General features: G+C 39.7%; 1 protein-coding gene across 5 annotated transcripts; it reads left to right on the top strand.

Annotated features, from left to right (window-relative positions):
* Positions 1-77,230: 77,230 nt before the first annotated feature.
* On the top strand, positions 77,231-270,408 carry ift172 (intraflagellar transport 172). Of its 5 annotated transcripts, none has more exons than XM_063001980.1 (48): positions 77,231-77,437; positions 77,736-77,879; positions 139,685-139,797; positions 139,892-139,931; positions 140,035-140,100; positions 140,323-140,402; positions 140,493-140,580; positions 140,875-141,089; positions 145,442-145,565; positions 146,210-146,305; positions 146,607-146,768; positions 161,174-161,227; positions 168,706-168,809; positions 174,727-174,812; positions 176,602-176,714; positions 176,871-177,038; positions 187,429-187,565; positions 188,375-188,482; positions 189,940-190,024; positions 190,277-190,369; positions 190,480-190,557; positions 191,177-191,425; positions 194,131-194,209; positions 198,871-198,991; positions 202,597-202,741; positions 204,568-204,657; positions 204,957-205,054; positions 206,936-207,071; positions 207,744-207,860; positions 210,051-210,193; positions 210,946-211,039; positions 218,209-218,273; positions 220,881-221,061; positions 227,480-227,589; positions 235,491-235,620; positions 236,088-236,186; positions 236,334-236,443; positions 238,176-238,239; positions 241,762-241,848; positions 244,156-244,272; positions 244,502-244,612; positions 250,255-250,374; positions 260,618-260,713; positions 260,865-260,924; positions 262,758-262,856; positions 263,003-263,156; positions 263,300-263,391; positions 270,108-270,408. In XM_063001980.1, the coding sequence occupies exons 1-48, from the start codon at positions 77,399-77,401 to the stop codon at positions 270,195-270,197; spliced, it is 5,250 nt and encodes a 1,749-aa protein (XP_062858050.1). In that variant the 5' UTR covers positions 77,231-77,398; the 3' UTR covers positions 270,198-270,408. The 5 variants fall into 5 exon arrangements, 3 of the variants coding, with proteins under 3 accessions (XP_062858050.1, XP_062858049.1, XP_062858051.1); XM_063001979.1 differs by having other exon boundaries at positions 174,703-174,812; XM_063001981.1 differs by lacking the exons at positions 250,255-250,374; positions 260,618-260,713; positions 260,865-260,924; ... (2 more) ...; positions 263,300-263,391; positions 270,108-270,408 and adding an exon at positions 249,695-250,175 and having other exon boundaries at positions 174,703-174,812.
* The last annotated feature ends 17,950 nt before the right edge of the window (positions 270,409-288,358 follow it).

Here is a 288,358-nt window from a genome sequence, read left to right as displayed (position 1 = left end):
CTCTCACAAACCATCACAAACCAAACCATCACTGACTGTGGAAACTTTACACTGGACCTCAAGCAACGTGGATTCTGTGCCTCTCCTCTCTTCCTCCAGACTCTGGGACCTTGATTTCCAAAGGTAATGCAAAATTAACTTTCATCAGAGAACATAACTTTGGACCACTCAGCAGCCTTTTTGTCTTTAGCCCAGGCGAGACGCTTCTGACGCTGTCTCTTGTTCAAGAGTGGCTTGGCACAAAGAATGCGACAGCTGAAACCCATGTCTTGCATACGTCTGTGCGTGGTGGTTCTTGAAGCACTGACTCCAGCTGCAGTCCACTCTTTGTGAATCTACCCCACATTTTTGAATGGGTTTTGTTTCACAATCCTCTCCAGGGTGCGGTTATCCCTATTGCTTGTACACTTTTTTCTACCACATCTTTTCCTTCCCTTCGCCTCTCTATTAATGTGCTTGGACACAGAGCTCTGTGAACAGCCAGCCTCTTTAGCAATGACCTTTTGTGTCTTGCCCTCCTTGTGCAAGGTGTCAATGGTCATCTTTTGGACAACTGTCAAGTCAGCAGTCTTCCCCATAATTGTGTAGCCTACAGAACTAGACTGAGAGACCATTTAAAGGCCTTTGCAGGTGTTTTGAGTTAATTAGCTGATTAGAGTGTTGCACCAGGTGTCTTCAATATTGTACCTTGTCACAATATTCTAATTTTCTGAGATACTGAATTTGGGGTTTTCATTAGTTGTCAGTTATAATCATCAACATTAAAAGAAATAAACATTTGAAATATATCAGTCTATTTGTAATGAATGAATATAATATACAAGTTTCACTTTTTGAATGGAATTACTGAAATAAATCAACTTTTTCATGATATTCTAATTTTATGACCAGCACCTGTAGTTCTGATATGTATCAGTAATATTGTTTATTCAAAATACTTAGTGGCCTAGTGGCTATCGCTGTAGGCCAGCTGTAGCCTAGCTGTAGCCTAGTGGTTAAGGTACTAGACAAGTGATCAGAGGGTCGCTTGTTCAAGCCTCACCACTGCCAGGTTGCTGCTGTTGGGTCCTTAAACAAGGCCCTTAATCCTCAATTGCTCAGACTGTATACTGTAACTATAATGTAAGTCGATTTGGATAAAGGTGTCTGCTAAAAGCTGAAAATGTAAATGTAAATGTTCAGAGAAGCGCCTAAAATACAAATTTCTAAAGTGTCAGAAAATCTCAAACATGAACTGTTAAACACAATTCATGGTTGAAAGTGATATTGCAGAATGCATTAATAGCGTCAGACAAGATCAATGAATCACGTATAAAACAGTTCGGAAGTGTTTTATAGCTTCTGCTCATTCTTTTTAGTTTGTTGAGAAACAATGCGTTAAATGTCAGGAAGGCTCAAACACGAGATTTAAACAGTTTTAAAGTGTATTAGTAATTTTGTTCATTCATATTACTTTGTTGACAGTGATTTTGCAGAATACATTTTCAGCGTGAGACAAGCTGAAAGAAGTTTTAAAAACGTTTTCATTCAAAAACCTTTGTTGACAGTGATAATGCAGAAAGCATTTTAAGAGTCAGAGAAGCTCAAAACAGCGCCTAAAGCACATTTCTTAAGTGTCAGAAAAGCTCAAACAAGCACAGTTCGGAAGTGAATTAGTTAGTTTGTTCATTCCTATTATTTCATTGATAATGATATTGCAGAATGTATTAACAGCGTCAGTTAAGCTCAATGAAGCACTTAAATCACAGTTTTCATTCATAAACCTTTGTTGACAGTGATAATGCAGAAAGCATTTAAAGAGTCAGAGAAGCTCAAAACAGCGCCGAAAATACATTTCTTAAGTGTCAGAAAAACAAGCATTTAAACACAGTTCGGAAGTGAATTAGTTAATTTGTTTAATCCTATTATTTCGTTGATAATGATATTGCAGAATGCATTTACAGCGTCAGTTAAGCTCAATGAAGCACTTAAATCTTAGTTCTTAAGTGTCAGAAAGATCATACACGCGCTTGAACACAGTTCTGATGTGTATTATTAATGATATGATATTGCAGAATGCAATTTAAGTGTCAAAGAAGCTATTTATGCATAGTTCTGAAGTTTAAAGTGTGTTTGTTTTTACTTTGAAAGAGAAATTGCAGAATGCATTTCAAAGCGCTTAAACACAGTTCTGAAATGTCTGAAAAGCTCAAACATACAATTTAAAACAGTTCTGAAATGTATTAGACATTTTGTTCATTCATAGATTTTTGTTGTCAGTAATATTGCAGAATGAATTTAAAGTAAAAGATAAGCTCAAAAATCGAAAGTTTTGGAACGAATTAGTGTTTTTGTACATTACTGTCAGTGTGTTGATACATACTACACAAATCACAATCACAAATCATTTCAAGCGTGAGACAAGCTAATAGAAGTTCTTTAATCACAATTCAAGTGTTTTTTTGCAGAGATTATTCATTTCTAGTTCTTCGTTGGCACTGATATTGCAGCATTCATTTTACAGCGACAAACAAGCTCAAAGATGCTTTTAAAGCACAGTTCTGAAATTTTATGTGTGTTTGTTCATTTCTATTACGTCGTTGACAGTAATATTGCATAATGCATTTAAAATGAGAAAAAAGCTCAAGAAAAATCTTAAAACACCTTTCTGAAGTATGAGTACAGAGCAAACATACGTTTTAACATAGTTCTGATATTTATCAGTTATTTTGTTCATTCAAAATACTTTGTTAACAGCGTCAAAGAAGAGCTTAAAGCACAATTTCTAAAGTGTCAGAAAATCTCAAACACAAACTTTTAAACACAATTCCTGGTTGAAAGTGATATTGCAAAATGCATTTACAGTGTCAGACAAGATCAATGAATCGCGTAAAACACAGTTCGGAAGTGTTTTAATGCTTTTCCTTATTTTTTTTAGTTTGTTGAGGAACAATGCGTTTGAAATTTTAGGCAGGCTCAAACACGAGATTTAAACAGTTTTAAAGTGTATTAGTAATTTTGTTCATTCATATTTCTTTGTTGACAGTGATAATGCAGAAAGCATTTAAAGAGTCAGAGAAGCTCAAAACAGCGCCTAAAGCACGTTTCTTAAGTGTCAGAAAAGCTCAAACAAGCACAGTTCGGAAGTGAATTAGTTAGTTTGTTTTTTCCTATTATTTCGTTGATAATGATATTGCAGAATGTATTTATAGCGTCAGTTAAGCTCAATGAAGAACTTAAATCACAGTTTTCATTCATAAACCTTTGTTGACAGTGATAATGCAGAAAGCCTTTAAAAAGTCAGAGAATCTCACAACAGCACCGAAAGTACATTTCTTAAGTGTCAGAAAAACTCAAACAAGCATTTAAACACAGTTCGGAAGTGAATTACTTAGTTTGTTTATTTCTACTATTTCGTTGATAATGATGTTGAAGAATGTATTTACAGCATCAGTTAAGCTCAATGAAGCACTTAAATCACAGTTCTGCAGTGTCAGAAAGATCAAACACGCGCCTGAAAACAGTTCTGATGTGTATTAATAATTTAGTTCATACATGTTATTTCTTTGAAAATGATATTGCAGAATGCAATTAGTGTAAGACAAGCTCAAAGAAGCTATTTGTGCATAGTTCTGAAGTTTAAAGTGTATTTGTTTTTACTTCAAAAGAGAAATTGCAGAATGCATTTAAAGTAACAGACAAGCTCAAAGACACAGCTCAAAGCGCTTAAAACACAGTTCTGAAATGTCTGAAAAGCTCAAACATACAACCTAACACAGTTCTGAAATGTATTAGACATTTTGTTCATTCATAATTCTTTGTTGTCAGTAATATTGCAGAATAAATTTAAAGTGAAAGATAAGCTCAAAACACGAACATTTTGAAACGATTTAGTGTTTTTGTACATTACTGTTAGTGTATTGATAATCGACACGACACAAATCATTTTAAGCGTGAGACAACCTAATAGAAGTTCTTTAATCACAATTCAAGTGTTTTTTTTCAGAGATTATTCATTTCTAGTTCTTCGTTGACACTGATATTGCATAATATCAGTGTCAACGAAGATTAACTGACGCTGTAAATACATTCTGCAATATCATTATCAACCAAATAATAGGAATAAACAAACTAACTAATTCACTTCCGAACTGTGTTTAAATGCTTGTTTGAGTTTTTCTGACACTTAAGACATGTACTTTCGGTGCTGTTTTGAGCTTCTCTGACTCTTTAAATGCTTTCTGCATTACTGTCAACAAAGGCTTATGAATGAAAATGTTTTTAAAGCTTCTTTCATTTTGTCTCACGCTGAAAATAAATTCTGCAAGATCACTGTCAACAAAGTAATATGAATGAACAAAATTACTAATACACTTCAAAATTGTTTAAATCGCGTAATTGAGCCTTTCTGACATTTAAAACGCATTGTTCCTCAACAAACTAAAAAGAATGAGCAAAAACATTAAAACACTTCCGAACTGTGTTTTACGCGATTCATTGATCTTGTCTGACACTTTAAATGCATTCTGCAATATCACTTTCAACCAAGAATTGTGTTTAAAAGTTCGTGTTTGAGATTTTCTTACACTTTAGAAATTGTGCTTTAGGCGCTTCTCTGACGCTGTTAACAAAGTATTTTGAATGAACAAAATTACTGATACATATCAGAACTATGTTAAAACGTATTTTTGCTCTTTACTCATAATTCAGAAAGGTGTTTTAGGAGCTTTTTTGAGCTTGTTTCTCATTTTAAATGCATTATGCAATATTACTGTCAACGACGTAATAAAAATAAACAAACAAACAAAAAACTTCAGAACTGTGCTTTAAAAGCATCTTTGAGCTTGTCTGTCGCTGTAAAATGCATTCTGCAATATCAGTGTCAACGAAGAACTAGAAATGAATAATCTCTGAAAAAAACACTTAAATTGTGATTAAAGAACTTCTATTAGCTTGTCTCACGCTTGAAATGATTTGTGTAGTGTCAACTATCAACACAATAACAGTAATATACAAAAACACTAAATCGTTTCTAAACTTTCGATTTTTGTGCTTATCTTTCACCTAAATTCATTCTGCAATATTACTGACAACAAAGAATAATGAATGAACAAAATGTCTAATACATTTCAGTACTGTTTTAAATTGTATGTTTGAGCTTTTCAGTCATTTAAGAACTGTGTTTTAGGCACTTTGAGCTGTGTCTTTGAGCTTGTCTGTTACTTTAAATGCATTCTGCAATTTCTCTTTCAAAGTAAAAACACACTTTAAACTTCAGAACTATGCATAAATAGCTTCTTTGAGCTTGTCTGACATTTAAATTGCATTCTGCAATATCATTTTCAAAGAAATAACATGTATGAACTAAATTACTAATACACGTCAGAACTGTGTTCAAGATCGTGTATGATCTTTCTGACACTTCAGAACTGTGATTTAAGTGCTTCATTGAGCTTAACTGACGCTGTAAATACATTCTGCAATATCATTATCAACGAAATAATAAGAATAAACAAACTAACTCACTTCCGAACTGTTTTTAAATGCTTAATTGAGTTTTTCTGACACTTAAGAAATGTACTTTCGGTGCTGTTTTGAGCTTCTCTGACTCTTTAAATGTTTTCTGCATTATCACTGTCAACAAAGGTTTATGAATGAAAACTTTGATTTAAGTGCTTCATTGAGCTTAACTGACTCTGTAAATACATTCTGCAATATCATTATCAACGACATAATAGGAATAAACAAACTAACTAATTCACTTCCGAACTGTGCTTGTTTGAGTTTTTCTGACACCTAAGAAATGTGCTTTAGGCGCTGTTTTGAGCTTCTCTGACTCTTAAAATGTTTTCTGCATTATCACTGTCAACAAAGGTTTATGAATGAAAATGTTTTTAAAGCTTCTTTCAGCTTGTTTCATGCTGAAAATGCATTCTGCAAAATCACTGTCAACAAAGTAATATGAATGAACAAAATCACTAATACACTTTAAAACTGTGTTTAGATCGCGTGTTTGGGCCTTCCTGACATTTAAAACGCATTGTTGCTCAACAAACTAAAAAGAATGAGCAAAAACATTAAAACATCTCCGAACTGTGTTTTACGCAATTCATTGAACTTGTCTGACCCTTTAAATGTATTTTGCAATTTCACTTTCAACTAAGAATTGTGTTTAAAAGTTCGTGTTTGAGATTTTCTGACACTTTAGAAATTGTGCTTTAGGCGCTTCTCTGACGCTTTTAACAAAGTATTTTGAATGAACAAATTTAATGATACATATCAGAACTATGTTAAAACGGATGTTTGCTCTGTACTCACACTTCAGAAAGGTGTTTTAGGAGCTTTCTTGAGCTTGTTTCTCATTTTAAATGCATTATGCAATATTACTGTTAACGACGTAATAGGCATAAACAAACAAACATAAAACTTCAGAACTGTGCTTTAAAAGCATCTTTGAGCTCGTCTGTCGCTGTAAAATTCATATTGCAATATCAGTGTCAACGAAGAACTAGAAATGAATAATCTCTGAAAAAAAACTTCTATTAGCTTGTCTCACGCTTGAAATGATTTGTGGTGAAAAGTATCAACACACTGACAGTAATGTATAAAAACACTAAATCGTTTCTAAACTTTCGCTTTTTGAGCTTATGTTTCATTTTAAATTCATTCTGCAATATTACTGACAACAAAGAATTATAAATGAACAAAATATCTAATGCCTTTCAGAACTGTTTTAAATTGTATGCTTGAGCTTTTCAGACATTTCAGAACTGTTTTTTAAGCGCTTTGAGCTGTGTCTTTGAGCTTGTCTGTAACTTTAAATGCATTCGGCAATTTCTCTTTCAAAGTTAAAGCAAAAACACTTTAAACTTCAGAACTATGCATAAATAGCTTCTTTGAGCTTGTCTGAAACTTAAATTGCATTCTGCAATATCATTTTCAAAGAAATAACATGTATGAACTAAATTATTAATATACATCAGAACTGTGTTCAAGCGCGTGTATGATCTTTCTGACACTTCAGAACTGTGATTTAGGTCTTTCATTGAGCCTAACTGACGCTGTAAATACATTCTGCAATATCATTATCAACGAAATAATAGGAATAAACAAACTAACTAATTCACTTCCGAACTGTGTTTAAATGCTTGTTTGAGTTCTTCTGACACTCAAGAAATGTGCTTTCGGTGCTGTTTTGAGCTTCTCTGACTCCTTAAATGCTTTCTGCATTATCACTGTCAACAAAGGTTTATGAATGAAAATGTTTTTAAAGCTTCTTTCAGCTTGTTTCACGCTGAAAATGCATTCTGCAAAATCACTGTCAACAAAGTAATATGAATGAACAAAATTACTAATACACTTTAAAACTGTGTTGAAATTGCGTTTGGGCCTTCCTGACATTTAAAACGCATTGTTGCTCAACAAACTAAAAAGAATGAGCAAAAACATTAAAACATCTCCGAACTGTGTTTTACGCGATTCATTGAACTTGTCTGACCCTTTAAATGTATTCTGCAATCTCACTTTCAACTAAGAATTGTGTTTAAAAGTTCGTGTTTGAGATTTTCTGACACTTTAGATATTGTGCTTTAGGCGCTTCTCTGACGCTGTTAACAAAGTATTTTGAATGAAGAAAATTAATGATACATATCAGAACTATGTTAAAACGGATGTTTGCTCTGTACTCACACTTCAGAAAGGTGTTTTAGGAGCTTTCTTGAGTTTGTTTCTCATTTTAAATGCATTATGCAATATTACTGTTAACGACGTAATAGAAATAAACAAACAAACATAAAACTTCAGAACTGTGCTTTAAAAGCATCTTTGAGCTCGTCTGTCGCTGTAAAATGCATATTGCAATATGTGTCAACGAAGAACTAGAAATGAATAATCTCTGAAAAAAAAACTTGAATTGTGATTAAAGAACTTCTGTTAGCTTGTCTCACGCTTGAAATGATTTGTGTAAAGTCAACTATCAACACACTGACAGTAATGTACAAAAACACTAAATCGTTTCTAAACTTTCGCTTTTTGAGCTTATCTTTCACTTTAAATTCATTCTGCAATATTACTGACAACAAAGAATTATGAATGAACAAAATGTCTAATACATTTTAGAACTTAGTTAAATTGTATGTTTGAGCTTTTCAGACATTTCAGAACTGTATTTTAATAGCTTTGAGCTGTGTCTTTGAGCTGGTCTTTTACTTTAAATGCATTCTGCAATTTCTCCTTTGAAGTAAAAGCAAAAACACTTTAAACTTCAGAACTATGCATAAATAGCTACTTTGAGCTTGTCTGACACTTAAATTGCATTCTGCAATACCATTTTCAACGAAATAACATGTATGAACTAAATTATTAATACACATCAGAATTGTGTTCAAGCGCGTGTATGATCTTTCTGACACTGCAGAACTGTGATTTAAGTGCTTCATTGAGCTTAACTGACGCTGTAAATACATTCTGCAATATCATTATCAACGAAATAATAGGAATGAACAAACTAACTAATTCACTTCCGAACTGTGCTTGTTTGAGCTTTGCTGACACTTAAGAAATGTGCTTAAGGCGCTGTTTTGAGCTTCTCTGACTCTTAAAATGTTTTCTGCATTATCACTGTCAACAAAGGTTTATGAATGAAAATGTTTTTAAAGCTTCTTTCAGCTTGTTTCATGCTGAAAATGCATTCTGCAAAATCACTGTCAACAAAGTAATATGAATGAACAAAATCACTAATACACTTTAAAACTGTGTTTAGATCGCGTGTTTGGGCCTTCCTGACATTTAAAACGCATTGTTGCTCAACAAACTAAAAAGAATGAGCAAAAACATTAAAACATCTCCGAACTGTGTTTTACGCAATTCATTGAACTTGTCTGACCCTTTAAATGTATTTTGCAATTTCACTTTCAACTAAGAATTGTGTTTAAAAGTTCGTGTTTGAGATTTTCTGACACTTTAGAAATTGTGCTTTAGGCGCTTCTCTGACGCTTTTAACAAAGTATTTTGAATGAACAAATTTAATGATACATATCAGAACTATGTTAAAACGGATGTTTGCTCTGTACTCACACTTCAGAAAGGTGTTTTAGGAGCTTTCTTGAGCTTGTTTCTCATTTTAAATGCATTATGCAATATTACTGTTAACGACGTAATACACTGAAAAAAAAAATCCATTGAATTTACTTAATTTTAATGTGTACATCGGTCCCACATGATCAAATTGTGGCCAACTGATATTATTTTTTCTTGTCAAGGTAAAATATTTCATTCACATTCAAACTAGTAAATTGAATCATGTTGATACAAAACAGAAATTCTCATTACTGTTAAATAAATGTATTGTGTTATGTTAAATCAATTTAATCATGTAATGTTAATCAATTTAATCATGTAATGTTAATCAATTTAATCAGGTAATGTTAATCAATTTAATCAGGTAATGTTTAATCAATTTAATCAGGTAATGTTAAATCAATTTCATCAGGTAATGTTAAATCAATTTAATAATGTAATGTTAATCAATTTCATCAAATAACATTATATCAATTTTATCATGTTAAGGGTACATGATTTTAACTGTAACAGCAGCTATATTTTTATTGTGGAATTTGAGTTAATTTTAATTAAGCAAGTTAACTGTTCAGATCTTACAGTGGTACTAAGGACCTATTGAAATTGCTTCATTTAAATAAATCACAAACATCCATATGTTAGTTGTACGCTAATACAAAACCATGAATGGAAACATATGACAAAGAAAAGGCAGAGTCAGAATTCTGTACTAAAATTGCTTTAGTGAGTTTTTTTTTTTTTTAAAGCTTCACAGAGAACAAAATTTTGCCAACAGACTCATTTTAGATCCTATAAACTGATTTAACTTTTAAATATATACTATACTATAAAAATACTATTTAATACTGTAAACCCTGTTTAAGCAACAGATTATTCAAACACATGCAAACCACCATAGTGGTTTAAAAAAAGAAAAGTGCAATGTATTCACAATACACATAAGACTTGCACTGACCATTTTCACACTAAATAAATGCAATACATGGTACTCATACATAATCCAAGTGCATTTGTTATGCATTTTTTATTAGAGCTAGAGTGTACATCCAACCTCAAAGTGCTGAAAACAACATTTTAACAGTATAAACTACATATGTACTTCTATACACTGATCAGACATACCATTAAACCCACCCACCTTGTTTCTACACTCACTGTCCATTTTATCAGCTCCACTTAACATATAGAAGCACTTTGTAGTTCTACAATTACTGACTGTAGTCCATCTGTTTCACTACATGCCTTTTTAGCCTCCTTTCACCCTGTTCTTCAATGGTCAGGACCACCACAGAGCAGGTATTATTTGGGTGGTGGATCATTCTCAGCACTGCAGTGACACTGACATGGTGGTGGTGTGTTATTGTGTGTTGTGTTGTTATGAGTGTATCAGATACAGCAGTGCTGCTGGAGTTTTTAAACACAGTGTCCACTTACTGTCCACTCTTATTAGACACTCCTACCTAGTCGGTCCACCTTGTAGATGTAAAGTCAGAGACAAGCGCTCATCTATTGCTGCTGTTTGAGTCGGTCATCTTCTAGACCTTCATCAGTGGTCACAGGATGCTGCCCACAGGGCGCTGTTGTCTGGATGTTTTTGGTTGGTGGACAATTATCAGTCCAGCAGTGACAGTGAAGTGTTTAAAAACCCCATTAGTGCTGCTGTGTCTGATTCACTCATACAAGCACAACACACAATAACACACCACCACCATGTCAGTCACTGAAGTGCTGAGAATGATCCACCACCCAAATAATACCTGCTCTGTGGGGGTCTTGACTATTGAAGAACAGGGTGAAAGGAGGCTAAAAAGGCATGTAGTGAAACAGATGGACTACAGTCAGTAATTGTAGAACTACAAAGTGCTTCTATATGTTAAGTGGAGCTGATAAAATGGACAATGAGTCTAGAAACAAGAAGGTGCATGCAAGTCTGCATATACAACCCCAAATCAGATAAAGTTGTGGAGAATGCTAATAAAAAAAATAACAGTTTTCTCAGCTTTGTATGGTAGTTAGATAGTTTATGACAATTTAGGCGCATGAAAAACAGCAGGTCAAGTAGATAGTGCACTTGAACAGTCACTTGATGACATTATCTCTGTATCAGAACCAGCTGACAGGGAAGAAGAGTCACTTACAGAGGAAACCACTAACTACAGAACTTTCATAATCTTACTGCATAGTCCTCTGCTTCTGAAATTGAGATAAGGTAAAAAAAAAAAAACTCATTTCCAAACATGGAATCCAGGTACTAAAGTCTAAACCTTTCAGCAAGTCCACACCATAAGATCAATAGATGCAGGGAGTCCTTGGGAGAGAGTTAACCTCTGAGCGCTGGCATCAGGCAAGATAACCTTAGGGATTAAAGAAGTCACCATCTTCAAAGCTGTTAACTCTGCACAAAAACAAAAAAAATAAATTCAGGACAACAAAAATAATATTTAAATCCCTTAAAAAGCATTAATACAAAATGTTAACTACATTTCAGGCTGATATTTGGCCAAATCACCTTTTCCCAAATTAAACCACAAGTGAAGAGGTCAGTACTGCATATCTGGTGAATAGCAGAGATCAGTGTCAATTTTTTAAAATTAAATTAATAAATTATAATAACTTATAAATTAGACACAACGACAAGTCCTAATACATACCTATAATGTTAATGACCTGCAGACTCCATGAAAAAGAATAATAAAAAAGAGTAGGTTAGCATAAGTATTTTAATGTATAACTAATTATCTGAGATAAACAGCACATTTACTTTCTTAGCTCACCTTTTATATCAATGTGCCTTTTCAAAGTCAACATGCAAGCTGATCCAATCTTGTAGTGGATAAGTATCAAGGAGTTCACCAGCCCTCTAAGAGACCTACTTGAAACAGTTTCTGTGCACCCCTTGCAACGCCACATTCCCACCACTAAACCCTGTAACAAACACCAAAATAATCAGTAGGCACATAATTAAACCTCCAATGTGCCCCAAACACACACAATATATAAAAATATACACAAAATGACTGCACCTCATAATATATTATGGAAATCTGCTATAACCTCCACATCAACTGTCACTAAAAAGTAACACTAACTAGACTAACTCAAAACAACTAAATGAGTTATTATTACTATTATTGATTTCAGGTGTTTGTTAAAGTCTTGTTTGGAATGGCAGTGTGCAAATATATATATGTATGTATATGTATATGTATATATATATATATATATATATATATGTATGTATATGTATATATATATATATATATATATATATATATATATATATATATATATATATATATATACAGTGTATCACAAAAGTGAGTACACCCCTCACATTTCTGCAAATATTTCATTATATCTTTTCATGGGACAACACTATAGACATGAAACTTGGATATAAGTTAGAGTAGTCAGTGTACAACTTGTATAGCAGTGTAGATTTACTGTCTTCTGAAAATAACTCAACACACAGCCATTAATGTCTAAATAGCTGGCAACATAAGTGAGTACACCCCACAGTGAACATGTCCAAATTGTGCCCAAAGTGTCAATATTTTGTGTGACCACCATTATTATCCAGCACTGCCTTAACCCTCCTGGGCATGGAATTCACCAGAGCTGCACAGGTTGCTACTGGAATCCTCTTCCACTCCTCCATGATGACATCACGGAGCTGGTGGATGTTAGACACCTTGAACTCCTCCACCTTCCACTTGAGGATGTGCCACAGGTGCTCAATTGGGTTTAGTCCATCACCTTCACCTTCAGCTTCCTCAGCAAGGCAGTTGTCATCTTGGAGGTTGTGTTTGGGGTCGTTATCCTGTTGGAAAACTGCCATGAGGCCCAGTTTTCGAAGGGAGGGGATCATGCTCTGTTTCAGAATGTCACAGTACATGTTGAAATTCATGTTTCCCTCAATGAACTGCAGCTCCCCAGTGCCAGCAACACTCATGCAGCCCAAGACCATGATGCTACCACCACCATGCTTGACTGTAGGCAAGATACAGTTGTCTTGGTACTTCTCACCAGGGCGCCGCCACACATGCTGGACACCATCTGAGCCAAACAAGTTTATCTTGGTCTCGTCAGACAACAGGGCATTCCAGTAATCCATGTTCTTGGACTGCTTGTCTTCAGCAAACTGTTTGCTGGCTTTCTTGTGCGTCAGCTTCCTTCTGGGATGACGACCATGCAGACCGAGTTGATGCAGTGTGCGGCGTATGGTCTGAGCACTGACAGGCTGACCTCCCACGTCTTCAACCTCTGCAGCAATGCTGGCAGCACTCATGTGTCTATTTTTTAAAGCCAACCTCTGGATATGACGCCGAACACGTGGACTCAACTTCTTTGGTCGACCCTGGCGAAGCCTGTTCCGAGTGGAACCTGTCCTGGAAAACCGCTGTATGACCTTGGCCACCATGCTGTAGCTCAGTTTCAGGGTGTTAGCAATCTTCTTATAGCCCAGGCCATCTTTGTGGAGAGCAACAATTCTATTTCTCACATCCTCAGAGAGTTCTTTGCCATGAGGTGCCATGTTGAATATCCAGTGGCCAGTATGAGAGAATTGTACCCAAAACACCAAATTTAACAGCCCTGCTCCCCATTTACACCTGGGACCTTGACACATGACACCAGGGAGGGACAATGACACATATGGGCACAATTTGGACATGTTCACTGTGGGGTGTACTCACTTATGTTGCAGCTATTTAGACATTAATGGCTGTGTGTTGAGTTATTTTCAGAAGACAGTAAATCTACACTGCTATACAAGCTGTACACTGACTACTCTAAGTTATATCCAAGTTTCATGTCTATAGTGATGTCCCATGAAAAGATATAATGAAATATTTGCAGAAATGTGAGGGGTGTACTCACTTTTGTGATACACTGTATATATATATATATATATATATATATATATACAGTATATGTACAGTGTATCACAAAAGTGAGTACACCCCTCACATTTCTGCAAATATTTCATTATATCTTTTCATGGGACAACACTATAGACATGAAACTTGGATATAATTTAGAGTAGTCAGTGTACAACTTGTATAGCAGTGTAGATTTACTGTCTTCTGAAAATAACTCAACACACAGCCATTAATGTCTAAATAGCTGGCAACATAAGTGAGTACACCCCACAGTGAACATGTCCAAATTGTGCCCAAATGTGTCGTTGTCCCTCCCTGGTGTCATGTGTCAAGGTCCCAGGTGTAAATGGGGAGCAGGGCTGTTAAATTTGGTGTTTTGGGTACAATTCTCTCATACTGGCCACTGGATATTCAACATGGCACCTCATGGCAAAGAACTCTCTGAGGATGTGAGAAATAGAATTGTTGCTCTCCACAAAGATGGCCTGGGCTATAAGAAGATTGCTAACACCCTGAAACTGAGCTACAGCATGGTGGCCAAGGTCATACAGCGGTTTTCCAGGACAGGTTCCACTCGGAACAGGCTTCGCCAGGGTCGACCAAGGAAGTTGAGTCCACGTGTTCGGCGTCATATCCAGAGGTTGGCTTTAAAAAATAGACACATGAGTGCTGCCAGCATTGCTGCAGAGGTTGAAGACGTGGGAGGTCAGCCTGTCAGTGCTCAGACCATACGCCGCACACTGCATCAACTCAGTCTGCATGGTCGTCATCCCAGAAGGAAGCTGACGCACAAGAAAGCCAGCAAACAGTTTGCTGAAGACAAGCAGTCCAAGAACATGGATTACTGGAATGCCCTGTGGTCTGACGAGACCAAGATAAACTTGTTTGGCTCAGATGGTGTCCAGCATGTGTGGTGGCGCCCTGGTGAGAAGTACCAAGACAACTGTATCTTGCCTACAGTCAAGTATGGTGGTGGTAGCATCATGGTCTTGGGCTGCATGAGTGTTGCTGGCACTGGGGAGCTGCAGTTCATTGAGGGAAACATGAATTCCAACATGTACTGTGACATTCTGAAACAGAGCATGATCCCCTCCCTTCGAAAACTGGGCCTCATGGCAGTTTTCCAACAGGATAACGACCCCAAAACACAACCTCCAAGATGACAACTGCCTTGCTGAGGAAGCTGAAGGTAAAGGTGATGGACTAAACCCAATTGAGCACCTGTGGCGCATCCTCAAGTGGAAGGTGGAGGAGTTCAAGGTGTCTAACATCCACCAGCTCCGTGATGTCATCATGGAGGAGTGGAAGAGGATTCCAGTAGCAACCAGTGCAGCTCTGGTGAATTCCATGCCCAGGAGGGTTAAGGCAGTGCTGGATAATAATGGTGGTCACACAAAATATTGACACTTTGGGCACAATTTGGACATGTTCACTGTGGGGTGTACTCACTTATGTTGCAGCTATTTAGACATTAATGGCTGTGTGTTGAGTTATTTTCAGAAGACAGTAAATCTACACTGCTATACAAGCTGTACACTGACTACTCTAAGTTATATCCAAGTTTCATGTCTATAGTGTTGTCCCATAAAAAGATATAATGAAATATTTGCAGAAATGTGAGAAGTGTACTCACTTTTGTGATACACTGTACTTACCAGAACAATGCCTTTTAGTGCGTGTGCGTTGCGAAAAGAATGAGGAACCTAAGAAAAGATATTTTAATCAATAATCAACTCAGTACATGCCCTCAGTTAATTAAAAGACCACAAACAAAGATGCAACAGACTTATTTTCTGTAATAGCTTACAATGTTGGACATAACGGCAATATTTAAACAAAACTTAGACTTATATTATAGGCTAATTGTGTAATATTTTTGTAAGCAAAATCCTCAAAACGATGCATAAAGTACAGAGCCACAATATTACCATACAGCCGTTTATAAAATATGGGATTTTTTCCCGTTATAATGCTGATTGACGGTTTAGCTGCGAGTAGGCCTACACTGAAGCACTGTTCTCATCTAAGAAACGTTCATATTTAACCAGCGAATGTTAATGTTGGTTATACTAGTGGGAATGTTGCCTACTCGAACACGAACATAAATTAATTTGACTTACTTTTTCGATTAGTGTTGATGACAACGTGTCGCCACCTAATCATTCACAGTTCTGCCGGTAAACGACTTATTTGACGAAAGTTAAAATCCAGTTAATCTGTGCAGTACCGCCACTTTCTGCTCCGGAGTGCAGAATGACACTGACCGGCGTCTTCAAACATATTTAGTTCCGGTTGTGTCCAAACGCAATTACATTGATTTCACTTTTCAATGTAATTATTTAAACCATCGTGAAATAAATGTCTACATTAAGTATTCACCATAATATGTAGTCTACGTGATTAAATCATGTTCACCAAACGGAATATTATCTAATTGTTGCATGTACGTGTTTTATTATTTTAAATTTAAACACCTTCTCTTTTTCAGTTATAACTGGACCTACGGTTTAAATTTAAATTACACAATGTTACAACAGGACTTAAGACGCGACTGAAATGGTTTAAAATGAAGTTTTATATCGAAAACTAAGTCCAAACTAAAAACGTAATGCTGTTATTCATTTAAAATTACCAGAATCACTTACCAAAAAGACCGACATCACATGAAACTAAATTTTGAAAATATAATATATTTTGAAAATACACATGAAATATTTTGAATAAAACAGCTATTACAGCTCAAAATGTAACAAAATGATAAAACTAAATACTCACCGGATTGATTTCTGAAGAGGAAAAATGGCGCTGCTGAAGTGGAAAAAGTTCAGACAGCCTCGAATGTCCCGGATGAAGAAAGTAGACGCACGTTGAGATAACTCAGAAATATTGCATTGACCGAAAATGAATTTATTAAGTAAATCGGTGATTCAGCTGTATTTCATTAACTCAACTTAATTAAATCAAGTTTTACACACTTACACGAATATGTTAAGTAACTGTAATGAAAGAAACATGAGTAAAATCAACAACAGCCTTAAATCATTTTTTTCAGTGTAGGCATAAACAAACAAACATAAAACTTCAGAACTGTGCTTTAAAAGCATCTTTGAGCTCGTCTGTCGCTGTAAAATTCATATTGCAATATCAGTGTCAACGAAGAACTAGAAATGAATAATCTCTGAAAAAAAACTTCTATTAGCTTGTCTCACGCTTGAAATGATTTGTGGTGTAAAGTATCAACACACTGACAGTAATGTATAAAAACACTAAATCGTTTCTAAACTTTCGCTTTTTGAGCTTATGTTTCATTTTAAATTCATTCTGCAATATTACTGACAACAAAGAATTATAAATGAACAAAATATCTAATGCCTTTCAGAACTGTTTTAAATTGTATGCTTGAGCTTTTCAGACATTTCAGAACTGTTTTTTAAGCGCTTTGAGCTGTGTCTTTGAGCTTGTCTGTAACTTTAAATGCATTCGGCAATTTCTCTTTCAAAGTTAAAGCAAAAACACTTTAAACTTCAGAACTATGCATAAATAGCTTCTTTGAGCTTGTCTGAAACTTAAATTGCATTCTGCAATATCATTTTCAAAGAAATAACATGTATGAACTAAATTATTAATATACATCAGAACTGTGTTCAAGCGCGTGTATGATCTTTCTGACACTTCAGAACTGTGATTTAGGTCTTTCATTGAGCCTAACTGACGCTGTAAATACATTCTGCAATATCATTATCAACGAAATAATAGGAATAAACAAACTAACTAATTCACTTCCGAACTGTGTTTAAATGCTTGTTTGAGTTCTTCTGACACTCAAGAAATGTGCTTTCGGTGCTGTTTTGAGCTTCTCTGACTCCTTAAATGCTTTCTGCATTATCACTGTCAACAAAGGTTTATGAATGAAAATGTTTTTAAAGCTTCTTTCAGCTTGTTTCACGCTGAAAATGCATTCTGCAAAATCACTGTCAACAAAGTAATATGAATGAACAAAATTACTAATACACTTTAAAACTGTGTTGAAATCGCGTTTGGGCCTTCCTGACATTTAAAACGCATTGTTGCTCAACAAACTAAAAAGAATGAGCAAAAACATTAAAACATCTCCGAACTGTGTTTTACGCGATTCATTGAACTTGTCTGACCCTTTAAATGTATTCTGCAATCTCACTTTCAACTAAGAATTGTGTTTAAAAGTTCGTGTTTGAGATTTTCTGACACTTTAGATATTGTGCTTTAGGCGCTTCTCTGACGCTGTTAACAAAGTATTTTGAATGAAGAAAATTAATGATACATATCAGAACTATGTTAAAACGGATGTTTGCTCTGTACTCACACTTCAGAAAGGTGTTTTAGGAGCTTTCTTGAGTTTGTTTCTCATTTTAAATGCATTATGCAATATTACTGTTAACGACGTAATAGAAATAAACAAACAAACATAAAACTTCAGAACTGTGCTTTAAAAGCATCTTTGAGCTCGTCTGTCGCTGTAAAATGCATATTGCAATATGTGTCAACGAAGAACTAGAAATGAATAATCTCTGAAAAAAAAACTTGAATTGTGATTAAAGAACTTCTGTTAGCTTGTCTCACGCTTGAAATGATTTGTGTAAAGTCAACTATCAACACACTGACAGTAATGTACAAAAACACTAAATCGTTTCTAAACTTTCGCTTTTTGAGCTTATCTTTCACTTTAAATTCATTCTGCAATATTACTGACAACAAAGAATTATGAATGAACAAAATGTCTAATACATTTTAGAACTTAGTTAAATTGTATGTTTGAGCTTTTCAGACATTTCAGAACTGTATTTTAATAGCTTTGAGCTGTGTCTTTGAGCTGGTCTTTTACTTTAAATGCATTCTGCAATTTCTCCTTTGAAGTAAAAGCAAAAACACTTTAAACTTCAGAACTATGCATAAATAGCTACTTTGAGCTTGTCTGACACTTAAATTGCATTCTGCAATACCATTTTCAACGAAATAACATGTATGAACTAAATTATTAATACACATCAGAATTGTGTTCAAGCGCGTGTATGATCTTTCTGACACTGCAGAACTGTGATTTAAGTGCTTCATTGAGCTTAACTGACGCTGTAAATACATTCTGCAATATCATTATCAACGAAATAATAGGAATGAACAAACTAACTAATTCACTTCCGAACTGTGCTTGTTTGAGCTTTGCTGACACTTAAGAAATGTGCTTTAGGCGCTGTTTTGAGCTTCTCTGACTCTTAAAATGATTTCTGCATTATCACTGTCAACAAAAGTTTATGAATGAAAATGTTTTTAAAGCTTATTTCAGCTTGTCTCACGCTGAAAATGCATTCTGCAAAATCACTGTCAACAAAGTAATATAAAAGGACAAAATTACTAATACACTTTAAAACACTTTAAATCGCGTGTTTGAGCAATCCTGACATTTCAAATGCATTGTTCATCAACAAACTTAAAAGAATAAGCAAAAGCATTAAAACACTTCCGAACTGTGTTTTACGCGATTCATTGATCTTGTCTGACGCTTTAAATGCATTCTGCAATATCACTTTCAACCAAGAATTGTGTTTAAAAGTTCGTGTTTGAGATTTTCTGACACTTTGGAAATTGTGCTTTAGGCGCTTCTCTGACGCTTCTAACAAAGTATTTTGAATGAACAGAATTACTGATACATATAAGAACTATGTTAAAACGTATGTTTGCTCTTTTCTCACACTTCAGAACGGTGTTTTAAAAGCTGTCTTGGGCTTGTTTCTCATTTTAAATGCATTATGCAATATTACTGTCAACGACATAATAGAAATGAACAAACACACACATAAAACTGCAGAACTGTGCTTTAAAAGCATCTTTGAGCTTGTCTGTCGCTGTAAAATGCATTCTGCAATATCAGTGTCAACGAAGAACTAGAAATGAATAATTTCTGAAAAAAACACTTGAATTGTGATTAAAGAACTTCTATTAGCTTGTCTCACGCTTGAAATGATTCGTGATTTGTGATTTGTGTGGTGTGTATCAACACACTGACAGGAATGTACACAAACACTAAATTGTTTCTAAACGTTCGCTTTTTGAGCTTATCTTTCCCTTTCAATACATTCTGCAACATTACTGACAACAAAGTATTATAAATGAACAAAATGTCTAACACATTTCAGAACTGTGTTAGGTTGTACGTTTGAGCTTTTCCGACATTTCAGAAAGGTGTTTTAAGCGCTTTGAGCTGTGTCTTTGAGCTTGTCTGTTACATTAAATGCATTCTGCAATTTCTCGTTTGAAGTAAAGACAAACACACCTTAAACTTCAGAACTATGCATATATAGCTTCTTTGAGCTTAACTGACACTTAAATTGAATTCTGAAGTATCATTTTCAATGAAATAACATGTATGAACTAAATTACTAATACACATCAGAACTGTGTTCAAGCGCGTGTATGATCTTTCTGACACTTCAGAACTGTGATTTAAGTGCTTCATTGAGCTTAACTGACGCTGTAAATACATTCTGCAATATCATTATCAACGAAATAATAGGAATAAACAAACTAACTAATTCACTTCCGAACTGTTTTTAAATGCTTGTTTGAGCTTTTCTGACACTTAAGAAATGTGCTTAAGGCGCTGTTTTGAGCTTCTCTGACTCTTAAAATGCTTTCTGCATTATCACTGTCAACAAAGGTTTATGAATGAAAATGTTTTAAAAGCTTCTTTGAGCTTGTCTCACGCTGAAAATGCATTCTGCAAATCACTGTCAACAAAGTAATATGAATGAACAAAATTACTAATACACTTTAAAACTGTGTTTAAATCGCGTTTGAGCCTGCCTGACATTTAAAATGCATTGTTCCTCAACGAATTTAAAAGAATTAACCAAAACAGTAAAACACTTCCGAACTGTGTTTTACGCGATTCATTGATCTTGTCTGACGCTTTCAATGCATTCTGCAATATCACTTTCAACCAAGAATTGTGTTTAAATGCGTGTTTGAGATTTTCTGACACTTTGCGTTTCTCTGACGCTGTTAACAAAGTATTTTGAATGAACAAAATATTTTTGATGATTACAGAACTTCTATTAGTTTGTCTCACGCTTGAAATGATTTGTGTAGTGTCAACTATCAACACACTGACAGTAATGTACAATAACACTAAATCGTTTCTAAACTCGTTTTTTGAGCTTATCTTTTACTTTAAATACATTCTGCAATATTACTGACAACAAAGTATTATGAATGAACAAAATGTCTAATACATTTCAGAACTGTGTTAAATTGTACAGTATATTTGAGCTTTTCAGACATTTCAGAACTGTGTTTTAAGCGCTTTGAGCTGTCTTTGAGCTTGTCTGTTACTTTAAATGCATTCTGCAATTTCTCTTTCAAAGTAAAAACAAACACACTTCAAACTTCAGAACTATGCATAAATAGCTTCTTTGAGCTTGTCTGACACTTAAATTGCTTTCTGCAATAACATTTTCAAAGAAATAACATGTATGAACTAAATTATTAATACTGATCAGAACTGTGTTCAAGCGCGTGTTTGAGATTTCTGACACTGTGTTTAAAAAAACTTCATTGAGTTTTTCTGATCCTGAAAATACATTCAGCAAAATCATTTTAAACAAAGTAACAGGATTCAACAAAAAATCCAATGTCTGTAACTTTAAAGACATTCTGCAATATCACTGTTTACAAAGTAAAATGACGAAACAAAATTACTAATACACTGTAGAACTTTGTTTTATACAATAGTTAGTTCCGACCTTACAATCTGATTGGTTGAGAAGCGTTCTAACCGTGCTGATATTCGTGATTCACATCACAATTAAAAGTATTACTTCGCTGACGCGTTGCCAGTAACAACAAGCTTCATGTACACACGCAGGCGACACAGACTTTTTTCCCAATCGCGTTTTAAATCCGTTATCTGATATACAATCAGCACACTGTGTAGGGAACATAAATCAGTTGTCTAATTCACTATCTAGTGCACTATGTAGGGAACATAAATCCGTTATCTGATACACAATCTAGTGCACTATGTAGGGAACATTAATGTGTTTGTAACGCGAACAGTTAGCTTAATAGCCCAGTTAACAGCTTTTAAAAATTCTATTATCACCCATATCCTTTGGTGTGTGCAAAACGTTTTTTATTTTTTTTTCCCTTTGGAGGTTCTTGCCTTTTTCTTCTTGTTGTTCTTACCTCCCTGAAATAAGTTTTTGCAACTTGGGATGTCTGCTTTCTAGTGTTAAACTTTATATTCGTTGTGGAACTACTTTTTGGCGTAAGGTATTGTTAATATTAAAGCATATTTATTATGAAATTAAAAGCTTCTTTGATTTATTTTCTTTCTTTATTTTGTCAAAACTGTTGTATAAAAGCAATAGAACACTTGAGGTCGTGTGTTATCGCGAATAACATCACAGCTGTGATGACCTGCGACCGAATCACAGCCGTGATGTTATTCGCGATAACACACTCCCTCTCGTGTTCTATTGCTTAAAAAACGTTTGAGCTTTTCTGACACGTCAGAACTCTCTTAAATGCTGTCATGAGCTTGTCTGTCACTTCAAACTTCAGAACTATGCATAAAGCTTCTTTGAGCTTGTCTGTCACTTAAAATGCATTCTGCAATATCATTTTCAAAGAAATAACATGTATGAACTAAATTACTAATACACATCAGAACTGTGTTCAAGCGCGTGTTTGAGATTTCTGCCACTGTGTTTTAGGAACTTCATTGAGCTTTTCTGACGCTGAAAATGCATTCTGCAATATCATTTTAAACAAAGTAATAGGAATGAACAAAAAATCCAGTGTCTGTAACTCTAAAGACATTCTGCAATATCACTGTTAAAGTAATATGACGAAACAAAATTACTAATACACTGTAGAACTATGTTAAAACGTATGTTTGAGCTTTTCTGACACGTCAGAACTCTTTTAAGCGCTGTCATGAGCTTGTCTGTCACTTTCAATGTATTCTGCATTATCACTGTCAATGAAGTAATAGAAATGAATACACACATTAAAAACTTCTTTGAGTTTTTTCTACACTTTACGTGCATTCTGCAATATCACTGTCAACAAAGTAAGATGAATTAACAAAATTACTAAAACACTTCAGTTCTGTGTTAAATCGTTTGTTTTAGTTTGTCTGACAGTGAAAATGTATTAATTATTTTCAACTTCAAAAAAATAAAAAGGAATAAACAAAAACAATAAAACACTTCCGAACAGCTTGTTTGACGCTGCAAATGCATCCTGCATTAGCATTTTAAACGAAGTAATAGGAATGAACAAAAAAACTAATACACTTCATAACTGTGTTGAATCGCGTGTTTGAGCTTTTCTGATACTTCAAAACGGTGCATTTTGCGCTTCTTTGAATTTATTTGACACTTATCACTTATCTGTTGCATTCTGCAATATCACTTTCAACGAAATTTTGTAAATGAACAAAATTACTAATACACTGCAGAACTGTTTTAAAAAGCAGGTTTTAGTTTTAATGGCTCTTCAGAAATGTAGTTTAGGCGTTTCATTGAGCTTGTCAGACTGTTCAAATGCATTCTGCAATATCGCAAAGTAATACGAATGAACGAAAACAATAACTGATGCTGTAAATTCATTCTGGAATATTATTGTCATCCAAGTTGTATGAATGAACAAGATAACTGATACACTTCCGAAATGTTTGAGTTTTCTGACACTTAATAAATGTGCTTTAGGCGCGTCTTTGAGCCTCTCTGATGCATTCTGCAATATCATTGTCATTAAAGTATTATGAATGAATAAAATTACTAATACACTTTAGAACTATGTTAATACGTATGTTGAGCTTTTCTGACACTTCACTTCCGAATTGTGTTTTAAGGCTTTATTAAGATTTTCTGACGCTGCAAACGCAGTGTCCAATATTATTTTCAACGAAATAATTTGAATGAACAAAAAAAATAGTACACCTCCGAAATGTGTTTAAATGCTTATTTGAGCTTTTCTGACATAAAAAAAATGTGATTTAGACGCTTTACACCTCCCACATATGTTTGTGCGTGTTTGAGCTTTTCTGACATTTGAGAAATGTGCTTTAGGCGTTTTTGTTGAGCCTTTCTGACGCTTAAAATGCATTCTGCATATCACTGTTCACCAAGTATTATGAATGACCAATATTACTTGTATAAGTAATTTTGTTCAGAACTGTGTTAAAACGCATGTTTGAGCTTTTCTGACACTTCAGACCTGTGATTTAGTCGTTTCTTTTAGCTTGTCTGACGCTTAAAATGCATTTTGCTAAATCACTGTCAACAAAATAATATACAGTACAACAAAATTACTAATGCACTTCAGATCTGTGTTAAAACGTATGTTTGAGCATTGTTGACACGTCAGAAGTCTTTAAAACGCTTTCATGAGCATGTCTGTTCTGCATTATGCAATATCACTGTGAACAAAGTTAATTTGAATGAACAAAACTACTAATGTATTTAAAAACTGGACTACATCGCGTTTTTGCATGTCTGACGGTGAAAATGCATTGTTCATTGTAAACGTAAACAAATTCAAAAGAATAAACAAAAACAATAAAACACTTCCGAACTGTGTTTAAAGCGCTTCATTGGGCTTGTTTTAAGCTCTAAAGGCATTCTGCAATATCAACAAAGTAATATGAAAGAACAAAATTACTAAAACACTTCAGAACTGGGTTAAATCGCGTAATTGAGCTTGTGTGCTAATGAGGAGGCATCGTTAATTTTCAACGTCAACAAATCCTCCCCGAACTGTGCTTTAAGCATTTATTTGAGCTTATCTGACGCTGTAAATGCTTTCTGCAAAATCATTTTTAAAAATGAAATGGGAATGAAATAAATAACTAAAAAACTGTATTTAAATGCGTGTTTTGACGCTTACAATCTGCAATATCACTGATATTGAAGTTTTATGGAAAAAAATTACCAATGCACTTCAAAACTGTGTTAAAACGTATGTTTGAGCTTTGCTGACATTTCAGAACTGCTTCATTGTACAGTATTATGCAATATAAATTTTATTGAAGTAATTTGAATGAAGAAACGAACTAACTAATACACTTCATAACTGTTTAAATGCTTGTTTGAGCTTTTCTTACATTTCAGAACTGCTTCATTGAGCATGTCTGACGATGTAAATGTATTCTGCAATGTAATTTCATTGAATGAAAAAACTAACTAACTAATACACTTCATAACTGTGTTTAAATGCGTGTTTGAGCTTTTCTTACATTTCAGAACTGTGAAAAAACGCGTGTTAAAATTTTTCTGACACTTCAGAATTGTGCTTTAAGCGCTTCTTTGAGCTTGTCTTACACTTTGAATGTATTCTGCAATATCATTGTCAACAAATAAAATATGAATGATCAACATTTGAGTTCAGAACTGATTCAGAACTGTGTGGGCTCAGTGGTTAAGGTACTAGACTAGTAAACAGAAGGTTGCCGGTTCAAGCCCTGCCACCACCAAGTTGCCACTGTTGGGTCCCTGAGTTAGGCCCCTAACCCTCAATTGCTCATCGTGTTCCGCTCGTCGTGTAAGTCGCTTTGGATAAAAGCGTCTGATAAATGCTGAAAATGTAAATGTGATTTAAAAGCTTTTTTGAGCTTGTCCATATCACTGTCAACAAAGTTAGATGAATGAACAAAATTACTTAAAAACTTCAGAAGTGTTTTAAATCGTTTGTTTGAGCCTGGTCTTACAGAGAAAAAGCATTGTTCATTGTCAACGTCAAGAAAATAAAAAGGAATGAACAAAAACAATAAAACACTTCCGAACTGTGCGCGTCTGATGCTGAAAATGCATCTTGAAAAATAATTTTAAACGAAGTAATCGGAATGGGAATGGGAACTGTGTTAAATAGCTTGTTTGAGATTTTCTGACACTTCAGAACTGAGCTTTAGTCGCTTTTATTATATAACGGTCAACAGTAATAAGAATAAACATAATTACTAATACACTACAGAACAGTGTTTAAACGTATGTTGTAGCTTTTCTGACACAAGAAAAAACCTCCAAACTGTGCTTTAAGCACTTCTTTATCAAAAAATTATTATGAATGAACAAAATAACTGATTTACTTCTGAACTGTGTTAAAACGTATGTTTAAACCTATGTTTAAAACGCTTATTTCACCTTTTCTGTCACTTTAAATGCATTCTGTAATATCACTGTCAACAAAGTATTATAAATTAAAAAAAATTCACTTCAGAGCAGTTTCACTTTAGCTTTCCTGACACATCAGGGGTGCGTTTCCCGATAACGATTGATCTTAGCAATTTACGAACAACTTTAAGAATGACGTAACTTTAAGAACGCCAATTTTGCGAGTGTTTCCCAAAAGCCCTCGGAAGTCTCCGAAACTAAGAACGAGGTGTAAGTAGTTCTTTGTTTGCTCCGCCTCTGAAAAGGCACCACCAGTCGAAAACTGAATCACCAATTATCATATAATTTCTCATTATTACGTCACAAAAAGCAAATAATTCCTCAAGAAAACCTTTTTTATAAACTACTAACTAATAGATCTTTAAATTACTTGTATAAAAACATTACATTTGCAATCGATATCTGTTGCATATTAAGGCTAAATAGGCGCACAATTAACCTTTCATGCATCAATCCAGAAAAGCATGCCAAGTCTACAGCGCAAACTGGGGCATAATTTAGTTAAGAGAGGGCCAAGACAGGTGTAGGTCAGTTATCTGCAACAGACCCTACTTTGGAAGAGGAAGCATTACTGGGGGAGTAAATATATGTTTAAAGTTCCCATCTACCCATCTACCCCATCTCCTGTGCAGCCTTCACTTTGCAGCAATCCTGGGTCATCTCCTGGGCCTTCCTCTGCACAGTCCAGTCAAATAGCTTTACCTGATCAACAGGACTTCATGGCCAAGCAGTTTTCAATGGCAGAATTATAGCTAACTAGTGCCATCTATTGATTTAGTTATAAAAAACAATGATTTAAACATTGAAATACAACAGTGCTTATTTTATAGTCAAAATTGAATGAAGGACCTGCATATACAGTGTATCACAAAAGTGAGTACACCCCTCACATTTCTGCAGATATTTAAGTATATCTTTTCTTGGGACAACACTGACAAAATGACACTTTGACACAATGAAAAGTAGTCTGTGTGCAGCTTATATAACAGTGTAAATTTATTCTTCCCTCAAAATTACTCAATATACAGCCATTAATGTCTAAACCACCGGCAACAAAAGTGAGTACACCCCTTATTGAAAGTTCCTGAAGTGTCAATATTTTGTGTGGCCACCATTATTTCCCAGAACTGCCTTAACTCTCCTGGGCATGGAGTTTACCAGAGCTTCACAGGTTGCCACTGGAATGCTTTTCCACTCCTCCATGACGACATCACGGAGCTGGCGGATATTCGAGACTTTGCGCTCCTCCACCTTCCGCTTGAGGATGCCCCAAAGATGTTCTATTGGGTTTAGGTCTGGAGACATGCTTGGCCAGTCCATCACCTTTACCCTCAGCCTCTTCAATAAAGCAGTGGTCGTCTTAGAGGTGTGTTTGGGGTCATTATCATGCTGGAACACTGCCCTGCGACCCAGTTTCCGGAGGGAGGGGATCATGCTCTGCTTCAGTATTTCACAGTACATATTGGAGTTCATGTGTCCCTCAATGAAATGTAACTCCCCAACACCTGCTGCACTCATGCAGCCCCAGACCATGGCATTCCCACCACCATGCTTGACTGTAGGCATGACACACTTATCTTTGTACTCCTCACCTGATTGCTGCCACACATGCTTGAGACCATCTGAACCAAACAAATTAATCTTGGTCTCATCAGACCATAGGACATGGTTCCAGTAATCCATGTCCTTTGTTGACATGTCTTCAGCAAACTGTTTGCGGGCTTTCTTGTGTAGAGACTTCAGAAGAGGCTTCCTTCTGGGGTGACAGCCATGCAGACCAATTTGATGTAGTGTGCGGCGTATGGTCTGAGCACTGACAGGCTGACCCCCCACCTTTTCAATCTCTGCAGCAATGCTGACAGCACTCCTGCGCCTATCTTTCAAAGACAGCAGTTGGATGTGACGCTGAGCACGTGCACTCAGCTTCTTTGGACAACCAACGCGAGGTCTGTTCTGAGTGGATCCTGCTCTTTTAAAACGCTGGATGATCTTGGCCACTGTGCTGCAGCTCAGTTTCAGGGTGTTGGCAATCTTCTTGTAGCCTTGGCCATCTTCATGTAGCGCAACAATTCGTCTTTTAAGATCCTCAGAGAGTTATTTGCAATGAGGTGCCATGTTGGAACTTTCAGTGACCAGTATGAGAGAGTGTGAGAGCTGTACTACTAAATTGAACACACCTGCTCCCTATGCACACCTGAGACCTAGTAACACTAACAAATCACATGACATTTTGGAGGGAAAATGACAAGCAGTGCTCAATTTGGACATTTAGGGGTGTAGTCTCTAAGGGGTGTACTCACTTTTGTTGCCGGTGGTTTAGACATTAATGGCTGTATATTGAGTAATTTTGAGGGAAGAATAAATTTACACTGTTATATAAGCTGCACACAGACTACTTTTCATTGTGTCAAAGTGTCATTTTGTCAGTGTTGTCCCATGAAAAGATATACTTAAATATCTGCAGAAATGTGAGGGGTGTACTCACTTTTGTGATACACTGTATATATATATATATATACCTGTATATATTATGGCAAGCCAAACATGAAATATATAGCAAATGCTGATAAATATGGAATGAAACTTGATATATATATATATATATATAATGAAACTCGATATATACAGTATATAAAGAAACTCAATATACAGTATATATAATGAAACTTGATATATATATATATATATATATATATATATATATATATATATATATATATATATATATATAATGAAACTCGATATATAAATAATGAAACTTGATATATATATATATATATATATATATATATATATATATATATATATATATATATATATATATATATATATATATATATATATATATATATATAATGAAACTCATATATATATATATATATATATATATATATATATATATATATATAATGAAACCTGATATATATATATATATATATATATATATATATAATGAAACTTGATATATATATATATATATATATATATATATATATATATATATAATGAAACTCGATATATATATAAAGAAACTCGATATATATATATATATAATGAAACCTGATATATATATAATGTGTAACACCTCCTGAGGATTCTAAAGATACCACTGACTATCAGAATGCACAGGACTGCATTTCCCAGGAGTCAGTGGGTGAACAGGTGACGCAATCGGCCAATAGGCTCTATGCACGCAAGCTCTGTGACGCGTTTCCGTTTAGCGTTAGTCGGGCAGTCTAGCTTCCGGTTTGTTATAAACACCGGCAAATTTCTAATCACAACGTGTCGTATAGCGGCGAATATACGAGTTTGAGTTCTAAAATTAGTAAGAAGGTTTTGTGTTTTCAAAAACAAGATCGGGGTGGATCGGTACATTCTCAGGGTTCATGTTGAACGCTGCATCCGACGGGTTAAAAAGAATAAGTTGTTTGACACAGTGATCGCTATCAGAGCATAAATCAGCTGTTTACTGTATCGTGAGATTGGACCACTTGTCAAGGGATGGAGCTAAACATTCGTTTTTGACTGTAATTTTTTAAAGAACGTGCACATTTAAATATTGTAAATATATATATTATAGTTTATACTCTGTTTTTAAACAAAAGCATAAAAAGCCAACAAAAGCCTCTTCATTATGTAAACATACCTCTTATGTCTACACTCTTTGATTATTTTATTAGTTCTACAATTACAAACTGTAGTTAATTTGTTTCTTTCTATACTGTTAGCCTCCTTTCTGTTCTTGATGACCAGGACCCCCACAGAGCAGGTATTATTTAGGTGGTGGATGATTCTCAGCACTGCAGTGACAATGACATGCTGGTGGTGTGTTAGTGTGTGTTGTGCTGGTATGAGTGGATCAGACACAGCAGTGCTGCTGGAGTTTTTAAACACCGTGTCCACTCACTGTCCACTCTATTAAACACTCCTACCTTGTTGGTCCACCTTGTAGGCATAAAGTCAGAGACGATCACTCATCTATTGCTGCTGTTTCAATTGGTCATCTTCTAGACCATCAGTGGTCACAGGACGCTGCCCATGAGGCACTGTTGGCTGGATGTTATTGGTTGGTGGACGATTCTCAGTCCAGCAGTGACAGTGAGGTGTTTAAAAACTGCAGCAGCGCTGCTGTGTCTGATCCACTCATACCAGCACAACACACACTAACACACCAGCACCATGTCCGTGTCACTGCAGTGCTGAGAATCATCCACCACCTAAATAATACCTGCTCTGTGGGGGTCCTGGGAGAGTCATTGAAGAACAGCATGAAAGGGGGCTAACAAAGCATGTAGAGAAACAGATGGACTACAGTCAGTAATTGTAGAACTACAAAGTGCTTCTATATTGAGTGTGTAAAACAGTTTTTGCTGTTTCTTACGTTTTGTGAATCTGGCAGTTGTTTAACATTCATTTCACAATGAATAGACCACTTGAATGGCGTTAAAAAGACTTGAAATAAAATCTTTTTACATTTAACTTCAAATGGACGTTTTTTTTTTTCTCTTTTGTAACATGATACAAGGTTTTGAACTGAACAGCATATACAGTGCCTTGCAAAAGTATTCAGCCCCCTTGAACTTTTCAACCTTTTGCCACATTTCAGGCTTCAAACATAACGATATGAAATTGTAATTTTTTGTGAAGAATCAACAACAAGTGGGACACAATCGTGAAGTGGAACGAAATTTATTGGATATTTTAAACTTTTTTTAGAAATAAAAAACTGAAAAGTGGGGCGTGCAATATTATTCAGCCCCCTTGCGTTAATACTTTGTAGCGCCACCTTTTGCTGCGATTACAGCTGCAAGTCGCTTGGGGTATGTCTCTATCAGTTTTGCACATCGAGAGACAGAAATTTTTGCCCATTCTTCCTTGCAAAACAGCTCGAGCTCAGTGAGGTTGGATGGAGAGCGTTTGTGAACAGCAGTTTTCAGCTCTTTCCACAGATTCTCGATGGGATTCAGGTCTGGACTTTGACTTGGCCATTCTAACACCTGGATACGTTTATTTGTGAACCATTCCATTGTAGATTTTGCTTTATGTTTTGGTTCATTGTCTTGTTGGAAGATAAATCTCCGTCCCAGTCTCAGGTCTTTTGCAGACTGCAACAGGTTTTCTTCCAGAATGGTCCTGTATTTGGCTCCATCCATCTTCCCATCAATTTTAACCATCTTCCCTGTCCCTGCTGAAGAAAAGCAGGCCCAAACCATGATGCTGCCACCACCATGTTTGACAGTGGGGATGGTGTGTTCAGGGTGATGAGCTGTGTTGCTTTTACGCCAAACATAACGTTTTGCATTGTGGCCAAAAAGTTCGATTTTGGTTTCATCTGACCAGATCACCTTCTTCCACATGTTTGGTGTGTCTCCCAGGTGACTTTTTATAGATATCTTTGAGAAATGGCTTTCTTCTTGCCACTCTTCCATAAAGGCCAGATTTGTGCAGTGTACGACTGATTGTGTCCTATGGACAGAGTCTCCCACCTCAGCTGTAGATCTCTGCAGTTCATTCAGAGTGATCATGGGCCTCTTGGCTGCATCTCTGATCAGTCTTCTCCTTGTTTGAGCTGAAAGTTTAGAGGGACGGCCGGGTCTTGGTAGATTTGCAGTGGTCTGATACTCCTTCCATTTCAATATGATCGCTTGCACAGTGCTCCTTGAGATGTTTAAAGCTTGGGAAATCTTTTTGTATCCAAATCCGGCTTTAAACTTCTCCACAACAGTATCTCGGACCTGCCTGGTGTGTTCCTTGGTCTTCATGATGCTCTCTGCGCTTTAAACAGAACTCTGAGACTATCACAGAGCAGGTGCATTTATACGGAGACTTGATTACACACAGGTGGATTCTATTTATCACCATCAGTCATTTAGGTCAACATTGGATCATTCAGAGATCCTCACTGAACTTCTGGAGTGAGTTTGCTGCACTGAAAGTAAAGGGGCTGAATAATATTGCACGCCCCACTTTTTAGTTTTTTATTTCTAAAAAAAGTTTAAAATATCCAATAAATTTCGTTCTACTTCACGATTGTGTCCCACTTGTTGTTGATTCTTCACAAAAAATTACAATTTCATATCGTTATGTTTGAAGCCTGAAATGTGGCAAAAGGTTGAAAAGTTCAAGGGGGCTGAATACCAGGTGTTTCAGTTTCATTGTCCAACCCCTGTATGTATGTATATATATATATACAGGGGTTGGACAAAATAACTGAAACACCTGGTTTTAGACCACAATAATTTATTAGTATGGTGTAGGGCCTCCTTTTGCGGCCAATACAGTGTCAATTCGTCTTGGAAATGACATATACAAGTCCTGCACAGTGGTCAGAGGGATTTTAAGCCATTCTTCTTGCAGGATAGTTGCCAGGTCACTACGTGATGCTGGTGGAGGAAAACGTTTCCTGACTCGCTTCTCCAAAACACCCCAAAGTGGCTCAATAATATTTAGATCTGGTGACTGTGCAGGCCATGGGAGATGTTCAACTTCACTTTCATGTTCATCAAACCAATCTTTCACCAGTCTTGCTGTGTGTATTGGTGCATTGTCATCCTGATACACGGCACCGCCATTGGATGCACATGGTCCTCCAGAATGGTTCGGTAGTCCTTGGCAGTGACGCGCCCATCTAGCACAAGTATTGGGCCAAGGGAATGCCATGATATGGCAGCCCAAACCATCACTGATCCACCCCCATGCTTCACTCTGGGCATGCAACAGTCTGGGTGGTACGCTTCTTTGGGGCTTCTCCACACCGTAACTCTCCCGGATGTGGGGAAAACAGTAAAGGTGGACTCATCAGAGAACAATACATGTTTCACATTGTCCACAGCCCAAGATTTGCGCTCCTTGCACCATTGAAACCGACGTTTGGCATTGGCACGAGTGACCAAAGGTTTGGCTATAGCAGCCCGGCCGTGTATATTGACCCTGTGGAGCTCCCGGCGGACAGTTCTGGTGGAAACAGGAGAGTTGAGGTGCACATTTAATTCTGCCGTGATTTGGGCAGCCGTGGTTTTATGTTTTTTGGATACAATCCGGGTTAGCACCCGAACATCCCTTTCAGACAGCTTCCTCTTGCGTCCACAGTTAATCCTGTTGGATGTGGTTTGTCCTTCTTGGTGGTATGCTGACATTACCCTGGATACCGTGGCTCTTGATACATCACAAAGACTTGCTGTCTTGGTCACAGATGCGCCAGCAAGACGTGCACCAACAATTTGTCCTCTTTTGAACTCTGGTATGTCACCCATAATGTTGTGTGCATTGCAATATTTTGAGCAAAACTGTGCTCTTACCCTGCTAATTGAACCTTCACACTCTGCTCTTACTGGTGCAATGTGCAATTAATGAAGATTGGCCACCAGACTGGTCCAATTTAGCCATGAAACCTCCCACACTAAAATGACAGGTGTTTCAGTTATTTTGTCCAACCCCTGTATATATACATACAGTATATATATATATATATATACAGTGCCTTGCAAAAGTATTCACCCCCCCTGGGCATTTTTCGTGTTTTGTTGGCTCACAACGTGAAATTAAAATGGATTGTTTGGGGGTTTGCATCATTTCATTTACAGAACAGGCCTACACCGTTGAAGATGTGAATTTTTTTTTTATTGTGAAGCAAACAACAAATAAGACCAAACAACAGAAAACTTCAATGTGCATAACTATTTACCCCCCTAATGTCAGTACTTTGTACATAGAGCCACCTTTTGTAGCAATTATAGCTGCAAGTCGCTTTGGATAAGTCTGTATGAGTTTGCCACATCTAGCCACTGGGATTTTTGCCCATTCCTCAAGGCAAAACTGCTCTAGCTCTTTCAAGCTGGATGGTTTCCGCTGGTGAACAGCAATCTTCAAGTCTGACCACAGATTCTCAATTGGATTGAGGTCTGGGCTTTGACTAGGCCATTCCAACACATTTAAATGTTTCGCCTTAAACCACTCGAGTGTTGCTTTTGCAGTATGCTTAGGGTCATTGTCCTGCTGAAAGGTAAACCTCCGTCCCAGTCTCAAATCACTGGCAGACTGAAACAGATTTTGCTCAAGAATATCCCTGTATTTAGCACCATCCATCTTTCCCTCGATTCTGACCAGTTTCCCAGTCCCTGCTGCTGAGAAACATCCCCACAGCATGATGCTGCCACCACCATGTTTCACTGTGGGAATGGTGTTCTTGGGGTGATGAGATGTGTTGGGTTTGCGCCAGACATAGCGTTTTCCTTGGTGGCCAAAAAGTTAAATTTTAGTCTCATCTGACCAGAGCACCTTTCTCCATACATTTGGGGAGTCTTTCACATGCTTTTTGGCAAACTCAGAACGTTCTTTCCTATTTTTATCTTTAAGTACAGTAATGGCTTTTTTCTGGCCACCCTTCCATAAAGCCCAGCTCTGTGGCTTATTGTGGTCCTATGGACAGATACTCCAGTCTCTGCTGTGGAATTCTGCAGCTCCTTCAGTGTTACCTGTGGTCACTGTATTGCCTCTCTGATTATTGCCCTCCTTGCCCGGTCTGTGAGATGTGGTGGACGGCCCCCTCTTGGCAGATTTGTTGTGGTACCATGTTCTTTCCATTTGATGATGATGGATTTGATTGTGCTTCGGGGGATCATCAAAGATTTGGAAATTTTTTTATAACCCAACCCTGACTTGTACTTCTCAACAACTTTATCCCTGACTTGTTTGGAGAGCTCCTTGGTCTTCATGGTTTTGTTTGGTTAGTGGTGCCTCTTGCTTAGTGGTATTGCAGCCTCTGGGTCCTTTTAGAAAAGGTGTATAGATACTGACAGATCATGTGACACTTAGATTGCACACAGGAGAACTTTATTTCACTAATTATGTGACTTCTGAAGGTAATTGGTTGCACCAGAACTTTTTAGGGGCTTCATAGCAAAGGGGGTGAATACATGTGCACACGCCATTTTCCAGTTTATTATTTAAAATTTTTATATACATATTTTTTTTTTTTTTCTCATTTCACCTCACCAACTTAAATTACTTTGTGCAGATCTATTACATAAAATTCAGATTAAATAAACATTTTAATTACAGGCTGTAATTTAACAAAAGAGGTAAAAAGTCAAGGGGGGTGAATACTTTTGCAAGGCACTGTATATATATATATATATATATATATATATATATATATATATATATATATATATACAGTGTATCACAAAAGTGAGTACACCCCTCACATTTCTGCAAATATTTCATTATATCTTTTCATGGGACAACACTATAGACATGAAACTTGGATATAACTTAGAGTAGTCAGTGTACAACTTGTATAGCAGTGTAGATTTACTGTCTTCTGAAAATAACTCAACACACAGCCATTAATGTCTAAATAGCTGGCAACATAAGTGAGTACACCCCACAGTGAACATGTCCAAATTGTGCCCAAATGTGTCGTTGTCCCTCCCTGGTGTCATGTGTCAAGGTCCCAGGTGTGAATGGGGAGCAGGGCTGTTAAATTTGGTGTTTTGGGTACAATTCTCTCATACTGGCCACTGGATATTCAACATGGCACCTCATGGCAAAGAACTCTCTGAGGATGTGAGAAATAGAATTGTTGCTCTCCACAAAGATGGCCTGGGCTATAAGAAGATTGCTAACACCCTGAAACTGAGCTACAGCATGGTGGCCAAGGTCATACAGCGGTTTTCCAGGACAGGTTCCACTCGGAACAGGCTTCGCCAGGGTCGACCAAAGAAGTTGAGTCCATGTGTTCGGCGTTATATCCAGAGGTTGGCTTTAAAAAATAGACACATGAGTGCTGCCAGCATTGCTGCAGAGGTTGAAGACGTGGGAGGTCAGCCTGTCAGTGCTCAGACCATACGCCGCTCACTGCATCACTGCATGTGTGGCGGCGCCCTGGTGAGAAGTACCAAGACAACTGTATCTTGCCTACAGTCAAGCATGGTGGTGGTAGCATCATGGTCTTGGGCTGCATGAGTGTTGCTGGCACTGGGGAGCTGCGGTTCATTGAGGGAAACATGAATTCCAACATGTACTGTGACATTCTGAAACAGAGCATGATCCCCTCCCTTCGAAAACTGGGCCTCATGGCAGTTTTCCAACAGGATAACGACCCCAAACACAACCTCCAAGATGACAACTGCCTTGCTGAGGAAGCTGAAGGTAAAGGTGATGGACTAAACCCAATTGAGCACCTGTGGCGCATCCTCAAGTGGAAGGTGGAGGAGTTCAAGGTGTCTAACATCCACCAGCTCCGTGATGTCATCATGGAGGAGTGGAAGAGGATTCCAGTAGCAACCTGTGCAGCTCTGGTGAATTCCATGCCCAGGAGGGTTAAGGCAGTGCTGGATAATAATGGTGGTCACACAAAATATTGACACTTTGGGCACAATTTGGACATGTTCACTGTGGGGTGTACTCACTTATGTTGCCAGCTATTTAGACATTAATGGCTGTGTGTTGAGTTATTTTCAGAAGACAGTAAATCTACACTGCTATACAAGTTGTACACTGACTACTCTAAGTTATATCCAAGTTTCATGTCTATAGTGTTGTCCCATGACAGAAATGTGAGGGGTGTACTCACTTTTGTGATACACTGTATATTAGGTTAGCACAAATCAAGTATAAAGTATAATGTAATATATATATGTATATATAATATATATATGTATATAGAACCAGTGCGTCTGGGAGCTTTTTAAAGGCAAATTGGCTTAATTTATCGTTTTTGTGCACGCAAAGTTCAAGTTAAGAGGTATGTTACACATCTAGGACACAAGATGTTGTAGCAGATATATCCTGTGAAAACAGGAGAAATAAAGACACAGGAGAACAGTAGTTGTGCTTCGTTTAGTGTCTCTTCTGGAATGAGCCAGAGAGAGCAACTTCCTGGTTAGCTAGAACATGTTCTCCTGTACAAGAGTGCCCTCTAACGGCCATAGCTGGAATGAACTTACAAGAGTTTTTCTTTTTTTTAGATTTGAAGAATGAGTGACCCTAATAATTACAAGCATAAAAAAAAAAGAATTATTGTGACCATGTATGAATTTCTTTATATAGGGGTCACACACTCCCTGACAAAAGAAGATGGCTCTTAATGCAAAAAAAAATCAAATTAGCCCATATACTACTATCCATCATACTACTAACAGGCAGGCGTTTTAATTCACTTATACACATGTGTAGCAACGGTGCATAGGCATTAGTGTAGTTTGAGGTATACTAGTGTGCCTAACTGGAATGCAACAAGCTGTATTGTCCCAAACAGGTATAAATGGCATCCCATATACCCCTACACTATTGAGTGCGGTGTAAGGTTGGTATGTGGGGTGACCTAATGACTGATAGGTGAATATGTTAGGCGGTTTTCTTTCCCGTACTGATTTTCTGATCGGATATGACCTCTCTTCAGTTTGATGCAGGTCACTTCCTGTTTGCTCCTCACTGTTGGCCACCAGATCCTCAGCAGGTAGGTACTCTTTCTCTGATTCAACTGGTTCTGCATGTGGAGGCTCCCAATGAGTTGTTTCTCTCTCAGGATGGCTCACCTGGGGTGTGGGATGTCTTTGGACTGCTGACTGTTCGGTAGGCACTGTCTGGCTCTGTGATACCTCTGTTGCTCGGTTCCGTGGTACTCTGAACCAGTAGATAGGAATTTCACTTTCACTGGAGCTTGTGTCACTGTGTTCCGATCTGTTTTCTGATTGTTTAACTTGTTTCTTGTTTCTTTTAGGTCGTTGTGCAGGTAGATTCATCGATGGACCCGAAGGACTCTCCACTGGTAAGTCATTCACCAACAAAAGTAATTTGCGATGTAGGGTGCGTTCCTTGGTTTTGTCATTCTCAGGGGAAACCTTGTACACGGGACTGTCACTCAGTTGTTCTCTCACTAGGTAAACTTGTTTTTCCCAGTATGATCTGAGCTTTCCAGGCCCACCCCTCTCCTTCAGATTACGGACTAAAACTCTGTCTCCAGGGTGAAGAATAATTCCTCTCAACTGACGGTCATAGTATTTCTTCCCCTTTTCACTTGACTGTTTGCTGTTCTCAGCAGCAATCTTGTAGGCTTCCTTCATTCTCTTAGCCCACTTCTTAGCATAAGACGCTGGTGAGTCAGCAGAATCTTGAGCCTTCAAGTCAAACACTAGGTCGACTGGCAGCCGGGGGGAGCGGCCAAACATCAAATAGAAAGGTGAGAAGCCAGTGGCCTCATGTCTCGTGCAATTATATGCATGAACAACATGTTGCAGGTGATCTTTCCATTTCTCCTTTTCCTTGTCTCCAAGTGTCCTCAACATTTGAAGTAGAGTTCTGTTGAACCTCTCTGCTGGGTTTCCTTGTGGGTGGTATGGTGATGTACGGGAGTGTCCTACCCCAGAGAGCTGCCTTAAGGTCTTGAAAAGCTCGTTCTCGAACTCACGGCCCTGGTCGTGATGCAATTTTAAAGGGAATCCAAAGCGGGGAATAAAATTATTGAATAGCTTTTCTGCTGCTGTCTTCGTTGACTTGTTTTTGGTGAGCAAACCTTGTGAAATGATCTACCACGACAAGTATATATTCAAACCCGCCCTTACTTCGCTCCAAGTGGAGGTAGTCGATTGAGACAAGCTCAAGGGGCAGGCTGGTGGAAATTCTACCCATTGGGGCTCTAACATGAGTCACTGGTTTCTTCTGTTTGATGCATGGACATCTCTTTGTCACGTGAGTCTCAATAAAATTTGGGTAAGCGAGGACAGGGGGGTTAGTCAGAATGTCAATTAACTTCTCTAGGGCATTTTGGTGCTCCTCTGCCCACTTGACCGGGTCTTTAGAGGGTAACTGAGTTCCTTTCCCTCTGGTCTTACTCATTTTCTTTACCCCTGCAGCTGGTGGCTTTGCTTGCAAAAGCTCATAGATGGGTTTGGCAACTCTGGAGAAGTCTTGTATGTAGCTTCTATAATAGCTCAAGAACCCCAGTAATTTCCGTACCTCTCCAACAGTTGCTGGGGCCTTATCCCTAAGTGAAAGTACAGCCTCCAGATCCTTTGGATCGATTCTTACACCATCTGCTGAAACTAGGCGCCCCACGTAGCGGACCTCGCTCTTGAAGAACTCACATTTGGTAGGCCTGAGTTTGACTCCCTGTTCCCGGAGGGCTTTTAGGACTTTCCTTACACCTTCCACATGATCCTCAAATGATTTGGAATAACACAGCACATCATCAAGGTATGGGATACAATGTTCATCACGCAGTGAATTCAACATTTCCTCCATGCTTCTTTGAAAGGCTGCAGGAGCATTTGATAAACCGAATGGGATACGCACCCATTCATACAATCCCCAAGGGGTAATGAAAGCTGTGAGATGTTGTGATCCATCAGCTATGAAGCCTTGATAATAGGCCTTCCCTTGGTCCAGGATTGAGAACCAACTATAGCCTCCAAGAGTGTCAATGAGATCCTGGATCCTGGGTAGAGGATGCCTATCTGGAATGGTCTTCTGGTTTAGCAACCGGTAGTCAATACACAGCCTTAGTGTACCATTTTTCTTGCGTACACATACTACTGGAGCAGAATAAGGAGATTTAGATCTCACAATTCATCCCTTAACCAGTAAGTCTTGAATGTACTCTTTGACTTCTTTGTAGAGTGGCTTTGGGATAGCAGAATAGGACTTCTGAACTGGGATATCATCCTTAAGTGAGATTGACATCTGGAGACTAGGAATACAACCAATGTCATTCTCATCACGAGCGAACACTGTGGATTCTTCATAAAGCATCCTTCTAACAACTTCCTGCTGACTTTCTTCTAAGTGGCTTAAGTTGACAGGAGGGTGCCATAATTCTGCCCGATGGGTTTCCTCAACTCTCACCTCAGGTGTAACGCCAATCTGATTTACAGTGTGGTGGGCAGCCTGGTCAGTTTCAATTACTTTGGAAATGGCATGGATGGTACCAATTACTGTCTTCCGTGGAAGCATGATATTGTGCTTGGTATAATTAGTAATGGGCACTTCGACATATGGACTACTAGTACGACTGACTTCCACGAGCCCTTCAGCCACATTCAGTTGCTCTAATGGTGTGCTATTGTCGTCTGGCTCAAACAGCACTACTGGTTCATGTGGACTAAAGTCAACAGGGATATTGCACTTTATGCGTGTAACTTTGCCTGGAAGGACAACAATGTCCTGGGGCCCCACCTTTGCCGGAGCTTGTTCTAAGTCAGTAGTCCTTGACTGGATGAAATTTACAATGACACTAGCCTCCCCTCTCTAATCTCCATTGCCCCGCTCAAAAGGTTGGCCAGCGTAAGCAGTATACGTGGTCCACTTTCTTGCCCTTTAATAAGTTCTTCAATAACATTGAACCCTAGTACTGGTCTTTCAAGGCTCATGTGGCTCACTAAGAAAGGCACTTGAATGGACAAATCTGGATCATCATTCCCTGGCAGGTTCACCCTTGCTTCTACCCAACCATCAAAGGGGAGAATTTCTCCGTTTACTGCATGGACATTAAGAGCTTTGGTCCCCATCAGCTCACTTAGAGATCGGATAGGTAAATCAGGTAAGTACTTGGCTCTCCATGAGTGATCAAGAATGCTCACTTGAGCTCCAGTGTCGAGGAGGACTGTTACAGAATATCCATTTATGTAACACTTGAGCAGACATTTACTACCAATTAGCTGAGCCATTTTTTCATTATTTGGTGGTCCCTCACAAGTGGCTGGCATCAGTGTCGGCGTAGTATTACGTGTTTCGACATCAGAGTGGGACTGCTTCCTTAAGCCGGTCACAGGTTGTCCCTCTGCCGTGACCGAACCTTGTTTCCCGAAGGCTTTGGTTTCCTCATGCATCCTATGACTTTATGCCCTTCTTCACCACACAGGAAGCAATGAGTGCAGTTTGTTAGGCCCTTTCGCACACACTCTGGGCATCCGTAAGGTCGACTCCTTTTCAGCGTGTGGGGCTGATTAACACTACATGAATATGCATGTTCATTCACTTTAGATTGTCTCAGCGAATCAACAACAGTGGTAAGTGCTTCAATTTGTGCTGTTAATTGCTGTAGTGTTTTGACTTGGCTCTTGGGTTCTAATGTCTTTTCTTGGTTTTCACAGTCAGGAGATAGCTGTGCACTATGGGCAGTAGGTGGCCTTTGACGAGGTTGGTGTCCCAACCTGCGTTGTCGTTCACTTTCATCACTTGTGAGTTTAATTACCTGTCTCAAGAGCACTTCATCAGTGACTGTATCTTCGGAAAGAAGGGACCTTAATTCTCTCCTTATGTCACTGCATTTAGTGTTGAAACCTTGGAAGACTGTGTGAAGAAATACGTTCTGGACAGTATGGGCATCATACCTAATATCCGAGCCAGCCTGCCTGGATGCGAACATCACCTTTTGTTTCAGTCCTATCATTCTGTAGAGAAACTGTTGGGGGGTTTCACCATCTAATTGCTTTGCACATATTAATTCTTGGAATAGTTCAGTGCTGTTCCTCTTGCCAAGATGGGACTGCAAGAAGCTTTTCAACTCTTCAAGAGACATGTCTTCCTTGTTGATCAGCATATCTTTGAAATGACCAGGTTTGATAATTCGCAATACACCTCGGATAATTTCACTGCTGCCGAAGTTTTCTTTCACACCCTCTTATATTTGTTTCCACAAGTTGTTGTAGCTAATGTCAGCAGAATGGTCTCCAATCTGACCACCATGAATCTTGAATTCTCTCCGTTGTAATAAGGGGAGATCTTTTAGTGGTATCATACTGTCAGCCCTAATCAGAGGTGAGTGTGCCCTTTCAGTGTTACCAGAGGATGTACTGTGATGCCTATTTGAGGGGAGTCTATCCACTGTGTGTGTCATGTGTCCTAATCCCTCTTCACTGAATGTTGGTTGATTATTATTAGCTTTGTTTGTGCTGGGACCAGTGCCTGCAATTTTAAGTGGGATGGCTGGAGGTGTGGCAGCTACCTCAATGTCTGTGTCCCCACCTACAACGGGTGTACTTGGGTTACGCTTCTGAATAAACTCCTCAATCACATCCTGCAAAAACAGTAACTGTGCCATACCCCTATCCTCAAGTGCTAGCAAGGTAGTACAATTTAGATATTCAAACACATATTCAAAGCACGTTTCCTCATCATCTTGGCTCAAAATAGACTGATCTAGTTCAGGTACCGGAGTGATGCTTTTGGCAATCTGGAAGACTTCATCGGTGGTTAACTTGTGCAGGCTTTTCTTGATGGCCCAGACCAGTCCCTTCCTCTCTGTGTCAGACATGATGCACGCTTTTGGATGCTTGGCTCACTGTGGCACACGCTCCTGGCTAGGATTCCCCTTTCGCTTGGTCACCTTCGCCTCTCTAGCTGCCCACTTGGAGCTCTAGCTCCTTGCACGGACCTCGCGCCTCACTGTCACTCAGGAACCACTGGATCTGCTCAACCAGACTGGACAAGCAATCCCGGACGAGCCCCCATGAATCTGTTACACATCTAGGACACATTATTGTTGTAGCAGATATATCCTGTGAAAACAGGAGAAATAAAGACACAGGAGAACAGTAGTTGTGCTTCGTTTAGTGTCTCTTCTGGAATGAGCCAGAGAGAGCAACTTCCTGGTTAGCTAGAACATGTTCTCCTGTACAAGAGTGCCCTCTAACGGCCATAGCTGGAATGAATTTACAAGGGTTTTTCTTTTTTTTAGATTTGAAGAATGAGTGACCCTAATAATTACAAGCATAAAAAAAAAAGAATTATTGTGACCATGTATGAATTTCTTTATATAGGGGTCACAGGTACACAGGAACGATTTTTAGTACTACGTTAGTTATGAAGGGTTTCAGGAAACACTCTTAAATTTAAGAATGAATAATTTCGTAAGTACGAGGTTACGAAGTACTTAGCGTTACGAACGTTTTGGGAAACGCACAGAACGGTGTTTTAAGCATCTTCTTTTTCTTGTCTCTTATTTTAAATGCATTATGCAATATAAACGTCAACAAATTAAAAGGAGTGAAAAAAAACAATAAAAATCTTCCGAACTGTGTTTTAAGAGCTTGTAAGAGCGTAACTGTAATAACATTTGGCAATATTTTTTCAACCAAGTTATATGAATAAACAAGATCACTAATACACCTCCGAACTGTGTTTAAATGCTTGTTTGAGCTTTTCTGACACTTAAGAAATGTTTTTAGGCGCTGTTTTGAGCTTCTCTGACTCTTAAAATGCATTGTGCAATATCACTGTCAACAAAGTATTATGAATGAAAACAAATACTAATACACTTCAGAACTGTGTTAAAACTTAAGTAGGAGCTTTTCTGACACTTCAGAACTATGTTCTAAGCGCCAATTTGAGCTTGTCTGTCACTTTTAATGCATTGTGCAATATCACTCTCAACGAAGTAATAAAAATGAACAAAATTACTCATACAGTCATTTAACTATGTTTGAATAGCTTTTTTGAGCTTATCTCACGCTGAAAATGCATTCTGCAATGTCAATGTCAACGACGTACTAGAAATGAACAAAAACATTTAATCGCTTCTTTACTGTGCTTGAAGCGCTTTTAATGAACTTGTCTGTCACTTTAAATGTTTTCTGCAATATCTCTGACAACAAAGTATTATGAATAAACAAAATTACGAATACACTTGAACACTTGAACGTGCTTGAATGCGTGTTTTGGCTTTTCTAACACTTCCGAACTGTGTTTTAAACGCATGTTTGACCTTTTCTGAGACGTCAGAACTGCTTTAAGCGCTTCTATGAGCTTGTCTGACATTTTAAATGCATGCTGCAATATCACAGTCAACAAATTATAATGAATGAACAAAATTATTTTTTCACTTCAGAAAAGTGTTATATCGAGTGTTTGAGCTTTGTCTGACAGTAAAAATGCATTGTACAATGTCAGCGTCAATAATTTAAAAATAATAAACAAAACAATAAAACACTTTCAAACTTTTAAGCGCTTAAAACACAGTTCAGAAGATTTTTATTGTTTTTGTTCATTCCTTTTAATTTGTTGACGTTTATATTGCATAATGCATTTAAAATAAGAGACAAGAAAAAGAAGACGCTTAAAACACCTTCTGATGTGTCAGGAAAGCTAAAGTGAAACTGTTTTTTAATTTATAATACTTTGTTGACAGTGATATTACAGAATGCATTGTAAGTGACAGAAAAGGTCAAATAAGCGTTTTAAACATAGGTTTAAAATACAGTTTGGAGGTTTTTTCTTGTGTCAGAAAAGATACAACATACGTTTAAACACTGTTCTGTAGTGTTTTAGTAATTATGTTTATTCTTATTACTGTTGACCATTATATCTAATAGAAGCGACTAAAGCTCAGTTCTGAAGTGTCAGAAAATCTCAAACAAGCTATTTAACACAGTTCCCATTCCCATTCCGATTACTTCGTTTAAAATTATTTTGCAAGATGCATTTTCAGCATCAGATGCGCACAGTTCGGAAGTGTTTTATTGTTATTGTGTTTATTATTTTGTTTTTGTTCATTCCTTTATATTTTCTTGACGTTGACAATGAACAATGCTTTTTCTCTGTAAGACAGCCTCAAACAAACGATTTAAAACAGTTCTGAAGTTTTTTAGTAATTTTGTTCATTCATCTAACTTTGTTGACAGTGATATGGACAAGCTCAAAAAAGCTTTTAAATCATAGTTCTGAAAGGTCAGAAAAACTCAAACACTCAAATTTCATTCCCATTTCATTTTTAAAAATGATTTTGTAGAAAGCATTTACAGCGTCAGATAAGCTCAAATAAATGCTTAAAGCACAGTTCGGGGAGGATTTGTTGACGTTGAAAATTAACGATGCCTCCTCATTAGCACACAAGCTCAATTACGCGATTTAACCCAGTTCTGAAGTGTTTTAGTAATTTTGTTCATTCTTATTACTTTGTTGATATTGCAGAATGCCTTTAGAGCGTAAAACAAGCTCAATGAAGCGCTTTAAACACAGTTCGGAAGTGTTTTATTGTTTTTGTTTATTCTTTTGAATTTGTTTACGTTTACAATGAACAATGCATTTTCATCGTCAGACATGCAAAAACGCGATTTAACCCAGTTTTTAAATGCATTAGTAGTTTTGTTCTTTCAAATTAACTTTGTTCACAGTGACATTGCATAATGCAGAACAGACATGCTCATGAAAGCGTTTTAAAGACTTCTGACGTGTCAACAATGCTCAAACATACGTTTTAACACAGATCTGAAGTGCATTAGTAATTTTGTTGTACTTTGTTGACATTGATTTAGCAAAATGCATTTTAAGCGTCAGACAAGCTAAAAGAAACGACTACATCACAGTTCTGAAGTGTTTAGAAAAGCTCAAACATGCGTTTTAACACAGTTCTGAACAAAATTACTTATACAAGTAATATTGTTCATTCATAATACTTGGTGAATAATGATATGCAGAATGCATTTTAAGCGTCAGAGAGGCTCAACAAAAACGCCTAAAGCACATTTCTCAAATATCAGGAAAGCTCAAACACGCATAAACACATGTGGGAGGTGTATTAGTTATTTTGTTCAATAATATTACTTCGTTGGAAATTTTATTGCATAGTGCATTTACAGCGAAAAGCGCAATAAAGCGTCTAAATTACAGTTTTTTAAGTCAGAAAAGCTCAAATAAGCATTTAAACACATTTCGGAGGTGTACTAGTTATTTTGTTGATTCATATTATTTCGTTTAAAATGATATTGGACAATCGTTTGCAGCGTCAGAAAATCTTAATAAAGCGCTTAAAACACAATTCGGAAGTGAAGTGTCAGAACATAGTTCTAAAGTGTATTAGTAATTTTATTCATTCATAATACTTTAATGACAATGATATTGCAGAATGCATTAGAGAGGCTCAAAGACGCGCCTAAAGCACATTTATTAAGTGTCAGAAAAGCTCAAACACGCATTTAAACACATTTTGGAAGTCGGGAAGTGTATCAGTTATCTTGTTCATTCATACAACTTGGTTGAAAATAATATTCCAGAATGAATTTACAGCGTCAGTTAAGCTCAGTGAAGCGCTTAAAACACAGTTCGGAAGTGTTTTATTGTTTTCGTTCATTCGTATTACTTTGCGATATTGCAGAATGCATTTTAACAGTCTGACAAGCTCAATGAAACGCCTAAACTACATTTCTGAAGAACCATTAAAGCTCAAACCTGCTTTTTAAAACAGTTCTGCAGTGTATTAGTAATTTTGTTCATTTAGAATATTTCGTTGAAAGTGATATTGCAGAATGCATTTTAAGTGTCAGGCAAATTCAAAGAAGCGCAAAATGCACCGTTTTGAAGTGTCAGAAAAGCTCAAACACGCGATTCAACACAGTTATGAAGTGTATTAGTTTTTTTGTTCATTCCTATTACTTCGTTTAAAATGATAATGCAGGATGCATTTGCAACAGTCCAGCCTATTTTTGTGCATTTTTCGCCTGAAAGACATACCTAGTTTCTAAGGCTTCTCATTCAGAAAGTTTATAAGATAACACAAAAATTATACTTCAGTGTCATAGAAAACCCTTTAAAGTATCAGAAAAACACAGCCAAATACCATAATTATATTTTACCATGCTCAAATGATTATAAAATAACCCAAAAATGTAGGCGCTTTTTACTTTTTTTTTGAAAATCCAAAGTTTGAGTGAGTATAAGTAGGACTGCAGGTCTGCAGACCACCTAAACAACACTATAGAGTTGTGACCAAAAGGGTTTTCTATCACCAGCCCAAATTTTAGACCTGTAACTCATTCTGATCTGGAGTTATTGAAGCTGGAACAATATGAGACCCCGCTGCTCTCCAAATCTCTCCAAAGCTTTCCAACTCAAAATAAACAGATTTTACTGCAGATTAAATGTGTAAAATGCATTATTTATACTTTATAAAGTGATTATTTATAACATGTGTGTGTGTGTTTTGGGGTGTAAAAAGTTCTCACATTCTGTCCCTGCAGCTGTAATGCACCACTCCCCCTATCCCTTCTCTTCAGACTGAAAGGATACTTTGTAACATGACCCTGCAGGCACGCAGAATGAGTCGTTTCAAACCAAAGATTCGTTTGAATCGAATCAGAGGGCTTTGACAAGCATTTCTGCTAAAGAATCACTCACTGATTTCACTTAGTGGTGTGATAGGTGTGTGCGCAAAAACCAGAGCGAGTGTATCCATGGTGACGGTGGGTGAAGTACAGCTGTTTAGACAAATCCGGCAGGCTAAATTCAAAATTATGGGTGGGATATAAGCTGGTCCTCCAATCACAAGCAAAATATGCTAATATTTTTGCATTTCTCCAATGAAAATCATTTATTCTGTGTGGTAATGAATAACTGTCTCTACATTGGCTGTAAAGGTATAACGTGACATAACGGATAACCAATGAGCAGAATCAGTAGGAGGGACGTTTTCTGAATGTATTTAGCTCGGTTGTGTACAGATAAACACAGAATCGCGTTTGTTATTGACTTCATAAAATTATAAACTTTTTTGCCCATTTCCAAGATGGCAGCGAAGTTTGTAAACATTTACAAAAAAGTGGATTTTATCTCGAATAAAACGACTAATGGATATAAATTTGGTCTCAGATTGAAGAGAACAGAACCAGGTATGCGCTGATTTAGCTCTTGTGCTATTGTTTGATATAACTTTGTCGCAGTGTTGTTGTTTACCGAGTGCTTTGATTATGCATGATGACATGATCATGATGATGCTTTATCAGATATAAAACTTTTCCGGGATATTTTTGATGCTGATTTATTTGAAGTAAAACAGACAGCAGAAATGTGATGGTAAGATTTAGCTGGTTTGTTTGGTATAAATGTTGTCGGTATTTATGTAAGTTCTGCCTTATAATAATAAAAAATATAAACACTGTACTTCTGGCAGAATTTATCAGACCTACAATTCTTTTGTGTTTTTAAAAGAACCTTGTTTACCAACAATGATATTTTGACAGTGTAACAGTATACAGAGAAACGCAATAATATAAATTTCTAGCCCGTCGACGGGCTAGGGACTACCAAGGGGTTTTAATGAACACCGTTTGGAAGTGTTTTATTGTTTTTGTTTATTGCTTTTTATTGTATTTGAAGTTGAAAATAATTAATACATTTTCACTGTCAGACAAACTAAACCAAACGATTTAACACAGAACTGAAGTGTTTTAGTAATTTTGTTCATTCATCTTATTGCAGAATGCACGTAAAGTGTAGAATGTGTGTATTCATTTCTATTACTTCATTGACAATGATAATGCAGAATACATTTAAAGTGACAGAAAGCTCATGACAGCGTTTAAGAGAGTTCTGACGTGTCAGAAAAGCTCAAACATACGTTTTAACATAGTTCTACAGTGTATTAGTAATTTTGTTTCGTCATATTACTTTGTTAACAGTGATATTGCAGAATGTCTATAAAGTTACAGACATTGGATTTTTTGTTCATTCCTATTACTTTGTTTAAAATGATATTGCAGAATGCATTTTCAGCGTCAGAAAAGCTCAATGAAGTTTTTTTCAAACACAGTGTCAGAAATCTCAAACACGCGCTTGAACACAGTTCTGATGTGTATTAGTAATTTAGTTCATACATGTTATTTCTTTGAAAATGATATTGCAGAATGCAATTTAAGTGTCAGACAAGCTCAAATAAGCTATTTATGCATAGTTCTGAAGTTTAAAGTGTGTTTGTTTTTACTTTGAAAGAAAAATTGCAGAATGCATTTAAAGTAACAGACAAGCTCAAAGACACAGCTCAAAGCGCTTAAAACACAGTTCTGAAATGTCTGAAAAGCTCAAACATACAATTTAACACAGTTCTGAAATGTATTAGACATTTTGTTCATTCATAATACTTTGTTGTCAGCAATATGGCAGAATGTATTTAAAGTGAAAGATAAGCTCAAAAAGCGAAAGTTTAGAGACGATTTAGTGTTTTTGTACATTACTGTCAGTGTGTTGATAGTTGACACTACACAAATCATTTCAAGCGTGAGACAAGCTAATAGAAGTTCTTTAATCACAATTCAAGTGTTTTTTTCAGAGATTATACATTTCTAGTTCTTCGTTGAAATTGATATTGCAGAATGCATTTACAGCGACAGACAAGCTCAAAGAAGCTTTTAAAGCACAGTTCTAAAGTTTTAAGTGTGTTTTTTCAATTCTACTACGTCGTTGACAGTAATATTGCATAATGCGTTTAAAATGAGAAACAAGCTCAAGAAAGCTCTTTAAACACCGTTCTAAAGTGTGATAAAAGAGCAAACATACATTTTAACATAGTTCTGATATGTATCAGTAATTTTGTTCATTCAAAATACTTTGTTAACAGCGTCAAAACGCATGTTTGAGCTTTTCTGACACTTCAGAACTGTGCTTTAAGCTACTTTGAGCTTCTCTGACGATTAAAATGCATTTTGCAATATTTTTGTCAAAAAGTTTTATGAATGAACAAATGAACTAATACACTGCAGAACTGTGTCAAAACGCAAATTTGAGCTTGTCTGACAGTGAAAATGCATTGTTCATTTCAACATAAACAAATTCACAGGAATGAACAAAAACAATAAAACACTTCCGAACTGTGTCTTAAGCGCTTCATTGAGCTGAACTCATGCTGTAAATACATTTTGGAATATTATTTTCAACCAAGTTATATAAATGATCAAAATAACTGATACACTTCCGAAATGTGTTTAAATGCGTGTTGGAGCGTTTCTGACACTTAAGAAATGTGCATAGGCGCGTCTTTGAGCCTTTTCAGAAATGTAGTTTCGGCGTTTCATCGAGCTTGTCAGACTGTTAAAATGCATTCTGCAATATCACTTTCAACAAAGTAATATGAATCAACACAAACAATAAAACACTTCCGAACTGTGTTTACAGCGCTTCATTGAGCTGAACTCATGCTGTAAATACATTCTGGAATATTATTTTCAACCAAGTTGTATGAAAGAACAAGATAACTGATACACTTCCGAAATGTGTTTAAATGCGTGTTTGAGCTTTTCTGACACTTAAGAAATGTGCTTTAGCCGCGTCTTTGAGCCTTTCTAATGCATTCTGCAATATCATTGTCATGAAAGTATTGTGAATGAATAAAATTACTAATACACTTTAGAACTATGTTAAAACGTATGTTTGAGCTCTTCTGACACTTCCGAATTGTGTTTTAAGCGCTGTTTTTAAGATTTTCTGACGCTGCAACCGCAGTGTCCAATATCATTTTAAACGAAATAATATGAATCAACAAAATAACTAGTACACCTCCGAAATGTGTTTAAATGTTTATTTGAGCTTTTCTGACATTAAAAAATTTTATTTAGACACTTTATTGCGCTTTTCTGACGCTGTATGCACTATGCAATAAAATTTCCAACGAAGTAATATTAATGAACAAAATAACTAATACACCTCCCACATGTGTTTATGCGTGTTTGAGCTTTTCTGACATTTGAGAAATGTGCTTTAGGCATTTTTGTGAGCCTCTCTGACGCATTCTGCATATCACTGTTCATTAAGTATTATGAATAAACAATATAACTTGTATAAGTAATTTTGTTCAGAACTGTGTTAAAACGCATTTTTGAGATTTTCTGACACGTCAGAAGTCTATTAAACGCTTTCATGAGCATGTCTGTTCTGTATTATGCAATATCGCTGTCAACAAAGTTAATTTGAATGAACAAAACTACTAATGCATTTAAAAACCGGGTTAAATCGTGTTTTTGCATGTCTGACGGTGAAAATGCATTGTTCATTGTAAACGTAAACAAATTCAAAAAAATGAACAAAAACAATAAAACACTTCCGAACTGTGTTTAAAGCGCTTCATTGAGCTTGTTTTACGCTCTAAAGGCATTCTGCAATATCAACAAAGTAATATAAATGAACAAAATTACTAAAACACTTCAGAACTGGGTTAAATCGCGTAATTGAGCTTGTCTGCTAATGAGGAGGCATTGTTCATTTTCAACGTCAACAAATCCTCCCGAACTGTGCTTTAAGCACTTTTTGAGCTTGTCTAACGCTGTAAATGCTTTCTGCAAAAACATTTTAAAAAATTAAATGGGAATGAAATATATAACTTAAAAACTGTATTTAAATGCGTGTCTTGACGCTTACAATCTGCAATATCACTGACAACAAAGTGTTATGAAAAAAAAAAAAATGCACTTCAAAACTGTGTTAAAACGTATGTTTGAGCTTTGCTGACATTTCAGAACTGCTTCATTGTACAGTATTATGCAATATAAATTTTATTGAAGTAATTTGAATGAAGAAACGAACTAACTAATACACTTCATAACTCTTTTTAAATGCAGGCTTGAGGCCTCCGTGAAGCTGGCCCCCCATGTGGTCAGAAATGGAATATAAATATTATTATTCGTTTGTGCTGCGTTTGTGCTGGTTTGTGCCGTAGGAATCATCGTTTGTGCTGGCACCGTTTTAGAGAAATTAAGTATTATATTTTATTACACGTGACGTCACTCAGCCCCCCATCAGAGCCCAAATTGCACCAAAACCATCTCATTCGTTTGTGCTACGTTTGTGCTGGTTTGTGCTGCTAAAAGAAACATTTGTGCTCTTTTAATTCTCAAGTTATTACGCTATAAATATTACACCTGTGACGTCACCAGCCCCCCATTAACGTCCAAATTGCATCAAAACCCTTTAATTTGTTTGTGCTACGTTTGTGCTGGTTTGTGCTGCTAAAAGAAACATTTGTGCTGTTTTAATTCTCAAGTTATTACGCTATAAATATTACACCCATGACGTTTCCAGCCCCCCATTAACGTCCAAATTGCATCAAAACCATCTCATTCGTTTGTGCTACGTTTGTGCTGGTTTATGCTGCTAAAAGAAACATTTGTGCTCTTTTAATTCTCAAGTTATTACGCTATAAATGTTACACCTGTGACGTCACCAGCCCCCATTAACGTCCAAATTGCATCAAAAGCATCTCATTCGTACGGTGGCCGAGAAGTGCAAAACAAATTTACATTTCAGAAAACAAAATTACAAAAAAACAAAAACAACATTTACAATGAAAGCAAAAACAAATGTACAAGTGCTTGGGTACCCAGTGTTTGTAAATTTGTTTTGGCATATGTAAAAGTGTTTCAGCACTTGTAAATTTGTTTTTGGCATATGTAATTTTGTTTTCTAAAATGTAAATTTGTTTTGCACTTCTCGGCCGCACATTTGTGACGGAAAAGGTAGGGACAATAAACCGGAAGTGCGTGTTGCTTACCAGCTGTCAATCAAACTGTTTGTCAGCGGTAAAGTGAACGGAGTTTGTGATGGTGACGATAAACAAGGTTTTGTCTCGTTTGTGGAAATCATTTTATCCAGTTGATCCGCTATTGTTTTTCTTGTGGAAAGTTATTAGATTGTTTGTGCAGACGGTTAGACGTGGCGTGTGCATCTCTATTTACCGTCCGCTCTTCTAAACATCTAAGGAATTCCCACAAGAACAACAAAAGCGAAATAATGAAAATAATTAACACAAAATGGACAAAACATTGTTTATTAGGGACGGAACATCTGATACCGAGGCTTTAAAGCTTGTTTCACTTTTGTAACACTGGACTCAGTGTATCGGAGCTTATATTAAAGCAGCATGTGCGGGACTGATGAAGCTTTGGCGCTGTGTTTTATCTCACTCACGTTTGACTAAGGTCTGAGCATACTTTTCTTTTGTCCTCTCCTCAGGCAACTGTTGGAAGAGACATTTCAGGAAAGAGTTTTCATAGCGCATAAACACATAATTCTCATTTTAAAGTAATTTATTGCTTCTAATTAAACCCTGTAATAGTCCTCTGAGAATTTTAATCATATTAATGACATTTAAAACAAGATTGGACAGTTCTGTGAAAAATATAAAACAAACATAGTGTAGCGTCGGCACGGGCTTTACCCAGAAAGCCTTGTGGCAGTGGTGTCTAAGCTCACCGTAGCCGTGTATCCTGTTGTTGGGAGTGGGGTGGCTGCGGTGAGGGTTGGGTAAGTAGCTTATATGTTTGTCTGTTGTATGAATGTATGTGTGTATGAATGAGTGTCTGTCCTAAACCACTGAGTGAACTGCCAAAGGCAGCTCACTCGCGGCCCTGACGCTATCCTTCCTGCTCGCCGGCGCCACATTGGTGTCAGAAGTGGGATTGTGGTGTTTGGGTGGCTCTGGTGGTTCGGTGGGCCAATATGCCCGGTCTGTCCGAGTGCGCTAGCCCAGGTGGCTGTAGGGGCAGGGTGCCCGGTCCAGCAGTGGGTGGAAGAGCGGCTCGGCAGTGTAATGGGGTGCGGTCCGGACATGGAGCCACCCAATGGACGCTGGCGAGTAGGTCACCGGGACGGTTGACCATTAGGGAGGAGGCAGTGTAGCGTCGGCACGGGCTTTACCCAGAAAGCCTTGCGGCAGTGGTGTCTAAGCTCACCGTAGCCGTGTATCCTGTTGTTGGGAGTGGGGTGGCTGCGGTGAGGGTTGGGTAAGTAGCTTATATGTTTGTCTGTTGTATGAATGTATGTGTGTATGAATGGGTGTCTGTCCCTAAACCACTGAATGAACTGCCAAAGGCAGCTCACTTGCGGCCCTGACGCTATCCATCCTGCTCGCCGGCGCCACAATATGCTGTACATACACATTAAAAGGCAAGTGAAAGACAAATCAACTGAAATTGAAAATGATTGCATCAAAAATATAGATGAAGGTAAAGGTAGATGAAGACAGTGACAGCTCTAATTCTGGCACATGGTCTCATGTCCTAAATGAAGAGATCTGGAACATGACCAGGGGTGCGTTTCCCAAACAACCACGGAGGTTAGCATTGAACTACAATAGTACGATGCATCGTTAAACTAACAAACATCCGAATTACGACTGTGTCCCGAAACTGTCGTAACATGTTGGTACAACAGTAGTTCGAACCACGTTGGTTTAAACCACCGTTGTCTGAACTACAATGTTTCCCGACGTGTTCGCTCTGATTTCCACATGGAGAAACTCACAAAGTTTGTAATTTTAGACCAAAATATGAGCGCTGTGACCGAAATAACGTCACTATTATTTAATCTAATAATATATATTCATATCACAGCCACCACCACAAAGAAAAACATTCATAGAAATGACAATAATATTGAAATAAGCGTAAAAATAATCAATACAAATGTGGCGGTCGCACCTCTATATCACGATACAAACCCGACAACGCCACCCCTTGGTTTAGACCTAGAGCAAAGGGGAGCTCTGACTTAATGAATGCACAGACACAGATTGAAAGTACATACAAGATTTCCTTTATTACAGTTTAAGATTTTACACGTCACTGTCAGTTTATTCCTTTAAAAGAGATAGCTAAAACTTAATTATCTACGGGTTGGTCAGGCATTAACAAAGTTGGGGGACTAACCCCAAAGCGCTCAGCTTAACACACGTGTATAAGAGCAAATCAAAGGACTAAAATCGGTTTGGCACTTCCAAATCATTCCAAGCGTTACACAACAATATTAATCACTCTGTGACCACAGCACACAAGTTAATTATTTAGTTCCCCCACAAATGTAGTCCTGACCAAGACCCACTATAGTTAGATATTTTAATGTTAAAAACTATTTTGTTGGAGCAGCAAAGAAAAAAAGGAAAAAGAAAAAAACCAGAGAGAGAACAGCAACTAGCACTCAATATACTGCCACCTTCCAGTCCTCCGTGTTCCTGGTCGGCAACCGGCGGATGCAACCGTCCCCCTGGACTCGTCCGTAAACACACACCCCAACGCCGTGCCGCGTGGCTCACAAAATGTGCCGTCTTCTCGAGCACGCTGCTCCTAGCTCCCTTAGCTTAGCAGCCAGCCGGTAGAAACACTCCATGGACCCCAAAGGCGCCCGCCTAAATGCCTTCCCCAAATCATTAGGGCGGCTACCTCATTGCCTGTTCCGGGCCGCAATAATTAGAGATGCATTACACCTGCTACAATACACCCCCCCCAAATGAATCGACGGCCCGACGATTACGGCTCACGCTCTGACACTGTCAGACCCAGACACCTCTGGGACAACTGCTCGTAGGAGTCTATAGGGGTTAGAGTGCTGACCTGCGGTTGTCCTAGTGGAACGTCGCAGGGGATTAGGTATGGCTTCTGCACTTTCAGCAGCGGGTCTATGAGGCTGATCTACCTGCATGGGCTCTTCCACAAAGAGGACAATAGAGTCCCTTGATAGATCTTCCTCTGCAACTGGTGAACTAGGCATACTGGCCTCATCAGCCCCATAGGCAACTTCTCCTGCATCTTGTTGCTGCGTTTCTGGAACAGCCCTCAATTCAACCCGATGCACCTGGCGAACAGGCCCCTCTTCGTAGGCTGGCGCCACTGAATAAACTACTCCAGTTCCAGTAGGAGCTCGTACTACTTGATACACTCGAGAATTCCAGTGGTCCTGAATCTTATTTCGCCCTAATGCATGATTTCTCAAATAAACCAGCTGCCCTTCTACCAACCCTGGGTCATTTACTTGGTCCTGGTTTTGTTGGTTCCGCTGGTGCATTAGTCTCTCTGTTCTCTGCCTTACGTGTTCATGAACCAGTCGTAGGCTCTGTTGATGCCTTCGGATCCATTCCTCCTGGTTCTCCACTCCCTGCGTTGCTTCCCCAGTGCCCAACAGGAAATCCACTGGCAGCCGTGGATGGGTGCCAAACATCAGGTAGTATGGGGTCTGCCCTGTAGTCTGATGAGAGGTTGTATTATAGGCATACGTCAGCTGGGACAGGTGGCGGGGCCAATGTTTCTTTTCAGTCGCAGGCAAAGTTCTCAATAGGTCATGCAAAGTACGATTAAAACGTTCACACTGTCCATTCCCCTGGGGATGGTATGGGGTAGTTCTGCTTTTCTGTATACCATACATCTTACACAATTGCTGGATCAGTGCACTTTCAAAAGCACGACCCTGATCGGAATGGATACGAGCTGGAGGGCCAAACCTGTAAAACCACTGCTGCACCAACACCTGTGCCACAGTACTTGCCCGCTGATCCCTAGTAGGAAACGCTTGGGTATACTTCGTAAAAATATCAGTCAAGATCAAGACATTCTCTCTGCCATCACTTGCAGGTTCCAACAATGTAAAATCGATAGCCAAGATCTCATTCGGGTAGGTAGCCCGCAACGTGCCCTGTTGGGTTCGGACTTTAGGCTGTATGGCCTTCCCCAGCACACATCTTTCGCATTGTTGACACCAATGCTCAGTGTCCTGGGCCATATTCGGCCAAAAACATCGGCTCCGCAAGAGTTGAAGTGTCCTTTCGACGCCCTGATGGCCATGCTCATTATGGACACTCTGCAGAACTTCCTTTTGCAAACAAAAGGGCAAAAGCAACTGGTAATTGTCTGGGCCACCCCCAGAAGGCTGAGTACGGCGGTACAAAACCCCTTCTCGCTCCACCAGTCGATCCCACTGCCGAATCAGAGCCTTGCTTAGACTAGATAAGGATTCACGTTCGTCGGCCCTAGGACGCCGGCATTGTTTCCAGAATTTCCACACTGGACCAATCGCAGAATCAGTCTCCTGTAGCAGACTAAGATCTCTACATGAACGCCCTGGGAAAGCAATGACTGCCCCACATTGGCCCTCTAAGCCACTCGACGGCTGGCTTTCAGCAGCCGATACCAACGACGATGGAACTCCTGTGCCCACTGAAAAACGGTCAAGATATTGTCGGGACAGGGCATCTGCATTCTGATTGCATTTCACTGGCCGATACTTTAGTATAAAGTTAAAAGAAGCCAGCTGAGATGCCCATCGTTGCTCTACAGCCCCCAACTTTGCAGTCTGCAAATGGCTTAGTGGGTTGTTGTCAGTCAAGATGGTAAAATGATTACCCAACAGATATTCTCTAAACTTTTCAGTCACCGCCCACTTTACTGCCAGAAGTTCAAGTTTCATTGAGCTATAATTCTCCATATTATTCTCCATATATTACTGGCTCCCAGGCAGCCGTCAAAGGGGTCTGTGGGGTCCTTCCTTTTCGTCTGGGCCCACTAAGTTTCCCAACAAGACTATGCAGTGGTGCGGCCAGCTTAGAAAAACCTTGTACAAAGCGACGGTAGTAGCTTGCGAACCCCAAGAAAGAACGCAGTTCTGCAAGATGGCACGGGCGTCTCCAATCTTTGACTACCTCAATCTTAGCAGGGTCCGTGGCTACCCCCTCTGCCGAAACCACATGACCCAAGTAGTTTACCTGGTGCTGAAAAAACTGACACTTCGACATCTTGACCTTCAATCCTTGCTTTTGAAGCCGAGCCAACACTGTTTCAAGTCTCTCTATGTGCTGCTCTACAGTAGAAGAAAACACAATAACATCGTCGAGATATAAAAGCACAGATTGATACCGGCAATCGCCAAACATGCGCTCCATTAAACGCTGGAATGTTCCAGGTGCATTACAAAGCCCGAAAGGCATCCGATTGAATTCGAATAGCCCGAATGGAGTACAAAAAGCAGTCTTAAGCTTGTCCTTTTCCGCTACCGGAACCTGATTGTACCCACTTGCCAAATCAAGGGTGGAAAACCACTTTGCCCCCGATAGTGCGTCTAGAGATTCGTCTATCCTGGGCAAAGGGTAAGCATCACGACGGGTCTTGGCATTCAACTGCCGGTAGTCTACACAAAGCCGAAGACTGCCATCCTTCTTGGTCACCAGGACAATTGGAGAGGAGTATGGACTGCTGCTTTCTCTAATCACCTGGCTTTCTAACAACTGCTGGATATGGGCTCTCACCAGCTCATATTGGGATGGGGGAATCCGTCGATACGCCTGTCGCACAGGAACATCATCACATAATGGAATCTCATGACTAATCAAGTCCGTACACCCCAGATCCCCTTCACCCTTAGCAAAAACGCTTTCATACTTAGTAAAAAGGGCATGAACTTGTGAGGCCTGATCCTCAGTAAGACCCTTAAAATCAGGAAGGGAGTTCTCTGATAAGCTACTACCCATCGCTACACCCTGGGTGGAAACAAATGCCAGGCCCTCTTCACTACACGGGTTTGTTCCTCCCCCTGATGTCACTGTAGCGACTTGTACTGTAGCAATTACATGACGAGGTGGAAGCCACACATCAAGCTTACTGATGTTTGCAATGGGGACATACACCAAACCCTTTTGCGCACAAACCAGCGCAGATGGCACAAACAAGCCGTCTGGGAGCTGTCCCTCCTTAAAGCCCAAGGGCTCCAACAAGAACTCTATAGTCTCTAACTTTGGACAATTCGCAGCGACCAAAGTCAGAGTACCACTCTTAATACGAACAGCAGACTTTCCATAAACTCTAACCTTAAACGGCTTGGGAGCATTCCCTACAGCCTCCATCTTCTCACAGTAACGCAGGGCATGCCGCACCGCTGGAGTCACCGACTGTAGCAGGGGAGACTGAAAAAGCTGAGCGCCATGTTGTTCAAAAAGGGTATGATAACAGTCCCTAAGTACATTCATCCCCAAAATACCGGGTACTACCGCCTTATGCCCCTGCAACGTGGCATTTTCAGGGTCTCTAACAATTAATACCCCTCGCCCCGGAACACACTGCCCAAGGACCTCTACGTCCACCTCAATGTAGCCTATGTAAGGAATTTCTGACCCATTTGCTGCCTTAAGTCTTAACCATTTACAATCTTTCGCTAACAAATGTGAAAAATTTTGAGAAAAGAACCCCTCCGTAATAGTGGTAACCATCGACCCTGTGTCCACCAGACAAGGGGCACACACCCCTCCCATGGATACACGCAAAACCGGACACTTTCCAATCAACTGATCATAGGAATGAACTGAGCCAAAAACCTCCATTCCCAGTGTGTGGCTCTGCACACTGGGGACCTCTAGTTTTCCGGATGACTAGGGGACTCATGGGTTACATGAGCGAGTAGGCTATCGCCGCCTGAAGAGGGACCAAACTGACAATACCGAGCTATATGCCCTGGTTTGTCACACCTTAAACAAATGGGTTGCCCATCAGCAGTGCGTCTAAAGCGACCACCCCTAGATGAGACGGCCGGCCTTCGGTCACCAGCGTGGGGGCCCAAACGTCCAACTAGCATATCTAATTGGGCTTGTTGCTTCAACACCATACTCTTCAATTCAGCCAGTTCAGAGGGTTGAGCGATGGTGGCCTCACACAAAGAAGAAAAGGGAGGCTCGCTACTGCGTGACAAGGTACGCTGTCCCCGGTCACGACCAGAGTGTCCCTCCTCCACCCACCGAATAGCTTCACTTCGCACGTCTAAAAGAGACGCATTGTCATTAGTACGAATGAACCTCTTAAGTTCCCTCCGTAAAGCAGGATCCCGGACGTTTTCACAAAACTGGTCCCTTAAAACTACCTCTGGGTCACCCAGGGAATTACTTTTACATTGTTTTATCCGATCTATTAGTTCCATTAATACATGAGAGAACTCAAATAAAGATTCCCCCTCCCGCTGCTTTCGATCAAAAAACCGTTGCTGCCAGTACACATAAGATTTAGTACACCCATACACTTCCTTTAACACCCTTATGATCTCAACAGGATTTTCTTTAACATCAGAAGACCTATATTTGATTTCATTGCGGGCTTCCCCCTCTAGATGGTCATAAAGGAACAGAGCTCTATCCGAGTCCGACATATGCCTCGACCTGATACAACTCTGTACCTCATCTGCCCATTCCTCTACAGAGAGGGCACCACCTACTGCTGAACCCGAAAATTTTGGCCATTTTCTCTCCCGGGGCAAGTAGAACGCCTGTTCCCGACGTGCAGGCAGAGCACCACTTTCAACATTTTCCCCAGTACCTCTAGAGCTACTCGCAGACAGTCTTTCGTTTTCGCTTTGAAGACGTCCTACTCGCTCCCGTAGCCTCTGCAGCTCCTCCTCCATCGGTAGCCTTTCCGGGTGAGGTATCCTCTCTAGAATGCCAGCTGCTATTCTCTCCTCAGAAAAAAAATAATAATAAAAAAAACACAAACGCTAAAACTGCTCCAACTGTCCAATAGACCTTACCATTCAAACAAACTGACAGTAACAATGAACTAGGAACGGTCGATCCTGCCGACAACGCCAAAATGTGGCGGTCGCACCTCTATATCACGATACAAACCCGACAACGCCACCCCTTGGTTTAGACCTAGAGCAAAGGGGAGCTCTGACTTAATGAATGCACAGACACAGATTGAAAGTACATACAAAATTTCCTTTATTACAGTTTAAGATTTTACACGTCACTGTCAGTTTATTCCTTTAAAAGAGATAGCTAAAACTTAATTATCTACGAGTTGGTCAGGCATTAACAAAGTTGGGGGACTAACCCCAAAGCGCTCAGCTTAACACACGTGTATAAGAGCAAATCAAAGGACTAAAATCGGTTTGGCACTTCCAAATCACTGCAAGCGTTACACAACAATATTAATCACTCTGTGACCACAGCACACAAGTTAATTATTTAGTTCCCCCACAAATGTAGTCCTGACCAAGACCCACTATAGTTAGATATTTTAATGTTAAAAACTATTTTGTTGGAGCAGCAAAGAAAAAAAGGAAAAAGAAAAAAACCAGAGAGAGAACAGCAACTAGCACTCAATATACTGCCACCTTCCAGTCCTCCGTGTTCCTGGTCGGCAACCGGCGGATGCAACCGTCCCCCTGGACTCGTCCGTAAACACACACCCCAACGCCGTGCCGCGTGGCTCACAAAATGTGCCGTCTTCTCGAGCACGCTGCTCCTAGCTCCCTTAGCTTAGCAGCCAGCCGGTAGAAACACTCCATGGACCCCAAAGGCGCCCGCCTAAATGCCTTCCCCAAATCATTAGGGCGGCTACCTCATTGCCTGTTCCGGGCCGCAATAATTAGAGATGCATTACACCTGCTACACTAATATATTATAATTATTATAAGTAAAAGAATTCGAATTATATACAAATCTTCTTCTTAAAGGGAAAAAACCCCCCAGAAGAACTAGCTATTTTAGTACATTTAAATTTCCCTTTCTGTAACAGTCCATAGTGGCTCAAGGGGATAAACTGCTAACGGCAGTGTAACGCGTTTGCGGGAGTGGGGGGTTCGTATCCCATGAAAAGAGTGTTTATTTCTTTCTTTTATCTTTTTCATAATGGCAGTGAAATATCTAATTGATGAACAATGGATTTATTAATCCTTGGTACCAAGAAAATAATGTTTAAAAAATATTATCTTAGTTCTAAATCTTAGTTCCCGTGGATTATACCAACAACAAACAATTAATATGTTTTTACTAGTGCACATAGTATTTTCATAGATAGATAGATAGATAGATAGATAGATAGATAGATAGATAGATAGATAGATAGACAGACAGACAGACAGACAGACAGACAGACAGACAGATAAATGTAAAGTATAAATTATAAAGTGTACCGTGCAAAGAGGTGTGCCTGTCTGTGCATACATGTGCACATACATACATAGATATATACATGTGCCACAATTCAGTTACATTTAGAATTATGTTCCTTCTCTGTTTCACAAAAGTTGTGTGCAGTAGGTGATTATGATTGTCCATAATAAAAAAAAAAGTGATTAGAGTAATGAGCCTCTACCAAACAGCTGAGGTGATCACAAAAATGATGAACTTTTAAGGGTATTTTTCAGCTGCAGGCTGTAATTTTACATATAGGTTTCTTAAAACAATCTACCCAATATTTTTCAGTTTAATAATAATAATAATACATTTTATTTATATAGCGCTTTTCAAGATACTCAAAGACGCTTTACATAAGACAAATAATCAAAACAAATACGTACATACACCATACAAATCATAGTACAAAATCAAAATAGTACATCAACATCAAGAATAATTAAGATAAAAACAAAGAGAGCAGCATAAGACAGTTCATTAAAAAATAGCTAAATTATGAGAGAGAACAACAAATATAGAACAATTTCTTAAAATTAGACAGAAACAGGACAGATTTACATGCAATCAGGAAACTGAAAACTTTACAAGTTTTAGGATCTAGGACTTCACATTTCTGTCGTGATCTAAGTATAAAAACTATTAAAAAGAATAGCAAAAATAAAAGCATTTATTTTGTGTTGTTACAAGTTAAATGCCACTCTGAATAGATGAGTTTTGAGAAGTGACTTGAATTTGGATTCATATGTCATATGTATATTCATAACATATGTCAAACAAGAAGTATGGCCCAAACAAGATTGTTTAAATACAGCTTATTTTCATCCAGTTATTCAGACTCAAAGTAAGTTCAGCCAAATGGTTGAGCAGACCATTAGGGGTTTAAATAACTGTAAAGCTTTCAATGTTGTCTCTTCTGATTTGTTTGTAGTAAAATAACACTTTTCACCACTTCAACACTTTTTCATATGCCTAAAAGTAAACACATTTCCACATAAACTATAAATTTAAAGGGTAAATGTTATGTTGACCTTTTTCATGCTTTGTTTAGTTCTTTTACCTTTGGTTAAGTCATGTAATAATTAAGCAATGTGGAGCAATGCATGCAGGCCAAGAAAGACATCACCAATTAATAGAAACTATGTTTGGCCTATAACCCCAACCCACCCTCTCACACACCCTTTAGAAGTACTTAAGTATATTCATACACATGCATATGCATGCTAATGTACATATAGTTATGGCTATATTGGCCCAATCCAATGTGCAATACTTGTCACTTATCACCTTATATTTAAGATTTAATCTATATTTAATCTGTACCATGTACTATATACTTGGAACTGCACCTTCCTGCACTTTCTAATTCCATTCCATTGTTTATTTTGTTTATTTACACTCAATCCATCCTCATTATCAATAACTGCTCTGTAGCTATGCAGTATATGTAAAGCTCAGGTTACATTCAATCAAGTTTTTTATAGTGTGTATTTGATTTGATGTACAGTACAATACTACTGGGACTGGGAATTTTCTTCAGGATCAAGTATCTATCTATCTATCTATCTATCTATCTATCTATCTATCTATCTATCTATCTATCTATCTATCTATCTATCTATCTATCTATCTATCTATCTATCTATCTATCTATCTAAACCACAGCTTTTCCCTTCACTATTCATTTTGTAATTTTACATATAATAATTCTCACTTATTTTACAACCGTTTCATTCATATATTCATTCACTCATTCCTGTATGAATCCATTATGTACAGATGATGTGTGTGTGTGTGTGTGTGTGTGTGTGTGTGTGTGAATAATTATTCGACAAATGCAACTTTATTTACATTAATACATTAAGAAGTCCATTAAGAACTACATTATTAAACATTTTACATTTTAAATGTTCGTACACCAAAATTACCGTCCTTTAACGGCGTCCTACGTCAGCGATGACGTAGTCACCAGGAACTACGCTTCTAACCACACATCTACAGGTGTAGTTGGAACTACACACCTTTACCACAGTAGTTACGAACGTTCGTTGGAACTATGCTTTTGAGAAACACCTGTGTCGCCCTACGATGTTTTGAACTATGCAACTTACCAACGTAGTTACAACAGTAGTTCGAACTACGGTTTCGGGAAACACTTGCATCGCAGCTGCATCGTTCCAACTATGTAAGTTGCTACCGTAGTTAGCAACTATGCTTTTGGGAAACGCACCCCAGATTAGCCTGCATACTTAGTTTCAAGAGAGCAAAAGTGTACCCACACAGTGCATCTAAGTGCATTGACATCACTGGCCACTGTACTGCAAAATTGTCCATTTCCAGTGAGAGTGTACCAGAGGTGAGCACACCAGCAGTGCTAAAATGCAGAATTGATTACATTGATGACAGTCTTCATACTGGAAAGGCAAAGCACATGCTATCTGGAGAGAAAAGACTGCCGGTCTCTGAAGAACTCTGGCAGGGTAAAAAACTGCTACATGTGTGGCGAGCCACAGAGGCTTACAAGATAATGCCACTCGGTAACCCAGAGCTACCCACCTACCAAGCCTGAGTACATTAAGAAAAGCCAAACAAGAGAGAGGGGATAGGGAGGTAGAACACAAACACCCCATCCTTTCCCCTCATCTAATAAAATACAGTGTGCCTCATAGGGGCAGTATTCATGACATCGGCCTTGACAAATGTCCACTATTGGACCCCCTCTCAACTACTAGTCTACAAAATACTAGTAAAGACTCAAGTGTAAGTTTTGATGCTACAGGTACAGTAGTCAAAAGGCTCACATCCGGACATACAGTATATTTCCATATCAAGGAGTTCTGTCCTCACATGGAGATACTTCTATTCACATCAGTGGTGCAAATGCTGTCTGAGCGGCATGACATTAACGCCATATCAAACTGGGTCTCTGAATGGCTTAAAGGAGGAGCATCTGTACCAAAAGAAGTTGTTTCTGATTTCTCTCTTGCATTACTGGGTGGTCTTGTTAAAGCCTTTACTTCTTACTCTGGTTTGAAGACCTATATAAATAGAATAACAAAGACATCAGAGCTATAACACAAACCATGGAATTTTGCTGTGACTAAACTTTTTTAAGCTATGTTAGATTTTGATTATTTGGTGAGTCTGTAGGTAGAATATACTTGTTGACGGCCCACAAGCATTTAAAACCTTTGAAATAACATTAACATTTGGAATTCACAAATCAATTTAGGTGTGTAACATGTGTATGGATAATGTTATGGATAACATTTTAACATTTAAAATGTTAAAGGTTTTTAAAGGTAATTTGATTATAATAAATTTCACTCTGTGATGCAATTTTAACATTGTTTGGGGCTAAGTGTCCTCACTTAATAAAAAAAAGAAGAGAGAATTTAGCCTATAACTTGTAAATTAAAACAGCACAAATGTTTCTTTTAGCAGCACAAACCAGCACAAACGTAGCACAAACGAATGAGATGCTTTTGATGCAATTTGGACGTTAATGGGGGGCTGGTGACGTCACATGTGTAATATTTATAGCGTAATAACTTGAGAATTAAAAGAGCACAAATGTTTCTTTTAGCAGCACAAACCAGCACAAGCGTAGCACAAATGAATTAAAGGGTTTTGGTGCAATTTGGACGTTAATGAAGGGCTGGTGACGTCACATGTGTAATATTTATAGCGTAATAACTTGAGAATTAAAAGAGTACAAATGTTTCTTTTAGCAGCTGTCGTGTTCTTTTATGAAAGAAAAGACTCAGATCACCAACTAACAGTTACTTATTTATTCAATATGATGAGAAGATCAAAAGTGTGTTCCCAGCTGGGGGCTCTCTATCTACAACCACCATTAACCATTGATAGTGGCCTTTTAGGGTGATGGTAGCCTTTTAAAACCCCAATAGTCCCCCCTTTCACACCATTTATGGTGTGAAAAATAAATCCCATATTACATAAATCCCATATTAAACTTGGCTTAATAACAACGTTCCTGACCACGCTATTCAGCTAGAGCGGCTAACATGCTATCGGGCGGACAGAGCTCTCGTTGAGGGAGGTAAGACCCGCGGTGGCGGGCTCTGTGTTTACATCAACAATGCTTGGTGTCGCGACGCTGTTGTGGTTTGCACACACTGTTCACCGGTAGCGGAGTTTATGATTATTAAGTGCCGTCCATTCTATCTGCCGCGTGAATTTACAGCCGTTATGATCGCCGCTGTTTATATTCCTCCGAGCTCCAATAACAACAGGAGTGAGGCACTAAACGAACTGTACCAGCACATCAGTGAGCAGCAAACAGCCCACCCAGATGCTTTTCTCATCTTAGCTGGGGACTTTAACCATGCGGACCCAAAGACTGTGTTTCCCAAAATATACCAACACATAAACTTCCCAACACGAGGTGACAACACACTGGACCATGTTTACACTACCCAGAATGGAGCCTACAAAGCCCTCCCCCTCCCCCACCTCGGCGCCTCTGACCACATCACTGTTATGCTAATGCCAGTCTACAGACCACTGGTTAAAGTTACCAAACCAGTTCGCAAACAGATACGAGTGTGGCCAGAAGGGTCTTCAGAAGCACTTCAGGACTGTTTTAAAACCACAGACTGGAATATGTTTAAACAAGCTGCTACCTACAACAACACCACTGACCTCCAAGAATACACAGATACTGTCTGTGCCTACGTCACCAAATGTGTTGATGACGTAACGGACCTTAAGACCATCACCGTTCGGGCCAATCAGAAGCCATGGTTGACAGGGGAGGTTTTCGGACTTCTGAAAGATAGAAATGCTGCGTTCAGAGCTGGAGAACAAGAGGGGCTGAGGACAGCTAGAAAGAACCTATCCCACGGCATCAGAAAGGCCAAGAGGCAGTACTCCAGGAGAATAGCACATCGCTTCAGCAACAGCAGAGATACGCGGAACCTGTGGCGGGGGATTCAGACCATCACGGACTACAAGCCCCCTTCGCAGACCTGCGACAGCACCACCACTCTGCTGAACGAGCTGAACGTCTTCTTCGCTCGGTTCGAAGCATTCAACAACACGCCTGCACTGAAATCCCCACCCCCTCCTGACGACCTGGTGCTGAAGCTGTCCCCGGACAGCGTGAGAAGATCATTCAGCAGGATCAACGCATGTAAAGCTCCTGGTCCTGACAACATTCCTGGTCGTGTGCTAAGGGACTGTGCGGGGGAACTTGCAGACGTCTTCACTGACATCTTTAACATCTCGCTGAGTCAGGCTGTTGTTCCTACATGCTTTAAAGCCACCACCATCATCCCTGTCCCGAAGAAGGCGTCGCCCTCCTGTTTTAATGACTACCGCCCTGTTGCACTCACCCCCATCCTCATGAAGTGTTTCGAACGGCTAGTCATGCAACACATCAAATCGGTCCTTCCCCCCTCTTTGGACCCCTTTCAGTTTGCATATCGGTCAAATCGATCGACTGATGACGCCATCTCCACTGTCCTCCACTCAGCCCTTACTCATCTGGACTCTAAAGACTCGTATGTACGAATGCTATTTATAGACTTCAACTCTGCATTCAATACGATCATCCCCCAACAGCTCATTCTCAAACTCGACAGGCTGGGGCTGAACACCTCACTGTGCAACTGGCTGTTAGACTTCCTAACTGGAAGACCACAGGCAGTACGGGTCGGCAGTAACACATCCAACACCATCACTCTGAACACGGGGGCTCCCCAAGGATGTGTGCTGAGCCCTCTCCTATTCACTTTGCTGACCCACGACTGCACACCATTGCACAGCTCCAACCTCTTCATAAAGTTCGCGGACGACACGACTGTGGTGGGTCTCATAAAGAACAATGACGAGACAAACTACAGGAGTGAGGTGAGTCGCCTGTCCCAGTGGTGCAAACACAACAATCTTTCCTTAAACGTTGAAAAAACGAAAGAGATTGTTGTGGATTTCAGAAGATCATGCACACAACATGCTCCTCTGACCATCAACGGTGCTGCTGTGGAAAGGGTGAGCAGCACCAAGTTCTTGGGAGTGCACATCACTGAGGACCTCTCCTGGACTAATAACACAACATCTTTAGCCAGGAGGTCTCATCAACGTCTCTACTTCCTCCGCAAGCTGAGAAGAGCCAGAGCTCCAGCCCCCATCATGTGTACCTTTTACAGAGGTACCATCGAGAGTGTCCTGTCCAGCTGCATTACTGTGTGGTACGGCGCCTGCACCGCGTCCTGTCGCAAGACCCTCCAACGCATCGTGAGAGCAGCTGAGAAGATCATTGGCACCTCTCTCCCCACCCTCCACGAACTTCACAACACCCGCCTCACCCGAAAAGCCCTCTGCATGGCAGGTGATTCCACCCACCCACTGCACAGCTTCTTCAGTCTGCTGCCATCAGGAAGGAGACTGCGGAGTCTCCGGGCCAAGACCAGCCGACTGAGGGACAGCACCATCCACCAGGCGGTCAGGATCCTCAACTCGCTTCCTGTTCTGCCCCCCCTCTCACGAACCTAACCCCCCCCCCATCAATACCATAACTTACATCCCCATTTATCTTTTCAACGCACATATCACTTTAATCTACAATATAACATAATCGTTTTTGCACTGCCGTCGTAATTAAACTGGTTTTTAATAAAGACTTCATAATCTGCACTGCCACTTTAGTGTTTTTATATTGGGACTTCTATTTTTAAAATTCTTCAAGTGGTAATTTTTACTTCTATATTTTCATATTTGTGTCAGTGTGTATATATATTTGCGCTTCAGAGAGTGTTTATCCTTATTCTATTTTATATTCTTTTATTCTAGGTTATTGTTAATTAATGTTTTATGTTGCACCATAGGTCAGAGAGTAACGCAATTTCAATCCTCTGTATGTCCTGTACATATTGCAGTTTTGACAATAAAGCAACTTTGACTTTGACTTGACATAGTGAAAGGAAACTTAGATGTTCTGAATAACAAAATAAATCTTATCATTCTAGCGTATGTTTACTTGGGTAAGATTATATGAATATGTTCGTGTGCATGTACGAGCTGTGTGCTTCTCTCAAGGACATAACAGGCAAAGGTTTTCGGTGACAGTCCTTTTCTCTCTTAAACCTCAGAAAGGTGTAATACTCTGGCAATTCACCGATCACCCAGCCCCCAATGTGAGATACTCCACTCTCAGGATTCATGATTTATTGCAAAGTTAAGCATAAACTATTACAAAAAACTACTACTTTACCTGATGTCTTTTAGGGTAATTTTTGTTATTGTCACCCCCCTTAATCAATACAGTTTTTAATAAACCTGGTCACCAGAGTCCTAATGCACTGTATGCAACAACAACCACAGACGACTAACAAGGCCACACTTATGGTGATGGAAGTCAAAACGCCAAGGATCAATGACTTCTACTGTCAAAAAGTCTTTGTCAACATCATGTTAAAAGGATTTTCAATGCCACTATTTTCAGCCAACTCATTGATCAGAGAAATCAACCCCTCCAATGCTGATGGAACTTTCGGGCGGTGTTGTTTGGCATAAAGGTGCAACAGGTATACCCAAACATTTTACAAACACCCCCCTTTTTGGCTAAAAAGAGATCTAAAGCTATCCTGTTTTTCCAATTCATTAAACTAGTTTTACTATTCAAACCCATCTGCAATCTGATCTCTGGCGTTACACTCGTCTGGCACACCCCTGGGTACCCCAATCTTACCTATATAAATTTTTGGATCAAAAGCTCCACCTATGGTCTTGATCGACCTTCTTTCCTATCTAGATTATCACTAGTCAACATTTATGTCCCCATTGGTAGCACGTACAGCGGTAGGATAAGCTGGACCAAGTCACAGGTACCCCTCCAGTCCTAGGCAATATGGACCTCAGTAGTTTAGGAGCTCACACCCACCAAATATCAGCCCATCCCACAGTTTGCCGAGTGAACCAATCTGCCGAAAAGCCATCAGTGTCTTTGCCAACGTTCATAGTGTCTCCACACCATGGAAGTCAACTCACCTCTGTCTCCCCCGTGGTTCTGGTGAAACATGTGTACACCTTTGTATGGGGTGTATACAGGTGTGATGGCCTTCCCCAACACCACTGGGAACATTTAATGCTCACTGGTGCAGTCGCCCTTTGGTGCTGCAGTTCTACTGAATGGGGACACAACACATTTTAAACCCTCACGGTCATTAAATCTATTAAACAAGATAGGCACGGTTCCCAGATGGGGTCTAGCAGAGGAGCATGCGTAGCAATTGCTCAGGTTGGCCTGCTTAGTGGTATACATTATCCAATTTAGTCACTCATTGCGATCCTCTAACCCAGTTTCTATAGTAAAGGTTACTGTTAAAGTAGTTACACTAAATACCTTAATAATTATTATTATTATTATTATTATTATTAATTTTTTTTTGGCTAGATTCAGTAGTAATGGCTGGCACACTGTTAACAAATGATTCGGTGGGCCCCAACTTAGGTGTATATATTACATTTAATCGGAAAACCCAGATATTGTCAGAGCCTGATTGGTGGCTGAAAATATGATGGCCAATGTAATCCCTGCTAATATGGAAAGCACACACAGAGTAATTTCATTTAGGCAAAACCCATAGGCCTACAAGCCTGTTCAGTTACATCACTATAGGGATTAAAAGGTATTTCTAAGGTTTATAGGGAGATTAATTAACAACAATAATCAAATATATCAATGAGGTTGTTCCTTCGGAGGTAAGGCACCTTTATTCAGTGGGATTAACTTCCACCTCTACTCCAGCAGCCTGATCACAATTTTCAGAATTATCCTTGTTTTGGTTTAGGCTGCTAGTGGTCAAATCATTTCTAACCTCCTGGAATGTCCTGGAGGGTGCAGGTGAGGGTACACAATTGGTGAGGTGGTGCCAATTTGCCGTTTTTACCTTTTCGACGTGGTTCGTGACCTCTATTACTTCCCACGGTCCCATCCACCTAGGCTCAGACCACTTTCTCTTGTGGACCTTGATCCTTACCCAATCACCTGCTTTGATGGAACAAGATAGGGTCTCTTCCTCCTTCCTGACCTCTGGCTCACAGTTCCGGACCTGTGTGAACAAAACTCAGGCAAGGTCAGTCAGTACCCCTTTTTTTATTTATTATTATTTTTTTTTTTAACTTTGTGAAGCCCCCATGGGCATCAAGGCCAGGGGCAAGTCGTCAATCCAGTTAAGTTCTGTGCCATTGCACACTTTTGCAATTTTACGTTTCAGGGTCTGGTTGCTTCTTTCAACCAGGCCCTGGAAAGCAGGATGGATAAAAATGATTAACAAAGTAAAGCCAGAGCCTCACTGTTTATTATTATAATTAGCATTAACATTGTTCAGATATTTGGCTACCATTTTTGTTTACATTTGAATTTCACTAAATTTGTTTGTAATTAATTCAGTGCAGACGTGAAGACGTGTCCATTATTTTTATAAACTCACCTACGGACAAATATTTTCCAGATAACTTCTGTACCTATACAGAAGTTAGGAGAGATTCATGATGCTCAGGAAAATGCACGTCTTTAACCCTTTAATGGTCTCAACAAGAACTCAACTTATCCAACGTTTTATTGATGATTTTTCAGATGCTGACTTCAAGTTAACATATAATTAGAAATGTTTTTTAGTAAGAATACCAATATATTTTAGTTTAACACAGGCCAATATGGAATAGATACGGCCCAAAGAAAGATTATTTAATGCAGCTTATTTTTACCCAAATATTTTGATTTAAACTGATGGTTGAACAGATCATTAAAGGCTAAAAATGCCACGTTTGTTAAACTTTCTTGAGTTTTGGTTTAAAATTAATTCTGCCGAACTTCAGTTGTTTCTTGTTATTGGGATATATACAGTATCTATGACTTGAATGTAACACCCAAATAAATAAGACATAATAGAAAATGCAAATAAAATAGATTCAGTGTTTCTTACATTTACAAATAAAATGTAAACTGGAAAATGTAGGGCTAATCGTAAGGGCCAAAAACAAATAAATATGTAAACAGCTGATTATAATTATGAACTGGCACAATTCATGTTCAGATGGAAGGAAGAAATCAGGTTAATTGTTAAGGTGGAATTTTTAGATTCAAAATGACCGAATCTGTTTATACTATCAGCATTTACTTTTACTTCTACTTTTAATACTTAAGTACAGTACATTAAACATCAGATACTTCTAAAAGGTGCAAAGTTGGTGGCCTGATGCGCTCTGCTCTCTCTCTCTTCCTCTTTATCTTCAGGTTAGAGGAGTAGGAGAAGCTAGGGTGGGGGCCACCCCTCCCTCCTGCTCTCCGTCTCTGCCGCTCGGTCCCATCGAATGTTTGGTGTCAGGGATTTTAACTCTTACTGCGATTTCAAGATCCATTATCAGGAGCAGTCGCTCAGTCTAATCGAGATTTAAAGCTTCCAATTCTCTTTCGCTTGTTTTCTCCCATTCGGCTTTAGCCAGAGCAAGCTGCCCTTGTTCAAAACTGAGAGCAGCCTGTCTGTAAGCTTCCATGGAAGCTGGCTCTGTCAAAGGCGGCATTAAATCACACACCTGTCCTTCCTTCAGTATAACTACCACGTAAGCCGGTCCTATCGACCCAGTTGTTCCATGATTGCTTTAGTTAGCACCACTTCCGCAAGTTACTGAACAAATACACCAATAAAGGGTACAATTATCCTAATTCATTCAAACAAAACAACAAACACAATGCAAAAAATATAATGTAACACGTTATTTTAAGGGATTAGTTATACATATCAATGGGAAAATTACAATACTAAATACTAAGACTATCCCACAGACTGACATCAGACAAAGTAACTTATACTACCGGTCGTCACCGATAGTACAGTGTTCCAGTCTTTACTGTTACTACTGGTCAGGTGGAACACGCATCATCACCTAGTACTGATTCATTAAACTACACACACAGCACAGGCCACACAGACCTTCCGTGAATAATAATGAAAATACAGACCACACAGGTCTTTGCCCATACACAGAGCCTTCGTAAATAATAGAAATATATATTGATAGACTACACAAGTCTCAAAACCACACAGGTATTAGGATCGACTACACAAGTCTTAAAACCACACAGGTATTAGGATAGACTACACAAGTCTTAAAACCACACAGGTATTAGGATCGACTACACAAGTCTTAAAACCACACAGGTATTAGGATCGACTACACAAGTCTTAAAACCACACAGGTGTTAGGATCGACTACACAAGTCTCAAAACCACACAGGTGTTAGGGTAGACTACACAAGTCTTAAAACCACACAGTTATTAGAATAGACTACACAAGTCTTAAAACCACACAGGTATTAGAATAGACTACACAAGTCTTAAAACCACACAGTTATTAGAATAGACTACTCAAGTCTTAAAACCACACAGGTATTAGGATCGACTACACAAGTCTTAAAACCACACAGGTATTAGGATCGACTACACAAGTCTTAAAACCACACAGATATTAGAATAGACTACACAAGTCTTAAAACCACACAGCATTTAGATTAGACTACACAAGTCTTAAAACCACACAGTATTTAGATTAGACTACACAAGTCTGAAACCACACAGTATTTAGATTAGACTACACAAGTCTAAAACCACACAGTAGTTAGAATAGACTACAGAAGTCTTAAAACCACACAGCATTTAGATTAGACTACACAAGTCTGAAACCACACAGTATTTAGATTAGACTACACAAGTCTGAAACCACACAGTATTTAGATTAGACTACACAAGTCTAAAACCACACAGTAATTAGAATAGACTACAGAAGTCTTAAAACCACACAGTATTTAGATTAGACTACACAAGTCTGAAACCACATAGTATTTAGATTAGACTACACAAGTCTAAAACCACACATTAGTTAAAATAGACTACACAAGTCTAAGACCACACAGTTATTAGAATAGACTACAGAAGTCTTAAAACCCCACAGCATTTAGATTAGACTACACAAGTCTTAAAACCACACAGTATTTAGATTAGACTACACAAATCTGAAACCACACAGTATTTAGATTAGACTACACAAGTCTAAAACCACACAGTAGTTAGAATAGACTACAGAAGTCTTAAAACCACACAGCATTTAGATTAGACTACACAAGTCTTAAACCACACAGATATTAGGATAGACTACACAAGTCTTAAAACCACACAGATATTAGGCCACACAGGCTCCCCGTAAATAATCACACAGCATCACCTTTTCTAGTACTATGGGTCAGACGGTATCACACAGCATCATCTGATTCCCACCGGGGTGGAACACACAGCATCACCTAGTACTGATACAACACAGGTACTATGGGACAGACGGTATCACACAGCCTCGTCTGATTCCCACCGGGGTGGAACACACAGCATCACCTAGTACTGATACAACACACTAGTTGACCTTCTCACCCACTTATTCTATGTTTTAAAGTAAGAAAAATTTTAGCAGACTTACCGCGGTACTTAATATCAAACACTCACACCCTACTCTAATTGTTTTCACCTATTCTAGCAGAAATTCGAAAAAACAGGCTTCTGCTTACCTTTTTCAGTTTGGGCGCCCGGTGTGAGTGTCTGAGAATTACCCCCGCGGTTGTCATCCGCACTGTTGTCCAATTTCTTTCATCACGTCCGGGGGTCACCAATTGTCGTGTTCTTTTATGAAAGAAAAGACTCAGATCACCAACTAACAGTTACTTATTTATTCAATATGATGAGAAGATCAAAAGTGTGTTCCCAGCTGGGGGCTCTCTATCTACAACCACCATTAACACACAGGCATCAGGAAAGTTGAGAAGAGCAGCCCCGAATGCCTCCAGGTGGGGGCTTAAATATTCTTAACCACACCCATAGTCCATTTGTCCATTTCTTTGTTTCAGTCCATTTCTTCTCGTCACCTCTTCCATGGGCCCGCTGCCAGTTCCAGAATTGTCCTTGTTTACACCATATATGGACTTCCTCTGGTATATTGTCAATTCATTATCTTACACAATGTTATCCGACTCCGCTTATCCTATACTGTACATTCTGACCTAGCACATCAAGTGCCTCTCAGCTGAGAATGGTTTATCATAACAACTTTACGATTTATCATAACAACTTTCGTGTCATAATAACTTTAATGAACACACACACCCTTGTGAAAAAGTTGAATTGCCACGGTTGATAGTGGCCTTTTAGGGTGATGGTAGCCTTTTAGAACCCCAATACAGCACAAACCAGCACAAACGTAGCACAAACGAATGAGATGGTTTTGATGCAATTTGGACGTTAATGGGGGGCTGGTGACGTCACAGGTGTAATATTTATAGCGTAATAACTTGAAAATTGAAAGAGCACAAATGTTTCTTTTAGCAGCACAAACCAGCACAAACGTAGCACAAACGAATTAAAGGGTATTGGTGCAATTTGGACGTTAATGGGGGCTGGTGACGTCACAGGTGTAATATTTATAGCGTAATAATTTGAGAATTAAAACAGCACAAATGTTTCTTTTAGCAGCACAAACCAGCACAAACGAATTAAAGGGTTTTGGTGCAATTTGGACATTTTTAGGGGCCAAGTGTCCTCACTTTATAAAAAAATATATTATTTAGCCTATAACTTAAGAATTAAAACAGCACAAATGGGTCTTTTAGCGGCACAAACCAGCACAAACGTAGCACAAACGAATGAGATGGTTTTGATGCAATTTGGACGTTAATGGGGGGGCTGGTGACGTCATGGGTGTAATATTTATAGCGTAATAACTTGAGAATTAAAAGAGCACAAATGTTTATTTTAGCGGCACAAACCAGCACAAATGTAGCACAAACGAATGAGATGGTTTTGATGCAATTTGGACGTTAATGGGGGGGCTGGTGACGTCATGGGTGTAATATTTATAGCGTAATAACTTGAGAATTAAAAGAGCACAAATGTTTCTTTTAGCAGCACAAACCAGCACAAACGAATGAGATGGTTTTGATGCAATTTGGACGTTAATGGGGGGCTGGTGACGTCACGGGTGTAATATTTATAGCGTAATAACTTGAGAATTAAAACAGCACAATGTTTCTTTTAGCAGCACAAACCAGCACAAACGTAGCACAAACGAATGAGATGCTTTTGATGCAATTTGGACGTTAATGGGGGGCTGGTGACGTCACGGGTGTAATATTTATAGCGTAATAACTTGAGAATTAAAAGAGCACAAATGTTTCTTTTAGCAGCACAAACCAGCACAAACGTAGCACAAACGAATGAGATGCTTTTGATGCAATTTGGACGTTAATGGGGGGCTGGTGACGTCACGGGTGTAATATTTATAGCGTAATAACTTGAGAATTAAAAGAGCACAAATGTTTCTTTTAGCAGCACAAACCAGCACAAACGTAGCACAAACGAATGAGATGCTTTTGATGCAATTTGGACGTTAATGGGGGGCTGGTGACGTCACGGGTGTAATATTTATAGCGTAATAACTTGAGAATTAAAAGAGCACAAATGTTTCTTTTAGCGGCACAAACCAGCACAAACGTAGCACAAACGAATGAGATGGTTTTGATGCAATTTGGACGTTAATGGGGGGGCTGGTGACGTCATGGGTGTAATATTTATAGCGTAATAACTTGAGAATTAAAAGAGCACAAATGTTTCTTTTAGCGGCACAAACCAGCACAAACGTAGCACAAACGAATGAGATGGTTTTGATGCAATTTGGACGTTAATGGGGGGCTGGTGACGTCATGGGTGTAATATTTATAGCGTAATAACTTGAGAATTAAAAGAGCACAAATGTTTCTTTTAGCAGCACAAACGTAGCACAAACGAATGAGATGCTTTTGATGCAATTTGGACGTTAATGGGGGGCTGGTGACGTCACGGGTGTAATATTTATAGCGTAATAACTTGAGAATTAAAAGAGCACAAATGTTTCTTTTAGCAGCACAAACCAGCACAAACGTAGCACAAACGAATGAGATGGTTTTGATGCAATTTGGGCTCTGATGGGGGGCTGAGTGACGTCACGGGTAATAAAATATAATACTTAATTTCTCTAAAACGGTGCCAGCACAAACGATGATTCCTACGGCACAAACCAGCACAAACGCAGCACAAACGAATAATAATATTTATATTCCATTTCTGACCACATTTGGGGCCAGCTTCACGGAGGCTGGTTACCCTCGTCAACACGAAAATGCAAAACGTAAGCACGCCTTAAACGTGGCATGATGCGTGGCTTGATGCGTGGTGAACGTGAATAAAAATAGTGTGCTTACTTTTTAGCTTTTTATATGTGTGTGTGTGTGTATGTATATTCTTTAAGTAGAATGCAATTCGTTGCGAATAACATTCATATAAGCGTGTTTTTTATTCCGTTTACCCCGCATACCATGCGTGCTGACGTCACGAATTTCCGTGTTGACGACGGTAACCAGTAGCAATAGGCACTCTGAAGCCTTTCCCTGAGTCATTTAAAATGACTCGGCTTACGTAGTGTTCGTTATACAAATTATTTTGATTAGAACACGACCCGATATGTATAACCTTTTTCAATATACACTGAAGTAATGTATCTCTTAATTTTTTATTTTTTGTAAAAAAAACAAAAAAAAACGCTCAACGTGGCTCGATATTAAACGCTTTCAACACTCTTTTCGAGTCGACTCGTTCGCAATCGACACATTACTAGTAACCAGGGACAACGCTGCATTTGCCAAACATCTCTGTCATTGAAAGGTTGCTTGTCTAGCACCAAGCTATACGTAGTTTTTATTTTACTAGCATAGTCTGTATAACGTCAGTAAACTTGCAAATATGCAGCTAAAGCATTTAAAGACGCTTCTAACTCCACAGGTAATACTCAAAACTAACAAGTTTAGCAACTGGCTAGCTAGCTATCGTTATCTTAGGTAAAGGTTACTACTGAAAATCTTAAACAGTATCGAACTGATCATTTATGGCATTGTTTTCTTACTGCCTGGGGACGTTTTAAAATGCTACATTTTAGTTGTTGTGAATGATGACTTACTGTTAAATCCACCCGAATAAACCGAGTATGTTAGAACAAAGATAGCTATTTTACAGAGTACACGTAATTTGGTTTGGTTGTTATAGTAAAGTGCTATATTAAAACATTTGCTGTTTATTGTAGGACGGAGCTTCGAAAGTTACTTGCATGGCATGGTCTCCGAACAACGGAAAGTTAGCTGTGTGTACCGTTGATAGAGTGGTTTTGCTGTATGATGAACAGGGAGAGAGAAGGGACAAGTTTTCAACTAAACCTTTGGATTCTAAGGTAAGTTAAGCCTTGCATACAGAGACATATCCAGTGACATCTGGGGTGTCAACTTATATAAATACCGAGAAGGCACCGTATGTTAAAGTAGTTAGCTATTTAGTTTGTTTAATGCACTTTATTGCTTCATGAGTGTCAAAATTTTTTTTGTCATCTGCATACTGAATGCGAACATCAGCTAGTTTTTTAAATCTTGCCTAAAATTACAGTTTAGCTAAGTTTTTGCATACATGTGATCAGATCTTCATCTAATTAATATAACTAGATATTAATAACCAAGTTAAACAAATTACATGAGAATGATTCAATTTACATTTATTTACTGAGCCAACTTATTTAACATCTAAAGTATTTTTGTCAGAAAAAGTGTGAGGAAACCACCCTGTTGAGCAATAACTACAAGCAAATGTTTCTGGTAACTGGTGATCAGTCTTTTTTAGGATTACTTGTCTGCTTATGATTATTGTCTTGCTGCATGACCCATTTACAGTTAAGCCTCAATGAGGCCTGATACACTGGCATTCTTCTGTAGCATTCATAGGTCCATCAATCATGGCAAGCCATCTTGCAGCCCCAAACTGAGTTTCTCATGCTGAAATGTAATGTTTGGTCTGTTCTATTTTAGACTGAGCTGTTCATAGAACATTCTTCCAACAGGCTTTTGGCTTATCCATGTGCTATTTAACAAACTAGGCTTCTTTCTTGCTATTTTGTCATGAACATCATTTTTGTTCAGTGTTTGCCTGTTGGTGGACTCATTAACATTGCCATTACTCGATGCAAGGCAAAGCTGTTTGCCCTTATATGTTAAATTGTGTTTTGACTTCCTGAAGTGTAATTTACTGCATCCTTGGAATGATTTTTGAGGGACTGCCACTTGTTTGCAAAGTCATGCTGAATTTCCTCTGTTTGTATACCTTATTGTGGATTGGTGGAGGCCAAACTCTTTTAAAAAGTCAAGTGTAAATCCCAAACTTGTGTCGAACCCTTTTTTTCCACATTTGCTGTGCAGCAGCTATACTGCTGTCTTTTTCTAAATAAGCATCAGGTGATGCATGGCCCAGATGTGTGTGGTCCAATAGAGGTGACATTATTTCGTCTGGCATTTGTTTCTTTTAGCCATGAGGTATTGATAGTTTTTTGCAAGGCATTCATTTATATATCTATTTTTGTTGGAATGTGTTAAAAGGTTTGGGAAGGAAACGTATGAGACTAGAAAATAGGGCGTGTTGTGTATAGTTGCAATTGGAAATATTGAGCCCTCCTAAGAAAATAAGGATTTATAACTCTTAACTTTTCTGCACAGCTAGATTTTGAATGATGTAGTATTTTAGAGTACTTAGATATTTTTGGCTAACTGCTAACTACTAATCTGGGGTGCGTTTCCCGAACAACCACGGAGGTTAGCATTAAACTACCATAGTACGATGCATCGTTAAACTAACAAACATCCGAATTACGACCGTTTCCCGAAACTGTCATAACATGTTGGTACAACAGTAGTTCGAACCACGTTGGTTTAAACCACCGTTGTCTGAACTACAATGTTGCCCGACGTGTTCGCTTTGATTTCCACAGCGAGAAACGTGGAGAAACTCACAAAGTTTGTAATTTTAGACCAAAATATGAGCGCTGTGACCGAAACAACGTCACTATTATTTAATCTAATAATATATATTCATATCACCGCCACCACCACCAACAAAAACATTCATAGAAATGACAATAATATTGAAATAAGCGTAAAAATAATCAATACTAATATATTATAATTATTATAAGTAAAATAATTCGAATTATATACAATCTCAGATCTCAGACTGAGATCAATAGACTGATCTCAGTATCAGTCCATTGTGGCTGAAGAGGATAAACTGCTGAAGGAAGTGTAACGTGATTGCGGGAGTGGTGGTTCGAATCCATGGAAAGAGTCTTTATTTCTTTCTTTTATCTTTTTCATAATGGCAGTGAAATATCTAACTGATGAACAATTGATTTATTAATCCTTGGTACCAATAAAATAATGTTTAAAAAATGTTATCTTAGCTCAGAATCTTAGTTCCCGTGGATTATACCAACATCAAACAATTAATATGTTTTTACTAGTGCACATAGTATTTTCATAGATAGATAGATAGATAGATAGATAGATAGATAGATAGATAGATAGATAGATAGACAGATAGACAGATAGACAGATAGATAAATGTAAAGTATAAATTATAAAGTGTACCATGCAAAGAGGTGTGTATGTGCCTGTCTGTGCATATGTGCACACCCACATACATACATAGATATACACGTGCCACAATTCTGTTACATTTAGAATTATGTTCCTTCTCTGTCTCACAAAAGTTGTGTGCAGTGGGTGATTATGTTTGTCCATAATAAAAAAAAAAAGCTCTTTGCAAAGTGATTAGAGTAATGAGCCTCTACCAAACAGCTGAGGTGATCACAAAAATGATGAACTTTTAAGGGTATTTTTTCAGCTGCAGGCTGTAATTTTACATATAGGTTTCTTAAAACAATTTACCCAATATTTTCCAGTTTAACATATGTCAAACAAGAAGATCAGCCAAATGGTTGAGCAGACCATTAGGGGTTTAAATAACTGTAAAGCTTTCAATGTTGTCTCTTCTGATTTGTTTGTAATAAAATAACACTTTTCACCACTTCAACACTTTTTCATATGCCTAAAAGTAAACACATTTCCACATAAACTATAAATGTAAAGGGTAAATGTTATGTTGACCTTTTTCATGCTTTGTTTAGTTCTTTTACCTTTGGTTAAGTCATGTAATAATTAAGCAATGTGGAGCAATGCATGCAGGCCAAGAAAGACATCACCAATTAATAGAAACTATGTTTGGCCTATAACCCCAACCCACCCTCTCAGACACCTTTTAGAAGTACTTAAGTATATTCATACACATGCATATGCATGCTAATGTACATATAGTTATGGCTATATTGGCCCAATCCAATGTGCAATACTTGTCACTTATCACCTTATATTTAAGATTTAATCTACAGTATATTTAATCTGTACCATATACTGTATACTTGGAACTGCACCCTCCTGCACTTTCTAATTTCCTTCCATTGTTTATTTTGTTTATTTACACTCAATCCATCCTCATTATCAATAACTGCTCTGTAGCTTTGCAGTATATGTAAAGCTCAGGTTATAATTTTACATTGTACAGGTTGTAATTTTACATATAATAATTCTCTTATTTTACAACCGTTTCATTCATATATTCATTCATTCATTCATTCATTCATTCATATATTCATTCATTCATTTATTTATTCATTCACTCATTCCTGTATGAATCCATTATGTACAGATGATGGTTTCTACCAAATATCACAGTCACAAATGGGAAAACAACATCTACATCTTTCCCATACATTTTATATATATATGTAAATAATTATTCGACAAATGCAACTATATTACATTAATACATTAAGAAGTCCATTTAGAAATACATTATTAAACATTTTACATTGTAAATGTTTGTACACCAAGATTACCGTCCAAAATCACCGTCCTTTAACGGCGTCCTACGTCAGCGATGACGTAGTCACCAGGAACTACGCTTCTAACCACACATCTACAGGTGTAGTTGGAACTACACAACTTTACCACAGTAGTTACGAACGTTCGTTGGAACTATGCTTTTGAGAAACACCTGTGTCGCCTTACGATGTTTTGAACTATGCAACTTACCAACGTAGTTACAACAGTAGTTCGAACTACGGTTTCGGGAAACACTTGCATCGCAGCTGCATCGTTCCAACTATGTAAGTTGCTACCGTAGTTAGCAACTATGCTTTTGGGAAACGCACCCCTGCACGGCACTCCATAGCGGTTTTAGCGGTGAACAATATTATATGATCTGCTGCCTTTTGAAGCATACAGCAGTTAAAATTAACTATGTTATGGTATGGCGGTATATGAAAAATCCATACCTATGAGGAATCAAAGACGATATACAGAATGTACCGTGCAATATATATTGCCATAAAACTGTATACCCATCACTAGGGCTGGGAGGTATGACATTACATTTGGTATATTGTCTTTGATTCCTCATACGGTATGGATTTTTCATATACCGCCATTCATAATTTTAAAGTTTGTCATTTTAATCAAAATTTGTACTACTCTGATATAGGGCTAAGCGATTTTCACGATTAATTCGGTTAATCAGAATGAACGTTTTCACCCGATGTTAGAATGTGACAATCGCGATTGTTTACATACTTTATATTTTTACTAAAATACCAACATGACACGAGGCAGAAACTGACCAGACGCTCGCGGAATATAAATCAGGGAAAGTTTAATATAAAAAGGCAAAAACAGTGTACAAAACCAGGTCAGAGTCCAAAACCAGAGGATAAACTAAAACAGTAAACGGAAGACAACAAGGGTTATACACGGTAACGGTTAGATTCAGAAATAAGGAGCGTAAACACGATCGGTAAAACGAGACACAAACAGAAGAGTTTAATTAAGATTCACTGAATCGAACACCGCTGAACTGAATCAAAACTCCGGCGCCGATGAGCGCGATCAGGATTGGCTGACCGGGGACATGTGACGGTCCGTGGAAACATGGGAGTTGTAGTCTATATAGTTAGAAGCAGAACGTGCCCCCTCCATCCACCCCCCAATCACAAGAGGACAAAATCAAAGCTGAGCTGAGTGATTACTTCACCCCCCCTCCCCCAGTATAGATACTGATACAGACTCACTCAGTGGTGGAAACAGCACAGCACAGACTCGTGTTTCTTTTAAGAAACCTGTAAAGAACTTTTTTTTTGTCCTTTTCCTAATGTAAGGTTTTGCTGCACATTATTAAAAAAAAAAAAAAGCATATAGATAATTCAGATTTCCATTTTGTTTTTAATTATTGTGATCGTTATTGTTATAAATTTTTAGATCCTTAAAAGGATAATTATAGGTGGTGGTGGTACTATTTTTGCACTTCTGCAGTCATTTTAATTTACAATGCAAAAAAAAGTAATCTGAGTCTTATTTCAATTGCATTATACAAGAACAAAAAAAATCGAAATCGTAATCGACAATCGGTTATAATTTTAAAATAATCGAGATTTTTTTTGGGGGCAAAATCGCCCAGCCCTACTCTGATACACTTAAAGCTTTATTGAGAAGTGATCTTTCTTTTCTTTTATAAACTTCTTTTTACTTCTTTAACATAATCTTTAAACTAAAATAATATTTCGATTAGGGATGCAGCATATATCGTTAAATTATTAACCAGCCAATAGTTTACAGATAATGAACAATTTTATAGCATTCCATCTAAGAGTAAAACAAATTACAGAGTTGCATGTGCTCAGGTATTATTTACTCACCACTTCATTAAATGAGTTTAATGTGGCAGTGTAACATGGCAGTAATGTAGAAGTAAGATTAAACACTGAGAGCAGAACCAGTTCATCCATGAAATGTAGAGTTTACACAAAGTTGGTAGTGAGCAGTTTGCTACATTTACATTTACATTTTCAGCATTTAGCAGACGCTCTTATCCAGAGCGACTTACAGAAGTGCTTCCACAGTGAACATTTCATTCCTTAAGTTTAGATAGACAACAGTCGAAGAACACAACTCTGCTAAAACCTGTTAGAACCAAAGTGTCTTTTTTTTTTTTTTTTTTTTAAATGGAAAAGATTGGAATAAAGTGTTAGTAAATAAGTACAAATCAGCCTAAGTGTTTAGTAAAAAGGTGTGTTTTTAATCGTTTTTTAAAGACAGCAAGAGACTCAGCTGTTCGGACAGACAGAGGAAGTTCGTTCCACAATTTGGGCGCTAGAACAGAGAACAGCCTTGATGCTTGTCTTCCTTTAGTCCTGGATGGAGGCTCAAGTCGAGCTAGACTAGAGGCTCGGAGGTTGCGTGGTACAGAGCGGGGTTTGATTAGACCCCGAAGGTAGCTTGGGGCTGGTCCACTTTTGGCTTTGTAGGCGAGCGTCAGTGTTTTAAACTGAATGCGTGCAGCTACAGGAAGCCAGTGAAGAGAACGCAGCAGTGGGGTGATGTGGCAGTGTTTAGGTTGGTTAAAGACCAGACGGGCAGCTGCATTTTGAATGAGCTGTAAGGGTTTAATAGTGGCCATGGGAGCTCCTGCCAGGAGGGAGTTGCAGTAGTCCAACCGAGAGATTACAAGTGATTGCACCAGAATCTGGGTAGCTTCTCTGGAGAGAAATGGCCGAATCTTCCTGATGTTGTACAGGAGGAACCGGCACGATCTCGTCATGTTGGCTATATAAGGAGAAAAGGTCAGCTGGTTATCCAGGACAACACCAAGACTTCTTACCTTATCAGATGGTCTAATCTGGAAGTCATCCAGAGAAATGACTAGGTCCTGGGTTGGAGACAGATCTCCAGGAATGAGCAACATCTCTGTCTTGCTGGGATTAAGTTTTAGATGATGAGCTGACATCCATTGTGAGATATCTCGCAGACATGCTGAGATGCGAGCTGAGACTTGTGTGTCTGAAGAAGGAAATGACAGAACAAGCTGAGTGTCATCTGCATAGGAGTGGTAGGAGAAGCCATGGGAGGCTATGACCTTACCCAGAGAGCGGGTGTAGATAGAGAAGAGAAGTGGGCCAAGTACAGAGCCCTGAGGAACACCGGTTGAGAGAGTGCATGGGGTAGATATGGATCCCCTCCATGACACTTGGTAGGAGCGCCCTTCCAGGTAGGAGGCCATCCATTGCCATGCTGAACCTGTTACTCCAAGGTTGGAGAGAGTGGTCAGGAGAATGCCGTGATTCACTGTGTCGAAGGCTGCAGAAAGGTCAAGAAGAATAAGAACAGATGACAGTTTGGCTGCTTTGGCTGCATGAAGCTTCTCAGTAACAGCTACAAGTGCTGTTTCTGTAGAATGTGCTGCCTTGAAGCCAGACTGGTACGGATCGTGGAGATCATTCTGAGTGAGAAAGGCAGATAGTTGGTTATAGACAGCACGTTCAAGAATTTTGGATAGAAAAGAGAGGAGTGAGACAGGTCTGTAGTTGTTAATGTCTGTAGTGTCTAGTGTAGGTTTCTTAAGAAGGGGAATGACCTGAGCCTTCTTAAAAGCAGTAGGGACAACACCTGATGTCAGGGAGTTGTTGATGATGGGTGTGATGAAGGGGATTAGGTCCTGCGAGAGGTCTTTGAGGATGGTGGATGGTATAGGGTCAAGTGTGCATGTAGTGGGATTGCTGGATGAGAGGAGCTGTGTAACCTCATCCATGGTGAGTGGGGTGAAGCTGGTGTGTGTGTTGGTGGGTTGAGGGTCAGTTGAAAGTGGGTCAGTCGGAGACAAGGATTGATTGATTTTGTCAATCTTGTCCTGGAAGAATGTTGCAAAGTCAGTAGCAGTGAGAGAGGCAGAAGGGGGAGGAGGAGGAGGGTTCAGAAGAGAGGAAAAGATAGCATGAAGCTTACGTGGGTCAGCAGCAGATTGTTCAAGCTTGGCTTTGTAAAAAGATGTTTTTGCAGCAGTCACATCAGATGAGAACCTGGACAGCAGATCGTGGTAGGAGTGGAGATCAACACCAAGCTTAGATTTCCTCCACTTTCTCTCAGCTGCCCTCAATTCTCTTCTGTTGCTGCGCAATGCGTCTGAAAGCCAAGGAGCAGGGTGAGAAGGTTTTCCTCGTTTGAGGGTAGGAGGACAGAGCTGATCGAGGGATGTTGAAAGAGAAGAAAGTAGAGTATTAGTTGCAGAGTTAAGTGGAAGGGTAGCAAGAATGTCAGGGTTAGGTAGTGAAGTTAGGATGGTGGAGATCAACAGGGAGGAAGATAAAGAGTGAAGATTGGGGCGTGTTGTAAGGGTGAAAGTGTGGTTGGAGGTAGGAAGAGTTGGGAGACAGAGAGAGAAGGACACAAAGTGATGGTCAGAGAGGTGCAGTGGGGTGACAGTGAGGTCCAGAACAGAAGCTGCACTGCTGAAGACCAGGTCCAGAAGATTGCCTCCTTTGTGTGTCGGAGGGCTGTGGTTAAGGAGGAGGTCGAAAGATGAAAGAAGAGGAAGAAGACAGGAGGACTGAAGTGAAGGGAGATTAAAGTCACCAAGAACAGTCAGAGGAGTACCATCTGAAGGGAAGAAACTCAGAAGAACATCCAGCTCTCCTATGAAGTCTCCCAGTGCGCCAGGTGGTCTGTAAATAACAATGACATTAAGAGTAATCGGAAAAGTAACAGTAATAGCATGAAATTCAAAAGATAAAATGTTAAGGTGAGAAACATTCACAGTAGTGAATTGCCATTTCTTGGTCAGGAGCAAACCTGTACCTCCACCCCTACCAGATCCTCTCGGTGTATGAGAGAAGGTGTAGGCAGAGGATAAGGCAGCTGGTGTTGCTGAGTTCTCGGTGGTGATCCACGTCTCAGTCAGTGCCAGGAAGTCAAGGCTGTGAGAAAGTGCATAAGCTGAGATGAAGTCAGCTTTTTGGACGGCTGATTGACAGTTCCAGACCCCACCTACCACCACTGTTTGAGACTGTTGCAACAGTTGGGGGTAGATGAGGTTGCTGGCGTTGCTGTTTCTATAATGTGCCCTCTGATGTCTGCAGGGTCTGTGAGATATAAGCACAGGAATGTTTGAGTAGCACATGCTGAGAAAAGTAGATAGTTTAGACAATGTCAGAGAGTGATAGTACTTACCCAAGTTAGTTTAGATTAGTAGTAAAAAAGTAGTTCCGCTGTTCATTAGCGGTAATGTGCTGCTCCTGGGAGAGCCTTTTCAGTGTCTTTCTTTTTTTTTTTGAATATTTTATTTAGAATTTTCAAAATATATCACAAAGATAACATCAACAACATACATAACAATACAAAGTACATTAAAGAAAAAATAAATAAATACATAAAATAAATAAGTATTGCTGTCGGACACAAGTGCTCTGGACTAGGTTTCAAATAGATAATGAATTCAACTGGGTCTGGCTCCAGAAACGTTTTTGTGCTCTTAGCTCACTACAATGTAATTTATCCATTTGTATGATAAACAGCATCTCATTCAACCATCTCTTAAAACATGGAGCAGTCGGAGACCTCCATGACAGAAGTATGACCTTTTTGGCTGCAACCCTGCCAGCCATCAAAGCCTGCTGCTGTGTGGAGGGTAAGAGGAGGGTTCTATCAGAATACCCAAAAATAGCTAGATTGTGATCTGGGGCTAGGGTTGGGCGATATTGCCGATTTTCATACCGTCATACCGTCTTCAGGAAATACCGCGGTATACGGTATTACCGTCGTGGGGGGGGGTGATTTTTGGGGGGGGGGGGGGGGGGGGGGGGGGTTTGTGTTAATGTTTAACACAAACATTAACACATAACATTTTGGCATTGTAATCTCTCTCTGCCCACACAAAACAGAATAATAGCAGGCTACACACTTCAATATATTTCAAAAGTTAACTGCTTAGTTTATAGTTACAGATATTTCTTAAAAGTGTATGAACGTGTACGATTAGTTATGCCTGTAATCCAGAATTAAGTTCTATACCGTAACAAAAAATATGAATGTAAATGTTCATGTTGCGATGACGGTGATGTAAAGTAATGTTAAAATAATTCAAAGTCCAAACATTTGAGTGGTTAACGAGAACGCTACTTTACATGTCACACAAGCTCAGTGCAAAACACGAGCACAGAAACGGTACAAATCCGATCTATTCCCTACACACTCGCTCCCTACGCTTAACTTTCTTAAAGGGCCAGACAATATATTTTATAATTCACATTACACGACAGGTGAGACGTTCTTTTTTCTTAATATAGCGCTTTTATTTAGGAAAAAATAGTTCTTACATAGGCAGGAAAATCTATGGCAGACAAGAGTCAGAACAGCGGATTGGGCGTAACGTTATTATTACTGTTTGCTCCTTTTTCTCAACACTTGTGCTCGATTTACACTGAAGATATATTTAGTAAATAAGTACATGTCCGCGCATGCACGCGCTTGTGTTCATTTCGGTTGAACTGATAAAAAATGTTGATTTTGAGTTTTTCAGTTTCTGCTTGTTGGCTCACAGCTAACGCTAGCCAGTGTGGCTCTTCACTCGTCTCTCTGTGTTATCACCAGTAAGCACCCCACAGCCAATCAGCGAGTTCCAACCGCCTACCCCTCCCACCCCTCCCACCCCTCCCTCACTGTGGATGCGCGCATGTCCTAAAGTCTCAGTTTTCAAGGTAAACCTGAAGCAGAAATTCGGCGCTTCACATTTAAAAAATACCGTCACCATTTTTGAATACCGTCACCATTTTTGAATACCGCGGTATACGGTAATATCGTCATACTGCCCAACCCTATCTGGGGCAATATCTACTTTGCAGGCATTTGAAAAGCGGCTATTAGCAGATATTAATCCAGTAATCCTGTACCATTGGACAAAACCAAATTAGATGGGACAGTGATCCCTCAAACACGTGGCACCTATCACATTCTGAGGAGACTGAACTGTATATTTTACTCAATTTTGTTTTGGAAAAATAAAACCTGTGAAGCATTTTGAACTGAATAAGCCTATATCTAGAGTTTATAGAACAACAATGGATAAGCACTTTTCCCAAGTTTCCTCGGATATTGTTTCTCCCAGCTCAGTGGACCATTTTTCTTTAAGGTAAGCAGTGCTTACTGGTAAAGTAAACGCAGAGACAAAACCAGAGACTAGATGTCTAGAATCCGGATGTGAAATAAACAGTTCATGTAGTGTATGCTCTTCCGGCATTTCCGGGAAGGATGGCGTATTTTTTTGGATGTAATGTACATTGTAGTTGCAGGTAGCGGAAAAAATTAGACTGGGAAAGACACATTTTTTCTTTAAGTTGAGCAAAAGATGCAAAACTGTTGTCTATAGGTGTGTTCGAAAAGCTAGGGAGCTCTCTACATAGGCAGCATTTTACGTCATCCTGTGCGCGCTCCCGAGAAGGAGGCTGTTCGAAATCCTAGATACCTTAATATCCTCACTACTGAGGCATCTTAATATTTCAATGTTATTTTGGCTCAAAAACGAGTGAGCATCGGAAGCGTCCTTAGTGATCATGGCAATCCCAGAATTCATTGCGGGTCGGGTGCTCTTCTCTCACAGAAAAATAAACATGGCTGACGATGCGGACAAACAAAAGAGTTATTTTCAAACGTAAATAAAATATTACTGATTTTTAACTTGTATAAACTTGTACCGAGTGTTTTTATTTGCAAGTTCGGGCTTGTCAGGAATTTTAACTATTATCGGTACATGAAGGAGATGCTATATTGACATGTTAGCGTGCTGTGCTACCTCAATCCATTGGTTTTAATGGCAAGATGCTAAATGCTAAACGTGAAACCCGATGGAATCGCTGTCTAAGTAGCGCGTTCGAATAACCTGCCTTATAAGTCATTGACTTATTAGAATCCTCTCTACTGAGGCAGCTCACTAGGTTTTCGAACACACCCAATATATAGGTCCTTAATGCACTTAAGACCATTCTCTCTCCATGTAGAAAATATATTATCGAGTTGTGATGAAACAAAATGGTGATTATAAGCAATTGAAATGTGTGTGGAAATCAGTGGTGAAGAGAGAAAACTTTAAAATCTTCAGAGAGGTTCTTACCACAAAATTCTTGCCAATCGTTTCAGTCTCAAGTTTAGTCTTTGAAAACAAAAAGGTGCGAAGTGAAGAATTTGGTACAGACAGGGTTTAAATTTTTAACCACAATGGAGAAGTCTCAAGCAGTAGTTCTCCTGGAACCCCCCACTGCCAGTAGGTGAGTGCCCTAGCGTTAGCTGCCCAATAATAGTGTTTAAACACAGGTAATCCTAAACCACCTACTGAGGTGGGCTTTTGTAGGTGCCTTCTTGAAATGCGTGGTATTTTATAAGCCCAGACAAAAGATAACAAAATTGTGTCTAGCTGTTTAAAAAAGGCCACTGGGAGATAAATAGGGATATTTTGAAAAATACATAAAAACCTTGGTAAAATAACCATTTTTATAGCATTGATAAGGGAAGTAACCTCCAGCTTTCAATATTTGCTTTTAATTTATGAATCATATGAAGGAAGTTTAATTTAAACAAATGCTTAGGATCTTTCGGTACTTTGATGCCAACACTGTAAAAAAAAAAAGCGTAAAAAAACGGTATTTTTCTGGCAGCAGAGGCGCCAGAAAATGCCTGTAAAAAAATGGGAAAAAACTGTAAAATTTAAAACAGAGATAAACTGTAAAAAAACTGTAATTATATTTACCATAATTAACATCTATCACTGTAATTTTACAGGAAATTGTCCTATAATTTCATGAAATCTTCTACTTTCAACATATATTGTTAGAACAGTGTCGTACACCTCTAAAAAAACAGAATAATTATCTTTATAAATGATAAAGAAAAGTTTAAGTACAGATAATTACTACTTTTATCACAAAAATTTTGCATATAAAACAAAAAAACATGTAATTGTACTTAGCAAAAGCCTAATTTTAAATTAACTGTCAGAGGTATTGCAAAAAAAATCTGTTAAATTGTCTTTTTTTTATTATTACATTAATAAACTGTCAAAATAAAAGCATTTTCTTTCTCTAAAACATAAGTTAACTGTACTTTTCAATTGTTATTCTTCATTTAAAAAATATACAAAATACAAAAATTTGAAGTAGGTTAAGATTTTTCTGCATAATACTTACTTACTTGCAGCTGTTACATGTTATATAGAACTTTAGAACATATACAGAACTTTATAAATGCAGTATACAAATAACTTTTGTTAATTTCAGCTTCAAAATGGATCAAAATCCACCACAGTTCAGCTATCTTTGACCCAAATAATTTTCACACAAATGAATAGTAAGTGTAGAAACAAGGAGGTTTTAATGTTATGGCTGATCAGTGTAAGAATCAGATGTCTAACACAATACAGCATACAATAAGTGCAATCAGAATTCATTTCAATGGAAAATGTTTAACAAAGCAGCATACAGTTAAGTTAAACAGTACGTCACATGTGTAATACTCAGTATGGACTACATCTCACTGAACAGCCTGGTATTTAGTAATTGAGCTTCATGAGACAGTTTGTTAGCATCTAGTTCCAGAAACAGTTTTTGGAGTACATCAAAAGTGTATCTGAATGTAGGATGGTAACTCAAGTTATAAATCATAAGGTTATAAATATATAAGGCATAAATCAGCCCGAACTGCAAAGGCAAAGAACACACTACCCAAGTCTTCTAGAACCACACCACCTTCTAATACCACTTCAGTATTGGCAGGGGGGGTCCATGGCTTCAGCTCCCTCAACTCTAGTCACATAGATCCCCAGAACAGTCTCCTCAATCCCCCGTTCAGTTGCAGCCATATCACCATCCTACAATGGAACAGGGGGGGAAAATCACTTTCTTGAACTTAACAGTACACAAATTTCCATTTAGGACTTAACATATCTGACATCTCACTTCAACCTTTATTTCAACTCAGACGTACATTGGCCCGAAAAGATGGGGTGGTTGCTGTAACAACTCAGAGGAAACTTGTGCTTACCTTCACCGTCCTAGCGCTGATGGTATTGCTTGATTGGGGGAATCTCAAATTGTAGATGAAATTGGATACTATTAAAATTATATATAAATAAAAAATTACTAAAGGAAATCAAAATCAGCAATACAAATATTTATAAAGAAATACCAGCTTAAATAAGAAAATAGACATAAAATACATAAAACAAAAATGTAAGTAAAAGAACCAAACAGGATAAATAATAAGAATTTCCCCATTTTTTCTTCTTCACTTAATCACTCAGTGTTCAGTCAAAAGTAGCTCAATATTCTTCAATTTAGCATAAAATGTAGAAAAAAAATGACCAGTAAAAGGTCAGTCCAACTGCAACTACACATTTCCAACCATCTGTAAACAGAAAATACAAGACATCAATTGTTTTGTTGTAAATAACTAAAATATTATTTCTATAATAAAGACTTTAACATTACAAATTCATTGATTATCCAATACTGTTCACATGCGCGTGCTTTCGAGGATAACAGTCACAAAACTCAGGTTTCTAATGATACTAACGTTACAGAATCACTTTGTTTTTAGTATGTGCATAACGTGAGCGCCAAACGAAAAGCATGCCGTTCCCCTCAGGCTCGAGCTGCCTGCTTACATCTTAGCTAGCTAGCTAGGTTGTGTGCCCATGTCTTTTAATGCACTGGCACCGCAAATATTACACATATTTTTGTTTTTTACCTTCTTCTAATATACTTCTGCAATGAAGTAATTTAAGCCATTTTACTTTTCGGGAAAGAACCTTACTGCCACAAGTTGAGAATACTGGCTGTTGAACTTGACTAGCTTAGCACTAGCTAGCACCACTGCAGTGCAACGTTATCACACACAGTGCAACCGGACTTAATATACAGTCAGCCAACGGCAATCTTTTAAAATATGCCTCAAGACTTTAATATTATTCACAGAAACCCTGGAAAGACGTTAATAAATAAATCACTATAAGCAGATCCGCCATTAGCGTTAGCATTAGCACACGCGAATTAGCGTTAGCATTTTTTAACAAATAAACCATGCACAACAATAAAACTTGAATATTATTCAACTAAAGAGCTATATTAAACAATATAATAAGATACACATCATGATTAGCATGCAATTAGACAGATGGTAGGGCTGGACGATATGGCTAAAATTTATATCACGATATAACTCCTAATTTCGGTCGATACAATATAATTCCAATATCGATATGAATAATGCAAATGTCAGAAAAACTGCCAAAAACACCAAAAGTGAATGGCGGTACCTGCAAACCTCTTTTCTGGTTTCTGGCAAGAAATACAAGCTGAATACACCACTAAATTAGTCCTTCCTCTTTTATCAGCTATTTCATCTGCTTCTTTTTCAACTGTAGACAGTGGCGGAGCCAGACAATTTTCATAGGGGTGGCCAGACTTAGACCATTGCTCACAGGGGTGGCACAGAAACTGTCTGATACCTTATTATTTGTATGTGGCTAGTGGCTGTTGATCTAGTAGTGTTTTGGTCACTCACTCGTTTACCTATGGCAGTGAGTACCATGTAGAATTACATCAAGCCTAAAATAATAAGCTTTTTATTTTTTTCTCATTTTCCCAGACACGTGAAAAACTAAAATATAGCCTATAACCTTAACATTACGAAGAAGAATTTCAAAGATATTCCTTTGCAATACTTGATCATTTGACTGCAAACTTGTGTGTACTGATGAGACTCATTTGAACCCCAGAACATGCTAGCATGAATGCATGGAAAACAAATTTTAATTTTCTTTCAAGAATATGACACATTCTGACCAACACTATTAAGCCAAATCAGCATTGAAAATTGACTTTACTTTTAATAGCCTTCTACAATGCTGGGGCTTCTTAAAACTGAATATTTTCTTTTAAATAGAAGTGTTATTTAAATGCTATTAAATTGTTTTTCGAAAAAAACAAAAAAAAACGCCCAATTTGGGGGAAAACCGCCCAATCTGGCAACAGTGGAACGCGCAGAGCCCGTTGGTGCCTTTACTCGTAGCGCGCCACAACTACTAAGCAGTAGTAGTACTAAGTAGTATTAGTTCTAAGTAGTATTAGTACTCAGTAGTATTAGTACTCAGAAGTAGTACTTCTTCTGTAATTGTGTTGGTGGTTGACATTTATGTTGAGTGTATTACTGCACTGTTTTGGTGGAGAACTACTTGCTTGAGGTGCGCTGTTGAATTGTGTCCCTGTGGGAACACCTGCGTGCAAAAATGCTTCCGCAAAAAAGTAACACCGGCAAAGCGGCCACTCCCTGGCTCCGCCCCTGACTGTGGATGCTCGTTCACTCACAGCTGTTGAACTAATTTTGCCGCTAATATCCACCGTGTTGTAGGTAGCGTAGTGTAATCAGAGCGGTAACGCTGAGCACTGGCTTCGTGCCTTTGGCGTATGTCATCACGCACTGACGTAATGTATGTCGATCGAATTTGTTTAAAAATCATATCACCGTTATTGACACATTTTCTATTGCGATATACAGTGTATCACAAAAGTGAGTACACCCCTCACATTTCTGCAAATATTTTATTATATCTTTTCATGGGACAACACTATAGAAATAAAACTTGGATATAACTTAGAGTAGTCAGTGTACAACTTGTATAGCAGTGTAGATTTACTGTCTTCTGAAAATAACTCAACACACAGCCATTAATGTCTAAATGACTGGCAACATAAGTGAGTACACCCCACAGTGAACATGTCCAAATTGTGCCCAAAGTGTCAATATTTTGTGTGACCACCATTATTATCCAGCACTGCCTTAACCCTCCTGGGCATGGAATTCACCAGAGCTGCACAGGTTGCTACTGGAATCCTCTTCCACTCCTCCATGATGACATCACGGAGCTGGTGGATGTTAGACACCTTGAACTCCTCCACCTTCCACTTGAGGATGCGCCACAGGTGCTCAATTGGGTTTAGTCCATCACCTTTACCTTCAGCTTCCTCAGCAAGGCAGTTGTCATCTTGGAGGTTGTTTTTGGGGTCGTTATCCTGTTGGAAAACTGCCATGAGGCCCAGTTTTCGAAGGGAGGGGATCATGCTCTGCTTCAGAATGTCACAGTACATGTTGGAATTCATGTTTCCCTCAATGAACTGCAGCTCCCCAGTGCCAGCAACACTCATGCAGTCCAAGACCATGATGCTACCACCACCATGCTTGACTGTAGGCAAGATACAGTTTTCTTGGTACTTCTCACCAGGGCGCCGCCACACATGCTGGACACCATCTGAGCCAAACAAGTTTATCTTGGTCTCGTCAGACCACAGGGCATTCCAGTAATTTATGTTCTTGGACTGCTTGTCTTCAGCAAACTGTTTGCGGGCTTTCTTGTGCGTCAGCTTCCTTCTGGGATGACGACCATGCAGACCGAGTTGATGCAGTGTGCAGCGTATGGTCTGAGCACTGACAGGCTGACCTCCCACGTCTTCAACCTCTGCAGCAGTGCTGGCAGCACTCATGTGTCTATTTTTTAAAGCCAACCTCTGGATATGACGCCGAACACGTGGACTCAACTTCTTTGGTCGACCCTGGCGAAGCCTGTTCCGAGTGGAACCTGTCCTGGAAAACCGCTGTATGACCTTGGCCACCATGCTGTAGCTCAGTTTCAGGGTGTTAGCAATCTTCTTATAGCCCAGGCCATCTTTGTGGAGAGCAACAATTCTATTTCTCACATCCTCAGAGAGTTCTTTGCCATGAGGTGCCATGTTGAATATCCAGTGGCCAGTATGAGAGAATTGTACCCAAAACACCAAATTTAACAGCCCTGCTCCCCATTTACACCTGGGACCTTGACACATGACACCAGGGAGGGACAACGACACATTTGGGCACAATTTAGACATGTTCACTGTTGGGTGTACTCACTTATGTTGCCAGCTATTTAGACATTAATGGCTGTGTGTTGAGTTATTTTCAGAAGACAGTAAATCTACACTGCTATACAAGCTGTACACTGACTACTCTAAGTTATATCCAAGTTTCATGTCTATAGTGTTGTCCCATGAAAAGATATAATGAAATATTTGCAGAAATGTGAGGGGTGTACTCACTTTTGTGATACACTGTATATCGATATTGAATTATTGTTCAGCACTAACAGATGGAAAAAGATTTTGTAAAGCTTCACATTACCTGAGACGCCACTGAAACACAATGTGCCTTCACGATGTATTGCGTAATCCCAGGTGCATCATATCCAGTTCCACCTGATAAACTTATTGCATTAAGTAGTTCCAAGGAAATAAAGCAACTAAGTTGAGTCCACTAGAAAACATTGAATGTTATGAATGGTTAATTTATTTGAGTTAAATAAGCACAATGCAGTCATGTTTAAATCTAAAATGTAGTTGATTTGTGTCACACCAGCATATATTCTTTATGCAAAACCAACAGGCACTCAAAACCCTTTTTTTGAGTGTGTAACTGGTAGGTTAGAGCATCATTTTATACCTGTGGTGCTCTGGTTGGAATGTGCACCCAATATGTTGCACAGATGGACTGTAATACCTTTTTCTGTGTATTGGGGAATGTGGGGATGGGTAAATTATGCTTGATTTAAATATTATAAATGTGAGAATAAGTCACAGTTAATAACGTTTTAAATTTGACTGGTTTTACACAGTTGGTATAAATGCACTTATTTAACAATTCAATCTTTAAATGAATACAAATGCATAAATAAAGTAAAAGTTAAAATCTGTTTAAATTGTATTGTTGCCTGTCTCATAAGGTAGGCAATACCTTTGTTTTTCCAATTTATGTATATAAAGTAGTGGTTAAGAAATGCAAAATTACAAAATATTTCTTTCTTTGCTTACATATTTTCTTGCAATTGTAAATTTTTAAATGCATTATTAACAGTATTTTTATGTATTTGACAGTGATATATCGGCATAACAAAAGGTTTCTTTTTGAGAATTACAGAAGATTCTGCTATTTTTGTCAATGAAGATTACTTTATTTTTACAGTTAGTTTTGTTAAAAGTGTCATCTAAAAACTGTTAAAAAACTGATTTTTTATGTATTTCATTTATACAGATTTTTTTTGGTAAATCACATGACACTTTTCAATATACAGTTATTTCTTGTAATTTTATAAAAATTTTCTGTCTTTTATAAATACAGGGAAAAACTGTAAAAATGTACTTGGAAAATCTGTAAATTTTTTTTTTTATTTTTTACAGTGAAGATACAGTATGTAAAGTGGTCAACTATTTAAAACGGTAAAGAGTCCAGAAAGCTGGAGCTGAGGATCTTAGTAATGCACATGAATTTACTTTTACTCCAATTTATTGTATATCCTGAGCGTTTGCTGAAAGAATCTATATAATTTAATAAATTGGGCACAGAAACAGCCGTATCTGAAATGAACAATAGTAAATCATTCGCATATAGATTCACCAAACTTTCAATGCTTCCAACTTTAATACAGTGAATATGCGGATGATTTCTAATCCCTATTGCTAGTGGTTCCAATTCTAAATCGAAAAGAAGTGGCGACAGTGGATCGCCTTGTCGGACCCCACGATGTAATTCAAAAGGGCTGGAAAGGTCAGCATTGGATATAACAGACGATGTTGGGCAGAGATAAAGCATCTTAATTAATGTAATGAAAGGGTCACCAAACCCAAATCTTTTGAGTACCTCAAACATGTATGGCCATTCTATCTGATCAAATGCTTTTTGTGCATCCAAGGAGATGATGCCGGCTGTGTTATCTTTTACATTTACATTTTCAGCATTTAGCAGACGCTCTTATCCAGAGCGACTTACAGAAGTGCTTCTATAGTGAACATTTCATTTCTCAAGTTTAGGTAAACAACAGTCGAAAAGATTGGAATAAAGTGTTAGTAAATAAGTACAAGTCAGCCTAAGTGTTTAGTAAAAAGGTGGGTTTTTAATCGTTTTTTAAAGACAGCAAGAGACTCAGATGTTCGGACAGACAGAGGAAGTTCGTTCCACCATTTGGGCGCTAGAACAGAGAAGAGCCTTGATGCTTGTCTTCCTTTAGTCCTGGATGGAGGCTCAAGTCGAGCGAGACTAGAGGCTCGGAGGTTGCGTGGTACAGAGCGGGGTTTGATTAGACCCCGAAGGTAGCTTGGGGCTGGTCCTTTTTTGGCTTTGTAGGCGAGCGTCAGTGTTTTAAACTGAATGCGTGCAGCTACAGGAAGCCAGTGAAGAGAACGCAGCAGTGGGGTGATGTGGCAGTGTTTGGGTTGGTTAAAAACCAGACGGGCAGCTGCATTTTGAATGAGCTGTAAGGGTTTAATCGTGGACATGGGAGCTCCAGCCAGAAGGGAGTTGCAGTAGTCCAACCGTGAGATTACAAGTGATTGCACCAGAATCTGAGTAGCTTCCCTGGAGAGAAATGAACGAATCTTCCTGATGTTGTACAGGAGGAACCGACACGCTCTTGTCATGTTGGCTATATAAGGAGAGAATGTCAGCTGGTTATCAAGAACAACACCAAGACTTCTTACCTTATCAGATGGTCTGATCTGGGAGTCATCCAGAGAAATGACTATGTCCTGGGTTGGAGACTGATCTCCAGGAATGAGCAACATCTCTGTCTTGCTGGGATTAAGTTTTAGATGATGAGCCGACATCCATTGTGAGATATCTCGCAGACATGCTGAGATGCGAGCTGAGACTTGCGTGTCTGAAGGAGGAAATGACAGAACGAGCTGAGTGTCATCTGCATAGGAGTGGTAGGAGAAGCCATGGGAGGCTATGACCTTGCCCAGAGAGCGGGTGTAGATAGAGAAAAGAAGTGGGCCGAGTACAGAGCCCTGAGGAACACCGGTTGAGAGAGTGCATGGGGGATATATGGATCAGCTTCCCTTAATTCTCTTCTGTTGCTGCGCAGTGCATCTAAAAGCCAAGGAGCAGGGTGAGAAGGTTTACCTCGTTTGAGGGTAGGAGGACAGAGCTGATCGAGGGATGTTGAAAGAGAAGAGAGTAGAGTATTAGTTGCAGAGTTGAGTGGAAGGGTAGCAAGAATGTCAGGGTTAGGTAGTGAAGTTAGGATGGTGGAGATCAACAGGGAGGAAGATAAAGAGTGAAGATTGGGGCGTGTTGTAAGGGTGAAAGTGTGGTTGGAGGTAGGAAGAGTTGGGAGACAGAGAGAGAAGGACACAAAGTGATGGTCAGAGAGGTGGAGTGGGGTGACAGTGAGGTCCAGAACAGAAGTTGGACGACTGAAGACAAGGTCCAGAAGATTGCCTCCTTTGTGTGTCGGAGGGCTGTGATTAAAGAGGAGGTCGAAAGATGAAAGAAGAGGAAGAAGACATGAGGACTGAAGTGTAGGGAAATTAAAGTCACCAAGAAGAGTCAGAGGAGTTCCATCTGAAGGGAAGAAACTCAGAAGAACATCCAGCTCTTCTATGAAGTCTCCCAATGAGCCAGGTGGTCTGTAAATGACAATGATATGAAGAGTAATCGGAAAAGTAACAGTAATAGCATGAAATTCAAAAGATGAAATGTTAAGGTGAGAAACATTCACAGTAGTGAATTGCCATTTCCTGGTCAGGAGCAAACCTGTACCTCCACCCCTACCAGATCCTCTCGGTGTATGAGAAAAGGTGTAGGCAGAGGATAAGGCTGCTGGTGTTGCTGAGTTCTCGGTGGTGATCCATGTCTCAGTCAGTGCCAGGAAGTCAAGGCTGTGAGAAAGTGCAAAAGCTGAGATAAAGTCAGCTTTTTGGATGGCTGATTGACAGTTCCAGACCCCACCTACCACCACTGTTTGAGACTGTTGCAACAGTTGGGGGTAGATGAGGTTGCTGGCGTTGCTGTTCCTATAATGTGCCCTCTGATGTCTACAGGGTCTGTGAGATATAAGCACAGGAATGTTTGAGTAGCACATGCTGAGAAAAAAAGTTTGATAGATTGAACAATGTCAGAGACTGATAGTACTTACCCAAGTTAGTTTAGATTAGTAGAAAAAAAACCTAGTGATAGAGAAGACCAGCCGCTACAGACGGTACCGTCTGTAGCCTGTAGCGGAGCTTTAATTTTATACTAAGCTTAGCCCTGCCCCTCAATTCACACCTAAGCCTCTAACAACAGGTCTAACAACAGTCACCTGAAACCACTTTAACCAATCAGCAAAACACAGATTAATGCATCAACAGACTATCTTTTAACAATAGTTAAATGCTACTTCAATTCTAGCAATGTTAATAATCAAAGTTACAAAGACAGGGTCTAGAACAAGTTACAGCAAAAAATATACACTTTAACCAGAAGCTTACCTTACCCAAGAATACAAATGAACACCATAAAGTTACAAGCACTGTCTGAATAAAGAATAATAAAGAGCAGACGTACATTGCCAAATGAAAATCTACCTGGGATGAAGGACCCCACTCACCCAGCACACTCACTTTTTGTCCCGCTCCCCTCAGGCAGGAGGCTGCGGAGCATTAAGTGTAGAACAACAAGACTGAGAAACAGCTTCATTCCCGAAGCTGTAAGACTCTCAAACTCCACCTCGCAAAACACTCTGCACTGACACTTTCAGAGTACACTTGGACACCTTACATCTACGCACAATAAGACACTGTCTTTGCACCTTGCACTTGGTCATTTTATTATGCTGCTATTCAGTTCTACTACCCATGCTTATAAGTTAAATGCACTCTTATTGTTCATGTTGCTGCTACATTTCTACATTTTTACATTTCTACATTTTTACATTTCTACATTTTTACATTGCTACATTTACTTCTACTTTTTATATTTGTAAATATTTTTCATACTATGATTATTCTTTTGTATTGTATATATTAGATATTTTATTGGGTGTAACTGGGACCTTGGGTCATAATTTCGTTCCACCTCATGTACCACATGTGATGTGAATGACAATAAACCCTCCTTGATTCTTTGATTCCTTGATAAACCCTGTCTGATCTGGGTGAAATATGCTTTCCCAATCTAAGAGACAGCACCTTCGTCAACACTTTTTGATCAAAATTTTAAAGAGCAATTGGCCTATAGGAGGCAGGGTCTGAATCGTCCTTACCCTTTTTCAATAATAGAGAAATGTTTGCTTCATATAAAGAATTAGGGAATTTCTTGTTTTTGATAGAATCGTTTATCATTGTTAACATAATTGGGTTTATAACGAAAGGTTCTATAAAATTCACTTCCAAATCCATCCGGACCAGCGGCTTTACCTGCTGGAAAAGTTAGAATAGCTGTTAAAATTTCAGTTTCAGAAAATGAGGAGTCCAAATCATTTTTACAGGCCTCTGGTAGCTGTGGAATGTCCAAACTGTCAAAAAAATGTACTAAATTCTGTATCACTCACCGGATATTTGTAGCATATAATTCTGAATAAAATTCCCTAAAGCGATTGTTTATCTGTTTTGGATCAGTGATGAGATCACCAGCTTTAGATTTAATCTTATGAATTGCTTGTTTGGCATTGCTGGTTTGTATTCCTTTTAACTGTCTGGCCAACAGCCTTTCAGGTTTATCTCCGAGTTTGAAATACTTGTGTTTTAATTTAAGTAGAAGATTCTCTACACGCTTAGTAAGGATCGAATTGTACTCATACTTAAGTTTGAGAATTCGATTGTAATCTGATTGTGTGAGGGAAGTTCTATAAACTTGCTCTAGGATTGGGAGTTCTTTTTCGATTTCCAAAAGACTACTATTATTAATTTTCTTTTTTCGAGACTCAAAGGATATAATATGACCTCTCATAACAGCCTTCAGGGATTCCCACAAAGTCGAATCTGAAACTTCTCCATTGTCATTAGTCTCAATGAATTCATTAAGCTTTAAAGTGAAAGATTCCATGAATGATGAATCTTTAAGCAAACAAGGATTAAAACGCCACTTATAATTTTGTTTAGGGAGAGTAGATTGAATTTGAAGAGTAACTAGGCAGTGATCAGAAATTAGAATGTTGTTATTGTTAGAAATTCAGCAAAATTCAGGAGCCAGGAGACCGCCAGTCTTCAGGAGTAGAGTCGTTTATTAACACATACAGATAGATGTATGGGCACAGCTTGGAAGACCGACAAAAAATCTAACTAGGCATATTCTGGGGAGACTTTTTATATACACTAGAAATGAGGGGAGGATTCACAAGGAAGATAAAGAGGGGTGATCAGGGAGGGGGGGTACTGGAAAGGGTGTTGGTTTTATGGTGGGTAATACAGGATGCAGACCTGCCAACATGTACGCATTTTGCGTAACGGGCACGCATTTTGACCTGCTAGTACGCTTGTACGATTCCATGTTCTAAAGTACGCATCTCGCATTTCGCCAGTTTCAGGTGACAGGTTGTCACTAAAGTTGATTCCGCCGCTGAGCCACAGAGATCTGCGCGTAAGCGGAGTGCTTTCGGCCAATCAGAGCGCTTCATTTTCACCCAACCACCCTGCCCCGCCTCGCACTTCAGTCTGAGACCGTGTTAATGATGAGACCCGCCACGGACTGCAGTATGAACGGGATTTCTCACAACGCCAATCATGGCGTCCGTTTAAGGATAAAGTCCCGCCCTTCAACAAAAAGAGCCAATCAGCTTGCTGCTTGTGCCGCGAGCGGAGGGGGGGGTCAGCGTGCTAGTGGCGAACCCCCCCTCGCTGTGGAGTTGTGCGCAGGCGCAGTAGCCATAACAAGCCGAAAAATTATTGAGAAATGCATTATTGAGAAAGACGCTACAAACTGTTCATGAGGTTTTTATCAGATTTTATCAATGATGTAAAATATACTGTTCAAATGGTAATCCCCTTTCGCCCGCAGAGCCGATAACATTGAAAAGGTAAAATTAAGATTTAACGGTGTTGTTAACCACTCGTCAAGGTTACAAGGTTCATCTATTCAATATGTGTGTTGCAATGGTAACCATCACGTTTCCCTTTATTCTTACAATTTTTATGTTTTTATTTATTTACAAAGAATGTCTTCAGTTTACTTTCATTTCTGACAAAATTCTCAGCTGGAATGAGTTTCCATGGGCTATACCTCTTGTACTATAGTTTATTTTCAATGCAATGTTGGGTGTGTGGTGTGATTGCAGTAACTGTCCAAAAGTAATGGTTTACAAGTATATGCTTATGGAGTAACTAAGGAAAGCAATGCATTGGGCTACATGCATCGAGCAGAAAGCAAAAACAGTTTAAAGAAGTAACTGTGTTCTACAATTAATCTGTATTGTTATTATAATGACCGCAATACCGTTGTCAAGCTGTTCTGATAATAATAATTTTTTTGGCGGGGTGGGGGGTGTTGTTGTACTCATAAAATTCTTTCAAGGTTGGCAGGTCTGCAGGATGGGGCGATCAGGGAGGGGGTACTGGAAAGGGTGTTGGTTTTATTGTGGGTAATACAGGAGACAAGGATCAAGGGTGAACAAAAGGGCTTTGGGCTTTATGACACAATTAGGTGTGGGTAGACAGGATTGGGTGTGTGTGTAGGATACAGGGAGTAGGGGTAATGCAGGATGGAGGATCAAACAGTAGGGCCCACTCAATATACAAAATGTAATAAAAGATGGAGATAATTTCTCTTAATCCTCCCTCTGATTCTCCCTAATGGAGAATCACTAAACCAAAATACAAATACAAAACATACAGACAATGAGAGAAAGACAAAAACAAACATTTAAAGGGGTTATAACTATACAGAATAGGACAATGCCTATTTCTGTAAAGTTATGCAGAGATTGTCCAAGAAGTTCACGCAGCCAAGTTCTGGAGCTGTTTATGGCTGTTACTTGGATGTAAGTTGACAAAGATGTTGGATATGTCCTTAGAGAGATGTATTTTCTCAGTCGAAGAGTGCCAGAAACATGTGGTGTCTTCAGGTGTTTCCACGATGGATGCAGTCCAGGAGCTTGGATGGTTGATTGCATGGCAATATGTCACACCTCCATTGTTCATCCATGTGCAATCCCATGCAGTGAAACCACGTTGGAGTGTGGCAGGTAGACATGTCGTTCTAGTGGGCTTCAACAGTCAACCAGGCAGATCGTCGTGCAGACCTTTAGCGATTTAAAATGCGAAAATACTCTTTTAACAGGATGACCAAGTCCTCTTATGTTCCAAGAGACAAATGTGGTACCACCCCCATCATTATTAGTTAAAGGAGTCTAGCCTGGAGAAAAGATATTCTGCGACTGCATACACCAAAGAGAAAAAAACAAACAAACAAAAAAAAACCATAGATAAGATGTTAACAAGCAAGAACTTGAACAGTAATTAACCCCCATAACACCCCTAAACCTTTTTAAAGTATAAAAAGTTATTACTTATAAATGTTAATGAAAATAAGAGAAACCTTGGAAATTGTAATTATCACAGATTCAGGCTGGCCTCAGTTCAGTGTCTATGAATTTTGCAGCTTCAGCAGGAGAAGTGAAGCTCCTCAGTTGACCATTGTGTCGAAAACAAAGTTTAGCAGGGAATCGGAGTGTGTGGGTCACCTGTAGATCCCTCAGTGCGCGCATAGCATCGCTGAAATTCCTTCTTTAATGTATCACCTCAGCTGTGTAATCCGGAAAAATGAATACTTTGTGTCCGTTATAATTCAGATTGCGACCGTTTCGAAGTCGAAGGATCAGTTCTTTCTCGTTATAGAAGTGAATTTGTGCTATGATTGCTATGTCTTGCTCCATCTGGAGTCTTGGGCTGAAGGGTGCGATGAGCACGATCAACAATCAGCGGCTCCTTGAACTGAGCAGCGCCCAACAAGTTGGGCAATAGGGCAGCTACAAGTTCAGTAGGCTTTGTTACGACGTGACCGGCCCTCCAAATCGTCCACCTTCCACTTAAGAGCTTTATTCACTTTTTGTATATTGGTTAAAGCTGCCTCTACTAAGCCGATATGAGCCTCGTGATCAGTAATCTGTCCCTGTGCTGCCTCCATCCTTTCCGTGACTGACTGTAATGTTGTTTGCAAGTGTTGAAATGACTGTTCAAATTTGTCAAACCTCTCATTGATCATTTGCAGTATTCTGTTAGAGATCTTCTCCCACATCAGTGGTATCTCCTCATCACTCGTTTCTTGGTTAGCCCAGTCGCTAGCCAAGTTATCTGAAGCTAAGGCCAACTGTTGAGATTCTTTCGGTTGTTTCGAGATTTTAGGTGGCATTTCGAGTTCTCTGTGAAACAAACGAGTTCGAAAATAATTAGATTTATATTAAGCTGAACATATATTAAAAATTTAAGTAAGAGACGATAAAAATTTAAGTTTAAAACTCTAGTGCAGAGGAGCTCCAACAAAACACGTCTACTCCATGTGCTGCTCTTTAGCGCCCCCTTTTCAGTGTCTTTCTAGTTGGGCTTTTACTTGCTGGCTCATTGGTTTTGCTTTGTATGATGTCCATGCCTTTGTGGCACCTGCATGTTATGCAAGGCCTATGTAATTTGTTTTCATCTGCTCAGATGCATTCTTTGATCTTGGTTTTGCGCCGCCCTTTTGGCCTTTCTTGAGCAACCACTCTGGATGGGCAAACTGCCTTCAGATGTGGCGTGGTCTCACTCTTTAGATTCATGCCCCACAGTTGTATGGCATCAAAATAGGGCCAAAAGTATTAAGAACCAAAAAGCAGATTTTGAGAACCTAAATAGCAGATTTTTTGTTTATTTTGTATTTTACATTTATAAATCATCAGTTTTTTGCTTTTGGCTGTGCTGTTTCTCAGTCACGTTTCTCTCGGTCTCGCTTTCAGTATAAATAGTTTCTCTCTTACGCTTTTTTCTGTGCTGCTCTCAGTTACACTTCTCTCAGTTTTTCTCTCGACTCAATTTTTCTCAAGTTAGAGTTTTGGCCCTGTTTTGACGGGTGGGCGGGACCTTGTCACTCATTGGCTGCTGTAAACAAGCCCTGCCAGAACACTTTTTGACGGGTGGGCGGGACCTTGTCACTCATTGGCTGCTGGAGATAAGCACCGCTCACTGAGTACCTCCTACAGACATCCTTCATCTCTTTAATCCGGCAGCCTGAAATAGTTCCAACTCCTCTGAAAGAGATGGGGTGTTGTCTGCATTTTCATTTAGCAAGCAGAGGTCAGGAAAGGGTTTTTACAACTTTGTGATCTTGCAAACTTTAGAGGCAACAATGCTGGGCTGAAAACAACCCAACCTAGGTTATTTGGCAACCCAGTGCTGTAAATATCGGACAGAACACACGCTGGGTTATTTAAACCCAACTTGTTTGGTTTATGTAATTTGACCATTGTGCTGGTTTGGTTTGTTTCAACAACCCAACTGTAAGGTTCTTTTTTTACCCAATGCTGGGTTATTTTCACCATGAATGTTGTTTACTCCAATGTATTGTTTACTGATGCTGATATGTAAATAATAATACTAACACTGCTACTGTTGCTGCTTCTAATAATAATAATAATAATAATAATAATAATAATAATAGAGTCAGCACAAAGATGTTTTGGGTTTTTTATTATTTTGAATAAATAAAAAAATTATTAAGTACAACAATGTATATGGATACACACAAAAAACTAAATTTGAAAATAAAATTAGACAAATGAATATATTATTTACACTTATTTAAGAGTTACATGCATTTCTCTGATTACAGCTCACAGATTATTTGTATATGTTTTGTTAGAAATTCAGCAACATTCAGGAGCCAGGAGACCGCCAGTCTTCAGGAGTAGAGTCGTTTATTAACACATACAGATAGATGTATGGGCACAGCTTGGAAGCACTCGCCCGGGAATGCCGTCTGGACCAGCAGCTTTGCATGCGTTGATCTGGCTCAGTGTGGTGTAGACGTCTGTGCAGGAGAGTGAGAGGGGCTGGTGGTCTGCGGAGAGTCTGGTCTGGGTAGCCATCTCCCTGTTGTCTTTGTCAAAGCGAGCATAATAGTTAGGACACCCTATGCCCTAATAGCTGGTATTTCCTTCCCTCTTTGGCTGAAATAACCTCACCTAGATGTTTTCCATAACCATGTACCAGTCTCTGACATCAACTGCGAGAAAGTTTTCCCCACTCCTCCATGCAGAATGTTTTTCAGCTGTGTGAGGTTTGAGGGGTTTCTTGCATGCACAGCCTGTTTCAAATCAACCCACAGCATCTCAATAGGATTAAGATCTGGGCTTTGGCCATTCCAGAACTCTCCATTTCTTTCTTTGAGCCATTCCTTGGTGGATTTACTGGAATGATTTGGGTCGTTGTCATGTTGCCTGGTCCACCTCTGCTTCAGCTTCAGTTTTTGGACAGATGGTCTTACATTTTCCTCAAGCACCTTCTGATACAGTGAAGAATTCATTGTGGATTCTATAATGGAGAGCTTGCCAGGCCCTGCTGCCCAAACCATGACATGTCCATGCTTCACAGTTGGTATGAGGTTCTTGTGCTCAAATGCTGTTTGGTTTGCGCCAAACATGTCTTCTTTTACTGTGCCCAAATAATTCAACTTTGGATTCATCTGTCCACAGCACATTGTTCCAGAAGTCCTGGCCTTTGTCTAGGTGTTCTCTGGAAAACTTTAGTCTTGCCCTGATGTTTTTTTTTTTTTTACAGCAAGAGTTTCCTCCTTGCACACCTCCCATGAAAATCAAATTTGTGCAGTCTCTTTCTGATGGTAGATGCATATACCTTGACATCAGCTGTGGAAAGAGCTACCTGTAGGTCCCGTGATTACATTGTAGGATTATTGGAGACTTCTTTACGCATCTTGCGGTCTGCTCTTGGACTGAACTTGCTAGGACGGCCTGACCTGGCCATGTTGGCAGTTGTTTTAAATGTTCACCTGTAAATTATATTTTCCGAACAGTGGCATGGCTGATTTCTAATTGTTTTGAGATCTTTTTAAATCCCCTCCCAGACTCATATGCATCTACAACCTTCTTTCTGAAGGCCTCAGAGAGCTCTTTAGATGTCACCATGGCGATAACACTCACTTCAACAATCAAGAGCAAATCAAATTAATGTCTAAGGTTTAAATATAACTTCAATGTCCTCTAACGATTGTATAATCATTGCAGCTGATCTGGTGCACCTGATCCTAATTTTAGACCTTTTAAGTAGTAATAAATGTGGTGGTGTCTTATTTTTTTCTCACAATAAATTAACGTTTTTGTTCATTACATTTTACAACTTGTGTTTAAAAGTAATTAAAAAATTTTTTTTTTTGTTTACTTATGTAAGCTCCATCTCTCAGTACTGCTGAAATGAAGCTCAAATGTTTATATGTTTAAACGTTAAAAAACAACGGTTTTCATGGGGTCTCCTAACTTTTTCACATGACTGTGTATATACACTGATCAGGCATAACATTAAAACCACCTCCTTGTTTCTACACACACGTCCATTTTATCATCTCCACTTACCACGTAGGAGCACTTTGTAGTTCTACAATTACTGACTGTATTCCATTCTATTTCTCTGCATGCTTTGTTAGTCCCCTTTCATGGTATGAGTTGGTATGAGTGAATAAGACACAGCAGCGCTGATGGAGTTTTTAAACACCTCACTGTCACTGCTGGACTGAGAATAGTCCACCAACCAAAAATATTTTGCCATCAGTGCCCTGTGGGCAGCGTCCTGTGACCACTAATGAAGGTCAAGAATCATGGTTTGGTACAAAAGCAGCATCCAGGAAAGGCTTTGATGAGCAAAGATGATTGAGGAGTCTTTGATGAGCAAAGATGATCAGAGGATCTCCAGTTTAAACTAATATAATGTTTTAAAACAATGTACCTCAAAGAAAGATTGAAAGGGATTTGCATATTTCTTCCTCTACAGTGCATAATATCATTAAACGATTCAAGGAATCAGGAGGAATTTCAGTGTGTAAAGGCTAAGGGTGCAAGCTTAAGCTAAATGCCGGTGATCTTCGATCCCTCAGACGGCACTGCATCAAGAAACCAAAACCTTGTTTCTACACTCGCTGTCCATTTTATCAGCTCCACTGACTATGTAGAAGCACTTTGTAGTTCTACAATTACTGACTGTAGTCCATCTGTTCTCTACACACTTTTTTAGCCTGCTTTCACCCTGTTCTTCAATGGTCAGGACCCCCACAGGACCACCACAGAGTTGGTATTATTTGGGTGGTGGATTATTCTCAGCACTGCAGTGACAATGACATGGTGGTGGTGTGTTGGTGTGTTGGTGTGTGTTGTGCTGCTATGAGTGGTTAAGACACAGCAGCCCTGCTGGAGTTTTTAAACACCTTATTGTCACTGCTGGACTGAGAATAGTCCACCAACCAAAAATATTTAGCCAACAGTGCCCCATAGGCAGCGTCTTTTGACCACTAATGAAGGCCTAGAAGATGACCAACTCAAACAGCAGCAATAGATGAGCGATTGTCTCTGACTTTATATCTACAAGGTGGACCAACTACTGTAGGTAGGAGTGTCTAATAGAGTGGACAGTGAATGAAGACGGTATTTAAAAAGTCCAGCAGCGCTGCTGTGTCTGATCCACTCATACCAGCACAACACACACTAACACACCACCACCATGTCATTGTCACTGCAGTGCTGAGAATGATCCTAAATAATACCTGCTCAGTGGTGGTCCTGTGGGGGTCCTGACCAAGCAGGCTAAAAAAGTATGTAGAGAAATAAATGGACTACTGATATAATGAAATATTTGCAGAAATGTGAGGGGTGTACTCACTTTTGTGATACACTACAGTGTATCACAAAAGTGAGTACACCCCTCACATTTCTGCAAATATTTCATTATATCTTTTCATGGGACAACACTATAGACATGAAACTTGGATATAACTTAGAGTAGTCAGTGTACAACTTGTATAGCAGTGTAGATTTACTGTCTTCTGAAAATAACTTAACACACAGCCATTAATGTCTAAATAGCTGGCAACATAAGTGAGTACACCCCACAGTGAACATGTCCAAATTGTGCCCAAATGTGTCGTTGTCCCTCCCTGGTGTCATGTGTCAAGGTCCCAGGTGTAAATGGGGAGCAGGGCTGTTAAATTTGGTGTTTTGGGTACAATTCTCTCATACTGGCCACTGGATATTCAACATGGCACCTCATGGCAAAGAACTCTCTGAGGATGTGAGAAATAGAATTGTTGCTCTCCACAAAGATGGCCTGGGCTATAAGAAGATTGCTAACACCCTGAAACTGAGCTACAGCATGGTGGCCAAGGTCATACAGCGGTTTTCCAGGACAGGTTCCACTCGGAACAGGCTTCACCAGGGTCGACCAAAGAAGTTGAGTCCACGTGTTCGGCGTCATATCCAGAGGTTGGCTTTAAAAAATAGACACATGAGTGCTGCCAGCATTGCTGCAGAAGTTGAAGACATGGGAGGTCAGCCTGTCAGTGCTCAGACCATACGCCGCACACTGCATCAACTCGGTCTGCATGGTCGTCATCCCAGAAGGAAGCTGACGCACAAGAAAGCCCGCAAACAGTTTGCTGAAGACAAGCAGTCCAAGAACATGGATTACTGGAATGCCCTGTGGTCTGAGGAGACCAAGATAAACTTGTTTGGCTCAGATGGTGTCCAGCATGTGTGGCGGCGCCCTGGTGAGAAGTACCAAGACAACTGTATCTTGCCTACAGTCAAGCATGGCGGTGGTAGCATCATGGTCTTGGGCTGCATGAGTGTTGCTTGCACTGGGGAGCTGCAGTTCATTGAGGGAAACATGAATTCCAACATGTACTGTGACATTCTGAAACAGAGCATGATCCCCTCCCTTCGAAAACTGGGCCTCATGGCAGTTTTCCAACAGGATAACGACCCCAAACACAACCTCCAAGATGACAACTGCCTTGCTGAGGAAGCTGAAGGTAAAGGTGATGGACTAAACCCAATTGAGCACCTGTGGCACATCCTCAAGTGGAAGGTGGAGGAGTTCAAGGTGTCTAACATCCACCAGCTCCGTGATGTCATCATGGAGGAGTGGAAGAGGATTCCAGTAGCAACCTGTGCAGCTCTGGTGAATTCCATGCCCAGGAGGGTTAAGGCAGTGCTGGATAATAATGGTGGTCACACAAAATATTGACACTTTGGGCACAATTTGGACATGTTCACTGTGGGGTGTACTCACTTATGTTGCCAGCCATTTAGACATTAATGGCTGTGTGTTGAGTTATTTTCAGAAGACAGTAAATCTACACTGCTATACAAGTTGTACACTGACTACTTTAAGTTATATCCAAGTTTTATTTCTATAGTGTTGTCCCATGAAAAGATATAATAAAATATTTGCAGAAATGTGAGGGGTGTACTTACTTTTGTGATACACTGTATATATATATATATATATATATATATATATATATATATATATATATATATACAGTGTATCACAAAAGTGAGTACACCCCTCACATTTCTGCAGATATTTAAGTATATCTTTTCATGGGACAACACTGACAAAATGACACTTTGACACAATGAAAAGTAGTCTGTGTGCAGCTTATATAACAGTGTAAATTTATTCTTCCCTCAAAATAACTCAATATACAGCCATTAATGTCTAAACCACCGGCAACAAAAGTGAGTACACCCCTTAGTGAAAGTTCCTGAAGTGTCAATATTTTGTGTGGCCACCATTATTTCCCAGAACTGCCTTAACTCTCCTGGGCATGGAGTTTACCAGAGCTTCACAGGTTGCCACTGGAATGCTTTTCCACTCCTCCATGACGACATCACGGAGCTGGCAGATATTCGAGACTTTGCGCTCCTCCACCTTCCGCTTGATGATGCCCCAAAGATGTTCTATTGGGTTTAGGTCTGGAGACATGCTTGGCCAGTCCATCACCTTTACTCTCAGCCTCTTCAATAAAGCAGTGGTCGTCTTAGAGGTGTGTTTGGGGTCATTATCATGCTGGAACACTGCCCTGCGACCCAGTTTCCGGAGGGAGGGGATCATGCTCTGCTTCAGTATTTCACAGTACATATTGGAGTTCATGTGTCCCTCAATGAAATGTAACTCCCCAACACCTGCTGCACTCATGCAGCCCCAGACCATGGCATTCCCACCACCATGTTTGACTGTAGGCATGACACACTTATCTTTGTACTCCTCACCTGATTGCCGCCACACATGCTTGAGACCATCTGAACCAAACAAATTAATCTTGGTCTCATCAGACCATAGGACATGGTTCCAGTAATCCATGTCCTTTGTTGACATGTCTTCAGCAAACTGTTTGCGGGCTTTCTTGTGTAGAGACTTCAGAAGAGGCTTCCTTCTGGGGTGACAGCCATGCAGACCAATTTGATGTAGTGTGCGGCGTATGGTCTGAGCACTGAGAGGCTGACCCCCCACCTTTTCAATCTCTGCAGCAATGCTGACAGCACTCCTGCGCCTATCTTTCAAAGACAGCAGTTGGATGTGACGCTGAGCACGTGCACTCAGCTTCCTTGGACGACCAACGCGAGGTCTGTTCTGAGTGGACCCTGCTCTTTTAAAACGCTGGATGATCTTGGCCACTGTGCTGCAGCTCAGTTTCAGGGTGTTGGCAATCTTCTTGTAGCCTTGGCCATCTTCATGTAGCGCAACAATTCGTCTTTTAAGATCCTCAGAGAGTTCTTTGCCATGAGGTGCCATGTTGGAACTTTCAGTGACCAGTATGAGAGAGTGTGAGAGCTGTACTACTAAATTGAACACACCTGCTCCCTATGCACACCTGAGACCTAGTAACACTAACAAATCACATGACATTTTGGAGGGAAAATGACAAGCAGTGCTCAATTTGGACATTTAGGGGTGTAGTCTCTTAGGGGTGTACTCACTTTTGTTGCCGGTGGTTTAGACATTAATGGCTGTATATTTAGTTATTTTGAGGGAAGAATACATTTACACTGTTATATAAGCTGCACACAGACTACTTTTCATTGTGTCAAAGTGTCATTTTGTCAGTGTTGTCCCATGAAAAGATATACTTAAATATCTGCAGAAATGTGAGGGGTGTACTCACTTTTGTGATACACTGTATATACAGTACCAGTCAAAAGTTTGGACACACCTTCTCATTCCATGGTTTTTCTTGATTTTTTTTTTTTCTACATTGTAGATTTATACTGAAGACATCCAGACTATGAAGGAACACATATGGAATTATTTAGTAAACAAAAAAGTGTTAAACAAACCAGAATATGTTTTATATTTTATATTCTTCAAAGTAGCCACCTTTTGCTTTGATGACAGCTTGTCACACTCTTGGCATTCTCTCAATCAACTTCATGAGGTATCCACCTGGAATGGTTTTAATTTAATAGGTGTGCCTTGTCAAGAGTTAATTTCTGGAATTTCTTACCTTCATAATGTGTTTGAGACCATCAGTTGTGTTGTGCAGAGGTAGGGTTGGTACAAAGGTCTATACAGTGAATAGTCCTATTTGACTATTGTTCTAATCCATATTATGGCAAGAATCACTCAACTAAGTAAAGAGAAATGATAATCCATCATTACTTTAAGACATGAAGGTCAGTCAATCCGGAAAATTTCAAGAACTTTGAACATATCCTCAAGTGCAGTCGCAAAGACCATCAAACGCTATGATGAAACTGGCTCTCATGAGGGTTGCCCCAGGAATGGAAGACCAAGAGTTACGTCTGCTGCAGAGGATAAGTTCATCAGAGTTACCAGCCTCAAAAACTGCCAATTAACAGCATCTCAGATTAGATCCCACAAAAATGCTTCACAGAGTTCAAGTAGCAAACACATCTCAACATCAACTATTCAGAGGAGACTGCGTGAATCAGGCCTTCATGGTCAAATTACTTTAAAGAAACCACTTCTGAGGAAGAACAACAATTAGAAGAGAATTACTTGGGCCAAGAAACACAAGGAATGGACATTAGACCAGTGGAAATCTGTCTTTTGGTCTGATGAGTCCAAATTTGAGATTTTTGGTTCTACGTCTCTATGTAAGACACAGAAAAGGTTAGCGGTGTTAGGGTACCTGCGGCGTCTGGTGAACGCACCACCAGCTCCCAGCGTCGCAGGTGTTACAGAGCACAGAACAATTCAAATAGGAGGCTGCCTAATTAGTGCAACGACCTGCAGCTGCGCTCGCGCTATTTAAGTGAGCCTCGCATAGCTGCAGGCGTCGCACCTTCTCTCTTGTTTTCACATGCATGGCTGTGCAGTCGCACCCCTTTTTTCAGGGTCAGTTCGGTATCCCCGGGCATTTCTAGAATGGTCGGGTGTGTATGCTGAAAGGCAGAGGTAAATAGGGTTTTCTTTTCCAGGTAGGGAAAGATCGGTGCGACCCCGCGCAGTCCCCGCGCTGCTGTTCTGTTCCTCGCTTTTGCCAGATCTCCTCTGTATCCGTTAGCTGGTGGCTAACGTTAGCCTAGCCGCCGGTACAGCGAAGAGATCTTATCCGCTAAATTAGGCGGACCCTTCAGTGCCAGCTTAGCCTAGTGGGCTAAGCGTTTGTTTGTGGCGCTGTCAGCGTCGGTTCGAATCCGCGCAGTAACCTTTTTTGTGTTCTCTATTTTTTCCTTAGCAGATCGGTTTCCTCCCAGCTCAGCGGTGCGACGCTGGTGACAGCGCTGATCCGAGAAACCCCGAAACTCTTGCAGGTTTCTGTTTCTCTTCTCCGTTTTTCGGGACCGTTTGTTCTCTGCGCCTTTTAAGCGCGAGACTTCCCCCTTTTTCTCCAGCTAGTAGATAGCTCAGTGAGTACACGAACGCCTCGCACGCCAGCGATCCGAGTTCGCGACTCGCAGTTTTGTGTTTGTTTATATATTTTTCATTTTTGTCTTTTTCAGTTGCCTGCGGCACATGCGGCTTCAATCAGGGTTCTCCCGATTTGTTTTTTGTTATCCTTTTCCAATTTTGTGTTTTATAAAATATATATTGTTTATAAGAAATAAATATATATATTTCTGTGCATTCTTGGGTCCTCCGCCTCTCCTTATAACAGTAAGGTGCGACCAATCATGGACCCAGCAGAGATTCCCCCTGTATCCGACGTCCTACGTCACCAGGGGGTAACGTTAGGGAGACACGAGCTGGCCCTCAATGAGCTGGCTCAGCGTTTGTCTGAGATCGCTTAGCTGCTGCCTACGCTGGTCGCCAGTTCAAACAGCCAGACCCAGTCCCCTGTTCATTCTGGGGCATTAGCCGGGGTAGAGACCCCCATCCCACCCCCTGAACGTTTTTCAGGGGAGGCAAAGAAATGCCGGGGTTTCCTCCTGCAATGTTTCCTGACATTCGAATTGCAACCCTCTAGATTTTCATCTGAGCGCTCCAAAGTTGCGTTCATCATCTCACTCCTCACAGGTAAAGCCCTAGAGTGGGCCACTGCCCTCTGGGAGCAGAGTGCACCCGAGTGTTCTTCAGAGCGCGCCTTCACGGAGGCTCTTGAGGACACTTTTTTCCACCCTACGGGTGGAAGAGAGGCGGGCCCTCGGTTACTCGAGCTGTCCCAAGGGGGGCGCTCGGTAGCCGATTATGTAATAGAGTTTCGCACTCTAGCGGCTGAATGTGGGTGGGATGAGGGCGCATTAATTGCGATTTTCCATCGCGGGCTGGGGGAAAAAATTAAGGACGAGTTGGCCACTCGTGAGCTCCCCACTTCGCTTAAGGCCTTTTACCTCCTTACAACCACCATTGACACTAGGCTCCGACAGCGGGCTCGGGAGCGAGGGTTGCATCCACCCTTTGGTCGGTCCCAGGGCGCACCCCGACCGCCGTTGCCGGACCAGGACCCTGAACCCATGCAATTGGGATCAGCTAGGGCGGCCACACCACCATCTCCCGACTCCGCCCCGAGGGCCCGTGCTCGGTTAAACGAGTAGGCCACTCTCAAGGCAGGGAGTCGAGGGTGAGCCGATCCAACATCCCTGATCATGGTTTGTTTCTTACCGTGTCATTGCATTGGGGTTCGGGGAACATGGAGCTCAAGGTTTGTATTGATTCGGGCGCGGTCGAAAGTTTCATCGATCGCTGCCTGGTGCGCAGGTTGGGGATTGAGCTCCGACCGCTACGAGTACCCATCACGGTTCACGCTGTGGACGACCGAGCGGTGGCCGGTAGTCCCTTCACCCACCAGACGCCTCCTCTTACAATGCGTCTGGGGAACCACGAGGAGCGGATCACCTTTTTGGTGACTCAGGTCCCTCAGCTCCAGGTGGTTCTAGGGCACTCGTGGCTTAGGAGGCACAATCCCCAAATTGACTGGGTAACTGGGTCAATCTTTGCCTGGGGAACGCGGTGCCAGGATGCATGCTTGTTGCCAGCTAGCCTCTCGCCGGCATCGCCATCGCCTGACACGATAGCCCCTGATCTGGCCCGGGTACCACCTGTTTACCATGATCTTCATGAGGTTTTTAGCAAGTCCCGGGCGCGGGACTTGCCCCCCCACAGACCCTTTGATTGTGCTATAAATCTGCTCCCCGGTACATCTCCTCCTAGGGGGCGTCTTTTCTCCCTGTCGGGACCCGAGAAGACCGCCATGGAGGAGTACGTTACAGAAGCGCTCCAACAGGGCTTCATTCGTCCTTCGTCCTCCCCAGGGACGGGACCTTGCGCCCTTGCATTGACTATCGGGGTCTGAACGCCATAACGATCAAGGATTGGTATCCGCTGCCGCTGATGGCCACGGCTTTCGAAGCCCTTCAGCGAGCTTCCATTTTTTCGAAGCCTGATTTACGCAGCGCGTATAACCTGATTCGGATCAGGCGAGGGGATGAATGGAAGACTGCGTTCATTACGCCCACGGGACACTATGAATATCTAGTGACGCCCTTTGGGTTAATGAATGCCCCTGCAGTCTTCCAACGCTTCATCAATGAGGCTCTGCGAGAGGCCCTTGATAGATACGTCTACGTTTATCTAGACGATATCCTAATTTTTAGCCGGTCCATCGAGGAACACGTGAGGCACGTCCGCCGGATTCTCCAGCTTCTGCTCGACCACCATTTGTTTGTCAAGCTGGAGAAGTCCGTTTTCCATGCCCCAACTATTTCATTTTTGGGGTTTATTGTTTCTCAGGGCGCCCTCCGAATGGATCCGGCTAAAATCAAATCAGTGGAGGATTGGCCAACTCCCTGTTCCGTACGCCAGGTGCAAAGGTTTTTGGGCTTTGCAAACTTTTTCAGGCGTTTCGTACGGAACTTTAGTACGGTCGCCGCTCCTTTAACGGTCCTTACTGGGAAGGGTCCGTTTAAATGGACGGTGCAAGCCCAACAAGCCTTCAACAGGCTGAAAGCTCTCCTTACCACTGCTCCCGTGTTGCAGTTGCCCGATCCAGAGGAACCTTTCATTGTAGAAGTGGACGCCTCTGATGTCGGGGTTGGGGCAGTGCTTTCCCAGAGAGTGGGCCCAGAAAAGAAGCTCCACCCTTGCGCCTTCTTTTCGCACCGTTTAACTCCTGCCGAGCGTAACTACCCGGTAGGAGACAAGGAGCTTCTGGCCATCAAGCTAGCGCTTGATGAGTGGCGACATTGGCTTGAGGGGGCGAAACATCCCTTCCTTGTCTGGACAGACCATAAAAATCTGTCGTTTATCCAGCAAGCGAAGAGGATGAATTCTCGTCAGGCTCGCTGGTCCCTTTTTTTTTGGTCGCTTCCAGTTCACTCTGTCTTATAGACCAGGGTCGAAAAACGGTAAGCCGGATGCCTTATCCAGGCAGTGGGAGCCGACCAGACCTGAAACCGAGCCTGATCCCATCATCCCTCCGAGTCAGATTGCTGCCCCGGTCACATGGGGCATATTCAAGGTTGTCCGGGACGCTCAGGTTGTGGAGCCCGACCCAGGTGGAGGTCCGCCTGACCGACTGTTTGTTCCAACAACAGTTCGCCGGCAGGTGTTTGAATGGGCCCATGCGTCCCCATTTGCGGCTCACCCAGGAGTCTCTAAGACCCTGGTGTTGTTACGCCGAAGGTTTTGGTGGCCGGGGATGGAGAGTCAGGTGAAGGACTTTGTCCGCACCTGCGCTGTCTGTGCTACGAATAAAAGCACTAGAGAGCGTCCACGGGGACTACTCCATCCATTGCCAGTGCCCTCCAGACCATGGTCCCATCTGGAACTGGATTTTGTGACAGGTTTGCCAAGATCCAGGGGATTCACGGTGGTACTGATGATTGTTGACCGGTTCACCAAGTCTTGCCTCTTTGTTCCGCTGCCCAAGCTCCCGTCTGCCATGACTACCGCTCAGGCGATACTGCAACATGTGGTGAGAGCACATGGGGTCCCATCCGACATTGTGTCGGATCGGGGCCCGCAGTTTGTGAGTCAGTGCTGGCGAGCCTTCTGTCAACTCCTCGGGGCGACGGCTAGTTTATCCTCAGGATACCATCCTGAGTCCAACGGGCAGTCAGAGCGGGTCATTCAAGACCTAGGCAAGATGCTTCGGTGCTTAACTGCAGGGAATCCAGCCACTTGGGCGGATAAACTGTTGTGGGCTGAATTTGCCCACAATACCCTGCACCACGCCGCACTTGGTATGTCACCGTTTGAGGCACAGTTTGGATACCCGCCTCCGCTGTTTCCTGATCAGGAACAAGAGGTTGCGGTCCCAACTGTGCAGCAACATATCCGTCGCTGCCGTGCCGCCTGGCGGAAAGCAAGAGAGGCTCTTCTGGCCTCCCAGCGCATCATGAAGCGCAATGCTGACCGCAGACGGCAGCCGGCTCTTACGTTCCGGCCGGGCCAACGAGTCCTCCTGTCGACGAGGGATCTCCCCGTCAAAGGTACCCCTCATAAGCTGGCGCCGAGGTATATTGGCCCGTTCAAGGTGGTAAGACAGATAAACCCGGTGACATATAGGTTGGAGCTAACTCCCAGGATGAAGGCGCATCCAACCTTCCACGTCTCCCAACTTCGCCCATTTGCGTGCGAGGGAGCTATACCCCCTTCCCAACCTCCCGCCCCTCGTATCATCCAGGGTGCCCCTGCATTCACGGTGCGCCGCCTCCTGGATAGCAGGAGAGTGCAGGGTAGCACCCAATACCTGGTGGATTGGGAAGGTTTTGGCCCCGAGGAACGTTCGTGGGTACCGGCTCGTCATATCCTGGACCCTGAACTGATCCGCGAGTTCCGACGGAACCAGGCAGCGGGTCTTGGGACCTCGGGAGCTGTCCCTAGAGGAGGGGGTTCTGTTAGGGTACCTGCGGCGTCTGGTGAACGCACCACCAGCTCCCAGCGTAGCAGGTGTTACAGAGCACAGAACAGCAAAGCTTCAAATAGGAGGCTGCCTAATTAGTGCAACAACCTGCAGCTGCGCTCGCGCTATTTAAGTGAGCCTCGCATAGCTGCAGGCGTCGCACCTTCTCTCTTGTTTTCACACGCATGGCTGTGCAGTCGCACCCCTTTTTTCAGGGTCAGTTCGGTATCCCCGGGCATTTCTAGAATGGTCGGGTGTGTATGCTGAAAGGCAGAGGTAAATAGGGTTTTCTTTTCCAGGTAGGGAAAGATCGGTGCGACCCCGCGCAGTCCCCGCGCTGCTGTTCTGTTCCTCGCTTTTGCCAGATCTCCTCTGTATCCGTTAGCTGGTGGCTAACGTTAGCCTAGCCGCCGGTACAGCGAAGAGATCTTATCCGCTAAATTAGGCGGACCCTTCAGTGCCAGCTTAGCCTAGTGGGCTAAGCGTTTGTTTGTGGCGCTGTCGGCGTCGGTTCGAATCCGCGCAGTAACCTTTTTTGTGTTCTCTATTTTTTCCTTAGCAGATCGGTTTCCTCCCAGCTCAGCGGTGCGAAGCTGGTGACAGTGCTGATCCGAGAAACCCCGAAACTCTTGCCGGTTTCTGTTTCTCTTCTCCGTTTTTCGGGACCGTTTGTTCTCTGCGCCTTTTAAGCGCGAGACTTCCCCCTTTTTCTCCAGCTAGTAGATAGCTCAGTGAGTACACGAACGCCTCGCACGCCGGCGATCCGGGTTCGCGACTCGCAGTTTTGTGTTTGTTTATATATTTTTCATTTTTGTCTTTTTCAGTTGCCTGCGGCTTCAATCAGGGTTCTCCCGATTTGTTTTTTTGTTATCCTTTTCCAATTTTGTGTTTTATAAAATATATATTGTTTATAAGAAATAAATATATATATTTCTCTGCATTCTTGGGTCCTCCGCCTCTCCTTATAACAAGCGGATGGTTTGTACATGTGTGGTTCCCACCGTGAAGCATGGACAAGGAGGTGTGATGGTATGGGGATGCTTTGCTGCTGACACTGTTGGTGATTTATTCAAAAACCTAGGCACACTTAACCAGCATGGCTACCACAGCATTCTGCAGCAACATGCCACCCCATCTGGTTTGCGCTTAGTAGGACCATCATTTGTTTTTCAGCAGAAAATTGACCCCAAACACACCTTCAGGCTATGTAAGGGCTGTTTGACCAAGAAAGAAAGTGATTGAGTGCTGCGTCAGATTACCTGGCCTCCACAATCACCTGACCTGAACCCAACTGAGATGGTTTGGGATGAGTTGGACTGCAGAGTGAAGGCAAAGCAGCCAACAAGTGCTTAGCACCTCTGGGAACTCCTTCAAGACTGTTGGAAAACCATTCCAGGTGGATACCTCATGAAGCTGATTGAGAGAATGCCAAGAGTGTGCAAAGCTGTCATCAAAGCAAAAGGTGGCTACTTTGAAGAATATAAAATATAAAACATATTCTGGTTTGTTTAACACTTTTTTGTTTACTAAATAATTCAATATGTGTTCCTTCATAGTCTAGATGTCTTCAGTATTAATCTACAATGTAGAAAATAAAAAATAATCAAGAAAAACCATGGAATGAGAAGGTGTGTCCAAACTTTTGACTGGTACTGTATATACAGTGGGGAAAATAAGTATTTGATTGCCTGCTGATTTTTTAAGTTTACCCCCTTACAAAGACTTGAACAGTCTATAATTTTTATGGAAGGTTTATTTTAACAGAGAGAGACAGAATATCAACAAAATCCAGAAAAAAAACCTTTAAATAAAGGTTATAAATTAATTTGTATTTAATTAAGGGAAATAAGTATTTGATCCCCTATCAACTAGCAAGAATTCTGACCCCCACAGACCGGTTATGTGCCCATGAGGCACACAAATTAGTCCTGTCCCTGTATAAAAGACACCTGTCACAGAATCAGTTTCTTCCATTCAAATCACTCGACCACCATGGGCAAGACCAAAGAGCTATCAAAGGACGTCAGGGACAAGATTGTAGACCTGCACAAGGCTGGAATGGGCTACAAGACCATCAGCAAGAAGCTTGGTGAGAAAGAGACCACTGTTGGTGCGTTAATTCGAAAATAGAAGAAATACAAGATCACAGTCAATCGCCCTCGCTCTGGAGCTCCATGCAAGATCTCACCTCGTGGGGTAAGAATGATTCTGAGAAAGGTGAGGTCAGCCCAGAATTAACAGCATTTCTCTGCTTCCAGCTCCCTTGAGATCATTGACAAGCTCCTCCCGTGTAATTCTGGACTGACCTCACCTTTCTCAGAATTATTCTTACCCCACGAGGTGAGATCTTGCATGGAGCTCCAGAGCGAGGGTGATTGACTGTGATCTTGTATTTCTTCCATTTTCTAATGATCGCGCCAACAGTGTTCTCTTTCTCACCAAGCTTCTTGCTGATGGTCTTGTAGCCCATTCCAGCCTTGTGCAGGTCTACAATCTTGTCCCTGACATCCTTTGATAGCTCTTTGGTCTTGCCCATGGTGGTCGAGAGATTTGAATGGAAGTAACTGATTCTGTGACAGGTGTCTTTTATACAGGGACAGGACTAATTTGTGTGCCTCATGGGCACATAACCGGTCTGTGGGGGTCAGAATTCTTGCTTGTTGGTAGGGGATCAAATACTTATTTCCCTTAATTAAATACAAATTAATTTATAACCTTTATTTAATGTTTTTTTTCTCTCTCTGTTAAAATAAACCTTTCATAAAAATTATAGACTGTTCAAGTCTTTGTAGAGGGGGTACACTTACAAAATCAGCAGGGGATCAAATACTTGTTTTCCCCACTGTATATAGTTTTACAATTTATGGGTATGTGTTTGACCAAAATGAGCAGTGTTTTTTATTCTATAAACTACTGGAAACTTTTCTCCCAAATTCCAGATTAAAAATATTGTATTTTAGAAAAAAATTTTATATAAAAAATGACTAATGGTCAAAATAACCAAAGTTACAGAATTTTAGACCACAAACAATGCAAAGAAAACAAGCTCATATTTATTTTTAAACAACACAGTACTAATATTTCAAGTTAGGAGGAGTCCAAGGAAATCATTATTTCGTGGAATAACCCTGATTTTTTATCACAGCTTTCATGCATGCTTTCCATCAGTCTTTTACATTGCTGTTGGGTAACTTGATGCCACTTCTGGCGGTCTGATCTGGTGGTCCCTCATCCACACATTGATTGACCTGGCTGTGTGACATGGAGCATTGTCCTGCTGAAACAACCAATTATCAGAGCAGAAGGAAGCAAGTTTTATTCCAGCACAGTTTTGTATGTGGCTTGATTCATGTGTCCTTCACAATAACATATATATATACAGTGTATCACAAAAGTGAGTACACCCCTCACATTTCTGCAGATATTGAAGTATATCTTTTCATGGGACAACACTGACAAAATGACACTTTGACACAATGAAAAGTAGTCTGTGTGCAGCTTATATAACAGTGTAAATTTATTCTTCCCTCAAAATAACTCAATATACAGCCATTAATGTCTAAACCACCGGCAACAAAAGTGAGTACACCCCTTAGTGAAAGTTCCTGAAGTGTCAATATTTTGTGTGGCCACCATTATTTCCCAGAACTGCCTTAACTCTCCTGGGCATGGAGTTTACCAGAGCTTCACAGGTTGCCACTGGAATGCTTTTCCACTCCTCCATGATGACATCACGGAGCTGGCGGATATTCGAGACTTTGCGCTCCTCCACCTTCCGCTTGAGGATGCCCCAAAGATGTTCTATTGGGTTTAGGTCTGGAGACATGCTTGGCCAGTCCATCACCTTTACCCTCAGCCTCTTCAATAAAGCAGTGGTCGTCTTAGAGGTGTGTTTGGGGTCATTATCATGCTGGAACACTGCCCTGCGACCCAGTTTCCGGAGGGAGGGGATCATGCTCTGCTTCAGTATTTCACAGTACATATTGGAGTTCATGTGTCCCTCAATGAAATGTAACTCCCCAACACCTGCTGCACTCATGCAGCCCCAGACCATGGCATTCCCACCACCATGCTTGACTGTAGGCATGACACACTTATCTTTGTACTCCTCACCTGATTGCCGCCACACATGCTTGAGACCATCTGAACCAAACAAATTAATCTTGGTCTCATCAGACCATAGGACATGGTTCCAGTAATCCATGTCCTTTGTTGACATGTCTTCAGCAAACTGTTTGAGGGCTTTCTTGTGTAGAGACTTCAGAAGAGGCTTCCTTCTGGGGTGACAGCCATGCAGACCAATTTGATGTAGTGTGCGGCGTATGGTCTGAGCACTGACAGGCTGACCCCCCACCTTTTCAATCTCTGCAGCAATGCTGACAGCACTCCTGCGCCTATCTTTCAAAGACAGCAGTTGGATGTGACGCTGAGCACGTGCACTCAGCTTCTTTGGACGACCAACGCGAGGTCTGTTCTGAGTGGACCCTGCTCTTTTAAAACGCTGGATGATCTTGGCCACTGTGCTGCAGCTCAGTTTCAGGGTGTTGGCAATCTTCTTGAAGCCTTGGCCATCTTCATGTAGCGCAACAATTCGTCTTTTAAGATCCTCAGAGAGTTCTTTGCCATGAGGTGCCATGTTGGAACTTTCAGTGACCAGTATGAGAGAGTGTGAGAGCTGTACTACTAAATTAAACACACCTGCTCCCTATGCACACCTGAGACCTAGTAACACTAACAAATCACATGACATTTTGGAGGGAAAATGACAAGCAGTGCTCAATTTGGACATTTAGGGGTGTAGTCTCTTAGGGGTGTACTCACTTTTGTTGCCGGTGGTTTAGACATTAATGGCTGTATATTGAGTTATTTTGAGGGAAGAATAAATTTACACTGTTATATAAGCTGCACACAGACTACTTTTCATTGTGTCAATATACAGTGTATCACAAAAGTGAGTACACCCCTCACATTTCTGCAGATATTTAAGTATATCTTTTCATGGGTCAACACTGACAAAATGACACTTTGACACAATGAAAAGTAGTCTGTGTGCAGCTTATATAACAGTGTAAATTTATTCTTCCCTCAAAATAACTCAATATACAGCCATTAATGTCTAAACCACCGGCAACAAAAGTGAGTACACCCCTTAGTGAAAGTTCCTGAAGTGTCAATATTTTGTGTGGCCACCATTATTTCCCAAAACTGCCTTAACTCTCCTGGGCATGGAGTTTACCAGAGCTTCACAGGTTGCCACTGGAATGCTTTTCCACTCCTCCATGACGACATCACGGAGCTGGCGGATATTCGAGACTTTGCGCTCCTCCACCTTCCGCTTGAGGATGCCCCAAAGATGTTCTATTGGGTTTAGGTCTGGAGACATGCTTGGCCAGTCCATCACCTTTACCCTCAGCCTCTTCAATAAAGCAGTGGTCGTCTTAGAGGTGTGTTTGGGGTCATTATCATGCTGGAACACTGCCCTGCGACCCAGTTTCCGGAGGGAGACTGGGTCATGCTCTGCTTCAGTATTTCACAGTACATATTGGAGTTCATGTGTCCCTCAATGAAATGTAACTCCCCAACACCTGCTGCACCCATGCAGCCCCAGACCATGGCATTCCCACCACCATGCTTGACTGTAGGCATGACACACTTATCTTTCTACTCCTCACCCGATTGCCGCCACACATGCTTGAGACCATCTGAACCAAACAAATTAATCTTGGTCTCATCAGACCATAGGACATGGTTCCAGTAATCCATGTCCTTTGTTGACATGTCTTCAGCAAACTGTTTGCAGGCTTTCTTGTGTAGAGACTTCAGAAGAGGCTTCCTTCTGGGGTGACAGCCATGCAGACCAATTTGATATAGTGTGCGGCGTATGGTCCGAGCACTGACAGGCTGACCCCCCACCTTTTCAATCTCTGCAGCAATGCTGACAACACTCCTGCGCCTATCTTTCAAAGACAGCAGTTGGATGTGACGCTGAGCACGTGCACTCAGCTTCTTTGGACGACCAACGCGAGGTCTGTTCTGAGTGGACCCTGCTCTTTTAAAACGCTGGATGATCTTGGCCACTGTGCTGCAGCTCAGTTTCAGGGTGTTGGCAATCTTCTTGTAGCCTTGGCCATCTTCATGTAGCGCAACAATTCGTCTTTTAAGATCCTCAGAGAGTTCTTTGCCATGAGGTGCCATGTTGGAACTTTCAGTGACCAGTATGAGAGAGTGTGAGAGCTGTACTACTAAATTGAACACACCTGCTCCCTATTCACACCTGAGACCTAGTAACACTAACAAATCACATGACATTTTGGAGGGAAAATGACAAGCAGTGCTCAATTTGGACATTTAGGGGTGTAGTCTCTTAGGGGTGTACTCACTTTTGTTGCCGGTGGTTTAGACATTAATGGCTGTATATTGAGTTATTTTGAGGGAAGAATAAATTTACACTGTTATATAAGCTGCACACAGACTACTTTTCATTGTGTCAAAGTGTCATTTTGTCAGTGTTGTCCGATGAAAAGATATACTTAAATATCTGCAGAAATGTGAGGGGTGTACTCACTTTTGTGATACACTGTATATATATATATATATATATATATATACAGTATATATATATATACAGTATATATATATATATATATATTAGGGCTGTCGTTAATCGCGATTAAAATTAAATCTTTTAAAATTAAATTTTAATCGCGATTAAAAAAATTGATCAAGATTACAATTTTTAATCTAACTATTTTTATTTGGCTGTTTGTGCCACATACATGTGTGTCTCTGTGGTAATTAACTGTATTTCAGATGAATTAGGATGTAAAGCGCATGAACTGTCCTATGAAAAACTACTTTTAGCGGTTTTCACTTTTTTTACGTGTTGATGAAAAGATGAATGAAACCACGCAAGCTTTGTAACGAGTATTTCCATTGGCTGCTAGAGCTGTCCATCAAAACCGCGTAGCTCCGCCTCCTCCCCCTCCGGTAAGAAGTGAAACTCTGTGTGATGTTTCATCTCTACATTTTATTCAGCTTATTCTATCACATGGTTATAAACATGATTTATATTTGTGATGTTTGTAGTTTTCTAAAAACACATTCGTATCTGATATTTATATGGACTAAGCGTTTACATGGACTGTTTTAATTAACACTATTTTTATATAGCTACAGTCAATTACTTATAGATAATGTCTGCTAACTTGACTGTTTCAGGTATTTATAGGTGTTTAAATGGTAATTTAGAACAGTATTTCCCAGTATTCTTTCTGCACAAACACAGTATTAAAGGGTTTTCTTAATAGATCTATGAAATAATCATATCTGTGTTTTGATGCTTTTTTGATGCCTTATATTAGATCAAAACATTATGGTTGGTGCACTTGTTTTCAGTGTCAGGGTCATGAACAGGAAAAGATCCTCACTTTTGTCAGATAATGTGCTTTCTACAATGAATTTAGATTTAACAATTTTATCATATTTTATGAATGTTTTATTGGTAAACACGTTCTTGCAGTAACAATGTGCATAACTGTTCAAATTTTGCTTAATTATTAGTTTGCGATTAATTGAGATGAATACATACTGTATATATTAGGGCTGTCAAACGATTAAAAATTTTAATCGAGATTAATCGTGATTAATTTTGTTCTTTAATCTCGATTAATCTCGATTAAAAATTTTAAGCGTGTGACAGCCCTAATATATATATATATATGGGTCAAAGACGAGACGTGACTTTTTAGTGTCCCCACTTGATAAATATTATAAAATTATATTAATATAAGTGGATATACCTTCAATCTACTCCATTTGTACATGTTTACTGAAACTTAGTTATTTTTACAGAAAATGTATGATTTTTGAAAAAATTATTCTTGAAACCCCCAAAATGTCATTCAGTGCAACTGTCCTCCTACCTCTTCAAGAAATAAAACATTAAGAAGAAACTAATTAATCTAAAATAAAACTTAAAATTTACCGCTTTGGCATAATTGTACAAATGTCATGTGTGACATATTAAATGATATTCCATCAGTTTTTTTAATAATAATAATATTCAATTCAGTTGTCATTCAGTACAACGTTAATAAAGACCCTTATTTTGAAATGCGATCAAGTTACTGCAGTAATGTGACCAATTATAACAACAAAGGAAGACACCTGGGGACCCTTCAGCACACACACAAGGTCAATGCATTTCAACATTATTTGATAAAAATGTCTTTTTACTGACATAGTACATTAAAGAACAAAACTGAGTGTCATTCAGTACAACACAGAAAACGTAATATTGCTTACTTTTGTAAACAAACAAGGTTATTAACATTTAAATGTGAATATGTGTAGAAATGTCTTTGAGCTAAGGTCAATGTTAACTTTGGCTAACCACTGGGATAACTGTAAAATGTCCTAAAGTAAAATATCTGTCATTCAGTACAACAGTCATTCAGTACAACAGTCATTCAGTGCAACAGAATTTTGCTTTTGCACTAAATTGATACTGACTTTTTAATATTTTAAAATTATTTTTAAATATTAAAACCAGAGAGATCAGCTAGGTACAGACAGAAATTGAAAGAAAATCCTGTTCACAGGGAGGAAAAACAAGCAAAGAGAAGAAAAAAGGTGATTGTAATGTCTTGAATTAAGATGAATAAAGTGAGCAAAGTACATGTAAGATGTAGGATAGGTATGGGAAGAGCTACATCTTAAACAGGAGTAAATGAAGAGAACAGGTTTAAGCCAAAGTGATGCTGTTTTGCAAATGTCATGTGTATTATATGTATAATATCATGTGTTTGAAAGGATTGATTAATTATTATACTGTATATATATATATATATATATATATATATATATATATATATATATATATATATGCTGTAGTAGCTTTTTTGGGTTAGGATTTCAGTTTCTCTGTGCAAGTCATCAGACTGTGGGTTCGGGGCTATCAAAAGAGCCCAGTGTTTTACTCTTCTCCTCCATTATTTGGCAGTTGGTGTCACCCACTGAGGAACTAACTTTTTGCTTTCTTGGCGGCATACAAAAGCCCTACTTGACAAACTGAAAATTTTAATTTTGATTAACCAGTATTTAAGTTCTTTTCAAAAGTTGTGCAGCGCTGCATGGCCATACATGCTGGTTCAATTCTGAATGTAGACTAGCCATTAGAATGCACAAACGGGCAGAAAGAACTTAATAATCACCCTACTACACGAAACCTGGACAATCTAAGAATCACCAGAGCCAGAGCTCGAAGAATGCTTAATTTGGCCAAAAAACAGAGCTGGGAATTCTTTGTTAGTAACATCAAGACCAATACCTCCTCAAATAAAATCTGGAACTTCCTGAGTCGATGAATGGTAAAGGTAATTCACCACGAGTTTAATACCGAACCTCAACAGATGAGACTGCCACCAGCAAAAAAGACATTGCTGAACAGCTGGCAAAGCTGGACACAACGCTAACACAGAATTCACAGCAGTTTGGATAAAGATATAATAAATAAATAAAATAGACTTTGCATTAGACAACACAGAGGCATACAATCAGACTCTCACTACAAAAATCATGTCAATAACACTGCAACTGGTCCAGGTACATTATGCAATACTAAAGCATTTGCCATCAGCTTCAATGGCCCTCCTCCTTAAAATATTGAACATGGTATGGCACAAAAGGAAGGTTCCGCTTATGTGGAAAGAGGCCACAATCATACCTTTTCTAAAACCAGGAAAGGACCATAAATCTCTTGTTAATTATGGACCAATAGCACTAACCAGCTGTATCTGTGAAACAGTGGAGAGGATGATTAACATCTGGCAACTAGAAACTAGGGATGTCCCGATCCGATCTCACAGATCGGGATCGGGGCCGATCAAGGCATTTTTAACTGATCGGAAAACGGCTTTACTAATGCCGATCATAACCCGATCTTTTGTTTTACGTCAGCATGTCCGCTGTCCAACAGCGGTGTAATGTCTGCAATGCGAGCGTTTCACGAGGCGGTAGGAGCAGAGCTGCGTTCATTACTGTAGAATTTTACTGCTTATATGGTTTGTGAGTCGAGGATCACTCCGGTTTACAAAACAATAACTTTTAATCCGAGTATGAAAACCTCAGGACCATAACATACAGCTTTTACAAGTTTACGTGTTACAAGACTGAACGACATCTCAGTATCAAGCTCTCTGATTGGCTTAGTTATGTAACCGAGCGTCGTAGTGATGCACTCGCTTAATAAAGAAATAAAATACACGGTATATTCACCAATTGTTGGGAGCAAAACACTTTATTAACTTCTTCTGTTCCGAATAGCGGACAGCCAGAGCCGAGCACGCTATCCCATGCACTATGGAAGCCCCAAAGGGTCAAAACACACTCACTTTGCGTAGACCCGTCCATCAGACCATTGTCACAATACAAGCACTTTAAGAACTGGCTTTCCTTCATAACAAAAGAGTGACTTTCCATTTTATTTTGGTATTTTTACAGGTTTTACTGTAATGCTGTTAAGTAACTTATTTGTTTTTTTATATTCAAGTTAAGCTGCTATACCACTTGTGAGTGGAGATTTTTGTTCATTTTTAGTGTATCACTGCATTAAACAGAATTATGTTCTTTGAATATAAAGTTCAAAGTGAAACTGTAATTCTCACTTCATTTTTACTACAATGCTGCACTAGGTTTGTTTACTTTTATTTTGTAAAAGAACATTAAGCAATAGCTTGGATGCAGGCAATTTTTTCCTACAGCACTGCAGAGCTATTCAGTTGTTAAACATGTACATTGGATTAATTTGAGTAACTGTAATGTACTTGAAGTGTGCACTGTGTGAACAGTATTATCTAGTTCTTATCTAGACAATATCTAGAAAATACAAGTATCGGTTTGAGAATCGGTATCGGATCGGGATCAAAATTAAAGATCGGGATCGGGAACGGGAACAAAAAAACGTGATCGGGACATCCCTATTAGAAACCAATAATGTTCTGAATGAGGACCAAAGTGGTTTCCGCAAAGGGAGAAGCACAGTAGATAATCTGATTAAATTAGAGACCTTATCTGAGATGCCTTATTCAGAAAGGAGCATGTGGTAGTCGTCTTTGTCGACCTAGGAAAGGCGTACAATACCACCTGGAGATATGGCATCCTGAATGACCTCCACCAAGCTGAGCTCAGAGGTTGCCTACCGAATTTTATATTTGACTTCTTAACAGACAGGCGTTTTAAAGTCAGAATTAACAATTGCCTATCAAGTGATCACCCACAGGAAATGGGTGTTCCACAAGGATGCATCCTCTCAGTCACCCTCTTTAATCTTAAAATTCAATACACCACCAGGGTATTAGAAAGTGCTTACCGAACTTCGCCAGTAAAAAGCATATATGTAGAGACCCTTGAGACCCTCTTGAGTACAGACGTCTGAAACTAGCCCTCAAATACTCAATTAAGCTAAAAAGCTACCCGAGCAATCCTAATTATACTCTGACTGTTAATCCACCATACCCTGCTCTGTATGACAGCAAACCGAATGGCATCCCACATTTCAGCTTGCGTATCAGATACCAACTCAACGCACTAAATCTGGAACTGAATAGCATAGCCCAGACACGCCTTTGTTCCACCAAACCCTAGAAAATATGAAGACCTGACATTATATTTGACATCACACATAACAAGAAAATAGACACCCACCCAGCTACATATCACCAAAATTTTGTAATGCTTAGAGAAAAGTTTCCAATGTTCCGAGCTATCTAAAACAGAAACTCAAGTATCAGCGGCAATTGTAGCTGGCAGATACTCAAACGAAGTAAATCTACCGCAGAACAGCTCCTTTTTTACAGTCGAAGCTTATGCTCTTCTAATGGTTTTAGACTATATAGACAGTACCAAAACAGACAAAGCACTGATATTCACTGACTCCAAATCCTGCCTGCAAGTTCTGGAATCCCATACTTTACTCCACCCAACCATCATAGACATTTTGGAAAAAGCTCACAAACTTACAGAGCACAACTTTGACATAAAAATACTGCTGGATCCCCGGTCACTGCGGGATAGCAGGAAACGAAAAAGAAGATCAGCTAGCAAGAAGAAAAACAAGTGAACAGACAATACACCTCAAGCTCCCCACCCTCTGATATCTTCATTCTAATAACAGCATACATACAAAACCAGTGGCAATCAGAATGGAACTCACTAACCAACAATATGAAATCAGCATGAAATTTGTCCTAATATAAATATTCAGCAAAATACCTTTCTGGAAAAACGTACAGAACAAATGTTATTTGCAGTATCGGACACACTCAATTTATGCATTTGTTACGCATCCTACAAATACAAACTTAAGGACTTGTTTATAAACGCTAGTTACGAATGTAACTGTGGTTATGTGAGTAGTGGATGACCGCCAGGGCGGTGCCTAGTAGTGGATAATCCCGCGCGTGCGCGCTTCAGACCGAGATATTTTATACCATGACCCCTGCAGTGATGTCACTTACTGTATAATACACCTGTGACTCACGCAGTCTTCCTCAGGAACCTGGAACGTCTCGCACACTCCGGTCATCCACTACTCACATAACCACAGTTACATTCGTAACTAGCGTTATGTTTCCTATCTACTGACCGCCAGGGTAGTGGTGGAGTGGCCAAGTAGTGGATGATTTATGCCCACGCCGTCACGAGGAGTGCTTCAACTTCCACTCGTGGTAAGGGACAGGACAGCCGGTGCCAAGCTAGACAAGGCTGCAACATTCACGTTTTAAAAGTGTGAAAAACTTACATGGCAAAGACAACACACAAACCTCCGCAATGGGGACCCCTCTTAAAGCGGTCCAAGATGTGGAAACTCTTCTTTTTTTTCTTTTTTTTTTCTTTCTTTCTTTTTATTTTTTTTTATTTTTATTTTTTATTTTTTTCTCCCCCTTTAGCGCATCCAATTGTTCAATTTGCATCGTGCTTCCTCTCTGTCTATGCCGAACCCTGCCCTGACCGAGGAGATCGAAGCTAACCCATATCCCCTCCGAAACATGGGCAGCAGCCGGATGCATTTTTGCCACCCACACATTGATGAGTTTGGCACCTCCTAGCGTTGCATGCGGAGAGACACACCCTAAGGGCACTCGGTCTCATCTTTGTGCAGGCGCCTCTAATCAGCCGGCAGAGGTCGTAATCGCATTCTGACAGAGAGACCCACATCCGGTTCTTTGTCCCACCCCTCAACTGAGCAACCGGCCAATCATTGCTCATACAGCCACTCAGCCTTGAACCGGGGAGGCAGAGCTGTATTCGATACGAGGTACTCAGAATCCAGCTCTGGTTGCAGCGTGTCTTTTTACCGCTGCACCACCTGAGCGGCCACTTTCGGAAGAAAAGCTGGGTTTTGTCTCAAGGTAACGGATGCCCCATCCAGGCCCCACCTGAGACACTCTGGGCTAACCGAAAGCGCATGCAACTCGCAAACATGCTTCGCCATAACAATAGCCAGCAAAAATGCTGATTTAAGGGACTACCACTTGAGACCAACCTGGTGCAGAGGCTCAACTGAGCACTGCAAACATATTCCAGCACCAAGGGGAGGTCCCATGGTGGCGGACGAATCACACAGGGGGGGTCTAAACCTCCTTGCATTTTTAAGAAGGCCACAACAAGCTTGTGTGAGCCCAGAGATGCACTGTTATTCAAGGCCAACTGGCTCGATAGAGCGGCCATGGAGAACCTCAGAGTGGGTGAAGACCTCCTAGAGTCCAGCAACACTTGTAAGAAGGAAAGTACTGTTTCCACAGAACAGGAAGGAAGATCAACCAACTGTCCTGTGCACCAGTTCACAATGACTCCCATCTACCACCATACAAAGCTCGAGTAGATGCTGCTCTGGCATTTAAGATAGCGTTTTGCCCTCCAGGAAGACATGAGGAGAGTCCATTGTCAGCCCTAAGGGCCACAGCCAAAGCTGGAAAAATTCTGGTTGTGGATGCCACATTTGACCCTTCAGTTGTGAGAGGAGGTCTTTTCTTAGGGGGTGCCTCCACGGAGTACCCCGAAGTAAAGACAGTATCCAGGGAAAACCATGGTTGTCTTGGCCATCAAGGGGCTCCCAGAAGAACCTTGTGGCCCTCCTCCTGAACCCTGCCCAGCAGTGCTGGCAGGAGAGGGAGTGGAGGGAATGCAAACAGCAATTCTCTCGGCCAGTTGTGGGGTAATGCATCCTGACCGAGTGGGCTGTCCCGCTGGTGTTCCGAGAACCATAGCGGACAATGAGTTGTGTCCGGTGAAGCAAACAGATCCATCCGTGACTGGCAAAGCTTCTCCCATATTAGTTGAACCACCTCCGGGTGAAGTCTCCCATGACTGGGGCTCAGAGATTACCTCGAGAGAGCGTCCGCTGTCTCATTGGTCGTCCCTGCCAGGTGAACAGCCTGCAGAGAGAGGAACTTCGGATGTACTCATGTCCACAGCTCCTTGCCAGATACAAGAGCGCTCGGGACCTGGTACCACCGCAATGGTTTATATGATAAACCGTGCTCAGGTTGTCTGTGCTTACCAACACATGCCTGCCCTGTAACTTTGGGAGAAAGAATTCCAAGGCAAGTTTTACAGCACATAGTTCTTGAAATTGATGTGTTCTCGAGCTTGGCTCATAGACCAAATGCCCTGAACCCACCTGTGTCTCCACACGTACCCCAGCCGGAAGCTGACGCATCTGTCGTCACCACTTCCCTGCGTGTGGGTATTTGCCCCATGTTTACCCCTGACAAGATGAACTTTTGGAGAGCGCCATGTAGGGTTGGGCGGTATGACAGTATTACGGTATACCACGGTATTTAAAAATGTTGACGGTATTTAAAAATGTTGACGGTATTTTAAAAAATGTGAAGCGCCAAATTTCTGCTTCAGGTTTACCTTGAAAACTGAGACTTTAAGACATTCGCGCATCCACAGTAAGGGAGGGGTGGGTGGTTAGAGCTCACTGATTGGTTGTAGTGATGGGACTTATGGCTCCTTGAAGGGAGCCAGATCTTTTGGCTCAGTTCCTTTTAAAGAGCCGTTCAAAAAAATGACTTTGTTCCTCGGGAAGCACTACTGGGTAAATTATAAGACAGCCCCGATATTAATATCAGTGATGAACAATCATGAACATTTTGCTACCTTGCCTTAAATGTAGGCCTAATTCAAACAACACTTAAATGAGAAAAAAATATTAATTTTAAAAGAAGAGAAAAAACTACAGAGAAGAGACATACTGTGGTTTCATCGCATTAAGTTTCAGAACAATCCTCTTTTGTGCAGAGATGTGCCTGTGTTTATTTCTGCTTTAAAACATACGCACCATGAAATAATCAGATTTAACATAATTAAACAAGTTTATTTCTTAGTTGTTTGTTCTCGTTTTCTGTATGTTCTCTCTGTTGCTCGGTTACGGCTCTCTCTCTCTCTCTCTCTCTCTCTGTGTGTGTGTGTGTGTGCGCGTCTCGCTCGCTCTCCGCGATATTAAAAGTGTTTTCGGATTTAAATTTCGACAATAAACAGCTCTTATTATGACTGACTGATTCCTTCTACTGATGCCAAGCTGAATGGGTGGATTACAGCCGAAAAGAACTGCGCAGAAATAAAAAATATATATAAAGAGACGCATTTACACTTATGCGTGAAATATTTATTATAGACCAGATAGGATAAGCAATGTTTGACATTCTGATTGTTTAATTTTTTTAAATAAAACATTTGAATACTGTGATTACACTGTAAAGTTTGTACACTGTAAAGTCTGTCCACCGCCCCCCGCGGTAATACCGTATACCGCGGTATTTTCTGAAGACGGTATGACGGTCTGAAAATCGGCAATACCGCCCAACCCTAGCGCCATGGTTTGAGAGCTGGCAGACACTCTTCGCGGACCTACACATGCCTGTGGCATACAGGATCCAGATTGAGAGAATTGAACCATATCTGAAAAGGCTTTGTGGAGTCTCCCCAACGTAACAACCTGTGCAGCTGCCGTAAGGAGGCCCTGGAGATGCAGTAGCCTTAAGAACAGAACTCTCATGAGTTTCGGGCGGCACACACGAGACAGGATTGTTCGTGTGCGGGTCCCGGGAAGCAAGGCTGCCATAGACAAGGAGTCTAGCAGCCTGCAAATAAACTGGATCTTCTGGACAGGGAGGAGGATGCTCTACTCAAGTTTATTGCTAAGCCAAGCGCTTGGATGCAAATCAGCGGCCACTGTGTGTCCATAAGTGCCCGTGGTCTTGAGGGGGGCACACACAAGCCAGTCGTCTAGATAAGGGAGGCTTTTTAATCCATGAGGGGTGTCAGAGCTGCCTGCTGGAGCATTTGAAAGGGAAGAGCCCTCGGGTAAGAATTCAACTGACAGAGGTCCAGAATTGGCCGGAAGCCTCCGTCCTTTCTGGAACAACAAAATGATAAATAGAAGCCCTCTGGTTGAACATGAGGATCCGCCACCTCTATTGCTTTCCTCCTCAGGAGAGAACAAACTACCTGAGAGAGAGTGGAAGCATGAACTTGTTTGTCACTGAAGTTACCCTTGGCAAGGAACTGATGGAGTGGCCGATGGCGGACTACAGTGTGTGACCTGATGACATGGCTTTGAGAACCCACTGATCTGTAGCCATACTTTTCCAACATGTCATGCACTGGGTGTTCAGCGGTTCCTCCACTGGCTGAATCTCGTCAGCGACGGTTATGGGCAGCACTCCCCTTAGAATAGGGGTGGCGCGGCATTGACCTAGTCCCACAAACAGATGATATTGTCTGGCGTGGCACATTCTATGCCTGAGGTCTTGACTGTGGCTCTGAGCCCCGCAAGTACATGCGTGGTGAAGGGCAGATTGATACTTCTGAGTAGGGATGCATCAATACCATTTTTTCCCAACCGAGTACGAGTACAAGTACATGTATTTTTGTACTCGCCGATACCGATACCTATTTAGAATGATGCAATCTGGAGCATTATGGAATAGTGTAGTTTTTAGAGTAAAATAGTGCAGTGGAACAGTTGCTTGGGTTGCCATCACTTGTTAAAAAAAAAAACCCACCGCACAGACATCATTAAGAAAGCTTCTGACAAGCTAACGTTAACGTACATTAATAAACGCACGTAATTAACGTTGTGCACATCATACATGCGATGCGATTCTGCTGATTGAAATATTTACTTAAAAAAGATAATACAGTCGGATCCCATCTGAGCCGATTGTATCAGCACGTACATTCGGGGTTCACCTCGGTAAATCGTAAACGACTCTGAGTCGGCTCCCGCTCTGTGGTAATAACCAGTATAATTAAGCCTGAGCTTTATAAGGTAAGCGAGTCACACAAAATGTTCTGTAGTAGTTGGTGTTTATTTACAACCGCAACATTCATTATAACAGTAAAAACGGATAATTGACTGAGAAAAGAAACTTACGCTGCGCTTAAAACGAGTCGACTCATGAATCACTTGTATCGACACTGTAAACAGAGTATTGAACACAAACACGTCCTGTAACAGCGGTCACTGTTTTTGTAACCGGTTTATCTTCGCTGTTAGCTCTATTTTAAAGGGGTTTTTTTCTCAAACGGAACTAAATAACATTAAACGTGTATGTGAGCGTGGTCAGTGAGAATAATTCAGTCTGTCTCCTGTGGGTGAAAATGAATTGCTTTAGTTTTAGAAGTGAAAAGATCTCGCAATGTCACGCCCCCCGATCAGGCACTCGCGCCCCACAGACAAGTACTCGCGCCCCACAGGTTGAAAATCCCTGCGTTAACGCAGCAACTTGCACTAGGTACAAGGTATCGGATGTTAGTATCGGAGCCTCGTTTGCGAGTACGAGTACGAGTTAATGAGCGCGGTATCGGGCCGATACCCGATACTAGTATCGGTACTCATGCATCTCTACTTCTGAGCAACAAAAGCGGTGACAACCTCGAGAAGCTTCAGTTCTGGAGGCCTCCAAAAAGCTGAGCGGCGTTCAAGGGCTTCTTTGATCAGAAGGCCAAAAACACACCCTGGCACCAGGGGCAGTGGCCTGAGTGATGCTCTACAGACCTCAGAAAGCGATGATTGGGCGAACCACACTTGACGGTGCCCATGAATCGGTGTCCCTATCAGCCTCCCATGGCTCCGGGCCAAGTAGCCAACTGACTGTAGGGCTGTATTTAAAAGCTCACCCACAGGTCCACTACTATCAGTACCTTGTAGAGAAGACTGCAAGGCCAGAGTAGAAGAGAGAGAGAGTCGACAACTTTCGCCATCCTAGTGGCAGTGTCATGTGCCTTAGATAATAACCCATCCACCGTTGGCATCTGGCTCAGTCCCATGGAAGCAGCATCCACCATGGATGATAGTGCCAGCTCTGCTGCACTTGCCCACGAACGCTGGTTCCACGTGTGGAACCCAGCTGTGAATTCGGCAGTAAGGTCTTCACCGGCAGGAACAGAGAAGTTATCGGGTGGGACAACCCGCATAAAGAACTTACTAGTTTTTGGGGCTGTTGGAGTTGGGGCATCAAGTCCTAGTTTGGCCAAGGCCAACTTTAAGGCGCTGTGCACTTGAGCGGAGTGCGCAGGAGTGCGCATGGGCCCTGGTCCCTCCGAGGGCCGCTTTGCAGTGTTGCTCGTGCTGCGCTGAGGCGCTGGTAACGCAGCCTCGCACCCAACCTCTAGCCCCACTAGCCGTTCTCGGCGGCGGTCTAATGCAATAATCGCACAATCAATACACAGGTTCACCAAGGCTTCACGAAGGTGATCCAACCCAAGACATGAAGGGCATAACTAATGCCCGTCGTAAGTCTCAAAGGCAGCAAGGCACTGGCTACAACCATTCAACACATGACGGTACTGCGTTGTTGATATCGCTGTTTCACTCCTAGTACTGAGTAGTACTAAAAAGGAGTAAAAAACTGCACCGAGTACAAACTCGAGGTGAAAACGGCATGACCACGGTCCTGAGCAATGCTATCATTATAATATCACGAGCCGTCAGCTCACAAAACACTGAGTGTGAAACTCTAGGTGAAAACACTGTACGCCAGGTAATCCTCTCAGTTATCACCAAGTGTGAAACTCTAGGTTAAAACTGTACGCTAAGCAATTCTTCTCACTAACTCAGTAAGTAGCCGGTATTACTTGGCACCGAGTATGAAAACTCTAGATGACAAGGCTGTGTTGCTAATGTAAAAACAATCTTTTCGCTAACTCGAACGGAGAAGCGATGTCACTTTACACCGAGTACAGAACTCTAGATGAAAGCGTCGTGCTGCTAGCTAAGTTATTACAAGTAATCTACTCGATATAGCGAATGAGTGTTGGCTTCACTTAACACAGAGTATAAACTCTAGGTGAAGAGAAATGCGCTGCTAGCGCTCGGAGTTGTAACTTTTCGAGCAGTGCGTTCCACACAAAAACGAATGTTACTCTAGGTTAGAGCAAACTAACTCCTGTAGTACATAAGCTTACTTACCTGAGTTCCACGTACAGTATCAGTTCAGCTTACTCCACACCGTGTAATCTCCGGGTGGGAAATGAAGAAAATCCAGTAACAAACACAGCTTTTCTGGCTCATTCTCACACCGAGCGCACTCTTGGTAAATTTGGTTGCCAGATCCTGCTGGGTTATTCTCAGCCTGTAGAGGAAGAACAAAATTCGTAGCTCCGACACTAAAAGTGTCACTGGGCTGAACTACGGTCTTGAAGGTGATATGAGAAAAGAGGAAGACTGCGTGAGTCACAGGTGTATTATACAGTAAGTGACATCACTGCAGGGGTCACGTGTGACTAATTTGGTATAAAATATCTCGGTCTGAAGCATGCACGCGTGGGATTATCCACTACTAGGCACCGCCCTGGCGGTCAGGAGATACGAAACATAACCCAATAAGTCACTGAACTAATACAAAGTTTTTATACGAAAAACCGATCCTGCTTTGAAAATAACTCACCAGAGTAAACAAGGCATTATAAAAACCAAACAAACTTATAACAACTATGCCAATGTTTGTTTTAAATGCATTTTCTCCCCTTTTCTCCCGATTTTATTATTTTTTTATAGCTTGTCCAATTTTTACCCAATGCCATTATTCTTCCTCTCTACTGGTGCTGACCCCTGCCCCATTTGAGGACAGCGAACTGACACATGCCCCTTCCAACACGTGAGCAGTAGCCGACTGCATATTTTCACCTGCACGAGTTCATATGCGGATCAGCCTTTTGCACGGAGAGCCACACTCTGATTGCATTATTCCTCTACACTGTGCAGACGCCATCAATCAGCCAGCAGAGGTTGTAATTGCATCAGTTATGAGGTCCCTATCTGGCTCCCTCCCTGGATGAACAACAGCCAAATATTGTTGATATAGCCTCGCAGCCCAGCCCATCATTCGATATGATGTATTCGAAATCCCAGCTCTGGTGTGCTAGCGTATTTTACCACTGCGCCACCTGAGCGGCCTATGACAATGTTTTCATGAAAGGTTTAAGATACTTACACCATCTTAATTTTTTGATTTGCATGTTTAGTTAGCCCTTGTAATGAAGCTTTGGCTATCAACTTTATTTAAAATACATTACATTAAAATACATTCAGAACATACTCTTCTACATCATGCCACACCTGCTATGTTTTGCATTTAATACAGTATAAATGTTTGTGAGAGACATGTCATTGTGAGGGGCTTTTTAGGCATTAACTCTTGGTTGTAGGTTTTAAGAGTTTTTAAACATTTTACCAGAATTTGATTATCTGCCTCATTGTGGGTTGGAAGACCAATATCTTAGGCTTTGTTCGCTGAGAGACAGCCCCTTCTGCACAGATACAGCTCGTGCTGAAGAATAACCGAGCAGTCTCCAACCAACCAAGAACACTACTTAGTGTTTTTTTTCTCTGTGTTTTGCCTTTTTGGAGTTGAGTACATGCACTAAATTAGTTACACCCTAACGAAGGATAAGTATCAAAAAAGAAACAAACCTCATTGTTTGGTTCAGGTGATTGTTTAGTCAGTACCTTAGTAAGTAGAATGGAGATGTGTTGTGTTGGACACTGGAATGGAGTGACTGCCATACATGTAAAGATGCATATTTAAGAACATTTAAATTACATGTATTTTTTGAAGCTATAACAAAAGTGTAACTGGTTATATTTTGTATTACATGTTTGCAGTATGGGAAGAAAAGCTACATGGTGAAAGCTATGGCATTTTCTCCAGATTCCACTAAAATTGCCATTGCTCAAACCGACAGTGTAGTTTTTGTCTACAAAATTGGGGAGGAATGGTAAGTATTATGTAGTTGATGTTGTGTAGTTATTAAGTATAACGTAGTTAATTACGTTTAATCTTTGAGCTTCTGTGTTTTTTTTATTTGACAGGGGGGAGAAAAAGGTTATTTGTAACAAATTTCTTCAAACAGTAAGTAATTTATGTTTGTAATAAATTACATTACCCATGAGTAGTTTTATTGTTGTTATTTAACAACATATTGCATGAGTCAGATTATTTTTCTTTTTTGTAGAGTGCTGTTACATGTTTGCTTTGGCCGGCTGAACATTCTATAGTTTTTGGATTAGCAGATGGAAAAGTAAGTGACAATAATTATCCCATGTAAAATATATTCTCCCATGAACTCAAGACACAAAAGGTACAAGATTCCAAAGAACCTTACATCCCTGCTTGAACAGTTTGAAATGTTCTATGGACAAATAAAACCAAACTAGAGCTCTGTATAGAGTGAGTATATACCAATGTTGGGAAGTGTGTGTATGTTAAACATCTCCAATAATGTGTTTTCATCAACACTCAGGTTCGCGTGGCGAATACTAAGACCAACAAATCTTCTAGCATCTATGGGACAGAATCCTATGTTGTCTCACTGACTTCAAAGTATTTTTGCTTTAATTTTACTTACACTTTCACTTTTTTTCTTACACATATTTTCTTAGTTTTCTGTCTTAATACATTTGTCTGTGTTAGTGTCTCAGAAAAAGGAATTCTCTCAGGCCATGCAGACGGGGCTGTTGTGCGCTACTTTTTTGAAGATGAAGGAACAGGAAACTCTCAGGTATTAGAACTGGCAATTGCTACAGTGTAACTAAAGCAAACAGTGCTATTCCTTTGGTTCACAATTGGGGTCATATTACTTAAATGCTACTTGCTACTGTGTGTATTATTAAATGGTAAAAACCGACTTTTATTAGATTATAATGTAATAAAAATGAGAACTGGTAGTAAAAAACGAACTGGATCTGTCTTGATGATCACTATTATAATACACAGATACATGATTTTTTAAAAACATTATAACATGTTACCGTCATTTGGCCATATCATAATTCCTTACTTGTGCTTATTGAAGGGTAAATTATTGATCCACCCATGCCCTCCATATGCTCTGGCTTGGGGAAGCCATAGCATTGCTGTTGCTGGTTGTGATAAGAAGATTGTGGTCTATGGAAATGAGGGGCACATCCTGCAGACATTTGACTACAGCCATGATCTCCTGGAAAAGGAGTTCACAGTTACAGCAACAAGCCCAAGTGGACAATCCATTGTCTTTGGCAGTTATAACAGGTCAGTATAATGTTTCATTATGGGAACGTTAAATTACATTAAATTTACTTGAGATTAAGTAAAATAAATAGCTCATTTTGTTCTTATAACTCTTTCTACACATACATACATACATACATACATGTGTGTTACACATAGGGCTGGACGATATGGCTAAAATTTATATCATGATATAACTCCTAATTTCGGTCGATACGATATAATTCCGATATTGATATGAATAATACAAATGTCAGAAAAACTGCCAAAAACACCAAAAGTGAATGGCGGTACCTGCAAACCTCTTTTCTGGTTTCTGGCAAGAAATACAAGCTGAATACACCACTAAATTAGTCCTTCCTCTCTTATCAGCTATTTCATCTGCTTCTTTTTCAACTGTAGACAGTGGCGGAGCCAGACAATTTTCATAGGGGTGGCCAGACTGAGACCATTGCTCACAGTGGTGGCACAGAAACTGTCTGATACCTTATTTTTTGTATGTGGCTAGTGGCTGTTGATCTAGTAGTGTTTTGGTCACTCACTCGTTTACCTATGGCAGTGAGTACCATGTAGAGTTACATCAAGCCTAGAATAATAAGCTTTTTATTTTTTTCTCATTTTCCCTGACACGTGAAAAACTAAAATATAGCCTATAACCTTAACATTACGAGGAAGAATTTCAAAGATATTCCTTTGCAATACTTGATCATTTGACTGCAAACTTGTGTGTACTGATGAGACTCATTTGAACCCCAGAACATGCTAGCGTGAATGCATGGAAAACAAATTTTAATTTTCTTTCAAGAATATGACACATTCTGACCAACACTATTAAGCCAAATCAGCATTGAAAACTGACTTTACTTTTAATAGCCTTCTACAATGCTGGGGCTTCTTAAAACTGAATATTTTCTTTTAAATAGAAGTGTTATTTAAATGCTATTAAATTGTTTTTCGAAAAAAACAAAAAAACCGCCCAATCTGGCAACTAATATTAGTGCTCAGGAGTATTAGTACTCAGTAGTAGTACTTCTTCTGTAATTGTGTTGGTGGTTGACATTTATGTTGAGTGTATTACTGCACTGTTTTGGTGGAGAACTACTTGCTTGAGGTGCGCTGCTGAATTGCGTCCCTGTGGGAACGCCTGCGTGCAAAAATGCTTCCGCAAAAAAGTAACACCGGCAAAGCGGCCACTCCCTGGCCCGCCCCTGACTGTGGATGCTCGTTCACTTACAGCTGTTGAACTCATTTTGCCGCTAATATCCACCGTGTTGTAGGTAGCGTAGTGTAATCAGAGCGGTAACGCTGAGCACTGGCTTCGTGCCTGTGGCGTACGTCATCACGCACTGATGTAATGTATGTCGATCGAATTTGTTTAAAAATCATATCACCGTTATTGAAACATTTCCTATCGCGATATATATCGATATCGAATTATTGTCCAGCACTAGTTACACAAACCTCAATGTTGGAACACTTTCTAAGAATGCAATAAAAACTAAAATTTAGGTATTAATTTTATTCACTTGAACCTTTATTTACCAGAAACAAAGGATAACTGAAATATGTTCAGTGTTCAATGGTGAACTTATATCTGTTAAATATAAACAAATTGGGTTTTAATTATGATTACAATCACCTGTTGACATTTGATTGTTTCATTGCAGACAGGATGCACCCACAATACTTCACATTTTGTGTCGTCAACTTAATTTCATTTCATTTGTTTACATAAGATAAGATAAGACTTTATTGATCCCGAAGGAAATTGCAGACATACATCCATACATGAATTTCAGGCCTGCAACACATTACAAAAAAGTTGGGACAGGGGTCATTTTGGACTTTAATAAGTTTTAAAAAAAAAACTATTTGTGATTTCAAACAGGTGATGTCAACAGGTGATTGTAATCATGATTACAAAAGCAGTTTTAAAGACACAGTGAGACTTTGAGGATCAAAGATGGGCAGATGATCGCCAGCTTGTCAACAAGTTGTCTCAATTTATTGAAATGTTTAAAAACAATGTTCCTTAAAGAAAGATTGGAAGGAATGTGTATACTTCTTCCTCTGTAGTGCATAATATTTTTAAATGATTTAATGAAATTTGGATGAATTGTGGTGCGTAAAGGGCAAGGGTGCTAACCACCTGTGATCTCCGATCCCTCATGTATTTATTCAACAACAGCTGATATAATCACATTGGCATAGCATTACAATATGGAGTTATGTTGACAAATGGTGCTAAAATGTTACTATGCAAAAATGAAGCTTTATGTTATCCATGTACATAAGTGCCGTTGAGTTCTCTGGGCTTGAAGGTATCTGGGATGGATCATCACACAGTGGACACACATGTATTGTGGTTTTTTGTTTTTTTTTGATAAAATGAACACCTTTTTCAGGGACATCTACAACCCCAAATCAGAAAAAGTTGGGACAGTATGGAAAATGCAAATATAATAAAAATGCAGTGATTCCCACATTTACTTTGACTTTTATTTGATTGCAGACAGTTTGAACCCAATATATTTCATGTTTTGTCTGGTCAACTTCATTTCATTTGTTAATAAACCTCCATTCCTGTATTTCAGGCTTGCAACACGTTCCAAAAAAAGTTGGGACAGGGGTAATTTAGGGCTAGTAATGAGGTGAAAAAACTAAATAATGATGTGATTCCAAACAGTTGATGTCAACAGGTGATTGTAATCACGGTTTAGTACAAAAGCAGCATCAGGGAAAGGCTGAGTCTTTCATGAGCATGTTTAAAAACAATGTACCTCAAAGAGAGATTAAAAAGGGATTTGCATATTTCTCCCTCTGCAGTGCATAATATCATTAAACCATTCAAGGAATCGGGAGGAATTTCAGTGTGTAAAGGCCAAGGGCGCAAGCTTAGGCTGAACGTCCATGATCTTCTATCCCTCAGACGGCACTGCATCAAGAACTGTCAATCAACAATAGCTGATATAACTACATGGGCAAGGGATTACTTTGGCAAACCTTTGTTAAGCACTACAATACAACAGAGTTACATACACAGATGCCACTTAAAACTTTACTGTGCAAAAAAGAAACCTTATGTTAACCATGTCCAGAAGGGGCGTTCTCTTTTTTTGAAAAAAATGGATGCTGTGTGCTCAGAACCAAAGACGAAAAAGAACTTTTATCAGCAACAAGTTCAAAAGCCAGGGTCTGTCATGGTATGGGGCTGTGTCAGTGCCCTTGGCAAAGGTAATTTACACTTTTGTGATGGCAGCATTAATGTAGAAAAGTATATTGAGATCTTAGAGCAGCATATGCTGCCTTCAAGACGTCATTTTTTCCAACGGACGTCCATGCATTTTTCAACAAGACAATGCAAAACCACATGCTGCACACATTACAAAGGCATGGCTGCAGAAGAGGTGGGTATGGGTACTGGATTGGCCTGCCTGCAGTCCTGGCCTGTCCCCAATAGAGAATGTGTGGAGAATTTTGAATTCTGAATTCTGAATTTTGAATTTTTTTGGAATGTGTTGCAGACCTGAAATGCAGGAATGGATGTTTATTAACAAATAAAATGAAGTTGAGCAGACAAAACATGAAATATATCAGGTTCAGCCTGTCTGCAATAAAATAAAATTCAAAGTTAATTTAAGGAAAACTGCATTTTTAGCGTAGCATTTTCCATACTGTCCCAACTGTTCCATTTTCCATACTGTCCCAACTTTTTCTGATTTGGGGTTGTATCTACCTCCACATTACTGGCTTTACCAGAAGAAGGTTTTGGATTGGCCCAGCCAGAGCCCAAACCTGAACACAATTGAAAATCTGTGACCTGAACAGCACTGTACACAGGAGATGGCCTCGCAATCTGACAGATTTGGAGTACTTTTGCAAAGAATGCCAAAGATTGCCGGGTGTGGGTTGTTTGTTAGCACTTACTAACGTTATTAGACGTTATCAAGGCAAAAGGATGTTCCAAGTACTGAGGCTAGAGGTTGAATAATAGCGCACATGGACATAGATAAAAGTGAAGAAAAAATATCAAAAATTGGCAGAATTATTTTTTTTAGTCAATTTAAGTCTGTCTCACTGGCTCTTATGAGGCATAACAAGCCCTGTATGTAATTTTGGTTCTGACACACCTGCCAGTGTTTTCCATTAATGGGCTGCATGAGCTGGGCAGCTTGCTAGGTGTTTTAAAATTACAATCATGTTGGAAAAAACAAACACATCAAAAAAGTAAAGTTTCTTTTTGATTGTATAAGTTATTCAAGCTTTGGTGTCCTAAAGTTTTGACTTAGTTTTGTGTATAGTATACTGTATAGTGTGTTGTATACTACAGTTAAATGTTTGTGCCATTAATTTCCTTTTTAATTGTTCTTCAGATTAAGGGTGTTTAACTGGAGTCCCCGAAGAGGTGTTTGGGATGAGATGTCTCCAAAACAAATCCAAAATATTTACTCCATCACAGCTTTAGCCTGGAAAAAAGATGGCTCTCAACTTTGTGCAGTATGTTTCAGATTTATAGTAGGCAGTTCATAATACAATGCAACACAAGCTGTGTGTCATCTTCTATGCTATTAAGTGTTAGTGTTTTTTTCTGGTCTGTTATTGAAGTATAGTTCAAAAAATTTTGGCAAATCACAGTTTGAAAGTACAAATACATTTATGAAACTGTTAGCTCTATATGTAGTTTTACAGGGGCTAATTTTGTGTGCCTGTTAAGATTTTGCTCATTATGTTGCATATTTCTTCCTAAAATGTACTGATTTACAATGGATGACTGTGATCTAATAATTAATGGTTTACTGTGTTAATTTTTAAATTAAATAAGCAAGAAGGTCCTGGGTTTGATACCCAGGTGGAGCAGCCCGGGTTCTTTCTGTGTTTGGTTTGCATGCTTTCTCTGTGACTGGGAATCGTGAAATCTTCCCCCCACAGTCCAAAGTCATGTATGTTAGGTAAATTGGAGATATAAAATTGCCCTTGATAGTGTCTGACATTGAACTTGAACTGATGAATTATTTGTAACCTGTAACTACCTGACCTGTCATGAGTAAACCAGAGTGTAAACCATGACGTTAAAATCCTAATGAATAAATAAACAAACATAAACTGAATACTATTTTAAAAAAATCTTTTTTTACCATCAGGGTACATTGTGTGGTGGAGTCGAAGTGTTTGACTGTTGCCTTCGCAGAAGTATCTACAAAAACAAATTTGAGATGACTTACGTAGGTTTAAGCCAGGTAGGGTTTTATCAGCTGGCCTTATAGCATTATATCTTAATTTGATGTAACTAAATGTTTTATGAAGGTCTTATTTTATGTTATTTTTGTATATTTTGTATAATTTATGTTGAAAGGGGTTCATTCTTTTAGAATAGTAAATACAGTTCATTCAGAAATGTCAATACAAAAAAACACTAAACTGTACAATCAAGTTCACTAGATCTTAGTGTCATCTAACTGTTCAAAGGCTTTTACTCAACTTACGTTTTTCCGTTTAAAGTTGCTTAATCTTATATGGACGTCTCTTTTTGTGATCTAGGTGATTGTAAAAAACCTTTCCACAGGCACAAGAGTAGTGCTGAAGTCACATTATGGCTATGAAATTGACGAGGTAAAGATCATGGGGAAGGATCGTTACCTGGTGGCTCACACCTCCAACACTCTGCTGCTGGGAGATTTAGGCTCCAACAAACTAAGTGAGGTAGGGGAATCTCCCTTAAGTTTGGGTTGGACCCATATACAGTGGACATAAAAAGTCTACACCCTCGGTTACAATGGCAGGTTTTTGTGATGTAAAACGAAAATAAATAATTTTGAAACTATTTTAATATTGTCTTTAATTGGTGCAATTCGATTGAAAAAGCAACTGAAATTAAAAAATAAACTGAAAAGTAAAATAAAACTAAAATAAGTGTGCACACCCTCATTACTGATGTATCTGTGTTCAAAATCAACCAGTCACATTTAAACTCATGTTAAATAGTATTCAGTACACACCTGCCATCAATTAAAGTGACTCTAAGGCCAGGAGGCATAGATCAGGAATTTCTGGTAAATACTGGTTGTAAATGTCTCCTGTATTCTATATACAGTGTATCACAAAAGTGAGTACACCCCTCACATTTCTGCAGATATTTAAGTATATCTTTTCATGGGACAACACTGACAAAATGACACTTTGACACAATGAAAAGTAGTCTGTGTGCAGCTTATATAACAGTGTAAATTTATTCTTCCCTCAAAATAACTCAATATACAGCCATTAATGTCTAAACCACCGGCAACAAAAGTGAGTACACCCCTAAGAGACTACACCCCTAAATGTCCAAATTGAGCACTGCTTGTCATTTTCCCTCCAAAATGTCATGTGATTTGTTAGTGTTACTAGGTCTCAGGTGTGCATAGGGAGCAGGTGTGTTCAATTTAGTAGTACAGCTCTCACACTCTCTCATACTGGTCACTAAAAGTTCCAACATGGCACCTCATGGCAAAGAACTCTCTGAGGATCTTAAAAGAAGAATTGTTGCGCTACATGAAGATGGCCAAGGCTACAAGAAGATTGCCAACACCCTGAAACTGAGCTGCAGCACAGTGGCCAAGATCATCCAGCGTTTTAAAAGAGCAGGGTCCACTCAGAACAGACCTCGCGTTGGTCGTCCAAAGAAGCTGAGTGCACGTGCTCAGCGTCACATCCAACTGCTGTCTTTGAAAGATAGGCGTAGGAGTGCTGTCAGCATTGCTGCAGAGATTGAAAAGGTGGGGGGTCAGCCTGTCAGTGCTCAGACCATACGCCGCACACTACATCAAATTGGTCTGCATGGCTGTCACCCCAGAAGGAAGCCTCTTCTGAAGTCTCTACACAAGAAAGCCCGCAAACAGTTTGCTGAAGACATGTCAACAAAGGACATGGATTACTGGAACCATGTCCTATGGTCTGATGAGACCAAGATCAATTTGTTTGGTTCAGACGGTCTCAAGCATGTGTGGCGGCAATCAGGTGAGGTGTACAAAGATAAGTGTGTCATGCCTACAGTCAAGCATGGTGGTGGGAATGCCATGGTCTGGGGCTGCGTGAGTGCAGCAGGTGTTGGGGAGTTACATTTCATTGAGGGACACATGAACTCCAATATGTACTGTGAAATACTGAAGCAGAGCATGATCCCCTCCCTCCGGAAACTGGGTCGCAGGGCAGTGTTCCAGCATGATAATGACCCCAAACACGCCTCTAAGATGACCACTGCTTTATTGAAGAGGCTGAGGGTAAAGGTGATGGACTGGCCAAGCATGTCTCCAGACCTAAACCCAATAGAACATCTTTGGGGCATCCTCAAGCGGAAGGTGGAGGAGCGCAAAGTCTCGAATATCCGCCAGCTCCGTGATGTCGTCATGGAGGAGTGGAAAAGCATTCCAGTGGCAACCTGTGAAGCTCTGGTAAACTCCATGCCCAGGAGAGTTAAGGCAGTTCTGGGAAATAATGGTGGCCACACAAAATATTGACACTTCAGGAACTTTCACTAAGGGGTGTACTCACTTTTGTTGCCGGTGGTTTTGACATTAATGGCTGTATATTGAGTTATTTTGAGGGAAGAATAAATTTACACTGTTATATAAGCTGCACACAGACTACTTTTCATTGTGTCAAAGTGTCATTTTGTCAGTGTTGTCCCATGAAAAGATATACTTAAATATCTGCAGAAATGTGAGGGGTGTACTCACTTTTGTGATACACTGTATATATATATCTATGCTGAGCGGTGGTGTGACAAGAAAAACATCCAAGCCCAGCTAAATTTTGCAAAACCTACAATAAATCTACCAAAAGCATGTGGGGAAATGTGTCTTGGCCACAATTCCAAAAGGTACAGTATACAACAGAAGCGAGTACATCCCTGTGCAATATCACTTAAATGTCAAATTATTCAAATTTGTATTGTATTATCAAAATTATATAATTGCATTGTTTTTAAGTTGACAAGTAGAGTATTAACAACCAGGAATAAACAACCAAGAACAAATACTTTACAAAGACTATGTTGAAAATAAAGGCCTCAAAGTAGAAAATCAATGCAACAAAAGTGAATACACCTGTGATCAATATAGACACACAAGTTAAAAACAAACTGATCATTAAAACGAAACTGAGTACACCTGTGATTTCCAATTAGCCTAATTGCATGAACATGGTGAAAATGACCTGTGAACACCAGAACTTTCTCAGTTCTGGTCCTGTGGGCTGTGTCTATCTGCATGTTTGCATTATGGCTTCACATGGAAAGGAATTGTCAGAGGAATTGAAAAATCTGTGAGACTTCACAAAGCTGGAACAGAAACACAGTTGCAACAGTAATCAGGGGTATAGAAAGAGCCTTAGTACCACTAATTAGAGACGCAGTGGCCGTCCTTCTAAAAAAACTACTTACACAATCTAGCTCTGAAAAACAGATAGGCAAATGCTTCAGACTTGGCACAGGGGTCATCAGTGGAAATAGGAGTTTCTGTGACAGCTCAGACAGTGCAAGGGACGTTGCATAACATTAACTTCTGGACGGCGTCCAAGAAAAAAACCCTTGCTTACTCCTCAGTACAAAACTGCAAGATTAAACTTTGCTAAAGAACATGAACAGAATCCTGATGAATACTGGGAGCACATTCTTTGGTCAGGTGAGACCAAGATAAATGTGTTTGGCTCAGCATGCTTGGTGTGTGTTCGGCTCAGCATGTTTGGCGCGAACCTGGACAGAACTACCACAGTCAATGCATAGTCCCGACAGTGAAGCACGGAGATGGGAGTGTGATGATATGAAGCTGCATGAGTGCAAAAGGTGTTGGGGATGGCACCATGAATACCTGTGGATATACCAAAATACTGGCTGAAAAGATGACTCCCAGTCTCTAGAAGCTTGGCAGAAGAGGGATATTCCAGCATAATAACGATCCAAAGCAAACTGCCAAAATCATGAACGAGTTTCTAATAATGAAAAAACTAAACTATGACTTGGCCAAGTATGTCGCCTGACTTGAATCTGATAGAACACCTTAGGGGCATTTTAAAGAGAAAGTTAGAGCAGCACAACCTTTCTAGCAAAGAGCAGGTTAAAAAAATAATTTCTGAAGAATGGCAGAAAATCTCTCCAGATATTTGTGCAACCCTGGTATCTTTCATGCCGAGAAGGATTGAGTCTGTCATCAGAAATAAAGGTGGACACACTAAGTGTTGAAAAAAAAAAAAATATATTTGAATTTCAGTAATGAAAGGTGTACTGACTTTTGATGGATTGAGTTCGTACTGTGGCGTCTGTATTTTTAAATGATATTAAGTGATATTGCACAGGGGTGTACTCACTTCTGTTGTATACTGTACAGTGTATCACAAAAGTGAGTACACCCCTCACATTTCTGCAAATATTTCATTATATCTTTTCATGGGACAACACTATAGACATGAAACTTGGATATAACTTAGAGTAGTCAGTGTACAACTTGTATAGCAGTGTAGATTTACTGTCTTCTGAAAATAACTCAACACACAGCCATTAATGTCTAAATAGCTGGCAACATAAGTGAGTACACCCCACAGTGAACATGTCCAAATTGTGCCCAAATGTGTCATTGTCCCTGGTGTCATGTGTCATGTGTCAAGGTCCCAGGTGTAAATGGGGAGCAGGGCTGTTAAATTTGGTGTTTTGGGAACAATTCTCTCATACTGGCCACTGGATATTCAACATGGCACCTCATGGCAAAGAACTCTCTGAGGATGTGAGAAATTGAATCGTTGCTCTCCACATAGATGGCCTGGGCTATAAGAAGATTGCTAACACCCTGAAACTGAGCTACAGCATGGTGGCCAAGGTCATACAGCGGTTTTCCAGGACAGGTTCCACTCGGAACAGGCTTCGCCAGGGTCGACCAAAGAAGTTGAGTCCACGTGTTCGGCGTCATATCCAGAGGTTGGCTTTAAAAAATAGACACATGAGTGCTGCCAGCATTGCTGCAGAGGTTGAAGACGTGGGAGGTCAGCCTGTCAGTGCTCAGACCATACACCGCACACTGCATCAACTCAGTCTGCATGGTCGTCATCCCAGAAGGAAGCTGACGCACAAGAAAGCCCGCAAACAGTTTGCTGAAGACAAGCAGTCCAAGAACATGGATTACTGGAATGCCCTGTGGTCTGACGAGACCAAGATAAACTTGTTTGGCTCAGATGGTGTCCAGCATGTGTGACGGCGCCCTGGTGAGAAGTACCAAGACAACTGTATCTTGCCTACAGTCAAGCATGGTGGTGGTAGCATCATGGTCTTGGGCTGCATGAGTGTTGCTGGCACTGGGGAGCTGCAGTTCATTGAGGGAAACATGAATTCCAACATGTACTGTGACATTCTGAAACAGAGCATGATCCCCTCCCTTCGAAAACTGAGCCTCATGGCAGTTTTCCAACAGGATAACGACCCCAAACACAACCTCCAAGATGACAACTGCCTTGCTGAGGAAGCTGAAGGTAAAGGTGATGGACTAAACCCAATTGAGCACCTGTGGCGCATCCTCAAGTGGAAGGTGGAGGAGTTCAAGGTGTCTAACATCCACCAGCTCCGTGATGTCATCATGGAGAAGTGGAAGAGGATTCCAGTAGCAACCTGTGCAGCTCTGGTGAATTCCATGCCCAGGAGGGTTAAGGCAGTGCTGGATAATAATGGTGGTCACACAAAATATTGACACTTTGGGCACAATTTGGACATGTTCACTGTGTGGTGTACTCACTTATGTTGCCAGCCATTTAGACATTAATGGCTGTGTTTTGAGTTATTTTCAGAAGACAGTAAATCTACACTGCTATACAAGTTGTACACTGACTACTCTAAGTTATATCCAAGTTTTATTTATATAGTGTTGTCCCATGAAAAGATATAATAAAATATTTGCAGAAATGTGAGGGGTGTACTCACTTTTGTGATACACTGTATGTTTGGCGCAAAAACACCACTGTGCATTACCAAAAGAACACCATACTCGCAATGAAATGTGGTAGTGGCAGCAGCATTATGCTTTGGGTCTGTTGTTCCTATAGCTGAAACTGGGGTTTATGCATTTTGGCACAAAACTTTCAGGCCTTTGCTTAAAAGCTGTGAGAAAAATTTTCATCTTTCAGCAAGACAAAGCATACCACCACATCAACATAAGATTGGCTTCACTAGAAAAAAATAGCAAAGTTTTGTAATGGCCCAGTCACAGCACAGACCTGAATCTAATTAAAAATTGTTTGGGTGACATGAAGAGGGCTGTGCACAGACAATGTCCTCGCAGTTTGACAGATTTGGCGTGCATTTGTAAAGAGTTGACAAAGATTGGCGTCAAGTTGTGCCATGCTGATAGACATCTACCCAAAAAGAGTTAATGTTATAATAAAATCAAAAAGAGTTAATGTTATAATAAAATCAAAAGATGCTTTAACAAAGTATTAGTTTAAGGGTGTGCATTTTTATACAATCACATAATTGTAAGTTTTTATTCCCACTATAAAAGATTACATTTTGTTTTTCATTAACCTCTTTTTGACATTACGAATATGGCATTGTAACTCTGTAACTGTACAACCTTTATACTAATGTAATACTGGACTGGCACAGCTATAGACAGAACTGATACATAATCGAATAAGCACTATGAGCTGAAATATACAGTATATGCCCTGGACTATAAAAGAAAATAGAACCAGGTATGTGTAACCCTAGATGCTAACATGATGTTAAACAAAAACAATTTATTTGACATTGAATTACAAGTGTAAAAATCTGTGTGTTCTAGTATTAACTTGGAAAAAGTGCTAAATATTTGTAAACCAATTTGTTTAACACTATATATCAAAACATTTTTCATTTTTTTAAAAAGCAGGTAATTAATTAAAAATGTTTTGTTTTTTTATTTCCATATGGCTGCCAGAACTCAGAATCAAATACAACCCCAAATCAGAAAAAGTTGGGACAGTGTGGAAAATGCAAATAAAATAAAAATTGTGTTCCTTACATTTACTTTGACTTTTATTTGATTGCAGACAGTTTAAACCTAAGGTATTTAATGTTTTGTGTGATCAACTTCATTTCACTTGTTAATATACCTCCATTCATGCATTTCAGGCCTGCAACACATTTCAAAAGAACAGGATGGGGGCAATTTAGGGCTAGTAATGAGGTGAAAAAACAAAATAATTATGTAATTTCAAACAGATGATGTCAACAGGTACAGTGAGGAAAATAAGTATTTGATCCCCTGCTGATTTTGTAAGTTTACCCCCTTACAAAGACTTGAACAGTCTATAATTTTTATGGAAGGTTTATTTTAACAGAGAGAGACAGAATATCAACAAAAAATCCAGAAAAAAAACATTAAATAAAAGTTATAAATTAATTTGTATTTAATTAAGGGAAACAAGTATTTGATCCCCTACCAACCAGCAAGAATTCTGACCCCCACAGACCGGTTATGTGCCCATGAGGCACACAAATTAGTCCTGTCCCTGTATAAAAGACTTTTGTCACAGAATCAGTTTCTTACATTCAAATCTCTCGACCACCATGGGCAAGACCAAAGAGCTATCAAAGGACGTCAGGGACAAGATTGTAGACCTGCACAAGGCTGGAATGGGCTACAAGACCATCAGCAAGAAGCTTGGTGAGAAAGAGACCACTGTTGGCACGATAATTCGAAAATGGAAGAAATACAAGGTCACAGTCAATCGCCCTCGCTCTGGAGCTCCATGCAAGATCTCACCTTGTGGGGTAAGAATGATTCTGAGAAAGGTGAGGTCAGCCCAGAATTACACGGGAGGAGCTTGTCAATGATCCAAAGGGAGCTGGGAGCACAGTCACCAAGACAACCATTAGTAACACACTTCGCCGTAATGGATTGAGATCCTGCAGTGCCTGCAAAGTCCCTCTGCTCAAGAAGGCTCATGTACAGGCCCGTCTGAAGTTTGCCAATAAACACCTGAATGATTCCAAGAAAGCTTGGGAGAATGTGATATGGTCAGATGAGACCAAAATTGAGCTCTTTGGCATCAACTCCACTCACCGTGTTTGGAAGCAGAGAAATGCCCAGTGGGGATGGTGTTCTTGGGGTCATATCCAGCATTTCTCTGCTCCCAGCTCCCTTGAGATCATTGACAAGCTCCTCCCGTGTAATTCTGGGCTTACCTCACCTTTCTCAGAATAGAATAGACTGTTCAAGTCTTTGTAAGGGGGTAAACTTACAAAATCAGCAGGGGATCAAATACTTATTTTCCTCACTGTATTTGTACTCATGGTTTGGTACAAAAGCAGCATCCAGGAAAGGCTGAGTCTTTAATGAGCAAAGCTGGCCAGAGGATCTCCAGTTTGTCAACAAATTCATGAGAAAAGTATTTCAATGTTTGAAAACAATGTACCTAGGCCACTCAGGTGGTGCAGTGATAAAACATGCTAGCACACCAGAGCTGGGATTTTTAATATGTCGTATCGAATCTCAGCTCTGCCATTTGGCTGGGCTGGGCGGCTACATGAACAACTGTTGTTCACAGGGTAGGTAAGCCGGGCCAGGGTTTCTAAAAGCTGGTACAATTACGACCTCTGCTGGCTGATTGATGGTGCCTGCGCAGAGTTGGGGAATAATGCTGATCAGGGTGTGGCTCTCCATGCACAAGGCTGGTCAGCATACAGTGGTGCTTGAAAGTTTGTGAACCCTTTAGAATTTTCTATATTTCTGCACAAATATGACCTAAAACATCATCAGATTTTCACACAAGTCCTAAAAATAGATAAGGAGAACCCAGTTAAACAAATGAGACAAAAATATTATACTTGGTCATTTATTTATTGAGGAAAATGATCCAATATTACATATTTGTGAGTGGCAAAAGGTGAAATTAGAGTCAGGTGTTTTCAATCAATGGGATGACAATCAGGTGTGAGTGGGCACCCTGTTTTATTTAAAGAACAGGGATCTATCAAAGTATCATGGCACGAACAAAGGAGATTGCTGAGGACCTCAGAAAAAGAGTTGTTGATGCTCATCAGGCTGGAAAAGGTTACAAAACCATCTCTAAAGAGTTTGGACTCCACCAATCCACAGTCAGACAGATTGTGTACAAATGGAGGAAATTCAAGACCATTGTTAGCCTCCCAGGAGTGGTCGACCAACAAAGATCACTCCAAGAGCAAGGCGTGTAATAGTCGGCAAGGTCACAAAGGACCCCAGGGTAACTTCTAAGCAACTGAAGGCCTCTTTCACATTGGCTAATGTTAATGTTCATGAGTCCACCATCAGGAGAACACTGAACAACAATGGTGTGCATGGCAGGGTTGCAAGGAGAAAGCCACTGCTCTCCAAAAAGAACATTGCTGCTCGTCTGCAGTTTGCTACAGATCACGTGGACAAGCCAGAAGGCTATTGGAGGAATGTTTTGTGGACGGATGAGACCAAAATAGAACTTTTTGGTTAAAATGAAAAGCGTTATGTTTGGAGAAAGAAAAACACTGCATTCCAGCATAAGAACCTTATCCCATCTGTGAAACATGGTGGTGGTAGTATCATGGTTTGGGCCTGTTTTGCTGCAACTGGGCCAGGACGGCTTGCCATCATTGATGGAACAATGAATTCTGAATTATATCAGAGAATTCTTAAGGAAAATGTCAGGGCATCTGTCCATGAACTGAATCTCAAGAGAAGGTGGCTCATGCAGCAAGACAACGACCCTAAGCACACAAGTCGTTTTTACAAAGAATGGTTAAAGAAGAGTAAAGTTAATGTTTTGGAATGGCCAAGTCAAAGTCCTGACCTTAATCCAATCGAAATGTTGTGGAAGGACCTGAAGCGAGCAGTTAATGTGAGGAAACCCACCAACATCCCAGAGTTGAAGCTGTTCTGTACGGAGGAATGGGCTAAAATTCCTCCAAGCCGGTGTGCAGGACTGATCAACAGTTACCGGAAACATTTAGTTGCAGTTATTGCTGCAAAGGGGGGTCACACCAGATACTGAAAGCAAAGGTTCACATACTTTTGCCACTCACAAATATGTAATATTGGATCATTTTCCTCAATAAATAAATGACCAAGTATAATATTTTTGTCTCATTTGTTCAACTGGGTTCTCTTTACCTACTTTTAGGACTTTTGTGAAAATCTGATGATGTTTTAGGTCATATTTATGCAGAAATATAGAAAATTCTAAAGGGTTCACAAACTTTCAAGCACCACTGTATGAACCCGTGTCGTGCAGGTGAAAAAAGGCAGTCAGTACTGATCACATGTCGGAGGGGGCGTGTGTCAGTTGCGAAGCTCCTCAGTCAGCAGTGGAGTAATCAGGGTAATTGGATACAACTAAATTAGGGTAGAAAATTGGGGGTAAAGTTCGGAGGGGAAAAAAACAAAAAGAAAAAACAATGTACCTTAAAGAAAGATTGGAAGGGATTTGCATGTTTCTCCTTCTACAGTGCATAATATCATTAAACAATTCAAGGAATCTGGAGGAATGTCGCTTGGTATCAACGGTGGCAAAACGTCTGTTTTACTGTCCCACCTTTTTTTTGGAATGTGTTGCAGGCCTTAAATGCAGGAATGGATGTTTATTAATACATGAAACAAAGTTGAGCAGACAAAACATTAAATATCTCTGGTTTATCCTGTCTGCAATGAAATTGCAATCCCAATTGCAGTCTCAATTTATTTTGCTAGTTTGCTATACAGCTAGTTTGAGTAGTAAAGAGTGGTAGGGTGGTCAAGTGGTCAAGTACAAAAAATAAATCTCATACAGTTCTCTGTGAGCAGTATGTTAGCCAATTTCATTAAATACAGAGGATTCAGAAAATATTCAGACTGCTATTTTAACACATCAATTGACACTTAGGGTACATTTACATTAAAAAAGCAGCAAAACCGCAATGTTCTCATGTGAATGCGCCCTTAATCACTCACAGTAAAAAGTGAATACATGTGTACAATACATGTTTTAGAGTTTTTTTTTTAAGTTAATTAAAATCAAAAACTGAGATATGTTTTTACAATAGTTTTCAGACCTCTTATTAAACGTTTTATGAACTTTTATGAACCCTTTGACAGTAATTAAAGCTGCACATTTTCTTGGATATGTCTTTACAAGTTTGCAGACCAGGATTTGGGCTTTTTATCTGAGATTCCTTTACACTAGAATGACTAGAGGATTTTTGCCTCTCGATCCCCCGCTCCCCTGTTGTGAGCCACTTAGTACCCATTATCATGGTAATGACCCACAGCCTGTCTACACACAAACACCTCTCATCCCCCTCTGCCCAAATTCTACAGACAGGCCTGAGTGAGCTAGTTTCAAGAAACATTATACAGGAATTGGCAAGCAAGATTTATTTAAAATAATATTCACAGGAAAAAAATCTTACAAAAGCAATAGACACATTGCAATTTAGTTTTTTTTTTCTTTATTTAATGTTTTTACAAAACTATAGGTACTATCTATATATATACAGTGTATCACAAAAGTGAGTACACCCCTCACATTTCTGCAAATATTTCATTATATCTTTTCATGGGACAACACTATAGACATGAAACTTGGATATAACTTAGAGTAGTCAGTGTACAGCTTGTATAGCAGTGTAGATTTACTGTCTTCTGAAAATAACTCAACACACAGCCATTAATGTCTAAATAGCTGGCAACATAAGTGAGTACACCCCACAGTGAACATGTCCAAATTGTGCCCAAATGTGTCGTTGTCCCTCCCTGGTGTCATGTGTCAAGGTCCCAGGTGTAAATGGGGAGCAGGGCTGTTAAATTTGGTGTTTTGGGTACAATTCTCTAATACTGGCCACTGGATATTCAACATGGCACCTCATGGCAAAGAACTCTCTGAGGATGTGAGAAATAGAATTGTTGCTCTCCACAAAGATGGCCTGGGCTATAAGAAGATTGCTAACACCCTGAAACTGAGCTACAGCATGGTGGCCAAGGTCATACAGCGGTTTTCCAGGACAGGTTCCACTCGGAACAGGCTTCGCCAGGGTCGACCAAAGAAGTTGAGTCCACGTGTTCGGCGTCATATCCAGAGGTTGGCTTTAAAAAATAGACACACATGAGTGCTGCCAGCATTGCTGCAGAGGTTGAAGACGTGGGAGGTCAGCCTGTCAGTGCTCAGACCATACGCCGCACACTGCATCAACTCGGTCTGCATGGTCGTCATCCCAGAAGGAAGCTGACGCACAAGAAAGCCCGCAAACAGTTTGCTGAAGACAAGCAGTCCAAGAACATGGATTACTGGAATGCCCTGTGGTCTGACGAGACCAAGATAAACTTGTTTGGCTCAGATGGTGTCCAGCATGTGTGGCGGCGCCCTGGTGAGAAGTACCAAGACAACTGTATCTTGCCTACAGTCAAGCATGGTAGTGGTAGCATCATGGTCTTGGGCTGCATGAGTGTTGCTGGCACTGGGGAGCTGCAGTTCATTGAGGGAAACATGAATTCCAACATGTACTGTGACATTCTGAAACAGAGCATGATCCCCTCCCTTCGAAAACTGGGCCTCATGGCAGTTTTCCAACAGGATAACGACCCCAAACACAACCTCCAAGATGACAACTGCCTTGCTGAGGAAGCTGAAGGTAAAGGTGATGGACTAAACCCAATTGAGCACCTGTGGCGCATCCTCAAGTGGAAGGTGGAGGAGTTCAAGGTGTCTAACATCCACCAGCTCCGTGATGTCATCATGGAGGAGTGGAAGAGGATTCCAGTAGCAACCTGTGCAGTTCTGGTGAATTCCATGCCCAGGAGGGTTAAGGCAGTGCTGGATAATAATGGTGGTCACACAAAATATTGACACTTTGGGCACAATTTGGACATGTTCACTGTGGGGTGTACTCACTTATGTTGCCAGCCATTTAGACATTAATGGCTGTGTGTTGAGTTATTTTCAGAAGACAGTAAATCTACACTGCTATACAAGTTGTACACTGACTACTCTAAGTTATATCCAAGTTTTATCTCTATAGTGTTGTCCCATGAAAAGATATAATAAAATATTTGCAGAAATGTGAGGGGTGTACTCACTTTTGTGATACACTGTATATATATATATATATATATATATATATATATATATATATATATATATATGTGTGTGTGTGTGTGTGTGTGTGTGTGTGTGTGTGTGTGTGTGTGTGTGTGTGTAAGTGTAATTGTATCTATACATGTATATATATATACTATACATATACTATACATATGTAGCTATACATATATATATACAAAGCGCAGTGACTTCTAAAACTATATATATATACGTATATGTGTATGTGTGTGCGTATGTGTGTATACATACATACATACATACATATATGTATGTATATATGAATACTATTTGAAAACTACTATATATGCTGGCTAGCAAGAGACAGAATCATAGATAAGTTGGGGGTGGGTTGAATAGTGTGTTATCTGCAAGCATATGCATGACAAAAGAGGACTGATAGTGCTCTAATGGTTATGTAGAAGGAGGGGGTATGTCCTCAGGATCTCAGATTTTCAGTCAAGCTAGTGTTTAGGCTCTGTTTGACAGGATTTAAGTCTTAGCTTCGCTTTTTTTAAGGTATGTTCCTGTATGGCTTCATTCACTCAGTTGGAGTGAAAGAAGTAGTAATATTATTATTGTTCGGATGAGTCCTTTAAGTAGGTTGTCATATTCCTTACTTATCGTCTGTGGCTTCTGTCTTGCCACTGCCACAAAGGCCTGATTTATTGAGTGCTGTAGAAACTTTTATTTTCACTAATTATAATCTTTAGTTAAATAATTTTGTGTAGGTATGGTTTGTGTAAATCCTATTCATTCAAATTATTATTGAGGCCACCCAACTAGGATTGGTCCCTGCTGAGTCTGGTTTCTCTCAAAGTTTATTTCTGTAATTTTAAGGGAGTTTTTCCTTGCCACTGTCACCCTTGGCCTACAACAGGGGTTTTTGATCTTTCTGTCCTGGATTCTGTAAAGTTGCTTTGAGACAATGTTTATTTTTAATACCGCTATACAAATAAACTTGACAGTATGTATCTTTCACTTGACTTTATTTATCCAGCTGGTTCTCCTTTCTCTTTTCTCTTTGAAACGCTTGAGGCCAATGTGGTCCTAGAACCAGGACCTTAGATAAGCCTTAGATATTCTTTCCATTCTTGAATTTCAATTTTCAATTTGTCATGGACCATGCATAAAATACATTAATCTGAAAGAGAAAAGATATATTGCACCAGAGTTAGCTTACAAGTTTATTTCCATCTGCAGTCCCTGGGCAGGTAAACACATTAGTAACAACAACATGTTGTTTCAACAACAAAATACACAGATTTGCTCAAAAAGAAGAAGAAATAATACATCGTAGCCAACAAAGTCTAACTACATTAATTGAAACATAACTGATTTCTCATAATCCATTTTTCATTCACAGGCAGTCCACACAGGTTTTTAAATCAGTGTGCAGTGCATTCCAGTGTTTAATATCTTTGTATAAGAAAGCTATTTAAAAAAAAGAGGTAGCCTGTATTAAAAAACACTGCTCATTAGAGGCAGACCTCTGACTCTTAGGGCAGAGCTGTACAAAGTTTGTTAAACATTGGAGTACAGTGTTAGGAATAATTTTATACAACAAACGGACATTAAGATACATAATTAAATGGATTAAAGACTTGACACTATGAATCCAGCAAGGTTAGTGTGTTGGTTGATATGTTTGACTTTCTAATGCTCTTGTATTATTTATGCTAGTGTTACTTGCTAAATGACATTTACTTTTAAAAATGAACTGATATTTATTGTTAATTTGTGGTATATTGCAAAAATTTTATTTTATAAGTCTTATTGGCATATGAGAGCTATATGAGTTTGTGGTTTATAACACAACCTATACATAATGCATTGGTAGAATTTACACAATCTAAGTAACCGCTTTAGTTTGTTTTGTTAATTCATGCCAAATAGTATATAATTATATACCATTCTGAGGTAATCGGTGTGTGTGTGTGTGTGTGTGTTTGGTTACTTCATAGTGTTGTGAAAGTAGGTATCGGCAGTAAAGTTTTAGTCACATCAACATAAACTTCCTCTTGCAGGTGGTGTGGCATGGCTCTGGAGGGAATGAGAAGTTCTTTTTTGAAAACGAAAATGTATGTATCTTTTTTATTCTTATTATAAACATTATTGATTAGATTTTTTAATATTATTTTCAGTAAATTCAGGAAGTATTCAGACCCTGTAAGTGTTAGCACACAGAGTTGTCGATTTAATTTTATATGGAATTTTACACATAATCCATCCTTATAATGAAGTAAAATCATGACATTTCAGACACTTTGCTGAGGCACATTAGATTGTGTTTGGGTGTAATTTGTTAGCTAATTGTACCTAAATTGTGTTTAGAAAAGCACCTTTTGCAATTTAGCTGATTGAGCATAGTTTGGAAAGACACACATCTAGGTCTTTAAAGACCTACAATTTATACTGCATTGTCAGGACAGAAAAACAAACCAAAAAGGAACTGTGGGTCAAAATGTGGTAGGGCGTAGATCAGGGCAAGGATATAAAAATATCTAAGGCTTTGTGTGTTCCCAGGAGCACAGTGGCCTCATTAAGTGGCAAGACGGAAGCTACTGTTAAGTAAAAGACATGACAGCCTACTTGAAGGTTGTTGGCAACATGAGGGATAAGATTTTCTGGTCAAAAATATCCTTAAAGAAAACATTCTTCAAAGTACACGAAACACACTGCCAAAACAACACTGAAGTTGCTTTGGTGGAAGTCTCTGAATGTCTTTAAGTGATCCAAAAAGCAGACTTAAACCCTCATTTTTCAAAAATCACAGATTTCATGAATTTTTAAAGAAAAGGTAGTCGATAGATAGATAGATAGATAGAGAGATAGAGAGATAGAGAGAGAGAGAGAGAGAGAGAGAGAGAGAGAGAGAGAGAGAGAGAGAGATACTTTATTTATCCCAAAGGAAATTATTGGTCTCTAGTAGTTTAACAAAGAAGAGAAATCTTAATACAAATACAAAATAAGGTAAAATACAAATACAAAATAAGGTAAGTAAGTAAAATAAGGTGCAACATGTGCAAATTGTGCATCTGGTACATGTGATAAAAGCAGCAGTGTATCTATTCGTATAAACAATATATACAGACATATAAGAATAAATGTAGAGATAAGGATGTTGTTATAGTTATAAATATCTACAATGTATAATTTATGGGTATATATATGTATATAAAATAGAATATGAGTAGAGATTGTGTATCAGATATAAAATATGTCGGACATAGGTATGGATGAGAATAGTGGTGGTAACATACAGATAATAATACAGATAATAATAGCAGCAATGTATGTAGATAAAATTATAAAATAAGAAATTATTAATTATAAAATTATAACCGATATATACATACAGGTATGAAAACAAGAATGTAAGTACAGAATATGTAATGTGGCAATACAAATGAATGTTTGAGTTGATTCGGTTTAATGACCCCGTCGTTGAGTGGTGTTAAACAGTCTGACTGCTTGGGGTACAAAAGACTTTCTCAGCCTGCTGAATACACTCCTCTGTCTGGCGATGGTGCTGTTCAGAGGGTGCTGTGTATTGTCCATGATTGATAAGAGTTTTTTTAGAGTTCTTTCCTCAGCCACATGCATGAAAGTGTCAAGCTCTGTGCCAGTCACAGAGCCAGCTTTCCTTACCTGCCTGTCCAGTCGTGTGGCATCGCTCTTCTTCATGCTGCCTCTCCAACACACCACAGCATAGAAAAGAACACTGGAGACGACAGACTGATAGAACATCAGCAGGAGTGTTTTACAGATTTTGAAGGACCCAAGCCTTCTCAAAAAGTAGAGACGGCTCTGTCCTTTCTTGTAAATAGTGGCTGTGTTATCTGTCCAGTCCAGTTTATCGTTGAGTTGTAGTCCCAGGTATTTGTAGGTCCTGACCACCCTTATAAATAACACTTATATGTTAAATGATATAATAAATGGAAGCTGCAATACACAGCACAGCCTACCTTAATAGTTGAATGTAAATCTTGGACATTTTGTCTAACTGATTTCTAATGTAATCGAGAGTTTATAAAGAAAGAAATAAACTGTACATAGACATTATCAGGAGCATAACACTGTACTGGCTTGTTCTTTTGAGGCGCAGCACAGACTACGAAGAGATGATCAAGTGGGTAGAGAAGCACGCTTTTTCATTGATTTAGAATTGTTTAATCTCTTAAACCTTAACTTAATTGTATTTTGTAAATACAAAAAAATGTAGAAAAATTGGATGCCTGCAATATGCATTTAAAAAAGTTGGAACAGATATACAGTGGGGCCAAAAAGTATTTAGTCAGCCACTGATTGTGCAGGTTCTCCTACTTAGAAAGATGAGAGAGGTCTGTAATTTTCATCATAGGTACACTTCAACTATGAGAGACAAAATGAGAAAAAAAATCCAGGAAATCACATTGTAGGATTTTTAAAGAATTTATTTGTAAATTATGGTGGAAAATAAGTATTTGGTCAATAACAAAAGTTCAACTCAATACTTTGTAACATAACCTTTGTTGGCAATGACAGAGGTCAAACGTTTCCTGTAAGTCTTCACCAGGTTTGCACACAGCTGGTATTTTGGCCCATTCCTCCATGCAGATCTCCTCTAGAGCAGTGATGTTTTGGGGCTGTCACTGGGTTTGACTCCACAAATTTTCTATGGGGTTGAGGTCTGGAGACTGGCTAGGCCACTCCAGGACCTTGAAATGCTTTTTACGGAGCCACTCCTTCGTTGCCCAAGCGGTGTGTTGGGGACCATTGTCATGCTGGAAGACCCAGCCACGTTCCATCTTCAATGCTCTCACTGATGGAAGGAGGTTTTGGCTTAAAATCTCACGATACATTTTCTCATTCATTCTTCCCTTAACACGGATCAGTCGTCCTGTCCCCTTTGCAGAAAAACAGCCCCAAAGCATGATGTTTCCACCCCCATGCTTCACAGTAGGTATGGTGTTCTTGGGTTTTTCTTCTTCCTCCAAACACGACGAGTTGAGTTTTTACCAAAAAGTTCCATTTTGGTTTCATCTGACCACATGATATTCTCCCAATCCTCTTCTGGATCATCCATATGCTCTCTGGCAAACATCAGACGGGCCTGGACATGTACTGGCTTAAGCAGGGGGACACGCCTGGCACTGCAGGATTTGAGTCCCTCTCGGCGTAGTGTGTTTACTGATGGTAGCCTTTGTTACTTTGGTCCCAGCTCTCTGCAGGTCATTCATCAGGTCCCTTTGTGTAGTTCTGGGATATTTGCTCACCGTTCTCATGATAATTTTGACCCCACGGGATGAGATCTTGACCCCAAGGGAGATTATCAATGGTCTTGTATGTCTTCCATTTTCTTACAATTGCTCCCACAGTTGATTTATTCACACCAACCTGCTTGCCTATTGTAGATTCACTCTTCCCAGCCTGGTGCAGGTCTACAATTTTCTTCCTGGTGTCCTTCGACAGCTCTTTGGTCTTGGCCATGGTTGAGTTTGGAGTCTGACTGTTTGAGGCTGTGGACAGGTGTCTTTTATACAGATAACGAGGTCAAACAGGTGCCATTAATACAGGTAACGAGTGGAGGACAGAAGAGCTTCTTAAAGAAGAAGTTACAGGTCTGTGAGAGCCAGAAATCTTGTTTGTTTGTTAGTTATTGACCAAATACTTATTTTCCACCTTAATTTACGAATAAATTCTTTAAAAATCCTACAATGTGATTTCCTGGATTTTTTTTTCTCATTTTGTCTCTCATAGTTGAAGTGTTACCTATGATGAAAATTACAGACCTCTCTCATCTTTCTAAGTAGGAGAACCTGCACAATCAGTGGCTGACTAAATACTTTTTGACCCCACTGTAGCTCTCTAAAATCTCCATATACGACTCCATGTCAATAGTACTTTCAAACATATGCAAGTCACCCGCGCCGTGGGCACTAAAGCACCACCATACAACAGCATACATTTGAGGCACTGAAAACTTAACATTTTTTTTTTGGTTGTTTGTTTGATTTATCATTACACACTGAATCAGAATCTTTCATCTGTTGACTTTTGCACTTGTGTATTGGAAAAATCAAATATGTATTCATTTTCAAAGACCCAACGTAGGCTATAAGCAGTTTAAAAGAAATCTACCAATAGCCTATTGATTTTCCTGATTTTCCCATGATGAATTATTATTTTTTACTCTTCTCAATTAAATGCAACAGGACCCCCCTCTAGGCTCACTGACCCTATGTAACGAGGGGGTCTAGGGACAAGACAATAGGGGTGGACACAAACGCAGAGATGTAAAAACTAACAAAGGATATTTATTAATAACAAAAGACAAGACCAACAAAGCAGGGCTAAACAAAACTAAACACAGCTAACTAAACATAAACTAAGCACACGGCTAGTAACATAAACTAAGCACACGGCTAGTAACATAAACTAAGTACACGGCTAGTAACACAAACTAAGTACACGGCTAGTAACATAAGCTAAACACAAAGCTAAACACACGGCTAGTAACATAAACTAAGTACACGGCTAGTAACCTAAGCTAAACACAAAGCTAAACACACGGCTAGTAACATAAGCTAAACACAAAGCTAAACACACGGCTAGTAACATAAACTAAGTACACGGCTAGTAACCTAAGCTAAACACAAAGCTAAACACACGGCTAGTAACATAAACTAAGTACACGGCTAGTAACCTAAGCTAAACACAAAGCTAAACACACGGCTAGTAACATAAGCTAAACACAAAGACCAAAACAGAGTTCCACACCATAACCCAGTTCAGAAGAATAGTTCTCAGTGTCTTTCGAGAAGCTGCCTCCCCTTATTAGGAGCAGCTGGAGCTAATTAGCCCAGAAGATCCAATCAGGAACGGGGCGTGGCACCTCAGGAGCACAAGAGCACACAGAGGCTGTCAGCGTTACACCCTGCTGTCCCCTGGTTGAGAACCACTGATTTACAGTATTATGGTACACACGTGGACAAAATTGTTGGTACCCTTTCGTTAAAGAAAGAAAAACCCACAATGGTCACTGAAATAACTTGAAACTGACAAAAGTTATAATAAATAAAAATGTACTGAAAATCAACTAATGAAAATCAGACATTGCTTTTGAATTGTGGTTCAACAGAATAATTTTAAAAAACAAACTAATTAAACTGGTCTGGACAAAAATGATGGTACCCCTAACTTAATATTTTGTTGCACAACCTTTTGAGGCAATCACTGCAATCAAGTGATTTCTGTAACTCTCAGTGAGACTTCTGCACCTGTCCACAGGTATTTTGGCCCACTCCTCATGAGCAAACTACTCCAGCTGTCTCAGGTTTAAAGGGTGCCTTCTTCAGACTGCATGTTTCAGCTCCTTCCACAGATGTTCAATAGGATTTACATCAGGACTCATAGAAGGCCACTTCAGAATAGTCCAATGCTTTGCTCTTAGCCATTTTTGAATGTTTTTAGTTGTGCGTTTTGTGCATTATCCTGTTGGAGGACCCATGACCTGTGACTGAGGCCAAGCTTTCTGACACTGGGCAGCACATTTCAATCCAGAATGCCTCAATAGTCTTGAGATTTCATTGTACCCTGCACAGATTCAAGACACTTTGTGCTAGATGCAGCAAAGCAGCTCCAAAACATAACTGTACCTACATGTTTCACAGTAGGTACAATGTTTTTTTTTTTTTTTTGTATGCTTCATTTTTGCATCTGTGAACATAGAGCTGATGTGACTTGCCAAAAAGCTCCAGTTTTGTCTCATCTGTCCAAAGGACATTCTCCCAGAAGCTTTGTGGCTTGTCGATATGCATTTCGGCAAATTCCAGTTTCGCTTTTTTATGATTTGCTTTCAACAGTGGTTTCTCCTTGGTCGTCCTCCATTAAGTCCACTTTGGCTAAAACAATGACGGATGCGATCTGACATTGATGTAGCTTGACCTTGGAGTTCACCTCTAATGTCTTTGGAAGTTGTTCTGGGCTCTTTGGTTACCATTCGTATTATCCGTCTCTTCAATTTGTCATCAATTTTCCTTTTTGCAGCCACGTCCAGGGAGGTTGGCTACAGTCCTATAGACCTTAAACATCTGAATAATATGTGCAACTGTAGTAACAGGAACATCAAGGTGCTTGGCGATGGTCTTATAGCCTTTACCTTTAACATGTTTGTCTATAATTTTCTTTCTAATCTCCTGAGACAACTCTCGCCTAAGCTTTCTGTGGTCCATGTTCAGTGTGTTACACACCATGATACCAAACAGCACAGTGACTTCTTTTCACCCTTTAAATAAGCAGACTGACTTATTACAAGTTTAAAGACACCTGTGATGCTAATTAAAGGACACACCTTAGTTTAACATGTCCCTATGGTCAAATTATTTTCAATCTTTTCTAAGGGTACCATAATTTTTGTCCAGGCCAGTTTCATTAGTTTGTTTTTTAAAATTATTCTGTTGAACCACAATTCAAAAGCGATGTCTATTATTATAATGCCAGTGATAGCTCAGTGGTTAAGGTACTGGACTAGTAAACAGAAGGTTGCCGGTTCAAGCCCCGCCACCACCAAGTTGCCACTGTTGGGTCCCTGAGCAAGGCCCTTAACCCTCAATTGCTCATTGTGTAAGTCGCTTTGGATAAAAGCGTCTGCTAAATGCTGAAAATGTAAATGTAAAATGTAATTATTACTTTTGTCAGTTTCAAGTTATTTCAGTGACCATTGTGGGTTTTTCTTTCTTTAACGGAAGGGTACCAACAATTTTGTCCACGTGTGTAGATGGTGAAAAATCTGGTAAAAGAAAATCATGCATTAAGTAATGGTCTTTTAAAACTGACTGTGGCCAACTTTGTTAGAGAATTGTCAACGTGGCAAGCCACAACCCATCCTTGCTACTTTTTACAAATTCACCAGCTTATTATGGAAGGTTTCAAATGGTGCAACTTAATTCTGTACATTCTGCCCCTTCCGTGTTAGCCCACACATACTTGATGTGTTTGGTGATTTAAAAAGATCTTGATAGTCTTTGTTACTTTTTTGTCTAGGGCATGAGGATTAGAGGTGAAATACTTTCTTGTACTATTCTTGTTAGGGTCATGAAGTGAGCAACATTCCTTGTGGCTGCATGAGCTTCCTATACAGGTTTGGGCAGGAATCTTCAGTGCTGTTTGAGATCTGTACTGTATTTATGCTGTATAGCCTCCTTGGCTGTGCTTGCATTATTTTATTTTCGTCTTTAAAATGAACACAAATGAACAAAGGGCTGTAATCAGACAAATGTTTGCAAAGTTTAACAGGAAATGCAATCATACTATTCAGTTCTGTTCTTGTATAATTTACTGTTCTTTTACCAAAAGGTGGACTAAAGAGTGTACCTTTTTAGTCCCCTTGTAACCAGTTGTTGATGTAGAGAATCAGGTTGTATCTTACATTTTTTTAATAATAGTTCATATCCAAATTAAAATACTTTAAAAGATATAAAAACCTAAATAAATTAGCTTGTTTTATACACAAAATCTGAGATGCTGCTATTAAGATAAATGGGGAACATCAGAAATTTTAAATTTTTTTGTGCAGGTGTGTATGGTTTACAATGCAGGTGAACTGACACTGGTGGAGTATGGCAGTAACAACATCTTGCGATCTGTTCGTACTGAATTTATGAACCCTCACCTTATAAGGTAAGCTTTGCTTGTATTGCTAGTATCATAACATCAAGAAACATGTTATGCCACAATCAAAAGACATTCTAGAGAAAATAAGAAAGTTATACAATAAATCAGCCTAAAAGGGGTTACACAACTCAAGTAAAGCACAGTAAGAGGCATTATGTTTGTAAACCATGAAAACCAGTCTAAACATTTGTCTAAAAAACATTGTTTTTTAAAAACATACACACTTACATTCACCCACACATTCACAGCTAGGGCAAATGTATAGTAGCTTTAATGAACCTAACTGCATGTCTTTGAACTGTGGGAGGAAACCAGAGCTCCCAGAGGAAACCCATAAAGACACTGGAAGAACATCTAAACTTCACACAGAAAGGACCCAGACCACTCCATCAAGGAATCAAATCCAGGACCTCCTTGCTGTGAGGCGACAGTACTAGCCACCGTGCCACCCTGAAAAAATCAATTAATCAACAATTTTTGCTACCTAGTATATAGTATAGAGAGGAGGATGATGATGACTGTGTGTATGTGTATAAAAGTAGCAGGACAACCCGTTGACTTATTGAATTGTATTTTGTATGTATGTATTTTAGTCACTATTTCTATCAGGTGTAATAAATCATTTATATAAAGGAAGTTATATTATTTTACACTGCAACAGTTTAGGGAAGGCCCCTGCTTGACTGTGCCCCTGTGCAGAAAGCAAGATCTATAAAAAATAAAACGTAATGCTTGGTTTAAGAAACTCCAGTGGCCTGCACAGAACCCTGACCTCAGCCCCACTAAACAGCTTTGAAATTAACTGGAACACCAGTTGACCATTGTCCAGCCATACAAATGCTCTTTTCTTGATTTCTTACAGTCATTTCTTACAGTCATTATTGCCAGTTATTGCCAGTTCTGGGAAATAATGGTGGCCACACAAAATATTGACACTTCAGGAACTTTCACTAAGGGGTGTACTCACTTTTGTTGCCGGTGGTTTAGACATTAATGGCTGTATATTGAGTTATTTTGAGGGAAGAATAAATTTACACTGTTATATAAGCTGCACACAGACTACTTTTCATTGTGTCAAAGTGTCATTTTGTCAGTGTTGTCCCATGAAAAGATATACTTAAATATCTGCAGAAATGTGAGGGGTGTACTCACCATTATTTCCCAGAACTGCCTTAAATCTCCTGGGTATGGAGTTTACCAGAGCTTCACAGGTTGCCACTGGAATGCTTTTCCACTCCTCCATGACGACATCACGGAGCTGGCGGATATTCGAGACTTTGCGCTCCTCCACCTTCCGCTTGAGGATGCCCCAAAGATGTTCTATTGGGTTTCGGTCTGGAGACATGCTTGGCCAGTCCATCACCTTTACCCTCAGCCTCTTCAATAAAGCAGTGGTCGTCTTAGAGGTGTGTTTGGGGTCATTATCATGCTGGAACACTGCCCTGCGACCCAGTTTCCGGAGGGAGGGGATCATGCTCTGCTTCAGTATTTCACAGTACATATTGGAGTTCATGTGTCCCTCAATGAAATGTAACTCCCCAACACCTGCTGCACTCATGCAGCCCCAGACCATGGCATTCCCACCACCATGCTTGACTGTAGGCATGACACACTTATCTTTGTACTCCTCACCTGATTGCCGCCACACATGCTTGAGACCATCTGAACCAAACAAATTAATCTTGGTCTCATCAGACCATAGGACATGGTTCCAGTAATCCATGTCCTTTGTTGACATGTCTTCAGCAAACTGTTTGCGGGCTTTCTTGTGTAGAGACTTCAGAAGAGGCTTCCTTCTGGGGTGACAGCCATGCAGACCAATTTGATGTAGTGTGCGGTGTATGGTCTGAGCACTGACAGGCTGACCCCCCACCTTTTCAATCTCTGCAGCAATGCTGACAGCACTCCTGCGCCTATCTTTCAAAGACAGCAGTTGGATGTGACGCTGAGCACGTGCACTCAGCTTCTTTGGACGACCAACGCGAGGTCTGTTCTGAGTGGACCCTGCTTTTTAAAACGCTGGATGATCTTGGCCACTGTGCTGCAGCTCAGTTTCAGGGTGTTGGCAATCTTCTTGTAGCCTTGGCCATCTTCATGTAGCGCAACAATTTGTCTTTTAAGATCCTCAGAGAGTTCTTTGCCATGAGGTGCCATGTTGGAACTTTCAGTGACCAGTATGAGAGAGTGTGAGAGCTGTACTACTAAATTGAACACACCTGCTCCCTATGCATACCTGAGACCTAGTAACACTAACGAGTCACATGACATTTTGGAGGGAAAATGACAAGCAGTGCTCAATTTGGACATTTAGGGGTGTAGTCTCTTAGGGGTGTACTCACTTTTGTTGCCGGTGGTTTAGACATTAATGGCTGTATATTGAGTTATTTTGAGGGAAGAATAAATTCACACTGTTATATAAGCTGCACACAGACTACTTTTCATTGTGTCAAAGTGTCATTTTGTCAGTGTTGTCCCATGAAAAGATATACTTAAATATCTGCAGAAATGTGAGGGGTGTACTCACTTTTGTGATACACTGTATATATATATATAAATATATATACACGTGTGTATACAGTGTATATACTGTATATACAGTATATACAGTGGGGGAAATAAGTATTTGATCCCCTGCTGATTTTGTAAGTTTACCCCCTTACAAAGACTTGAACAGTCTATAATTTTTATGGAAGGTTTATTTTAACAGAGAGAGACAGAATATCAACAAAAAATCCAGAAAAAAAACATTAAATAAAAGTTATAAATTAATTTGTATTTAATTAAGGGAAATAAGTATTTGATCCCCTACCAACCAGCAAGAATTCTGACCCCCACAGACCGGTTATGTGCCCATGAGGCACACAAATTAGTCCTGTCCCTGTATAAAAGACTCCTGTCACAGAATCAGTTTCTTCCGTTCAAATCTCTCGACCACCATGGGCAAGACCAAAGAGCTATCAAAGGACGTCAGGGACAAGATTGTAGACCTGCACAAGGCTGGAATGGGCTACAAGACCATCAGCAAGAAGCTTGGTGAGAAAGAGACCACTGTTGGTGCGATAATTCGAAAATGGAAGAAATACAAGATCACAGTCAATCACCCTCACTCTGGAGCTCCATGCAAGATCTCACCTCGTGGGGTAAGAATGATTCTGAGAAAGGTGAGGTCAGTCCAGAATTACACGGGACGAGCTTGTCAATGATCTCAAGGGAGCTGGGAGCACAGTCACCAAGAAAACCATTAGTAACACACTTCGCCGTAATGGATTGAGATCCTGCAGTGCCTGCAAAGTCGCTTTGCTTAAGAAGGCTCATGTACAGGCCCGTCTGAAGTTTGCCAATGAACACCTGAATGATTCAGAGAAAGCTTGGGAGAATGTGATATGGTCAGATGAGACCAAAATTGAGCTCTTTGGCATCAACTCCACTCGCCGTGTTTGGAGGCAAAGAAATGCCCGGTGGGGATGGTGTTCTTGGGGTCATATCCAGCATTTCTCTGCTCCCAGCTCCCTTGAGATCATTGACAAGCTCCTCCCGTGTAATTCTGGACTGACCTCACCTTTCTCAGAATCATTCTTACCCCACGAGGTGAGATCTTGCATGGAGCTCCAGAGTGAGGGTGATTGACTGTGATCTTGTATTTCTTCCATTTTCGAAATTATCGCACCAACAGTGGTCTCTTTCTCACCAAGCTTCTTGCTGATGGTCTTGTAGCCCATTCCAGCCTTGTGCAGGTCTACAATCTTGTCCCTGACGTCCTTTGATAGCTCTTTGGTCTTGCCCATGGTGGTCGAGAGATTTGAACGGAAGAAACTGATTCTGTGACAGGAGTCTTTTATACAGGGACAGGACTAATTTGTGTGCCTCATGGGCACATAACCGGTCTGTGGGGGTCAGAATTCTTGCTGGTTGGTAGGGGATCAAATACTTATTTCCCTTAATTAAATACAAATTAATTTATAACTTTTATTTAATGTTTTTTTTCTGGATTTTTTGTTGATATTCTGTCTCTCTCTGTTAAAATAAACCTTCCATAAAAATTATAGACTGTTCAAGTCTTTGTAAGGGGGTAAACTTACAAAATCAGCAGGGGATCAAATACTTATTTCCCCCACTGTATATATATATATATATATATATATAAAATATATATATACAGTACAACCCAAATCTGAAAAATTGTGACAGTATGGAAATTGCAAATAAAATAATGTTCCTTACATCAACTTTGACTTTTATTTGGTAACAGACAGTTTGAACCAAGATATTTCATGTTTTGTCCGGTCAACTTTATTTCATTTGTTAATATACCTCCATTTTAGCATTTCAGGCCTGCAACACATTCCAAAAAAAGTTGGCACAGTAACGCATTTACCACTTTGTAATGTTGCCATTCCTTTTCGCCACACTTAAAAGATGTTTTAGAACCCTAACCCTTCCTGCAAACACATTTTAAGACGTGCAACAGTACGGGGTTGTCGTTGTTGCATTTTTCGTTTCAAAATTCTCCACACATTCTTTATTGGGGACAGGTCAGGACTGCAGGCAGGTCAGTCCAGTTCCCGTACCCTCTTCTTCCACAGCCATGTTTTTGTAATGTTTGTTTGTTTGTTTATTAGGATTTTAACGTCATGTTTTACACTTTGGTTACATTCATGACAGGAATAGTAGTTACTCATTACACAAGGTTCATCAGTTCACACAAGGTTATATCAAACACAGTCATGGACAATTTTTTGTATCTCCAATTCACCTCACTTGCATGTCTTTGGACTATGGGAGGAAACCGGAGCTCCCGGAGGAAACCCACGCGGACACGGGGAGAACATGCAAACTCCACACAGAAAGGACCCGGACCACCCCACCTGGGGATCGAACCCAGGACCTTCTTGCTTTGAGGCGACAGTGCTACCCACTTAGCCACCGTGCCGGCCCCTTTGTAATGTGTGCAGCATGTGGTTTTGCATTGTCTTGTTGAAAAATGCTTGGACGTCCCTGGAAAAGATGACGTCCTAAAGGCAGCATATATAGATCTCAATGTATTTTTCTGCATTAATGCTGTCATCACAGAAATGTAAATAACCTTTGCCAAGGGCACTGACACAGCCCCATACCATGACAGACCTTGGCTTTTGGACTTGTAGCTGATAACAGTCTGGATGGTTCTTTTCATCTTTGGTCTGAAACAAACGGCGTCCATTTTTTCCAAAAATAAAAGACCTGGAATGCTAATTCATCTGACCACAATACACATTTTCACTTTGTGATTGTCCATCCTAGATGCCTCCGAGCCCAGAGAAGTCGACGCCTTTTCTGGATATGGTTAACATAAGGCTTCTTTTTTGCACAGTAAAGTTTTAAGTGGCATCTGTGCATGCAACTCTGTATTGTAGTGCCTGACATAGGTTTGCCAAAGTAATTCCTTGCCCATGAGGTCATATCAGCTATTGTTGAGTGGCGGTTCTTGATGCAGTGCCGTCTGAGGGATTGAAGATCACGGACGTTCAGCTTAAGTTTGCGCCCATGGCCTTTATGCACTGAAATTCCTCCTGATTCCTTTGTTTAATGATATTATGTACTGTAGAGAGAGAATATGCAAATCCATTTCAATCTCTCTTTGAGGTACATTGTTTTTTAAACATTTTAATCATTTTCTTAACATTTTCATTTTCTTAACATTTTCTTCTGGCCACCTTTGCTCATCAAAGAATCAGCATTTCCTGGATGCTGCTTTTGTACCAAACCATGATTACAATTACCTGTTGACCTTTTTGGAATCACATCATTATTTAGTTTTTTCACCTCATTACTAGCCCTAAACTGCCCCCGTCCCAACTTTTTTTTGGAATGCGTTGCAGGCATGAAATGCAGGAGTGGAGGTATATTAACAAACCAAAAGGCATTTGCTTGTGTATGCTTGCAGTGTGCGTCTAAATGAAAGGAGACAGAGGGGAGTTAAGGATAACAAGAAGTTAGCTTACTTAATTGACATCAAAACCATCGCTATTGGTAAGTGCAAACTATGTAAGCTACCAAACAATACACAATTCTTTTACATACACCTTGAAATGTTATTACCAGATAACAGAAGATAGATTTATGTAATTTCTGAAGATAATCACTTACTCTACATTTACAACTCCAGTTCCAAAATAGTTGGGACTGTATGAAAAATGTAAATCAAACAAAAAGTATTTATTTAACAGTAATTATAATTACAATTGCACACAATCTTTGTCTGCAAATAACTATATCCTTTATTAATGTCTTATTTTTTTGTGTGTCTTACGCATTAAATTCGGAATTAGCATACATTTACAAATGTATGCTAAAATACCCGGCACTAATGGCTAGGTTCATGTAAACCCATGTGCCTTCTGTAGTTAAAAGCCAAGCCCAGAATTTGAACCCCCGGAAATCAGGGACTGCTGTTTCCAGCAGCAGGGCTTGAGATTTGAAATCGAAAGACTGAGATTTAAATCTAAAGACCATTTCAGGATATTGGAGGACTGATTCCTTGACCAAGCTTTGGTTGACTTTGAAGTGTGCTTGGGATTATTGTCTTGCTGGAAAGTTTATTTATCACCAAGGTTCAATTTCTTCACAAAAAGCATAGCATTCCTCCTCAAAATGCATAGTCCTGATGAAATTGCTAAAGCCTCTGGATTAAATTTTTGGACTACTTTTGCTGCTGCATCGTAAGTTTGTTGGAGGTATTCTCCCAAACTTCCAGTGGCTCTAGGATTATTCAAGGTCCTGAAAATCTGCTTATAGCCATTGTGCCGTTGGTACAGTAAAATGATCCCCTCTCTAAATAACTATATCCTTCATTAATGTCTTATTTTTTTGTGTGTCTTACGCATTAAATTAGGAATTAGCATACATTTACAAAGAATAATATTCTATGATCACCTGGTCAGTGAAATAAATAAATGACTAAATCTAAAGTAGAACTAAAAGAAGTGCTGAAAGAAGCCTGGTATAATATACTTTAAGATTACTGCAGAACACTTTAGCACATTCTCTCCAAAAGAGATTAAGATTCATGTTAAGTCAAATGTATTTGTATCGCACATTTTACATTAGACATCGTCCTAAAGCAACTTTACAGCATCCAGGACCTACAGACAAAAACCCCTGTTGAGCAAGTTAAGGGAAACAGTGGCAAGGAAAAACTCCATTAAAATTACAGGAAGAAACCTTGAGAGGAACCAGACTCCTCAGGGACTCATCCTTCTTGAGTGGCGTGGAGGATCATTTGAATAAATTGAATTCAAACAAACCATACCTATACAAAAACAAAATAGAAGTTATAACTAGTAAAAATGAGTTCTTTATTATTCAGTATAGTCTGTAAAAATGTCAGTAGTGAGCATTTTCAGTGCAGACATGGCAGGTTTCTGTCATATCTAGCATTGTTGGCATGGCAGTCTCAAACTTGCAGGCTTCAACCACCTCAGGGTAAACAACAGAAGATGTAGTTAAAATGTATATAAAATCATTAAGAGTAAAATGTCAGTGGTGTTTAGTGCTAAGGGACTTCACATTAAATACTGACTTTTGCCAGTTGAAGCCATTTTGTTAATTTTGTGTACATATTTCCTTTTTTGTTTTTATCTTAATTAAAAGACTGGAAAATAAATATGAATGATCATTAAAACTAAAACAACAAAGCTAGTGGTGACCTAAGACTAAGTGACAAGTGCATATTGTCACCTACCTTTTTTAATAACACTGCATTTTATTACTAACTATAAATTAATGTATGTGAGCCTTTAGCATCTTTTTCCTTTTTTAGTGGACTTGGTTGGTGGTTATAATCTAGGGACTGTTTTCCATGACTTAAAAATTGACTGGCTGGAGTTGAATGAGATTGGACACAAGCTGCTCTTCAGGGATAAGAAGTTACAGGTATTTGTCACAGATTTGCCTGCAATACTGTATATAGAATGAATAAAGTAAATTACTTTAATCAGTATTGTTGTGTAGCTTTATGATGCCTTTTTATCTCATTATTGTGTAAAATTTTACCTCTTTACCTCTGACTGTCAACCTGTCTCTGTTTAGCTTATTCTCTTTGACATTGAAAGCGGCTTGAAGACCACCATGCTAAGCTTTTGCTCCTACGTGCAGTGGGTTCCAGGCAGTGATGTGGTGATAGCTCAAAACCATGACAATCTGTGTGTGTGGTACAACATTGACAGCCCTGAGAAAATCACCCTGCATTCCTTAAAAGTGTGTTAGAATTTTAAAACATTATTTACATTTTCATTTACTATATGTACAGTGTATCACAAAAGTGAGTACACCCCTCACATTTCTGCAAATATTTCATTATATCTTTTCATGGGACAACACTATAGACATGAAACTTGGATATAACTTAGAGTAGTCAGTGTACAACTTGTAGAGCAGTGTAGATTTACTGTCTTCTGAAAATAACTCAACACACAGCCATTAATGTCTAAATAGCTGGCAACATAAGTGAGTACACCCCACAGTGAACATGTCCAAATTGTGCCCAAATGTGTCGTTGTCCCTCCCTGGTGTCATGTGTCAAGGTCCCAGGTGTAAATGGGGAGCAGGGCTGTTAAATTTGGTGTTTTGGGTACAATTCTCTCATACTGGCCACTGGATATTCAACATGGCACCTCATGGCAAAGAACTCTCTGAGGATGTGAGAAATAGAATTGTTGCTCTCCACAAAGATGGCCTGGGCTATAAGAAGATTGCTAACACCCTGAAACTGAGCTACAGCATGGTGGCCAAGGTCATACAGCGGTTTTCCAGGACAGGTTCCACTCGGAACAGGCTTCGCCAGGGTCGACCAAAGAAGTCGAGTCCACGTGTTCGGCGTCATATCCAGAGGTTGGCTTTAAAAAATAGACACATGAGTGCTGCCAGCATTGCTGCAGAGGTTGAAGACGTGGGAGGTCAGCCTGTCAGTGCTCAGACCATACGCCGCACACTGCATCAACTCGGTCTGCATGGTCGTCATCCCAGAAGGAAGCTGACGCACAAGAAAGCCCGCAAACAGTTTGCTGAAGACAAGCAGTCCAAGAACATGGATTACTGGAATGCCCTGTGGTCTGACGAGACCAAGATAAACTTGTTTGGCTCAGATGGTGTCCAGCATGTGTGGCGGCGCCCTGGTGAGAAGTTCCAAGACAACTGTATCTTGCCTACAGTCAAGCATGATGGTGGTAGCATCATGGTCTTGGGCTGCATAAGTGTTGCTGGCACTGGGGAGCTGCAGTTCATTGAGGGAAACATGAATTCCAACATGTACTGTGACATTCTGAAACAGAGGATGATCCCCTCCCTTCGAAAACTGGGCCTCATGGCAGTTTTCCAACAGGATAACGACCCCAAACACAACCTCCAAGATGACAACTGCCTTGCTGAGGAAGCTGAAGGTAAAGGTGATGGACTAAACCCAATTGAGCACCTGTGGCGCATCCTCAAGTGGAAGGTGGAGGAGTTCAAGGTGTCTAACATCCACCAGCTCTGTGATGTCATCATGGAGGAGTGGAAGAGGATTCCAGTAGCAACCTGTGCAGCTCTGGTGAATTCCATGCCCAGGAGGGTTAAGGCAGTGCTGGATAATAATGGTGGTCACACAAAATATTGACACTTTGGGCACATTTGGACATGTTCACTGTGGGGTGTACTCACTTATGTTGCCAGCCATTTAGACATTAATGGCTGTGTGTTGAGTTATTTTCAGAAGACAGTAAATCTACACTGCTATACAAGTTGTACACTGACTACTCTAAGTTATATCCAAGTTTTATTTCTATAGTGTTGTCCCATGAAAAGATATAATAAAATATTTGCAGAAATGTGAGGGGTGTACTCACTTTTGTGATACACTGTATATTTGGGTCAGACATATTCAACCCCTTTCACTTTAGGTATTATGGTGCTATGTTTGTTTGTTTATTTGGATTTTAATATAATGTTTCACACTCTTTGGTTACCTTCATGACAGACATGGTAGTTAATCGTTACACAGGATTCATCAATTCACAAGGTTATATCGAAAATGGACAATTTTGCATCTCCAATTTACCTCACTTGCATGTCTTTGGACTGTGGGAGGAAACCGGAGAACCCGGAGGAAACCCACACAGACACGGGGAGCACATGCAAACTCCACACAGAAAGGACCCAGACCACCCCACCTGGGGATCGAACCCAGGACCCAGGACCTTCTTGCAACAAATGTCTATATTTTTGCCTTCATACTGTAATAAACGCTTTTGGTAAGTGCTTCTGACACCTCTCTTGTGAAATGTTCACCAATTCCTCCCGTGAAAAATATTCCAGATTTAATGGCTTTAAATCTGCTGCAGCTGATTTATTTGTTTTGACTGCTCTTGTTATGGGTCACTACATCTCATCATTTGTCTGCATATTTGATTTGGCACACCTTTTACGCTGGATGCTTTCCAGACGCAACCCTTTTAATAATTCGGACTTGGGCCCGGCACTAATGGCTAGGTTCATGTAAACCCATGTGCCTTCTGTCGTTAAAAGCCAAGCCCAGAATTTGAACCCCCGGAAATCAGGGACTGCAGCAGGGCTTGAGATTTGAAATCGAAAGACTGAGATTTAAATCTAAAGACCATTTCAGGATATTGGAGGACTGATTCCTTGACCAAGCTTTGGTTGACTTTGGTGTGTGCTTGGGATTATTGTCTTGCTGGAAAGTTTATTTATCACCAAGGTTCAATTTCTTCACAAAAAGCATAGCATTCCTCCTCAAAATGCATAGTCCTGATGAAATTGCTAAAGCCTCTGGATTAAATTTTTGGACTACTTTTGCTGCTGCATCATAAGTTTGTTGGAGGTATTCTCCCAAACTTCCAGTGGCTCTAGGAATATTGAAGGTCCTGAAAATCTGCTTATAGCCATTGTGCCGTTGGTACAGTAAAATGATCCCCTCTCTCAGTGACATCTTCTTAGTTTTTACCATGATTGGCACACACCTTGAACACATTTGAACTTAATGTAACTTGATGTAAAGGTAAATGTAGCTGTGCAGGGAAATTGTAAATCCCTGTTTGTCATGGTGGGGGGTTGAATATTTCTGATTTATATGTATGTATATGTATAGGTGTGTGTATATATATGTACAGTATGTCTATACAGTGGATATAAAAAGTGTACCTGTTAAAATGCCAGGTTTAGTGATGTAAAAAAATGAGACCAGGATAAATCATTTCAGAACTTTTTCCACCTTTAATGTGACCTATAACCTGTATATCTCAATTGAAAAACAAACTGAAATCTTTAGGGGGGAAAAGTAAAAAATAAAAAACTAAAATAATGTGATTGCATAAGTGTGCACACCCTCTTATAACTGGGGGTGTGGCTGTGTTCAGAATGAACCAATCACATTCAAACTCATGTTAAATAGAAATCAGTAGACACCTGCCATCATTTAAAGTGCCTCTGATTAACCACAAATAAGTTCAGTTGTTCTACTAGGCTTTTCTTGACATTTTCTTAGTCGCGTCTTACAGCAAAAGCCATGGTCCGCAGAGAGCTCCCAAAGCATTAGGGGAATCTTATTGTCAAAAGGCATCAGTCTGGAGAAGGGTACAAAAGAATTTCCAAGGCATTAGATATACCATGGAACACAGTGAAGACAATCATCATCAAGTGGAGAAAATATAGGACAACGGTGACATTGCCAAGAACAGGAAGTCCCTCCAAAATTGATGAAAAGACAAGAAGAAAACTGGTCAGGGAGGCTACCAAGAGGCCTACAGCAACATTAAAGGAGTTGCGGGTATTTCTGGCACGTACTGGCTGTGTACTACATGTGACAACAATATCCCGTATTCTTCATATGTCTGGGCTATGGGGTAGGGTGGCAAGACGGAAGCCTCTTCTTACGAAGAAAAACATCCAAGCCCGGCTAAATTTTGCAAAAACGCATTTGAACTCTCCTAAAAGCATGTGGGAAAATGTGTTATGGTCTGAGGAAACCAAGGTTAACTTTTACATAATTCCAAAAGGTATGTTTGGTGCAAAAACAACACTGCACATCACCAAAAGAACACCATACCCACAGTGAAGCATGGTGGTGGCAGCATCATGCTGTGGGGCTGTTTTTCTTCAGCTGGTACTGGGGCCTTAGTCAAGGTGGAGGAAATTATGAACAGTTCCAAATACCAGTCGATGTTGGCACAAAACCTTCAGGTTACTGCTAGAAAGCTGAAGATGAAGAGGAACTCTTTCAGCATGACAACGACCCAAAGCATACATCCAAATCAACCAAAGAATGGCTTCACCAGAAGAAGATTAAAGTTTTGGAATGGCCCCGCCAGAGCCCAGATCCGAATCCGATTGAAAATCTGTGGGGTGATCTAAAGAGGGCTGAAGATGCCCCCGCAATCTGACAGATAAATATATATACAGTGTATCACAAAAGTGAGTACACCCCTCACATTTCTGCAGATATTTAAGTATATCTTTTCTTGGGACAACACTGACAAAATGACACTTTGACACAATGAAAAGTAGTCTGTGTGCAGCTTATATAACAGTGTAAATTTATTCTTCCCTCAAAATAACTCAATATACAGCCATTAATGTCTAAACCACCGGCAACAAAAGTGAGTACACCCCTTATTGAAAGTTCCTGAAGTGTCAATATTTTGTGTGGCCACCATTATTTCCCAGAACTGCCTTAACTCTCCTGGGCATGGAGTTTACCAGAGCTTCACAGGTTGCCACTGGAATGCTTTTCCACTCCTCCATGACGACATCACGGAGCTGGCGGATATTCGAGACTTTGCGCTCCTCCACCTTCCGCTTGAGGATGCCCCAAAGATGTTCTATTGGGTTTAGGTCTGGAGACATGCTTGGCCAGTCCATCACCTTTACCCTCAGCCTCTTCAATAAAGCAGTGGTCGTCTTAGAGGTGTGTTTGGGGTCATTATCATGCTGGAACACTGCCCTGCGACCCAGTTTCCGGAGGGAGGGGATCATGCTCTGCTTCAGTATTTCACAGTACATATTGGAGTTCATGTGTCCCTCAATGAAATGTAACTCCCCAACACCTGCTGCACTCATGCAGCCCCAGACCATGGCATTCCCACCACCATGCTTGACTGTAGGCATGACACACTTATCTTTGTACTCCTCACCTGATTGCTGCCACACATGCTTGAGACCATCTGAACCAAACAAATTAATCTTGGTCTCATCAGACCATAGGACATGGTTCCAGTAATCCATGTCCTTTGTTGACATGTCTTCAGCAAACTGTTTGCGGGCTTTCTTGTGTAGAGACTTCAGAAGAGGCTTCCTTCTGGGGTGACAGCCATGCAGACCAATTTGATGTAGTGTGCGGCGTATGGTCTGAGCACTGACAGGCTGACCCCCCACCTTTTCAATCTCTGCAGCAATGCTGACAGCACTCCTGCGCCTATCTTTCAAAGACAGCAGTTGGATGTGACGCTGAGCATGTGCACTCAGCTTCTTTGGACAACCAACGCGAGGTCTGTTCTGAGTGGATCCTGCTCTTTTAAAACGCTGGATGATCTTGGCCACTGTGCTGCAGCTCAGTTTCAGGGTGTTGGCAATCTTCTTGTAGCCTTGGCCATCTTCATGTAGCGCAACAATTCGTCTTTTAAGATCCTCAGAGAGTTCTTTGCCATGAGGTGCCATGTTGGAACTTTCAGTGACCAGTATGAGAGAGTGTGAGAGCTGTACTACTAAATTGAACACACCTGCTCCCTATGCACACCTGAGACCTAGTAACACTAACAAATCACATGACATTTTGGAGGGAAAATGACAAGCAGTGCTCAATTTGGACATTTAGGGGTGTAGTCTCTTAGGGGTGTACTCACTTTTGTTGCCGGTGGTTTAGACATTAATGGCTGTATATTGAGTAATTTTGAGGGAAGAATAAATTTACACTGTTATATAAGCTGCACACAGACTACTTTTCATTGTGTCAAAGTGTCATTTTGTCAGTGTTGTCCCATGAAAAGATATACTTAAATATCTGCAGAAATGTGAGGGGTGTACTCACTTTTGTGATACACTGTATATATATACAGTGTATCACAAAAGTGAGTACACCCCTCACATTTCTGCAGATATTTAAGTATATCTTTTCATGGGACAACACTGACAAAATGACACTTTGACACAATGAAAAGTAGTCTGTGTGCAGCTTATATAACAGTGTAAATTTATTCTTCCCTCAAAATAACTCAATATACAGCCAATAATGTCCAAACCACCGGCAACAAAAGTGAGTACACCCCTAAGAGACTACACCCCTAAATGTCCAAATTGAACACTGCTTGTCATTTTCCCTCCAAAATGTCATGTGATTTGTTAGTGTTACTAGGTCTCAGGTGTGCATAGGGAGCAGGTGTGTTCAATTTAGTAGTACAGCTCTCACACTCTCTCATACTGGTCACTGAAAGTTCCAACATGGCACCTCATGGCAAAGAACTCTCTGAGGATCTTAAAAGACGAATTGTTGCGCTACATGAAGATGGCCAAGGCTACAAGAAGATTGCCAACACCCTGAAACTGAGCTGCAGCACAGTGGCCAAGATCATCCAGCGTTTTAAAAGAGCAGGGTCCACTCAGAACAGACCTCGCGTTGGTCGTCCAAAGAAGCTGAGTGCACATGCTCAGCGTCACATCCAACTGCTGTCTTTGAAAGATAGGCGCAGGAGTGCTGTCAGCATTGCTGCAGAGATTGAAAAGGTGGGGGGTCAGCCTGTCAGTGCTCAGACCATACGCCGCACACTACATCAAATTGGTCTGCATGGCTGTCACCCCAGAAGGAAGCCTCTTCTGAAGTCTCTACACAAGAAAGCCCTCAAACAGTTTGCTGAAGACATGTCAACAAAGGACATGGATTACTGGAACCATGTCCTATGGTCTGATGAGACCAAGATTAATTTGTTTGGTTCAGATGGTCTCAAGCATGTGTGGCGGCAATCAGGTGAGGAGTACAAAGATAAGTGTGTCATGCCTACAGTCAAGCATGGTGGTGGGAATGCCATGGTCTGGGGCTGCATGAGTGCAGCAGGTGTTGGGGAGTTACATTTCATTGAGGGACACATGAACTCCAATATGTACTGTGAAATACTGAAGCAGAGCATGATCCCCTCCCTCCGGAAACTGGTCGCAGGGCAGTGTTCCAGCATGATAATGACCCCAAACACACCTCTAAGACGACCACTGCTTTATTGAAGAGGCTGAGGGTAAAGGTGATGGACTGGCCAAGCATGTCTCCAGACCTAAACCCAATAGAACATCTTTGGGGCATCCTCAAGCGGAAGGTGGGGGAGCGCAAAGTCTCGAATATCCGCCAGCTCCGTGATGTCGTCATGGAGGAGTGGAAAAGCATTCCAGTGGCAACCTGTGAAGCTCTGGTAAACTCCATGCTCAGGAGAGTTAAGGCAGTTCTGGGAAATAATGGTGGCCACACAAAATATTGACACTTCGGGAACTTTCACTAAGGGGTGTACTCACTTTTGTTGCCGGTGGTTTAGAGATTAATGGCTGTATATTGAGTTATTTTGAGGGAAGAATAAATTTACACTGTTATATAAGCTGCACACAGACTACTTTTCATTGTGTCAAAGTGTCATTTTGTCAGTGTTGTCCCATGAAAAGATATACTTAAATATCTGCAGAAATGTGAGGGGTGTACTCACTTTTGTGATACACTGTATATATATATATATATATATATATATATATATATACAGTGTATCACAAAAGTGAGTACACCCCTCACATTTCTGCAAATATTTTATTATATCTTTTCATGGGACGACACTATAGAACTAAAACTTGGATATAACTTAGAGTAGTCAGTGTACAACTTGTATAGCAGTGTAGATTTACTGTCTTCTGAAAATAACTCAACACACAGCCATTAATGTCTAAATAGCTGGCAACATAAGTGAGTACACCCCACAGTGAACATGTCCAAATTGTGCCCAAATGTGTCGTTGTCCCTCCCTGGTGTCATGTGTCAAGGTCCCAGGTGTAAATGGGGAGCAGGGCTGTTAAATTTGGTGTTTTGGGTACAATTCTCTCATACTGGCCACTGGATATTCAACATGGCACCTCATGGCAAAGAACTCTCTGAGGATGTGAGAAATAGAATTGTTGCTCTCCACAAAGATGGCCTGGGCTATAAGAAGATTGCTAACACCCTGAAACTGAGCTACAGCATGGTGGCCAAGGTCATACAGCGGTTTTCCAGGACAGGTTCCACTCGGAACAGGCTTCGCCAGGGTCGACCAAAGAAGTTGAGTCCACGTGTTCGGCGTCATATCCAGAGGTTGGCTTTAAAAAATAGACACATGAGTGCTGCCAGCATTGCTGCAGAGGTTGAAGACGTGGGAGGTCAGCCTGTCAGTGCTCAGACCATACGCCGCACACTGCATCAACTCGGTCTGCATGGTCGTCATCCCAGAAGGAAGCTGACGCACAAGAAAGCCCGCAAACAGTTTGCTGAAGACAAGCAGTCCAAGAACATGGATTACTGGAATGCCCTGTGGTCTGACGAGACCAAGATAAACTTGTTTGGCTCAGATGGTGTCCAGCATGTGTGGCGGCGCCCTGGTGAGAAGTACCAAGACAACTGTATCTTGCCTACAGTCAAGCATGGTGGTGGTAGCATCATGGTCTTGGGCTGCATGAGTGTTGCTGGCACTGGGGAGCTGCAGTTCATTGAGGGAAACATGAATTCCAACATGTACTGTGACATTCTGAAACAGAGCATGATCCCCTCCCTTCGAAAACTGGGCCTTATGGCAGTTTTCCAACAGGATAACGACCCCAAACACAACCTCCAAGATGACAACTGCCTTGCTGAGGAAGCTGAAGGTAAAGGTGATGGACTAAACCCAATTGAGCACCTGTGGCGCATCCTCAAGTGGAAGGTGGAGGAGTTCAAGGTGTCTAACATCCACCAGCTCCGTGATGTCATCATGGAGGAGTGGAAGAGGATTCCAGTAGCAACCTGTGCAGCTCTGGTGAATTCCATGCCCAGGAGGGTTAAGGTAGTGCTGGATAATAATGGTGGTCACACAAAATATTGACACTTTGGGCACAATTTGGACATGTTCACTGTGGGGTGTACTCACTTATGTTGCCAGCCATTTAGACATTAATGGCTGTGTGTTGAGTTATTTTCAGAAGACAGTAAATCTACACTGCTATACAAGTTGTACACTGACTACTCTAAGTTATATCCAAGTTTCATGTCTATAGTGTTGTCCCATGAAAAGATATAATGAAATATTTGCAGAAATGTGAGGGGTGTACTCACTTTTGTGATACACTGTATATATATATATATATATATATATATATAAATATATATATATAAATAAATTTTTATCGCGTGACAGCCCTAACATTCATCGCGATTAAAGAACCAAATTAATCGCAATTAATCGCAAACTAATAACTAAGCACAATTTGAACAGTTACAGCACATTTTTATTGCAAGAACAAGTTTACCAATAAAAACATTCATAAAATGATACAATTATTAAATCTAATATATTTTTCGAAAGCCAGCCAATGCCTATATTGAGTTGTTAACAGGTACCCATCTTTCAGCCAGTTATTTAAAATGAGTCTGTTCACATTATCTGACAAAAGTGAGGATCTTTTCCTGTTCATAACCCTGCCACTGAAAACAGGCACTCATAATATGAACCCTTTCTAGATGCAACACCAGTGGCGTAACTAGGAGCTCATGGGCCCAAGTGTAAAAAAATGTTGGGCCCCCTCAACAAATTGCTGAGTATTTTTAATGCACAGTTTTAGTTATTTTAATTTTACTTAACGAAAATAATTTAATATAATAATAACGACCTGGCCAATGGGGGGGGGGGGGGGCAGTGAGGTGAGCGGTTGAGCTCATGTCGTGGAGGGCCCCCCCCCTCCAAGCCTGCCCTCCCCACCCCCCCGTAGATACGCCCCTGTGCAACAGTAACACGTCCTGTCGACCCACATCGTTAACTATGTTAAAGCATCTACAGTCCATTGTGATCCATTTAACAGCAGTGTTTGTAATGTTCCGTGTAAAGTTCATGCGCTTCCATCCAAATTCATCTGAGCTCATTTAGCCTGTAACGTGTATCCGTGCACTCAGACGCCCGACGAGACACATGCATGCTCTGACCAAAGATGATATTGAAGCGTCAATTAATAACTGTAATTTTGTCTAGAGATGATTTCTCAGGCTTTTTAAAAATGATCATTTAAAATACCCGATATTTCGCAATATGTAGCAGCAGCTCGAGAAATTTGTAACTCATGACACCTGTTGTGCCCATGTTATCGCTACAGTATAAACACAATGTTGCTGTGTTAAAGCAGCGCAATTTACCACAGAGACACATATTTACGTGGCACAAACACAGCCCAATAAAAATTGTTTGATTAAAAATTTTAATCTCTAAAAAAAAATATATATATATATATATATATATATATACTGTATATATATATATATATACATATATATATATATATATATATATATATATATATATATATATATATATATTATTATTATAATTATTATTATTTATTATTATTTTTTTTTCAGGGAGATGTTGTTGAACTGGTGAGGGCCAATGGAAAAACAGAGGTTACTGTGATTGAAGGTGTGAATAAAATTTTTTACACACTGGATGAAGGATTGATTGAGTTTGGAACAGCCATTGATGATAAAGATTATCAAAGGTACCAAAATTTTAAAGAATTCTTTATGAGGTATTAATTGTTTAATGTTGGGCTACATTTATTTAATATGAGTTTTTAATGACTGAGGATAGTACTTCAAACACTTTTATGGACATGTTATCAAAGTTATCAAAGATCCCTTCTAAATCTCACAAACACCTTAAATAATACTTTTACATGGTCTTATCATATATAGCATTAGGGCATATTAGCATTAGGGTATATTTTTTACCCTTTTATTATTTACAAATTGTATATTGCTTTTCCAAATTATATACTGTGCAGCATATGTTTTGTGACTATAAATTGGTGGGAATGTCAGTGTAATTAAATTGACTAGATTTAAAACGTCTCTTTGGTTTCCTAACCAAACTGTACATGGACATAGGAATGGTGACCATTTCTATTTGACAGAATCTCAAGCATGTACAGTCAAGACGGAAAGTCTGCACAACCCTTTCACCTTCTCCACGTTTTATTACGTTACAGACTCATTCTATAATAGAGTTAATTTTTTGCCTCAAACATCTACACATAATCGCCAATAATTATGAAGTGAAAACAGGGTTTAAAAAGATGCAATTATATTTTACTGACAAAAATAGTTTATTTAGGGGTTAATGCACCTTTTGCAGGAACTCAGTCTATTATAGAATGAGTCTGTAATGTAATAAAACGTGAAAGGGGTGTGCAGACTTTCCGGCTTGACTGTACATTTACTCAGGAATTTTCCTGGTCTTGTATGCTTATGTAAATGTATGTGTTTGTTCTGATACCTACTGTGTTTATGAATGTGTGCATGTTTATAGAGCCACAGCTTTTTTGGAAACCCTTGAAATGTGTGCTGAAACAGAAGCTATGTGGAAGACTCTAAGCAAGCTATCCCTGGAAGCACAGCAGCTACTCATTGCTGAAAGGTGAGCCATTCCTTTACAATAAATGTTCTTTTTACATGATACATAAATTTTTTATGGCAACAGCTTTTTATTTCCAACAAGCTGACTTGTCAGACTAAATGGAAAAAGAGAATGAAAACAAACATTGTATTTGGTTAGTCAATGCAATATGTTCAGCTGCAGATAAAATACTAAAATGGTATATCAACTTCATATATATATATATATATATATATAAAAGTTGAGGCACCCCATGAAAACCCCATGTCTTTTTGAACATATTTAAACATATGAACATTTGAGCTTCATTTGAACAATACTGAGAGATGAAGCTTATATAACTAAACAAAAAAATGTTAAAAATTACTTTTAAAGCCCAAGAGCTGACCACAAGATGCGTAAAGAAGTCTCCAATAATCCTACAATGTAAACACGGGACCTACAGGTAGCTCTTGCCACAGTTGATAGCAAGGTACATGCATCTACCATCAGAAAGAGACTGCACAAGTTTGATTTTCATGGGAGGTCTGCAAGGAGGAAACCCTTGCTGTAAAAAAAAAAAACATCAGGGCAAGACTAAAGTTTGCCAAAGAACACCTAGATGTCATGGTTTGGGGCTGCTTTGCAGCAGCAGGGCCTGGCAAGCTCTTCATTATAGAATCCATGATGAATTCTTCACTGTGTTTGAGGAAAATGTAAGACCATCTGTCCAAAAACTAAAGCTGAAGCGGAGGTGGACCATGGAGCATGACAACAACCCAAAACATTCCAGGAAATCCACCAAGGAATGGATCAAATGAAAGAAATAGAGAGTTCTGGAATGACCAAGTCAAAGCCTGGATCTTAATCCTATTGAGATGCTGTGGGGTGATTTGAAACGAGCTGTGCATGCAAGAAACCCCTCAAACCTCACAGAGCTGAAGAAATTCTGCATGGAAGAGTGGGAAAAACTTTCTCCCAGTCGATGTCAGAGACTGGTAGATGGTTATAAAAAGGGTCTAATTGAGGTAATTTCAGCCAAAGGGGGAAATACCAGCTATTAGGGCATAGGGTGTCCTAACTTTTTCCTCACAATAACTTGAGTTTAAAAGTATTTTTTTCTCTCAATACTGTTCAAATGAAGCTCAAATGTCCGTATGTTTAAATATGTTCAAAAAGACAAAGGTTTTCATGTGGTGTCTTAACTTTTTCACATGACTGTATATATACATACAGTATTTAGTATATGTTAAGAATGGAGCAGTGTTGAAAACTAAACTTGAGGGTGTCAGCAATATACTGGGGTGACTTATTTATTGCCACTTAAAAGATGTATCACATACCATATCATATACTACATCAGTGCTTTACAACAGTGTTTGATATAACAGTCATAAAGGATTTTGTAAGAAATGACTAACTATTACCAGTTATAAAGGGGCGATGTCATATGTTGATGTCATATGCAATTAGTTATTGCTATTTTTTCTCCTTTACAGGTGCTTTGCAGCTTTGGGATGTGTTTCCAAGGCACGCTTTTTGAACAAGACCAATAAAGTTGCTGATTTGATATTAAAAGAATATGTATGTAAAGTTTTTCATTGAATTTTCCATGTCTTTGTTTGCTTAATTTATTAGCGTATTAATTATGAAAGAATTGTAAAGTTCCCAAAATTCTGATTAAAACATTTAAGAAAAGCAATTAGAAAATTACAAATAGAAATTAAATATTAAAATTTTGCAACATGTTCATATAAAACAATGCTTCGGCTACTAACTGCTATTAGTGTTTCTTCTTTAAGTGTTTTTATTGTTCTCTGACTACTAAAATTGTAGGGTAGTGATAGCACAGAGAACTACCAAGTTAGAGCACACTTAGCAGTGCTGGATAAGAACTACAAACTCGCTGAAGTGTATTTCATGAAACAGGTAATTTTGTTGCTTATCTTTTATTAAACTGGAGAATGTAGAGTAGTTGGTAAAGAGATTTGTTTAAATATTGTAGCAATTATAATATTGGGTAAAACTGTTACCTGCAGAATGAGATCAATGACGTAATGGAAATGTACCAGGAGCTGCAAATGTGGGATGACTGCATTGCATTGGCAGAGGCCAAGGTAAGTATTTCTTATCAGTCTTTACTGCTCTTTGCTGAACAAAAGCTAGTTTAGTATTTCGGCTTGTACTATTTCTTACTGTTGTAGTGTTAAAAACACTGAATGTGTTCTACTTTTGTTTCATTTAGGTTTCACAATTGTTGTGTAAAATGTTATTCAAAGAGTCATCACATGTTTTTTTGCCATGACAGTGATGAGAATATTGTTAAACCACTTTTTAACTATTTGGTGTAGTTTTTTTTTCTTCACGAAAAATTGCAGGATTCGTGCCCATAGTTACATTTTAGACTGCAATGCATCCAAAGCTTTTTACAAGATATGGGCACAAGTTTTGATCACTGACTTGCACATTTTAAAAATGCAATGCTTCTTACTTTTAGTTTGATTTTTATTTCATTGCAGACAGTATGAACCCAATACATTTCGGGTTTTGTTTAGTCGACTCGATTTAATTTGTTAATATACGTATTTATTGTTAGTTTTGGATTGATGTTTTTGGAGTTTTTTGGAGTGACTTTGTGAAAGGTGCTGTATAATAAAAAAAATACTGTGTATTGTAACCCTAGTTTTTGGTCTGCTAGTTATAAAGAATACCACTTAAGTTTACTGTGTTTTTCAGGGTCATCCAAAATTGGACAGTCTTCGATGCAGCTACTATGCCTGGCTGATTGAGACTTATCAATACGAGAAAGCAGGAGAAATAAAAGAGAATGAGGGTGACTGTGTGGAGGCGGCTAAGCTTTATCTGAAGGCTGGGCTTCCAGGCAAGGCAGCATGGCTAGCTATCAGCAGAGACAAGTTGCTGTGCAGCAGTGAGATTATTGCTTGCATTACCTCAGCCCTTATTAAAGGGGAGTTCTATGAAACAGTGAGTTTTCTAAGAAAGGAATACACTTTTGGTTTAATGCAGTAAAAGAATAATGTAATAGATCCATCCACAGGAACCTACATGAAGTTAAAGGGTTTGATGCAGCATTACTGCAATGTGAATCTATCTGTTCTCACTTGTAAAAATGATAGCTTGCATAATTTAACACTAATGTTTAATGTGCTACTTATCTACAATGGATATAAAAAGTCAACACATTCCTGTTAAAATACCAGGTTTTTGTGTTGTAAACAGTTAGACCAAGATAAATAATTTCAGATTTATTTTCCCCATAAATTTGACCTATTATCTGTGCAATTCAAAAAGAAAAACAAACTAAAATTGTTTAGAGGTAAAAAAAAAATAAAAAATTAAAAGTTAAGTTGCATATACTGTAAGTGCGTACAAACTTATAATCTGAGTTGTTGCTTTGTTGAGATTATTAACCAATCACATTCAAACTCACGTTAAACAGTCGTCAGTACACACCTGCCATCAGTTAAAGCGACTTTAATTAACTCCGTTAACAGTTCAGCTGTTCCCGTGCAACATTTACTTAATTGCATCTTATAGCAAAAGCTGTGATCCGCTAAGAGCTTACAAGACATTAAAAAGATTGCATTTTTTAAATGTAGTAGTCATGAGAAGGGTAAGTGGATAAACTACGCCAGAACAGTGACAGTCTGGGCTATGGGGTAGGGTGGAAAGCCTTTCCTACAAAGAAAATCACCTAAGCCTGGTTACATTTTGCAGAAACCTACGTCAAGCCATGGGTATGTTTGGTGCAAAAACAATACTGCTCATCACCCAGAAAAAACATCACACCTTGGTAGAGGAAATTATAAATATCAGTCAATTGTGGCACAAATCTTTTAGGCTTTTGCTAAAACGCTGAAAATTGAGAGGAATTTTACCTGTTAGCACAACAGCTACCAAAGGCATACTTCCACATTAACAAAATAATTCACCCGTAGAAGATTAAAGTTTGGAATGGCCCAGCCAAAGCCCAGACCTGAATCCAGTTAAAAATCTGTGGAGTGACAGGGAAGAGTGGGCATTGCCAAATAGACTTCTACCCAAAAAGACAGAATGCTGTCATAAAATAAAAAGGTGCCTCAACAGTTTTAGTTTAACCCTTCTGTTGTGTTTGTTTCGGCTAACACTCATAGTTGAGTTTTGACCGGGATCATTTTATTCCATTATAAATTCACAATAATACATATATTATCACCTTATGTTGTATTAGATCTTTTTTTATCAACTTCAGCTCTTGTGAGTATTACAAGTTTTGAACTTGTATGTGCTGTGTATGTCCTGCAAGCCTCATTTGCCTGAGCTCATACCACTCGTTTTTTAGGGAAAAAAACATTATATACATATTACTTTGACTATAACAAATACTAATGAAACCTATTGTTCTATTTGCCACAGACTACTTCACTGAAATGATTACCAAAGTCATTTTTTTGAAAACAGTTACATTTTCTAAACTGTGGCACAAAATAACTTTTGTGTTCCCGGTCAAAACTGACCGATATGATTTATTTCTTGAAAACAAAAGTCCAAATGTACACAGGGAAAACTTGTTTTCACATCACATGCTGCTCATATCTTCATACCATCTTTAAATGGTTTGTTTGGCCTACACTGCTTGAATGAGCACCGTCCTTTAAAACCGACTAATCGCTCATAAACAATGATGTCAGGACCTGGTTTGTAAACGAGCAGGCGCTCCGCCCACTTCTGCCAAACTTCCCTGATTGGTGCCAGCTTGTCATGTTGGCGACGGGCTGCTTTTGTGTGGCGGTCATCAAAGCGAATCACACGTGACAGGATATGGAAGGTCTGCAAAGACATTGTAGCACGAAAAATTGCCTGACCAGTGTCCGCATCCCATAAGCTGAATGCAGATTCGTTAAGGGATCTGTAGACACCACACAAAATCAACACACCCACGTAGGCTTCAAAATTCACGGTCTACCTCCTTCCAGGCATCTCTATAAACCCTTCTCCCCTCCATGTTTGTCATGTTCATGACAATGGTTACAATGGAGTCCATGAGGAAAAGTGGAAAACAGGAGTTGATGTCATCTACTTGGGATATGGCATATCGTGCTGGCTCTGGGGTCATCCTGATGACATTTTCACTTGGAAGCCGACCTTCTCTCAGGTGAGGATGACATCCAGGAAAAAAATTACATTTTTGGACCAAAAGGAGGATTTCAGATTTATTTTATGTGTTCACATACCATGTGTGAACAAAGTCATGGAACCTCATGACAAACAGATGAAATTTACTGCACTTTTTAAAGAGGAAACTTGTAAATCAGTCAGATTTGACCGGAACACAACAGAAGGGTTAAGGGTGTGCAAATTTATGATTTATGCAACCACATTATTTTTATTATTTTTAAACACATAAACACCCCCCCCCCCCCCCCAACTCCCCCAAAATTTCAGTTTGTTTTTCAATTTAATTGTGCATATTATATGCCATATTAAAGGTGGAAAAAGTTTTGAAATGTTCATATTGGTCTGATTTTTTACATCACAAAAACCTGGCATTGTAACCAGTGTGTAGACTTTTTATATCCACTGTAGTTAGACTTGATACTGTCCAACTAGCCACACAATTACTCAATGTACAGACTTAAAGATTACTAGTACATGTACCTAAAATATACTTCTAAAAATTGTGGTTTCAGGCAGGTGACCTTTTTGAGAAATTAAAAAATAACCATCGTGCCCTAGATTGTTACAGAAAGGGAAATTCCTTCAAAAAAGGTAAGACAATTATTCAACCACTTTTGGTTTTATATTCCTCCATTCCAAATTTTTACAATTTATTTACAAACATAATGTATTTTCACTTTGTATTTAAAGGTGGGAAGGGTATTGTCACTGTACTATATAAGCACATGTTGATGCAAATACCACAGGTCGATACATAATAATACCAGGGAAGTTATGTAACACACCAGTCATTTAGACAAACATATGCGCCAAATTCAAATGGGACCTTTCAGGGCCTTATCTGATATTTGGCATTTTCAGAATCCAGGCTGTGGGTGCTATTTATTTTTTCTCTGTACATAAATCTTGCTCACATATTAATTATTTTTTATAGATAAGAAACTTGGTAAATAAACTTTAACATCAGGCAATAATAATATTCAACCCCAAATCAGAAAAAGTTGGGACAGTATGGAAAATGCAAATAAAATAAAAACACAGTGTTCCTTTCATTTACTTTGACTTTTATTTGATTGCAAACAGGATGAACCTGAAATATTTCATGTTTTGTCACTATATTTCATTTGTTAATAAACATCCATTCCTGCATTTTAGGTCTGCAACACATTCCAAAAAAAGTTGGGACGGGGCCAATTTAGGGCTAATAATGAGGTGAAAAAACTAAATAAAGATGCGATTCCAAACAGGTGATGTCAACAGGCGAATGTAATCATAGTCTGGTACAAAAGCAGTGCCAAAGTGTGGTGACCCTTAAGGGTGGTGAAAAGGAATGGTAACATTACAAAGTGGTAAATGCTTTACTGTTCGAACTTTTTTTGGAATGTGTCGCAGGCCTGAAATGCAGCAATGTATATTTATTAATAAGTGAAATTAAGTTGACCAGACAAAACATGAAATACTGTATCTCAGGTTCATACTGTCTGCATTTAAATAAATGTCAAAGTACATGTAAGAAACTGAGTTTTTTTTTTCCATGCTGTCCCAACTTTTTCTGATTGCAGGTTGTATCATACAGATACAAATCAGCATGCACTTTTTATTGAACATGTCTTCAATGTATCCATCAGTTTCTGAGGTAGAACATGTACAGTCAAGCCAAAAAATCTGCACACCCTTTTCACCTTCTCCACATTTTAGTAAATTACAGACTTATTCTATAATCCATTAAGTTCATTTTATTGTCATAAAATTCTACAAAAAATAGCCCACAATGACAAAGTGAAAGCAGGTTTTTAGACATTTGTATGTAAAATATCATATATCCACAAATGTGCACACCCTTTGATATGACACCCAAAAGTGAGCTGAGGTGCATTTTGTTTTCACTGATACTGCTTGAGATGTTTCTCCAATTTAATTGGAGTCCACATGTGGTAAATTCAATTGATTCAATATAAGGTTCCACAGTTGACAGTGCACATCAGAGCAAACTTCAAGCCATGGGGTCAAAGGAATTATCTGCAGATCTCAGAAAGAGGATTGTGTCAAGGCATAGATCTGGAAAAGATTACAGAAAAATTACTGCAGCTTTTTACTAAATGGAAGAATTACCAAAAATCTTTCTAGACCTGGTCGTCCGGTCAAACTGAGCGATCGGAAAAGACAGGCCTTTGCCAGGGAGGTCAGCAGGAACCTGAGGGTCACTCTGAGAGAGCTCCAGCGTAGCCTTTTGGAGATGGGAAAACCAACCAGAAGATCAACCATCCAGGGAGCACTCCACAAATCACACCTTTATGGTAGAGTGGCCAGACGGAAGCCACTCCTTAGTAAAAGGCACATGACAGCCCGCTTGGAGTTTGCCAAAAGGCACCTAGAGGACTCTCAAACCATGAGAATCAAGATTCTCTGGTCTGATTAAACCAAAATGGAACTTTTTGGCCTGAATACCAAGCATCACGTCTGGAGGAAACCAGGCATCGCTCATCACCTGGCTATTGCCATCCCTAGAGTGAAGCATGGCGGTGGCAGCATCATGATGTGGCCCAGCCAGAGCCCAGACCTGAATCCAATCGAACATCTGTGGAAGGAGCTGAAAATGGCTGTGTACTGACGCTCCCCATTCAACCTGTCGGAGCTTGCAAGGATATACCAAAAGAAATAGATATCACAGATATGTAACCCCTAAATAAATTATTCTTGTCAGTAAAATAAAATAGCGTCTTTTCTAAACCCTGTTGTCACTTTGTAATAAGTTTGAGGCTAAAAAAGAACTCAATCTCTTGTAGAATGAGTCTGTAACATAAAACTCACTCACTGTCCATTTTATCAGCTCCACTTATCATATACTGTAGAAGCACTCTGAAGTTCTACAATTACTGACTGTAGTCCATCTATTTCTCTACATACCTTTTTAGCCTGCTTTCACCCTTCAATGGTCAGGACCCCCACAGGACAACTACAGAGCAGGTATTATTTAGGTGGTGGATCATTGTCAGCACTGCAGTGACACTGCCATGGTGGTGGTGTGTTGTGCTGGTATGTGGATCAGACATTGCAGCGCTGCTGGAGTTTTTAAATACTGTGTCCACTCACTGTCCACTTTATTAGACACTCCTATCTAATTGGTCCACATTGTAGATGTAAAGTCAGAGACGATCGCTCAGCTATTGCTGCTGTTTGAGTTAGTCCTTTTCTAGACCTTCATCAATCATCTATTCTCAGTCCAGTAGTGACAGTGAGGTGTTTAAAAACTCTGTTAGCGCTGCTGTGTCTTATCCACTCATACCAGCACAACACACACTAACACACCACCACCATGTCAGTGTCACTGCAGTGCTGAGAATGACCCACCACCCAAATAATACCTACTCTGTAGTGGTCCTGGGACAGTCCTGACCATTGATCCCGATCCCGGGGTCCCGATTTGAGACCGGACGGGATACTCTTTCAGGACTGGGGCGGTTGCGCCCTCTGCTGGCTGGTCGGTGGCGCCTGCATGGAGACGGGAGGGGGTGTGATCCTCCGTGCACGGTGCTCTGCCACGCTGCACTCGTCAAGTGTGGGTGATAAGACGGTCGATTGGCTGTGCACTTGTCGGAGGAGGCGTGGAACGCCTTGTCAGCCCCGACCAGGAGCAGGGACCGGCATTAGTGAGAGGATGATTGATGGGATGAAATTAACATAAGTTACAAAAAAAATAAAAAATTAAAAAAAATTTTACTTTTAAACACAAGTTGTAAAATGTAATGAATTAGAATCCTGTGCACCACATCAGCTGCAATGAGTGGTATCACCATGGTGAAATCTAAAGAGCTCTCTGAGGCCTTCAGAAAGAAGGTTGTAGGTGCATATGATACATACATTCATACATCAGGGCAAGACTAAAGTTTACCAGAGAACACCTAGACAAAGATCAGGACTTCTGGAACAATGTGCTTTGGACAGATGAATCCAAAGTTGAATTATTTGTGCACAGTAACAGAAGATATGTTTGACAGAGGTGGACATGTCATGTCATGGTTTGGGGCTGCTTTGCAGCAGCAGGGCCTGGCAAGCTCTCCATAATAGAGCCAGTCTAACACATGAATATTCTTTGATCTAAACCATTCCATTGTAGCTTTGGCTGTATGTTTAGGGTCATTGTCCTGCTGGAAGGTGAACCTCCGCCCCAGTCTCAAGTCTTTTGCAGCCTCTAACAGGTTTTCCTCCAGGATTGCCCTGTATTTAGCTCCAACCATCTTCCCATTAACTCTGACCAGCTTCCCTGTCCCTGCTGAAGAAAAGCATCCCCACAGCATGATGCTGCCACCACCATGTTTTACGGTGGGGATGGTGTGTTCAGGGTGATGTGCGGTGTTAGTTTTCCACCACACATAGCGTTTTGCATTTATGCCAAAAAGTTCAACTTTGGTGTCTCATCTGACCAGAGCACCTTCTTCCACATGTTTGCTGTGCCCCCTACATGGCTTGTGGCAAACTGCAAACAGGACTTCTTATGGCTTGCTTTCAAAAATGGCTTTCTTCTTGCCACTCCATAAAGGCGAGATTTGTGGAGTACACGACTAATAGTTGTCCTGTTGACAGATTCTCCCACCTGAGCTGTGGATCTCTGCAGCTCCTCCAGAGTGACCATGGGCCTCTTGGCTGCTTCTCTAATTAGTGCTCTCCTTGCCTGGGCTGTCAGTTTAGGTGGACGGCCAAGTCTTGATAGGTTTGCAGTTGTGCCATACTCCTTCCATTTTCGGATGATGGAGTGAACAGTGCTCCGTGAGATGTTCATAGCTTGGAATATTTTTTTTTTTATAACCTAATCCTGCTTTACACTTCTCCACAACTTTATCCCTGACCTGTCTTGTGTGTTCCTTGGTTTTCATGATTATGTTTGATCACTAATGTTCTCTAACAAACCTCTGAGGCCTTCACAGAACAGCTGTAGTTATACTGAGAATAAATTACACACAGGTGGACTCTATCTACTAATTAGGTGACTTCTAAGAGCAATTGGTCACACTGGATTTTATTTAGGGGTATCAGAGTACAGGGGGCTGAATACAAATGCACGCCACACTTTCCAGATTTTTATTTATAAAAAATTTTTAAAACCATGTATCATCATGTATTGTAAGCAGTAAATAACAAAAACAAAAGTGGTTGAATATTTTTCATCCACTGTTATTCAGTGCGCATCAAATGTGTATATGCAAATTATATGAGCTAAAGATGTTAACGTAAATTGTTTTCCAATAATGCAGCTGTGGAGCTTGCACGTGTGGCTTTTCCATCAGAAGTAGTGAAGCTGGAAGAAGCCTGGGGCAACTACCTGGTCCTGAAGAAACAAATGGATGGTGCCATCAACCATTATATTGAAGCAGGGTAAATGCTCAATTCCTTTGCCAAGGAAGTGTAAAAAAATATTCAGTGTGGTCACTGTCATTTTTTTGCTTGTTGTATAATCTTAACATGGTGTGTCCAGGACTTTTGAACATGTTTCCTGGAGAAATGATGGTAAACCAAAAACCTCCAAATGTAAAGTTTTGCATCAAAATATAAAACACATAACAGAGGTTTATATCAAGTCACACATGCTTTACTGATTAAAAAACAGCGTAATATAGCAAACATGCATATAGCAAACATGCATGTATCAGAGTTTACCTCATAAAGACCCTGGGGTAGAATAGCTTTTCAGCCCCCGATGCTGCTCGTAAAAGGCAAATGAATGAGACGTTTTGGATGTTGTGAGGTGCAACCCGTGTCTGTGGACAATGGGGACCTGGGGTTTGAGGGGAGTGGTGGCTGCGGCTGCCACATCCCCAACACAGCACTTTGCTCCCGACTTTGCATAGATGAGAGGTTGAAGAGGCCCGCTCCAATCAATCAGCTGGTCAGGACATGCCCAAGGTTGTATCTCTAATGAGATCCCTAGAAGGCGCTAGCTCAGGGTCAATTGAGGACCAATACCATAAGGTCTCAAGAATATTGAGTGTATCCCTGGTGCACACACGCTGGAGTTTTACAGGTCTGTGAATCCCCTTCTTGGACTCCGAGGTGGGTGGGGAGCAAGGCTGATGAACTCTTCGTGAACCAGATATAAGTACAAAACAAAACCTGAAAGGAAAAATGATAGACCCAGTGAAAAGGAATCACAGATGCCAGAAAATTAATATCAGGGCAGATAATTGTGGAATGTCAAAAAAGCACAAGCCAAAGATTTACTGAGCTCTAAAACTTCTGAATCAGTGCAAAGGCCATCCCTCACCCCTTCCTAAATAGCAGCATGAGAGTTATCAGATGTAGAGACATGGAGGGAATGGAAAACATAAGATTACCATGGAGCTAACTCCCTCAAGACATTATTCACACTAAGCACATTATAATAAAGAGAAAGGACAAGCTGGTTAAAACCAATACATTAATCATAACTTTTAACAAGGCTACCCCTCTGGCAAAGCTAATAATTTGATTTTATTGGGTAGAAATAGAACTGTATAATGCCCAATTACATGCTTCACGTGTCAAAATATGGTTCAGGTTCAAGCAGCTTTATTGTCATTTTAACTGACCAAAGACAAGTATGGTGTTGGCTAGTGCTGAGTAAATGTCAGTGGGAAAAAAGGATATGCAGCGTATTATAACATGCAAGTAACAGTTCTATAGCAGCAGTTACATTAAAAATATTGGGCAAAAAGGCAAAATTGTGCAAAGACTGTCAGAGTTCGGGGAGCAAGACCATGTCGGCTGTGTGTGTGTGTGTGTGTGTGTGTGTGTTTGTGTGTGTGTGTTTGTGTCTGTGCGTCTGTGCATGAGAATGAGCGTGTGTGATTGTGTGTGTGTGTTTGCTTGAGTGTGAGCTTGTATTTATATGTGTGAGAGTTTGTGTGAATGAGTATGTATGTGTGTGTGTATGTATGAATTTGTGTGTGAGTGTGCATGTGTGCATGTGTACAACCCCAAATCGGAAAAAGTTGGGACAGCATGGAAAATGCAAATAATAAAAAACACAGTTTCTTACATTTACTTTGACTTTTATTTCATTGCAGTATGAACCTGAGATATTCCATGTTTTGTCTGGTCAACTTTATTTCATTTATTAACACACATCTATTCCTGCATTTCAGACCTGCAACACATTCCACAAAAGGTTGGGACAGTAAAGCATTTACCACTTTGTAATGTTGCCATTCCTTTTCACCACACTTCAAAGACGTTTTGGCTTTGATACCAAGCGAGGATACCAAGTGATTTAGTGTTTCAGGTTTTATTTTGTCCCATTCTTCCTGCAAACATGTCTTAAAATGTGCAACAGTACAGGGTCGTTGTTGACGCATTTTTCATTTCAAAATTATCCACACATTCTCTATTGGTGAAAGGTCAGGACATTAGGCAGGCCAGTCCAGTACCCGTACCCTCTTCTTCCGCAGCAATGCCTTTGTAATGTGCAGCATGTGGTTTTGCATTGTCTTGTTGAAAAATGCATGGACGTGTCTGGAAAAGATGACGTCTTGAAGGCAGCATATGTTGCTCTAAGATCTTAATGTACTTTTCTGCATTAGTGCTGCCATCACAGAAGTGTAAATGACTTTTGCCAAGGGCACTGACACAGCCCCCATACCATGACAGACCCTGGCTTTTGGACTTGTTGCTGATAACAGCCTGGATGGTCCTTTTTGTTTTTGGTCAAGAGCACATGCCTTCCATTTTTTCCACTGTGTAATGGTCCATCCTAGATGCCTCCCAGCCCAGAGAAGTTGTCAGATTCTGGACATGGTTAACATAAGGCTTCTTTTATGCACAGCAAAGTTTTAGGTTGCATTTGTGCATGTACTTCCATATTGTAGTGCTTGACAAAGGTTTGCAAAAGTAATCCCTTGACCATGTGGTTATATCACCTATTGTTGAGTGGCAGTTCTTGATGCAGTACCGTCTGAGGGATTGAAGATTACAAGCTTTCGCCCTTGGCCTTACACACCGAGATTTTTTCCGATTCCTTTAATTGTTTAATGATATTAGGGGGAGAAATGTGCAAATTCCTTCTAATCTTTCTTTGTTTTTAAACATTTCAAGAATTTTCTCACGCATTTGTTGACAAACTGGAGATCCTCTGTCCATCTTTGCTCATCAATTGCCTTTCCTGGATTCTGCTTTTGTACCAAACCATGATTACAATCAACTATTGACATCACCTGTTTGGAATCACATCATTATTTGTTTTTTTTATCTCATTACTAGCCCTTTTTTTGGAATGTGTTGCAGACCTGAAATGCACGAATAGAGGTATATTAACAAATGAAATAAAGTTTAACAGAAAAAACATGAACTATCTTAGGTTCAAACTATCTGCAATCAAATAAAAGTCAAAGTAAATGTACGGAACACTGCATTTTTATTTTATTAGCATTTTCCATACTGTCCCAACTTTTTCCGATTTGAAGTTGTATATGAGTGTGTGTGAATATGAATATTTGTGTGTATGTGAGTGTGTGTGGAAGTGCTGGAGTGTGTGAGTGAGTGTGGGGGTGTGTGAATGTGTGTATGAGTTGAGGAGTTTGATGGCATAAGGAAATAAAACATGCCATTAGCAGTGAGGGACCAAATGCTGCTGTACCTTCTTTCAGATGGCATAAGAGTGAAAAGTCTGTGTGATGGGTTTGATGAGTTTTTCACAATGCTAAGAGCTTTACAGATACAGCGTTTGTTGTAAACCTTCGCGAGAGAACCAAATGATCTTTTAAGCTGTCCTCACTATTTGCTAAAAAGTCTTGCAGTCAGGTACAGTGCAATTTTTTAAAAACCAGACAGTGATGCAGCTGCTCGGGATGCTCTTGATAGTTCCTGTGTATAATGTCGTGAGGATGGAAGGTGGTCGATAAGCCTTGGCCTTCACAAAAACTAGAGACGCTGTTGGGTTTTAAAATATGGCGGATGATTAAAAGTATTTCTCAAGTCTGTTTTTGTACTTTTTTATTTCTTTGATAAAGGTGCTCCTCTAAAGCAGTGGAAGCGGCAATTAAGGCACGGCAGTGGAAGAAAGCTCTGCATATTTTGGAGCTGCAGGAGGACAAATCTTTAGCCAAATACTACTTGAGGGTCGCCCAGCACTATGCGTCTATACACAAATTTGAGGTACGGCAGCCTAGTCTGTTCCAGCCTGACTATGTCTATCTACAAGAAAAAATTGGGACAGTATGGAAAATGCAAATAAAAATGCAGTGTTCTTTAAATTTACTTTGAATTTGATTGCAGACAGTTCTGCAATCAAAGATGTTGAACCCAAGATGTTTCATGTTTTGTCTGCTCAACTTAATTTCATTTGTTAATATACCTCCATTCCTGCATGTCAGGCCTGCAGCACATTCCAAAAAGAGTAATGAGGTAAAAAAAAGTAAATAATGATGTGATTCCCAACAGGCGATGTCAGCAGGTGATTCTAATCATGGTTTGGTACAAAAGCAGCATCCAGGAAAGGTCTTTGATGAGCAAAGATAGCCAAAAGATCTCCAGTTTGTCAACAAATGCGTGAGAATGATTGTCAGGCACTACAATACGATGTTACATGCACAAATGGAAGGTGTGTGCTCCGGACCAAAGACGAAAAGGACCATCCAGACTGTTATCAGCAACAAGTCCAAAAGCCAGGGTCTGTCATGGTATGGGGCTGTGTCAGTGCCTTTGGCAAAGGTCATTTACACTTCTTTGATGGCAGCATTAATGCAGAAAAGTACATTGAGATCAACATATGCTGCCTTCAAGACGTCATCTTTTCCACGGACGCCCATGCATTTTTTTTTAACAAGTCAATGCACATGCTGCACACATTACAAAGGCATGGCTGCGGAAGAAGAGGGTACGGGTACTGGACTGGCCTGCCTGTAGTACTGACCTGTCCCCAATAGACCATGTGTTGAATTTTGAAATGAAAAATGTGACAATGACGACCCTGTACTGCTGCACATCTTAAAACGTGTTTGCAGGAAGAATGGGACAAAATGAAACCTGAAACACTAAATCGCTTGGTATCCTCAGTGCCAAAACGTCTGTTGAATAGTGTGGTGAAAAGGCATGGCAACATTACAAAGTGGTAAATGCTTTACTGTCCCAACTTTTTGTGGAATATGTTGCAGGCCTGACATGCAGAAATAGATGTTTATTAATAAATGAAATAAAGTTGAGCAGACAAAACATGAAATATCTCAGGTTCATCCTATATGCAATGAAATAAAAGTCAAAGTAAATGTAAGAAACTCTGTGTTTTTTATTATTATTTATTATTATATGCATTTTCCATGCTGTCCCATGTGTGTGTTGTGCTGGTATGAGCTGGTATGACCTCAGTGTCACTGCTGGACTGAGAATAGTCCACCAACTAAAAACATCCAGCCAACAGCGCCCTGTGGGCAGCATCCTGTGACCACTGATGAAGGTCTAGAAGATGACCAACTCAAACAGCAGCAATAGATGAGTGATCGTCTCCGACTTTACATCTACAAGGTAAACCAACTAGGTATGAGTGTCTAATAGAGTGGACAGTGAGTGGGCACGGTATTTAAAAACTCTAGCAGGACTGCTGTGTCTGATCCACTCATACCAGCACAACACACACTAACACACCACCACCATGTCAGTGTCACTGCAGTACTGAGAATGATCCACCACCTGAATACTACCTACTATGTGGTGGTCCTGTGGGGATCCTGACCATTGAAGAACAGAGTAAAAGGAGGTTAAAAAGGTATGTAGAGAAACAGATGGACTACAGTCAGTAATTGTAGAACTGCAAAGTACTCCTATATGGTAAGTGGAGCTGATAAAATGGACAGTGAGTGTAGAAACAAGGAGGTGGTTTTAATGTTATGGCTGATCAGTTTATGTAAACTCTTTGTTGTACTTGTGTGCATAAAACATAATGTAAATGCTGCAGAAGTTATCTAAACTTTTTTCTGTGTCTGTAGGTAGCAGAAAATCTTTTTGTTAAAGGAGGCCATATACAAGACGCCATTGACATGTACACTGAGGCGGGGAAATGGGAACAAGCGCACAAGGCAAAGGCTGTTCTGAAGAATTTTTACACTGAATTTTAAATAGACCATTATTTAGTTTTTAATGCAGGCACCTACAAATTTAAAGTGCCTTTGAATTCAAACCTATCAGTTTAAAATAAGTAATCTTTTGTTTTTATGTATATTCATTGTTTGAAAAGATGGAAACTGACATCTTCAGGTGTATTTTAGTTATGTTTGGTCTGTAAATAATTAATAGAATTTATACATATTACATTCCAATTACATTACTGTATATGAAATGTAATGCTGCCTTTCTTTCAAACTCATATTTATCCTAGCTTGCTATAAAGTGCATGACGCAAAAAGAAGTATCATCGCTTTACATCAGTAGAGCAAAGGAGCTAGAGAAGAGAGGAAAGTACAAAGAGGCTGAAAGGTACACAAAGAAATGATCATGCAGCGTTTTATTTTTTTTATACAAAATTACTAATCCGCACAAGTTGCTGGCAGAATTAATTATGGAGTAGACCGTATTTTGCTAAATTTTATGTTACTTACATTGGGGCCAAAAAGTATTTAGTCAGCCACTGATTGTGCAAGTTCTCCTACTTAGAAAGATGAGAGAGGTCTGTAATTTTCATCATAGGTACACTTCAACTATGAGAGACAAAATGAGAAAAAAAAATCCAGGAAATCACATTGTAGGATTTTTAAAGAATTTATTTGTAAATTATGGTGGAAAATAAGTATTTGGTCACCCACAAACAAGCAAGATTTCTGGCTCTCACAGACCTGTAACTTCTTCTTTAAGAAGCTCTTCTGTCCTCCACTCGTTACCTGTGTTAATGGCACCTGTTTGACCTCGTTATCTGTATAAAGGACACCTGTCCACAGCCTCAAACAGTCAGACTCCAAACTCAACCATGGCCAAGACCAAAGAGCTGTCGAAGGACACCAGGAAGAAAATTGTAGACCTGCACCAGGCTGGGAAGAGTGAATCTACAGTAGGCAAGCAGGTTGGTGTGAATAAATCAACTGTGGGAGCAATTATAAGAAAATGGAAGACATACAAGACCATTAATAATCTGCCTCGATCTGGGGCCCCACGCAAGATCTCATCCCGTGGGGTCAAAATGATCATGAAAACGGTGAGCAAAAATCCCAGAACTACACAAAGGGACCTGATGAATGACCTGCAGAGAGCTGGGACCAAAGTAACAAAGGCTACCATCAGTAACACACTACGCCGAGAGGGACTCAAATCCTGCAGTGCCAGGCGTGTCCCCCTGCTTAAGCCAGTACATGTCCAGGCCCGTCTGAAGTTTGCCAGAGAGCATATGGATGATCCAGAAGAGGATTGGGAGAATATCATGTGGTCAGATGAAACCAAAATGGAACTTTTTGGTAAAAACTCAACTCGTCATGTTTGGAGGTAAGAAGAATGCTGAGTTGCATCCCAAGAACACCATACCTACTGTGAAGCATGGGGGTGGAAACATCATGCTTTGGGGCCGTTTTTCTGCAAAGGGGACAGGACGACTGATCCGTGTTAAGGGAAGAATGAACGGGGCCATGTATCGTGAGATTTTAAGCCAAAACCTCCTTCCATCAGTGAGAGCATTGAAGATGGAACGTTGCTGGGTCTTCCAGCATGACAATGATCCCAAACACACCGCTCGGGCAACGAGTGGCTCCGTAAAAAGCATTTCAAGGTCCTGGAGACCTCAACCCCATAGAAAATTTGTGGAGGGAGTTGAACGTCCGTGTTGCCCAGCGACAGCCCCAAAACATCACTGCTCTAGAGGAGATCTGCATGGAGGCATGGGCCAAAATACCAGCTACAGTGTGTGCAAACCTGGTGAAGACTTACAGGAAACGTTTGACCTCTGTCATTCCCAACAAAGGTTATGTTACAAAGTATTGAGTTAAACTTTTGTTATTGACCAAATACTTATTTTCCACCACAATTTACAAATAAATTCTTTAAAAATCCTACAATGTGATTTCCTGGATTTTTTTTTCTCATTTTGTCTCTCATAGTTGAAGTGTACCTATGATGAAAATTACAGACCTCTCTCATCTTTCTAAGTAGGAGAACTTGCACAATCAGTGGCTGACTAAATACTTTTTGGCCCCACTGTATATCCGTGCAATAATTAATTTTGTCTGTAAAATTCCTATTGGTGAAAAATAGTCTAAGATGTAAACTGTTTAGTATTTGAGTTTGCTTTTAGTTTTTCAGTTTGCTTTTTTGTGGTAAGTTAATTTTTTTGGAAAAAATATATTTAGTAGTTTTCTTGTTTTCCACCTTTTTTAGATTGTTTCTTACCATTGATGAGCCTGATATGGCAATTACTATGTGTAAAAATAACAAACTGTATGATGACATGATTCGTCTGGTTGCAAAATACCATGAAGACCTGCTTCAGGAGACTCATATTCACTTAGCCAAGGTAAGTCATTTCTAAAGTCATTCTTTACTTTAAATATAAAAAATTTTTCTAATGGACAAACCTTATTATAAAAAAAGTTGGGACAGTAGTAAAAATGTAAATAAAAACAAACCGCAATCATAATAAAAAAGCTGTTGTTGCTCCAAAATGTGTATGTATCATGCATATGGTAACATAAAAGATGGTCTTGGAGAACATGATGTCCATTATTTGAACCCCTCAGACCACAAGCACATATTTTCACTTTGCATCGATCAATATCAGTTGAGTTAGAGGTCAAAGAGACAAGTCAGTGACCGGATGTTGTTAAAATGTGGCTTACACTTGTGTAGATGGTCAATTTCCTTGCAATCATGGGCTGAGAAATGTTTTCTTTTTCACAAAGTGGTAAACCACCCTTGCTTGTAAACAATGAAGCCCTTTATTAACACACCTTGTATATTCACAGGTGTTTTTGATCATTCCACAATTCCGAATTAAAACATATGTTTGTTATGCTGATTTAATTGTTTTATATACTTGTAAATTACAATTTACAAATCACTGATTTATGGTTTAGTTGTATTTTACTTAATGTGTTAACTTTTTTTTTTAATTGGATTAGTATTAGTCAAAAGCTAATGTTGGACTCTTTACTGACTTAGAGCATTTCTGCTCTGTTTTGCTTTTTAGGAGCTGGAGATTGAGGGAAGGTTCCAGGAGGCTGAGTATCATTACATTGAGGGAAAGGATTGGAAAGCTGTGGTCAACATGTATGGTAGTAATGCCTTGTGGGAGGATGCTTATCGGGTATATGACCTGCTAACTTTCTTCCTTATTTGGATGTGTAAAGAGTACTTAATTGTAAATGGTAGTACTATAAGAGTTTACAGAGGCTGTCTTGCTTTTAAGCTTACTTTTACTAAACACTAAAGTTCTCTAAATGTTAACTTACGAGTGGGACAATACAAAGAAATCAATTAGCTATTAATTTTAAGTTTTTACCAGTTAACTAAAAATAAATGCAAGCCAAAGCGATAATCACATCCAAATACAACTGGTAAAAATGCTAGTGATGCAGTGCTACAAATGCAATGACTTATGCATCACATACACAATACAATCTAGGAAGTTTAAGAAGGCTTATTTGTAATTGATTATGTATTAAGCAGTACATTAATGATAATGATCATGTGTAATTCCAAGAAGCACAGGCCATGGACCACATAAAATGGCATCAGGATTGCAAAAGTACACATACCTGTTTAATTCTAGAACAGATGGGAAAAGCTGAGGTTGTAAAAATAAAATCAAAGGAAGAAGTTAAGGATAATTTTACACTGATTTAATAGCATGTTACTATAACAACATAAAAAAGGAACAGCAGTTAAGGTGATGACTGGACTAGTAATCAGAAGGTTGCTGGCTCAAGCCCCACCACCACCATTCTGTCACTACTGGGCTCTGAGCAAGATCCTTGATGCTCAATTGCTTGCATTGTAAATGGCTAAGATTGTAATTCACTAAAGGTGGATAAAGGTATCTGCTAATTACCATTAATGTAATTTCATGTAGAATATGTGAAGCTAATGAGAATTACTGGTCCCTCCACAAAAATGATATACAACCCCAATTCAGAAAAGGTTTGACTTTTATTTAATTGCGGGCAGTATGAACCCAAGATGTTTCATGTCTTTTTCCTGGTAAACTTTATTTTATTTGTTCATTTACATATGCTCCTGCATTTCCATTCCAGCTTACAACATTTAAAAGATGTTTTGGCACCACGAATACCAAGCAATGAATGGTTTCAGGTGCTGTTTTGTCCCGTTCCTCCTACAAACACATCTTAAGGTGTACAACAGTACAATGTTGTTGTTGTTGCATTTTTCATTTCAAAATTCTCCACTTATTCTCTATTGTAAACAGGTCAGGACTGCAGGCAGTCCATTTAATGCACAAAGATGTATAAACAAATTACCCAAGGCTTACAGGCCTCTGTAAGCATGTTATGAATATATCAATAAAAGACTCATTAAATAAATATATTTCTGTGACTCATTATAGAAAGATATTTAGGTAATTAAATAAATGCGATCAGGACTTCTTTTAGAAATTATTTTCATTTAGAATATTTAAAGCTTTAAGATTATGGACTACAAAGTCTTAAATTTGGATCCTGCTTTTATATCTAATCTTGTTACCCTTATCTGTTACCAATTTTCCTGCTTATTCTGGAATTGTTTCAGTATGGTGTTACTTAAATGTTGTCTAAACTTTTCACTCTGATTTGAAAGCTTTTTTTAATCTGTTGCAGGCATCGAATTCTAATATATATTTACAAAAGTAATAGGAAAAAATAGTGAATGCAAAATCTTCTGCTCACAATGTCTTCACTTTTTAATTTTTTGTTTTTACACAATTACAACATCTTATTAACTGTATATAAGTTCTATTAGACTAAATATGCAAAATAGTACGCTTTTATAAAATATAGAATAGAATGCCTTTATTTGTCATATATAGATATACACATGTACAGTACAACTAAATTCTTTTTTTGCGTATCCCAGCTTGTTTGGAAGCTGGGGTGAGAGCGCAGGGTCAGCCATTTTATGGCACCCCTGGAGCAGAGAGAGGGTTAAGGGCCTTGCTCAAGGGCCCAACAGGGATTTTATTTAAGAGTTTAGTGAATTATGACCTGAATTACAGTCACTGCATTTAGCAGATAGTTTTATCCAAAGCAACTTGCATTTGTGACTAAATACAGTGAAAGTAATTGAGTGTTAAGGCCCAACAGTGGCAGTTTTGGTGGTTTGGTTTGAACAAGTTACCTTCTAATCAATAGTTTAGTACTTTAACTGCTAAGCTACCACTGCCTTTGTTAGATGTAAGATTCAAGTAGTAAAATTGTGACTTACTTATGCAAGTGTATATGATATTGCCCTCAACATTAGAAGTAATGATTGCATAATCATATTGTATTTGTGTGTTTGGAAGGTATCTAAGAGACATGGGACAACCAGCGCCCACACGCAGGTGGCATATCTCTGGGCAAAAGATCTAGGAGGAAAAGCAGCTGTCAAGTTGTTAAACAAATTTGACCTGATTGAGACTGCTATTGATTTTGCAGCAGAAAACAAGTAAAACTATTTTAAACTTATCTTTACAATGAACGTTTTCATAAGGCCAATGTTGCTAACAAAAATATCTAATAAGTTGTTTGCACAAAGATAATGAAAGTAAAGACATATAGACTTTTGTGTGTTGGGCGAATTTATTGTTTATAAACATGTAATAGCATTTCTACAATTCTGGACATACCGTTTTTCTGTACAAGGGTTTATATACAGAAAATCCAGTAGAGGCCTGGGCTTCCTCCTGAACGGCAGACAATAGGGCCTTCAGCCATTTGCCCCAATTTTTGTCATCTTTATAAACAAACTTTTAAAGCAGGGGAACCCTGGTGATGAGAGTGCCACCCTGGTGACACTGGAACCACTCTTTTGTTTCATTTGGTAGATAAAGTGATGAATTGCTCAGGTGACATGCATTCCAATACCTTATCTTTACTGGAACCAGTCACAGGCATCCAGAAGACTCTTTGCTAATGTAAAAAGTTTTCTCCCTCCCCAGCATCATATTGCAGAAGCACTGACGATGAGGCACAGCCTTTTTACATTTAAATAGGAAAGGTGACAAGTGAGAGGAAAGCTACAGGCAGGCACTTGTGTTTTAAATTGATTGCATACATCTCTTAGCAGTTGGTGTGACTAAAACACTTAAACTTATAGGGGCCTTTACATACTTTTGATCATAGAGTGCATGACATGGCATTTATTTTACCTTTTGTGAATGTCATGTTAAGCTCATGGCACATAAATCTTTCTCATAGTTCGTTTGACTTTGCCTTTGAGCTGGCCCAACTCTCTATGAAACAGAAGGTCCTTGAACTTCATCTGAAGAAAGCCATGTTACTGGAAGATGAGGTATTGTGCCCTTACTTTGATCTCAATTTTCACAAATAAAATGCAACTGATCTTTCTATGTGGTGTCTAGTAATGTTGGTAGGCATTATTTAGGCATTATTTAGGTGGTGGATCATTCTCAGCACTGCAGTGACAATGACATGGTGGTGGTGTGTTAGTGTGTGTTGTGCTGGTATGGGTGGATCAGACACAGCAGCGCTGCTGGAGTTTTTAAATACCGTGTCCACTCTACTAGACACTCCTACGTAGTTGGTCCACCTTGTAGATGTAAAGTCAAAGACGATCGCTCATCTATTGCTGCTGTTTGAGTTGGTGATCTTCTAGACCTTCATCAGTGGTCACAGGACGCTGCTCACGGGGCGCTATTGACTGGATATATTTTTGGTTGGTGGACTGCAGTGCTGTGAATGATCCACCACCCAAATAATACCTACTATGTAGTGCTGATCATTGAAAAACAACATACAGTCAGTAATTGTAGAATGACAAAGTGCTTCTATATGGTAAGTGAATCCAATAAAATAAACAATGTGTGTAGAAACAACGTGGTTTTAATGTTATGGCTGTTCGGTATATACAGTGCCTTGCAAAAGTATTCAGCCCCCTTGAACTTTTCAACCTTTTGCCACATTTCAGGCTTCAAACATAACGATATGAAATTGTAATTTTTTGTGAAGAATCAACAACAAGTGGGACACAATCGTGAAGTAGAACGAAATTTATTGGATATTTTAAACTTTTTTTAGAAATAAAAAACTAAAAAGTGGGGCGTGCAATATTATTCAGCCCCTTTACTTTCAGTGCAGCAAACTCACTCCAGAAGTTCAGTGAGGATCTCTGAATGATCCAATGTTGACCTAAATGACTGATGGTGATAAATAGAATCCACCTGTGTGTAATCAAGTCTCCGTATAAATGCACCTGCTCTGTGACAGTCTCAGAGTTCTGTTTAAAGCGCAGAGAGCATCATGAAGACCAAGGAACACACCAGGCAGGTCCGAGATACTGTTGTGGAGAAGTTTAAAGCCGGATTTGGATACAAAAAGATTTCCCAAGCTTTAAACATCTCAAGGAGCACTGTGCAAGCGATCATATTGAAATGGAAGGAGTATCAGACCACTGCAAATCTACCAAGACCCGGCCGTCCCTCTAAACTTTCAGCTCAAACAAGGAGAAGACTGATCAGAGATGCAGCCAAGAGGCCCATGATCACTCTGAATGAACTGCAGAGATCTACAGCTGAGGTGGGAGACTCTGTCCATAGGACACAATCAGTCGTACACTGCACAAATCTGGCCTTTATGGAAGAGTGGCAAGAAGAAAGCCATTTCTCAAAGATATCTATAAAAAGTCACCTGGGAGACACACCAAACATGTGGAAGAAGGTGCTCTGGTCAGATGAAACCAAAATCGAACTTTTTGGCCACAATGCAAAACGTTATGTTTGGCGTAAAAGCAACACAGCTCATCACCCTGAACACACCATCCCCACTGTCAAACATGGTGGTGGCAGCATCATGGTTTGGGCCTGCTTTTCTTCAGCAGGGACAGGGAAGATGGTTAAAATTGATGGGAAGATGGATGGAGCCAAATACAGGACCATTCTGGAAGAAAACCTGTTGCAGTCTGCAAAAGACCTGAGACTGGGACGGAGATTTATCTTCCAACAAGACAATGATCCAAAACATAAAGCAAAATCTACAATGGAATGGTTCACAAATAAACGTATCCAGGTGTTAGAATGGCCAAGTCAAAGTCCAGACCTGAATCCCATCGAGAATCTGTGGAAAGAGCTGAAAACTGCTGTTCACAAACGCTCTCCATCCAACCTCACTGAGCTCGAGCTGTTTTGCAAGGAAGAATGGGCAAAAATTTCTGTCTCTCGATGTGCAAAACTGATAGAGACATACCCCAAGCGACTTGCAGCTGTAATCGCAGCAAAAGGTGGCGCTACAAAGTATTAACGCAAGGGGGCTGAATAATATTGCACGCCCCACTTTTCAGTTTTTTATTTCTAAAAAAAGTTTAAAATATCCAATACATTTCGTTCCACTTCACGATTGTGTCCCACTTGTTGTTGATTCTTCACAAAAAATTACAATTTCATATCGTTATGTTTGAAGCCTGAAATGTGGCAAAAGGTTGAAAAGTTCAAGGGGGCTGAATACTTTTGCTAGGCACTGTATATATATACAGTGTATCACAAAAGTGAGTACACCCCTCACATTTCTGCAGATATTTAAGTATATCTTTTCATGGGACAACACTGACAAAATGACACTTTGACACAATGAAAAGTAGTCTGTGTGCAGCTTATATAACAGTGTAAATTTATTCTTCCCTCAAAATAACTCAATATACAGCCATTAATGTCTAAACCACCGGCAACAAAAGTGAGTACACCCCTAAGAGACTACACCCCTAAATGTCCAAATTGAGCACTGCTTGTCATTTTTCCTCCAAAATGTCATGTGATTTGTTAGTGTTACTAGGTCTCAGGTGTGCATAGGGAGCAGGTGTGTTCAATTTAATAGTACAGCTCTCACACTCTCTCATACTGGTCACTGAAAGTTCCAACATGGCACCTCATGGCAAAGAACTCTCTGAGGATCTTAAAAGACGAATTGTTGCGCTACATGAAGATGGCCAAGGCTACAAGAAGATTGCCAACACCCTGAAACTGAGCTGCAGCACAGTGGCCAAGATCATCCAGCATTTTAAAAGAGCAGGGTCCACTCAGAACAGACCTCGCGTTGGTCGTCCAAAGAAGCTGAGTGCACATGCTCAGCGTCACATCCAACTGCTGTCTTTGAAAGATAGGCGCAGGAGTGCTGTCAGCATTGCTGCAGAGATTGAAAAGGTGGGGGGTCAGCCTGTCAGTGCTCAGACCATACGCCGCACACTACATCAAATTGGTCTGCTTGGCTGTGACCCCAGAAGGAAGCCTTTTCTGAAGTCTCTACACAATAAAGCCCGCAAACAGTTTGCTGAAGACATGTCAACAAAGGACATGGATTACTGGAACCATGTCCTATGGTCTGATGAGACCAAGATTAATTTGTTTGGTTCAGATGGTCTCAAGCATGTGTGGCGGCAATCAGGTGAGGAGTACAAAGATAAGTGTGTCATGCCTACAGTCAAGCATGGTGGTGGGAATGCCATGGTCTGGGGCTGCATGAGTGCAGCAGGTGTTGGGGAGTTACATTTCATTGAGGGACACATGAACTCCAATATGTACTGTGAAATACTGAAGCAGAGCATGATCCCCTCCCTCCGGAAACTGGGTCGCAGGGCAGTGTTCCAGCATGATAATGACCCCAAACACACCTCTAAGACGACCACTGCTTTATTGAAGAGGCTTAGGGTAAAGGTGATGGACTGGCCAAGCATGTCTCCAGACCTAAACCCAATAGAACATCTTTGGGGCATCCTCAAGCGGAAGGTGGAGGAGTGCAAAGTCTCGCCAGCTCCGTGATGTCGTCATGGAGGAGTGGAAAAGCATTCCAGTGGCAACCTGTGAAGCTCTGGTAAACTCCATGCCCAGGAGAGTTAAGGCAGTTCTGGGAAATAATGGTGGCCACACAAAATATTGACACTTCAGGAACTTTCACTAAGGGGTGTACTCACTTTTGTTGCCGGTGGTTTAGACATTAATGGCTGTATATTGAGTTATTTTGAGGGAAGAATAAATTTACACTGTTATATAAGCTGCACACAGACTACTTTTCATTGTGTCAAAGTGTCATTTTGTCAGTGTTGTCCCATGAAAAGATATACTTAAATATCTGCAGAAATGTGAGGGGTGTACTCACTTTTGTGATACACTGTATATACGTATATATATACAGTGTATCACAAAAGTGAGTACACCCCTCACATTTCTGCAGATATTTAAGTATATCTTTTCATGGGACAACACTGACAAAATGACACTTTGACACAATGAAAAGTAGTCTGTGTGCAGCTTATATAACAGTGTAAATTCATTCTTCCCTCAAAATAACTCAATATACAGCCATTAATGTCTAAACCACCGGCAACAAAAGTGAGTACACCCCTTAGTGAAAGTTCCTGAAGTGTCAATATTTTGTGTGGCCACCATTATTTCCCAGAACTGCCTTAACTCTCCTGGGCATGGAGTTTACCAGAGCTTCACAGGTTGCCACTGGAATGCTTTTCCACTCCTCCATGACGACATCACGGAGCTGGCGGATATTCGAGACTTTGCGCTCCTCCACCTTCCGCTTGAGGATGCCCCAAAGATGTTCTATTGGGTTTAGGTCTGGAGACATGCTTGGCCAGTCCATCACCTTTACCCTCAGCCTCTTCAATAAAGCAGTGGTCGTCTTAGAGGTGTGTTTGGGGTCATTATCATGCTGGAACACTGCCCTGCGACCCAGTTTCCGGAGGGAGGGGATCATGCTTTGCTTCAGTATTTCACAGTACATATTGGAGTTCATGTGTCCCTCAATGAAATGTAACTCCCCAACACCTGCTGCACTCATGCAGCCCCAGACCATGGCATTCCCACCACCATGCTTGACTGTAGGCATGACACACTTATCTTTGTACTCCTCACCTGATTGCCGCCACACATGCTTGAGACCATCTGAACAAAACAAATTAATCTTGGTCTCATCAGACCATAGGACATGGTTCCAGTAATCCATGTCCTTTGTTGACATGTCTTCAGCAAACTGTTTGCGGGCTTTCTTGTGTAGAGACTTCAGAAGAGGCTTCCTTCTGGGGTGACAGCCATGCAGACCAATTTGATGTAGTGTGCGGCGTATGGTCTGAGCACTGACAGGCTAACCCCCCACCTTTTCAATCTCTGCAGCAATGCTGACAGCACTCCTGCGCCTATCTTTCAAAGACAGCAGTTGGATGTGACGCTGAGCACGTGCACTCAGCTTCTTTGGACGACCAATGCAAGGTCTGTTCTGAGTGGACCCTGCTCTTTTAAAACGCTGGATGATCTTGGCCACTGTGCTGCAGCTCAGTTTCAGGGTGTTGGCAATCTTCTTGTAGCCTTGACCATCTTCATGTAGCGCAACAATTCGTCTTTTAAGATCCTCAGAGAGTTCTTTGCCATGAGGTGCCATGTTGGAACTTTCAGTGACCAGTATGAGAGAGTGTGAGAGCTGTACTACTAAATTGAACACACCTGCTCCCTATGCACACCTGAGACCTAGTAACACTAACGAGTCACATGACATTTTGGAGGGAAAATGACAAGCAGTGCTCAATTTGGACATTTAGGGGTGTAGTCTCTTAGGGGTGTACTCACTTTTGTTGCCAGTGGTTTAGACATTAATGGCTGTATATTGAGTTATTTTGAGGGAAGAATAAATTTACACTGTTATATAAGCTGCACACAGACTACTTTTCATTGTGTCAAAGTGTCATTTTGTCAGTGTTGTCCCATGAAAAGATATACTTAAATATCTGCAGAAATGTGAGGGGTGTACTCACTTTTGTGATACACTGTATACAGTGCTCAGCATAAATGAGTACACCCCCTTTGAAAAGTAAGATTTTAATCAATATCTCACTGAACACAGGAACAATTTTCTAAATTTTGACAAGACTGAGTTTCATAGAACATTTCTTTAACCCATAACATAAAAGTAAGGTTAAAAATATAACTTAGATTACAAAATATTCAGTTTTACTCAAATGAGTTGATGCAAAAATGAATACACCCCACATCAAAAAGTACTACATCTAGTATTTTATATGACCACTATGATTTTTATGGACAGCATTAAGTCTTCTAATCATGGAATGAACAAGTTGGCGACAAATTGCAACGTCTATCTTTTTCAATTCTTCAAGAACGACCTCTTTTAGAGCCTGGATGCTGGATGGAGAGTGATGCTCAACCTGTGTCTTCAGAATTCCCCATAGGTGTTTGATTGGGTTCAGATCAGGAGACATACTGATTCACTTACACCCTGTTCTTCTTCAGAAATGCAACAGTGGCCTTAGATGTGTGTTTTGGATCATTGTCATGTTGGAAAAGTGCATGACAACCAAGGGCATGAAGTGATGGTAGCATCTTGTCCTTCAATATAGAGCAGCACATCTGTGAATTCATGATACCATCGATGAAATGCAGCTCCCCAACACCAGCAGCACTCATGCAGCCCCACATAAGGACACTGCCACCACCATGTTTCACTGTAGGCACCATGCATTCTTCTTTGTACTCCTCACCTTTGCGACGCCATACAGTTTGGAAGCCATCAGTTCCAAAAACATTTATCTTGGTCTCATCACTCCAGAGTATAGAGTCCCAGTAGTCTTCATCTTTTTCAGCATGGGCCCTGGCAAATTCTAGGCGGGCTTTTTTGTGCATGGGCTTCAGGAGAGGCTTCCTTCGTGGATGATACCCATGCATGCCATTCTTCTGCAGTGTACGCTGTACTGTGTCACGGGAAAAAGTCACCCCAGTTTGGCTTTTTACCTCTTTAGCTAACTGCAGTGAACTTGCATGCCGATTTTCTTCAACCCTTCTCATCAGAAGACGCTCCTGTTTGGGTGTTAACATCCGTGGATGGCCTGGACGTCTCTGTAAGATGGTTGCAGTTCCATCTTTGTTAAATTTTTGTATCACTTTTGCTACAGTATTCTGACTGATCAGTAAAGCTTTGCCGATCTTCTTGTAGCCTTCACCTTTCTTGTGTAAAGAAACAATTTTCTTTCTCAGGTCTTGTGACATTTCTCTTCCATGTGGTGCCACTGCTGACAGCATGAAATGGGATGGGGTTTTCTTTGTTAAGTAATGCCCTTTTAACTGTCAACTGTCTGCTGGACACCTGTTTAATGAATAATTAGACTCACATGTGGTTAAATTCGTGTTAATTAGAATTTTGTAGTCTAAACTCCTAAGACTTTCATTGGGGTGTACTCCTTTTTGCAACATGGTCTTGAATGAATTTGTTGAGAAAATAACTTTTTTGTGTGTACAAATGAACAAATCTTGTTTGCAATCAATGGCCCACATTTGTAGGAGTATTCTGTAGTATAGTACCCCATAGAAAATGTTGATTCTGTAAAGAAACTAAAGGTTTTCTGACAAATCTGTTGGGGTGTACTAATTTATGCTGAGCACTGTATATATATATATATATATATATATATATATAAACATTCTTTTATAATTAAAGGGCAAATTCATTGAAGCAGAAATGGAGTTCATTATGGCAGGAAAGCCAAAGGAGGCTGTGCTCATGTAAGTAAGGTGCCCATACACGCATATCACTTTTAACCTTTTAACTTTTAACTATGCACACCTGAGACCTAGTAACACTAACGAGTCACATGACATTTTGGAGGGAAAATGACAAGCAGTGCTCAATTTGGACATTTAGGGGTGTAGTCTCTTAGGGGTGTACTCACTTTTGTTGCCAGTGGTTTAGACATTAATGGCTGTATATTGAGTTATTTTGAGGGAAGAATAAATTTACACTGTTATATAAGCTGCACACAGACTACTTTTCATTGTGTCAAAGTGTCATTTTGTCAGTGTTGTCCCATGAAAAGATATACTTTATAACTTTTAAGAAATTATTTTAGGAATCTCTTTTGGGCACATTCTGTTTTTAGAAATATGGGTTAACATGAGTACAAACAGAATATGCCCAAACTTTAAGAAAATGTTGCTGTTTAGAGTATGAGTCAAAGTGGTGCTACTGGCCTTGTCAGTCACTCTACAGACTCAGCTGAGAGTGAGAAGGAAATCACTTTCCACTGCAACAGCAAATACCATCATCCAGTCAAGGTACTGGCTCATGTAAGATAGATAGCCTGGTGAATTTCTCTGCTGGTCAATAAAAAGTTGCAGTCAGTGGCTTCACACACGTTAGGGAGTTGTGTGCTAGCTTGTGGCCTTCCTTGGCTATCATGGTTTTTGAGTGGCAGGAGCTGCACCAGCAACAGGTATTCAGTGCTAATTTACATAAAGTGAAATTCATTTGTAGGTAAGAAATAAATCATGAGGGGATATTCTGTTATGTAAACATACTCATGGTGTTATTTAGCCCTGATATAAATCTGGAAAATTTGAAAATCTGGAAAATCTTAGAGCTCATAGACTGCATTGTTTAAGAAATTGTCATGCTTCTATGATAAATTTAGCCACATGGGCTTCTGAGTAGTTCAGAAAACCTTTGTCACTTAACACAGTCTACAACTGCATCTCTGTAACACAAAGTGAAAGACATACATCAATTCTACACAGAAACAATGCAGAGTTCTCTTGGACCAAGCTCATCACAGATCGACCAAATAACTGTAGAATTGAGTAATGTCTTCAGATAAGTTAAAGTTCAGCTTGTTTTTGGCATGGCAGATGGCATTGCATTAAGAACTGTCAATTATCAATAGCTGATATAACCACATGGAATTACTTTGGCAAACCTTTGTCAAGCATTACAATACAGAGTTACATTCACAAATGCCACTTAACTTCTAAGCCTTCTGTTAACTGTGCCCAGAAGCAGCATTCTCTGGGCATGGAGGCATCTAGAATGGACCATCACATAAGAAAATGTGTATTGTGGTCATACAAATCAGTATTCAGTATATAAGTATTTTGGAAGACATTGATGTTGTATGCTCTGGACCAAAGACGAAAAGGACCATCCAGACTGTTATCAGCAACAAGTACAAAAGCCATCCATGCCTTTAATACCATTGTGAAATTTGTTGATGACACCTGGTAGTAGGTTTCATATCGAACAATGACAAGACTTACTACAGAGAGAAAATCCATCACCTGGCCTGGTGGTGCTTGGACAACAATCTGGTTCTGAACACCACCAAGACTAAAGAGGTCATTGTTGACTCCAGAGGATGGCCAGCAGATTCCACCCATCCAGGTCACAGACTGTTTGTCCCACTGTCTTTAGGATTCGGAACAATAAAAAAAAAAAACTAGCAGACTGAGGAACAACTTCTTCATCAGAGCTGTGACCTCCATTACCCCCTCTGTACACCCCACTCCAGCCCCTTGGAACTGGGACACATTACTGCATTTTATATTAGCCGGTCACTGTTGTGGCTGCTGTTATTGAGTATGTTTTGCATTCGTCTGTCTGTGTTGTTGTGTGTTGTGTCTTTTTATCTGGTTAATGTTGAGACATACTGTGTTGTGTTTGTAAATGTAAACACATTTAGAATTTGATGCAACACACTACAAAGAAGTTGGAACAGAGGCAGAATAAGTGTAAAAAGTTGACTATTGAAGGTGCAGTGTTTTGAAACATTATGCAATAAGCAGGTGAACAGGTAACTGGAACAGGTAAGGAAATCATTATTGGGTATAACAAGAGGATTTACCAAAAGGCTCAGCCTGTTCAAGCAATAACGGGTCGTGACTCATGACTGTGTTCCAGACTGTGTGTGCTTGACTGGCCTACATGCAGTCCAGATCTGTCTACTATTGACAATCTGTGGTGTATCATGAAGTGGAGAATCAGACAATGGTGACCACAGACTGTTGAGCAGCTACAGTCTCGTATCAGGCAGAAATTCGCTCAGTTCCCAAACCATTAAAAAGTCTGTAAAAAGGAAAGGTCATGGAACACAGTGCTAAACATGCCTCTGTTCCAACTTTTTTGAGTGTGTTGCTGACATCAAATCTTAAATGTTTTGTATTAACAAAATACTGTAAAGTTTTTCAGTGAAAACACTGGAAATCTTTGCTTTCTGCTTTTGTCAGTTTTAAATTTACCCCCATGTTTATCTACATTTTTAACTCTTACTTTATATGTATTACTATAGTATGTAAATACAATTTTTGTCTTGAGCTTGTCGTAACAAGGGCATTTATGTGCAGGTACCTGCATATTGAGGACTGGCTTGGAGCACAGCGTGTGGCTGAGGCTCATGATCCAAACAGTATGGCTGATGTGTTGGTGGAACAGGCCAGGTTTTGCCTAAAGCAAAAGGACTTCCAGAAAGCTGAAGCCTTTCTTCTTCAAGCTCAGAGGCCCGAGCTTGCCATCAATTATTATAAAGTAAATAATTTACTTTTTTTTTTTAAACAAAAAATGCTAATGTGCCAGACTTTATTGGTAGTTCGGACCAGTATCAGACATGACTGTTTATGTTTATCTCTTTTACTAGCCAGATTACCTTTTTATGTAGTCATTAATTAAATTGAGCATTTGGATATTAGGTCAGCTAAGCTTAGGCTAAACAAGTTAACTAGAATGGTTTATTACTATTTTTTATTTCCCATATCTCTGTTAAATTGTCTTAATCCTTACACTCTTACAGAAAAAGCCGTGGCTTTAAGCCTATGTTTGTAAATTTACAGACTTGAGGTGACATCAGTTGGGTAACATAAACAGATATAAGCCAGCTGAAATAAGAGCACATGCATCTGCCAATATCAGTGCTGTAGTTGAAAGATGTAAGCGATATAAGAAAAACACATTTTACCACGTAAGTTCCATGTAATCCAAGGGATAAACAAAAGTCTTGCATCGGCTAACTAAAGTTTTGAAATGGGCTGTATGACTTTGGGATATCATTAAGAAATATGGTAGTTTAACCATTTACAGTTTTGAACATTGTAAGCAGGACTTTTTTGGGACAGCAAGATAGCAATACATGCAATAGTCTGGTAGAGGTAATAAAAATGTGTACTACTTTCTCAGCATCATCATTATACAAAATCATTAGACTCCAAGACTTTATCTCAGGTAAACTTCTGTATTTTTTCTTTATCATTTTCATTTAGTTTATCCAAGGCTTTACATCTTTAACATAGTCTTCCATTTTGTGTATCTGAGCTGCTGAATCTGGTTAGGCTTATAGGTATGACTCTGGATAATCAGTTTACAACATAATTTCACAAGATACACATTCCATGGTCTGTATATGAAGAACAGAAACTTGAAGGTCACCATATTGCCTTGTTTAAGGCACGAAAAATCTTTATTTACATTGATTAAAAAATGGTTTGTTTAGTAACATCTAACCCAGACAAGAACTTGTCTGTGTAGGCCAACCATGTTTTGATGGCTTTTCAATTATATTTTATGGTAAGTAGTGTCAAATGCTTTTGGATGGCAGGCTTACATACAGTGCCTAGCAAAAGTATTCGGCCCCCTTGAACTTTTCAACCTTTTGCCACATTTCAGGCTTCAAACATAAAGATATGAAATTGTAATTTTTTGTGAAGAATTAACAACAAGTGCGACACAATCGTGAAGTGGAACGAAATTTATTGGATATTTTAAACTTTTTTTAGAAATAAAAAACTGAAAAGTGGGGCGTGCAATATTATTCGGCCCCTTTACTTTCAGTGCAGCAAACTCACTCCAGAAGTTCAGTGAGGATCTCTGAATGATCCAATGTTGACCTAAATGACTGATGGTGATAAATAGAATCCACCTGTGTGTAATCAAGTCTCCGTATAAATGCACCTGCTCTGTGATAGTCTCAGAGTTCTGTTTAAAGCGCAGAGAGCATCATGAAGACCAAGGAACACACCAGGCAGGTCCGAGATACTGTTGTGGAGAAGTTTAAAGCCGGATTTGGATACAAAAAGATTTCCCAAGCTTTAAACATCTCAAGAAGCACTGTGCAAGCGATCATATTGAAATGGAAGGAGTGTCAGACCACTGCAAATCTACCAAGACCCGGCCGTCCCTCTAAACTTTCAGCTCAAACAAGGAGAAGACTGATCAGAGATGCAGCCAAGAGGCCCATGATCACTCTGAATGAACTGCAGAGATCTACAGCTGAGGTGGGAGAATCTGTCCATAGGACAACAATCAGTCGTACACTGCACAAATCTGGCCTTTATGGAAGAGTGGCAAGAAGAAAGCCATTTCTCAAAGATATCCATAAAAAGTCTCGTTTAAAGTTTGCCACAAGCCACCTGGGAGACACACCAAACATGTGGAAGAGGGTGCTCTGGTCAGATGAAACCAAAATCGAACTTTTTGGCCACAATGCAAAACGTTATGTTTGGCATAAAAGCAACACAGCTCATCACCCTGAACACACCATCCCCACTGTCAAACATAATGGTGGCAGCATCATGGTTTGGGCCTGCTTTTCTTCAGCAGGGACAGGGAAGATGGTTAAAATTGATGGGAAGATGGATGGAGCCAAATACAGGACCATTCTGGAAGAAAACCTGTTGGAGTCTGCAAAAGACCTGAGACTGGGACGGAGATTTATCTTCCAACAAGACAATGATCCAAAACATAAAGCAAAATCTACAATGGAATGGTTCACAAATAAACGTATCCAGGTGTTAGAATGGCCAAGTCAAAGTCCAGACCTGAATCCCATCGAGAATCTGTGGAAAGAGCTGAAAACTGCTGTTCACAAACGCTCTCCATCCAACCTCACTGAGCTCGAGCTGTTTTGCAAGGAAGAATGGGCAAAAATTTCAGTCTCTCGATGTGCAAAACTGATAGAGACATACCCCAAGCGACTTGCAGCTGTAATCGCAGCAAAAGGTGGCGCTACAAAGTATTAACGCAAGGGGGCCGAATAATATTGCACGCCCCACTTTTCAGTTTTTTATTTCTAAAAAAAGTTTAAAATATCCAATAAATTTCGTTCCACTTCACGATTGTGTCCCACTTGTTGTTGATTCTTCACAAAAAATTACAATTTCATATCGTTATGTTTGAAGCCTGAAATGTGGCAAAAGGTTGAAAAGTTCAAGGGGGCCGAATACTTTTGCTAGGCACTGTATATGTATCATAAATACTATTAAATCTTAAACAACAATACATTTGTAAATATAAAAAAGGTTGTTTAAATTTGAATGATTGGATAGGTTTTTGTGGTTTTTTGTTTTTCAGAAGAGGATTGACAATAGCTGGGCCAAAAACATTTGCTACATAGCCTTTATTTATGTGATGATTGAGAGTTTAATCATTGCATTTGGATCATGAGCTTGTTGGACATCCCATTACAAAACCATGGACGTTAATATGCCACCAAGTATGACAGCCTTCACTCCAATCTGAGAGAGTCAGTGGAAATTTAGTAGTCAAAAGTAGATTTGCAAAATTAGATAAAGACAACTGGTATGCATTCCAAAACCTCTGCCAGGAAGAACTATTCGCAGAAACCATACAGAACACAAACACAACTGAAGGAAACCGGGGCTCCCAGAGGAAACCCACATGGAAACAAGGAGAACATGCAAATTTAAATGGTATCTGAATACAGTTTCCTAGGTGAAAGCCAAAACAGCTTCTGCAAAACCACAGTACCACAGACAATCTAGTTAGATTGGAGAAGCATTTCTTTAATAAAGACCGTTCAGCAGTCATCTAGTTAGAAAAAGAGTATAATACCATTTGGAAGTATGGCATAATACCTAGAAGACCTACAGTGGGGTCAAAAAGTATTTAGTCAGCCACTGATTGTGCAATTTCTCCTACTTAGAAAGATGAGAGAGGTCTGTAATTTTCATCATAGGTACACTTCAACTATGAGAGACAAAATGAGAAAAAAAAATCCAGGAAATCACATTGTAGGATTTTTAAAGAATTTTTTTGTAAATTATGGTGGAAAATAATTATTTGGTCAATAACAAAAGTTCAACTCAATACTTTGTAACGTAGCCTTTGTTGGCAATGACAGAGGTCAAACGTTTCCTGTAAGTCTTCACCAGGTTTGCACACACTGTAGCTGGTATTTTGGCCCATTCCTCCATGCAGATCTCCTCTAGAGCAGTGATGTTTTGGGGCTGTCGCTGGGCAACACGGACTCCACAAATTTTCTATGGGGTTGAACCCACTCCAGGACGGAGCCACTCCTTCGTTGCCCGAGCGGTGTGTTTGGGATTATTGTCATGCTGGAAGACCCAGCCACATTCCATCTTCAATGCTCTCACTGATGGAAGGAGGTTTTGGCTTAAAATCTCACGATACATGGCCCCGTTCATTCTTCCCTTAACACGGATCAGTCGTCCTGTCCCCTTTGCAGAAAAACAGCTCCAAAGCATGATGTTTCCACCCCCATGCTTCACAGTAGGTATGGTGTTCTTGGGTTCTTCTTCCTCCAAACATGACGAGTTGAGTTTTTACTAAAAAGTAAAATATCATGTGGTTTCATCTGACCACATGATATTCTCCCAATCCTCTTCTGGATCATCCATATGCTCTCTGGCAAACTTCATACGGGCCTGGACATGTACTGGCTTAAGCAGGGGGACACGCCTGGCACTGCAGGATTTGAGTCCCTCTCGGCGTAGTGTGTTACTGATGGTAGCCTTTGTTACTTTGGTCCCAGCTCTCTGCAGGTCATTCATCAGGTCCCTCCGTGTAGTTCTGGGATATTTGCTCACCGTTCTCATGATAATTTTGACCCCACGGGATGAGATCTTGACCCCAAGGGAGATTATCAATGGTCTTGTATGTCTTCCATTTTCTTACAATTGCTCCCACAGTTGATTTATTCACACCAACCTGCTTGCCTATTGTAGATTCACTCTTCCCAGCCTGGTGCAGGTCTACAATTTTCTTCCTGGTGTCCTTCGACAGCTCTTTGGTCTTGGCCATGGTTGAGTTTGGAGTCTGGCTGTTTGAGGCTGTGGACAGGTGTCTTATACAGATAACGAGGTCAAACAGGTGCCATTAATACAGGTAATGAGTGGAGGACAGAAAAGCTTCTTAAAGAAGAAGTTACAGGTCTGTGAGAGCCAGAAAACTTGCTTGTTTGTGGGTGACCAAATACTTATTTTCCACCATAATTTACAAATAAATTCTTTAAAAATCCTACAATGGGATTTCCTGGATTTTTTTTTCTCATTTTGTCTCTCATAGTTGAAGTGTACCTATGATGAAAATTACAGACCTCTCTCATCTTTCTAAGTAGGAGAACCTGCACAATCAGTGGCTGACTAAATACTTTTTGACCCCACTGTAGAACCCAAAACTCCATTGAGATGGGAAACCTATGAAGATGGTAGAAATTACATAATTTCTAAAAATAATATTAGAAAAAAAACCTTCCTTTATCCCACGCCGAAAGCTGAATGGGTTAGAAAACTCAATATTATAAAAATCCTTGCCAGTATGAAATGTAGATTATCTATGGATCAACGCAGATATCATACCTAAATAGCTTCCTAAAAATCAGGAAAAAGTACCCATGCCCATGAATACTGGTGGCTCCAAAACTACAAATCAAGTAAAAGCAGCAATACAAACAACAAACAAACAAACCAAAAAAGATGTAAAACGACCATTCCAGATTAACCCTGCTGTGGTACCCTGGAGTCTCTGTGACCCCGCTCCTCTTTCACCCATGTTTTTTTGAACTATTACGATTAGGGACCTTGCCTTTCACATATTTTGTCGTAATAATGTGACACGTTTTCTAGTTTTCGTGCCTTTTTGTTTTTTTATTCATGTTTATTTCCATTTGTGGTCAAATGGACCCATAGTACCTTTCATGTAATCTAGGTATTTTTGTCATATTTTGAGGTTCTGTGACGTACACAGCGTAACACAGTGGCAAAACGATGGGGATTCTTGCGCAAAGACGTTCTGGCATCTTTAGGTGACCTAAGTTATGTCAACAGGAAAACCAAATTCATCTGTAAAGAGTGCAGTTAGTTTGTGTGCGAAGAGCATAGCAAATGGTTGTGCAACCAATGCCAGCAGCAAAAGTTAGGCCTACAGTGATGTAAAATAATCAGAAACTCACAGATGAAGTGTTGTGCAATATTATTTGAATTTTCTGTATCTGCTTCTATATAGGCTATTTGAAAGATCTTAAGACAAATATGCCTCTGTCGAATTTTAAGTACAAACGTTTGTCGTATAATAAAGAAATGGAAATTATTTGGAGAAAAACAAAATATTGTAATAAACAGTGTTTTTATTTTGGTAATGTAGTGTTTGACCCCATGGTATCATCAGCGTAACTTTTTCCATGATACCAGAGCAGGGTTAATACACCATCATTTACTAAGAGAAGAAAACCGCACAATATGCAAAATCTGCCAGACACCTGTTACTACAAAAAACAAAAAACACCAGTCCTGCCATGACTATCACAAAACTTGTGCAAAAATGGTGTAAAATAAACAAACAATGGAACTCAATAACCTTGCTTTGTAAACAGGGGCAACTTCATGCTGAAACAGAAAAATGAATTTCACCAAAGTTAGCACAGGCTCCCTTTTGCAGGAAGGTCCTGGTGCAGACATTTCTGCTTATCTGAATTTTAGAACATGAGTACATGTTGATTACACACACTTTTACTAAGGTTTACTGTAAGTAAAGTGTGTGCTGTTTAAAACCTGGAACAAAATTTATGATTCAAACATAAACTTACTAATAACATAAAATGTGTTAACAATACAATGTTGATGTTGATGAAGAATCTTATTAAGTTTGTCATTAAAATCAGACTTAACTTAAAAACTGTAAACTTTACTTGTTTTAGGAGGCTAAGATGTGGAGTGATGCTATGCGCATCTGTAAAGAATACCTTCCTCATAAGTTGGGGCTTCTCCAAGAGGAGTACGAGAGAGAAGCAACAGGAAAAGGCATTCGGTATAAACACATTATATATCAAAGTCTTGTCTTGACTCTTTTCCTCAAAACTTTGTCTTTCAGGATCTTTTAAATTACTTTTATCAACTTCACGTTCTCAGAGACACAGGAGGAACTTGCATGCTTGAACACCATGAACAGTTACCTTGAGAGAGCATGTGTATATATATATATATATATATATATATATATACAGGTCCTTCTCAAAAAATTAGCATATTGTGATAAAGTTCATTATTTTCCATAATGTAATGATAAAAATTAAACTTTCATATATTTTAGATTCATTGCACACCAACTGAAATATTTCAGGTCTTTTATTGTTTTAATACTGATGATTTTGGCATACAGCTCATGAAAACCCAAAATTCCTATCTCAAAAAATTAGCATATTTCATCCGACCAATAAAAGAAAAGTGTTTTTAATACAAAAAAAGTCAACCTTCAAATAATTATGTTCAGTTATGCACTCAATACTTGGTCGGGAATCCTTTTGCAGAAATGACTGCTTCAATGCGGCGTGGCATGGAGGCAATCAGCCTGTGGCACTGCTGAGGTGTTATGGAGGCCCAGGATGCTTCGATAGCGGCCTTAAGCTCATCCAGAGTGTTGGGTCTTGTGTCTCTCAACTTTCTCTTCACAATATCCCACAGATTCTCTATGGGGTTCAGGTCAGGAGAGTTGGCAGGCCAATTAAGCACAGTAATACCATGGTCAGTAAACCATTCACCAGTGGTTTTGGCACTGTGAGCAGGTGCCAGGTCGTGCTGAAAAATGAAATCTTCATCTCCATAAAGCTTTTCAGCAGATGGAAGCATGAAGTGCTCCAAAATCTCCTGATAGCTAGCTGCATTGACCCTGCCCTTGATAAAACACAGTGGACCAACACCAGCAGCTGACATGGCACCCCAGACCATCACTGACTGTGGGTACTTGACACTGGACTTCAGGCATTTTGGCATTTCCTTCTCCCCAGTCTTCCTCCAGACTCTGGCACCTTGATTTCCGAATGACATGCAAAATTTGCTTTCATCCGAAAACAGTACTTTGGACCACTGAGCAACAGTCCAGTGCTGCTTCTCTGTAGCCCAGGTCAGGCGCTTCTGCCGCTGTTTCTGGTTCAAAAGTGGCTTGACCTGGGGAATGCGGCACCTGTAGCCCATTTCCTGCACACGCCTGTGCACGGTGGCTCTGGATGTTTCTACTCCAGACTCAGTCCACTGCTTCCGCAGGTCCCCCAAGGTCTGGAATCGGCCCTTCTCCACAATCTTCCTCAGGGTCCGGTCACCTCTTCTCGTTGTGCAGCGTTTTCTGCCACACTTTTTCCTTCCCACAGACTTCCCACTGAGGTGCCTTGATACAGCACTCTGGGAACAGCCTATTCGTTCAGAAATGTCTTTCTGTGTCTTACCCTCTTGCTTGAGGGTGTCAATGATGGCCTTCTGGACAGCAGTCAGGTCGGCAGTCTTACCCATGATTGCAGTTTTGAGTAATGAACCAGGCTGGGAGTTTTTAAAAGCCTCAGGAATCTTTTGCAGGTGTTTAGAGTTAATTCGTTGATTCAGATGATTAGGTTAATAGCTCGTTTAGAGAACCTTTTCATGATATGCTAATTTTTTGAGATAGGAATTTTGGGTTTTCATGAGCTGTATGCCAAAATCATCAGTATTAAAACAATAAAAGACCTGAAATATTTCAGTTGGTGTGCAATGAATCTAAAATATATGAAAGTTTAATTTTTATCATTACATTATGGAAAATAATGAACTTTATCACAATATGCTAATTTTTTGAGAAGGACCTGTATACACCAACAGTGTTTGTAGATGGACGTGCTTACAGTGTAGGTCAAACATGCAGTGTTTCTTACATTGACTTTTATTTCAGTGAAGACTGTATGAACCCAAAATATTTCATGTTTTCTGTGGTCAGCTTAATTTCATTTGTTAATATACATCATTTCAGGCCTGAAGCACATTCCAACAAAAGTTGGGACGGTAAAACAATTTTCACTTTCTGAAATTACTTCCCACAACGCTGGAAACACCTTATGCTGTGTGTAATAGTACACGGTTGTTATTGTTGCATTTTACTTTTTTAACGTTCTTCACACATTCTCTTTTGTGAACAGGTCCGGACTGCAGGGTGGTCAGTCCAGTAACCATACCTTATTCTTCTGCAGCCATGACTTTGTAAGGTGTGCAGCATATGATTTTGCATTGTCTTGTTAAAAAATGCAGCATATACCTTATTACCCTGCTCCAACATTTTTTGTAATGTGCCGCAGGCCTGAAATGCAGATTTAGATATACTGGTGCTGGTCATAAAATTAGAATATCATGAAAAAGTTGATTTATTTCAGTAATTCCATTCAAAAAGTGAAACTTGTATATTATATTCATTCATTACACACAGACTGATATATTTCAAATGTTTATTTCTTTTAATGTTGATGATTATAACTGACAACTAATGAAAACCCCAAATTCAGTATCTCAGAAAATTAGAATATTACTTAAGACCAATACAAAAAAAGGATTTTTAGAAATGTTGGCCAACTGAAAAGTATGAACATGAAAAGTATGAGCATGTACAGCACTCAATACTTAGTTGGGGCTCCTTTTGCCTGGATTACTGCAGCAATGTGGCGTGGCATGGAGTCCATCAGTCTGTGGCACTGCTCAGGTGTTATGAGAGCCCAGGTTGCTCTGATAGTGGCCTTCAGCTCTTCTGAATTGTTGGGTCTGGCGTATCGCATCTTCCTCTTCACAATACCCCATAGATTTTCTATGGGGTTAAGGTCAGGCAAGTTTGCTGGTCAATTAAGAACAGGGATACCATGGTCCTTAAACCAGGTACTGGTAGCTTTGGCACTGTGTGCAGGTGCCAAGTCCTGTTGGAAAATGAAATCTGCATCTCCATAAAGTTGGTCAGCAGCAGGAAGCATGAAGTGCTCTAAAACTTCCTGGTAGATGGCTGCATTGACCTTGGACCTCAGAAAACACAGTGGACCAACACCAGCAGATGACATGGCACTCCAAACCATCACTGACTGTGGAAACTTTACACTGGACCTCAAGCAACGTGGATTCTGTGCCTCTCATCTCTTCCTCCAGACTCTAGGACCTTGATTTCCAAAGGTAATGCAAAATTTACTTTCATCAGAGAACATAACTTTGGACCACTCAGCAGTCCTTTTTGTCTTTAGCCCAGGCGAGACGCTTCTGACGCTGTCTCTTGTTCAAGAGTGGCTTGACACAAGGAATGCGACAGCTGAAACCCATGTCTTGCATACGTCTGTGCGTGGTGGTTCTTGAAGCACTGACTCCAGCTGCAGTCCACTCTTTGTGAATCTCCCCCACATTTTTGAATAGGTTTTGTTTCACAATCCTCTCCAGGGTGCGGTTATCCGTATTGCTTGTACACTTTTTTCTACCACATCTTTTCCTTCCCTTCTGTGAACAGCCAGCCTCTTTAGCAATGACCTTTTGTGTCTTGCCCTCCTTGTGCAAGGTGTCAATGGTCGTCTTTTGGACAACTGTCAAGTCAGCAGTCTTCCCCATGATTGTGTAGCCTACAGAACTAGACTGAGAGACCATTTAAAGGCCTTTGCAGGTGTTTTGAGTTAATTAGCTGATTAGAGTGTGGCACCAGGTGTCTTCAATATTGTACCTTGTCACAATATTCTAATTTTCTGAGATACTGAATTTGGGGTTTTCATTAGTTGTCAGTTATAATCATCAACATTAAAATAAATAAACATTTGAAATATATCAGTCTGTGTGTAATGAATGAATATAATATACAAGTTTCACTTTTTGAATGGAATTACTGAAATAAATCAACTTTTTAATGATATTCTAATTTTATGACCAGCACCAGTATATTAACAAATGAAATGAAGGTGAGCAGATAAAACACATATTTTGATAGAAGTACAACCCCAAATCAAAAAAAGTTGGGACTGTATGGAAAATGCAAATAAAATAAAAATGCAGTGTTCCCTACATTTACTTTGACTTTTATTTGATTGTAGACAGTTTAAACCCAAGATATTTCATGTTTTGTCTGCTCAACTTCATTTCAATGGTTAATATACATTCCTGTATTTCAAGAGTGCAACACATTCCAAAAAAAGTTGGGATGGGGGCAATTTAGGGCTAGTAATGAGGTGAAAAAACTTAATAATGATGTGATTCCAAACACGTGATTTTTACCATGGTTTGGTACAAAAGCAGCATCCAGGAAAGGCTGAGTCTTTGATGAGCAAAGATGCGTCAACAAATGCGTGAGAAAATTATTAAAATGTTTAAAAACAATGTACCTCAAAGAAATATTGAAAGGGATTTGCATATTTCTCCCTATACCATGCGTGACTGATTCAAGAATTTGGAGGAATTTCAGTGCGTTAAGGCCAAGGGCGCAAGCTTAAGCTAAATGCCCGTGATCTTTGATCCTTCATACGGCACTGCATCAAGAACCGCCACTCAACAATAGCTGATATAACCACATGGGCAAGGGATTACTTTGGCAAACCTTTGTCAAGCACTACAATACGGAGTTACAGTGGTGCTTGAAAGTTTGTGAACCCTTTAGAATTTTCTATATTTCTGCATAAATATAACCTAAAACATCATCAGATTTCCACACAAGTCCTAAAAGTAGATAAAGAGAACCCAGTTAAACAAATCAGACAAAAATATTGTACTTGGTCATTTATTTATTGAGGAAAATGATCCAATATTACATATTTGTGAGTGGCAAAAGTATGTGAACCTTTGCTTTCAGTATCTGGTGTGACCCACCTTTGCAGCAATAACTGCAACTAAATGTTTCCGGTAACTGTTGATCAGTCCTGCACACCGGCTTGGAGGAATTTTAGCCCATTCCTCCGTACAGAACAGCTTCAACTCTGGGATGTTGGTGGGTTTCCTCACATTAACTGCTCGCTTCAGGTCCTTCCACAACATTTCGATTGGATTAAGGTCAGGACTTTGACTTGGCCATTCCAAAACATTAACTTTATTTTTCTTTAACCATTCTTTGTAGAACGACTTGTGTGCTTATTGTCGTTGTCTTGCTGCATGACCCACCTTCTCTTGAGATTCAGTTCATGGACGGATGTCCTGACATTTTCCTTAAGAATTCTCTGATATAATTCATAATTCATTGTTCCATCAATGATGGCAAGCCGTCCTGGCCCAGATGCAGCAAAACAGGCCCAAACCATGATACTACCACCACCATGTTTCACAGATGGGATAAGGTTCTTATGCTGGAATGCAGTGTTTTCCTTTCTCCAAACATAACGCTTTTCATTTAAACCAAAAAGTTCTATTTTGGTCTCATCCGTCCACAAAACATTCTTCCAATAGCCTTCTGGCTTGTCCACGTGATCTGTAGCAAACTGCAGACAAGCAGCAATGTTCTTTTTGGAGAGCAGTGGCTTTCTCCTTGCAACCCTGCCATGCACAAAATTGTTGTTCAGTGTTCTCCTGATGGTGGACTCATGAACATTAACATTAGCCAATGTGAGAGAGGCCTTCAGTTGCTTAGAAGTTACCCCGGGTCCTTTGTGACCTCGCCGACTATTACACGCCTGGCTCTTGGAGTGATCTTTGTTGGTCGACCACTCCTGGGGAGGCTAACAATGGTCTTGAATTTCCTCCATTTGTACACAATCTGTCTGACTGTGGATTGGTGGAGTCCAAACTCTTTAGAGATGGTTTTGTAACCTTTTCCAGCCTGATGAGCATCAACAACTCTTTTTCTGAGGTCCTCAGAAATCTCCTTTGTTCGTGCCATGATACACTACCACAAACATGTGTTGTGAAGAGCAGACTTTGATAGATCCCTGTTCTTTAAATAAAACAGGGTGCCCACTCACACCTGATTGTCATCCTATTGATTGAAAACACCTGACTCTAATTTCACCTTCAAATTAACTGCGAATCCTAGAGGTTCACATACTTTTGCCACCCACAAATATGTAATATTGGATCATTTTCCTATAAATAAATGACCAAGTATAATATTTTTTTCTGATTTGTTTAACTGGGTTCTCTTTATCTACTTTTAGGACTTGTGTGGAAATCTGATGATGTTTTAGGTTATATTTATGCAGAAATATAGAAAATTCTAAAGTGTTCACAAACTTTCAAGCACCACTGTACATGCACAAATGCTACTTAAAACATTACTGTGCAAAAAAGAAGCCTTATGTTAACCATGTACATCCATGCATTTTTCAACAAGACAATGCAAAAACACATGCTGCACACATTACAAAGGCATGGCTGCGGAAGAAGAGGGTACGGGTACTGGACTGGCCTGCCTGCAGTCCTGAAACTAAAAATGCGACGACAACCCCGTACTGTTGCACATATTAAGATGTGTTTGCAGGAAGAATGAGACAAAATAGAAGCTGAAACACTAAATTGCTTGGTATCCTCGGTGCCAAAACGTCTTTTAAGTGTGGTGAAAAGGAATGCCAACATTACAAAGTGGTAAATGTTTTACTGTCCCAACTGTCTGCAATGAAATAAAAGTCAAAGTAAATGTAAGAAACTTATTAGCATTTTCCATGCTTTCCCAACTTTTTCTGATTTGGGGTTGTAAAATAAATCTGAACTAGAAAAAGTCAGTTATGTAAAAAAAAAACTGAAGCAATTGCTTTGTTGAAACAACTAAAGTATCTTCTGCCATCTTACAAAATGTATTCACTTATTTAAGTGGTTAAAAATAAGAATGGACACTGACAAATCCACAAAGTTGAATCAGTTCATCTGGACACAAGTTTGTTGTAGAGATACGTTTCGTCACTCAATCCGAATGATTTCTTCAGTCTGGGCTGGTGGTGAATACCCCAACCTTATATGCAGTTGATTTGCATAACGACCGATCACCGCCCAGGTCTGGTCTAAGGGTATTTATCTTACCCTACTGTGTTAACTTTTCTTATACCCCTACCATTTAAAATAAAAAAGCATGTACACTGTGCTGTTACATAGCCCATGAATGTGAACAGTACAAATCCCAACACAAATTTGGTAAAGCCAAAGTGTAGCAGTAAGTCTTTTAGGTGAGTTCATGATGTCCTTTTTGACTATCTGCAGACTTAACCCAAGGTGCTGGAACCCTATTGTTTTTGTTAGGATTTACAACAAAATTCTTTTTCTTATATTAATTATTGTTTGTAGTAGAAGTAGTATTTTCTGATAAAATGAAACACACAGACCAAACAATAAGTTATACAGACATTACTTGTCTTATTTTCTACAAAAAAGCCTCATGAACCATTGAGAACCACTGAGTGCAAACTAGTCTCTGGATTTTCATACCACATGCACAAATGTGGTATCAAAATAACCCTAAGCAGTTGAACTTTACTAATTTTCAAAAAAAATGCTGGAATTTCTAAACAGTGACACTGCCAGCTGCCAATCAGAAAACATGGGTAGAGCAAACCAAGCATAAAGCACACATATACTGCTCTAACTTGGAACGCATTTGCACCGATTGTCACTAGACTTCAGTGGCACATAGCATACCATGTTTGTAGGTTATGGCAAAAAATATGGTGTAACTGCAGTGCTAGGTGGTGCTATAACATGCCAGATATTGTTGGTCAAAGATTTTCTGATTGACATTAAGTTTGGCATAGTGCAAGATAATGTTACGCAAACAAAGACTGTTTGACATGAAATAAGATAAGATAAGACTTTATTGATCCCCTTAGGGAAATTAACTATTGCTTCTTTGCTTATGTGTCCTATCCTCCTGGTCACATACTGTGGTATTGCAGCTTTATTTGAAAATTAATTTTGTTAGCCCTATGAATACTTGGAAGTTGAGGAGTAACACTATGTTTTTTTGATGCATTTGTGTGCATCTGTGTGCAGGGGATTAGAGAGCATGGTTGAACAGGCACGGGAGTGGGAGCAGATGGGGGAATATTCTCAGGCAGTGGAGTGCTACCTAAAGGTGAAGGATTCGACCAATGTGGCCCTGCTTGAAAAGTGTTGGATAAAGGTAATATGTCTGTGTAAGCTTTTAACAGGCAAAGGGGCTGCACATTTATTTTTAGTCTTGTACCCATTATGTTATATAATTTTAGTGAATTTTATGTTTTTAACTTTATAATTGCAGTTTGTGGTACAGGATTACCTTAGTTCAGTACTTTATTTTAACAGTTGTTAATTTACTTTTAAAAAATACACATATAAGTACATTTTCAGTGTTGACTGTCTCTACAACATTGTTATGGCAAAACACATATGCACAATCTGTTACTAAAAGATGCAAACAATACTTTTAATTGCATTTTGTTTTGATTTTATTATTTATAGCTTGATCTGTCCATTAACTGTACCTTTTTGCAAACATATATTTCTTACATAATGTGTACATGATCATTAAAAATAAACATCATATGAATGATTAAATGAGGTTCTTGTTGCCCTGTACAGGCATAACATTTTTTGTATAATATCCTTTAGGCAGCAGAGCTGGCTATCAAGTTTCTGAAGCGAGAAAAGGCTGTAAATGTTGTACAAACTGTTGGGCGACATTTGGTGCAGCTTAGAAAATACATCACGGTATGTACACACAATTAACCAATATATTTGGGGAGGTTTGGTAGTTTCTTTTACATGACAAAGGTTAATTGCCATCCTGTCCTTTAAACCTTTGGTGTATGGCTAATCAAACCGGACATTTTTATTCATATTGGCCTTTTTGCCCAGGCTGCTGAACTCTATCTTAACCTAGACCTCATTAAGGAAGCTGTAGATGCATTCCTAGAGGGGGAAGAATGGAACAAAGCCAAGCGAGTAGCCAAAGAGTTGGATCCAAGGTACGCCCTAGATGCAGATACTTTTATGAAAAACAATGTGCCATTTTAAATGTTTATGTAAGGTAAAACAACAAGGGCAGAGGATGAACAGAGGCCAGTCTTATTCACAATAAAAAACAAATGTGACCATATACTGTATAGTGCATTATAATAACATCAAAAGATTACAAGCAGAAATGTCTCTTCTGTGTTAAAAAAGCCATAGAGATAGATAGTAAATTTTTTTCCAATCAACTGTAGAGACCTAATTAATATATTGACATCATGCCGTAGGTGTCTTGGCAGCCTTTTTATTGGTTGATACAAGCCGCCAGCTCCTCAGCAGTCAGTGGTATCAGGCCAGTCAAGCACATTGTGTGTCTGCAAAGCCACATTATTGTAGCACATGTTGAATGAGACCTGCAAGAAGGTCCTGGGTTCGATTCCCAGGTGGTCCGGGTCCTTTCTGTGTAGAGTTTTGCATGTTCTCCCTGTGTCTACGTGGGTTTTTTCCAGGATCTCCGGTTTCCTCCCACTGTCCAAAGACATGCAAGTAAGGTGAATTGGAGATACTAAATTGTCCATGACTGTGTTTCACATTAAAGATTGAACTGATTAATCTTGTGTAACCAGTAATTACCTGTCCTGTCATGAATGTAACCAAAGTGTGAAAAACATGACGTTAAAATCATAATTAATAAATATTTCTTCCGTGTTAGATTAACCTAGATTCACCAAATGGTTATTTAAAAAAAACAACTTTTTACTAATCTAATAATCTGCCAGGGGTGCCGAGGGGGACTGTATGTGTTGTAGTTATCATGATTTAATAAATGTTGTAACGTGGATAAGACTGAGTAGTTCCAATGATCTTTATACAAATTCCAACACTGCGTTTATTGTTATCTAAAAATGTTCTTAGTCTTAGTGATTGATTTGCTTTGCTTTTTAACACTTGTTGAAGCATTGAATATGCAGTACTTTAGATTTTATTAGTATTTGTGCCCATGCAATCAAGTACACACAGTAATATTTAGTACCCCCATTATCAGTACTTCTTTGTATTTTGTACTTAAGTAAAAGAGTTCAGTGTTGGGTCATGACTAAGGCCCTACCTAATTCATTGCCCTAAAATCGCGTCACGGACCGTGAAACAAGCCTTTTCCGGTGTATTAGGCAATGTGCTGTGAAATTCAATATTGAAGGTTTGTGTTTACCGATTTAAAATGTTTAATTCGCATAGCATTCAAGTGCCTCACATTTACTGGTTAATTTGCACTATGAGGTGTTCCTAGCAATCCTGCGGCAATTCAGTTAGCAATTGCTTAGTCAAAGTGTCCAGGATGTCAAAATCTAAAGCAGCTAAAAACACTACTCATGCAACTGAGATTGGAAAACTCCAGTTCTGTTGACTCATAGGGGGTTGTGTAAAACCATGCATGAGAAATTTGAGACTGTTGCTGGAAGTTTACATTTAACCGTTAAAGTAGGCTGTGCTGTGTATTGTAGCTTCCATTTATTCTGTTTTTCAATTTATGAGTGTAATTTAATGACTGCTGTGAAATGTGGCACTTTTTCCCTATCCATGAAATGCATGATTTTTGGAAAAACAAGGTCCATGAAATTAAGCAAATTTTGAATTTAGTAGGGCCGTAGTCATGACTGAAAAAAAAAAAAAAAAACAAGGTCAGCTGTTCCTGCTGTAACTTTTGTGTCACTGTATTTATCTTTATAGTCATAACTGTCTTTCTAGGTTGGAAGAATATGTTGATCAGTGTTATAAAGAGCACTTAAAAAACCATGGCAAGGTGGAATCAGTAAGTTTGTCTCACACTTTTCTGTTTATTTTATTTATTTATTTATTTATTTATTTATTTATTTATTTATTTATTTATTTATTTATTTATTTATTTATTTTATTTATTTATTTAAGTACACAGATGATTTCAGTGCAAGTGAACCATCTTATGTGCCTGGAACTGTATGATTATGCCAGTAAAATTGAAATGCGTTCACTACAGTGGACAAATGTGAAATGCAATACATGCATGTCATTGCTTTTCCATAGTGACATGTGGTGAAGATGACACAATGAAAAGCAGTACCTACACCATTTTTACGTCGCTTGACTGAAAAACAATACATGAAAATTTGCATTTATAAAACTATAAATAAAAGTGCAGAAAGTGTCAGAAATGAATACAGATCCACTTTAAATGCAATCAACTCACAGCTGTACTGCCTTTGACAGTGTGCTGCTTCAAATAAACATTGTATTTCAGTCTCAGCCAGCAAAGAATTAGTAATCACTGTCCAATCACTTACAACTTAATTTCCTTTGTTAATATACATCTGTTCCTGCATTTCAGCCCTGCAACACATTCTTAAAAAATTAGGACTGTGAAGCATTTACCACTTTGTAAATGTTGCCATTCCTTTTCACAACACTTAAATGACATTTTTGCAAAGAGGATACCAAGTAATGAAATGTAATGAAGACTCAGCCTTTCATGGATACTGCTTTTGGTCCAAATCATGATTACAAGCATTTGTTGACATCAACTATTTGAAATCACATCATTATTTTTTTTTTTTTACATTATTACTAACCCAAATTTCCTCTGTCCCAACATTTTTTGGTATGTGTTGCATGCCTGAAATCAACAAATTAAATGATAGTGACCAAACAAAACATGAAAATAGCTTCATAGTATTTCATACAGTCTGCAATGAAATAAAATCAAAGTAAACATTAACAAACACTGCTTTTTATTTGCATTTTCCATACTATCCCAACTTTTTCTGATTTGGAATTGTATACTCTTGAAGACCTGCAGTTCAATTACTGCCAAAATGGCTACTGAAATGTATTAAATATATGGTCTGAATACTTTAGGTAGTAAGAAATTTCACTTGTTGGTTTTTAATTATAAAAAATTCTTACTTAAATGGTAAGGGTCTATGCAATTATTACTTTGTTTGTTTGTTTATATGTTATTATTTGACGTTTCTCTTTTATTAAGTGTCAAATAAAATGTGAATACTAAATACTTTTAATGTTTTTATGCTTGTACTATACAACCCCAAATCAGAAAAGTTGGGACAGCATGGAAAATGCAAATAATAAAAAAAAGTTTCTTACATTTACTTTGACTTTTATTTCATTGCAGACAGAATGAACCTGAGATATTTCATGTTTTGTCTGCTCAACTTCATGACATTTGTTAATATACAGGGGTTGGACAAAATAACTGAAACACCTGGTTTTAGACCACAATAATTTAGTGTAGGGCCTCCTTTTGCGGCCAATACAGCGTCAATTCATCTTGGAAATGACATATACAAGTCCTGCACAGTGGTCAGAGGGATTTTAGGCCATTCTTCTTGCAGGATAGTGGCCAGGTCACTACGTGATGCTGGTGGAGGAAAACGTTTCCTGACTCGCTTCTCCAAAACACCCCAAAGTGGCTCAATAATATTTAGATCTGGTGACTGTGCAGGCCATGGGAGATGTTCAACTTCACTTTCATGTTCATCAAACCAATCTTTCACCAGTCTTGCTGTGTGTATTGGTGCATTGTCATCCTGATACACGGCACCGCCATTGGATGCACATGGTCCTCCAGAATGGTTCGGTAGTCCTTGGCAGTGACGCGCAAGTATCTAGCACAAGTATTGGGCCAAGGGAATGCCATGATATGGCAGCCCAAACCATCACTGATCCACCCCCATGCTTCACTCTGGGCATGCAACAGTCTGGGTGGTACGCTTCTTTGGGGCTTCTCCACACCGTAACTCTCCCGGATGTGGGGAAAACAGTAAAGGTGGACTCATCAGAGAACAATACATGTTTCACATTGTCCACAGCCCAAGATTTGCGCTCCTTGCACCATTGAAACCGACGTTTGGCATTGGCACGAGTGACCAAAGGTTTGGCTATAGCAGCCCGGCCGTGTATATTGACCCTGTGGAGCTCCCGACGGACAGTTCTGGTGGAAACAGGAGAGTTGAGGTGCACATTTAATTCTGCCGTGATTTGGGCAGCCGTGGTTTTATGTTTTTTGGATACAATCCGGGTTAGCACCCGAACATCCCTTTCAGACAGCTTCCTCTTGCGTCCACAGTTAATCCTGTTGGATGTGGTTTGTCCTTCTTGGTGGTATGCTGACATTACCCTGGATACCGTGGCTCTTGATACATCACAAAGACTTGCTGTCTTGGTCACAGATGCGCCAGCAAGACGTGCACCAACAATTTGTCCTCTTTTGAACTCTGGTATGTCACCCATAATGTTGTGTGCATTGCAATATTTTGAGCAAAACTGTGCTCTTACCCTGCTAATTGAACCTTCACACTCTGCTCTTACTGGTGCAATGTGCAATTAATGAAGATTGGCCACCAGACTGGTCCAATTTAGCCATGAAACCTACCACACTAAAATGACAGGTGTTTCAGTTATTTTGTCCAACCCCTGTACCTCCATTACTGCATTTCAGGCCTGCAAAACATTCCAAAAAAGTTGGGACAGTAAAGCATTTACCACTTTGTAATGTTGCCATTCCTTTTCACCACACTCAAAAGACGTTTTGGCACCAAGGATACCAAGCAATTTAGTGTTTCAGTTTTTATTTTGTCCCATTCTTCCTGCAAACACATCATAAAATGTGCAACAGTACGGGGTATCATTGTTGCATTTTCATTTAAAAATTCTCCACACATTCTCTATTGGGGACAGGTCAGGACTGCAGGCAGGCCAGTTTAGTACCCGTACCCTTTTTTTCCACAGCCATGCCTTTGTAATGTGTGTGCAGCATGTGGTTTTGCATTGTCTTGTTGAAAAATGCATGGACGTTCCTGGAAAAGATGACATCTTGAAGGCAGCATGTTGCTCTAATATCTCAATGTACTTTTCTGCATTAATGCTGCCATCACAGAAGTGTAAATTACTTTTGTACCATGACACAGATCCTGACTTTTGGACTTGTTGCTGATAACAGTTTGGATGGTTCTTTTCGTCTTTTGCACACAGCATTCATTTTTTCCAAAAAAGACCCGGAATGCTGATTCATTTGACCACGATACACATATCCACTGTGTGACGTGATGAGTTGCCATCAGTGTGACATATTTGTGATTGTTTTTTTTTATTACAAAAACCTTAAAAGCTGAAAGGGTGCTCATCTATAAGCATGCTTCTATGCTTTTTAAATAGAATAAAATACTCTGCTTTATAGTTTGCTGGGGACTTTTTGCTTTGACTAAAGTGTTTTGTTATTTATACTTTAATTATGCAATTATGACCTAAATCTGGCAATTAACTGAGCTATTTCTGTTGGCAGCTTGTTGGAGTGGACATTATGGCTGCATTAGACATGTATGCTGAGAGTGGACAGTGGGAGAAGTGCATTGATATTGCATCTAAACAGGTACCTCTGGAATTGTAAAACAATACAGTGGCTATAAAAACTCTACACACCCCTATTAAAATGCCAGGTTTCTGTGATGTAAATTAGACCAAGAAAAATCTATTCAGATTTATTTTCTTTATTGTGACCTAGAATCTGTGCAATTTAATTAAAAACAAACTGAAATTATTTAGAGGGGAAAATTTAAAATAAAAACTAAAATAATGTGATGGCCTAAGTGTGTACACCGTCTTATAATTAAATGATGTGGCTGTGTTTTAGAATAAACCATTACGTTCAAACTGCTAAATAGTAGTCTTAAGTGCCGTCAATAAACGTAATGTAGAAAAAAGTAGGATTTTCTTGACAATTACTTAGTAACATATCACAGCAAAAGCCATGGTCTACACAGAAAAAAGTATCAACGGAATCTTATTGGTGTAAGTCAGAAGAAGGATACAAAAACATTAAATGAGCTGCAGGAAATTTTCCAAGTAATGGTTGTGTACTACATTTAACAGCAATCTCCTGTAATCTTCATATGTCTGGGCTGTGGGAAAGGGTGAAAAAACAGCCACACCTAACTACATTTTGCAAAAACCTACATTAAGGCTGCCAAAAGCATATGGGGAAAATGTTCTGATGAGACCAATGTTGAATTCCAAAAGGTATGTTATTTGATAAAACAAGACTTTGCATCACCAAAAGGACATCATACAAACAGTAAAGCATGGTGGTGGCAACGTTATGCTTTTTGGACTGTTGTTCTTCAGTCAGGGCTTTAGTCAAGGTGGAAGGAGTTCCAAATATTGGCACAAAACTGGTCACATTACAGGTCACATTAAAGGTGGAAAAAGTTCTTAAATCATTTGTCTTGGTCAATTTTTTACATCACAAAAACCTGAAATTGTAACTGGGGAATGTATACTTTTATATTCATGGACTATTATTATTATTGCATTATTTGCTTTGTTAATTGTTCAGCTAACCAAATGTATTGTTTTATATGCTCATACAAAATTTAAAGCTTGAGCTTAGACAAGTCAGTTGTGTTTTTTTTTTATTAAGATGTAGATTACGCTTTGCATTTTGCATTTTTTTAGCTTGCATTTGCAGACGCAGTTAAAAACTTTTGTGTTTATTGACAAGGGTTTTCCAAGTCCCATATCAATCAGTCATGTCTGTTTTTAATGCATATCTTGGAGAAACCTAGCCTTGCTTGTAATTGACTGTTTTTTGATAATGCTCCTTTTATATTCAATAATGATGGCATTTTCTGTTACCTTATTAACCTGTGTTTGTGTGTGGGTGTTTTAAATAATTTTATGATTTACACTACTACACTGCCCCATCCAAACTTTTATAAAATGTGTTTGCAATCAGAAGTATATTTACATTCATATTTCACATTGTTGATCAAGTGGGCAATATTACGTTATATTATTAATATTATAGGATGATAATCTGACTTCTGCCTTAATACCAGGGCATCATTTACAATATCCAAATACAGTGCATCCGGAAAGTATTCACAGCGCTTTACTTTTTCCACGTTTTGTTATGTTACAGCCTTATTCCAAAATGGATTCAATTCATTTTTTCCCTCAAAACTCTACACACAATACTCAATGATGACAAATTGAAAAAAGTTTGTTTGAAATTTTTGCAAATTTATTAACAATAAAGCACAAAAATATAACATGTACATTGTACTTACAGCTTTTGCCATGACACTCAAAATTGAGCTCAGGAGCATTCTGTTCCCACTGATCATTCTTCAGAACTTGATTGGAGTCCACCTGTGGTAAATTCAGTTGATTGGACTTGATTTGGAAAGGCACACACCTGTTTATATAAGGTCCCATAGTAGACAGTACATGTCAGAGCACAAACCAAGCCATGATGTCCAAGGAATTGTCTGTAGACCTCCGAGACAGGATTGTATGGAGGCACAGATCTGGGGAAGGGTACAGAAAAATTTCTGCTACATTGAAGGTCCCAATGAGCACAGTGGCCCCCATCATCCATGAATGTAAGAAGTTTGGAACCACCAGGACCCTTCCTAGAGCTGACCGCCCAGCCAATCTAAGCGATCGGGAAGAAACCGATGGTCACTCTGACAGAGCTCCAGCGTTGCTCTGTGGAGAGAGGAGAACCTTTCAGAAGGACAACCATTTCTGCAGTACTCTACCAATCTGGTCGTTGTGTTATTAAATAATAATCATATCATTATAGATCATTAAAGAAAAACTGACTTCAGCAACACTTCTGTATCTCTCTCTTCTTCTGACTCTCACCCCCCCCCCCCCCCCCCCCCCCCCCCCACAGAATGATAAGATCCTGCATAAATACTGTGCCCTGTATGCAACCCAGCTGATCAAAGAGGGTAAAGCAGAGAAAGTGCTCAAACTGTACTTACAGCATGGTGTGCCAGCCAGCCCACAGGTATATCCCGTGACCTCACAGGTTGTTACAAGTACTAATCAGCTTTTTATTAAATGTTGAGGAATTCAGTTGTGTTATATATTCATTGTCAAATGCTTTATAAAAATTCAAATGTGGCTAACCAATTAAAACTAATGAGTTGATCTTACTAGCATGATGTCTGCTAGTGTCAGGCTGTTGGAATTAGATTTCAAGTTTAATTTAAAGTCCTACCTTATCGTTTTTACAGAACTTTAATATCTACAAGCGCATATTCCTAGAGCTAATAAACTGGAATGAAAGTGATGTCATTGAAGGCTATCGGATGTGGGCAGACCTGAGAGATTTTTTGCACTTGCTGGTGAGTTACAGTATTGGTAAAAATAGAGAAAAAGGTTTTTCAATAGTTGTATGCAAATGTTTAGGCATTCTTGGTCAAAGTTTTTATAAGTTATATTAATCTCTGCAAGGTGCACTATGTATTTTCACTTTAGTAACTGACTTGAAATGTGTACATGGAGCTATGTTTGACGAGTAGGAAGGATGGTTATGCGCTATGACACTTTTCTTAGTTTGCTTTCCCACAACGTTGACAACTCTTTTTCTGCCCCTTTTCTGTGTTTGTAGTTGTGTTATTTCACTTTTGCTTTATCTATAATTTTCTTGTGCATTGTTAAACTGTTGCTTACTTACAGATAAGGCATAATTTATTAATAATTTGATCATTGATCAAATCTGGCATACCTCCTCTCAGTGAAACCTGGAAAATACCCAGATACTTTCTGTATCTGAATTAGCTTACACTGGGTGGTTACAGAGAGTAATAGTACCATACGTGGTGTTCTTTGAACTAAATGAATTATTTTTGACTGTGCCATCTTTGCTTCTGTTTTAATAGTGGGTGACTATAGGGAAGAAAAAATCCATTGATGGAATAACCTTGTTGTTCAGTATATTTAAGTAGTCAGCTGACCTCATTCTTTGGGCACATAACATTGCTAAACCTAGACCTGACCAACTGCAGCAACCCCAGATCATAGCACTGCCCCCACAGGCTTGTACGGTAGGCACTAGGCATGATGGGTGCATCACTTCAGCCGCCTCTCTTCTTACCCTGATGCACCCATCACTCTGGAACAGGGTAAATCTGGACTCATCAGACCACATGACCCTCTTCCATTGCTCCAGAGTCCAATCTTTATGCTTCCTAGCAAATTGAAGCTGTTTTTGCCGGTTAGCCTCACTGACAAGTGGTTTTCTTAAGGCTACACAGCTGTTTAGTCCCAATCCCTTGAGTTCCCTTCGCATTGTGCGTGTGGAAATGCTCTTATTTTCACTATTAAACATATCCCTGAGTTCTACTGTAGTTTTTCTACCATTTGATTTCACCAAATGTTTAAATGATCGCCGGTCACGATCATTCAAGATTTTTTTCCAACCACATTCCTTCCTCGAAGATGTTTCCCCACTGTCCTTCCACTTTTTAATAATGCATTGGACAGTTCTTAACCCGATTTTAGTAGTTTCAGCAATCTCCTTAGATGTTTTCTCTGCTTGATGCATGCCAATAATTTGACCCTTCTAAAACAGATTAACATCTTTTCCACGACTACAAGATGTGTCTTTCGACATGGTTGTAACAAATGAGAAGCTACTCACTGCATCAGTTAGGGTTAAATAACTTGTTGCCAGCTGAAACATAATCACCCATGCAGTAATTATCCAATGGGAGGCTCTTACCTATTTGCTTAGTTAAATCCAGGTGGTGATATATGGTATGGTATATGATATGGTATGATATTTTAACCTTAAACAACACATGAGTTTCCTACACATTGGCACATTGTACCTTTGTCATCTGTTCATCTCAACTAAACTAAGTCTCTGCCTTTGGCTCCCTGGTATTTCTGACCATATTCACATGTTTTAGTTTTTTCCTTATAAACTAAGTAAGAAAGCTACTTCTACTCTATTCATGCTCTCATTTCAAAAGACAATGTTGTACACTACTGCATGTCTGACATATTTGAAAATTACAACCACATTACTTATAAACCACTAGATGAACATGCTCCTATAAAAACTAGATGTGTACCCTCAGATTTCTCTGCATGGTTTAACTAGTAACAGGGCTTTTAAAGTGGTTATACAGAAAGTGGATATACAAAAAGAAATGTTTGTGTTAATTTTACAGATTTACAACCCCAAATCAGAAAAAAATTGGGACAGTATGGAAAATGCAAATAAAATAAAATGCAGTGTTTCTTACATTTGCTTTGTCTTTTAATTTGATTGCGAAAAGTTGTTTTTTAAGGCTTGCAAGATATTTTTTGTTTTGTCTGCTCAACTTCATTTCATTTGTTAGTATACCTCCATTCCTGCATCACACATTCCAAAAAAGTTGGGATGGGGGCACTTTAGGGCTTGTAATGAGGTAAAAAAAAAACTAAATAATAATGTGATTCCAAACAGGTGATTTCAACAGGTGATTGTACTCATGGTTTAGTACAAAAGCTGGTTTGGAACAAAAGCAGCATCCAGGAAAGGCTGAGGTGTTGATGAGCAAAGATGGCCAGAGGATCTCCAGGTTTTTAACAAATGCGTGAGAAAATTCTTGAAATATTTAAAAACAATGTACCTCAAAGAAATATTGGAAGGGATTTGCATATTTCTCCCTCTACAGTGCATAATATTATAATAATGAATTTCGGTGCGTAAAGGCCAAGGGCGCAATCTTAAGGTGAACACCCGTGATCTTCGATCCCTCAGACGGCACTGCATCAAGAACCGCCATTTAACACTAGCTGATATAACCACATGGACAAGGTATTACTTTGGCAAACCTTTGTCAAGCCCTACAATACGGAGTTACGTGCACAAATGCCACTTAAAACTTTACTGTGCAAATAAGAAGCCTTATGTTAACCATCCAGAAGCGGTGTCAACTTCTCTGGGTTTGGAGGCATCTAGGGTGGGCCATCACACAGTGGAAACGTGTATTGTGGTCAGATGAATCAGCATTCCAAGTCTTTTTTAGAGAATTTTGAAACGAAAAATGCAACAACGATGACCCTATACTGTTGCACATCTTAAGACGTGTTTGCAGGAAGAATGGGACAAAATAAAACCTGAAATAATAAAACCGTATCCTCGGTGCCGAAACGTCTCGGTGTGGTGAAAAGGAATGGCAACATTACAAAGTGGTAAATGCTTCACTGTCCAATTTTTTTTGGAATGTGTTGCAGGCCTGAAATTGAGGAATGGATGTTTATTAATAAATAAAATTAAGTTGACCAGACAAAACATGAAAAACTCAGGTTCATACTATCTGCAATGAAATAAAAGTCAAAGAAACTGTGTGTTGTTGTTTTTTTATATTTGCATTTTCCATGCTGTCCCAACTTTTTCTGATTTAGGGTTGTATTTATTGTAAGTTTGTAATGTCCATCATTTTTAGTTTCAGTTTCTTTACTGTCTGTAAGACAATGGTTCCCAGCTTTTATTTTCTGGAGCCCCTGTGAGTATGGAGGTAAATATGTAGCAAAGCTTTTACACCTGCAAAAAAAATCTGTACCTGTAAAAAAAATATCTCGGTCAGCGTGTTGCAAAACTAATTTGTACCTGCAGCTGGCGAGGGGCGGGGCGCACGGACAGATTTTTTTTGCAGGTGCAAAAGTTTTGCTACATATTTACCTCCATACAGTGGTGTTCAAAAAAATAGCAGTGATTTTAAAAAAGCGAATAAAGCACAAAATCATTATAATAACTTTTATTTCCATAAATGCAAATGCACTGAAAATACTACACTTTTAATTCTAAATCAAAACATTAACAAAATGTAGCTAGTTTGTGTTCATCCTTTACAGAAAATTTAAAAAAAATGAATTTTAGGCTGTTCAAAAAAATAGCAGTGCCAGCATTTTTCTTCTGGCACCTCTGAACAGGTATTCCAGTCCAGGATGATTAGACTACATTCCACAGTTCTTCTGCATTTTTGGGTTTTGCCTAAAAAAACGCGTTTCAGATGTCAGTCCACAAGTTCTCTCTGGGATTGAAGTCGGGGGATTGGGCTGGCCAATCTATTACCTCAATTTTGTTTGTCTGTAACCAAGATGTTTTGGGTCATTGTCATGTTGAAACACCCATTTTAAGGACATTTCTTCTTCAACATGATCTCCTCAAGCATTCTGATATATTTAAACTGATCCATGATCCCTTGTATGCGATAAATAGGCGTTATACCATGGTATGAAAAACATCCCCATATCATCATTTTGTACCACCATGCTTTACTGTCTTCACAGTGTACTTTGGCTTGAATTCAGTGCTCGAGGGTCGTCTGACATAATGTCTACGGCCACTAGACCCAAAAAGAACAATTTTGCTTTCACCAGTCCGCAAAATGTTGTCTTTGGAACAGTCGATGTGTTCCTTGGCAAATTTGAACCCATTCAGGACACGTCTTTTTCTTAACAACGGGTCTTTGCAAGCAGTTCTTGCAGGTAAATTGGCTTCACTTAATCATCTTCTGTACTCACTGGTAACTTCAGATGTTCCTTGATCTTTTTTGATCCTTTCGAACAACAGTTCCACACTTCCTTCTGCGTCTTTCAGGTTTTGGTTGTCACTTAAAGGCATTTGAGATCATTTTAGATGAGCAGCCTATAATTTGCTGCACTTCTCTGTATGTTTTTTCCCTCTACAAGCAACTTTTTAATCAAAGTATGCAGTTCATCAGAACAATGTCTGGAACAACTCATTTTACCCAGTATTTCAAAAGGAAATGTGCAACCTGTGCAACATTTGCCACCCTCCTACATTAAATAAGGGCCAAAATTGAATGTATAATGCATGACTTCACCAATTGAACTCCTCACTGCTATTATTTTGAACAACCCCCTTTCAATCAATGCTTCGATTACTCAGAATGAGTGGCATGCATGTGTTAATTGTTGGGTTTGTTTTGTTTTCATTACTCTACTACACTTTCAAGTAAATTTTTTGCTATGTAGAAATAGCATTTCTACTAAAAACAGTAATTTATCAGGTTAATGGTGTTGGACTGCTATTTTTTTGAACACCACTGTATATGAGTGTCTAAGAAAAGTTGAGCCCCCCAACCCACACAGACCAAAAGAATAAACAATTGATTGCAAACCTTTATTGGCAAAAATATTATTATTTTATTTATAATTATTATTATCATTATATCAATTATTATTATTTCTTTTTATCTTTTTTCTTTTCAAGACTGCTAAACATTTAGCTAAAAATCAAACATGAACTGGACTTTTTTCTTTTAACAACTGAACAGTACCCTTTTTTGATTAATTGGATGACTGTGTGCATTATAAATAGTAATAATTAATTTAGTGTATTTATGCATTGTATTTCAATTCATCCCCTGCTTCATGTGTAAAATCACCACTGTCCTTCTTTTAAGCTCTCAAGCTCTGCTTTTAGCTGGCCGTGTAACTACATACAACATGATATGTCTAAGGGAGGGTATCCGCATTGCTGCTGCAATTGCAGCCTCTGCTGGCTGGCTGATGGTGCCCACACACGAACCTGGCCGTGATGAAGACAAATCTGCTGTGGCGACCCCTAATAGAAACAGCTGAAAGAAGAAAACGCTGACTAACATATTTTTTCTGGTCATCTTGATCCTTCTGATCTTGATTTGATTTTAGAGGATCCCTTTAACTTTTATTTGTTATTGATACTTTGCACAGTGGAAATTACAAGTTCCAGCATGGTAAGCCAGCAGGTATTGTGGGTGCTGCACAGATTTTGCATGTCACATTAGTTTTTTTTAAATATGTAAAATTTAGGGAATTAAATTTCTTTCTGAATATAATTGTTGAAATACACAATGTTTGTTCAATTTATGCAGATACACTTAGAAAATCAATAAAAGTTTTGACTTGACCAGTGGTGCCCAAACATTTGCATACAGTTATTTTATCATATGCTCTGACTGATTCTTGTATTTGTACTGAGCAGTGTGGGAATCTTTCCAAGTCTTCAGAAGCAAATTTATCATCCCATGACAACTTTAAGCAGATGCTGGTGATCGCTCACTATTATGCCACTCGCTCAGCAACCAAGGGCATCGAGCAGCTGGTGTGTAATTTTTTTAATTTTTTAAAATAAATACTATATTAGAGTACTTTTAATATTTTAATACTAATTTTTCAATCAGTAATTTTTAACTGAATAATGGACCTGTTCTCTTTCTCACTGTTGTTTGTTTTAAACTTTCACCCACTATGTCCCCACACACCCCCAAACCCACACAACTCACCCCATCCCAAAATGCACCAGAGGACTGTGCACACACACACTTTCACACAAGGAGAGCATTAACTCACGACTAATGACTACATCCTTCTTATCTGTGTATTTTCAGTGTTGCCTTAAAATGTATCAGGGCTTTTTTTTTTTTTTTTTTTTTTTTTTTTTTTTTTTTTTTTTTTTTTTGCATTTGTTCTTAAAAAAAAGAACACAAAATCGCAACTGTGTGAGTAGGACCTTTATGTGTATATGTCTATATTTTGGTGGATTACTTATGTATAGGGCCCTACTAAATTCATCGGAAAATGTGCTTAATTTTACAGACCTATTTTCTTTTTTTTAATTACAGATTGTCAAAGAAAAGTGCCACATTTCACAGTGTCATTAATTTACACTCATAATTAAATGATGGAATAAATGGAAGCTACAATACACAGCCTACCTTAACAGTTGAATGTAAACCTAGAACATCCAGTGACAATCTCAAATAGGAAAATTCTCATTTGTGTTTTTACCCATCCCCCTTGCGTCCACAGAATCGGTTGAGAGTTTTCCAAACTCAGTTACCCGAGTAGTGTTTTTAGCTGCTTTAGACTTCGACATCTTGGACATTTTGTCCAACCGATTTCTAATATAACCAAGCATCTTTAGAGTTTGCTGAGTTTATAAAGAAGTAAATAAACTGTACATAGACAACTTTTCAGGGGCATAATACTTTAATGGCTGTTTTTTTAAAGGCGCAGCACAGACTACAGAGAGATGATCACGTGTGTAGAAAAGCACACTTTTCCATTGATTATGGAATCACCAAAGTGACAAAATGCCTTAAATACGTAACCACACACATCAAACATTGTCAACACACTACACCACAGAAAAGTCTGTTACACTAACGTAATTGACGTATGATTGCTAGGATGCCTCATATTGCACCTTATTTCATACGTTATGCCAGGGGTGCCCAATACGTTGATCGACCAGTACATCACACAGTGCATGCTGGAAGATTGTGCCTTATTCAAACAGGTCAATGTGATTGACATGACATTTTTTAATTGTTTCTTTAATTTACTGTTTTTTGACCATAGCTACGCCTCAGCACTGCTAATCTAGAAAGTTTTTATTCATCAGTAGCCAGTTTGTGCCATTTTTGCATTTTTCCTTTTGTAACCTACACTGTTTGTGAAGATGAGTGCACAACCAAGCACAAAGAAACAAAAAACGGTTTGATTTGGGCAATACCACTGCAAAGACTACAAAGTTGTTTTTTTCATACATGAAAGAAGCTGACAGAGAATATTCAGTTACATACTGATTCATGTTACATACAGATGTCAGATGGCAAATTTCTGCAAAGGTTTCAGGATCTTTTACCTGACATCAAAGAGTTTCTTCTTGAATGGTAGAGAATATGCCCAGCTGGATGACAAACAGTGGCTCTTAGATTTGGCATTTATGACAGACCTAACCAACATGTTGAATGAGCTTAATTTAGAGCTGCAAGGCAAAGACAAATGTGTGGTGGACATGATCAGAATGCTCTGTGAACGCTTTTAAACGAAAACTGGAGTTATTGTCCTTAAAGTTGCAGCATAACAACACTAACAAATTTCAAGTCTCTCCAACTTAAAAATTCTTAGTGACTTGTTGCATCTAATTTTTTTTGTTGGTCTAATTTAAGTTATCTGAAATGCATAATTTAAGTTCTGCTGACAACCATAGAATGTAGGACCAACTAAAAAAAATAAGTTGTGTCAATGAAATTCATCAAATACATCGTGTTGGTCCAACAATATATTTTAAGTTCTGCTGACAATTCTACAATTTTGGACAAACTAAAAAAATAGGTTGTGTCAATGAAATTCATCAACTACATCTTGTTGGTCCAACAATAAATTTTCAATTCTGTCAACTACATTTGTTTAGTCCAGTTAATTATTAATTAGTATCAAAGTAAATGTAAAACATTCTGAATAAGTGAACACTGCATAGCAAATGTAAATTCTTAACAAATACATTTTATTTGCATGTATCATATAAACAATACATTTTTTTAAACATTCAGCATTCACAAGCAGCAAACAAATGACAAGTTATACATGTTATAGTGTGTAATTGAAACAATTTACATTAGAAAATGTAAGTAGAGCCTAAATGTAGTTTTAGGGTGCACGGGCAACTACAAATTACAAGTCAACTTAGCACCTAAATGTAATTGCTAATTTTTAAGGTGGAATAAAAACCAGTTTGGATGGTTTGGTGTCTTGAAGGCATTAGTGTAGTGGGGCAGGTTGTCCATTACTACTTCTTCTTCAATTACAACTGCAACATTGACTGCACTGGACAGTGATCTTGATAAAACAGCACTCTCCTTCACCACTTCAAGAATCCCCGTTTTCATGTTCTTTGTGGTCCTGTAATGCTTCTGTATCCTCTGGAACACAATAATAATATCAGAGCCTCAATTATGTGTAAGAAATTGCATATTAACACAAGCACTGACATACTAATAAAATGGTACTTGTAGTACATCAGTCAGCACGTTAAAATCAAACTGAAGTAAGAAAGGTTTGCTTAGATTCCCCAGAGATTAACAAAGCTTACTCAAATTAAATGAATTAATTAATGCTTTTTACTTACATAATGTGCTGCGTTTAGAATTTCTCCACTCGTTTCAACAACTACAAATATCTCTACACCACGGTTTGTTAACAACGTTTATAAAAGCGAAGTCGCCGTTTCACACACGCATGTGGATGCAGAAGCATCTGACAGCAGCATCCAGTTGCTTTAACGTTATTTACAATCCAGTAACTCAACAGGCTTCCAAATATTTTAGTAAAATGCAGAGTAACGGTCCAAGAGTCGGTTCACTAACATTGTAAGAGTCCGTTCCTTAATAGACACGGCTAGTGGTGAAAAGTTCGTTTTACGAAACCGATTCTTTAATTTGACTCCGATGTTACAAGGCTGTACAGAGTTAACTACAGTATAATAATAACCAAGGACGGATTAAGGATAGTCTGGGCCCCTGGGCAAAGAGTTGAGAGATTTATCATGGTTTTGAGCATTTTACTAGGACATTTTTCTTTTTCTGTTATGAATGATTTGTATTGTATCAATTCATCTGCCAGCCTCATGTTCAGATCTGAAGGATATGCTGCAGCGAGTGAGTTAGCCTTTAAAGTGAGCTCACTGTTGGACATATTGTCAGGCATGAAAAGAACATCAAGTAGCTCAGTTAAGTGTGTGTATGCATTCAAACAGTGGTTGAGACAGGACACAAGTTTGTCAATGACAACATTGAAAGTTTCGATCCGAAACTTGTCCTTTCCGTTAAATGCTACACCTGGCTCTGCACTATCAGACATAATTTTGCGCTTCTTTGTACGCTGGAGGTCATGCCTGTACTCTTAGGAGACAGCAGTGGTGACATTTAAAGCTGCCCCTTCAAACACCTCAAAGTTATCTCTCTGTGCTGCCACAAAGTCTCGTAAAGACAAGAGAAGTTGTGTAGCTGTACATATGTCAATATCATGCTTCTGCAGCTGCAGGCTTGTGGCTTGGAACCTCTGTAGTATTGTGTCCCAGAAGTATGCCATGAAGGCCATCTCCAACGTGTCCAATTTGTCACAGAGTGCAGAGGCTTCACTTCGAGTTACACATTTCTCCTCCATATCTTTAGACATATAATTCAATGCCTCTCTCAGTTTGCATAATATTTCCAAAGAGCCTTAGTTGACTCAGCTCGTGCGCTCCATCGAGTACCTGACAGTAATTTCAGTGTGAGTTTGATATCAGTATCACGGAAAACCTTTCCCCACCTGTGTGTAGATGATGCACAAAATGTACAAAGTCAAAAAGAAGTCCAGCTTCTGGGCTACTGTCAACAGCATTGACACCAACTAAATTCAGTGAATGTGCTGCACAGGGGACATAACAAATCAAAGGGTTTCTTTGTTTAAGATGAGCTTGGACTCCATTGTACTTTCCCGACATGTTACTTGCATTATCATATGACTGGCCCCTACAGTCGGATAAGTCTAGGCCCAGATTCTCCACCATAGCAACGACACACTCTGCCAAACTGTCCCCACTATGGTTTTCAATAGGCTCAAAAGCTAGAAAACGCTCAACTACATGTCCGTCATTATTAACAAACCTGAAAATAAAAGTAAGTTGGTCCACATGAGCAAGGTCAGGAGTGGAGTCAACTATAACAGAGAAGTATTTAGATTCTTTGATCTCATTAACAATTGCCTGCTTTGTTCTCTGTCCCATCAAATGGATAAATTCTTCACACACTGTCGATGATAAGTAGGACACAGAACCTTTTCCCTTACCTCCAAACCTTTTGAGGTGCTCAGCTAGGAATGGGTCAAATTTGGCTAAGAGTTCTATGATGCCCAAAAAATTACCATTGTGGGCTGATCCTAATAGCTCATCATCTCCCCTGAAAGCGAGTCCCCTCTCCCCCAAAAACTGGATGACTGCAACAACTCTTTTCAAAACGTCCCGCCAGTATTGTCTTTCTGCATCAATTTGTTTGACAATATCAGAATCAATTGTTGCTGTGCCTCTGGAGCGATTATATAATGCTAGCATGCAAGCCCTATGCTCCACACTCCCCTCATGCTCACCAATCCGCTCTGAATGTTTCCAGTCAGAAAATCCATGAACAAAAGTATTGTGCTTACTGGAAAACAGTTTGCAAGCAAAACAATACACACAGCCAGTTGAAGGAGAGTAAAGTAGCCACTGCCTAGTCACAGTTTGCCTGTTGGGTAGAGAGAAACTGAGTAGAGCATTTGTAAAGCTCCTACTGGTACCCCCAATGCCTCTATCCCTGACTGAGGCTGGGTACTTAGCACTTCTGTTTTGAAATGCAGCTTCTCCTCTACTAACAAGAATCGACTTGGCTTGGTCGGTAATGGTACTGGGCCATAAAGCAGGGTCGTTGACCGTTTCACACCAGGAGTTGGGGTCCTTGCCCTCCTCATTTGAAAAACGACACTCACACGATGCAGCTGGCTGGTCTGATTGTGGGTCTGACACACCTGCAACTTTCCTTTCATGGTCTTTCTGCTGCTGGTCTGTGGTAGCCTGGCAGGGCTGGCATTCCTGCTCTGCACCTGACTGGGTCTGCAAAGGTACATAGTCACTGACAGGTGACACTAAGCCAGTGGTGATCACATCTTCATTGCTAGAACTCTGATCACTGCTAACATTAGCAATACTTGTCTCACTCATATCCAGCGGTTTCTCAAAGAAGTTTGAGATCAAAGGAACGCTTTTCAGGAAATCTGCCTGATTTGCTTCCTTAATCTTTTTTGCTTTTCTTTTTGAGGCACCACTTTTTTGTTTGGGATCCATGTTATTAATGGCAAGTGTTTCTTAAGATGCAAATATAGAAGCTTGTCTTGCAAATTCCTATTTCTATCCAATACTTACTATGTTGTTTCTATGTTGTATGTTCAGGAAAAAAATACAATCACTAAATTGTAGAGCAGATACAATATGTAATAAAAAAAGGCTGACCTATAACTATTTAGCTATAAATTGTTGTTATTGTAAATGTATTGTATGTATGTACTAATATTATAAAGCTTACACTTCTACTATTATCAAAAATGTAATATGCAAATAACAATAAGCTTTTAAAAAAGCTGTGAGTTGCTAGTTAGCAACGTTACACTAGCCTTGAAAAAGGCTGTGAACCTTTCAAAGTTTAATATATTATATATAGTAATATAATATTATATCATGTAATATAATATAATATATAATATAATATATAAGCCTTTGAAAAGACTATGAAAAGAATGTAACAGAATATATGCAATATAGTATAGTATAATAGCAAGGTAAAAGTTGTAGTAAAAGCACAGAGCAAGTTCGCAATCTGAACTGTCTGAATGTGAGGAGTTTTGATACTGGCAGGGGGTTTTATATAGATCTTGCATATTCACTTGGAAGTTCTCGCAACACCTGATTGGCTCAGCCCCCGTGGGAATTTAGGGCAATGTAACAATTTTTCACCACTGAGTGAGAGAGTGGGGGAGGGGCAGCCACTATCTACTACAAAAAAGGCTGTTTTGTGTGTGTGTGTGAGTGAGAGAGAGAGAGAGGCATGGAGAGGGAGACGGGGAAGGTTTTGAGTATATTAAAAATGCTGTGTTAATGATATTAAATCAAGTTTAATTATTGTCGAGACCCCTTCACACTGCCTTGAAACATGTCAAGTCATGTCAAACTGTCATTGAATAGTCATTGAATAACAAGCTGAATAAAATATGTTTTCCAATAAATAATCCTCAAACAAAACATCAGGGTTACACGCATACACAGCCACAGCTACTACAACAAAACCACTTGCTGTTTCATCATCTGTCACCAAACCAAAATTGTGCTACTCAGTAAAATTAGCTTGCAGTTCTGTTGTATGAAAAGGCACTTTTCCTTTCATGCATTCCTTTAGAGCTAGAGTGACCACTGGTCTCTTTACTGTTGTTTATTAAAGGGGAAACATGAAACTAGTCAAATGGCTTGTTGTTTTCACATAAGTGAAATCACACCCACGGCCAAATTCACTCAATTTAATCGGTGTCAAAGATAGCATTCATCAGACAAATTGCTTGTCTTAAATTTAAATAATTGCAAAATTGCTAAATTAATTTGTGTCTCTGCGCTTAAGAGAAATTGAACATAATAAATTTGAAACAATACAAATTCAGAAACATTAAGTAAGTGCCTGAATCGCATATTTGCAACAAAACGTCTGTTATGAAATATGGTAGCTTGCCTGGCAATTTGTAGGTCCCTAGAAAATCAAGGAGCCATGGTAAACGACTTCTATGGAAGTCAAGGGCCCCATAGCAGGGGCCCTCGTGATCAAGGGCCCTCTAATGGTATGCCCTGCTCTTCTCTAGGGCCCCCTGGTAGGGGCTCTCATAACCAAAGCCCTCTAAAAATATGCCCCCCTCTTTCCTAGGACCCCTAATAGCCAGAAGTCGAAGTCAGAGCAGTGCCACAACGCCTCATCCATTTTCATAAGGGGCCCAAAAGCATGGCTAGGGGCCCCAAAAGCATGGCTAGGGCCCCCAAGAGGCCCTGGGGTCAAAGTCCCTAATAGTCAGAGGATCCTTAAAATGGAGGGCCCTCGGAAATAAAAATATATTGTATCATAAATGTTGATAGGCATCGCAAAATGTTTTGGGCCAGGGCCCCCTAACCTCAAGGGCCCCTGGGCGCTGGCCCCACTGGCCCGGTCAGTAATCCAGCCATGATAATAACAAAACTATTTTATTTGAGGTATATTTTAAAAAACCCTGGATGTAACTGCTACCTGATTTAAGGTGGAACGGTGAACTTCAGCAACAAGCTGCAGGTGCTCGATTTGAACAGCCACAATGAATCATTTGAATCAGATGAAAATAAATGAACAGTCATACGAATCGATTCAGTAACTCTATCACTAGTTTGATACAGTGTTTTATCACAGCTTAACAGACTCTGTTTATAGTTATTTAGTATTCAGCCCAAAGTAAAAGAGGCAGTAATTGCATGTGGAGTTACATTTAAAAACATGTTAAAATGATGAACACGTCCTCTGTGCAGCTTTCAGTTCATCAATTCAAAATCAAACAAACCACAGAGTTGTTCAGATTCGTTAAACCCTCCACCTTAACGTGAATAAGATGTTATTATGTTAAAATACTTACTCTTTGTTTGAAATCTTCTCGTTAATATAAAACGGTTGTTTGAAAGTCCTCTTCTCTCCATAAAAACTGGCGCGAAGACGTCCCTCTGGAGCGCATGCGCAGAAGTTTCCTCATTCCCACTGTTGCTCACCCAAATCAGTTTTTTTCATTAGACTTGAAATGTTGAGTGAACACAGTTGTACTCGTTTACTGAACCTAACATTTTAAGTTGAAGAGTAAAACTACTACAGCTGACGACACAACACATTTTTTTATTTTGGACCAACTATTTCCATAATTCATGTTGTGCCAACATCTATTTTTACATTCTCAGAACATAACCAAACAAGAATTTTTTACAGTGAACCTACGGAATAAAAATAAAAAAATTCGGAGTTGTAAAAGCAGGGGGCATCTTGCCTGCAACTAAATAGTGCACGGTACATTAAGCAAATTCAAAATGTGAAATCAGACTTTGAACAAGCGCTCTCAAGACTTTAATTTGCTTGAGCCGATTGCAACATTTGGTGGTACAGCTGAAGTTGATGTGCTGGCTTCTTGAATTAGGTGGGCCTTATTTATGTGTGTCAAATGTACACTGATCAGTCATAACATTAAAACCACCTTCTTGTTTATACACTCACTGTCTATTTTATCAGCTCCACTTACCATATAGAAGCACTTTGTAGTTCTAAAATTACTGACTGTAGTCCATCTATTTCTGTACATATTTTTTTTATCCTGCTTTCACCCTGTTCTTCAATGGTCAGCACCCCCACAGGACCACCACAGAGCAGGTATTATTTAGGTGGTGGATCATTTTCAGCACTGCAGTGACAATGACGTGGTGGTGTGTTAGCACTGCTGGAGTTTTTAAATACCGTGTCCACTCACTGTCCACTCTATTAGACACTCCTACCTAGTTGGTCCACCTTGTAGATGTCAGAGACATCAGAGACAATCGCTCATCTATTGCTGCTGTTTGAGTTGTTCATCTTCTAGACCTTCATCAGTGGTCACAGGAAGCTGCCCACGGGGCGCTGTTGGCTGGATATTTTTGGTTAGTGAACTATTCTCAGTTCAGCAGTGACAGTGAGGTGTTTAAAAACTCCATCAGAATTGCTGTGTCTTATCTACTTATACCATCACAACACACACTAACACACCACCACCATGTCAGTGTCACTACAGTGCTGAGAATGATCCACCACCCAAATAATACCTACTCTGTAGTGGTCCTGGAAGAGTCCTGACCATTGATAACAAGAACAGTGTGAAAGGGGGCTAACAAAGCATGCAGAGAAATAGACTACATTCAGTAATTGTAGAACTACAAAGTGCCTCTATATGGTAAGTGGAGCTAATAAAATGGACAGTGAATGTAGAAACAAGGTGGTGGTTTTATTGTTATGGCTAATCAGTGTAGAGGGTAACAGCAGCAAAAAAGCAGAGATAATTTGCCACTGTACAATTATTAAGTTTGGGTTCCCCTTAGTGCACCAATACTTGTCAACAAGGGTACATTTCTTAATTTTATAATACACCAGATGTAAATTGTAAGCAATTTGTTGTTTTTATCTTACAACCCCAAATCAGAAAAAGTTAGGGCAGTATAGAAAATGCTAATAATAAAAAAAAACAGAGTTTTGTACATTTACTTTGACTTCTATTTGATTGCAGACAGTATGAACCTGGTCAGTTTTGTCTGGTCAACTTCATTTTATTTATTAATAAACATCCATTTCAGGCCTGCAACACTTTCCAAAAAAAGTTGGGACAGTAAAGCATTTACCACTTTGTAATGTTGCCATTCCTTTTCACCACACTTTAAAAAAATGTTTTGGCACCGAGGATACTAAGCGATTTAGTGTTTCAGCTTCTATTTTGTCCCATTCTTCCTGCAAACACATCTTAAGATGTGCAACAGTACGGGGTCGTCATTGTCGCATTTTTCATTTCAAAATTCTCCACACATTCTCTATTGGGGACAGGTCAGGACTGCAGGCAGCCATATTCACTCCAAACTTTTATTTTGTTATCTTCAACCATTTTTTTTTAAACTTTGTTTTTGAATCATTGTTCAATTGCATAACCTAATTAAAATTAATGAAAAGTTGTCCAGGTCCTGAAGATAGATTTTTTATCTTTTATAACATTAAAACTTTCTGGATTAGCCATTGGAGACATTTTAGCAGGTCATCCAAATCTTAGTATATTCACCACTGTTTCACTAATTTTGATTATTCTATTTTCTAACTGGGGTTTGATTGGAGTTATAAAACCATAGAATTTTTTTGGTAATAATGTACAAACTGTTATGTATTTAAACAACTTAAGAATATATTTTGTTGTCATTTTTTTGTGTGGCCCAGAGTACTTTGACAGCCAAGCTGTCCATTTCGTTGCTCCGGCACACAGACCTCATTCCAGCAGACAGGGCCTTTTATGAGGCCGGCCTGGCAGCTAAGGTATGCCAAAACACAAAACACTTGCTACCAATTTGAATAATTTATTTGGCACACATTTATGAACATCTAAGAATTATTGGCATTATTATTGTTGCTGTTTTTGTTAATTGGTTAAGTGTCAGTTTTATATTGCTAAACTTTTTTTTTACAGGCTGTCGGATCAGAAGGCATGGCCTTTATTTTCCTCAACCGCTTCCTGGATTTGGCTGATGTAAATCAAGTTTAAGTTTTATGCATGAACTGTTTTGATAAGGTCATATCATAAAAGTTGTAAAGCTTGCTGTCAAACTCACTCACTAAAAGAGGCACAGTTTTAATTTGATATACACAGTGAATTCATAAAGTATTTAGACTCTTTGACTTTTTGAGAAAAGTGGCTTTGAATGAGTATAATTTCCTATTTATCTATTAATCTGCACTCTGTTGGATTGGATGGGGAGCATCTGTGAATTGCCACAGGTGTTCAGGTATCTTTAAAGGTATGCAATTGCTCCACTCACCCCATTCTGAGTTTGTGTTCACTCTGAGGGAGGTTTCTTGGCTGGATGTTTTTGGTTGGTGGACTATTCTCAGTCCAGCAGTGACAGTGAGGTGTTTAAAAACTCCATCAGCATTGCTGTGTCTGATCCACTCATACCAGATCAACACATACTAACACACCACCACCATGTCATTGTAACTGCAGTGCTGAGAATGATCCAAAACCCAAATAATACCTACTCTGTATTGGTCCTGGGAGAGTCCTGGCCATTGAAGAACAGCATGAAAAGGGGCTAACAAAGTATGCAGAGAAACAGATGGACTACCGTCAGTAAGTAGAGCTGATAAAAGTGAGTGTAGAAACAAGGAGGTGGTTTTAATGTTATGGCTGATCTGTGTGTGTGTGTGTGTGTGTGTGTGTGCGTGCGTGCTGGTATGAGTGGATCAGACCCAGCAGCACGGCTGGAGATTTTAAATACCGTGTCCACTCACTGTCCACTTTATTAGACACTCCTACCTGGTGGTCCACCTTGTAGATATAAAGTCAGAGACGATCACTTATCTATTGCTGCTGTTTGAGTTGGTCATCTTCTATACCTTCAACAGTGGTCACAGAATGCTGCCCATGGAGCGCTGTTGGCTGGATATTTTTGGTTAGTGGACTATTTAGTTCAGAAGTGACAGTGAGGTGTTTAAAAACTCCATCAGCGCTGCTGTGTCTTATCCAGCACAACACACACTAACACACCACCACCATGTCAGTGTTACTGCAGTGCTGAAAATGATCCAACACCCAAATAATATCTACTCTGTAGTGGTCCTGTGGGGGTCCTGACCACTGAAGAACAGTGTGAAAGCAGGCTAAAACAGTATGTAAAGAAATAGATGGACTACAGTCAGTAATTGTCTGACTGCATTGTGCCAAGTGTAAAGTTTGGTGGAGGGGGGATTATGGTGTGAGGTTGTTTTTCAGGAGTTGGGCTCTGCCCCTTAGTTCCAGTGAAAGGAACTCTTAATGCTTCAGTATACCAAGAGATTGTGGACAATTTCATGCTCCCAACTTTGTGGGAAGAGTTTGGGGATGGCCCGTTCCTGTTCCAACATGACTGCGCACCAGTGCACAAAGCAAGGTCCATAAAGACATGGATGAAGAAGTTTGGTGTGGAAGAACTTGACTGGCCTGCACAGAGTCCTGACCTCAACCCTATAAAACACCTTTGGAATGAATTAGAGCAGAGACTGCGAGCCAGGCCTTCTCGTCCAACATCAGTGTCTGACCTCACAAATGAGCTTCTGGAGGAATGGTTGAAATTCCCATACACACACTTCTAAACCTTGTGGAAAGCCTTCCCAGAAGAGTTGATGCTGTTATAGCTGCAAAGGGTGGGCCAACATCATATTAAACCTTATGGATTAGGAACATTGTATAACAAAATAGAGACAAAAAAGTCAAGGGGTCTAAATACTTTTTGAATCCATTGTATCGCTGTATTTTAGTTTTTAATCAGTGGTTTTCTAATTTTGTTAATTTTGACTGTTAAATACATAAATGGCTATGTCTTAGGGTATTGATGAGGGTTCACTGGATACCTTAGACCACACAGATTTCCAGGGCACAGATATTCCTTTTGAAGTCCCTCTTCCATCCAAACTCCATGTCACTGTAAGGCTTTTTAAAATTTCTTTATTTACATAAAATGCATCAGAAAACAAAAATGTATTTAATAGATTGTTGTATATTGTCAAACCCCTACTATATACAAAACTTTATGTATAACTTCATAGCAAGATTGTAATCATATTTAACAGGTGGCTAAGAGGGAGGAGATCAGGGATTGGGTTTTGACTATGTCAATGGACCAGCGGATAGAGCCAGTGCTTCCTAGAGATGAGAGAGGCACATATGAGGCCTCGCTGCTGGCATCCAACACCGGCATTCGATTCCTTCCCTGTGTCATTACAGGTGCTGTCAGTTTCTTTATGACATGTAATCTTTTTTCAGAAAATTCAGCATAGGCGTAGGCTTTAAAACATGTTTTATCTCTGATTTATGCAAATTTGGTTTTATCAGTAGACTATAAACTCCCCATCTTTTTTGGTCCACAGGTTACCCTGTACTTCAGAATAAAATTGAGTTTAAAGCACCGGGGATGGCATCCAACAAGGATGACTGGAATAAATTCCTGCTGGCTACCAAGGTAAAACCCATATTTTGAGTTATTCTTGCAGCTGACAAAATACTTTAGTAAATGTCTGTGGGTACAATAACAGAAACTCAAGATACATTAATATTTGCTAATATGAAAGTAGGGCATACGCTTTTGCCTCCATAGCATCTGTAATATTTCCTGCAATGCTGGGATACAAGTCCTGGTTTGTGGTGAAACCTTTTTTTTTTTTTTTTCCTTTTTTTCCTTTTTCTCCCACGCATCCAATTTCTGCCTGTCAATCACCCTCTCACTAATGCTGGTCCCTGCTTCTGATTGGGGAGGACGAGGCTGCGCCACGCCCCCTCCGACACGTGCACTGCAATCGAACATCTTATCGCACAAGTGCAGCACAGCGCTGTGTACGGAGAGCCACACCTTTCCTATCTCCGTGCAGAGGTTGTAATCGCACTAGTCTGAGAGAGAGTCCCCATCCCGCCCCAATCTGAACAACAGGCCAAACGTTGTTTATGCGGCTGCTCAGCCTCAGCCGGCAGGCAGAGCCTAGATTTGATACGATGTATTCGAGATCTCAGTTCTGGTGAACAGCGTGTGCTTTACCTGTGCCACCTGAGCGGCCTTGAAACCATTTTTAAGAGTGATATAAGGTGGATAATGACTTCACAGTCTGTGCTCCAGAATTTTATTTTATTTTTATAATGGTAATTGAGAAAAGTGTCTAACCTAAAGCCTTGAACAAGTTAAGCAAATTGAGGGAATTAACATTTAAGAATATTGTCATCAGGACAAATTGTGCACCACTGGGTATATCTGGTTCTATAAATTTGTCTCACTTCTCTTGACTGTTGTACAACAATGCAAAGCAAATATTGAACTTTTTCCCCCATAGGTTAACAGTTGGCAGTGGACAGTATGGGTTAATGACAAACTTTGGCATTCTTCAAATGTGAATATGTTCATATGTTAAAATGTTTTTTTTTAGTTTTTAACCATGCATTTTGTACGCATTGACCATTGGGACAAATATCAGTGTGTTCCAGTAACTGCTGTTTAAAAATTTTTTGCTAATGGACATGTTTGTAACTGACATTTAAGCTTATTACATTTTACACATTTAATCATTTTTGTTATTGATACACTCAGTTTTCCATTAATGTTAATACAGTCAAGCCGGAAAGTCTGCACACCTCGTTCACCTTCTCCACATTTTATTATATTACAGACTCATTCATTTTTTGTCACAAAATTCTTTACAAAATAGCCCACAATGATGAAGTGAAAGCAGATTTTTAGATATTTGTGCTAATTTATTAAAAATCAAAATGTAAAATATCAAATGTAAACAAGCGTGCACACCCTTTGATATGACACCCAAAAGTGAGCTGAGGTGCATTTTGTTTTCACTGATACTGCTTGAGATGTTTCTACAATTTAATTGGAGTCCACCTGTGGTAAATTTAATTGATTGGACATGATTGGGGGTTGCCAACACCTGTGTATACAGTGGTGTTCAAAAAAAATAGCAGTGACTTTAAAAAAGTGAATAAAGCACAATCATTATAATAATGCACTGAAAATACTACACTTTCAATTCTAAATCAAAACATAACAACATTTAGCCAGTTTGTGTCAATCCTTTACAGAAAGTTAAGAAAAATGAATATTAGGCTGTTCAAAAAAATAGCATTGCCAGCATTTTTCTTTAAAAACTTAAAAAATGTATGTATAAACTAAAAACAATGTTTGAGGTTTCACTTTACTTTAAATTACTGAACTAATATTTAGTGGCATAACAATTGTTTCCGAGATCTGTGTTGCATGGAGTCGACCAACCTCTGGCACCTCTGAACAGGTATTCCAGTCCAGGATGAGTAGACTACATTCCACAGTTCTTCTGCATTTTTGGGTTTTGCCTAAAAAAAACACGTTTCAGATTTCAGCCCACAAGTTCTCTATGGGATTGAAGTCAGGGGATTGGGCTGGCCACTCTATTACCTCAATCTTGTTAATCTTGGAACCTCACTTGCACGTCTTTGGACTGTGGGAGGAAACCGGAGCACCCGGAGGAAACTCACGCAGACACAGGGAGAACATGCAAACTCCACACAGAAAGGACCTGAACCGCCCCACCTGGGGTTCGAACCCAGGACCTTCTTGCTGTGAGGTGACCGCGCAACCCACTTAGCCACCGTGCCGCCCTAAAATACATATAAAGGGTGTAAAATGTAAATGCTTTTTCATCAGTTCCCTTAAATTATTTAAGTCATTATATACACTTACACAAAATGAAACATTTTTAACCAGTTATGGAATATTATTAATGTTTGAATGTGCAATACACACAAAAACAGATTTAACTTATTTCAAACATCTTTATTTAACTGACCCTGCTTATTGAGCATAACAATAACAAAATATTAATGACCAGTATTCTTGCTCTGCCTGAAAAATATATGCATTGTTCATAACAAATTGCATATTACATTCTTTATAAAACTGGGTACCATAAAAGCAGCTGTGACATTATGTTGCCATTATACTGCCAGCAGTGCCAGATGTTTCAGATTTGTTGTGTTTTTACCCTAGATCGCCCCACATGGTTTACACATCGTCTTGTTTTTCACGACGTCAAATGAGAAATATGTCCATATATCGGCTCTCCTCTTTCTCCCTGTTGACATTGTGGAGTTAACCTAGTTCCATGAGTAAAGAAAGTTCACAGGCTAGTCTGGTCTTCCCGGGTTTAGATCAAACTTGTGCAAGTGTGCTCTTACCGCGGTACAGAGCTATCTCTATCTACGGCTCTGCCGCGGTACTGCAAAAGATTAGTACTGATTGGATGGCTACCCGGCTTGTCCCGCCCCTCCACATACGCTAAATTAGTTATGATTGGATCTCTTTCTAACTTGTCCCTACCTTCCACAAAACTAAATCAGTTCTGATTGGATGTCGTCCCTGCCAAACATTTTCGTCTCGTTTTTATTCGTTGACGAAAGTGTCGATTCATTTCGTCATAGTTTTTATCTTTTTTTGTAGTTTTTATTTAGTCATCGTCTCGTTTTCGTCATGAAAAAAAGGTTCGTTGACGAAAACTATGACAAATCATTCGTCAACTAAATTAACACTGCTTCACAGTGCACTTTGGCTTGAATTCAGTGCTCAGGGGTCGTCTGACATACTGTTTACGGCCACTAGACCCAAAAAGAACAATTTTGCTTTCATCAGTCCACAAAATGTTGAGCCATTTCTCTTTGGACCAGTCAATGTGTTTCTTGGCAAATTTTGCCCCATTCAGGACATGTCTTTTTCTTAACAACGGAACTTTGCAAAGAGTTCTTTCTGGTGAATTGGCTTCACTAAATCATTTTCTGTACTCACTGGTAACTTCAGATGTTTCTTGCTCTTACTGGAGGTGATCATTGGCTGAACCCTTTCCATTTTGGCTATTCTTCGATCCATTCGAACAGTAGTTCCATGCTTCCTTCTGCGTCTTTCAGGTTTTGGTTGTCACTTCAAGGTATTTGGGATCATTTTATCTGAGCAGTCTATAATTTGCTGCACTTCTCTGTATGTTTTCCCTCTACAATCAACTTTTTATTCTAAGTATGCTGTTAATCAGAACAATGCCTGGAACAACCCATTTTACCCAATATTTCAGAAGGAAATGCGCTATGACCAAGCTGTGCAACATTTGCCACCCTTCTACCTTAAATAAGGGCCAAAATTAACACCCGTTCTTCTGCAGAATGAATGACTTCACCAGTTGAACTCCTCACTGCTATAATTTTGAACAACCCCCTTTCAATCAATGCTTCGATTACTCGGAATGAGTGGCATGCATGTCCTAATTGTTTTTTTTTTTTTTTTTTTTCATTACTCTGCTACACTTTCAAGTACATTTTTTGCTATGTAGAAATATCACTTCTACTAAAACATTGCTTTATCAGGTTAATGGTGTTGGGCTGCTATTTTTTTTAACACCACTGTATAAGGTCCCACAGTTGATAGTGCATATCAGAGCAAACTCCAAGCCATTGGGTAAGAGGAATTATCTTCAGACCTCGGAAACAGGATTGTGTCAGGGCATAGATCTGGAGAAGGTTACAGAAAAATTGCTGCAGCTTTACAGGTCCCAAAGAGCACAGTGGCCAACATCATTCATAAATGGAAAAAGTTTGGAACCACCAAAAATCTTCCTAGACCTGGCCGTCCTGCCAAACTTCAACAGCAATCGGGGAAGACAGGCCTTGGCCAGGGAGGTGAGCAGGAACCCGAGGGTCACTCTGACAGAGCTCCAGTGTATCTCTGTGAAGATGGGAGAACCTTATCAACCATCCAGACAGCACTCCATAAATCACGCCAATTATGGTATGGCCAGACGGAAGCCACTGCTTAGTAAAAGGCACGACAGCCCGCTGTAGGCACCCAGAGGACTCTCAAACCATGAGAAACAATATTATCTGGTCTGATGAAAGCAAAATTGAACTTTTTGGCCTGAATACCAAGTGTCACGTCTGGAGGAAAACAGGTTCCACTCATCACCTGGCTAATGCATCCCTACAGTGAAGCATAGCGGTGGTAGCATCATGATGTGGGGACGTTTTTTAGCAGCGGGACCGGGGCGACTAGTCCTGATGGAGAGAAAGATGAATGCAGCTAAGTACACCAAGATCCTTGAAGAAAACCTGCTCCAGAGCTCTCTGGACCTCAGACTGGGGTGAAGGTTTACATTACAACATTACAACGACCCAAAGCACACAGCCAAGATAACAAAGGAGTGGCTTCGGAGAAAGTCTGTGAATGTCCTTGAGTGGCCCAGCCAGAGCCCAGACCTGAATCAAATCCAACGTCTGTAGAAGGAGCTGAAAATGGCTGTGTACTGACGCTCACCATCCAACCTGACGGAGATTGCAGGGACATGCCAAGAGAAATGGGCAAAAATGTCCAGAAACAAGGGTGCCAAACTCGTAGCTTCTTTCCCAAGCTTTTCCTTGAAGCTGTAATTGCTGCCAAAGGTGCATCAAACCAAGTATTAGGCTAAGGGTGTATATAGATATGTAACCCCTAAATAAACTATTTTTGTCAGCAAAATAAAATTGCATAAAACCCTGCTTTTACTTCGTAATTATTGGTGATTTTGTGTAGATGTTTGAGGCAAAAAAATAACTCAATCTCTTATAGAATGAGTATGTTTGTTTGTTTGTTTGTTTATTTGGACTTTTAACATCATGTTTAACACTTTGACCAGTCCATTCATGACTGGAACGGTAGTTACTCATAACATATTCCAAAACACAGGACAAGATGTTACTATCCTTTGTGCAACACATGCAAGATTACATCATTAAGTGAAGCAATGAATGATGCTACGTGTTGGAAAATTTGGGATGCATCATCAGTAGTGTTCCTGTGGTTCATGGGGTGTTTCGGCCTTTCACACTATACACCCTCACCAAAGGCGGCCAGGTCAGCCCTGAGCTTGCATCCCATGCCCAATTGGTGAGGTTATGATGTTATTTTGGGGCCCAGCAGGGATCCTTCCTCTTCATCCACAGCCACTGGCTGCTCCTCTCTGCTACCTTGGAAGCTGCTTTGATGGCTGAGCACTGATTCTTGCCCCTGATTCCCAGGTCCCTCAGCAGTTTGGTGGTAGATGTTCCCACAAACCCTCTGCACCCGACCTCAACTGGGCGGACTTCTGTTCTCCAGCCACGATTTTGGGCTTCAGCAGCTAAATCGGCATAGCGCAGGTGTTTTCGCTCATGTGCCTCTTCCATTGAATCCTGACAAAACAAGTCCATTGGGAGTTGGAAATTAGCGGTGGTAAGAAATTGCTAGCAACACACTTGTTCTCCAATGAGGACGCAAGGCTCTGCAGTGAGGACGCAAGGCTCTGCAGTGAGGACGCAAGGCTCTTTAAAACTTGGTTATGACGCCAAGTATAACGACCTTGGGTGAGGCTGGTTTTGCACCCTGTGAGTATGTGCCGAAGGGAGGCTGGCATGGACAGAGTGCACACTCTGGATCTTTACCAAACCACTGATGGAGATTAGTTGGTGTTAGTAGGACATCATAAGTAGCTCTGATTATGAAGCTTAGGTGTCTTGTTTTCATTGCGCATAACTCCTTCCAGCTATACTTCCTCTTCTCCACACTTTTCCACCATGTCCACTGTCCCTGTTTGGCAAGGGAAACTGCCTTGGCACACCTTGCAGCTTCCTCCTGACGGCACACCTCCTCCACAAGTTCATTAGTTCACAAGGTTATATCAAACGCAGTCATGGACAATTTAATATCTCCAGTTTACATCACTTGCATGTCTTTGGACTGTGGGAGGAAACTGGAGCACCCACGCAGACACGGGGATAACATGCAAACTCCACACAGAAAGGACCCGGTCCGCCCCACGTGGGGATTGAACCCAGGACCTTTTTGCTGTGAGGCGACAGTGCTACCCACTTAGCCACTGTGCCGCCCAAATGAGTATGTAACATAATTAAACGTGGAGAAGGTGAAAGGGGTGTGCAGACTTTCCGGCTAGACTGTATGTACTACAATCGTTCTTGTCAAAATACTAATTATCGAAGCTGATACATGCTGTTAACAATCAAACTATTCTAGCAGTGTTTAGAGTTCATAGTCAAGCTTCTTTTATTAAAATGATGGATTGATTGTGTAAATAATAAATAACTTTTAAATATCCCCTTTTGCACCGGAAGGTTAATTAATTGTCTGCTGTCTTTTAGGCCACTCACAGCCCAGAGTGTCAGGATGTCCTAAAGTTTATAGCCCAGTGGTGTGGAGGGCTTCCATCAGCTGGCTTCTCCTTCCAGTAACAAGGAGATTTGTTTCTTATTGTGTGTAACTTTTTTAAGCTGTCCATATCTCATTTGTCTGTTATTGTGCAATTCTTTATTTGTATCCTTAATTCCATTACCTTCATTTAAATGCTTAATTTGCTTTATGGTGTTATGCTTTATGCTGTTATAAGAAAAAAGTCTTAAACTTTGTCCTTATTTGTTTACTCTATAAAGGCATTTAAAACAACTGCATTTTGTTTTTATTTAAATTTTAGAGATGCCTGTAGGTGATATAAGTTATGAAAATGAAAATGTAAAATCTAAATTCTAAATACTCAAGTGGTTCTGCCCATGCTGTTAATGTTTATTTAAAATGTTCAATTGTAAATATAACTTTACAAACAATAATGGTAATTTTCTAACAAAGTGGACAATGTAATTTAAAACGTTATTAATTCCTTGTGGAAGAGTTTAACCTTTTTAGAAGCTGTTTAAGACATCAGTCCCCAGCTAACTAGCTATCTCACTGTTTACATTCTTTAAATCTAATCTAATTCAACAAGGTTACTTTTTTATACAAAACTGATAAGGAGTAGTGTGTGACAAACACTGTGCCGTATGTTTCATAATTTCAAGCAGCATCCAGGAAAGGCTGAGTCTTTGATGAGCAAAGATAGCCAGAGGATCTCCAGTTTGTCAACAAATGCGTGAGAAAATTCTTGAAATGTTTAAAAACAATGTACCTCAAAGATTGGAAAGAATTTGCATATTTCTCCCTCTTCAGTGCATAATATCATTAAATGATTCAAGGAATCGGGAGAAATTTCAGTGTGTAAAGGCCAAGGGCGCAAGCTTAGGCTGAACGGACGGCACTGCATCAAGAACTGTCATCAAGAACTGTTTAGAGAAACAGACAATTATGAAATATGCTATTTTCATCCAAATGGCATATTATAAGGCATAGGGTAAAGTTCTTAAGTTCAGAAATAAAAAAGAAAATGTCTTTTAGAGCCTATCCCTTTTACCAAATTTCCTTTTTCTTTTCCATGGAGACTTCTGGAATGCTAAGGATATACTTAAGCTGGTTGTACTACCTAGGGCATCTGGTATAGTAAATCAAGTTGGGCGCATTTTCGTGTGGTACTATAGTGTGAATGGAAATTTAATATTTTATTAGTTATTTGCATCACCCAAATAACTAACTTTACCCTATAAGTTTCTGCTTTCTTAGTTCAATTAGCAGAGGTAGAAGAGACTTTTGGAAGGTTACTTAGGGGCAGAGATATGTTGACCTTGGCATGGGCTTCTTGCTTCCGTGGGAATGCATGGGGGTTTTGATACAGGTGCATTCTTGTGGAAGTACGCCATGTTTCTAACAAACTGACTATTCTTGTAGGATGATAAGCAAGTTTGATGTGGAAAGTTGACCTTGAGTTGGGTCGCTGAGAAGAGTTAGCCTGAAGGGGCAGTAAAGTGGGATATAAATACTGCGATACTACAGACGGCATATGCCTCTCTCCTCTGTAAAGCTGTGTGAGTGTTTGCATTGAGATTGGTCCTCAGCTGAGTAATAAATTGATTATTTGCTTTTATCATTATCCCGGTTGTCTGTGTCAATCTTTAAGGGTTATTTTGAATTCCCACAACAAAATGGCACCAACCAGATGGGACCCCGTTCCTTGGACGGCTGAGAAGTTCTGGGGGATTCAGACATTGGTATCCTGAAGGACTTCACTTCATCTGAAACGCCCAATTGGCATTCTGCGTTGCAGAACCAGACTTCATCTGCCGCCTTGGTACCGGGTTTACTATCATTTTATAGAAACTAAGTGGCCAAGGGGGAAAGGGGGTGGCCAGCAAGGGTCGATTGGGTGTCGACTCGGTTTAGCAGTATTTCTTGGATAGAAAATCTGCCACAGGTTGACGAACCTAGTGCAATATGTCTCCCGGGAGAAAAAGTCATCAGGGTACTAAACACAGAAGTTGAATATGGGATATATTTAACGAAATACGGGGCGTACTTATGTGTTTGGGAGGTAGCACACAAATTAAATATGGGGTATTTAATTTTAAAGATACCAAGGTATCTAGGTGTGTGAGAGTGATTCACGACGGACAATTTAAATTGGGTGGATTGACACAACAAGGCATAATGGGGAGTGGCAAAAGCAAACAGAAATTTTTCTTAGATGTGTATGATGAACCAAATGTGTGGTTTATGAATGTTAATTATGGTAAAGCAGCAGGGACTAAATTTGAATTATGGATAAAAGAGTGTGGTTTTTCTTCCAAAGGTAGTTTTAGTGAAAGACAATTAGAAATGTTGAAAAGTAGTTAGAGAAAAAAAGAGAGACAAGGGATGTTTTAATGTGAAGGTTTTGGTATGTAGGTTATTGAGTCTAAGAAACGTGCACAAAAGTCGCAAGCAGTATGTAAAACTAACAAAGCAGATGTCTAGTGTGTTAAATCTGTTTCAGACCCAGACCTAGACGGGTGTCCCGGTCCGTGTCCTCCAGCACAGAGACAAGCGCAAGTTCAACAGGAAGCTGAGGCAAGAAGCCATGAGGGTGCCATTCCACCTCCTGAACAGCACCGCCCAAGATCTCCACGTCATAATCTACTAGACCTGCCTTCCAAACCTGAAGCAGGAAGCTCAGCTGTGCTAAGTACAACATATGACCCGCCCAGTGAGGATAGAGAGGACCTGTTCTAATCCAACATGTTTTCTTCCCTTCACACTCGCTCGACTGGTGAATATTGTTTGAAGAAGAATAAAGATGGACAATAAAGACATGCTACATTTCCCGTGATTAAAGTAGCAGGACCTGATGGACATGAAATGGTGGTTCATCGGCCATGGACAGAGAATGACATCCCTGAGGTGTCCAAACAACTGACAGATCCTCGTGAAGCTGGAGGAGAAAAGTTCTCAGCAGAGCTGAGACCTACCAAGAATGAACTGAGATGTCTAATGGGTCTTTAGCTGGGAGTGGACATTTCACATGTCAGAATGGACTGGACAACAGACAATATCACACAGCGAAATGTGACCTGGAGTCATAAGGACAATAACAAATGCTTGAGATCTGATGTGAAAAATTAGGTATTACCCTGATCAGTGAAACTGACAGGCTAAAAATCCAAATTACCCAACATAACTCCTTTCAGGGTGTAATGATGAACATTAAACCCTTACTTTATGTTTATTCGTGGCAACTCTGCAACCACAGCATGAATGGAGTGAATCTGAAGCTCAAAGAACACGCTTACTTGCTTACTAACCAAGTGAAAAATGAAGATTTGCATTGCACTGCACAGATCCAAGAGGGGGAGTCAGATGACCGGTATGAAAAGGAGTGTTTTAGAAACATAGATAAGACTGAGGATGTTTTGGAGTAGAAGTAGGAGCGAAGTTGAAGTTAACTTGTTTAGAATTGATGAAAGGGAAGGCTAACCACACCTGATTGACATAAAAGGCTGTGTCCCAAACGTGTCACTGTATAAAAGTTGTAATGATCACTGCAGTGATTTGGGTCCTTGAGGGTTGGAACTGTTGTCATGTGATGGTTGAACAGACATTGTGGATATTTTGGTGATGGAGAATAGGCGAAATGTCTGATTTCTGTATTATGTTGATCTATGTCTCTCATGAGGAGAGGACAGTTGAGTTGTGTACAAATGTGTACAAAGGACATGATTGGTTGTGTCCAAAAGGTCAACAGTGAATGTTTGTTGGCAGCTCCAATGAAGGAGCAATGTGAAAATGACACAGTGAAACTATTATGTCACCTAGCAAAGATAGACAGCCTTTCAAAATTACAATTAGTAAAACATGAAGTTAAATTCCTATGTTAACTGATCTCTGTCGAAAAATGCCCATGCCAATCACAAAAAAGCAACTAATGTTTTTCTTAGGTATGTGATTTTATTGCAGAACTATCATCTCCAAGTATGAAGTCCTCGAGGCTCCCTTAAGCGAAATTGCTGATGGGAAGGGCCTACAGGCCAACAGTGAACTTAGTTGGAACATTGAAGTGGACAAGGCCTTTGAAACATCGAAAAGAGCTCTGCAGATAACACCAACACTGCGAATCCCGGATCCGAACAGACCATTCACTCAGACAGTGAATGAAAAAGGAGGGTGTATGACGTCAGTATTACTCCAGGGTCATGGAGGTAAACTAAGACCAATAAATAATTTTTTTTAAGCTAAATTAGACCTTATAGTAGCAGGTCTCCAATGTGTTTGAGAGCTGTGCCAGCTGAATAAAAAAGTGGTAAATGATTCAATAGACTTATGTAAGTTACTGAAATTTGACCTTGTTGGTACCAAACTATGTTTCTCAATTGCTGAACAAAGAAACAAAAAACTGATAACATGACGGCAGCTAGATGGCTGAGGTATAACAATGTATTAATTGAAATGACTAACATCACATTGAAATATATAATGTATTTAATCCTGATACTTTTCTTCCTACAGAAAATGAAGGTGAACCAAATGATTGTTTTAATGTTGTTAATGAAGTTTGCTTTCCTAGACCAGATTTACAGGAAACTACAAAATCCAGATATGGAGCTGTGCACAGAAACAAGAAGCTGTGTGGGGTATGATGTAATGACAAAAAATTAAACCATTAAAGCAGAATCACTAACATCTTATCTATCAGCTCAAGCTGATGAATTAGTAGCATTGTAAATTGGCTAAAGGGAAAAACTATTAGCATTTTCACTGTCAGTAGATATGAATTTGAAGTAGTAAATGAGGCCTTTTGACCTATTTAGGTAAACGTATCACATATCACAACCTGATTTCTGCACTTCTGGATGGAATCCTATTTCCAAAAGCTATTGATGTATGTAAATGTGAAGCTGACACCTGATGTTCTGATCCCATTTCACAGGGCAACAACAGAGCAGACATGGCTGAGAAAAGGCAGCAGTGAAATGTACAGTAGATAAATATTTTGTGTTGTGGAAAAATTATTTCTGTTTCAGCTGACCTGACAGCCATCCAGTCCTTCGCCAAGTCAAAAGGAAAGGCCGAGTGGAAGCGAGCTGGGTGTAACAAAAAGGATGAGGTTTGGTATGGTCCAACTGGTAAGCCACGTCTTCCCAAAAAAATTGTTTCTAGAGGGAGGGATGGTAGTATCTCAAGACATTGGTACACTAAGGGCTTAACTAGCTTAACTAATTACTCCCAAAAATTTTGTGAACGCTGCATGATTTGCAAAATAAATAAAGTTAGTAGGGGAATTAAAACTCCTTAAAGTGCCCAACCACTGACTGATTGACCATTTCAGCATCTCCAGATTGATTTCATTGATATGTTCTCCAAATGGATTGAAGCATTCCCAACTGAAGGTGGGACATTAAAAACAGCATGCAAGTGCGGTAGCAAAGGCACTTATAACTGACATAATCCAAAAGTGGGGGATCCGTGAAAGAATTGGCAATGATAATGGTACTCCATTTGTCAACAAAGCATTACAGCAGGTCGTGAGTATGTGATTTATTGATTTAAAACAACAGTGTGCCCATCACCCAGCCTGTGGGGCCGTGGAGCAAGAAAATGGTACACACAAATTGACAAAATGTCGTTCAGATACTGGTCTGACATGAGTTAAGGCCCAGCCAGTGATAATAATGAATATGTGAACCAGAATAAGGGAAATACCATCTTAAGCCCTTTTGAGATCCTATTTTGCAGGCCTCCAAATACAGGAATCGGGTCTAGAGAAACTCCAAGACCACTCACGGATGAGTGTGAGTGAAATGTTAGGTTATTGCGAAACCTGTCCTCTGTGTTGTGTGAAGTTCACAGGCAGGTGAAAGACTTCCTTCCAGGACCAACGAGTACCTATCTACATGATCTGAAATCCAGGTTACTGAGTGATGGTGAAAGACTTCAGGAGAAAAAGGTGGAAAGCCAAGAGGTGGCTAGATCCGTTCCAAGTGCTCCTAACGGCACAAACCGTCGTCAAGGTTGCTGAAAGAGCCACGTGGATCCACGCTAGCCATGGCAGAAGAGTGCCAGAACCAACTGAAATCAGCCCTGACACACACAGAGCAAGATTAAAGGGGCAATGTCAGCTTGACCTTTTGCTGATAATCACACAAAAACAAGAGAGTTTTTGCACAAAAGTCACCTAAACGTGTTGAGCCAATTTTGGGGGGTACCTGATGAAAGAAGAGGACGTCATTGAGCCAACTAACGTTGCAGCATGTGAAATAGCTGATTGGTCGAACTGAAAAAACCCTTGAACACTGTGTAATAAAGTACATCTTGAATCAAAATCCAAAACATTTAATGAAACAGACTTTCACCTCAGTAACTAGTGAAAGAGTCAACTGTGAGCTTGTGTGTGATTTTTATTTGATTAAACAGGATCACTGAAGTGACATTTGGAACATATGGAAGATCCAGAGACTGAGAGTGAAACCTGGGGATAACACCTGTGTTGCAGAAAATTGATGTAGATTAGATAATCTATAGAGGAAGGGTGTTTCTAAGCCTCGGTGAGGTGGGACGAGTGCTGATTGGGCGTGCCCGCACTCCGAGCACCAACATACGTCAAAAATGGCAAAGACTCACCTAACCTAGAAATTTCAAAGTCTGATAAAAATGAAAGCCCATTGGTTGACACATGGTGTATTGCATGTTAGCATGTCTAAGATTGGATGTGGATTAGATAGGTTGAATTGGGGAAAAGATAGCTAAATTCTTAAACAGGTATTCGAGAATTAGGTATCAGTATTACTGTTTATGAAAAGAACTAAAGTGTTAAATAATTAATGTAAATAGTTTTTACTTACAGTGGGGCCAAAAAGTATTTAGTCAGCCACTGATTGTGCAAGTTCTCCTACTTAGAAAGATGAGAGAGGTCTGTAATTTTCATCATAGGTACACTTCAACTATGAGAGACAAAATGAGAAAAAAAAATCCAGGAAATCACATTGTAGGATTTTTAAAGAATTTATTTGTAAATTATGGTGGAAAATAAGTATTTGGTCAATAACAAACAAGCAAGATTTCTGGCTCTCACAGACCTGTAACTTCTTCTTTAAGAAGCTCTTCTGTCCTCCACTCGTTACCTGTATTAATGGCACCTGTTTGACATTGTTATCTGTACAAAAGTCACCTGTCCACAGCCTCAAACAGTCAACCATGGCCAAGACCAAAGAGCTGTCGAAGGACACCAGGAAGAAAATTGTAGACCTGCACCAGGCTGAGAAGAGTGAATCTACAATAGGCAAGCAGGTTGGTGTGAATAAATCAACTGTGGGAGCAATTGTAAGAAAATGGAAGACATACAAGACCATTGATAATCTCCCTCGATCCCGTGGGGTCAAAATGATCATGAGAACGGTGAGCAAAATATCCCAAAACTACACGGAGGGACCTGATGAATGACCTGCAGAGAGCTTGGACCAAAGTAACAAGGCTACCATCAGTAACACACTACGCCGAGAGGGACTCAAATCTTGCAGTGCCAGGCGTGTCCCCCTGCTTAAGCCAGTACATGTCCAGGCCCGTCTGAAGTTTGCCAGAGAGCATATGGATGATCCAGAAGAGGATTGGGAAAATATCATGTGGTCAGATGAAACCAAAATGGAACTTTTTGGTAAAAACTCAACTTGTCATGTTTGGAGGAAGAAGAATGCTGAGTAAACACCATACCTACTGTGAAGCATGGGGGTGGAAACATCATGCTTTGGGGCTGTTTTTCTGCAAAGGGGACAGGGCGACTGATCCGTGTTAAGGGAAGAATGAACGGGGCCATGTATCGTGAGATTTTAAGCCAAAACCTCCTTCCATCAGTGAGAGCATTGAAGATGGAACGTTGCTGGGTCTTCCAGCATGACAATGACACACCGCTCGGGCAATGAAGGAGTGGCTCCGTAAAAAGCATTTCAAGGTCCTGGAGTGGCCTAGCCAGTCTCCAGACCTCAACCCCATAGAAAATTTGTGGAGTCCGTGTTGCCCAGCGACAGCCCCAAAACATCACTGCTCTAGAGGAGATCTGCATGGAGGAATGGGCCAAAATACCAGCTACAGTGTGTGCAAACCTGGTGAAGACTTACAGGAAACGTTTGACCTCTGTCATTGCCAACAAAGGTTATGTTACAAAGTATTGAGTTGAACTTTTGTTATTGACCAAATACTTATTTTCCACCATAATTTACAAATAAATTCTTTAAAAATCCTACAATGTGATTTCCTGGATTTTTTTTTCTCATTTTGTCTCTCATAGGTGAAGTGTACCTATGATGAAAATTACAGACCTCTCTCGTCTTTCTAAGTAGGAGAACCTGCACAATCAGTGGCTGACTAAATACTTTTTGGCCCCACTGTACCTATTGAGTTTCTTTTGACTGAGAGTTTTTGTTCTGATCATCTTATCAATCAAGTTGATAGAAGTTTTTGATGATTTAATGTTGTTTGAGTAGTTGTTTTTTTTATATATATTTTTTATATTTACTTATTTTTATATTTACGTATTTGATAATCATTTGCACAAATATTTACTCACATTTATCTTACTCGTATAATGATATTTACTGGTGATTTTCAAATGTTTTCTTTTTTTTCATTTTTTCTTTCTTTATGACAAATTTTGAAGCATTTAATCAAGGTAGAATGGTTGTCTGATAGGCTTAATCATATAATTCATTTTATATGTAATTATTTATTATGTAAGTCATCCTGTGCTGAACCTGTGGTGTTGAGTACACTATCGCATCAGGTAGGTTGGTTGGTAAGATGGGTAGGGTGTGGAATTTTCCCTAAATTGGAAATTGGTTGATAATTAGCTCGTGAGGATTCTCTAATGAGCCTGAGGGTTTTTTCATCCACCCATGGGGATGACAGGATAAACAAGTAGATAGCATGGAACATTTATATTAAGACTTTATTAATCACTTATGGGTTTGTGACATAAAGTCACAAAAGAGGGGAATCTACTGTATTCTTAGTGATATTCTCAGAAATATTCCTAGCAAAAACAGTATATTCATTTCATACTATTTTTTTTTTTTTAGGTGTGTTTACTCTATGATAACAATACCTTAAAACTCTGACAAGGGTATATTTAGTATATAAAATTTTGTTAGTGTTGTCCAGGAAGGACAAGAGGAAGGATTGTGAATGGAAATTTTATATTTTATTAGTTATTTGCATCAAACTTATACGTTTCTGCTTTCTTAGTTCAATTAGCAGAGGTAGAAGAGACTTTTGGAAGGTTACTTAGGGGCAGAGATATGTTGACCTTGGCATGGGCTTCTTGCTTCCATGGGAATGCATGGGTGTCGGGACTGTGTGTGCGGGGGTGCACGCAGGGTTTTGATACAGGTGCGTTCTTGTGGAAGTATGCCATGTTTCTAACAAACTGACTATTCTTGTAGGATGATAAGCAAGTTTGATGTGGAAAGTTGACCTTGAGTTGGGTCGCTGAGAAGAGTTAGCCTGAAGGGGCAGTAAAGTGGGGTATAAATACTGCGATACTACAGACGGCATACGCCTCTCTCCTCTGTAAAGCTGTGTGAGCGTTTGCATTGAGATTGGTCCTCAGCTGAGTAATAAATTGATTATTTGCTTTTATCATTATCCCGGTTGTCTGTGTCAATCTTTAAGGGTTATTTTGAATTCCCACAACAATAGTTACTCCAACAGTAGTTTACTTTCACTTTGTGTGGTTTTAGACACCATACCATGGTTTAGACCTACACCTACTGGTTTATGCTTAAGATAATTCAATGTGACCTCTGTAAAGCCAACACTCCTCAGTTTTGTTCTGTAGTCTCAAGTTCATATTTTAAGTTTAACTTCAATTCACAGCAACAAGTAACTGAATTTTGCTCTTTCAACATTAATTAAAATTAATAGGTTTCTGTTAATTGCTTCAGCCACTTCATCAAACTTCATAAATATGAGAGGATACACTTTTAAGAACTACCCCTTGGCAGTTGTTCACTCCTTGTTCACTCCAAGGATAACTGTTAGCCTGATTAAAGTAATTGTTGTTGTTTTGGTAAACCTTTGGTGCTCCAGTTTCCTCACACAGTCCAAAGAGTCAGGTTAACTGGAGATTTGAAAAAAAAAATGCCGTGTGTGTGTGTGTTTGCCCTGTAATGGAGTGGTGATATTCAGGTTGTTTCCTGGTTTTCGCCCAGTGAATTGTTCTTCACAAAAGCTCCACAATAGCACAGATGTCTACAGGGAGTTGCCTGGGGGTTTTAGATTGGTGATAAAACAAATTGCTGAAAATTAAAGTGCATGCCATTAATATCATCCAGATAACAATTCTAATTACCCCAGGTGACCAGTCATTAGGCCAAGTAATGACCTTTAACCTAGCCATTAGTGGTGCACATATTAGGGAACTCTTAAGCCCGGGTATACAGGGAGGGATGCATTAGGTAAGGCATCCAGCTTAACTGTGCCAAATCAACCTTTAGTTATCTTTACAAAAGCTATAATCAGCTTAAAGTTTAGATTTACAGTACTGTGCAAAGGTCTTAGGTCACCACTAGCTTTATTGTTTTACTTGTCATGAATCCAGCCCCTTGGAGCCACACCCCTCTCTCCAGGAGCAAATGTTAGAGGTGTTTTTGTTTAGGTTGGCAAGCCAACACCCCCTCATGGTGATTGGTCTCCGGCTAATTACCTCCAGCTGCACCTCATCTGAGTTAATTAGCTCAAGGGATTTAAAATGGCAGCTTGGGAACAGTCATTGGAGACTATTTTGCTTTTGAACTTGGTTTGATGTCAGTTTGCCTTTTGTTTGTTTTGTCTGTTCTGTTTGTTTAGTTCCTATTAGCTCCCGTCTGTTCACTCCCATTTGTCTGTTAGCTTCTGTCTGTTTGCTACTGTTCATGTTTTGTTTAGTCTTGTTTCTGTTTGTCTTAGTTTAGCTTAGCATTTAGCATAGTGCTTGTGTGTTTAGATTAGTGTAAGCGGTTAGCATAGCATTTAGTTTAGATTTAGCATTGTTCATATGTGTGTTTAGATTAGCTTTAGCATTTAGATTAATATTGTTAGCTTAGGTCTTGTTAGTTTGTCTTGTCTTCCCATGCCCACGTTAGGAGTTGTTCGGCCTCCAGTGCCCACTGGGGACAAAGCTCATTGCCCAGTGCCCACTGTTCAATTTTCCCGATCTTCAAGGACAGTTGGATTGGTCCCATGTAGCACAGTGCCCACTGCAGCAGATACCTGGCATCCAGTGCCTACTGATTATGCTCCTGACTCCCCAGTGCCCACTGCCGATGTGGTCCAGGTGCCAGTGCCCACTGAAAATGCTCTTCACCATCCAATGTCCACATTAGCAGCTCAACCCATTTCCTTATGTCAGACTGCAGATACCTCTTCAGGCTTCAAGCAGCTCACGTCAAACGCCTCTCCAGGCTTCAAGCAGCTGTTCCAAGACGCCCCTCCAGGCTCCAAGCAGCCTACGTCAGATGCCTCTCCAGGCTCCAAGCAGCTCACGTCAGATGCCCCTCCAGGCTCCAAGCAGCTCACGTCAGACGCCCCTTCAGGCTCCAAGCAGCTCACATTAGACGCCCCTCCAGGCTCCAAGCAGCTCACGTCAGATGCCTCTCCAGGCTCCAAGCAGCTCACGTCAGATGCCTCTCCAGGCTCCAAGCAGCTCACGTCAGATGCCTCTCCAGGTTCCAAGCAGCTCACGTCAGATGCCTCTGCAGGCTCCAAGCAGCTAATGTCAGATGCCTCTCCAGGCTCCAAGCAGCTCATATCAGACGCCTTGCCAGGCTCCAAGCAGCTCATATCAGACGCCTTGCCAGGCTCCACGCAGCTGACTCCTGACACCTCGCCAGGCTCCACGCAGCTGATTCTATGCTCCAAGATGGTGCCCTCAATTGGCATTCCAGGTTCCATGTCGGTGCCTCCAGTTGGTGCTCCAGGTTTCACGTCGGCGCCCCTAGACGGGGCTGCAGGCCTTGTGTTGGCACCCCCAGATGGCGCACCAGGTTCCATGTCAGTGCTTTCAGATGGCGCTTCAAGCTTCATGTCAGCACCCCCAGACAGTGCCCCAGGTCTCTTGTTGGCACCCCCAGTTGGTGCTTCAGGTCTTTTGTCGGTGGCCTCAGATGGTACTCCAGGTCTCCTGTCGGCGCCCCCAGATGGCGCTTCAGGTCTCACGTTGGCAGCCGAAGTTCATGAACTTATACTCGGCATACCCGGCTTCCCGGAACTCGGGGCAACTCAACGCTGTTCACTTTTGTCATGCCTGCCCCTGGACTGTATGAGGGACTTCAAATTTGCCCCTCAGGGTCTGTCACGAATCCAGCCTCTTGGAGCTCCTGAAGCCATGTTAACGTGCCACGCCCCACTCTCCAGGAGGTGCTAGAGGTGTTTTTGTTTAGGTTGTTGTTTGTTTGTTTAGCTTCTATTAGGTCCCGTCTGTTTCCTCCCGGCTGTCTGTTAGCTTCTCTCTGTTTGTTAATGTCTGTTTGCTATTGTTCATGCTTTATTTAGTCTTGTTTGTTTGTCTCAGTTTAGTTCTTGTTTAGCTTAGGGTTTAGGTTTAGCATTTAGCTTAGTGCTTGAGCTTAGATTAGTGTTAGCGGTTAGTGTAGCATTTAGTTTAGATTTAGCGTTGTTCATATGTGTTTAGATTAGCTTTAGCATTTAGATTAGCATTGTCAGCTTAGGTTTTGTTAGTTTGTCTTGTCTTGTTTCTACCTGTCTTGTGAACTTTTTGTCTTGTCTTTAGTCATTAATAAACGTTTTGTTTGACATCTCTGCGTGTGTGTCCGCCCCCCTCTTGTCTGTTCCTAGCCCTAATCGTTACATCAGCTAAGTTTTATTGACGTCCATATTTATTTTTCTGTCTCCTTATTAAGATACAAACAGAAAATATGTACATTAATTAAAACAAAAACAAATTTGTGAATTAAATGGCTTTTACAGGCAAAAGTAAGTATTTAGTGACCTCCTTTGGTACTAAACACATCTTGAACTCTTTTGGGGAGTCTGTGCTGAAACTAGGGGGTGGGGCGACGCGTCGATGTAATCGATTACGAAGATACGTCGATTTGCAAAAACGTGCGTCGACTCATCACAAAGATGGCCACGCCCACTAAAAGCATGGATTTCTCTGGGGAAGCTGCGACTAAAAAAACTCGCACATGAGCATCTAAAGTTTAGGAGTGTTTTTCACAAAGATACAACAATGTAGTGCTCTGTAAACTTCGCAAAGTCGCAGCTGTACGACTTCTATGCACGAGCATTAAAAGCACAAGCATCCTGGAGCACATTTTCAAGACGTCAGCAAAACACGACGGTGTAAGTCGTTTACATTTACTTCTTCACCCTAGCGTTATATATTAGGGTTATTAACACAGCTAGCTACGATGCTAACATTAGTAGTAGTCACTGTTAGTAGTTGATTCCCTGCCTTCATCACCCCATGTTAGTAAAATAAATGTAACAATTAAAATAATTTCTGCACTGCTGCGGTAACGTAATGTAGCACCAGGTGTTTACTTTAGTGGTGCTTTGAAGGGAGAGAATAGTTTAAACGAACATTACAGCCTGTCGCTACATTATGTAAATTGTTATTTATATAATCGAAATATTTATTTCTTTGAACTTCATTGATGTAAAAATACATTTACCAGTGATGACCTTAACTACATATTACACCAGAATAAAGTAATTCCCAGTTATAACCATTTTAAGTTTGAAGTCTAGTTTTTACGTAACATATTGATTCTATATTTGTAATGTTGAAAATGTAAATGTAAATATATTTCAGGTAAAGAGTTGCTGTGACATAGTGATGAAATAAAACTGTCACAGCAATTTAAATTTAAGGTCTAGTTTTTTTCCTGATGAGACATCTGACAACACGGTAGAGATGATGCCACTATCATTGTAATTCTAATATGCTTTATGTATCTCTTTTTAAGGGTCAAGCAAAGTGTGGAGGACTTTTCAAACAAGCTGGAATATGCAATGAAAGAATTCCTGTTGTACTGTACATCTGTATATGTATATATGACAAAAAGACATTGTATGTTCCTTTACTTGAATTATACAAGCTCTTGCTTTAATTTTATGGGAGATTTTATGTTTCACATTACAATAAAGGCTCCTTTTAACACAGGTATTTTTTACTGCCCTGAAGTGCATATTGTGTTAAGAGGAGATTAGAGAGAATAATGAAACATTAGGATGAATTCTGTTTTTCATTATTTGATGTAAGCGCACACTTAAACCCCTTTAAAATAAGCAGTAAATAAGTTTAGACTAATCGATTAATTGAAAAAATAATAATTAGATTAATTGATAAAAAAAAATAATCATTAGGTGCAGCCCTAGCTGAAATTGTTGTAAAGTTTTCAAAAGTACCTTCTGGTATATGATGATGATGGCGATGATGATGGCGATGGCGATGATGATGATATGGCTGGTTCCTCACGTGCGAGGATCATGGAAAGAAAGAAGATGATTTCAGCTTTTACAAGCCCTCTGGTGACTGAAGAGGCCGATGCGTGAGGCGCACGTTCTGTCGCATCTTGGGCAAATGAAGGAAGGAACTGAAGCTGTTACTGGTTGATTCTTTGATCCCTCTTTCCGCCTCCTGCGCTTCTCTTTTGCTGCATTGCTCCTCTCGTGTTCAAACTTTCTGGTGGCTCTTCTGATGGAATACCACCACTTGTCCCGATTAAGTGCTTCCTGTTGCCATGTCTGCTGCTGTATCCCAGCCAATGACAGCTGCTTCTTTAGTTGGTCTTTGAAGCGTTTTTTGGGAGCGCCGCAGTCACGTTTGCCCTGTTTCAGCTTGCCAAGGAAGACGGCTTTAGGCATTCGTGTGTCGAAGCAACAGTATAGACTCCAGACTGGGCAGGTTGGCTTGCTAGAGAACCTCTTTGTTGGTGACATAGTCTTGCCATTTGATACCAAGGATGGAACAGAGGCAGCGTTGATGGAAGTGTTCCAACAGCCTGATCTGCTTGCAGTTTAAGAGCCAGGTTTCTGAACCATACAATAGGGTAGAGACCACCACAACTTTGTATACCTGGATTTTTGTTGAGAGGCAGGGGAAATGGCTCTGCCATACTTTGGCTGCTGGCTCAGGCAAGTCTGTCATCAAGATCTTTACTGACAGTTGTGTCATTGGAGATGAGGCTGCCCAGGTAGGTAAACTGCTCGACTGCATTCAGACTAGTGCCATCGATGCTGATCTGTGGTGGGCTGTACGCTTCTTGAGAGAATTGAAGGATGGAGGAGGACCAGTGTACCCGTCCTTGCTGATCAGGATTTGTTTGTTTGTTTGTTTATTAGGATTTTAACGTCATGGTTACATTCATGACAGGAACAGTAGTTACAAGATTCATCAGTTCACAAGGTTATATCAAACACCTATTGTCTTGGACAATTTAGTTTCTCCAATTCATCTCACTTGCATGTCTTTGGACTGTGGGAGGAAACCGGAGCACCCGGAGGAAACCCACTCGAACACGGGGAGAACATGCAAACTCCACACAGAAAGGACCCGGACCGCCCCACCTGGGGATCGAACCCAGGACCTTCTTGCTGTGAGGCCACAGTGCTACCCACTTAGCCACTCCTTAGCCCTCCTGATCAGGAAGCAGCAGCCAGGTTGCAAAGGTGCAACCTCTCTCCAGAGTCCCCCTATACAACATACTATAACCAACCCTAAATAAAAATGTTAAACCATGGTCTACACTATATTACTATAACCAACCCTAAATTAACATATTAAACCCTGGTCTACACTATATTACTATAACCAACCCTAAATAAAAATATTAAACCATGGTCTACACTATATTACTATAACCAACCCTAAATTAACATTTTAAACCCTGGTCTACACTATATTACTATAACCAACCCTAAATAAACATATTAAACCCTGGTCTACACTATAATACTATAACAACTCTAAATAAACATTTTAAACCCTGTTGTACACTATATTACTATAACCAACCCTAAATAAGCATATTAAACCCTGGTCTACACTATATTACTATAACAACCCTAAATAAAAAATATTAAACCCTGGTCTACACTATATTACTAATTATAATAGTATATAATACCCAGCTTCTTTTAGCAATTCCCAGAATTTTTCTTTCGATTTAGACTGTCTTTCATTTCTTTCTCTTTTTAGAGACATACTGTGATCCTATACTGCCTCTAAAATATTTAGGTCTAGACTTTGTGAAGACCAGTCCATGACTGTCAGTGTTTTATCAGCTGTTTTTCTCTCCAAAAATGATTTTACTGTTTTAGCAGTATGCTTGTGATCATTACCCTGCTGAAAAACCATTCACAGTCAGGTACTTTTCAAAAGAAATGGCATGATGAATTAAATGCTGTCAGTCTCCTTCAGCATTCATGATCCCATCAGTTCTGACAGTATTGCTGACATCACTGACAGAAATGCTGCCCCAAAACCAGGACAGACCATGTTTCCACCATGACCCAAAAAATTCAAATTCATCACTCCATAATGCTCTTTTCCACTGATCTTCATTCTAATATTTGTGAGCTTTGGCATATCTTAGCCCTTTTACCTTGTTATTTCTGATCAAGCATCTTCAGACTGTAGAAGGGTTAACTTGGCATCCTGTTGGAGCTGCCAGATGCTGAGACCTGGTCCTTGCTGGACTTCTTCCGGTCTCTCAAAGAAGAATCTGAGAAACAACTTTTTCTTCTTTGTTCTTGACTCTTTATAACAGATGGAATACCACATCTTGAGTATCCAGTTTGTTTGATTTCCCTTTGTGAGTGACCTTGCTAATGCAAAATTATGCTTGCATGTCTGTCAGATTCTGCAATCTCTGCATTTTTATTAGAAGGATGAACCGAAAGCTAGTCTTATACATATTAGCAAGCTTCCAACATACAACATGTGTATGTAATGCTCAATAATTAATATAAAATTTTAATTATGTCATTGCTTAAACAAAATATCTAATGGTGGCTTGAAGAATGAAAACTTTAGACCAGATTGTTTGAGGTCTAAGCTAACAATGACTGCCATTGGTACTGTTGGCCAGCAGAGTACTTGTAAAGACTGTGCTACTGTTGGGCCAAGGAGGAGGAGAAGGAAAAGAATGTTCTACAGCAGAGAGTGAGGTAAAGGAGGAGAAAAGTAGAGGACTGCCAAAATGTTGAGTGATTTAGCTAGAAAGGTACTTGGTGTGACATTTAGACAGCCCAAGGAATTAAGAGACATAATGGTGTGATAAGGAAGTTCAGGAAAGTGTTTAAGAAGGAAGAATTTAAAGAAAAAGAACTGGGATCTCCAGAGAGTAGAGAGAAGCACAACAAGAAGTATTTATATATATATAATTCATGCTGTTATGTATTTATTGTGTAGTGTTACAACTCATAATGCAATTATTAGTGATTTCCTAATTTACTAATTAGGGTCACACTGAATAAAGCTTAATGTATAGTCAATAATGTGTAGCACAAATTAGGGGCTTTAATAATGTCTTGTTTAAATTCCACACTTATAAATGATTATTTTTAAATGTGGAATTTAACACAATTCAAATAAGACTATTAAAGCCCCTAATTTGTGCTATATCTGGTTTCCATTTATGTCCTTTCTGGATGTGTATTTGTACACCCCTCAGATGTAGTTTGATGAATAGTTTGGCCTATGCAGCTGTTCCAGTGTGGCAGGTATTAAGGACAGGGGATAATGAAACTTTTGGGTCATGGTGTTAAGACCCCTGTGTGTTAATACTCAGCTGCAGAACACTTTCTTTTTTACAAAGAATCCGACTGACATGATTGAGGATTTTGAGGGTCGTATGAACCCCTGCCCAAAAGTGGTTTCAGGGAAACTTCTACATGGTTGTTTAGCTACACTAGAACTAGAGACTAGTGTCCTTTAGGCATTTGCCCAGACTTGAATCCCATCAAAAATCTGAGGGGTCACCTAAAAAGGATTGTGCACAGAAGATGCCCTCATAATCTGTCCGATTTGGAATGCTTGTGCAAGGAAGAGTGGGCAAAGATTGCCAAGTCAAGATGACTAAACGCTCAAAAAGACTAAATGCTCCTACATCAAAAGGTGCTTTTAAAAAAGTATTAGTTTAATGGTGTGTATTTATGCAACCACATTATTGTAAATCTTTTGTTTTTATTTTTCCCCTTTAAGGTTTCAGGGTTTTTTTTCAAACTGGTC

This window comes from Trichomycterus rosablanca, chromosome 9 (genome assembly GCF_030014385.1).
Source record: "Trichomycterus rosablanca isolate fTriRos1 chromosome 9, fTriRos1.hap1, whole genome shotgun sequence".
Classification (NCBI taxonomy): domain Eukaryota; kingdom Metazoa; phylum Chordata; class Actinopteri; order Siluriformes; family Trichomycteridae; genus Trichomycterus; species Trichomycterus rosablanca.
This window is presented reverse-complemented; position numbering and strand designations above follow the sequence as displayed.

Bases quoted from the DNA above. Each gene is read 5' to 3' on its own strand.
- ift172 (XM_063001979.1), top strand. From the start codon at position 77,399: ATGCAGCTAAAGCATTTAAAGACGCTTCTAACTCCACAG. The intron at 146,306-146,606 runs GTAGGGTTTTAT...TTTGTGATCTAG, and splicing joins CTTACGTAGGTTTAAGCCAG to GTGATTGTAAAAAACCTTTC. The intron at 221,062-227,479 runs GTAAATAATTTA...TACTTGTTTTAG, and splicing joins TTGCCATCAATTATTATAAA to GAGGCTAAGATGTGGAGTGA.